Raw genomic sequence first — 253,377 nt, 5'->3', positions numbered from 1 at the left:
GTTTAAATCAAGCCCTTTACTTGAGTGACTATTAGCGTGCCTGCCAAAAATGCTTTTACGTCGAGAGGCCCGTTAAGTAAAAGAAGTGACATCCAAAAGAGGTGGTGTCATTTTAAGATTTTTAAATTCAGTTATGTAAATGGAATTGTCTCTTCATGGAGTCTCTCCAAAATTTTGAAAGGGTTTTGTGTGTGCCAGAAGCCATAAAGTAACTTCAAAGCAGTGTTAATCTTTTATCATCCGGATTAATTTTACATGCACTGGGTAGACATCTCTACAGGGTGAATGTAGCCTGGTCAGTCGCTGCATCTGCAGCAACAGCTATAGTAAGGGTCATTTCATGAGAACAAAATAAGGCTTTGAAACCACAATGACTTTTGTACTTGTTTAATTCTATGGAGCATGGGAACTGTAGATAAAACAGAGCTGGAAAGCACCTCAGGAAATAATCTAGTCCATCCACCTGCTTAAAATAAAACTAGTTACTCCTGTGACCCTCCAAACAGGGGTTTTCCCTTTATCCAATCTCTTCTTGAAAGTGTCCAATGAGGAAAGTTTCATTCCCTGCCAGCTTTATTCCACTGGCCATTTCCTAAGGCTATGTCCACAAGGGACACAGAGAAGAGACTATTTTATTTGGGCAATGGCTTGCCTTCTGAGAACTGCTCTTGGATACTGTCTTTGTCTTTTTCCAGTCTTCTGGTATCTTGTCAATCCCCTGAAAGCACTCAAGGAGGATTGCTAATGGTAACAAGATTGTTCAGTCAGGTTTCCAAGTACTTTACTGTGATGTTCAACAAGTTCAGCCAACTAATTGTCTCCAAGCAGTTCCTGTCTGACATCTTCTTTCTCACGGGTAATAATAATACTAGACACTTGCTCATAGCTGACCTTTTAGTGAGCGATGGCTTTCTTGGCATCAAATTTTATTAACTTTGCCTTTCCACTGAGAAATAGAGCAGCATTCTTATTGGTCTATTCATATAGTTCTGGAAAAAATTCTTTTTATCCTTGGTATCTCAGAAATTGATTTCCTCCTATTTGTCTCTTGTAGTTTCTCACTTCAAGAATACCCTACAATTTGGGGGGAAAAAATAAGTGTGAACTGCTCAGGTTTCAAATTCTTATTTCCCCACTGACTTCTGGAACAACTCTACCTGGCAGAGCTTTGTAACCTGCATCCTTACTTGAAGGAGTGTTAGGTTGATTGGAACGGCATCTCTATTTGCAAGAGACATCCAAACCATTACCAGATTTTGTTCTAGAAAGATCTTTTCAATCATCAAAATTATTAATCGCTGCAATGTGCTCAATCTCCATACTATTAATTTACCATTCATATGTCTTGAGCTTGACAAATGAAAAAAATCACTTCAGTTTTCATTTCTGCTCTCTATCTAGTTCACTGCCTTGTTTGTGGAACAGCGCAATTTTATGCTCTTTAAGATGCAAATAATTTATGAGGAAAACCAAATTATTTGTGTTTCAGGCTTTTATTACTACACTACAAAATACAAAGCTTTGCTTCTCCCTCTCCTCCCCAAAATACATTTTGGATTTAAATTGTTTTATAAGAGCTCTGTAAGTCCTTCCATAAAACAAGTATTTTAGACCTGCTTCTGTCTTCCAGTAATAATGATGCAAAGTTTGAATTGAGATCTACTAGTTGTCTTGCCAGCCTTACAGTATGGCTTTCTCATCAAAATATCTAGACCACGTTAAAAGATTATGTCATTATTTGCTATTGCTATGGAGAGACATTGTAGCACCCAGCTAAAAGTGCAAACATGGTTGTATAACGTTATTCTTAAAAACAAGCTATGATAGCCTAGGATGTTCTTTAATTAGCTCTAAAGCTGTTTGCTAAAAAGACCACATTTTTCAGTACAGTGGAACACAACTCAATTAGAGAATAGTTTGGTTTGTCAGTTTTCCTGGGGCATAGTAGGAAATCCTTTGTTGCACTTCATGTGTCCATAAGCTCTGCCTTTGCTTCACAAAACAGACCTAACAAAACATGACAATTGAGTCTTGCTACTGAAAAGGATTTTAAATGGGCTTGTATCTGTACAGCCCTGTTTACCATATGTTGTATTTAGATACCTTAGGCAATACAGTACCAATTTTTAGCTTTGCATCCCTGATACCACATTTACATCTTACATTTATGCAAGGGAGAACTAACCTCTCACTTTGGGGAGAGATGGAAATGTTGGCTTCTTAATGGCATTTTAATGTACTTAAATGCTATTCTCTTTGAGCCCAGTTTTAACCTACTGCTGCCTCATTGCAGCAGGTTGCAGTCACACAGGGCAATTAGTTCCCTTAATGAAGAATCAGCCACAGTGATATGTGGTGTCCTGTCTGGATACAGTGCATTATATCTGACAGACTCCTACTGTTAAATGTTATCATAAAGGAGGCTAAAGACGCTGAATTTTTCAGATGAAGTCTGGCTGGACTGGATTACCAAAGGGAAGTTCATTCAGAGGCATTTGTCTTCTTTCTTTCTGTTCATTTGTTCATCCAGAAACTGAATGTTGATTTTGTTTGTGCTTTGTCTTTCAACAAAAAATGTTGACAGCTGAAGCTTAACACAGTATAGTGCCTAAATTTCAAGCAGCCTATTTTCCTGAGTGGAATCCAAATACTTCAACCTGCTTTCCAGGTCTCCTGGGCAGTAATGGGACAGTTACTCAGGGAGTCAATGTCAAACTGGGAATTGAGATGATTTGAACTGGCCATTAATAAACAGTGGGCACAGATATGTGCTTAAACAAAGGCTCCTTTCCAAAGTACAAGTGCTTGAGTCCATGTTGCAGACTGATGCTTCCTCTGCCTTCAGATCCAGTACCCTCTCTTGTGAAGATAATGGGCAAGTACTGTTCCTCATTGTAATACACTGGAAGGGGCCCGCTGTTTACAATAATGGGATAAAGGATAAACCCAGAAGAGGGAAACTATGGTTCATTGACTTGCCAATCCTGAGATGGACCAAGCAGGGCCTGGTTCCCAGGTTCTCTTCTACAAAAGTCTGGGGGTGGGAAGAACACCTGCTCCTCAAACTGCATTGAAGGCAAATGTCTCTGCAAAAGGACATGTCTCTGCATAAGGAAGAAAGAACCTGGAGGAATCAGCCTGTACCCAGCGTTTCAGGCACTCCTGTGCAAGGAAAGCAGTCTGGAGCCCACACACCAAGGGCAGGAGAGTCTGCCTTTATGTTAAGTGGTCTTGGGATAAGAAGCACAGAAATGACTGCAGGACAAAGCTCAGGCATGGCAGTACTGGCTGTTCAGTCAGATATCCATACCTAATACACTATCAGTTCATTGGTTTTCTTCCTTTGCAATAGTAAATGAGATCACAATAACAAACTTTCAGTTTTACACTGTAATCTTTGTAAACTGTCATGTGAATGTATCTTCATCATTCAGAACTGGTCAGAATAAGGCTAATTTTTTTTTCTTGTTTTTTTCTCTCCGCAGTGGAATGTGTCTGGATGTACCAGAAATGGAATCATGGAGATCAGATCCACACCTACAACTCTCTATTGCTTGACAAACAAAAACATCCTTGTAAGTCAAGGCTGCAGCATCCCTGCTGACCTTTCAATGTATCCGACAAGAGGGAGAAACATTGCCCAACAAATTTGGTGTGGATTACATCCCTTTTTATCACTCTAAACTTCCAATATCAGCAGCTGTTACATACTGAAGGGCTCACTCATACGTAGCATGATAAAATGAGTTAGTGCCAAGTAATTTAAAGGAAAATTAAACTTGTAACTTTCTATGCGACTCCTGAATCCCCACAGTTGCTCACACAAGAATAATAATAGTCAGATGTTACCCTGAAATTACGTGTGGGCAAAATATTCCTCCCAAAAGAGTTTTAGATTTAAAACTCTCTTGAAAACAGTATCATTAGCACACAGATGAGCTGTCATAGAGCTCAAATTCTTAATGTTTCAGGCCTCTAGCTTAATGTAGAATTTAATTCTGATGGGCAAGAACCCTTCTGAAGTTCAAGAACCTTCTCCTTGTGCTTCTGGCACTGCAGCTTTACAAGCAAACAATCCAAATTGCTTTGACACAAGAGACAAATACAAAAGTACTTGGACATAGAAACAAGAGAAAACATTGCTTTCTACTTCACTCCTAGTCTCCACCAAGGGAAGGACGGGTGCTCAGCCCTGTAGGAGTCAGCACTCTCCAGGGAGCTCCCAGCCAGCTCCTTGGCTGCTTTAAGTCTTAAAGAAATTGACATTTTTTGTTCCACTTATGTGAGCTGCAAATGCAACTGAAGCAGCAACAAAGGTGGACTGAGAAATCTGACTCCTCAAACTAGCTGAATTTGCTCGGACTCACCCCCTGAGCCCACCAGTGACTCTTCCCATAGGGAGGATGAAGCTGCTGTCTGTGTTTGCAGCCTGGTCTGCACCTGGCACTCCAGTTTAGAAAGAAGCTGGAAAAGAAGAGCTGACAGCGAGGTGGAAGAAGTGGGGAAGTATTTGCTAGGAAGTTACCTACCCTCAGTAGATACACATATGTATCACAGGCATCAAAACATCTCTTGCAGCCCTGGTGCTGACTCCTTCTTGCTGTAATGGGTAAATTAGAATAAGGGATATATAATGTAGCCTCTCTTCCTAATTAAAGTCTTCTAAGTATTTTGCTATGGAACCATTTGTCTTAGAGATTGCCCGTTCAAGTAATGGCTCAAGATCAGTTTATCTCATGTTAGAGAACAGAGATATTCATGATGGATCTGGCACTAATTTAGGAGGCATTAATTTAAGAGGAAGGCAAAACCAGAAAATGCTGCATACTCGTACATTATTAAAAACTCAAGAGGAGAATTGTCTTGGTTTTCGGAAACATTTATTCCTTCCTCAAATTTACATCAGCTGATACAAAGAAATGAGTAAAAGATCACAGCCAGTAAGGCTAGAATTCCCAGTTCACAGGCGATTATGCTTGCAGTAGACTCTTCTAGTCCTAAAGGAGAAGCTGTTTCCACCAGTTCTATCTATCACCAAGAGTTAAATGTCTATGAAAAAGCTTCCAACAGTCTAAAATATTTCTAATGGAAATAACCCCTACTTTCTTACTCCATCAGACAGACTTTTCACCTGTCCTTAGATCAGCCAATCTGTTCAAGGTGAGCAATGAGCTCTGCAGTGTGTCTCTTGTCACAAGACATTTATTTCTTGACATTGACACCCTCTGTACACAATCTAAAACAATATACTCAACCATCACAATATAAATTCAGTTCTGAGTCTGAAATGTCATCATACATTTAAGAACCATAATGCATGACATAATTACCAAGGTACTAATTAAAAGTATTGGAAAGGGGACACATGGCCTTGAGAAGGAGAATGTTATTGTCCCAGCCAGGGTTCTCAAGGTAATTAGTTTGCAAAAGGGATGCCCCTGTGAAAATATTAACATGTGTAGACTCTCATTTTAGAAGATAATCAAACATCCAGAAGAAGACAGCATTGCACAGGACCTTGAGAAATTATCTACATCAGTCCTCTGCCTTGAATGAGAACCCACTGTTATTTACCAGCCCTGGTGAGCCAGTTCTTTCTCCTTACTAAAGAGGACTTCAGCTTCAAGCATACCTCCCTGAAAAGCTATGCTGCCATTCAGACCCCTTGTATGCCACCTTCGCCGGAAAATGGAAAAAACAACAGGTAATTTCAATGCAAATGCCACAGCTGCTGTTAATGCTACATTTTCTCCAAAATCTATGGGGGGTGTATATATATATATATATATATATATTGTCCTACTACATTTCCTCCAATACCTACAAGTCCTGCCTGTGAAGGGCTAGCTCTGCTGGAGCATACCACAGGCTCTCAAAGAGCATATTACATACTTATTTCCTGATACACACTTGAAAGAGCCAGGATTCCTTGATCCAGTTTCACTCTTCATACATTAGAGAAAAAGAGATTAAATATGTAGTCAGGTGGCCCAGTAACCCTCTAAATAGGGCAGAAAGGGCAGAGAAGAGAAGGTAGGGAAGTTATCTAAGTGAGGCAGAGGGTTCATAAAATAAGACTCATTTATAAAAGCACAGCACAAATGTTAACTGAGCATTTCTTCAACATGCTTTACAAATACTGCTAGGCTACAATGGAAAACCAAACTGAAACACAGAGGCGATGAGTGTATCTGCAACATAGGTGCTGATGCTCCCCACAAGCTCATTCAAAATGAGAAGTGTTGGTGAGCACTCAGTGGTCAAGGCTCACCAGCTCAAGAGTATCTCAAGAACAGTTCTGCAGAGGTTCCAGTGCAGAATGGCCATTCCAGCACAGTCCTTTGCTGTGTTGTGTGCTGTATCGTATGGTTGTATCAGGTTGGTTCTGGCTTGGAGATCTCCATACCACGGCATGATGTGAATACGTTCTGAAATACTGACTGAAAGCCAAGTTATAACCTCATAGCAGAACCCAGATCTCAGGAGTTCTCTGCTCTTAGTATTGAGTCCAAATTACTTTCTCACTGTGCAAAATACCAGGGAATGGGATTATTTAATTTTGTCTAGAATATTTTAGAGGCAAACAACAAATGGTAATATCCCATGGGCAGAAGCAGAAATTTGAGATAGCACTGGCTTGCACGATGAAGAAAAAGCAGGAGCTGTGCCATGGTAGGGTTCTGCCACAAATGGGCTACAGAAGGAGGTGGTAACTGAAGCACTTTTGAACAACTAGCAGAAGTAATTAATAGGAGAGTAAACAGTGGTAATGGGAGAAGGGAGTGGATTTTCACTGTTCAGATATAAACTGCAGAATGTTATGGACCATAATCTGACTTTCCATTTCAGAGGAAGCATTTGGTTTAGTTTTGGGTCTGGCTGGTGGGGAAGAACTGATAGTATTAAATGCAATTTGGGTGAAAGCTGTAGTTGACTGGAACTGCAGAGATTGTGACATAGTAACTGGCATGTCCTGATATGTAACCAAATCTTCTAAGGAGTGTAAGCTTTAAAGTGTTGAAGGCTTGAAGTGAACATTTGGAGTAGAGATAGGGTATACTGTCAGATACTGACCTGCCCTATCGCTGGGTTGAAGGGATAGTGTTCAGTCTTCTAAGGAACAAAAAAAAAAAAAAAAAAAAAAAATGCTGAATGAAGACCATAAACATCAGAAAAGCAGACTTCACCAAATTCAGGAGTCTGTAGGAGGGCTCTGCAGGGAAGGTAATCAGGAGGATAAGGGAGCGCAAGTTCACTATACTAATGTGTAATAAAAAGTTACCCTAACCAGGAAAAGAGATAGAGCAGTAGTAAAGAGTCATCATAATTACATCACAAACTGAAATGAAAAAAATTGTGAACACAAAAGTATAACAAAAATACAGAATGAACAAAATCAGAAAGGATAAATTACAAAATGCCATACATGGCAAAAGAAAGTACATAAAATGACAGGACAACACAAGTATAGCAGATGATTCAGGGTACTGTGGAAGCCACTGAGGAGCTGGGAGGGAATAAGGATGGTGGTAAGAAGGCTTAATTCAGAAGGGCTGTAGCAGTTCTGGAGGTCACAGGAGACCAATAACAATGAAACTTTGTGGAAAATTGAAGGGAATAGGTCTGTTTAGTCCAGAAAAGAGAATAACAAAATAAACCATGAAAACAATTAAAAAGTATATAAAAAAATTAAAGAAAGCAATCAATGTAATTTGGAACAATTAGGAACAACTTTCTAAATGCTGAGGAAAGGCAACACTGACAAGATGCCCAAAGAGGATGTAGGATTGTTTTCTTGGAAGCTTTTTGTCAGTGGGTTGCACAAGCATTTGTCAGGGTGGTCTATTTAAATTTGATCCTCATTCCAAAGGGTTAGGCTGTAAGTCCCCTTGCAGCCATGGTTATCCTGTTAGCTGAGACGTTAATCTCTCCTGTGATAGGGTGGAATTCAGCCTCTGGCCCTGAAGTAGGAAAAAAACTATTTTATGGGTTTGGGGTGGGAAATATTAGCTGGCAATGAGCCCTGTCTAATTTGATGATTTTTTCTACTGCTTCTACTGGAGGCATACTGTGTCCACCTCCCTTCCTTGGGGAAATCCTGGAGCCAGTGCCAAAGCAGACTCCTGACAGGAGTGCAAATGACTGTCATGGAGTCAGGACTCAAAAGTGAGCAGCACAGAGCTGCACACTTGCTGGTTGCCTTCTGACACGTTTGCTTTATTAAGGCTTGGGGCAGAGGAATAAGAAAAAGCTCCTTGTTCATTTTATACAGAGCAATCCTTTTTTCTCCCTTTCCCTGGAAGAGTGAGCTCATGAAATACATAAATTTCGGTGTTTCTGTCACCTGGCAGTTTTAATACAGTGTGAGCTAGTCCATAATACTCAGAACTGAAGGTGAATTTGGGTCATCATCAGCCATTTAATTTTGCTTACCAGTTAGGCAAAGCTAATGAAGACAGCTTTCTGAGGAATATACTGTATGTTTAATGTGCCAGCACTTGTGAAATTGAGTTTCCCTCTTTAAAAGATATCAGGAAGTTTTAAATGTTAGGGGGGTAACATAATTAATGAAATGCAGACATTACCATATTGCACTTTACTTTGTCCCACTGAAACATTCATATCGCATTCTGGGGTGATGCCTTACAGACAAAGAGTATCATGAGAAGATTCATCTTGCCTCTGATCTCCACTTGAATATTGCTGAAATGAAGCTCATAAAGAAACTTCAAAAGGAGTGTAAATTATTTACAGGTTCTGGGGCTTTCACATGAGAAAATACAACTGGGAAAAAATAATGAGATTGCACTTCTGCAAACACTGAAAGACAAAAGTGCTACATCAAAGAATCGGTTTCTTTTATCATTAGATGGTATAATACAAACATGAATTAAAAATATGGGGAAAAGAAGACACCTAGGTGGCCAAATTAATTCCTGGTATCTTCTATAAACTCTCAAAATCATTTTTCTTTTAAATATTGTGATATATTATTTGCATTTCTGCAGCATCTGCATAGTTATTTTCTTCAATATATCTTAGAATCATAGAATCATTTAGGTTGGAAAAGACCCTTAAGATCATCAAGTCCATCTCTAAACCTAACACTGCCAAGTCTACAACTAAACCATGTCCCTAAATGCTGTTGACACGTCTTTTAAATACCTCCAGGGATGGTGACTCAACCACTTCCCTGGCCAGTCTGTTCCAATGCTTGACAACCCTTTCAGTGAAGAAATTTTTCCTAATATCCTATCTAAACCTCCCCTGACACAACTTGAGGCTGTTTCCTCTCATCCTGTCACTTGTGATCTGGGAGAAGAGACCAACACCCACCTCACTACAATCTCTTTCAAGGTAGTTGTTAAAGAGTGATAAAGTCTCCTCTCAGCCCCCTTTTCTCCAGACTAAACAACACCAGTTCCTTCAGCTACTCTTCATAAGACTTGCTCTGTAGACCCTGAGATCATGGAAGGTGTATGAACCATTGGTTTGGAAAGATGGGCTAGAGAAGCAGCACCCAATGACCACCACACCCTGACTGTTTCCACCTTCCAGAGGGGAGCCATTTTAAAGTTCAATTATCTGCTCTCCAAAACCAAATGATCACTCTGAAGGATCAGGTGTCTCAGTTTTACTTGGAGAAAGCAAGAAATTTTTTAGACCATATCAGCTGGTTTGATTACGACAAGTTTTATCTTGAAACATTTCACAAAAGCAGTGATACCAGAAAGAGGTCTCGACTGCAACTGAGTCATCCTATGCAGTTGCTTTTGTGACCTTTAGACTAGAGAAGATGGGAACATTTCACTGACCACTCTATAGGTCAATGCCCGGCATCATATTATGTGTATCACTGTTACTCCTTTGAGAGATTATTCCACAAGCTAATAGTTTTCAAGAAGCCTTTTTTGACTTTGAACCTGTCAAAATACGTAAGAATTATTTTTTCTACACATCATCTGATCTATCTTTTTCACAACTTTTTGTTGTTTGGAAGGCTTGTACACTTCCAAAATGTAAGGCAGCTTCATATGCCTTTGATAAAACACAAAACTTTGGAGCTCTCTGAGACAATTTTAGGGGCCACAGTCCAGTCCTTGCCAGGGAGGTTCCCACATCACAGAGAACACCAGTACATGTGTCACTGAGTGACAAATGTAGTGGAAGGGTCAAACTCTAACTCACCCGAAAAATATCTGCAGTGCTGATGCAGAAATAGTCGGCTAGTGTGGTATGCTCTTCCCATCTGAAGGCAAAATCTGTCTGATTTAGGAGCAGTGATTGTTCTTGCATGGCAGCTCTTTTCAGATACTGTGTCCTTCCTGACTTGGCATGATTAAAGTGTCAATCAGACTCCCTACCTCAAACATAACTACATAAATGAAAATAAAGACCTGGCAACTCAGTGCAGAGGCTTCCATGGGCCAAAAAAGAATGAAAAGAAAGAAACTTTTGTGACTATCTTATGTGCAAACATAACTTTGAAAAAATTACTTGGTTTATGGGAGAATCAATTACTATTCTTGACACATCAATACCTCCCACTGAATTTTATGAGTGAGACACTTCAATGTTATTATGTATAAATAATAGAAAATAAACTGCTTACAAAAGCAGACATCCATTTTTTCCTCCCTCCCACCTGCCAATACTGATCATGCCCAGCTTCATTCATTTTAATTAAAAGACTATGAATGCATTAAAGGGAAATGATAGAGAAGTGCAGGATCCCCTGATGGAATCCACAATGGGTGTAAGCAAAGCAAATAGTCTCTTCCTTGTTGAAAAAGAAAAATATGATCAGCAATGATTACACTTTGTTTGCTGTCCCCAGTATTTTAGATCACAAAACATACTGCTCCCTGAATGGCAAAGCTGACATAAGGGTTAAAGACAGTGAAAAATGAATGGAAAAAATTCATTTGTTAGTGTTCCTTTTCCATCATTCACTTGTATGTGAAGTAATAAATGCTGAACAGCCAGCAAAACAAATAATACATTCCTAGAGTGGAGCAACAAGAATCCTTGAAACAGGACAGAATGGACAGGGGTGAATCTGGAAAAGCCAAATTTTTGTAAAGGCGCTAACCAAAGAGAGCTGACCAAAGTCGCACCTTTCTGGTTGCTGCCAGCTGCAGAATCCAAGTGAAGGTGATATCGGCTCCCATGTCAGTTCTCCCTCTGTCTCATCTGCACAAAAAGATACTACTGTTCACTCTTTCTGGTCTGTACCTTTCTCATAAGTTGACTTTTCAAGATTGGCAGAAAAGGGTCTATCTTATTTCAGATAACTTGTAAGGTAATGTTTTCATCTTCCCAAGAAACCATATTCATTGGTACTGTATTCATGCTAGTTGAAGAGAGGCTATATACTAATGTAATGTTTTGAGAACAGCAATGACAGCGAATATTCTGAAAGAGAAAAATTTTTCCCATTTCCTTCTCCCTCTTGCCAGAGCTATGCCACTCATGCACCTATAAAATCCCTGTGAGCTACAGCATCAGACATTATTAGATGGAGAGCAATGTTTTCAACAGATGCAAACCCCTTTCTGGTGTCAGAGCTTTCTGCTTTATAACAGATATTAATGTATCTTATTCTCTTTTTTGTTGTTTTCCTTTAATAATCACAGAATCATCTAGGTTGGAAAAGACCTTGAAGATCATCCAGTCCAACCATTAACCTAACACTGACAGTTCCCAGCCACACCATATCCCTAAGCACTATGTATAATATACTGAATTTGCCATGAGCACTTAGACTTTGACTGGTTTTGGCAGAAGTGTCCCAACTGACTCACTGCAAATATTTTGCACATCTCAAATATTACAGAAGGGAGTCACATCCTACAATCACCATTCAGAGACATAATTATGTTTTAGCCTATAATTTCTTGGTTTTGTAGTCTGTGCCTGTTTTAGTAGTTATAGCAACAATAGTACTTACTGTTTAATATCTTAAAATACACTTTGCTACTCCACCTGCACCACTATTAGTTTTTCACTTACAGACTAGAGTTCATGGGAGAAATTCTGTTTTCTCAAGGTCTCTTCATGGTAGACAGCTAGGGATGTCTGTCTCTCCCCAGAGCTCATTATGCTATTACCACTTACCATTTACATCATACAACACAGAAGCTGGGCTCTGGTGCTCTCTGTTCTTCTTAGCCTTGTGTGTTTTCAGTAAGGTGGTGTGGCCTTCTCCTCAGAAACCTTAAACACATATGATATTACAATTACATAACAACACACTAACAGGTTTTAAGTTGCATATGCATAGATATGACTATCTGGTCTGAGCCTCAGCTGGCTCCAAGCTACTTGCTAAGTATGCTCACATCATGCAGGAAACTAATCTGTCAAGGGCAAAAAATATTACAGCACTATGACTTCAAATATATTAAAAACATCTTGTATAGCTATAACCTGAAAGTGAAGAAATGTGTTTCTGAATTTTCTGTATCTCAGTAATTTCTATGTACAATTTTGCTGCTAGCAAACATGAGCCCTGTAGGCCAGAAATCGAGTCAAACTCTTTCTAGTTCATGTGCTGCCATCAAGAGTATGTATCCACCAACAGTCAGTCCTGTGATAGACCCACTCTAGATAAATATCCACAAATAAGGCTGGCTGTCCAGTTGCAACAGGAACAACACAGAACTGTCATCATCGTTAATGTTAGCCATTGTTGAATGCAGAAAGTGAGTTTAGTGAGCAAGGAGTCAACACCAGAGAATGTGATCCAATGCCATCTGATCATACTCACACACCAGAACTTCTGTATTCAAAAGGAAGCTGCTCTTCGATGATCCCAAGAGTGTCTGAGGTTCTTCTGTTTTCTAGGGGGAAGAGAGACTCTCTCTTAGAATTACACAGCTCAGACCCAAACTGAAGCTTATAGCAGAGAAAAGGAAAAGCAAAACCTAACAGATGTAGCAGATAGAGTGCTGGCCCACAGGATGTATTCCTCTCCCAAGCTTTTGTCTGATTTTTCATCATATTTTTGAGGATCTGTGGTCAGCTTAGTCTGCCTGTTAGTCTATTAGTTACATAATTTAAACAGGATACTTGAAAAGTGTCCTTAGAATTATTCCTTTGTTTGAGACACAGAATGTTCACAGATACCACTAATCAGGTTTTTACCCTTCACAAAGAAAGGAGCAGTAGTTTCTATCTAGCGTTTATGCCAACTCCTCCACTGTGGCAGCAAAAAGCTGTAATCCACTGAGAGTCCCAGAAACATATATTGTGGGGAACAAAGGTTCTACTTGTGGCTGTACATAGACAGAGATAATATAGAGACACAGAAAATAAGACTAAATAAGACCTGAAGAGACAATCCAGTCAATTTTGCCAAACTGTCGCAGAATCTAAGCTATTCCTGAGATGGGTCTTAAGAAGATCCAGTGATGAGGTTATGTGTGGAGATCTGCAAAGTCCCTAGACAACCTCTTTCAGTATTAACTACTTTAACTGTTAGAAAGCCTTTCCTAATATCTGACTGAATTTTCCTTTTTGCTATTTAAACCTATTTCCTCTCATCCTCAATTGATATGGAGCATTCTTTATTGCCTTCTTTTTCATAGCAAACTTTCAGAGATGTAAAGACTGCTAACATTTCTCCTTCATTTCTCCTCTTCCCATAGCGAAAGAACCCCAAGTGTTTCAGCCTTTCTAGGCAGCTCACACTCTCTAGACCTCATGAGCTTTTCTTAACCTCTTTTCATTCTCCTTTATACTTCCTCCAGTTTGTCTGCACCACTCTTGAAAGCGAGGCCTAGGACAGAATATTATATACTGAATACAGTCTTACAAGTACTAACCTGAAACTTTTTTGCTTTAGGTCTATAAATAATAAAAAAATTTGTATCAAAAAAAGAGAATAGGTCATCTGAGCCTACACAGCATAGAGTAAGCAAAAGTTTCTTCTAAAGACCTTACAAATAACAAACATGGCACAGTGGCATGGGCAAGAAACAGCATTAGGAAAATTTGTAATAACCAAAAATAGCAACACAGTGCATTCATTCTCAATAGATTCTACATACTCTACTCCTGACAATAAACCTAAACCAGACGTAATGAGGAAGATGATCTGAGGCTCCATAATCCAGTAGTTGAGAAAAAGTATGTTTGTTTACATACTGTAAATACACCCTATATTTATTAAAGCATGCAGCCCCTTGGTAAGCTGTACATTGCTATCCAAAGTGAACATCTCACAGATGTATCAATGTTTTTGACTAAGCTCCAAGCCGTGTCACCTGTCAAAACTGATTCATCGTTTATGGACAAATACATTCCACCTATCACGTCAAATAAACCATGATCTAATCAAACCAGATACATTGACGTTGTAATGAAAGAACTCACCTATCAGACCAGACACTGAATGAGGTTAAAGATACCTCCAAGAGGAACAGACCTTTTTTTTTTTTTTTTTTTTTTTTTTTTTTGCTATGGCAGGTGTCCTACTCCAAGCTTTAGTATTTTGTTCTAATCTTAAACAAAGCCTGATGTGCTTTGGTGAAAATTTCCCAAGGTTAGGCTTGAGTTGGTAAAAAAAATAACAACATTTCTGTCATCTCTTGCTTAGTGACAAATGCTTTTCATGCCATTTGAAAAAGTCTTCCTTAAAGCAAGATGGTGAAATTTATAATAGAAAGGCATTGTTTTTCCATGAGTAGTTATAGACAGCACTAAGATCTCTTCACCCTCTCTTCTCCAGGCTGAACAATCCCAGGTTTCTCAACCTATTTCCATATAGCCCATGCTCTAGCCCCTCAACCATCTTGCAAACCCTCTGCTAATCTGATTCTGCTTCAGTGTGACCACATCTCCCTTGTGCTGGCGATCCCCAGACTGGGTGCGGTACTCCAGAGATAGTCTCACAAGTGTAGAATAGAGAGGATGAACCATTTTCTCCAACCTATTGGTACACTCTTCAAATACAGCCCAAGATATGATTTGCCAGAGCCCTAGGCAAACACACACAAAGGACTCCTTTCAGCTTTGCCTTACAAAGAAGGTCCCAGTTTTATTTTCCACTCTTTACTTTCACACTGTTTCCCCTTGAAGATTCAAGGAAAAAGATCCCATCACTGGAAAGCCAATTAGATTAGCTTTTTGTTGAATTCAGTCTTGGGCATTTTCTCTTACTGAATTTAACAGAAATGTATAATAAACTCACAATTTCCATAAAGAGAACTATAGGCTACAAATCTTCCCTACAGGAAGAGCTGAGACAGAGGGGAACAGCAGTTGTAAAACTCTTCCCTCATAAACCACAGAAGCGCTACAGCAAATTTCTCCACGCTGAGTGCTTTTGTTGCTTTATGCTTGTTTGATGATACTAATTCCTGAACCACTAAAACTCTGTCTTGCTCTCCAGTAGATCAAGTCTAGTCCTGTTTCTCATCTCAGGAACAGCAGCAGAGAGGTTTTGTGTCGTTTCAAAATCCAGGCAGGATTTTAAGTGTCTAAATATTGGACACAGGATAATAGCAGACAGTTTTATATCCAAGCCTGTATCTCCCCATCTTTGTTAGAGTTTCCTAAATATTCAACTAGATTATTTTTGAGAGTTATTCACTATTCCTCCTGCAAATGATCTAAGAATTCAGTGCAGAGAGAAGAAGCGAGCACAAGAGGGAGCCTGACCACAGTCAGATGGTCGGATTGTGTCCTTGCAGGCCATGATTTCTGGCATCGTACTAAGGACTGCTGCTATATTTTATGGAGCAGCCACTCAGATCTGCTGAGCTGGTCACATCTGAATTCCTCAGAGCAAGACACGAGTGCCTCAGGGCAGTGCATCTCGCATTCCTTAGGCTGGACCAACTGTTACTACAAATAAACATAACACACCTATTTCAGGGGAAAACTGGAATATTATTGTTCTTACAGTGTTTTGAAGGAACAGATTGTCATAACTTTTTTTTTTTTTTTTTAAGAAAAAAAAAAAGCATTTTGGATATTGGAATTTGGAAAGGTAGGAAGGGGAGGTCATTCTTTCAATGGCTATTATATACACGTCATATTCTCACACACTTAACAATTTGAGCCTACTTAACAGTTTTGAAATGCATACCCAAATCAGCTACACTGGCAAATGCAAATTACAGTAAAATTCAGGGGTTTAAAAACGTAAGACCTGGTCACATTTTGGAGCAAAAGGCTAAGGCTAATAAGAAATTTTGCATTTTAGAGTAAATGTCAGTATATATTACTATAAAATATAATTACAGAATTACATTTTAGCATGTGGATTCATATAATTATTATAATTATGTATATAATGTACATTGTAAATTATATAAAATATAACATTACATGATATGCTACACATTTATATTTTATATTACTCACTTTATGTGCTTCTTGGGAAGGTAATAAATTATTTTATGCATCTACCTTCCAAGAATTCAGCTTCTCTTTTGGTTGCCTCAGACAGATGTCTTTAAAACCTTGATTCCTTCTAGAAAATGGGGCATGATAAACAAGTGGACATGTTTAATGTGCTTTTGCAGTTATTAAAGTAGGAGTTCTGTTCAGCAAGACCCAAAGATGCCAAAATGCTGAGAGCATTTTAGCAAAAAGTATCCTGGAGATACAGACTTAAGAGACTGTCAGATTTAACAACCCAGCTTTCATCACTTGTCAAATACTGTTGTAGGGAAGCCCATTTAGAAATGTTATGTGTTAGAGCAGCTATGTAGGTGTACACTGGATGTCAGAGCCTTTTTCATTTACTGTCTTTCCTCAAAGTGCTCATTAAGTGACATCAGTCACAATCTTCTAATATTGTAATTCTGGGTATTAAAAGGTATTTATACATCCAAATTAAAGATTTATATGCTGTGTCAGATGACACTATATCTTGTACCTTTTGCAAACTGCAATTTAAAATAGTGTTTACTGCAACTTCATTACTGAATCGTAAGTGGAATTACAACACCTTGAGCAAACAGTGGAAAAAGTAGTGTATATTTTTGTCAGACCTGGCATGTCTAAATAAGCAGTGTGTAGTCAATATGTGATTCAGATTACATTTCTTATTTTTCCATGAGACTTACAGAGAAAGGGCTGTTTTCTCCACTGCCAGAAGCTTAGTCTCACAACAGTGTGCACCATTCTTGCCCTCGTTATTGCTGGTGTTTGCTCTAGATGTTTCCAATGAAGGATTTGAATAACAGCCTGGCAACATGTAAACTGAATTGTTCTACCTCCTCCAGCAGTTTTAACTCAGTTGGAGAGGCTGCTCAGTATACTGTAGCAAGTTGTTAGTAACAGGATTTAAGGCAACTGTCTCCATCTCACTTTCTCAGATGGTTACAAATGCTCACACCTATCCTTGTCAGACAGCCCTATCAGTTACTGTTTCCAAAAAGTAATGCTGGATACTGCCAATGTGCTGAAGTTACTTCTGTGGGTTTTATGCTGATTTTCTTGTATTTCTGCATGCACTGAGTTTAGCAAACTGCATTTGGGATTGGGAATAGCAGGACTGCCTAATGAATAGGAGTACCTCATTCTTTAGTGACCAAATTCTGCTTCCTCTAAAAGAAAAAAAAACAAGTGACAGATGCCTTTAGCTTTTCAAACACTGTAAGTTTGCCAATCAGTTTTAAAATTGAGAAGTCAAAGATTTTTCTCAATCTACCTAAAACCAGAGATCCATGAGTTTTTGCAGAGTAATTCCTTCCTTCCTTCCTTCCTTCCTTCCTTCCTTCCTTCCTTCCTTCCTTCCTTCCTTCCTTCCTTCCTTCCCTCCTTCCTTCCTTCCTTCCTTCCTTCCTTCCTTCCTTCCTTCCTTCCTTCCTTCCTTCCTTCCTTCCTTCCTTCCTTCCTTCCTTCCTTCCTTCCTTCCTCCCTTCCTATCCCAGTAACGTGGTTTCATTCCCTAATATTAACACAAACACAATGCACTACCTTCTCTTCATGGCTTGAGGGGGGTCATTAGTTTATTACAGATGTTCCAAATTAATCTTCTACCCCTATAAGGCCAGCTATGGTTTCCACTGTGCAACTTCAGCATGGTAACATTTGCTTTCTAAACCCCAGGATGTTTTCTAAAGTAAATAATCTTGATTGCATGATAGAGTATTGGGAAACCTTTATGAGTGTTTATGAAAAGGGCAGGAAATGAGAGGTAAAACTGAATGTGTTTCAGAAAAGTTTATAGTTTATCTAAATTTCCTGGCCTTGAGGAGTTTAGTGTCTCTAATTCAGTACTGCAATAAAGTTAATTGCCTTGGATATTCTTTTTAATGTGAATGTAATGCTCAGACAAATATAGCTATTAAGGGACCTTGTATTACTGGGTTCATGTGTATAACCACAGTGCCTGTGAGTCCTAGGCATGGGCTAGGGCTCCACTGGACCAACCAATGTGCACACAGGCTGTGTGCAGGCTGCCAGGTTGGTGTTTCCCATATCAAATTCAGCACTCCTGGTTCTATGCTTGTGCAGACTGGGAACCCTCGCAATGCCTCTGCTCAGGAGACTTTTTTCCTGTGGACCCAGAGAGGAAAGGGCAGGGAAAGAGGTAATGGCTGGTGGTATCTGTTTTGTCTGATCTTGGAAGTGGGATTCCACAGAGGCACACCAGCACGTGGACAGCAGCAGCGTGCTCCCTACTCTACCATTACAACACAGCATGAAGAGCCAAACACCTTCCCCGCTTCACAGAGCTCACAGGCCGAGTATCTTGGGAACAGACTTTAATATTTGCTTGCTATTACTCCATCCACAGAAGATTACTCTCCTCTGGGGAGCCGTCAACAAGCCTTTAATGCAATATTCAAGCTCATTAACAGCCTGTTCAGACAGTTCAAAAGAAAGAGGTCAGCACTGAATATTTGAATATATGATGTCTGCACCTGAGGAAAAAATGCAATAACCAGAAAATATCCACTCTCAGAAACAGCCTATTTGTTAACAGAAGCCATGCTGATGGCACAAATAAAACATAAATGAATGTATTTTACATGCTAAAGGGCAAAACCCAAAGCATAAAGTTTTAGCCAGAAAGTAAAAGAAAACCAAACACTTTATGGGGTCTGCTAGAGACGACTACTGCTATCAATTACATGCAGTAAAAACTAAACTGGAGTGGTAATGAACATGGACAGTGTTATAAAACTTCCAGACAGACAAACAGATAATAGCTTACAGGTAAGAGACTATATAAGTGCAAAACCATAATTTAAGGTATGAAAGAAGAGGGGGAAAAAAAAAACAAAACAAAACAAAACAAAACAACAACAACAACAACAAACAAGTCTAAGAAATAATTACAAAATACTAAATAAGAAAATATAATAAATCAGTCAAAGTCCCAGATCGTGGCTTTGCTCCCAGAGCAAAGCGACATTATGTGACACCAATTAATGATTTCTTTCAACCTGACAAGATCACAGCACCGAAAGGGGTCTCGAGAGGCTCTCTCCTCTACCCCTACTCTACAATACAATCACTTTTGACAGAAGGATTTTCAGTCTGTTTTTTAACACATCTTGTAATCAAAATTTCATAGCCTTCCCATGAAATCCTCCTGCTCCACTAGCCTCACCACAAGAATGGCTAACACCTATCTCCCTTCCTGTGATTTAAGCACATATTCCTCATCCTGTCCAACACCATCATGGACAATAGACTATCCTCCTGTACTGGGTTTACATAGCAAGGTTTTGGCGACAAGAGGGTTGGCCTCTGTGATGAGACACCAGGAGCTGCCCCCACATCAGACACAGCCAGTTCCAGCCAGCTCCAGCAGACCCATCGCTGCCCAAAGCTGAGCCCATCAGTGATGCTGGTGGTGCCTCTGTGATAACATATTTAAGAAAAGGTAAAAAATGCTGCACAGCACCTGTGAGAAGGTGCAGTAAGAAAATATGAGAGGCAGCCTTGCAGACACACAGGTCAGTGAAGAAGGCAGGGAGGAGGTGCTCCAGGTGCCCAGGCACAGATCCCCCTGCGGCCTGTGGAAAAGACCATAGCGAAGCAGGCTGTCTCCCTGCAGCCCATGGAGGACCACGACGGTGCAGAAACCCACACTGTAGCCCATGGAGACCCCACATAGGAACAGGGTCCTGGCAGGAGCTGCAGCCCATGTAGAGGAGCCAATTCAGGAACAGGTTTTCTGGCAGGACCTGTGGCCCATGAGGGACCCACACTAGAGCAGTCTGTTCATGATGAACTGTACTCCGTGAGAAAGACTCACACTGGAGCAGACCTTGAAGGACTGCACTCCCGGGAGGGACCCCACACTGTAGCAGAGGAACAATGTGAGGAGAAAGGAGCAGCAGAGATGAAAGGTTATGAATGTCCAAAACTGCAATTCCCCATTCCCTTGCGCAGCACAGGGAGGAGATAGAAGAGGCAAAAATGAAGTTGAACCTGTGAAGAGCTAATGGGAAGAAGCAAAGGAAGGTGGTTTTAGTTTTGTGTTTCTCACTATCTTAATTTATTTTTAAATTGCAATAAATTAAATTAATCTTCCTCATGTCAAGGCTCTTTTGCCTATGACAGTAACTGCTAAGCAATCTCCCTGTCTTTATCTTAACTCACGAGCTTTTTCATCTTATTTTCTTGCCCATTCCATTGAGAAGGAAGAGTGAGAGATTGGCTTGGTGGGCATCTGGCAGACAGCTAAAGTCATCCCACCACACCTCATTACAGCTATATTTTAAGTATTTAAAGAACATTATTATGTGATTTTTGAATACCAGACTTAAAGTATTTATCCTCTTTGGTCTCAAATGAAGTGAATTTTAAATGAAAGTAACTTTAGAAAGATAGAAAGCCATAAGCAATAAGAGTTATAGATCACCTAAACCTTTCCTTAACATTATTTAGCATAAGTAAAGCTTATCAAAAAGAGAAGAGCAGGAAAAAAACCTATTCAGAAGCAAGAGATGACTGGACCTTTCCAGAATCACAGTTTGTAAAATAAGCTTAGTTGCCAATAACATTATTAAGCCCATATCACACTTTAAATTAAAAGAGTTTTATGTTAGTGGTATGGTAAGCAGGAAGCACTTCCCTCTGAAACAGCATTCCTTGAGTGCCGAGTTCATACTCATACACAGGGCAGCCACAGAAATTATTAGATCTTCTCAGAAGCTTTTGTTTTGAATAATAGGGAAGTTGGCAAAGTTTTCATCTCTATGTACTAGCTATCATTTAGCCATTTCTAAAACACAGTTTAAAACTTTCTAAATTCCTTGATTTTACTTCCTTTCTAACATCATAATTTGTACATGTTCATTTATTAATTTATTGTATCATATTATTCTTTCCTTTTCCCTATTGGAATTTCTGGTCATAATTTTAAGAGGTTTTTTTTTACTCTTCACAGTTGTAAAAGCCCAGTTTTGAGGGCTGAGTTCCTTGAATTCTCCTGCTTCCCATCTTATAGCAAGGAGTCAAAACTCTTCTTCATCCTAACTTATTTAAACTAAGCAAATCCCATAGGTCTATTCCTTGGGCTCAGATAGCACTCAAAAGTGAATAATGCATTTGAGCTGAATCTTTACCAGTGAAGGGTACATTATTTCACATATCTTGCAAGTTTTACTCTTGACTATACATCCTAGGATGACATTTCCCATTTTTGTAATGATATGACATGGCTGACCAGAGGCCAGTTTGTGACTATACTAAACCAAGTCTTTTTCTTTCAAACAGTTGAGGAAAGTTACTTCCCATCCTGTATCAATGGGGATGATCAATACCACTTATATATCATGTCTTTGGTTAATTTTCAGTTAATTCTGGCTTCTTTTTAATTTCATCCTAATTTTAAGTCAGTTTTTCAATTTGTCAGGTACAATTTGAACTTTGTTCTTGTCATCAAAGAATTTGCTGTCCTTTTTGGTTTAGTGATATCTGCAATTTTAATTTAGGAATTAATTAGTAGAAACTAGAAACCACCTAGTACATTGCAAGATGAGCCACGGTTCGAAATCTCTGAAAAGATTCAAGATTTCATTTCATGACACCTCTAAATTGTAGTGAAGGTCACACAGCAAGAATTTGGACTGATGTAATAGGAAGCTGTTTACTTATCTCCACATTCTTTGGTGTCTCAGGCTACCCAAGGGTCTAGCATGTGCGAATATCTCTCTTCACCCCAAGGTAATGTGCAAATGACACCAAACAAGAGGGTTTGATTCTCCAGTCTGTTCACCACTCATGCTATTGTCTGTTTCACTTCTTTTATATTAATGTATTATTATATATTTATTTATATTATTCCATTCCCCAGTAAATTAAGTTCCATATTAATAAGTTGATTTGATTCAGTTGCATGAATTACATTAAGTAGGGGATTAAGTTAAGTTCTCCAGGGGTTCTGTCTGTCCTTTTCATTAAATGATAAATGGAGCTGTTTCTAAAAATGGTCATTACAAGTTTGGTCCATAATGCGTATTTCAGTAGCTAAGTTATTAGCAATACGGAAAAAATGAGTTATTGCTCAGAGCTCTAAATTAAAGGGATATTGTCTAGTACAGAAGTTCTGGATCAGTTTGAAGTGGCTTAGATTCTGTACCCAGTCCAAGAGGGCTTGTGCTTGCCCATGGCGGGCTGCTCCATGCTGCTGGGAGCCATCAGCCAGCAGAGTGGGAGCTCAGGAGGCCATTTCTCCATGGCAGAGGGGGGATGCTGCATGTCCATCAGATCCAGAGATGTTGGCAGGAAGGAGCAGGCTCAGGTTTAGATTTAGGCTTTACAGAAATGTATATAATCTAAAGCAAAGAGCCCAATCATCTCATGATGCTTCTCTGAAGTAATTTTAAATAATTTTAGAGATAATTACTGTGCATAGAGATATTTCCAACCGTATATGGTCAGGTGTTATCTGGGCATTAAAAAGATTACACCATAGGGCCATGATCCCAAAAAGCCTTGAATCTTTGCTCTACTGTTCTAGCCTCAGTGGAATTAGCAAGGATACTTATATAATTAAAGATGAACGCATAAAAACAACCTCTTGGTATCAGAACCAGAAGTTGACCATACAAAAGAGGGGCAGGGGGAGATAATAATGATTTAAGTGTATTGCACCTGAAGGAATTAGTATATTTTCTGTATTTTCTCTTTTCCCCAATGACAGAACTTGTCTTGCAACTGGGTTTTAAGAGAACAGTACGAGAGTAGGTAAGGATGGTATTAAAACCTGGCTTCCTTAGAGCCCTTTGTTCCCAAGATTCAGCTCCCAAGAAAGCTGATCTCTTCTTCAGACTGCAAACAAAAATAGTTTCAGACATTTTACTTTTTTTCAGGACTGAGCTAAGAAGGGAATCAGGGTAGGGAAAGCCACCTTTGAGCACCAGACTTAATCTTGGGCTGCTTCTGCCCCCTTGCGACTACTATAACAAGCTTTACGCAGCTCTTTTCTGTGTAAATACATAAAATTCTTCTTCACATCACCAACCCTTCCCAAAACAGACTCCCCAGGTGCCAGGAAGTGTCTGGGCGGGGGGTCTCAACCCCCCATGCCTGGGCTCTCCGCCCAGAGAAGACAGAACACTGTGGCCCTTTTATTTATAAAGAGGGGGGGGGGGAACAAACAAACCACAAACCACACAAACCACCACACAAAACAGGTTTCTGATTTAACCTGAATATTTTTTTTCCTCCAGCTGCAAAACGGAGACTTTGTAGTATAATATAATCATTAAAATAATAATGGATAGCTTGTAATGTAATATAATACAATATAACGTCTCTCTCCACAGACACCCTGGGAACATGGTGTTGCACAGGGTCTCCTCGCTAATGTTGTTTATGTTATAGCAACTTTCAAAGACAGTGAGATTTAACAGGCATGCCTCGCATAAAAACGGAGCCCAGCGAACCCACTCTGTTGTGACTCATTCCAGTGAGCTTCCATTACCATTTCTGAATGTGTGTCCGGTCAAAAAACATCAGAGAGGTCCTGCTTATACCATCTTTCTCCCCAGGACTTGTAGGGAAAGGCTGTTTTACTCCTCGGACACATATATACACACTAAACACCCCCACACCCATTTTCCTCCCTTACACAGCTGCTTTCCCAAATATGAATGTAGATTCATCAAAACACAGACTATTTATAAAATACTGGTGATTCCCTCTACATAGAGAGTGGGAAAGTAAAAAATGGACATTTTTTCTCACGTAGAATTTCAATTTTTTTTCTTGATTATTGCTGGAGATGATCAATATTTCTCTTGGACTCATTTACAAAGGCATAGACTTCTGAAAGCAAGACACTATTTTTAAATTGAAAGTTAGTAGTCTCAGGATCCTTAGGTAAGCTCTTCCCTCCCTAGTCCCCCCTCCAAATTTTAAATACATGGTTCAGAAATCAATAATTATAATACTACACTGTAATTGTTTTATTATCATTTAAACTTCTCCAGAGCCACTGTAAACTAAAAACTACTTAGCAATCTGCAAGTCACATACCAAAATCCCTTGTGCATGATAAAACCATGGAGAATGATGCTGGAGATGGGGAAGGGGAAAGCTCAGCCATCCCAGCACCACAACCACTCACCTTCAGCAGCATGGAAATCATTCATGGGGCTCATTAAAGAAGCTGTGTTTGGCAGGAACAGATAGTGTGACGTGCATTAGATACGCTCATCAGATGTGGCAAACAGCCATCCTTTTGGGATTTCTGCAGGTACTTGAACACTAACCTTGTAACATTTTACCTCCTACTGTGATAAATTATTACAGATATTAATGCAAACGATTTTGCTTTGAGATTGAAATGCCAGCATTATTATCCTAGCTGTCCATACATGAATTTTGTACTAAACATTCATATAACATACTTCACTGCAGCTGAGTAAGTGTATGATTTATATTTTGTTGGTTCTTTAAAACAAGTACGATTATCAATTTATAGTGAGTTTTCTTAGTGATTAAAATTTTAAATTCATCTTCATAACAAATTGCACTCCAAAATACTATTATTATGCCTCTTTGCAAACAAAGAGAGTGCAGCTGAGAGGCTGGATGTCTACTCCCTGCCATTCAGGCCCCTTCTCTCCAGCACTGTTTCATGTGCTACCTCATCGCCCTCGACTACTCCCTGGGGTGACTCTGGGATAAACTGGATGCTCTGCAGGATTACGTTAACACCAGCAGATGTCTCTGCCATGTAAGAAATCATCATCCAGAATATCACTTCGGAGGAAAGTGGATCAGTTTGCACATCGCTTCCGGAACGGCCACAAATACCAAGAGCATCCTTCCTCCCCAAGCACAGCCTGTGACAGAATTGAGATGTTTTGTGTGCACAAGAGCATAGACTATATGCAGCATTCCAGAATTCAAGTGATACAGTTTACTACCACTGTTTTTGTCCTGTATTTGAAGAGAAATGCATATGGGAATATATCCTGATGAGACCTTAGAATACGACGGTGACTGTGAGATACTTCTCAAAGGGTAACCACCTGGCTCTCCTCTGCGCACCTTCAGAGGCAGCTCTGGGAGTGTGTGGTGGTGGTTCACTGGGAATTGCCATGGCAGCCTCCTACACAGCATCTTCCCTTGGTCCTTGTCCCTGGGAAAAAGGCTTCAAGTCCAGATGCAGTCCCTCCAGCCCTGTGGCCTGTCTCAGAGTGGCCAGTAGCAAATGTCTGAGGAAGGAATATAATAATAAAGACGTACAAAGTATTTTTTTTCTCCTTCCTATCTTCCCAGCTTCCAATTCTCAGGCAAATCTTTCCCTCACCTTCAGAGATGACCTTTCTGTGACCTTTTATGCTTTTCCATTACAAAAAAAAAAAAAAAAAAAAAAAAATTTGAAACTACTATCTTTAACTGACCTGTACAGTGCCACAGCATAGAAATCAATGAACTTTGTGAAACGACAAATATTCAGTACAGATTGGATTTAAGTTTCCTGTTCTCAGCTCTGCTTCTCTTTTCTGTTCCCTGTGAAAGCATGGTTGTACAGAGACGTACACCCAGCACAACACAGTTCAGCTGAAAGACTCCAGAAGAAGATGAAAAGAAAAGAGTGGGAAGAGCCAGGAGTTTCCTACCTTGATCAGCTGCTGCATCAAACAGTGTCTCTGGCAGAGGCGGATTTTGCCTCCCTCCCACCCATCTCCCTGCACCCTGCTCAGTCCCCACCTGCTCACCCCCCTCTCTCTGCTGGAGGTCTGTGGCTCTACTGTTAAAATGGCCACATTCTCAGTGATGCGGCAGAAATGTCAGCCTTTACTAGCATAAATAAAAGACTTTGACAGACTTTTGAAGCACTAAGATGTCTGTTAATCTTGTGCAGGTTCCTTCAACTGTTTATTTCTCTTTTTCTGATTTCCTTAATAATTTATTTCTAGCTGCCTATCTCAAACTCCTTCAAAATCATCAATAAAACTAATTGCTAACACATCATACAAATCTACTGAGATCCATTTTAAAATTTGGACATAATAAGAATATAAAGCTTACTAATATAAAATTATTGTTTTATTATAAGAGCTTTCTGCAGTGTATATACCAAAATATTTATAGTTAGAAAAACCCTGGTGCAGAGCTGCTATTAATAGATCCTCTTTCAGCATTTATAGATGTGAAAGATGCATTAGATCACTGAATCTAGCAGTAAAAAAAATAGCTTTACTCATGTGAGAGCTTAAAATGAAAGCCATTTTTTTAGTTTAACACTACACAAGTGAAGCAGAGACATTTAGAAATAAATCATAATAAAAAGTTATATTCTCTGAAATTATAATCTGCATTTCTTTATCATTTGCTGCCTGAGAATTTCATAGTGAAGGATAGCTGTAGTTCTGTGGAAACTCTGACCAATGCCTGCTGAAGGCATCACTTGGTGCTGCACACTGCTTCTTTCCTTTGACAAACAAGTTAATAGGCAACTAGATGTGCACAGCCTATGGATGCATTTACCATAATGTGCCCATCAGAATGTCACCCAGCTGCCTCCCCACCCCTGCTTAAGCAGGCAATAATTCCTTGAGCAACTTAGATGCCTCATGGTAACCACATCACTGCTTCCCTTGACCCAGAGTTACTCTGAGAGATGATACAGGGCCATGGACTCCACCATGGCACCTGATTGCTGCCTGCTGTTTGCAGCCCTTTGCTCAGCTCCAAGAGAAGAATGAGTCAAGCAGGTTTAAAATTCAGTTGGAACTCGTGTCCCAGTGGTAAAGGTTTCAAAAAAGAGATAGAAAAGAAGGAGAGAATGTGGGGTGCTTTCATTAACTCTTACTTCTTCAACAGCTAACATTTTTTTCTGTTGTTAGGCTTTTAGAAGTGCTTCCAGACCACAGTATTCCTTTGGGAGTTGTAATGGCATTTATGGAGGCCAGAAAGAAGCTCCAATGTATAAAACTTTCAGCAAGGGTGTTTTAAAACACAGAGAGATTTTGTGCCACTTGAAAAGAGTATCATAGACAGATCAAGACATTTTCCTAGAGAGGACTAAACTTGTAAATCAGAAAATATCATCTTTATTTCTTTACATCTATATATTGCACAAACATTGACAGAACCAAGTATCTGTAAAGTGACTTTTCCAGTAATTCCAAGACAGAGTTGCTGTTTAGTATTAATGGTGACATGTAGCAAATCCCCAGACAGAGAAAGGCTCAGCAATGAGACATTTTGAAAACTACATCCTTTAAATGTTTTAAGCGTGTCCTCAATACCTACTCTATAAAGGAATCAGACAGGCATGCTTGCACTCCAGTAATGCAGCTAAGCTGGTATCCAGATTATTTTTTTTTCTTTTTTGGTAGCCACTTAGGCAGCAAAGTTAAAAAAGCAGCACAAGGAGAAAATAGGAAAATAGTTTTTAGCTGAAATCATTCTAGAGAAAATTTTCACTGCAGAATTCCCCCAGTAAACACACAGATAGCAAAACACACCAGCATGTTAATCACAGCAGCACCATGAAGGCAAGTCATACAGAAGAAAAAGCCCTCCACTCATGTCAAAGGGAATGGAGATGCTGGGAAGTCCTGCTGAGCAAGTAACAGCCTGTCATGAAGTCTTTCAGTTTTAGTTAAATTTTGAGTCACAGTTATTTGGACATACAGGACCAAAACTTTCTCTTAATCACAGGCAGGCACCTCAGTGAAACACAAAAATATGTGAAACACAATTGAAAAAAAGAAAAAAAAAAAAAGGAACTGGGTTTGCAGTAGATATATATTATTACATCATAAATACAAATTTTTTGAGGGCAGCCTGCTAAATGAAGGTCCCCACTGTAGTAAGAACTCAGCCATAGCAGAATTCAAGAGAATCCATGGGAGAGAGAGGCATTATTAATGGCACAGATGCAGGAAACATTTCTGTCACATCTTACTAGGTAATCCCATCATGAAATAGGAAACTATAATATTCATGCAACTACCTGTTTTGTGTTGCTGTGGCTAAGGAAGAAGAGAAAGCATAGGTGGATTGTCTGGTGGATGCATAGTGCAAGTGAGATAAAAATTCTGATTAAATATTTAGACTTAAGGAAAAGACAGATGATCTGGGACCTAAACTGAGCTGTGCATGATTAACAAGAAAGCGTTGATGCTTCCTTCAACGAGTAGATGGCAGCAGTACCATTCTCTGCATAAATACTCTCCCGTAGACGGTGTTTTCATAATGGGTGGACAAAGAAGAATGGCAGTCCTGTTCTGGAACAGGCAGCTGGAGGCAAAGGAAAGAAGGAAAATAAGTGTAGTTCCTCTAGCAAATTCAGCTCAAGGAACTCAGAATATTGCTATATTCTGTATGTATGAGTCTGTATGTAATCGAACATCCATTAAAAGCCTATTTTTTAATTCCAGCTAGGACTTCATCATTTTCTGGGCATGAAAAGAATTAAATTTGCCACTATCAAAAATATTCTGACCATTAAGAATCTATATGGCGTCAAGAAGAACACATATAGCGTTTGCATATAATGGGGAGGCAATGATCAGGATGCATTGCACGTGCTCTTTCATTTCAATTACTATGCATAGCTCTGCCTAGACTAGGGGTAAGAGCATGGCTGGCATGGATGAGTCTGTGCGTAGTGTAGCAACATTTCTGCAGGTTCCTGTGGAAGAATGATATTTATTTGTTTGATATTCAAACAGATTTGATAATTTGTCCTGCCATTCTATTTCCAAAGGTTGGCCCTGCTATCTATATGTGAATGCTTTTTCTGCTTTGACAGTCAGAAAATCAGTAGCCTTCAGGGGTTGGAAGCCTTATTGCTGTCTCTCTCTGTGACTCCTGTCCCCAGCTGTTAGCCCTGCTACACACAGCAGAGAGGAACAGATGATGGCCAAGTACTCAGAACAGCCAAATAACAACTGGAAGGATATGCCTGTATTTATCTGGCACAAAGCAGCAAGGTTTTTGGTTGTTTAGCAAGTTTGGGTAGCATGGTTTATAACATGAGTGTGGATGTAATAACAGTGGCTCAGTATTGGAGCTAATTATCTTTACCTACCAAGTGGCAAAGGTTGGGAGTTGTATGCCAAAGAGGGGCTTTCTATTGAAAAACTACTTAGGTGAGTTGCCAGCACACAGCAGCTCAGTTTGCCTTCTCCTGCTGTGTGCAGTAGTGTTGGTGTGCAGACATATGGAGATGTGACACAACTTCCAAAGCTCACATGTGAGGTTCCAGATCATGGACTCCAAGGCTGTGGCTTAGATTTCTCTTGTATTGTATCTACAGGGCGAAATATAGGCAATCATGTGCTTTCTTCAATATATATTATGAGCAATTGCCTGGAATATAGACACAACAGCTTTTGGGAAAACTGTTTGAGAGAAAGACTTTTGGAAGAATAGGAGCCAAATATGCAAGAAGAGGAAGTCATACACTGGGAGCCTGAGGAACAAGCAGCTATTCAACAACCAGCTAACCCAGGACACACAACATACGTATGTCATGTGCGTGGCAATCCCACACACAAATACAGGCTGGGCGATAAGTGGATTGAGAGCAGCCCTGCGGAGAAGAACTTGCAGGTACCAGTGGATGGAAAACTGACTGAGCCACAGTAGTGTGTGCTCGCAGCCCAGAAAGCCAGCCGTGTCCTGGGCTGCATCAGAAGTGTGACCAGCAGGTCGAGAGAGGTGATTGTCCCCCTCTGCTCTTGTGAGACCCCACCTGCAGTGCTGTGTCCAGCTCTGGAGTCCCAAAAGCATGAAAGACATGGAACTGCTTGAGCAGATCCAGAGGAGGCCATGAGGATGATCAGGGGGCTGGAGCACTTCCCCTGTGAGGACAGGCTGAGAGTTGGAGTTGTTCATCCTGGAGAAGAGAAGGCTCCAGGCAGACCTTACAGCAGCCTTCCAGTACTTAAAGGGGGCTACAGGAAAGATGCGGAGGGACTCTTTATCAGGGAGTGTAGCGGTAGGACAAGGGCTAATGGTTTTAAACTGAAAGAGGGTACATTTAGACTAGATAGAAGGAGGAAGTTCTTTACTGTGAGGGTGGTGAAACAGGTTTCCCAGAGAAGCTGTGGCTGCCCCCTCCCTGGCAGTGTTCCAGGCCAGGCTGGATGGGGCTTTGGGCAACCTGGGCTAGTGGAAGGTGGCCCTCCCATAGCAGGGGTGTTGGAACTGGATGATCTTTAAAGTCCCTTCCAACCCAAACCTATATATGATTTTGTGGGCCTTTCACGAGGGGATGGGTATCAGCTACTAGTGAGGGATGGAGAAGGACAGGACTTTTTAGGAAATCTGCAAGATGTAACTGGAGGGAAGGCACTATTAAGAATTGCTACAAGAAGAGCACAATTGTGTACCAGTCTTAATGTGCTTAAAGGGTAAGAATTTTACTTGAGGGAGCATGCATTTCATTTTAAGATGAATCAGTGTCGTTTTAGGTGAGTCAGTTCTGCCTGTGCTGTTCTGGGTTTGACATGAGACATTTTCAGCAAGTTTTTCAATATGAAGTTTTGCTTTTCATTCTCCTACAGAAAAAGAAAACTGTAGCTGCAAAAAGTGACACTTACATATAAAACAATTTGGTGATTTGGCAAGTGTGAAAAAGTCCAGCCTAAAACTTTGAACTGTTTTCTTTACCTAGATCAACTGAAAGCAAACCAAGGACTCCACTGGAAAATGTAAGGCTTAGGAAAAGGCTTCTGTGGCTCTTTTACTTGAGGCTTTTACATCCGAGACCTCATTTTTCACTCCTAAATATGAAATCTGGCAACAGTTAAACTATATTATCTGGATGTAGACAAGGAAATTTCCATTATGCTAATGTTGCTGATATCTTGAATATTTATCTAAGGGAAGAACTGATCCAAGAAGTCTCTGAAAAATTAGAATTAATGGGAAGGCAGAAATTCAAGATAAAGCATAAAGACTGGAGAAAGAGGTCAACTTGAACAGACTAAGCTGGAATTGTGCATATGAGAGAAAAGCAGGTAGGAGAGATGCAGACTGCCTGGCTTCCTCTTCATTTTTAAAAAAATGTATTTATGGTTGTTTCTTTTGACTCAGCCACTCTCATTTATATGCACAACAAAGTCTTTATATAGGTTATTGCCAGAGGTTTGTAGGTCATCTGGAACTGGACAATATGAGTTTATGGATAGCCAGGGGGTTGGCTGGGTGAAAAACAATACCAGTGCAGAATGGGAAGAACTTGCTGCATGAGCAGAGGCATGAAGGAATTTGCGGCACAAGACACTCCACATTTATTTCCTTTTATTTTTTATCTAGCAAAGAAGAACTAAGTGCAGTTAATCAGGATTTTTCTGGGGTTTGCAGATGGCATTTTCCTAGATTAACAATATGTCATCCCCATGAAATTTTTCCTCACAGTGGTTTTTTTTGGAGAAATTTCTGCAGAGTGAAACTAAATTTAACAAAGATTTAGCACGTGGACAGCACAGACACACCAAAGGATAGAATTGGTTTGTTCATAAATTTGTAGGAGGATTCCTATCCTTTCTTTCTTCATATTTTGCCTATTTTCTTCTTCCAATGTTTGTAAAGGATATGGGGAAATACCTACCACTGTTTGGATTAAATCTAACAATAAAATGTCATCATCACCATTTAGCATCCATTGATGCTGGACTGTTGTGCAAGACTACATAGCCAGCCTTAGTAGTGGGACCACCTGAGGATTGATGAAGGGCTGCATTGTGACACAGGAGGAGTGGAAACTGGTCAGCATTTTGTGGAAATCAGTATTTTCAGCCATTGCCTTACAACACGTCAGTGTAATCAATTTTATCAGTCAAATATATACATAATTGAGTCACACACAAGGTAGGTAGCTGGCCCAGGACTAACACAGGATACCGTGTCTGAGCTGGCCGGAGTTCTTTCATAAGACTAGAAGTTTCTCTTGTAGATTTCTTGAGGCATAGCAGTGACAACTACAAGAACTGCAGCCATGTAAGGCTGACCAATGCCTTCTGGTAATTATTCGGTCATTGACTTCTGGACTGCATGGTGTTAGCTAAATCACGGAGGTTTTAGTGGATTAAGCAAGATAACGACAGTCAAAAGTGTACGACTCATAGCTTCCCTTTTATTCACAACTCTGGAATCAGATCAGAAATCACAAAGACAGAACTTTTCCATCATTACCTCTTTCCCAGAATTTCAATTTCTGTTTAAATAACCTCACTGCATCATTTGCTTGATTTCATCTCAACAGAAAAGGCAGCAGCAGTGCATGACATGTTTACAAACTGGAACCATGCATTTGGTAGGGCATCAAGAGGTGAAACATAAGTTCAGTTCATGCTGAAAGGATATCTACCATGTTTACCTAAAAGCATGAACACTGCAGGCATCACTTTGACCTTCAAGAATACAGCGAAATACATAGAAAGATGGGCATTGAGTTTCAGATGATGGTCACTGAAACAAATAGGTGCAGCAAAAGAGGTATCTGTTTGGGAGGGGCAGAGAGTTTGGTTTCTGGAGAGACCTAATTTGCTGTGTTACTTGATATTCAGAAATGCAAACTGCTGGTAAATTTGCTAGTCTTTAAGTTTGTAACAGTCCAGTTATAATCCACATAATAAAGATAGACCATGCGGGTCTGCCTGAAGCATTACAGTTCTTTAGTACCAGCCATCTGTAAATTATCACCTCCTATTTAGGTGAGGAAGATACTTATGTTCCTTTTAACCTCTGCCCCTGAAGTCCAGGTGCGTTCACTCCTTCCTCCCCTCTTCCACATACTCTTTACACATCTGTATTTACTCCCCTCTGCATCAACCCATATTATTTAAGTACTATTTGCAGTACTCGGAGATTTGAAACATGAAGATGGTAAATTATTTAGCAAACAATTAGAGGAAGGAGTGCAAACAAAACCACTAATTTCCAAAAGTATCTTTAATCACTTGGTGCAGGCTCAGAACCCCAAGCAAATATTAAGATAATTAATTTCTGTCAACATGTCAGTCACATGAAAAGCATCTTCAGTCAATTATGCAAACACGTCCTTTATACTTCAGAAGGTGCGAGCATAGCTACCTGCTGTTTCTGTCAAGGTCACACTTTAAATTCACAACGCTTTTCCCATAGTGTAAAAGTTCAAATCTATTCTGATGGTTCCTTTAGGATTTTCAAGCCTTTGTTCAGCAATCATTATCAATGAATGAAATGCTCGCTTTATATCTCAAATGAGTACTTCAAATATAACCTTTGAATAACCTCCAGTAATTGGTTGACAGATGACGTACATGTGAGTTTGGATGTAAAAATTGTTCTAACAAAATCCAGACAAGCACAGAGATGTGGAAATTCACGATCAAAAAGGCAAACCAAGGCACCGTTCCAGAAGCCAGCTGTTCACATGCTTTGTTTTGCAGAAAAGATTTTAGCTTATAGAATTTAAGACTACCTCATCACATACTCATGCCTTCAATAACTACTTAAAATATTAAATATAACTGCAAATTGCTGGTGTTAGGGGTCTTTGGGATTATATATATATATATATATATATTTATATATGAGACAACCATAAGGGATGTTGCTGTAGCTACACCAACACTCCCACCAAGAGAGCAATCCCTGGGAGGAATACAACTCCAAAGAGCCATCTTCATTTTGCTACATCCTCATAAACCTCCCAGGAGGCAACAAGTACATAAACTTTCTTGTCCCTTTGCTATCTGTCTTGCTAGCTTAAAGCTATAACCCCATTTTAGTTCTTTTGCTGTTGAGCGTTACATATTTGTAGTTGCCTGTTGTTTCTTTAAATACAATACAACTGTGTTTTAATGTATTTCTGTGAGATCTCGTTGCTCTGACTTCTTAGTGAAGGAAAGCATCATTATGAAGATAGTTTATCTTCTGGCACAGAACTCTACACAAATCCTGGCATAGTTATTTGCATGTGGAGCGCTGCACATATTAGTGTTACATAAAAAGACAGGCACAGAGCATCTCACTACCTTGTTCGAGGAGAGCGTGACTGTGTGACCCACAAAGGAAGAGTGCAAGGATTAGGTTTCCAAAGGGATTAGGCCCTAAATGCTATTTTAGTGTTAATTTGGCTGTATTTATCACAAGAAATTCTCAACCTCCACTGCTTAGGCACTGCCTAGCATCCCAATGGACAACTCTACATATTCAGACTTCTTTTCTGAGCAACTCATTTCTACCTGTGACAGAAGGAATTAAAGAAAAAGAAAAAAGAAAAAAGCTTAAAGCATGTAAGCTTAAGTAGCTCAGAGCTGCTTCACAGGGCTCTGAAATTATTCTATCTTTGCTAGCCCTGGAGGAAGAGGGACCAGGAAGCACAGCATGGCCTTCCCTCATCGCCTGCCCATCAGGCTGGGGGAGAGCCAGCAGCAGTCTGTGGGCTCCTGTGGCTCAGGCTCAGTTGCAAACTCCTCTGGCAATGCGTTGGCTTAAGTCTCTGTTTGCTCAGGGCTTCTGCACTGCACTGCATGGAAGCCCAGCCCTGAGAGTGCACTTTGGAGACTTGCTTGTGATGCATTTGCTTTTTTTTTGTGAGTCTTGCTAGAATGCTTTGCAGAGGCAACCGCATCCTCAGAGTGTGGAGGCCACCCAAAGGAAACCAGCATTTTACCTAAACACATTTTGGACTCTGGAGCTGAAGCTACATTTCGGGAGCTAGCTCATGCCATATGCAATGAATAGCAATTTTATGCCCCAGAGCAAATTTACTGCAGGATCCCTTTCTCAGAGTGAAAAACAGCCGTGGCTTTACACAAGGGAACACGGCTTTTCAGCATCTGTATGCCTGTAACATCAAGAATGGCAAGGGATCTCTAGAGACAGGTTTCACTGTACATTAACTTTTGCAGTGTGTCAGCTTTGCACATAGCTGGAGAAGTCCCTACTGGAGCTCAGGATATTAGGACAAAGCACGCCAATAAGATGATCAAATTCTCTGGACTAACTAATGTGAGCCAGAAATCTTTCTGGTTGACTCTTCTCTGCTAAAGTCATCCTGCTTCTTTACAAGTCACAACAACTTAAAAGGTGTTGGTGACCACTCACGCAGGCATAAAAAGGCACATTTGGCCCAGAGACAAGTCTAAGCTCCCTGTAGAAGTTCACTGTGGGGCAGCAGCAGAGGCAGCAGCTGGGACAGATGGGAAGTCATGCTATGAGGTTAGCAGTGATCCGTGAGAAACGTTTTTGTACATACCGTGGAATAATCAAGTAGTTTTGAAATTTTGTAAGAGCTCAGAGAAGAGAGCAAGACCAAAACTGAGTCTCCAACACAGGAGGGACAGATGGCTGGCTTAGAGTGCTCAGTAGAGAGGTCTGCTTCACAATCCTACATGACCATGGCATGCAGTTTCAGGAATAGTGATTTTCCACACTGAGACTGCAAATCTAGCCTACAAGCTATTCAAAGCCAAGGTAGCACTCTCATCACTGGCAGGGAAGGACTGACTAGGAGCCTAGAGAAAGACACTGAGCAAAGTCCTGCTACTCAGAGAACAGATACCATGGGAAAGGAGTTCAATTGCTTGAAAACCTGAACTAGAAGTTGCGTATCTCCAACATTCACAGAAAATATGGGCAAAAATGTGTTTGAGGCTCCCTGTGACTGGTACAGTGAGGAGGTCATCTTTTTCTTTTAGTTCCTTAGCCTTTGAAGAAGGCAGCTTTTACCACTGTAGGACCAGGCTACAGAGCTAGGGCCTCACCATAGCCCTCTAGCAGATAAAGTGAAGTATTATAGGCTAGAGATTGTATAATCTGGTCCTCTAGTAGAAAGATGACCCCTAGTGAAAATGAGTTACTGCCAGGTTACTGTTAAATAAGACCTCATTCTTTATGTCTTCTCTATTCACTAAGAAAATTGCTGCAGTAGGGTAAGCACTCAAAGAATGTGGTTGTCTTTGTGTCTTTCTTCAGTGTCCAGAGAGGTGGATATTCATAAAACAAATGGAAGTCAGAAGGTATTTAATATAGACACTCTCCAGTACTACACATGCATCATTATGCAGTATTGAAGTGACTACTTCTCACTCTTGTGCACAGACTTCAGTATCCATCTGTGCTTAGGTCTGCACTTAGATTACATTTATACCATCCTTCCGAAGAGAAGGGATTTTGTAGGGGAACTAGATTCTGCTTGTACTTGCTTTTACTTCCTTAATGCAGCCAGAATGGTACAAGGAACATGTACACTAAGTTTAATCTGTGTTAAGATGTCCATCTTTCTCAGAGGGAAAGCTAGATTACTCTAATATGCAAGGTTTTGTAATAACAAAATGTCTTACCAAAAATTGCAGTTTAGTTGGTAGATTGGTTAGAAAGAATTATTCCCATGTAGATTCTAAGATCGTATTTTAATAAATGTTTTAAATAAGGGGAAGGCTACTTCCCATGCAGTTTTGCTTTGTTCTAATGAAATATTTACCATGCTGTAATTGCAGTCCATCCCTCAGGCAGAATAATACTTCCAGACATGTAATAAATATTCTACTCTGCCTCATCTGGGCTTTTTGAAAAGGAAACTTCTCTTGATATTTTGATTGGCCTGTTCCGAGATGACCATTAGGGTTTTTGTTCTTTAAATGGAGTTTAGAAACAGCAGGGGTGTAAGATGCAGCCTATATCACATTTTGCTAATCATTTATACATTTGAAAAACTTTACTAACTATGCCTTACAGAGAAGAAACAATCCACATGAGTCAAATCACTGAGTTACTTCTCAAAAGCAAAAGCACTTCATAAAACCACTTTTAAAAAAATACAAGAAACTCTTTTGAAAAAAACAGGAAAGCTAGAGAGGGTAACATGCAGAACTAAATCCTCTCCCCAGTGCCATAGCTCTGCTACTTGACCTAAATCTACTGAGAGCCTAGGTCTTCCTTCAGTTAATGTCTGAGTACATTTTTTTTTCATTTCAAAGGTCTTTCAAAGGCACAAAATCTAATTTAATCATAACAAAGAACATCAAAACTGGATTTATTTCCACACTTGAAAGTCTGTAGTCAATGTCCAACAACACCTACAGTGCATTTATCTTTCAGTTACTTCCACAAGTCATTCTCCCTCTTCAGCTACTGCTGCCCTCTTCCTCTTCCATCCTCAAGAACATGTCAATTGTCAATCTCAGTTTACATAAACCAGCTGTAAGTATTCTTGCAAAATCAAACTACTTAGAATAGCAGAAGTTCATGTGATGCTGCAGAGAAGGCAGAAAACCTCACATCAGCTCACATACTGCTTCCAATCTCCATTGCTGTTCACAGCTTCTCTGATATGGGAAAGAGCATGGTGGGGACAGGCAGGGAGAGAACAAGCAGCAGCAGCAAAAGTGAAGCTATTCAGTTTTCTCCATTCCCTCTCTCAGTCCCTGCCTTTCCTTACTGGGCTTTGATCTAATACTTTGATCTGACAAGTGGAAAAGAACAGAGGATAGCCAGGAGGTAGCAATAAATATGCAGCAGTACTTTTCTGCCTTTAGTTTCCACCTTCATTCATAGCGTCAAAATTGCCTCAACATATTCCTCCTCACAGAATGGGGAGGAGGACACTTTATGCCAAACAGAGATGTATTTGTTTCCTCTTAAAAGAAAAGATCAGCCTCTCATTTCTGTATTCAGAACCACATATTTACAGAGTGTTACATTGCCTACAACCAGACTTTAAATATTTATTGCCTGCGTGGTTGAAAAATAATGCAATCAGATGACAGGAAATACTCCACAGATTCTCCCTCTGCCAATATTTCAAGCTGTGGGGGAAAGCACACTACATCTGGCTGGCACCTTACTCCACAAGCAGCTCTGCAGGGATGGATCCTGCTTGGATGCTGGGTTCCTCCACAGCTGGGAGGGAAACACAAGCCCAAGGAGCCCACTCTTTCACGTCACGCACACAAAAGTTCCACAGGCTCCCAAACCAAAGCAGAGAGAAAGGAGCAACACAACAGTAATTTCCAGCTTTAAATACTCTTGATGGGCCCCATGGAGGGTTATGTTGGCTGGGTCTGGTCCGACTTTTTGACTGCAGAGTCTGTACCTGCCAGCCAACAGCATCCATGTATCCCCATATCTCTATGAAGGAGATATCCTGACCAGCAAGGAAGACGAAAGTCACAAAGAATGGGAAATATTCAGCTGGCCCGGCTCATCCCACAACTTGACAAATATTTTTTTGTCCAGGAACAGTCACCAGTGTCACTGGAATAGGAAGCAACATCACGGGAAGCTGCAGCAGGTCTCAGAAGGGCCATACAGCATTTTCAAACATGTTGCATGTCACCAGTGCTCAACATACCACCTCTGGAAAACCACAGATGTATTCATCTAAATTATAAGAACCACTGCTAAGTCCTAAGGACCGAACAAACTCTTCATCAGATATACACTGGCTATACAGTGTGGGCTCCCTCCATGCTCAAGTACCTTCTGGGAACTGTGGAATACTTTCTGCCTATTTTGTTAACTATATGGAAGATGCAGTCAAATGCAAAATGCACTTCAAAGTTTAAATGAAAAACAGTAACCAGCTTTCAGATCAAGGCTTCTGGCTTTTAGTCATCTTTGTGGGAAATGGAAATGCCTTAACCTTACCCCACTTGTGGTGACTCAGATACTCATCAAGTTTAGCTCTGTAAGTCCAGTTTCTATTGAATTGTCTATATACAGTGCATGATGCATTGTACAAGCATCTTTCAGAAATGAAAACTTTGAAGAAAAGACTGTTAAACATGGGAAATTTATTTTTTTTCCAAGAAGATAAGACATACCTGTAGAAAAGTGCAGATGCATAAGTAACATCTTAATACATATGACAAGTCAGGAAGCTTTCTTGATACTAATTTGCTCATTTCTCTTGTGGCTATAGGCAAGAGATTCTTCTATTTTTTGTCTTCTATTTTGGCAAGTTCAACACTTTCCAATTTTTCTTGTCTGGGTCCAGCAGTTATGAAAGTCCTGAATTACTTTCATATAGAGTGAGAGTAAGGATCTTTTTGTGCAGAACATGGGTTGCCAGAGGCTTGCGGTTTCTTCCAGGAAAGATGAAGTAATTACCTGTGGTACTCTGTAAATACAGAGATGAGATCCAAGCACACCATTCATCTCACAAATGGGTGGAGATGGACCAGCTGAAGTCACTGTGAAAAGAGTATAAATAGCTCTGTTAGCAGCGATGCAGCGCCCAGAACTGAAATCCCTAGCTGTAAGTACAGGGATACTGAAATAAGTGACAGAATTGTTCCATGTTTCTCCTGCCCTGTCACAAATAGGAAATGAATTTTTCCAGTGCATTTTCACTCTTAGAAGGTATACAAGACTGTAGAAGTGTTATTTATGGCTTTTAAAAAGCTAGAACAAGCAAAATGTTAACAAGGACTTTACACATAAAGGATCAAACCCACGTTATGAGATAGCCATAGAGAATGAAGATGATATCATCGTGGGTAAAGAAAGGTATAATATCAAAATTTCTCAATTTCCCAAATATTTCAAAAGAATAAACTATACAAGAAAAAGTTATATCTCCCAAAGCACATAGGCTAAATACACACCAAAATCAAAACCACTTGATAAGGCAGCAAATTTTCACATCTCTTGTAAATTAAAGGTTATACCAGCCAGCAAACAAGGGTTGAAAACAGCAAAAGAAACCTTGAAACAATGCCAGTGAGATGGCAGCAATAGAGGACAGGGGAGGTGGCCAGCAGTGAGCATCCTGTGCTCAGAAAACAAGCTGGAGAAATGCCAGAAACAAGAGGCAGACAGTATTTTTCTTCTGCTTAAACTAGTTTAATTCCTTGAGACTCTACTGTGCTGAAATGGGTTGTTTTACTCCTGAGAGTAGAGGCATTCTCAGAAAGCTGATATTGCTTAATTAGCTTAATTTTGTCAGATTTTATACTGGTTTAATGCCACGGTATTGAACTATATTATCTAGGTGAGATAAGGTGTTTCACGGACTTGTCCAGAGGTGTCCTTATGCCCTTGGCTTTGGCAGTATCCCATCCTGGGCAGAGCAGACCTCCCCCTCCCATTTGCTACCCACCACATGCTCACATGGTAGCAGCCACAGAAGACTAATGACACATGCTCATTTAAATAAGGAAAAGCCACAGATTTTCATTACTTAAACTCATATGTAACAGTAATAAATATATTAATAGGTGAAAGTAATACTGTGATTTACTGCAGGAAGATTTCCTCTCTCCCTCATGTCCCAGCCTCTGCTGAATAGGAGAGCCATAGGCTGCTTTCACCTTGCATGAGCAAACCATATCTTCAGGGAACAGCTTTAACAACTTACCTTTCCAGAAGAGCCAGAGCCCTCTTCTCATGGGTAAAGGAGGGGAAAAAAAAAAAAAAAAGAAAAAGAAAAAAAAAATCCCAAATCTCAAAAAGAGATCACTTTTCTTCTGATGACAAAGGTAAATTTTGTTGTGGTTTTTTTCATCTTTGGACAAAATACTTTGCTTTCTTCCTAACCCAAACAACTCAATAGTTCTTTCTCTTAGGTTTATCCCTGTGGAGATGGAGGAAGAACAGGGAAATTGCCTTCGAGCTGCCTCCATAGACCTCCAGCTGCAAACCCCACATCACCCTCCCAACCCTCCTGCTCTGAGACCACTTCTCTGCATTTGTACTTCACAGAAGCTGGCTTTAGATGTTCTGTTTTCCCCAGCACTCCTTGCTTCAACAGCATCTCAGCTCTGCCCCAAATGTAACTGCCCTTTCCAGGCAGGGTGTTTATGGGGCAGGTTCCCATTTCAGTAGTTATCTCTCTGCAGCCATGAAGGGCCAGGGCCAGCACAGCAGGTCCCAAAGCTGAAATGTCTCTGGCTCTGCCCTGAGCAGGAGCTTTGGCCTTGGACACAGGTACAGGAGAGACTTGTGCTACAGAATGTATCATTTTCATCACAGAATACCTTCAGACCGTTGTTTCCAACTCAAACCACTTTTCAGGGCAGCCACATTTGCTGCAGTGTTCTTCAAAGGCTTCCCACAGCCAAAACAGTCATTGGCGCTATACCCAGCAATGAGAATGACAAACAAATGTAGTCCCAGATGAAATACAAAGAAAAATTAATTAAACATGTGTATAAAAATAATTACATGCTGCATAAAGACACATTCAAACTGACATTCTACAGATGACTCATACTTCCCTGCTTTTTTCCAGTGTTTCTTTGAAGCCTGTTCTTAGTCACGTTGAGGAGAGCATATTTGCTCCCAGAGCCACACTGCCTTCATTAAGAGCACTGTCTCTGATCCCAAATCCCCTTCATCACCAGCATGGCCACATCTGCTGTGACGAAGCATGTAAGATCTCAAGACCATGTCACTAGATCTGCCTATGTTTTCCAGTCCTCTGAAACTAAAAACAGCTCAAAAAGCATACTGAATCACAAATAGGCAGATTTATTGGACAGCAACTTCTTTACAGACTGCTGCAAATGTTCGATTAGATTAGCTGTGACCTTGTAAGCATGAAATCATCTTGATCACCATCACTAGTTCTGTAAGTAAAAACTAACATTGTGGGGAGAATGGGATTGTACCAGACAATAAACCAAAGTGATTTCTGTTTTCTAAGCAGCTTCAAAAAACCTCTGAGGCCTCATTATAAGATACTGACCTCCTACCCCCTCCCCCAGCTCTTTCTCTATTGACCAAAGCATATAAGGAAGGAATTTCAGACAGTCCTTGCAATGCAGCACTCATTTCAGTCACAGGCCCGTGAATGCTGCTCTTCCTTTGGGGTTCACAGCATTTCACCCAGGGGCTCTGATGGTTGCACTTCAGTCTAAGAAGTCTTGGTAGTTTATACCATGCTGCAAAAATCCCTTTCTGTAGCTGCCCTGGTGCTAGGTCTCCCTCAGTAGCTTCTTTTTTTTTTTTTTTTCTCTCCTCCTGTTGTTCCCAGCTAGAAAGGATCTGCTGAGAAGTAGCTGTATTATCACTACATGTTGTAGCTGCTTTTCTGGCAAGCTTTAAGTAAGGGAAGGAGTGGGGCTAGTAGAAAGGGCTAGGCATGCCAGGTATGCAACAGAAAACACCCCACAGCTGCTCTGGCTGTGGGAAATGATGATGTTCAACAGCTGGTGCCACTGGGGGTTGAAATGGGATCAGAAGAGAAAATAGGGCCCTGGGCAAGAAAGAGGTTTCCAATTTAAATCTGAGACACATAAAGCAGAGAGAACTAGTAATGTTAAGCAAGTGATGTTTTGTAAGGAATTGACAGGGCTGATGTTATGAGCCAGAAAACCAGGAAAAGGGAGTTGCAGAAAGGAGGAAAGGGACTGAGGGGAAAATGAATGAGTGCTCTGGGACATTTGTTCCCTTCTTCTATTTGAGAGAAATACTTCTTTCAAGAAGTAATAACCTCCCTGAAAAGCAAATTGGACTGAATGCTTTAGTGTGGCTGCAGGATGCTGCCCTGCTCCAGTGAAGCACTTAAACATATACTTACTTTCAAGCTTATGGGCAGCCCAGAAAGCTAACAGGACCACACACTTTCTTGAGGAGAAATACAAATATAAATTCTCTGCTGGATTAAGACCTGGGAGCTAGATTCTACCTTCAGCTCCAGTCATGCAACTTCAGTAGTGGCGGGACTGACAGCTGGGAACACCAACCTGCATATTTGTGAATGTAATGAAAAAAAAATCTTACCAAAGCAAAGCCAATTAACTGAACTAATATTTTTAACTTTTACATAATAAAGATATGTTTTCCAAGGTAGTTTGCAACTCCTTCTGCTACTCCTTAGGAAATCATGGTATCTAAAAAGTGCTTATTGCTTACAGGTATCTATACATTTTGCTCTGTGTAACTTGTATTGATTGGCACAAACTGACATATATTTTATTTTTACAACCAACTAATTTCTTTTTTTAAAACTATTTCTCAGCAATGACATACCAACAACAATATTATCACATAGGACTTGATGAATAAAAAGATGCACAGAAGGAAGAAACTATCTAGTTGAAAGGAAGAATATTCATCCTCTGTACAGGGGATAACGACTATAAATAAAAACTTACTGATCTGAAAGGATATTGGAAAGTACCAGTCAGACTCTCTTTTACTGTTAGCCACACCTCATTATATCCTCCTGCAAGCCCACCATGGGCTGATGGAGAAACACTCTGCATGCTTATTGATTTCTTTGTTTAGTTTCCAGGCAGTGGAATTACAGAACAAGGATCATTGGTTTTGGACCTTCTGCTATTTCCTGCAAAGCAACAAAAGGTATAAGAAATTTTTGAGCTTATTTGGTAATTGCAGAGATCTCTCAAAACTGAAATGATTAGCTGGAACCTCTCTTTTCAAAGTAAGAAATATTATGGTATTTTAATAACATGGGACTTCGATCCTCTTCAGGTTTTATGGCATCGAACCAACCCTTTCGCCATTGGTTTTGTTAGGACTTTTTGTTTTCAGTACAAGCAACAATGTTTGAATCAGTTTAAATTACTAACCTCTTCTATTCTGATTATTTTTCTTGTATTTCATTATGTGTGAGATGTTAGGATTATTCCAGCAATTATATGAAGAATTTGTGAGCACTCCAGACACTGTGGATGAAACATGCTACTATTGTAATTCTTACAATACCATGTCATGGAAATGCTCATAAATCAAGTAAGACTCATGGAAGTGACTCTTAAAAGCTGAGCTGGACTTACAATGAGAACTCAAAACCAAACAGAAACAAATTTTAGAGAAGGAAAGTCACAACTAGAGTCCCAGACCTTCATCTCATGGTCCTCCCACCCACACTGTCACATGGAGGTGGCAGGAGTGTGGGGAATACAAGATGCAGTAACCTGGCCCCTTTTTGAAACTCTACCAAGGAGTGAGACAGCTCCTGTGAGGAGCAGCTGAAGACTTTGGGCTTGCCTAGTTTGGAGACAAGGTGGCTGAGGGGTGAACTCATTGCTCTCTACAGCTTCCTGAGGGGAGGGAGGTGCTGAGCTCTTCTCCCTGGGATCCAGTGATAGGTTGCCTGGGAATGGTTCAAAGCTGCACCAGAGGACATTCACACTTGGTGTTAGGAAGCATTTCTTTACTGAGAGGGTGGTCACACACTGGAACAGACTTGCTAGAGAGGTGGTCAATGCCCCAGGCCTGTCTGTGTTTAAGAGGCGTTTGGACAATGCTCATAATAACATGCTCTAACTTTCAGACAGCCCCGAAGTGGTCAGGCAGTTGGACTAGATGATCATTCTAGGTCCCTTCCAGCTGAACTATTCTATTCTATTCTATTCTATTCTATTCTATTCTATTCTATTCTATTCTATTCTATTCCTATTCCTATTCCTATTCCTATTCCTACTCTATATAGGAAAATACACATACAAGAAAATATGGAGAATGGAGGACTGCAGCATCACACAACATCCTCAGAGGAGATGGCATGGTCCCTTTCAGGGAGACACCTTTTCAGTCCACTTGCATCAGACACTAATGACTGCTGGGAATGAGAATGACACCAGATACTGCCAAGGGCCCTTCAAAGCTCCTGAGAGCCACTTGTCTAAAAAGTTGTGTTTTGAGAAGAGATATTCAGGGGCACCTTAAGAAATCACTGTCTGCTTTTCTGTTTTATATAAGGCACTGCTTTATTTTTGCTTCTTCAGTACAGCATTTAGTAAAAAACAGTGACAAACAAAAATGTGACAAGTTTTCTCTCTGAAATCATACGAACACCATGAAATGGGGAGTTCTGGTACCAATGGGTAAAAGCATGAGGTGGCCACCAACTGCAGCAGGATGTTGATGCTGAAGAGAAGCCCTTCAAAGCCCAGAGACACCCCAGCCACGGTTCCCTGATGCCCTGGCCTTTGCCATAGTTGCTCTCACCACAGAAAAGCCAGCTGAGCATGTAACTCAATTAGGATGGGAAAAATGTGCATGGTCCCCTCACTGCTCTTAAGAGCACAGAGAACAGTGTGGCCAACAGTCAGGAGCACAGAATAGGCGGCTGTGTGCTCACAGGCTGAATTTTATACCTCTGAATATTTGCTATTGTGTTGTCAATGACAAGCAGACATCTCACAGCCTCTCACTTCAGTGCTCCCAAACTTGTGGGAGAAGCAGCATGATGAACAAGAGTTACGTGGTGATGGGTGGTCTCAGTTTATGAAAGATTTATGAGTGACCAGAAAAAACAAAAAAACAAAATGTAAAAAAAAATAAATAAAGCATTCATTGCTGAATACTCTTGAATACTCTAGTAACGCACATAGCAAGTTTTATATGCCAGGTCTTAGCCTCCTGCAGCCAGTGCTCCCTCTTGCTGAGCAGTTTTGCTTGTCCATGGTCCAGCATCTCCAGGGTGGATCTGCGCCGGATGGGAGGCAGGGTTGAGGGCTCCAGCTCCTTGGGCACAGGCTCTGATTTGGACTCCAGAGGTAGGTGGTGGCCACGTCAGGGAGGAAACCATTAAGCTAGGCTTGAAGCACAGGAGGTTTGGGGTTTGTTGCTGGCCCTGAAAGATATCATCTATCTTTGTGAAAGTAAGTGGAGAAATGGGAAAACATAACTGAAGAAATCCAAAAACATGAGGAATCTTTATTTGATTACTTCTACCACATACACAAGTACTACTGATGATTAAACGAGTTGGTCTGAACATTGTAATCCAGGTAGTTTTCAGTAAGAAGGTAACAATTCAACAAAAAGGTTGGGGTTTTTTATCTCCAGATAATTTCTTTGATGACAATGAAAATTCATTTGGGAAAAAGGTGGGCAAAATATTATAACTTTTTGGAACTGAGTTTTCATTTTAATCTGAAACAACTTTTCAGTCTGAAATTAATTTTCTATTAAGAAAAGGAAAACAGCCAAACCAAAAGAGGTTTAAAACATATAAAACCGAATTGCAGCAAACAGTTCTTTCTAAATGCTATTCTGTGACAACCTCTGACCTGCTTAGGTCAAAAACCATTTCAAAGAATAACAAATAGTGGGTAGAAAAAGCATTTTCTCAGCATCTCTGATGATAGGAAGTCACAGCAGTGAGAAGAAAGCCTCAGGTCTGGGTGTTCTAGCACCCAGGTTCTGTGTTGAGTCATGCTAGTGTTTGGCCACTGTCTTGCTAATAGCTCTGGTGTTACTTTATGTCTTTGCACCAACGGAATCAGGCACATTAGTAATGGTGATATTTCAAATTTTGCAAAGATACTGGCCTGACTATAATGGCCTTTCATTAATTACAAAGGACACTGGGAACTTGGTGTATCAGGGTGCACCAAGGGCTGCTGCCACAGGGGAAGGTCAGCCAGGATCTGAGCACCATCTGTGGTCATCAGAATTTTTTTTTGTCTTGCTCTGTAAACTGCAAAGATGGCACAATTCACTGCTTCAAGGGGTTTGACAGCTGAACTCTTTTTTTCTAAAACCAAAAGAACCTGATCTTGTAGGACTGTTGTACTCAGCACAGTATCGGGGTCACTTGGGACTGGCCATATGAACAGGGTCAAGAAATAAAACCCCCCGTTTTGAGTAAATGGCCATATACTTTCTACCTGAACTTGTAGTGAGGTTTCCATAATTGAATGTTGCTCTGAGGATGTGGTTGTATTTCCCTTCTTGATCTTTAAAACAAGAGATCAGTATGTACTAGAAAGCGGCTTATAAAACTTATAAAGCAACAAAATATGCAAAATCCATTTGCAAGTGTTTGCACAGCTCAGTGAAACTTTAAATAAATATTATTAGACAATCAAATAGAAATATGATAAAGCCACTAATGAGTTTGTGTGTTGACTGATGGTGAATCATAAAAGAAAAAAGTAAAATATTCAACACAGATTTTTTCCAAGCAGTTTAGGGAAATGCTTAGTTTCTGATGGAAGACTTAGATTGGATATTCGTCCAATGTCTTGATTCTTTCATTGGTTATATTAGGCAGGCTTTAACACCATTCTCATCAATCATACAAACAGATCAGCTGAAAATAAGGTCAATGAAGTAAAGAGAAATAGCTCATTGTACAGGAAATTTCATATTTTTCCCTGTCTGATTAGTTGCATTGTTGCTATAGCTGAATTGTCAGTTAACTGTCAGCTAGTGTCCCAAACCTGAAAATACATATTCATATGCATATTAACTGCAAAGGAACTCAGCCCTTTAGTCTGAGTTATGTACATGCGTAGTCTTAGCAGAGTGAGCATCTAAATTATGGCCTGGTGTGTATTATGCAATGTCAGCAAGGGTGTAAGAATGATAGTTGTATGGTCTTACTTTTGAGTTTGAATCTGATAAAAATGTATGTCTGACATTGTTTTCTTTTAGCTAATGCAAAGGTTTCATAAGCTTCTTTATTTGCTGACATTTGTTGGAAAATACACAGCTCTTAATAATGAATCTTTGTCCCACAGAATTCCTTTAGGCTCCAGAAATAATGGTATCAGATCACTGCTAATGATGTGCACTGGATGCAAAGAAAACTACTATCTTTTCCTGCCCGCAATAACAAATTAACAAAACATTGACAATGTCATCTGCGTTCTTTCCTTACGCATCCAATACCAACATTTTTGCATTAGCCACTGTTATTACAGAAATAATAATGGTATCTGCAAAACTAAGATTAAATTGATTGGTAAGGCAAAAAAAGCAGCACATTGAAATTTGAAAACATGTACAGTAAATTTTAATCCATATCTTCAATTGACAAAGCCAGAATTATTTATAAAGCATTTCCCATTAAGTTTGCAGGAACTAAAGGTAAGAATTCATGTCCCTGCTACACAAACATTTTATTACATTTACCCACCACCATTATCAACCCACCATAATACTGTTGCCCCTCAAGAAGGTAAGCAAGTACTGTGGAAAGCAGCCAGCCCTCTCCGCACCAGCTTTGGCTCACCGTGGCTCCCATCTCATGTCCCTTGCTAATGCTAGTCCACTAACACCTTGCTGCCAGAGATCAATGATGACTGAGACTTGTTATGGTGAGACCTTCATGATTTCAAGACCAGACCAAGATATCAGGGCCTTTAATCTATCCTGAAGACCTGCCTCCGGGAGACATTTGAGTGTTAACAAAGTCTCAGCATCATAAAACAAGTCTGCCTTAGTCTAACTGGTAACTGAGCATGTGGAGAACCCAGAGACCAGGTAATAAACTTGCATTTCCCAGGCTACATAGGATGATGGGAGGGAAAAGGGTCCCCATCAGCACTCCAGGTAAGTGACCTAGTTGTCAGCAAGAAATGGATGCTCCTGCTGCTATCTCTGCCTTGCAGAAGGGACTTTGCTCCCTGTTCTTGGAGATTAGGGAAGCCCAAAGCCATTTTCTTCACCCAGATGGCAGGGAGGGTCTGCAGCTGCCAAGAAGAGTGTCAGGAGTGGTGCGTGGATCATCTTAAATTGAATTTGTACTGGTTGCAGAAGAAGGGATCCTGGTGCTGAGAACATAGCTAAGTACCTTCTATGAACAAGACGGGATGTCCTTTCACTCCACAGAGCTTGACTTGGGGTCCAGGCTTTGGGACAAAACCCTGCTCAAGGGGCCTGTTACAGCCCAAACCCACACCCTTTGCAGTCACAGATACTGTCAGTGAGAGACTACACATGGAGGACTGTGTGCCACATGCATGGCACTGCACAGACATATTTCAGGATGAACAGGCACCTTTCTAGGTAACAGCTACATTATGAAGAGTTGTATCATTGGAAACAGTTGGGTGCTTTCAATCCTACAAATGGCCTTTCAACATCTGAGTCCCCAGGTGAAATGCAAATGAGAAAACCTAATACTTAAGACAAGGAGAGTCTTATTGGATACCAGATGGTTCATATGTAGATAACTGCATGTGGATGCATGTGGGATTTCAGACTGGTGTAGAGGTTTCCATGCTGAACAGGTTTTGTTTCTCTTGGATCAGTGGTGGGGAAGGAAAGCTACACTGTAAGACCCTTTGAGAAGAGGCTCCAAAATGCACAGCCAGGCATGGAAGCAGGGCAGTGTCTGCAGGGTGTCTGCTGGAAATAAAGGTGAACAGCATTTTTTTGTTGTTGTTGACTGCATAATGTACTATTCCTTGTAAATCTCTGTGAATATGTGCAATCTGCTCCAAAGAAGACAAAGCCTCTCAGTAAACAAGAGGTGTCTACATATATGTGCAATCTGTTCCTGGGCTGCCAACAAGTACTCTTGGGAAACAAGCCCGAGACACTCGGAGGTCTGGTCGGTGTTTTCTTTGGAAGATTGCTGCTGGAAATTGCTGCTGAAATGTTTTCAATAAGGTTCTTTCTTTTAACTGGATGTAGTTCTTCCAGAAACTTTCCAAGGAACAATAATAATTTTTCTCCAAAATACTGGCTAGCCAGAAACGAAGTACTCCAGCCAAACCTCAAACTATTTAATTAGTAAATTCTGCAGTGCTGCCTCCCTGGAGTTTTAATTCAGTTACTTTTTATCCCCGTTCCTCTCTCTGGGCCAAGTTCTCTGCTTATGCCACAATGCACTCTGAAACGTCAATTCTCACTCAGAAACAATGAGACCTCCTGACGCAGATGAGACTTTGGGGCATTTGGGATGAGCTGCAGGATATAGATTAAATGGAAATATAAGACTTCTGGACTTAGGCAATGCTTCTTCCTAAAGTTTTATCATGACATAACTGAAGCTTTTTCTGTATTTGGATGTCTATTGAATCAAAATTTTACCTGTGAGCCAGGGGAGGGATGGGTCTGGGAATTCAACCAGCAAAGTATCCCCTAGATTATGGGACAATAACGTGAAGATGATTACTGACTATCCTTAAAATAATAAAACTCTGCCCCATAGCAGACCTTTACACCACAATAAATCAAAACATCAGCTTCCAGAGGCTCCCAGGCTGGGTGCATGTAAAGACTGTCCTAAGGTGTGATGAGCCACACACTGCTGCAGAGGTGCAACCAGAAGGACCAAGAGGTACATAGTTGAAAAGACTGCCCTGTCAGCTGGCACGCAAGAAGATACATTCCTGTATGAATGGTTCTGAGATGATGAATTTTCAGTAGCAGTTATAGGAACCACAGATGGGAGCAGTACCCTGTCTTTCTACTTTCTGCTTACTTTGCCATGTGTATAATGTGATTCACATAGTTTTATCTTCTTTCTTGAAAGTGGTCTGTACCTACCAGACAACACACCAGCCACTAATGGGAAGAATGTCTCCTTTCTGTCACCTCAGGAAAATATTTTTCATTCCCATAACACAAACCTTCAAACTACATAGGATGATTTAAAAATACAATGGTATTCTTAATTGACAGAAGCAAAAGGTGATGTTTTCATATCTTATTAAGATATTGGATATTAATTTCCTTCAACTCAAATGCAAACATGAAAGTTCCTGTCACTAATGGAGTAATATTTTATTTTTAAGAATTTACTTTGGAAACTATTTGCATTACCTACAAGTCAAGCCAAAAATAAGACTATCGGCTTTTTCCTTGCCAAAGCAGATTTACCATTCAGCACCTGTAATGAGAAGTTTTATTCAACTATTTATACTGCAGTTACTGACTATAAGGTATCCATGATATATATGTTACCTAGTTGAATATATCTTATAGGTGCATACTGAAAACTGCTCACATAAAAAGCATGAGGGTAATTTGGCTGCAGCTGGCATTCAGCCGAAAGCAGGTCTGTGTGCAGCTGCCTGGGTAGGCATACTTTCAGATTTTCATATATAACATTTCCCCTTCCACAGTCATTCTTGAAAACATACTTTTTCCTTATCAGTGTTCATGAATACCAAATAAAAGGTAAAGAAATTGCCCTCAAAGGAAACTCTTCATTTTTATTTAAATGAATACTTAATGAATCTACTTAAGTAGTACTTGCCCCCGGATATTTCTAGAACTATCTGTGAACAGAAACCTGTAAAATTAAAATATTAAGTGTTAAACTTTTTATGGAATAGGATAAACCTTTCTTCCTATTTCAGGGTGCAATAAAAGTCCTGTGTCAAAGCACACGGCTGCCGATGGCGCAGGGCAGCGGGCACCTGGACACTGTCCACACTAAGAACAGGTAAAATACAGCACAACCACAGCTGGAAACTCTTCCCCTAATGGGTCTTCTGTCGAAAAGGGCAGAGCAAACCCAGAGTCCTTAGGCTTTTTGATCCACCAGTGAAGCTTAAGCACATTTGGGCTATTTGGAGTGACTGTCTCATGGAAGATGCTGGCCCATGCCTGAAGGAGGACAACTGTGATGAGCAGAAAGAGTTGCTGCTTTACATCAGGGAGGTGGAGGTTAACTGTTATTTTACAATGCAGGAATTTAATTTGTATATTAATAGAATCAGCTTGATGAAATTCATGCCCACAAGAAAATGACAGGTATTATTATCATTCGATGCAGAGAGAGGCAAAGAAATACCAGGCATCAGAGCTCATCTCTTGACTCAGACACTGTGTTTTCCCAGGCTTCCCCTCTAGAAGATGGGTATGAGCCTCAGGAAGATTGCTTTGGTGTTTGCTAGAGGAGGAGAGGTTCAAGAGAAACATCTGCAGAGAGGATCCTGCCAGCACGAGGGGCAGGCTGGAGTTAGCCAGGTGCCTGGAGTATGTGCAGGTGTGCTCTAGCACATGAGCACCGATGCCATTGCCACGTGCTGTGATCAGCAGTAATTTAACCAGAAGAAAAAATGAAGATTAGAGGCAAATATATTTTAGCCTTCTTTAGTTCAATTAGGAAGATCAAAAAGCAGAGCTTGCTAATTCCTTAGAACTATCAATAAATAACTGTAAATTCAAAAACAAGATCAGCCTCACTCGGCTCCACTGAACTGTGCCACTAATGTTTCTCACCCTCTCCGAGACCTGCAGCTCTACCAGCACCATCCAAACACAAATGTTTCCTCAACCATGCCGGTGTGCTTGGCACCCTCGTTCTGTGCCGTTCTCTGCTTGTCAAATCTCTGCTCATTTTCTCACCTCTCTCACCCTGTCATGTTTTCATTAACAAGAGAATATTTTTGCTCTTTTTTCCTTCAGTCTTCATATTGGATTTCATTTTAATTTATTTACTGACCTTTTCCCTTCTCCTAATGGTTTTGTTATTGAATGTGCAATACCACAAGAGACTAAAGACCTCTGTTTATGAGGCATCTCTCAGGGTTTTCCAGGCTTGCTTTTATATCCTGCAATGAAATTTTTTATTTTTGAGACCAGACCTAGCCCCTGCAAACTGGTGAAAAGCTCATTACTGCTTCCAGAGGGAAAGGACTGATCACTAAAATCAATGAGACTCTAGGATGAAAGTTTTTACACCTCCATCTGACTTCAATAGCAATCCCCCTTGTGCATCTCAGGACACAGTCCAAAGTACAAGTCAGTAAACAATTAACTGACCTATTTTTAAAGAGGATATGTCAGAGTTAATGGGCAATGTATTTAGGCAGCTTGAGGCAGAATCGAGGTCTCACATTTTTAATACTTCATATATTTATAGGTACTGAACTCAAGAGAAATGGTGATCATCATCACTGTACATTCCTGTCAAAAACACAAGTCAGAGAATTTCACTGCACCAACCTCAGTTAAAGCACATGTCAGAGAAGCAAAAGGGTTAATGATCCTTACATTTAAAATACACTCTGTATTTACTGTCTGGATTTTGCTTAAAACCCTCAGTACTGACTCTCTAGATTTCTCTTTCCAATTGCATAAACGTCTGCTCGCTTCTCTCAATGTAAGTACTTAGAGAGTGTGACCAGATTTTGAAACTCATCAATTATGTGAATTTTGTAATATTTTGTGAGATGCCTCACTATTCCTTTCATTTGCCTTTTTTAAAAAAACTATAAATAGAGCCTTCTTTCTGCAGCCAGTCTCCAAAGGTCACCTTACAATGTTTTGCTATTTCCCGTATTAAGCAGCAATGCTTTTCAGCTGACATTCCAACTTCAAGTCATGCATATGAGCATGATGTGAGCTTGCTCCAGACCACAGTGAGGGCTGCAAACAAGACTGCTGAGAAAAATAACATCCATTGTCAAAAAGGGCACTTCATCAAACAAAATTTAGCTGCATGAATACAAGTGTCTCCAAATATTTGGTTCATGCTAAAAATATAGCACATTTATTAAAAATATATATTTATAAACATTGGTATGAACAGACACAGATGTTAAGCAAATGAGAAAAGAAAAATAACCATGTAATGTATTTCTCCCAACATTTTATCAGGTTTAAGCAGACCTTGCTCAATGGAATTGTTTTTTCATGATTGTACCATATGTTCATTCTAAATAAAAAGCTTGTCAGATTCGATATAAGTAAAAGCAAAAGCCAAGAGGAAAAAAAATAAAAATTGACCTAACAGACATGTGATCTGTGCTATGAAGCTAACTTTGAGTTCAATCTTTGCGGGTATACAGTATACATTTTTAATTGTATATAGTGTACAGTTTCTTTTTTTAATTTTAATTGTGTTAAAACAGCATATCCCTGGTGGATTTCTTCAAAGCTACAACTTACATAATTGCAATCATTTTCCACCAAACAGAAAACCAAACTGAAAGGAAGAGGGCAGGACAGAAGAGTTAAGCTTGTTACTGGGTGAAAAAGTCTTGTTCAATTAATTGTGCTTCAGCCTTCGCTGCCTGAAGGCAGCACTTTTATGATGTGTTAATATAATACAGAGTCAGTTCTGATTAAACAACTTGCCAATAGCCAGCAATGTTTGTTGTCACTCTTAATGGCCGTTTTATCTGGTCTATTTGCATGCCTTCTAGTTTACAAAGTTGTGTAAATATACACAAAAATGATCACAATGAGGTTCAAAATTGTCCCAATAATTCCAAGCATTGCCAAGATGGTTTCTTCTTTGCTTTCCTTTTCTTGACTGCCTTTATCTTCTTCATTTCCACTAGTGATTACCATCTTGGTGGCCAGTTTCTTTATCCTCCCCTTCAGGATAACCTAGATTTAGGAAGAAAAACATCAAAATGGATTGTTAGTTAGAGTTTCCAAACTCATATTAATAGTGGAGCCAACTGCAGAATTTTTGCCCCATAACATGTTATATATTAAGAATTCACTTTAAAAAGGATTAACATTTTTACTAGCTATTTAGTAAATGCTTAATTAAAATGATAGTTCAGCTAGCCTGTAGATTACTTATAACCATCCATAACAACCCCTGATTATGTGCCAGCAATTGTTCATAACACATATAACTCATTTGCAATGTCATTATAAAACTGGTCAGAAATGTACCAAGGTGGTGTGACTCCACCAGCATCAGTGGGGACTATGCCTGCATTAGGACTGTGGGAGACCATCCTGTCAAATTGTGGAGACCCTGGATTTACACTTCAGTACAAAGCAGCAAGTGGATGAGGGAAATAAAACTGGGAAGACCTCCTTTCTTTTTAATATGAAAAATTATAAAAGACAAAGGCATTTTGTCTCCTGATTAAAAGAAAGACAGCAGTGACTTCCTAATAAATAATTCAAAATAAAAGCAAAACCAAAATAACATCCATCTTGACTTTTTTTTTTCCTTATTCCTAATATATGATGAAAAGTTACTCGCAGTGCAGTGAGCTGAAATGTATTGATCTGCCTGCAGGGAGAGTACAGCCATTTCCTAAGCAGCAGCCTCAGCCTCTGAACTACTCAAAACCAGAAGATTCTTCAAATGTGGGACCAGGCTGCCAAATGTGGCACTGTTGGAGCCACAAACAAAGAAGCTCCCTTGGTCTTCCAGCCAGGCACTGAGATTTGGGTAAACATCTGATTGTTCAAATTAGAAACCGATAAATTCTATTTATCTGTGCTTATCTAACTGCAAATTCTTATCTTACGGGTAAACCAGAGCGCTCCAGAAAACTGGAAAAGATTGACTGCTTCCCCAAATCCAACTGGTCTGCCAGCAGCTGGGTTCAGGCGATGCCCTGCTGCTGTCTCCCAAGCTGTAAACCATATCCCATGATGTTTTTGCTGCAGGAAGCAGCGGTAGGATGTGCTGCTCCCCACAGCTGCTGCCCATAGGAGGAGTTTGGCTGGAGGAGAAAGGGGGCACAGGCACTTCCTTCATTCCTCCCTCCGCTGACTTGCAGAGCAAACCCACTAGATCCCATGCAGCATGGATATTCAGGGTGGTGAAGGCTTCCTGAGAATAGGTCACCACTTCTGGGAGCACAAGTTCCCCCCAGCAGGTATCACCAGAGGGAAGCCCTGGCCTGTAGCTCTACCAAGCTCCTGGGCTGCACAGCTGCGGAGCAGCAGTCTACTGAACGGATGGAAAGGAGGGGGAGAGATGAAGAAATCCTGCAGTAAGAGAGACTGCGGGCAACTTCCTAGAACAGGCATCATGGTTGAATCCCAGCAGGTACCAGTGATTAGCAGTGAGTAAGGCAGCAGTAGGGGTCTGCAGGGATGCCACTGGCCTTTATACTTACACTTGTATTAGCATTTACGTGTTTTGCCTTCGTGTCACCAAGTGACACAGAGGAAAACAAGAGCAAAGGAGTCAGTAACCCCAGGGTATCCACAGCAGATAGATAGAAGTCAGCAGGAGCAGGGGGGCACTAGGCAGAAGGGTACTGCATTAGACATCAGAGCATGCTCATCCAGCAGGTCTTCAGGTGTCTTATGCCAGAAGAGCAAAGCTTCAGAGGCACCAGGTACCTCCCAGGGATGCTGGCTCCTGCTGACACCCTTCCAGCCCTCAGAAATTCCCTGGTCCTCACAGTTCCTCCAGCCATGACCACCTGCAACTCCTCCTGCAGGACCTACCTCTTACAGCAGCAGAGGAGCTTTGTCACATTTGCCCCCAGCTGGTGTCCAGAGGGTTTACTGGCATCAGGCAGGTGCCCTCCCTATCTTATTAATTGCCACCACACAGTCAGTGATATCTTAACAAGCAAATTGGCTCTGGGAAATCACAGTAGAATTCCTACTAAAGCCATTTAAATTAATCTCACAACCCAAGCACATGCACTCTCTGAGGCATCGGACCACAAACCCACATCCCAAGCTATGACATGCAGCCATTGCTTCACCCACAAAGCCATTTGGATATTGTGTTCTTTTCCCCTTCAGTAACTGGGAGATTTTCCCTCTGGCCAAATGTTTGCGTTTCACTGTTTATTTGAAAAATCAAGTGGGATCACAAATACAAACTGATAAAATCCCAGGCCTGGAACACAAGGATTTGAGAGGAGGGTGAAGTCCTTGCTGGCTAGTTTCCACAAGAGCTGAGCACTCTTGATTCAGCAATTGGATCCCACAGAAATATGGTCATACACAAGCATCTTGTGGGTCATGCCCTTCTGGCTCTGAAAAAAAGTCAGAGATGGGTCTCTTTGCATCCTATGGTTTGGACAGAACTTCCCATTCACATCAAGATAAACCCACACAGAGCAGTGCAGAGTCCCACCTGGGATGGATTGGCACATGCACAGCATTCACTGACACTGTAGCTTTGATATGGTGACTCTGCACCACATGTGCTAGACAATCCTCTTTCTAGGACTAATGTGGGCAGAGCAGCATGGGGGCATCTGAACCTCTCATTAACATCCCCAGCCTTTTCTTAATAAATCCAAGCTGTGCAGCATGAAATTAGTGTCAATTTTTTTCTGCAGGACGCTAAAGCCTAAAATTAACATAAAACCAAAAAGAAATATTTCACCAAAGAAAAAAATGTATCAAAGGTTATTAGATATAAAGACAAAGCCTCTGGTTTAGGAAATCCTTCAGTTGTGAATTTTTTGGAAACTAAGTATTCTGGAGCAGTACCCACATCCCTGCCTTGTTATTAAAGTCTTTTTCAGCCACCCATTACCGGTTACTGAGAGAGAGGGGGTCCCTGGGCTGCATGATCTCTGATCTGAGGTTGTACAATCTCTTTGCAAGTCCTAATTATTAGCAAGGAGATACTGAATGGTTTCAAACCCAAACACCGCCACTGTGACTCAGACTTCCAGATTATTTCTGTCCCACTAAGGGCTCTTAACTGAAGGAGAAGGTCCTCACAGCGTGATGCAGTGAAATATGCATGGAGAAGCTGGTGACTGGGTCATGATAAATATGAAAGAGGCAACAGCAGTTGAGAGTTTATACATCAGCTGATGCACTGTGTGATTTTCTGGTCATCTCTTTGCTCCAGTCATGCCTATGTGCTGTATTTGGCTCACCCTATGATGTAGCCTGGGACTGCATGAACTGCATCCTTTTTGGAAGAAACTATACCCAAATATTTGCTCCAGGAGCTCTTCATGTGCTGTAAAAACAATAAAATAAATTTCAGTCCATGGTACCAGGGGTCTAGACAAAAGCTGGTCTGAAGTAAAACCCCCAGAACACATGTAGTATGGACACTGACACCATTAGTTTCCCTGGAGGGACTGCACCACCTGGTCCACACCACTTGTTATTTTATACATCACCTAAAGTATGAGAGAGAGCACGAAGGGCTTGGTATCAAGAAGCTTTTAACATTCAAACAGAACAAGACTGGGACAAAATACAATTATATTAGTACTTTGTCAAATACAGTACTATGGAAATCAAGGTAAGCGTTGACTTTGAACTGGGAGGAGACCAGAATCAAAATTACTCCTCCACATTTAAAGGACTGACCTTGTGAGAAGAGAAGCAATCTCCTAATGGCAGACTCAAGCCTTTAACTTTCACAGATCTCATGCTCCGAGTGGTATTTTGGCTGGCTGGGGTCTGTGGGTGTTTTTTGCTTCTGGGAAAATATTTGCTGTCAGTTTTAGTATAATTACACCCAGTTAAGAAAACAGACAAGTCTTCTGGCTTTCTGGGTACCTTTTTTCAGCCTTTATTATTCTCTTCTGGAAACTGATTTAATTTATTTGACACTGTTTCATATTTTTAAGATTCTTATGACACATTGCTCCTTTTATATTTTTCTGGTGGGACTTCATGCTTGTCAGAAACACTCCTTATCTAGAACTGGGTAGTCCTAGAAGTGCTGAGATAAGAAGGATAAAGAACACTAGATTTACCAGTTCTTTAATAACGATCCTTCTTATTTAATTACTTCTTCATTAGGAAAGTGCTTTCCTGCTACATGAAAATTAATGTGTTTTCTACTTCATTTTCTAAGATTCATCATTAACCTAACATCAGCCTTTTGAAAAGATATGAATTCCAAAAAGCTATCAATGAAAAGATGCGTATTCCATGTATCCTGCATTGCACAGGGGAGAAAATTACATTCAGTGGTTAGAACACTCCTTGCACTGCTGCTGCCTTAGATATGTACAGGAAATCCACCTAGTTTCTCTCTGCCTCAGTTTCTCATCTGTGGGATTCTTTGAAGAACTGCCCAGCCTATGTCAGAAAATGATCCATAACAAAAATAAGGCCCCACAAATACTTCCAAAAGAGGGAGGTGCTAACATGAAAAATTCTAAATCCAACAGTGCTATAAAATACACCGACCACTGTCTCCCCAAATCTATGGGACCTGTTGCACATCACTGTCTGCAAACAGTCCAGTGAACTAGACAAAGCATTCCTAGCAAGAGGAGATAATCCTTACTTGTCTCTTCAATGTCGGTGTGAGCGGTGACTGAGCTAAAGGTGATGGCTTAGTGGCATGGCTTTGGAAAAGGCAGCAGCAAGTGCACATTTGTGAATTTACTGCAGTATGTTTGTCACATTGAAGATACAAAGCGCATCCCTCACGAAGTACCTGCCCCAACATATCTGTCAGCTTTTGAATATGCTGGAACCTTGACTTGCTCTTGAAAAAGTTTTGTAATCTTAAATCATTTCTCTTCTAACTCATTATTTATGAGCTCCCCAAAGAGTCTGCGAGTAGAGGGCGCAGCCAGCAGAAGCAGAGTAGCTCCTGGGAAGTCAGAGGACGGGAGGATGCTCCGGGCTCTGCCAGGGGCCCTCAGCGCTCCTCCTGATCAGCCTCGAGCTGTCATGTATTATACAGCACTTTGAAAAACAAGAATAAAAACTTCTGAAAGCTCCCCAAGTCTGATGCTCAGCTGGTACGATGTAACCTCCCTCCCCTGAATTCAGCTGATCCACGTCCGTTTACACCAGCTGAGGATCTGGCTCCCTGTATTCCATCTAGTTTGAATATCAGTGAGCACAAATTTTGTATTCTTAATCCATAATCACAGACAATCACCAGCCAAATGGTTTTGATATTTAAACTTGTTTACAGTCCCTAGGCTATTAGTTGTGATGACACATTAAGAGATAAGAGAGCTTTAATTTTCTGAGGATAGTTCCACCCTCTGGGGATAAGAAACACACAGTGGAAATTTGTTTTGATTAGCAAACTGAAGAGGGCACAGAAATCATACAAAGCAGAGTGTGAGTTCAGATGCTGCTGGAGCTGACACCTTCCCTTATCTCACAAATAAGTGCTCGAACTACCAAGCAGGGAGAAGAGGCTCCTCGAAGACTTAACCCCACTTGAACATCACAGCCAAGAGGAGTTTTGTTCCTTTCCTCCTAACAAGTTCTTTTAACCTCATTGTCCTCCAAGGGCAGATTTGAGAAAGTTGGGTGCTCAACTCAAATCCTGGACAGATCCCAGGCAAGATGCTGAGTCGGGCAGTTAAGTGGATACTGCACTGCTGCTAGTGATCTGTGGGAGGAAGGCAAACTTAGCACACACAGTTGAGTTTGTCAGCAATCATTTTTCTAAGGATTACATTAGCATATTCTCACTTCTGTGATGACTCTGTATCCACTCCCAATCCTCATGCTGTTTTGACTGGATAAATCCTCTCCTAAACTCCACTAACACAATATGCTCAGAGAAGCACTGGTGGGTGCAGGAATGCACATTTGCATTTATTTTTAGAGCTAGATTTCAGGGAACTGAAATGCAGTAAGGCCAAGGGAAGCTCTGGGGCCGTAAGAAGCTTCACTAAAAGCTCATTCAGACACAGCAGCTTGCACAGGCAGTGTGCAGTATGTATGAGTAGCAGATTAATTGAATCAGAATGAGCAGAAACTAATATGCAGTAGAAATCAGAATACCTGAGAAAAGTAAAGACCTGCCATAAGAGAAGGGAGAGGGGAGACAAGGAAAGGTGCTCAGGGAGAGGTGTTTCATTAGAAAAAAAATATCTGAAAGAGCAGGAATGTGATCCAGGTTCAATAGCACTCCCCAGCAGTGAGCAGAGACCAGCGCCTAAGGCAAAGAGATGTCTCAGTGGAGAGAGGACACAAGCACTTATGTAGTCCTCAAGCAGGAAAATAAAACGTCAGGCTGCTGCTATGCTGGCAGGTTTAGTCAGTGGGAAATACACGCTATTTATAGCACTACAGCCAGGATATTTCCAAAGGTCTCAGCAATGTGAGACCTCTAGAATAAATGGAAGCACTGAGAAGCAAAGAGGTTATTCTGAGAAGTCAGAATTCAAATGAGTAATGCATTATAGGGCTCATCCTGCTCCCCACCATGGGTCTGATCCAGTTTGTTCTGGCAGCTGTTTTTGTCCCCCAGGCAGCTCAGAACTCAGAGGAGGCAAAGGACTTGATGCCAGTTTTACAGTTTTACCTTCCTTCTCCTCATTTATGTCTCTGGGACCATGCACAACCCTGAAATGTTTCGGATACCTAAGCTCTATCATAAAGACACCAAATATTGTGAATACAAGTATCCTTATCTTCAAAACAAAGCTATGATCTGTAGCAGAATAATGATCCTTAAATACCAGGCTATTAGTAGACTCTGCCTGCCTCCACACTGCTAGTCACAGACTCGTTAACAGCCTTTGGCTCCTCCACCTACAGCAAGGTCTCCCATACCAAGATTCATAAGGCTTCATAAGTCCTAGTTTGTGAAAGAAACAAACCTGACTGAAATGAGACTAAGTCAACCTTTAACCCATAGCCATCTCCCCTTTGATATGAAATGCACTATGAAAAATGAATTGCTATTCATCAAAATAACAGTCTATTTAAAACACAGCTGGAAGCATTTATGATTAAAAATCCAAATTTCACAAATCCAGAAATGAATAATTTTCTGGCTGGGCCTAAACAGTGGTGAAATTTCAGTATAATTCTGGTTGGTTTAGACTGGCCTATTTTGTGTTCACAATCCATTTTCCTGATACACAGCACTGTACTTGGTTGCTTGGTGCTAATGCTCAGAAGCAGAAGCGCTTGACTCTCAGTACTGCAGCACACAGTTGTCATTTTCCTCCTCTTAAATACTCAATATTTCTTTTCAGACCTTTTGAGTCAAAAAAGTATTTCATTCCTCCCAATCTTCCTGAGGTTAATTCCTGATACTCTCTATCAGCAAGAGGAGAGGAAGAATGACAGGGTCTATGTTTATTTTGTTCACATGAATCCCTCTGCAATGTGTGCAAATGCACCGGTTCTAAAACAAATATTGACGTGTGTGTGCTCCATTTTCAGACAATTTACTGCTCTGCTGCAACAAATGGTTACTGCTGAAAGATGAAGTTGCATATTGTGGACACAATGATGGGAAACAGATCTCTTAGGCTCCCTCTTCATACAGAGTCCGCTGAGCCCCATCCTGCAGAGCCCAAGAGGCTCCTGCCTCAGAAGCAGCAGCTCAATGGAGAGGAAGAGAAACCAAACATCAGCCCCCAACAGGTCTTTTGTGTCTCATTGCTCCTCTCCCATCAGTGGGGAAGGGACTGAAAGACCTAGCCACAGTAGAGATTTCCCAGAACTGCTTTATAAGATGTCCAGTAAAGGCCAAACACGCTGTGGCATTAAGGGGCATGAAAGTAGCCAAATGGAGCCAGATTACAGTCCAGCTGACCAGGTATCCCCTTGCCTTCAGCAGATGCCAAAGGTGCACATCATGACTGTAGTAATGTTTACCCCGCTGTACCTAACTAGAGTCCAGAAATCTGCAACTCAAGGACTTCCTCTGCTAGGGGAAGCATTTTTTGCGTTTAATGGCCCTTCATAGATTGGTTTTCTCTAAATTTGTCTAACTGCTACTTGAACTCATGTTATTTTATTCTAGACAGTGTCCTCTAGCAATGAGCTCAAAAGATAAATAAGGGACATCTGAAAAAGTATCTTGTTATTTGAACCTGTTAATTCATTCCTCATTATGTAATTTGGGAAACAGTGAGTAATTGGCTTTTATTCTGCAGACCACCTAGAATGCTGTAAGTCTCTTACCATATCCCTGTAGTCATCCTTTTTCAGGACTGAAAAACCTCAGTCTATCTAGTTGTTTCCTCATACATAAGCCATTATATGCTTTTAGTTATTTTTGTTGGCTTACTCTCTGCCTTTTCTAGTTATATGAGGGGGTTTTGAAGCAACAAAGGACAAAACCCTTCTGAGCTTCTGGTATTAATGAGGAGCCTGTGTGCTGAAGATATATTGTCCTTACTCCCAAAGACTTTACAGGCTATACATACCAAGGGTGGTAGAAGGGACACTTTTCATTCACAGAAAAAAAAAAAAAAAGCAGCTAACATCTCTCCCTCCCACACACCAGAAATCATGATAGAATAAAGATTTGAAGTTGGATTTACTTCTCTTAGTCCTTTGCCCATCCTGATCTTAAAAAAGTAGAACAACAACAAAAAAAAAAACTCTACAGTGAGCATACCTGGATGCTGGCATATTCAGATTTTTAAAAAAATCACAACTGTTAAAATCCTTAAAATTTGCAGTTTTGTCCACATAAAAGTAGCTGAAATAGCTATGTGAAAGAATGAGATGTTAAAATTATCTCTTTCCATCATTTCAGATCTCAGCACCTCATTTTCTATTTCAAGGGCATCTCCAGGGTTCTCTTTTAGGAACAAAAATATGTCGAAGCCCTGTAAAAGGAAAAAATACAATACCCAAGTCTCTGAGAAAGACGGGTCTCCATTATCTGCCAGAAGGCACGTAACCTCTGTCACAAGCAATTTGAAGATCTGGCCTCACCACGCGTGTTGAAATTGAAACTGAGCTGCTTCAGAAGAAATTTGAGAAATAATAAGAGGTAGAGAAGTGACACAAATGTGTATTATTTTTCTGCTATATAATATCTCTAAATTCAGCCAAGGGCAGAAGATAATTTGGCCTGTAATGGATCAAAATACCTTTACCTCAGATGTGACCTCTCCTTACAAAACAAGCATGCACCAAAAGAGCATTCAGAAGCCTAAGGGATATAACACTAGAGCTGCTCTAGCAATATAGAAAGTCTAAAATCTCAGTTTTTACTTACAACTGTATCTTTATTCCAAAAATTATATACAGCTACATTAAGGGACACTGCAAATAATTTTAGCCAACTGACACTTTCTGATTTAGGAAAGGTGTGTTCAGGTTTTTTTATAACTTTTAAAATTATAACTATTTGGTCTGAAATTATACATGCCAGCCATTTGTCTCAGGGATAATGTTCTTCTGGGAAAAATATCACCCAGTTTTGCTGTTTATAGGAATGATGTTTGGAAACCAATTACTGTTTTATCCATATAAAAACCTGGCAACCTTTTCTGTGAAATATTCAAGTATCCTCGCTTTTGAAGCAAGGACTGCGTTCTCAATTTTATCATAGCTGAGATGGTTTGATAGAAGTGCTGAAGAAGTCTTGTGCCTCTGAAAATATGTTTAAGTGATCAGTTTTGTAAAAGAAATTACCTCTCTTGTAATTCTTCCTGTTTAATTACTCTCTTAGCTCAAAGCATTTTTGCAGCACTTCAGTAGGTTAAAATGACATTGATGGTTGTCAAGATGAAAATTTGAATAGCAAATGGTTTTCCATTTGCTTTTTAAAAAAAATATTTTTTTTGGTAATTAATTTGCAAAGACCAGCAAAAATGCCACAACTAAAGGTGATCCAGGATGAACTCAACCTCCTTCTGTTCATGTGTAATCAGGTAGGCTTTAGCTAAGCACTATTCTGTCCACCAAAGTCCAGCTTCAGTCAGAGCACAGTGCATTTGCCATAAAAGAGGAGAGAAAAAAGTTCTTTTTTGTAGCATGCTTTTTTTTTTTTTTTTTCCCCCAGAATTTAAAGGGTGGCAGGAAAGACTGAGAAGAGGAGCAGCAGTCTTTTGTCTGCAGGCATGAGATACTGCCCTGAGGAATGAGACAACTCATTCACACCACGATTTTCAAACCTGCTCCCCTCTTCGGTATTTCTGGGAGCCTTAGGCCTGGAGGCTTAAATTATCTGAAAGTACTGGCCACTGCAGTGGAAGTCAATGGCAGCTGCAATATGTGCTGCCAGATTCTCTAAAAAAATTATGTTGGGCACCCACAATTATGGATACTTCTAATCTTACTCTTTTTTCCCTTATGTTACCAGCAGTACTGGGGAGTAATAAATGATACCCAGAATTGTTATTAAGGTGCTGTAAATGGAAATAAGTCAGTGTTTGCATGTGGCAAGGACCTGCATGGTGGAACACCCTGGAATGCTCCAGTGGGAAATAATTTTGCCTTCACAGCAGAGTCTGAGCTATGCATTGAACAGTGAAAAATAAAATCAACTATTGAACTCACAAACTGTGTCATCTATTATGCACACCAAGCGAGACTCTGATCCTGGGCAAAAATACTCTGTGACTGATGCACCTGTGCAAGGTGGCAAATTAATGGAGTAGAGACAATTTTACCTGCAGCATTTCTTAGCTTCAAGTGCTGAGCTGTGCAACCTTGATAATGTTCTTTTCACATACTGTTTTGTGTGTAATTATTACCTGTATCAGCCCAAATTTAAAAATAGAGCACTTCTCTATTGAATGCCTTTTTTAGGACACAGTTGCAGCTGACTCTTAAAGGTGCCAATAACCTGCAACTCACACTGAAGGCTACTGGCACCATCACAGCAACATCATCCAAACTCTGAAAATTTCATATCCTCTTTCAGAGTCCTGGTATCAGCATTCCAAAACAGAGGCAGCCAAACATCCCTTACCACTTTTAAAATATTAGACCTAATAAGGTAAAATAACAGATAATTTGAGGAAAAATCTAGTTTCTAAAACAAAGTTATCAAAGTAGGATAACGCTCCAGGCAACCAACTCCCACACCTTTTATCATCATCATTAGTCATTTATATTGCAGCAGCATGTGGCAACCCCTGCTGGCGTCTGGGCTAGAAACCAGACACAGATAGGGAGAACGGTACCTAGCCCAAGCAGCTTACAAAATTACAACAGTACCAAGCATAGGAAGGGGAGGGGTGAAGAACAGAAGGTTGAAGCAGGTTGCTGAAGGTCGATTTGAACAAACCCAGCACAGCCAGGAGAGCCAGGCCCTTGATCCATGGGAGCAGCTGCCCCTCTGGCTTGTGCTCAGAGCAAGCATGGCATGGGGGAGAGGTGGCAGCTCGACCTGCACAGGTCCCACACTCCTGGGGAAACAAGCTGGTTGTGAGTGGAGTAGCACATTTGGGAAAACACGAGAGAAAGGTGACACATGTCCTCTTCAGGGCTTGGAGCATTGCTCTGTGGCACAGCAGAGAAGTGGGAGTCAAAAGGTCACAATTAACTCACCAGGTGCACTGGCAAGGCCATCAGGATGGTGTCACGTCCCGCTCAGACAAGGGAAACAGGTGACTCAGATTCCCAAATCCCCAATGGAGCGGACAACATATCTCCAATCCAAGCATTTATTAACTACCCACAATGTACTAATTGAACACACAATAATTGGCTAAGTATATAGTAAGTTGTGGCAAGCAATACAATATGCCTTGCATTTCTTAATAGAAAAAGGAAAAGAGGGAGATAGAGCTAATGGGGGAATACAGATCACTGGTCTGGGTTCCTGCGCTGATCCCGCCAGCGAAGGTTCCAGGAGGTGGACGTTCACTTGTATCCGTCTTCTTTGCTTCACTGCGCTCTCCAGCGCACCCCCCCCCCCCCTTTCTTCCTCCCCCATGATTTATGATTTATACCCACTTTCCCTGGGTCTGTACCCTAGGTCGACCCACATACCTATGTATCCCATGTACAGGGAGGGGTAAGGTGCTTCATGGGATGATGTAATTATCATGATCATGTTAGCCTTCATTAGCATATTGAGGGGTGTTAACTTTAATATGCATTTCGTGGATAATGAAGCAAAGGTCATTCACCAGACAGATGGCCCTTGAAAATTGACAGGTGCCCCAGAGCAAAGCCATCGTGTCTCCACAGGGCTCCCTCCTCTAGCTGCATCTTGTGTTATTTGGGCAGCCTTATCAGCTTCGGCCTCCACAGAATGCACCCTGTGACTCACAGTTTTGTCTTGCAAGCGTTTGAGGCATTTCTTCAATCAGCCTCAACTTTTGCTTTCTCAGGCTGTTTTTCTTAGTTTTTTGCAGGCCTGGTTTCTCGTCTCTCACAGATGGGCAGAGAAGAATGGAGTATGAGAAGAGCTGGATTTCCTAACCCCTGTGCACTACTGCAGTGCTATAACAAGTGCTCGCTGTTGGGATCTGTGGCTATCACAGAGTCAAAAAATGGTTGAGGTTGGAAGAGACCTCTGGAGATCACCTGGTCCAACCCCACAGCTCAAGAAGGGCCACCTACTCCAGTTGACTAGGACCATGTCCAGACAGCTTTTCAGTATCTCCAAGGATGAAGACTCCACAACCTCTCCATACAGCCTGTTCCAATGCTTGGTCACCCTCACAGTTACATGCTTCCTGACCAGAGGCTTCCATTGTTCAGCAAAGGATGTCACCCTGCATATGGAGCAAAGCCATTTGGATTCATTGTTTGCCCTACAGTTTATTCCTAGTCTCTTTAAAAAGATACACATTATGTGACTATAGATCTGGAGAGATTATCTGCATATGTCTTCCAGCTCCATACAGTATGTCTAACAACCCATATTCTTTCTCTATCTGCAGTGGGTACTGTACTATATAAGGAACATATTTTGATAGCTAATGTAATGCAACATACACATCATGTTGCCTCAAGGTCATGGTAAATTGTATCTGTTTATATGATGCATCTTGACATACTTTAATGTAGTGCCAGTAATTTAAAACAATGCCCATATAAAATGTGAATAAGACCAAGAACACAGCCACAAAACTGAAAATATTTCCCTGTTTTCTTGTATTAAGAGTATTCAGTAGCATATTGGTAATTCTTCTTAAGGATTTAGGGAGAGGAATGTATATTTTGCTACATTTCTCTTCAACGGACACCAAGACAAATTCCATTCACAAAACCTTGAGTAAAATTTCTATTAAAAGGAAAGCTAATCTGGATTTATGCCCGAGAACAGAGAGCCAAATTTAACCCTTTTTTTTTTTTAACATATAATGGATTCTTTAAAAATATTGCTTGCAACAATTAGGCTGATAATAATATATAAAATATTCATAGTATCTGAATTATGTAAAATTGGTGATTGGAAATGATTATGTGTAAATTCCAGAGTCCTTGTAACACACAGGGAGAGCACTGATTCATGCTGAACTGGTGTGATAAGTAAATGAATAGCAACATGCCTAGAAACAGTAGGTTAGCAATGTTTCTTTCAACTTAATTTTCAAACAAAGTGTTTATCTGTTATGAATAGTTGCCCAAGATATTTTACATGTTTACACAGACCTGTTTTCTATTTTAGCAGGTGTCATACCATCCCTATAGGACTGATGCTTTCTCCATTAAGACACTTTGCTCACATTTGTAAAGTATCTCTTTAGCTCTATTCATATTTTTAAAGCCAAATGGTCCTCTAGGAAGATGTTTATCCATTTCTTCCCCTTTCATGCTGCAAGGCAGCATCAGGAAGTGCTGGGGTGACGCAACTGGGAGGAATGAGCATACCAGTAGAAAAAAAAACTTGTGGTCATGGACCATCTAAAACCCACAGAAGATGGCAGCCCTGGAGTGGAACAATGTTCTTCAGGCTCTGGTGAGAGAAAGGACTTTCCTCACAAAGCAAAAGTGGGAAATGAGCACTAACCATAGAAGAGATATTCAGGTATTGCCAGTTCACAACATGTGAGGAAATTCTAATACAAAAAAGCCCCCGAAGCTCCTGCATAAGTCACATATCTAGAATTTTAAAGAACTTAAAAAGACACTCATGCCAAACTTCTCCAAAGGCCATTTGAAATTTAAAAGACCAAGTGGAATATTATTTCAGGTTAACCTGAAAATTCTGATTGGAATCATTCATACTGTAAGAAAACTTCTGGATTTTCTTTGCTATATAGGAAAGAAATGGAAGGTTGCTTGGTGGGCAAAATTTAGTGCTGGTTCAATTCTGGACTGCAAAATGATACCTAACTAGTGAATACTCACAGACACTAATAAACATAATTAACCCATTCAATGATACCATAACTTTGCTAGATATTATGATTTCAGAACCTATCTATAATGTAAATTAAACAGGCAGTTGTACTGATTAATGTTAGATGTGAAAGGAATAAGACTGTGTGATTGAAAAATGGAATGTACAAAGTCTTTTAAAATACAGTGTCACTCTACCACCCATCCAGGAAACCTGAGGCAGAACAGGATGAAAAACCTTACCTAAATTCATGAAGCTGCCCATTGAAGCTCCAGAGAACCAAACTCTTTTTCTCGGTTTTCAGATCAGTACCCTATTCTTCGGACTGCATTATCCCTCTGGACCACCCGTTTTAAACTGATATAGCTCAGCTTCAGTTTATACTGGTTGAAGTCTTGCAGCATAAGCTTTTTAACAAGTCACTCTGCAGTACCAACAACTTAATTCAGCTTAACAGAAACATAGAAGTAGAAACAGTAAAATGTCTTTTGACCTTTGCTGTTGGCTACAATAATCAAAACCATGCAACAAAGAGCAAAGAAGAAATGTAAGACATACGCTCAAAATGATGAAAAAAATTTTTGGGCATGTAATATTGGGAATGTAAGGAAACATTCAAAAACAATTCATCCTGCTGAAAATATTCCCATAAGGCTCCAAAGGGTCAGTGTCATTTTAGATTATGCACTGTACAAGTGCCAGCCATAGCAGACAACCCACCCACGGGCCCTACACTCTTGGGCAGGAGGTCACTAAACACTAGCAATTGATCTATGGCTCTAGAGACTCCAAGGAGGGGCACAAAAAACCCACATAAAATGTGCAGATTTCCTTTTTTTTTTTTTGGCTATTATACATATCATTTTTCTAAAGATGATGAACAAAACATTAATAATGACACTGTCTCATCAATTCAGAGTTCATCTATCTCAATAATGAATGAAAATAAATTAACCCAACTCAGAAAAACATCCTTGAACGAAATTCCTCTTCATTTCCTCCCGATACAGAAACAACCTTCCAAAGATTTCTCTTTGAAGTTTTTTTTCTCTGAAGACTTTGCAGCTGGTTAATTTAATACACAAAAACCTTACTTAATAACTCATGCTAAGTCCTGTTTTGCTTATCCTATCAGTCCTTAACTTTTCCTAAACATCACTGGCACAGGTAACATATCCAACCCTTGTTCTCCTCACAGGGTTGGGACTTTGAGTCACCCTCTAAACCACTCTTTTTACAGTGAAGCTGGAAGCCATGATGCACGTCACAGGTCTGATGTGGGATGTCCTTTTGTCACCCAGAGACTTTCTGTGTTGGGTTTGGCATAGGCATTGCTTCACTCAGACCACAGACCTGGCTCTGCATCTTTGGAAGCCTTTCAAGTTGCAGTCTGACATTTGAATCATACTTTTCAAATCCTTAGATCTCCAGATACCAAGCACACTCAAATAATTCACACAAAAAATCTGCACAGTGACTGGTGACAGAAACGCAACCAGCTCTCAAGTGAAGCATAGGCAGCTACAAACCAAAGGGCCATGCCAAATGGTCCAGAGGAAAGGAAGGGATGAAGATTTTTTGATGAAGTGTATGGCAAATACATACAGGGAAATGTCTTATTCCATGAATCAAAAGACCTATCCTTTCTTTGCCAAAAACTGAGGAGTCTAAAAGCTCATAACTCTACATTAGTACAGCAATTATATTAGCTTTCCTGTATTTTAAAAACCCAAGACAAAAGCTTAATGCTTCTGACTTTGCTTTTTAAATAGAAAGTGAGAGTTACACTAGACAAACTCCAATTTAAAATCTCAGCGGGACTGACAGCTGTGTTGAAGAAGAAAGCTTTTTCACGGTACAAGCTTGTGGGTTGATTTTTAATAATGGACATTTTCTTTCCATAGCTCCAATATTTATATTCTTTTTGTTATTTGAATACCTGTCTGGGGACACATAAATCTGCCTGCATCATCATTAAATTTGCTTACATTTCATTCCCATAATCAGACTAGGACCTATGGCAGTAGCCATAGGAAAACTGGACAATCTATTCTGCACGGATTAGTAAGAGAGCCTGAAGTTATTTTTCCAAAAGGATAATCTACTTTATGGAGAAGAAAGTAATTTTGTCAAATTTTCAGGAAGCTGAGTTTTGGCCAGGAGCATTTTTTGGCTTATTTCTGAAAGAAAACATTCAGAAGACTCCTGAGTCTGCCTTCCCAAGCTCATGACTCCCTTTATTCCAGTTGCTCCCAATTCCTTCTTCCTTTGTTCAGTCCTTTCTTCACTGGAGCTTGCTTGGAGGGTGCAAGCCAAAGCAGGAGCTGCTCACTGACAAGGAATGGTTACAGGTAGCTTGCAGAGCAAAGCAGCACTGCTACAGCTCACTGTGCTTTAGAGAGGAAAGGAAGATGGATGTAGGCTGGTGGAGTCCTTCCAAGAGAAAGCTTAGGGTTGTACAACTCATAGCTACATTCAAACCCCCACAAATAATCCAAGAATCAGACTTTTTATGGAAACCCACTGGCAGTGTTTTACTTGGAATACCACTGCTTCTTGGACTACAAATGTCAAAAGCAAATCTGTAGTGATGCGCTGCTGCAGGCTGGCCTTGGGAAACCCTTCATAAAAATCTGTCAGTGAGGCTGGCTAACTTCCCTCCTCTGACAAAGTCATCTGTTCTGGTCACAGTTACACTCTCTGCACTCTCCCTGGGGCTAAAGTAAACATTACTGAGGAAAAAACGTGCATGACTTACAAATGCACAGCATTTCACCACATGCAGGTATCTGCAAATTAAGGACAGAATAGCTTTCTCATAGATACCTGTCTGTACACCATGCTCTTACCACCCTCTGATGACCGTGCCACCCTCTCTGTACATTTCACAACCAGTTAAGAACAAACTTTTTTGCTGTACACTGCTGCCTGTCACTGGAAGGATGGCTGAGTGCCCAAAGCATCAGGTGGGGACTGGGGACTTAGGGCCTCTGGGGTCCCGGAGGGCACATCCATGAGCACGGGGACACCCTTTGCAGTTAGGAAGCTGGTCAGCATGAACAATCCTGTCTCTGAGAAACTGTCTCCGTCCTCCCCACTCATTAGCACTCTCTTCCCAGGTACGTGATGCCTGGAGGATGCTGTGCAGAGCTACCAAACATTTCACTAAAGCATATGATCTCCACATTATCAAAGCACTGTATGGGCTGCCTCTCCCTCACTGTTGCCAGGTGGTAATTGCTAACCAGGAAAACAGGAATTTGCAAAAATGACTGCTCTTCATAGATGGCACATTGCCCTCTCTCAAGAGCCATAATCCCTCTGTTAGCACAAGTCTCTGTTGCCTTCCTTCTGTTTTCCCATTCCTGACTTCTTGTAAATGCTAATTTGGTGTTTTTTTCTGTGCCATTTTGCTGTCAAAACTGTAAATACTAGAATATTACCAGGCATCTCATCAAAGGAAGATTTATAGGTATTTGGTCTTCATTATTTTGTTATAATTTTACACCTTTTTTTTTCTTTTTTTTTAAACAGCACAGTAAACAATGTATTTAAAACCTCCCAAACATGGCCTATAAATTCCTCCTGTTCCAACTTGCAGTCATTTATAACTGACATCAGCTATATCTCTGCTGCAGTTACAGGACTGCTGCACACATAACTGTACCCAAGGTAGCTCCAACACCACCAGGTGGCCTGGATCCACCCCGAGGAGCAACTATCTGAAACCACAGCCACAGTCCTGCTACATCCATTAGATGCACCCCAAAGCCCATGCCCTACTGTCTTTCCTCTGCCTATTACTTAATCCAACTAGATCAATGCCAGCTGAGTACATTTATAGAGGTTGTTCAGGGCAAGTGTAAATAAACACTCTAAATGGAGATATGCAGTCATTTTAAGATGAGAAAGAAGAAATCAGTTTCTTTCATAGTCAATCATTTTCATAGAGTTTTGTGTCTGACAAACAGGTTGTTTGTGTGAAACTAAACAAGACATGCTAAATCTTGGAGATACCCAGTTGCAGAGCAGCTCTGCGGATACCAGTGACCAGCATGCAAAGGCACTGTGCAGAGACACAGAACACTGTGCTGAACATTTGCTGAAGCCTTAAGTATGTGGCAGATAAATGTCTGAAGCAGGAAAATAATGGAAATAAAGCTTCAGGTAAAGAAACAAAGTGAAAAGCCCCAGACTGTTCCTATTTTCTACCACAGCAACTTGTGCCAGTGGTGACGACGAATCCAGCCAGCGGTGTGATGCAGCTGTGGAAGAAATCAGTGGCACAATTCTCCCTGACTCCACCAGGTACTGGATTAGGCTTTGAAAGCAAAAATTGCCCAGATAATCAATAGTGGCAAAACCAAAAAATACTTTTTCATAACTTACCCAAATTGCTAGCATATGTATTGACCCTGTATATATATACCTGTGTTAGTCCCTGAAAATGACCCACATAGTAAATTATCAGCTCCAGTAGCCTCAAAGAAGAGAGCCATGTGACAATGATGATTCACAGAAAGTCTCTTTCTTTTCGGTGCCCTATTCTCGTTTAGTAAAGCTTGTACTGAGAACAGCCCCTGCCTCATGCTGCAGCATTGCTTTCTAGCTTAGATATTTAAGGAAAAGTATAGATACACCCACAGAGACGTGAGTAAAGATCAGTGGCAAATGATCTTCGCTGCAAAAAGCATTAAAGATAATAGAAGTATTAATCATTCATACCAAAAATCAACATAAAAATCCACATGTAACGCTGATGACTGGGACTAGGTATGTGATAAAGCAGACAGCAAAACTAGTTATTCACCTTTTAGACACCTTTTGTTTTGTGTGCTTGCAGAGTTAGTTACAGAAGTTGCATTCACTTAGAACTTAATTCTCTAGAAGAGGCTGTTTCTCTTACTGTTTGTACAGTATCTACCACTGTCAGGCCCTGATCTCAACAATTGATAATAGCTGCAATCTTTGTGACAAGCACAGGAAAAAAAAGGCTTCCAAACTTCAAGCACACCTCTTCTCGGGTACTGTTCACTTTCTTGGAGGGGTTTGTGCTGAGCCTTGCAGCCTTGCTGAGCACCTGCAGCTCCTGCGGGTACAGCAGGGCCGAACCCTGCCAAAGGCTCAAAGAAGCAGCTTCTGCTGCTGCCTCTTGCCCACAGCCAAGCAGAGCACCCAGCTCTGCTCAGCCTCATTGCTTTCCACACGTCCTTCAAGATATAAATTGCTCTTGTGCTGTAATAGATCTAAGAGGTTTCCTTTGAGCTCATGGTCCTGCACAAGCATAAACTGATGTATTTGTTTTATTCTAAGTGATATTAAAAAGCATCACCCTTGTATATTTGTGCTGTATCACCCATCTAGTAAACTAGAAGAAGTAGGGCCAAATCCCGAGAGGGTTAAGCCAGTCAAGCTACATCAATGAACACGATCTGAAAGCATAGACATTGCTTGGCATATATCTTAAACTGTCAGGAGAAGCAGCAAGTGAGCAATGCAGCACTTGACCTGTCAGCATGATACAGACCATTTACATAGCTTTTTACAAACATTAACAGATTAATTCTCACCTTGGGACACACAAGCAAGGTTCAGTAGCCCTGATGAACAGATATGGAAGCTGACTCACACTGGTTGTAACCTGATTTCCAGAAGAACCAAGCATCTTTGCTGTCTTATAAAAGCAGAGAAGGGGTGTGGACTTCATACCTCCAGACCAGGAGAGAAAGAAGTGTGATGCAGGTAGCAGCTTTGGCCCAGCCACTTGGTCTCTGTGAGGAACTAGGGCTATGGGGACTTTCTCAAGTGCTGATTTCCTGGCTCCTCTTCAATTCACACCAGCTGTGAGATCCAGAGGATGGTAGCTCTCACCCTGGCACAGAGGACACGGGAGCATTCATCTGCGAAGCAGTGCATTTCACACCCAAAGGGTAAAGCCAGCCAAGCAGCTGAAGTGGAAAAGTCCTACCTGGTTACAATTTCCTTACCCAAACAGCGATCCAATGCATCTCAGTTAATTTCAGTGGGATCTGTTTCTAAAAGCAGTAGCAGTCATCAGATACAGTCATCATGAAAGTTGAGTCCTGTGCACAAGGTTTGGGCTTTGCCTTGAGGGGTGATGGATACAGCCCACAAGATCACACTGACAAAGCGCATAGACCAAGAGAGAAAGTGGGACACGGCTGTGGCCCATGAGGCCATGCTGGCTGTTTTGTTTAATTACCTGGGAGACATCATTTGTGCACACATTGTTTATGCAGCAGAGGGCTCTGTTCTTCGCAGTACCACCAAGGGCTGAGGCGTTATCCCCACAGGGGACTGGGAGGGAGATCAGGTCCCTGGAGAGGCAGGACAGGCAGTGAACCCACAGCTGTATCTCTGCAGGAGGGCATTCATGTATGTATGCACTGAAGGGGTGAGAGGCTCAGTTCATACACACGTGCAATGGATGGGTGTACCCAGATGCACTGTCATGGGGATTAGCGGTGTGTGTCCACACAGCTGAGATGGACACAAAAAGGGTCAAGGAAAGAGTGTCTGGACAAGCATCTGCTAGAGATGTGTGAGCAAGGAGGACATGCCACCAATCTATTGATTAGAATTACTAAGATATATAGTAATTCAAGTGTTGTAACTTGGTAAAAATGTTTGGGATTTATCCCTAAAGAACTGATGTCAGGAAGGTCTCCTCTGTTTTATGAAGGAAATTGCTTATTGATCCTGTCTGTTTGCATCATATTCACACCGTATTACTCCTGTGCTTAACCTGCAGGGATTCAGAAAGGTTGTTTCTCTCTTCATGCATGACTTGAGTTGTGCAGGGGGATGCTGCACCTCCATGTGAGGCTCCAGAGAAGGGCCATGGATAGGAACAGGTTGTGAGGTAGGGAGCACTAGTGTTTCTGATGTTAAAATCCTTGTGATGCCTATTTAGTGTGCCTTCTTCATGTACTCACAAATCTACTGAAAGACAGATGGGAGATCATAAATAAACTCAGAGACAGATTCAGCAAAACTTCTGTAGGGTTCTAACATTAGGCCTTAGAGGTCTACTTTTGTGGTTTTTTTTTTTCCAAAGGAATATAAGGCTTTAGTGATTCTTTTGATCAAGCTCCTCTTGTGAAACATTGCAGTTGTGACTTGTGGTCTTTTACTAGCTTACTAAAATTCAGTGAGGAGGACCGGAATTATTTTGTAGTGAGCATGAATGGATGGAGCAAATGCTTTGTGGGCCCTCTGCATTAAACATCCACTGCATGGTTTTCAGGGTGAGGACAATGAATAGACCTAAACATATCAGTGATCCCTTACAATTCCATTAGAAAGCACATGAACAGAGGCAGAATTTAAGGGATAACAGTTAGGAGCAGAAGTAACAGACCAACCCTTCCTCAATCAGCTCTGATGTGCTAGTGATATTGAACCCATATTACAAGGTATCTCACATCGCACACTCAGGATGTTCTCAGTGACGTGACGTGTTGAAACACTCTGAGCATTACACAAGTCATATCAGAGATGCTGTTCCCTTTATGCTGAGTTAACAACATCTCAGAATGGCTCCAAAGGAGCAGGTACAATGTAGATTGTCACACATTTCTATAGCAGTGTTTTGAGAATGTGTCCAGCTGTGCCAAACTGCAAAGCATTTTGATGCAATGTAAAGTATCTGCTATGGAATTAAAACACTGGAACCCAAATCAAATGGATATGACATCCGTGAAACAGATGACTCTTCCTAAGGAAAGCTGCCTTTTCTAGCTTTGATTAATACCGATAGAGAACAAGTACTATGTGCAGCAGCACAGAAACAGTACTATCCTAAGTGCCATTGTGGTCATTCATTAAGAGACACCTTCAAGAATGCTTTGAAAGCCCTTCCAAAGTCCTACCTTCTCCTGCTAATTATTTTGTACTGCTTCTATATTCAGTGAAAAGTTACATTTGCAATGAATACTTGAACAAAAAACCTTTCAACCAGTTTTTTTGGTTTAGGCACAAAGTAAAAATATAAATTAACACACAGGTCACAGGTCTTAACAAACAGTCTTGCCATGTACTTTCTCAACCAAAAGATTAAATGGTTTTGTTTTCAAGCATCAGACCTGCCTTCCTTAAAGGAAAGTTTCTGGTACTCTTAATATAGTTGAGTAACATCTTGCTTTACAGACAATATTGCTAGGTTTTGGGATGTGTTAAAGTCCTATTTTTTTCTCATCAAATATATCACAGTTTCACATTGAGGAGAAAGTGATGTTTTTCAATATCTAAGCATAAAATGCTAAGCCCCAAATTTTCAGATGTCAGAAGTTAAGAATAGGCACTGCATTAATATCCCCATTAAAGGGGAACAAACTATTAACGCATGATTTATATTCACAAACACCACATTGTTTTCTACTCACACCACTCTGTCTAGCTTGGTTGAAAACTGGGACAGGCATTCCTCCACTCTGTTTCCTCATAAAGAGATGTACCAGACATCCTTTACCCTTTTTGCAATCTCTTACTTTATCAAAGCTTACTGATCTCTTCGGTTCCTCAAGTTCTGTTTCTGAGGCTCTATCATGAATCAAATTCTTTGTTTATGTTCATGGACTTCAGTGCTTCTCCAATGTTTCTTAGCCAGCTAAAAATCACCTTACTTGTCAAAGTTCAATAATTATCCTACTATATTAGATTTATTCTCCTGATCTATTAATGTTGTATAAAATATACAAATATTATAAAGCCCACGCTCAAATCTTCAAAGGTATTTGGATCACTTAGCCTCCCTGATTTAAAAACGAACTAGGGGCCATATGATAAGTTCTTAAACACTAGCATGTGTTTGAACTTAAAACACTTTCACACATTCTAATATCCAAGGTTTCACAGAAAAATTGCCAGTTTAACTGGAAAAGACTTTCAGAAGCTCTTTTGTGATATTTACAGATAACATTAGGTTTAGTTTAGGACAGAGGGCTGTAGGCTGGGGACAAACCTGTGCACCATCACTGCTGATGAAATTAAAGTGCAGGTGATCCTGCTGGCTGCCCTGACTTCTGTGTACTGGAGTAACAGTATTTTGAAGCAAGTTATGTAACTGCTCACTACAATGAAGTATGTACTGGCTAACGCATTCCTTTCTAACCCTTTTCCACTGTAAGCCTGTAAAAAGTTAATGTCAGAAAAGATAAAAGAGTGTACTCAATGCAGCAGGGTGGATTTTAAGTTCTCAACATTTCTCAGGAATAAAACCAAGTGGACATTTCCAGTGGAAGTACTGCTTTTAATCAGACTTTCATACCCTTCTACATTAGTATGTCATTGGGTAAGTACAGTATGTGTTAGCATCCAGAAGTGTGTCACACTGGGAGCTGTACAAGTAGACCAGAGTGAGGCAGATACCCCTTAAGCTTCTGAGATATTCTACTGCAGAGTCATTCCAAAACTCTGGCACATTTGCAAAAAGCTTTTTTCCATCTCAATGTGTGCAAATTTTTCCTGGGTTTATATTAAGATACCAAGACAGGTTTTTTCCCCAATTTCCAATGTAAATTTAGCAGCTAAGTACTTTTGTACAAACTGTCTTTTTCTTTTTTTTATAGAGAGGATAAAAAGCTGAAAGATTACTTGGACAGAGGAGGGATGCCAGGGTCTGTAAGAATCACTGTTACATACCATATTCTCTGTGTCATCTTTTTGCTTACAAGTGCTGGATTCATAATGACCTGTGTGAATTCTAGATAGCAAGTCATCAGTTTTTTTATGTTTTAACTTGATTTTTTTCTGTGTTGAAATTTGATTAATTTACCAAGAGCCCTCAAAACCCTTACATACCCCCACAGCTATCCCTGAACTCTGACAGCATGAACAGATATACATGTACATCCCCCAGAACCTGTATGGCACGTTTAAGATATTTCTCTTCACGTTTAAGATATTTCTCTTCAGTAATTTTCTGTTTAATCTACGGTATACTTCCCCTGTGTAGTAAAGAAATTTTGTAATTAATGGTTACATTCAAACAGAATGGCTCAGGAGAGAAAAAAGAATTTTTAGGACAACTGTGTCAGACTGGAAAGGAAGTATGCATCAATAATTCCCTTTCACATTTGATACTTCAACTAGTATTAACTTAAAAGTCAAAATGCAAGTTATTAAGCAAAAAGAAAAGCACAAAATTAAGAGCAACCTTGAAGGGTTAGCGATGAACCGAGAATAAGGACATTTGGGTTCAATTTCGAACTCTTCCTTTGCCATGATAGCTTTGGGCAGTTTCTTTGTTCTTCAGTTCCTTATCTATTTAATAAGGATATTAATACTCGATTAATTCTACTCCTTGCCTGCATGCTTTTTGAAGGCCTCTTGAAGGTTTCTGTAGTAAAAATTACTTCTTCTGGTATCTGTAAAACTCTCAGCAAAATGGAGGTCTGCTTTTTGTTGAAGACACAAAAAGAACTAAAGGAGGGAATCACAGTCAGATCTTACATCTACCATAGACATGGCAAGAACTGCTGTTCAGTATCAGTAATATGGGCTATACAACATGTAGTGCTTTTAATTAAAGAACTGACCACTGAGAGCTGACAAACATTGGGACAGCTGTAACAGATCTAGTTAAAAGTCTACACAATAAAACATCTCCCTGCCAAAAAAAAAAAAAAAAAAAAATTAAGCATTGCAAATTTTCACTGAGAAAAAACATAAATAGATATCAGTACAATTTATTGTAACAAGTGAAAGTTTGACTAAAAATGTTAAAATGAAATGTTGTGTCATTTTGAAATCATAGATTTTTAGAGCTTTTCGTTTTTTAAAAATATTATACCTTTTCCATTTTTTATCCTGGTTTCTGAAAAAAAACAAATGTTGATCTACTGAAATTTCTTGTCAGATAAATATTCTTTCTGTGGTTATCTATGTTAAACAACAAAAGTTTAAGACTCATTTGGTTTTGGTTTGGGGTTTTTTGTGGGCCTTTCAAAAATCAGGTGTTTGCTCGATATTGAATCAAGACAGTTCAAGGCATTCCAAGTATAGAAACTGCTTATGTGTTGTATTATTAAAGTACATTTTTCTTGACTCGAAATAGTTGCTGCAAGTGTGGAAAATATTTCCACTATTCATTATAACTTCCCTGATAATGCAGATGGTTCGATCTCTAATTCATAGTTTATCTAAAGAAACAGTACAATAGACTGAATTGAAATACATGTGTTTTCAGCATCAGAACTTTACTGAATAGTATCTTGAAAGAAAAGGAAATTACTAGTTTTACTTGCTTTAGAATTGGCAGAGAAAGCCAAATACAGCTGCTGTGCAAATGTTTAAAGTAAATGATTAAAAATGTCACTAAAGAAAAAGTTCTAAGTCACAGTAAATCATTGACAGAAATGTCTGCTAAAGACAACGAACATCCTGTATTGTGCAATACCTTCTCTCTCAAAATCACACACTCCTTATAAAATAATCCACTATTCTTTCTATGTGTATGTTTCTATTATAGGGATAAAAGAAACAAATGAATCTATTGTTTCATTAGTGTACTGGATAAATTTAAAGGCTGCTATGCTTGCTTTTTCTAATATTTTTCTTTTTTTCCATAAAGCATAACCTAGCACAAAAAAAATGCACTCCATTCTGAAAAGGAACTGTTCTTTACAAATTACAATGAAGGAAATATTACTTGTCATGTAATATATATCCTAACAATATAGACATTTATAAGCATGAAATATCGCACAGGGAAAAAAAAATCCAGATGATCGTATGCTTCCTATTTCAATATATATCTACATTCTGTAAAGAGTTTACTGTAATCATTACTTCATATTCTGTTTCTGTACCCTAAAGATAAATATGTTCCTGGATCAAGTAAAGAGCAAGACATCATATATCAACTAAAAAATGAACATATTTAATGTAGTAGAAAGCTTGGTAAGTGTCGTGAACCTAGTAACAGTGAGGACTTTCATAAGATCAGTGATATTTTAAATGAATTGGTTTGGGATATTTTTTTATAAGTTGTTGGAAAAATTGACAATACCTAGTAGCAATGTTAATATTGTCACAAAAATAACTAAGGCAATGAATGATTTCAATAAGAATATACTTCTCTTGGATTTGGAGACCACTAATAAAAGTAAACTTTTGCATACTCTCATAATCCACTAACAATGTATCTGTACAGTTGCATGATCTTTAAGAATGTAATTAACCTATTTTGTTGTCCTAATTACAAGGAATAAGGATGCACATGGGTGAAAGAAAAAGTTATTTTGTTTAGAAGGGAAATACATATTATGCCTGAAACCTAATAAATCTGTTGCCGTGACAATTAAAGAGCCTGGTTTTATAAAATTTTCAAAATTTATTCACCTGAGTAGTTCTTACTCATACAAGTTGTCCCATTGATTGAAAATAGAACTACAGATATGAGGAGAGATTTGCAATGGGAAACGTGAATTTAGGATGCAGTCTTTGTTCACCTAAAGAGCTGAGGGAACTATTTCCACAAGTAAGAGCTTCTTTCTACAACGAAGATTGGAAGATATCATTTATGGGTTGTGTTGTCCTTCCTCAGTTCCCTTATTGGTTCTTATACTAGTCACACATTTTAGATGGTAAAATACACAAAAAATCTACATCAATGCACATATATGCATATTTTGAACCTTTACTTCTAAAATGAAGGCTGGTTCCTCTGAACCCTACTGAAAAACTGTCACACTACAAGATGTATTTGTATTGTCTCTCCTCCTACTGCAGGGCTTTGAAAAAGCTGCATAACCATTCCCTCTCTCCATAAGAGTTTGTCTTACGGAGTCCTTCATCATACAAGGAGTACATGTATTGGTAATTACCACAAAATTCCATCTTTTTAATAGGATTTAAGCTCTGATTCTTGTTCATGAGTCCTGGTGTGGTGTGGCCTGGCTTTTTTACTTTGGCTCTTTGCATCCCTCTCACCCTTAAAACCTGCTGCTGGGAACCTGTCACCTCCATACCGAGCTAGACAACCTGTGATAACTACCACACAAACCCACTCCTGGTCTATTTCTAACCCCATCAAAAGCAGTAGGATTTGACAGGGATTACCCTCAGAGCAGGGGCAGGCCCTTACCGCAGTTTACTCCTCAAGAGGCAAGCTCAGTGATCAACCAGAATGCATAAGAAAATACATATATTTCACATCACCATTCTTTCATCTTTTAGTTCTACCCTAATTTCTGAAACAGAGAACCAAGCAAACCAGGTTTTCTGGAAAACTAACCCGTTCTTCCATCTCAGTACACTCACTATATAATTCCTGATCTGCTTGGCAATTTCCTGATAATGACCCTAAATTTTGGTACCTCAGGTAGTTAGTTAATAATATCACTTTATACTCCTCTAGCACCTTTCATCCAGGAAGGTGAAAGCACATTACAGCTGTTAATGAAAAGTATCTCACAACATCCACTGAAGCCTTTTATAATAATTCTCAACACCCTGCATGACAAAAATTACTTGATATGAGAACATCTTGTACTGGGTTTGCTTATTTTACAACTTGGGTCATATCAAGAGTAACACTATCATAATTCACAGTGGTCACTTTTTGGCTTTCTAATGTGTGTAAAAGGATCCACCTTCTCCTGTATCTAAAACACAGCATCCTGGTCTGCATTTGATATTTGTTTCTTACAGGAAACAAAATAAAGTAAGTATTTTGTACCTGCAGATTTTGCAGACATTCAAAACCCTTTTATATCTTTTATTTACTCAGATAATACCCATTCAGGACTATTATTATGTTGATACAGGATTTCTTTTACCTTCTATTTTTGCCTTCTAGCGGTCAGTGCATGACTGAGGTGCAGGAAAGGTATAGCACCATGACCCCAGAGAGACAGACAGAGCGAGAGAAAGAGGAGGCAGGAGGAGGGGAACACAGGGAGGGGAAAAGAGAGAGACATGTCAAAGCAAATTCTTAAACATCCTCTTTAGCATGGAAATATGTACAATACAGCTACTGATGTCCCAGTCCAAGTGCAAATGACAGCACAGGTGTGCACAAACACACATACGCACATATACACTGTCACAAAGCAAGGGAGAAAGACAGAAATGATCTTACAAAGCTGCTGCAGTAATCAGGACACTTGCTCCTGGAAACAACCATACAAACAAACATTCTTTTGTTAGCTTTCTACATTTTTTCAATTTTCTTTTGCTAATTGCTATTGTTTTTACCTCTCACCATAACAGAAATATGGTTATTATTAAAAGGAAGGAAAAAGGCCTTACCATGCAGTGCATCAGGAAGAGATGAGAAGCACAGAGCATGCTGCAGAGATTAAGCTCAGCATGGCATTCAGATATCCTTTAGAATTGAAGAAAATTGTCCAACCCATTCTTCCTAACAAAGCGGACAAGTTTTCTCTAGGCTTGAATTTTTCACCAGAAATCAGATCCTTACAGTGCATTATATTTTCTTCTTCAGGAGATATATTTCCTCCAGTTAAGTTTCAGCTCCGCAATGCCATTTCCAATCAGCTCTAAGAAGTTCTTCATTCCCAGATCCGTGGTGTCATCAGAGGGACTCCAAAGAAAATCAAAGAAAGAAAGAAAAAAAGAAAATAATACCTTACCAAAGCCCTGAAATTATTATGCAGAAAAGGAGAAGAAAAAAGGAAAAAAAAAAAAAAAAACAAAACAAAACCAAACAAACAAGCCCTCATTTATTCTATTATCTACGTGTTTCACAACAATCAGTACTACCTCTTTGGTCTCATATATGCAGTGCTGATTACTTGTAATAAAGGAAGAGGCAAAAACTTTCCCAATTCACACATGATGCATTTTCATTACTGCTGCTCAACTGTGCACTACCAAACAACCCTTCTCATCCTGAGGAATCTTTAAAAACATCTGACAAAAACATCAGCTGTCCCTTTCCCTTCCCAAAGAACATGAATATTAGAATTTCTAGAAGGGTGTTGGAGAAAGCTTGGCAAATAACCCCAAACCACAAATTAGATCTAAAAGCAAAAACCTCAAAGCAGGAGAGTTCTTGAGCAAGGAGATACCTTGCCTGAAAAATTTGGGGACACGCACTAACTCATCGTAGGGATGGAGAAAGGGATAAAGAACAATGGGTAACAGAGGGTTTGGAGAGGATGAGGTGGGACCGAATGGGTCTCAGGCAGGAGTGGGATCCTGAGTCACCCTCAGCCTCCTGCCTCCTCGCTGACAGCAGCTCGGGTTTCCCCTGCACTTTCTGCAAAGCATATTAATTGATTCTGGTTGCTGAGCAACTAACTCTGGGGAGCCACATCGACGGCTCCGGCTTCGGCACAGCTTCAGCAACAGCAGCAGGGAGAGGGGACGGTCTCCCCTGCCTCACTCCTCCTCTTGGGGCTCACTCACCCTCCCCAGGTTGCCTTCAGCTGCCCTGCAGGAAAGCTTTGCAAGGAAAAGGAAAAAGCCCCCGTTAACGTATCAGTGAGAGGAGGTGGGGTTGTTCCCCCCACCCTGTGAAGCATTGGCAGGACTCAGGCGAGCAGCCCTACTTTGTGCTGACAGCACCGCTGCAGCCCCAGAGGGCATCCTCAGCCCTGCGGGGTGTTAGGGCTGGGGGGGTTGGCGCAGCCATGGGAAACCCACCCAGGCCTGGTAAGATAGGTGAACCGGTGTGGTGAAGCTGGGTTAACCCTCTAGTCCTCCAAGCACACTTCAAAGATGTTAAAATGACAAGTTATGCCAAATCATGGGTTCAAAAGTGAGTTTCCAGTTGAAGCTGTGGCCACTTAAGCTCTGTCCCTGTAATAATGGGGTAAATGTATTATTTATTTCTGACCTCTTTATCATGTTGCACTTCAGACAAAGCAGGCATTTCTCTGGCTGAAAGGGTACACAGTAAGCCAGAGCCACCATCCAGAGGAACTGCCTGGACATCTTTGTCAGAGACTGCAAAATGGAGCTCTCTGATATAACCTTGTTGTTGCTTTAACTGATGCTGTGTTTAAATTCCTCATAGGAGAGAAGCAGCAATGAGACCGTTTGGTTTTGGCCCATAAAAGATATGGGATAACTGGGTAACTGGAGCTGGCTCCAAGGGGCTCCCTCCTAGAGTGCCTTGACTGATGGTTCCATAAGACAGACACAAGATTTCTGAAAGGTTGATGCCAAGTGGATGGACCCCGAACAGGACCTGATCACTGCAATTTGTGGCAGGGCTTCCACTGACTTCTGCAGCTCTAGAGCCTGAAAAAAAACCCTCCAAAACACCCCAGTGTCTGAAACAAGACATTTCTCTTGTGCTCTCATTTTGGAGAAATCCTTAGATCATGGCATTTGTTCAGCACTAAGCTGTCTTTCCGTTGCACAGGTAAGATGTAAGAAATGAAAAGACATCAAGATTTCTCTCCCTGTGATCTGGCAGTAAGTGCAATATCAGATCTTGGCCAAACTGCTCACGCGTGGTTACTGTCAAAGACCTGAGCTAGATCAGCTCTTTATTCTGTTATAGTGATAGGACAAGTTAAAGGTCAAGGTTCTGAGAACTGCCTTAGCTTGCAGTCACTTAGACAGAATTATCTAATTCTCCCTTTAAAAAACTCCAACCTATACCTTGTGTGCACTATCTAAATGGCAAACACTGGGTCTTTGTGAAAAGGTGACAGGTTATCTTAAGCAAAGGAGTAACTTTTCTGACAGTAGTTTAGCTCCACCATACTCTGCTTTCATGTTTTATAAAGAAAAATCTACAGTTTAATCTCATTTTCTTGCAAAAGCCAGATGCTTCATGTATATTCAAAGCTCAGGAAAGACCATCAGATCAGGTTAGCAGAGCTGCTGTATGAAACAGATTGCAGAACATAGTCAGTTTATCCAATATGTCTACTGATATGAGCATATACTGGGGGTATTCCTAATCCCCCAAGTACAACATACAGAGAAATGTGGGAACTTCAGTTTTGATATAGTAAATGAAAGTCATTTAGCCTCCTACCAACAACAGACTACAGCAGGATAATTCTAAGGAAGAGATCCTGTAGTTCACCTACTCCATGAAAAGGTGTCTCCTGAAGTCTTCTAACATACTAAACATAGATTAAATACATTAAAACACACTAAACCTACACATAATAAACAGACTGTTCTTGACTTACATGATTTACGTAGTTAATTTGGTATCACTGATTCTCCCTTTATCTCTTCTTATGACTCTTTGGACATTTCTTTTGACTGTCTCTCATAGTACTTCATCTTTTTTCCTGGATAGGAATAAATCCAACAAGGTTTCCTCTAGCAGTGGTTGATGCAGAAAATGTATTTTGTTGTTTGTCACTGCTCATATATGACACTGCTTCCTTTAGCCCACAAGTTTACTTGCAACAAAGTGCTGAAGAATGACAAAAAGCAGGGTTTAAAGGGAGCTAACCCACCTCTGTTTTACAGCAGGATCAATCACACACATGATTCAAACCACAACACTAGCCCTGGGAAATGGCTTTCTAACCAATGCCTGACAAGTCTCCTTTCAGGAAACTTCATGCTTTTAAAAGGCAATTTATTCCAATGCCTCATTACTGTAACTAAAAAAAGGGTATTTCTAAGCTTCATTGCTGCAAAGTTAAATGCACTATTTCTTGTCCTATTCACAATGATCAAGGAAAAGAGCTCCTCCATTCCTTGTTGCAACTACCTTTTAGGTATATAAAATTCATTGTATCTTTTCTCAGTCTCTTCCCTTTCTAGATCAAAAACTTTTCTGAGACTTGACTCTTTTGTCACTTTTTAGGGAATGGTTCATCACACACTGACTTCTGGATCACAACAGTACAGGAAACTGAGTGTGAATTTACACGTGTATAGGGATGCACATTAATGCATGCAAAAGCAAAAAGTAACAGACAGTGTCTGACTTGGGAAGTGAGTCACATAACATAGGAACAGGGAAACAAGGGGAGGACTTCATCATCCTGCTGTGATAATAGGGTTAAAATAGTGTTTTAATATTCATTTTTCCTTTCTGAATGAAATGGGGTGACAGAAAGTAGAAAATTAAATATAGCTAGGTTGTGTGTGTCAGTCAATGAGTCCTTCCAACCTGTGGAAAAGATGGTTCAATTTAAGGGCATAAGGGAAAAAAGACTACTTTTTCCTTTGAATTTGTATCATGATTCATGAAATACTAAATAGAAGAGGGAAGCTAGCACAAGATCTCAAGTAGATAGTACATGAAAAATACAGTAATAGATAGAGAAAATATTAGGGGGAGTAAGTGCTTAGGAGTGATGAAAGCCTGGAAAATATATGAATGTTTAGACTAAAGGAACAAAGGGAGGTGGAGAGATTTCCCAGATACTTACAAAGACATTAAGTCTACATGAACACACTTCACCATACACATAGTAAAGAAAGATTTGTTTCAACATGATAAGCTGTAGTTGTTTTATCTTTTCCACTTTTACTCCTTTACATTCATACTGGTGCCTGTTTTTATCTGCAACAGTACAATCTTTAAAAAGTGTGACAACAGATTATTAATATTTTAATGTGCCTTGTTTTGTACTTTATTTTTACAAGGAGAAATACCAAACAGTTTTGAAGCTCTCCGTATTGGAGCACATATCATAAAAAGTGCTAAGGAAGGGCAGTTGAAGGGTAAAAGTGATAAAACAACCAACCACAGAAAGGAAGCAAGTCAACAACTGGTGATTTCAAAATGAAAGCAAAGTGACATGTAAGAAAGAGCCACCAGATTATGAAAAGAAATTGTAGGAGAGGTAGGTCTGGAGATGTCAACATTTGATCAATTTTTTTTTTTTTTTTTTTTTTTAGAAAATGCAAGGATACTTAGAAAAAATTCAGTCTCTTACAGAAAGCAAGTGCAGTATCACACAAGGCTTGAATTTAATCTCATATAAATGCTTTTCATTATGCATTGAAAAGGCTGACTAATGCACGTGTTCTGTTCCTATTCCATCTTTTATTTATCTTTTCTCTTCCCACTTTTCTATCCTTTCAATAGTAGCGTTATCCTTTTTGAGAAAATGAGTATCCTGCAAGCCTAAGAATCAGAGCAAGCTAGGACCCAGTCAGCCCTCCAATACACCTTGGTTACTGTTGCTGAATCAGACCGGCAGCGTCCCTCCATATTCAAGACCTGTAGCCACATAGGGCCCATACTACAAGACCGTGGGCATCAAAATCATGGGGAGGCGCAACAGGGCATGGAAAATGGTTGGGCAGAAGCCCATTTCGGATCTTAGACCAGCTCCTCTGTGTTTCTGAGACCTGATAATAAGAGAAAAGCCCCAGGGAGCCAAATGGGAAGAAAAAAGACCCTTCTGTCAGTATGTTCTAGTCCAGGGTGTAGGAAAGGACCAAATGGAAGGATGACATTTGAAGAAAGTGAGGGCTTTCAGGAAGAACAAAGTGGTGGCCCAAGGTAGGGAAACGGTGCCGCCTTCTAGCTGGGTGTGGATGCTGGTGCTGCAGGGAGGGCAGTGAGGGTGGATGGGCTCCTTACTGTGCTGGGCAAGTACTGTCCCCTAGCCTGAGGGAGAGCAGAGACCCCTGGGGACTTGGAAAATGTGGGCACAGGCTGTCAGGCTTTAAGAAGCTGAAGGTTAAAAATCTCCCAGGAATTTCCCTGAAAGTGTCAGGAGCAGGGAAGACAAGGGAGCTGGAAGCAGAGCTGTGCCAGCATTGCTCCTTGGGTGCTCAGACTGCTTCAGCAGCCACTGTCATCAGGAGACGCCTTCCCACAGGGCAGCACAGACTGCCACCCATGTGGGCTCTGAACTGAGTGACAGGGGAAACCTCCTCCAGTTCACCAACTGCCTGACACAGTATTGCCTGGCCACCAGAAGCAAATGAAATAGCTTGTTTACCAAAATATTGGCCTTCATTGCAATCATAGCTTAATAGTTAGTAGAGACCATCACTTTATTCCTTGCAAGCCAAACTTTTTCCGATAGCTGCCATTTGAGAACTGAACTAGATTTTTAAAAGCAGTACTGTATATAAAGGATACAGTAATTTTAACATAAGTGCAAAGATATGCACAGATCATGGAAATAATTTAAAGTATGAAATACAAGGTTTAATTCAATTATGAACCAAATTTTAATTAAAAACTTCTGAAAATAATTTGCAAAGATGTTTTCTGGATATGTTTCTCATTTTGACCTTTCAATATCCTGTGTCTCAACTACTATTCAGTCAATTGCAGCACAAACAACTGAATTGATTTCTTGCCTTTTTAGTTTAAATTCCATCATACATTCATGAGAGTCTGAGCTTCAGCGAGTGCATTTCCAGATCATCAGCAGCAATTAATTGGAAAATCTAACCATAAGAAATAGCCTTTCATTAAAAAAAAATACAAAAGCATGACAGAGGATGTACATATAGTTCCATCTACCTGCAGTATACTTAGTATCCCTAAAAATTATTTCTAACATACTTTAAATATAATATTAATGTAATTATTTTCAATATTTTATATGGGAACTGGTCTTGTTCTGGTTTAGTTTCCACCAGTGCAAATCAGACTAAGATATCATAGTTGTCAAAAACTTGCAACAGTAAGGAGATAGTACAACCAATGGCAATTAAAGACAGTAAAATGCAAAACATTTTGGATTTGTTGTTCTCTTTTTAAATAAATGCTACTTTACTACAACCTAACCAACTGACTAAGGAATGATAAAAGGTTACAGCGTGTGGTTACTAATTTTTGGGTTTGCTCGTACTTTCACAAGTTAGTCGGGAATTAATTTTAATGGATTTGATTCAAATTTCATTTATAGAGAAGTAAACCTCCTACATTCAATGATTACAATGAAATCGTCTTTAATTTACATCAGTGTAGTTAGTAACAACAGATACATATTAATAACTCTCCATTGCAGAGTTACCTTCAGTTTAAATTTGCTGTGTACTGGTAACATAGTACTGCTTCCCTTACATCACCCTAACACTAAAAATAGCATTTCAATATAGCTGTATCAAAAATGTATGCACAAAAATGTGACTACCTGGCTAGCAGCACAACCATATTCACTGCATACATACACCAAGTATCTTTTTTCTTTAGAAAAAGAAAACCTGGTTAAAATCAACTTCTTGGCACACAAATGGAACATAAGTGAATAATCTCAATTTATTTTTAAAAGGGATATCTTGACTTAAAATGCCATATTGCAAAAGCAAGATGCAATGGCAGTTGTAATTTTTGGGGGTTCATCAATACTGAAGTTACATGCCAAAATGAGTGCTCTGATCCTACTGCTCTGACCTAGGTAGCAAAACGCTCCCTGTTTTCTATGGGAAGAGGACTGGGCTCTGTTCTTAGGAGCCCAGTCTCAGACAAAAACTGCTTAGCCTACTACACCAAATAGAGACAGACTTGCACCTCTAATGCTGCTTAAATAGACTAGTTCCACGTGTACATTAAACCACTCTGGAAGACAGGTACTATTTTCGGAGAGGTGGTGATGTGTTTGCAGTGTCTGTGTTCGAACCAAAATCTCATTAGAAAAACAGTAATCTTGCTGTACAGCCATGTAGTAAGATAGGACACGCAACGCATGAATTCACTGAATCTCAAGGGTGATCATCTGCCTGAAATCCTTTTCTAGATAAGCATGTTCGCACATGGTAAAAAAAAAAAAAAGCTCTCAAGCAGCAACAGTTATTACTGCTGAATAAATATTCACATTATTTCTCAACAGGCAATATACCCACCGGGCAAAAAAAATAATAGTATGCTAATGAAGGATTAGACAGGCACTGGCTAAATTAGCCCTACTACAGTCTTGTTAAGCTCTTGGGTGTGTATTACATGACATTACTATTTAATACCATAGAACAAAAATTTATTTCTTTCTCCCCTCCTTTTGTTTTCCCTTTTTTTTTTTTTTTCTTTAATAGAAGAGGTGGAGATTTCTTTTTCTGGGTTAACTTCCAAGCATCAAGAAAAGCAACATAACCTGATTATTCATATGATTCACACCTAGAGCTCTTAATTACTACACTACATACAGGATACTGCTAGAACAAACACTGCACAGCAGCCAAAGTAGTCCTAAATATTATTAAATACTCTAAAATGCAGAGTATGAGTGTTGGCATGATACTGCACAGTACTTGAATAAATGCACTTTGAGGAATTTGACAGAAGCCAGATTTAAGTAACTGCTGGCACTTCTATTCTGAATACTGTTATTCTCCAAAATCCCTGTATGTTGACTGGTAAAGCCTTTCAAAACATGCCTGTTTATTCTTTGCTTCACAAAAGACTCATCAGTCAGTTTGGTTTGGTTTTCTGTTTGCCACTAGCAGGAGGTATCTTTGTAAGCAGCTTTCTGGTGAAAGTCACTGGGAACAGCTCAGCAAGTCCCTGAAGTTCAACAGAGAATGCCACTTAGCTGGGAGGAAAGCAGACTCTAACAGTCATCTTCAGCCAGGCTCTTTTAAATCATTCTTAAGTAATTACTCCATTGATTCATTTTTTGAAAATTTACAGATGAATAAAGCACAGGTACTCAGAAGGATTCCTCAGACCCAACAGTTAAAAGCAAAATATACAAATATAGAGCCACAAAGGGGGTACTCTGAAGTATCTCTTCTTAAAAAAAAAACAAAAACAAAAAAAACAAAAAACCAAAAAACCCAAATCCAAAAAAAAAAACCAAAACCAAAACTGGCCTAAACATGTTAACTTTTTATGATACATCTACTTCTTAAATATTCCATTTGACTTTAAGATTTTGTTTGGTGCTGGTCTCTTTAATTAATTAATCACAGTGTTTGCACATCTTGAATGCTTTATTTTAATGTCTCACTCCCTTCTGTGGATTGATCTGCTGCGAGATTTTAATGAGAGCCATTTCTCATGTTTTTATGCAGAATTATTATATGGAGGAGAAAGTGATAATAACTCAGTCTTCTGTTAATTACACATCTAATTATTCTTAGAAGTTTATTTATAATTGTGTCTGCCAGCAGGCTTTGTTTCAATTATCATAGCCAGATTGGAAATGGAGCTTAAATTAATTGCTTTCTGTAAACAACCATATTTTAAAACAAACAAAAAAAGTATTAATATTTTTTAGCTCAAAATAGTCTCTTCTTTGATAGTCACTCTTGTAAACAAATCTTAGAGAACCATGTAAAATCTCTGTATTTTAATAATAATAATATGTAAGCTAGCAAATGTTCTCAGAGGACAACAAAAAAAATTAAGATAAAAACTATTTATGGTCAAAAGCGCTTTTTTTTTTTGGTTTTCCAAATTGTAAGCAGGGCTTTTATGTTAAAAGTCTTCAAATAGGAAGCCTCACCTCTAGAGGCACAGCAGTGCCATTATTCAAAGAGAATAAGTGTTCTTTCAAGGGTGAAAGGGAAAGAAATATCTACTTTTGATGCTGTTAGATTCCCACTTGCAGGCTAGGAACCCCTTGTTTACCACAGTATCTCTACAATGACGCAGAACTCATCTGAAACGTAAGCTGCCCTAAGATATCAGTTCAGGAAATCGTGTTTTCAGGGAAAAACTTCAACAAAAGTCATCTTTAGGAAGTACAATCCTATAAATATTATTGCATTTATCATATGGAATAACATTGTTTTAATCAGAGTAATCAATCTAGAATTATAGGATGACAGAAAGAGATTTAGACTGAGATATTTCACTATACACAGGTGACTGATGTACATATGCATCCTCTTCCAATAGTATATAAGCGTATACAATAGTTGCATATGTTAGGGATTAATTTGGAGTGAGATCAGATCTTGGCTATAGAAAGCAATAATACTTCTTACAGGTAGTGGATTGACAACCTGACATTCAGAAAATGACAACATGCAACACTGCATATTTAAAATTTAAGAACTACAGTTTGCCTTCATATCAAACACATTTCCCTTCTAGACCAGACCCCTGCGAGCCCCTGCTCCCTTATCAAAATGAACACTGGAAGAGAAGCCCATGAGACTTACCTGTTTGCCTTACAGGAGACGAAGAAGTTTAAAGCATCAAAGTTCTCATGACAATCAGCCACTAGCATTTAGCTTATGTTGAAATAATTACACATTCTTCCATCTTTTAGCTTTCTCAGTAAGTGAAAGCTGCTGATGGATGCCAGCAGCCTTGTTAAAATATCACTGTAATCCGTGCAAGCTCTGGAGATTGCTTAGAAAACCAAGTCATAAACATGCAGTGTCTATACTTCACAAGCAGCTCAGCATTTTCCAAACGTGTACACGTCTTCCTTTTCCCATACTGTACTTTACAGAGCACTCTACCTATCTTAATTTGAGTAGAAATAAACACAGTTGTTGAAAGTAAAGTCTATGTGAACGAAAGTGTTTTACATGGTTAAGCTTTCTTACATCAAATAGTTATGATTTTAGGAAAGGAGACAGCCTTTAGGTTTTTTGGTTGTTGCTCTTTCCTCTTAAAAAATAAAACAAAGCTTCAAATAGAGAAGAAGCAAAGAAGAGGATATAGCAGTTCCAAAAACAGCAGGCAAGGATGGGTGTCTTGTGATTGCTTTGAGTTAATACTCCTCAGGGGGAGATGAAGAAAGCACAAATACAGCAAAATCTGTCTTACAGAGTAAAAATCTGTTGTATAAGCCAGTCTCTGGCAAAGTAAAACAGCATGTGCATTTATTCCATTAATTTCTAACATACCAGAGTGCAAAGGAAATTTGAAGCTTTCTGTTTATTAGAGCTAAACAGGTAGGAAGAGGGAAAGAAAATTCAGTATATGTAACTACCGTAATTGTTTCTGCTCCCCTGAGAAACGTATCAGATAGCTCAAAATCTGTCAGAGATGTGTATGTGAAAGCAGCATTTATCAGTACCACAGAACATTTTATCATTACCAGTACTGTCTGGAGTATATGTGGAGAATGAACATTTAATAATGCTGCATCCCCTAGATACAAATAAACACATCTGTGACTGCTCTTTCTACAGCCTTAACACACCAGGTCTTCTGACTCTCTGGAAAATACGACTATGAAGGCTGCTACAGGAATCATAAGTTCTGAACACTTTGGAATAACTTACCCAAATACTGGCACCAAGCAATGGGAACTTCAGCCTAAAAACCCTAACTCAAATCCCACTGAAGCCCACAAAAATAGATTTTGAGAGGCTGTGGTTGAGGACCTTTACTGGCTGGCTCCTGTGTCCCTGGACACCACTACATAGCTAGACCACAGAGTCATCAAAAACATCTTGGAATGAGCTGGTTGAAACCCTGCTCTGACCTGAAGCTCTCCTGGACGCAACAGTGAGATGCTGGGTATGAATTTGCTTTGATAATGTATGCAGCACAAACACATGCCTGTTCCTTTCAGGGTCAAAAAAGAAAACACTCCATTTGATGAGTCCAGTCACAGACCAAAATGCCACTGAGCCAAATGCTATTCAAGCATAAAACAAAGACACTCCCCAGTTGCATGACTTTACAGTCCAGCTGCACCTTTCATACTTTACACACACACACACTGCCCACTTGCCATGCTACTAAATCTTGCAGAACACAGGGTTCTTGAATTTAAAGCTTTCTAATTATTAACACTCCCATACTATGGGTTGTTTTTTTCCCTGTAGCAGGGCTTGATCTAGCCCTTTCCAATCAATGAAAACATAGGATTTTGAAAAAGTAAAATTACCCCAGTTGTTATAGAGGCTGGAGTCAATGTGCATTTGTGTGATACACTGAAAACATGAAAAATGAGGGGGAAAAAATGGCCATGTTTTTCATTTGAGCTCTGAGGAACTGCACATGCTAGACACAGCAAATCCTACATCCTTGGCACAGAAGAAATCATTAATAGCTCAGGATTTTTCTGAAAATGCTGTAGCACTAAGTTTAGTTTGCATATTCCTTTCTTTGCCATATACACAATTCTGTATTTTGCTGCAATACAAGTACCCTGTGCTTATATGCGTGTGGAAAACTGCCTGCCCTTTGATAATGCTTTGGCTGCTGATCTTCTTGCAGGGGAAGATGATCAGCATCATATGTCCCTAACCATTAAATATGCTGGCAACTTCCTCTATGTATAATGCCCAGGTGGAAGGCAAATACTCTTTCGGGATGCTCAGGAACCCCACTGCCTCTGAAAAAGCTGCAGATAGGAAGGCAGGAACAGAGGTTTTTTGAGCATTGCAGAGGAAATCCCAGCCTACCACTCAGTTCAGAAACTTTCAGTGACACCTTGAGTTGTATCAACTCCACTCAGACCCTTCTGTGTCCTTAACAAGATTTCCCTCTTCCTTGTCAACTTTGCAATTTGGCTGGGTGTTTGCTCCTTTCAGGAGCCTCCAGCCAAGCCTTTGACAGAGCATCACATGCAATACCCCTGCAATAAAAAAGCACTAAAGCAGCTGCATCATCTATCATGGCGTATGTAAGCAAACAGCAGCGCTTCCACCCAGAAAGAAGCTGCCACTTCCACTGATGCAGCATACAGTGCTTTCTGCATGCTAACATATATTTCCCACTAGATTGATACCACAGATGAAGGGTTATTCCCAGAACTGTCACTGCAACAAAGTCTCTGGCGTTATGTGGCAGAAATCTCAATGCCCATCCTGTTTTCAACCCACATTTGACCTCTAAATATGCTTATTGTGCATTCCATCTGTGTAGCATGCCCAGGGTTCCTACTTTGGGTTCCCAGCCTAAGAAATCTTTGAAGAGGTCTGATGCTGAATACACTTTTGAAAGGCTGGATCATTTTAACATTGGGCAGTAGGAGAAAAAAAATTAGAAAGACAGATACAAGATATCAATAGCTTCTTTCAGAAACAGGGGCCAGCAGCCCTGAAATTTGTCACTATCTTGTTAAGCATCAAGAACTTAATGTTTTGACACTACAAAGTGCACCTGCCTCTAGAAATTATTTTGAATGGCTGAAATACCCCTCTTCCATCAGGTCCAATAATCCTTGTGTAAAAATGCTTGCCTTATATTTTGTACAAAATACTTCCAGCACTCAAAGATACATTTTAGGAATAGAGGACAATGTGTGTATGTCCCAAAGCTAGGATATTAATAACACTAGAGGATATATAGTTTTCCATGAGACATGGCATTTCAGCTACTGACTGCAAAATACTGAATTTGTTCCAAGGGTTGTTTTTGCATAGGAAGGTGACAATACCCTTGCAGAGGGCTTATGGGTATCCCCCTCTCATCCTGGGAGAGTCTGAGTGTCCTAGGAAGGACTCTGAGCATCTTCAGCTCCTTTTGAAAGTCAGCAGGAACTGAGTGAGCATATACAGCCCCCCAAGGAGCCAGGATCCTAAGCAAGCATGATATAATGATGTATTGTGTCATTTGGATTTTCCTACATACTATTCTAGCATGAAAAAAGCCTTTGACAGATTGAGATCAATTAATTTCAGATAATACATGCAACTCCCTGAGCACCAAAGACCTCCAAATATACTTTTTCTTCATATCCTGCTCGGAGAATCCTCACCAAATCAATTCTTATCTATGCATCTTGACAAGTTATTTTCACTAAATAATAGATCCTGCACAATTTCCTTGGTGAAATGTAATCAAATGGCAAAATAATCCCAAGACCTAGAAGAAAATGCTAAAAAAACGTTATCAGCTACTAAAAGTTAGCACTGTCCAGGGTGCAGAGTTTTATAAGAACAAACAATAAACAAGGAACACATAGATAAACAGAGGTGGAAACTGGTGTCTTTAACGATTATGTTACTTTTATCTCTAACCAGAAACATAAATCCTGATGCACTCTGTGCATATCCATATTCATATCCAGAATAAATTTATTTGTGCTTAAAGAACAAGTCCCTGTACATAAGAATAAGGAAGTTGAGTCAGCACGCTTAAGATTCAGTTTTGGCTTAAGTTCAGACACATTTTAAAATAACAGTTCGTGATCACTTGTAGCAACCGCAGCAAGAAAATCAAGAACTGTGTTTAGTTTTGATTAAGCTCAAACATTCCTTTACATCAGATATAAAACTGGTTCTAACACTGCAGAGCTGGAGAGGCTGCCACTGGGCTATATCTTGAGATAGTCCCCTAGAAATCAAAGTATATTACGTTCCCTGCAAAAGAGTAGAGTATGTATGTAAACATATCTAGAGCATGCTAACACATGTGTCAACATGAATCTAAACTGACAAACCACTTCTTATTTATTGTTCTATGCTTAGTGTTCAGGTGCCCAAATATCTAAGCCAAACTTGAGAAAGCAGCAGCATTTTTCATGGTCCAGAAAGAGACAGAAACTCCTTCATCCAAGGAAAATTACTCTGATCTTTCAGCTGCTTTAAGAGAAGGTTACAATGCATTTGTTGCAGACATCATGCAAGTGATGAACAGGGGGATAGTGTAATAAGCTGTCAGGATACATGGATATAATGTCATTTTTTTTCCTCAGCCTTTATAAACTATATAGGGTTCAAGAGTGCATCACACTCTAAAGTGAGCTAGGTCCATCAGCTCTTGAAAAAAAACCTCTTAAGGGTTCTATCAGCCCTCAGCCCCCTAAAGATAAAAGATAAATTACAAAACGGAGGTGGAACAGAAAGAAGAAAGATGACTGAAGGCCAACTCAAGGATAAAAGAAGTTGTGGATAGGCTTAGGGCAAAGAAAAAATAGAAATGTCAGGGGGGAAAAAAGCTATAGAAAGGGTGTTAGAGAGAACAGAGGTATAGGCTGAGGAGGGCAATATGTGATAGCATCGAAACACTTGCAAAAGGACATAGGTGTGAAGCAAACCGCCTGGAATCCTGGCAGAAACCACCTGAAGTCAGGTAAGAAGGAAGAAGATTCCCCAAACTGCAATTTGATGATGTCATGGAATTAGCTACCTTGATCAAATTATCTTCTGATTTATTCTCCAAGAAGAAACCACTAGCAATATTTGAAAAAAAGAAAGTGAACATTATCCTAGTTTGGTTGTTCACCTTTTTAAACAGTTCTAGGCAACCTTTCAGAACTAAGATTTTACTAAATAGTTTACCTGAAAGCATTTCTTTCAGTTCTTTAGTGCTGGCTACATGACACATAGGTGCCTGGGATCTGGATACTTAGAAGTAAATTACTTTCTCACTGGGGACCCAGGTGTGTTCTTGCAAACTGAGCTGAAGCAATTTCAGAAAATACTGCCCCACCCTTTCAATACCATTTATAAATTAAAAGTCACCACCATCAAGCTGCCAAAGGAGCTGTTTAGGCTATGCAGTTTTGCATTGCATTGATATGGATTAGGTATGCCCTTACGGATGACTGCTGTGGCTTGGCTGACCAGAATGGAAATTTCCAACTCACGGCTGCTAAGCAAAATTTGAGAGTAGCAGGTTTTTAACTTCTTTTGGCCCACAAAGCCAGACCAATTTATATTCTTGCTTACGTTTTAATATCATACATTGTTTTCCACCAAATAATGCTCATTTGAGGCCTAGTGAGTGTCAGTGCTGCCCAACTAGAATCCCAAAGGGATCACAACCCTAGATATAATGGCAACAAATATGGGGTAAAAAAAGTGTTTGCAAAAAACATAGGCTTATACAATAAGTTCAGGTTGGAAGGGACCTCAGGGACCTCAGTCAACCTTTGACCCAGTTTTGCCTGCTTGCCAGAAGCACCCACCTTTCTCTCAAGCATAGCTGTAGGAACAGGTTTTTATTAGTGTACATGTCTTGAACAGATGTGACAGATTTTGCTGTTCTTTCTTTTCAATTTTTCTCTAATTTCATACCTTCAAGAAAAGACAGAGCTTAAATATTATGAATGTATTATAATCATTCTCACCGTATGCTAGTCTGTAAACTTGATAAACCACAGATAAATAAAGCACAGATATTTCATATCAGTTTCTGGTTTGATAGCTGCATTGTATGGGAAAGATTTTTGGGTTTGTAAAGAAAAGATCACATATGAAAGATTCAGCCCAGTCATCCATTCATGACAACATTTGCATTACAGAGACCCTGTGACCACAGTCCTTTCCCAAGCACTTTTAACAGTACATGGAACAACACTTTTCAAACTCCATTTGAACAAAAAAGAAAGTATGTTTGCATCTCATGTGACTCATTAACTCAACAGAACCATCATATATCAATCGAGCCACATATAAAGAAGAATATAATAACACAGTGAGTCTGTAGTCCTGTTTCGAATTAACATGGCTTAACCAAACACAATGAGCAGTCTCACTATGTAAGCACACTCCTGTGAGTGTCATATAAAAAATAATCTGGAAAGGTTAAAAGGATTTCAGCCCCAAAACCTTGTTACTTTTTTATTATCACAGCTCAATTACATTTCAACTTGCAGCTTTTAAAGGCAGCAGTTGAGAGCAGTATTTGAAGATGGAAAGCTTAGTATTATCACTACCCATATGCAAAATAGCTATAATATTTACTTCCCACAAAAAAGACATTGTGGTGTTTTCATTATAATTAGTAAAATGCTTTGCAATCCACAGATGGAAAACACTGCCTAAAGTCAAACAATTCTTATTCATAAGGAAGTTTTCACTTTTCAGTCCACTTCTAGACTGCCATTCACATGTTTTGCTCTTTCTTATTCCTACAAAGTCTTCTGTTGTTTGGTCTTTAGTTTGTACTTTGTCCTCATCCCTGGAAGCAGATTACACTGGCTTAATATCAAAGAGCCCCACCATTTTATGAAGTCATTAGGAAGCAAAACTTCAATTTTGTAAATGGTAGTATCGTTCATATTAAAAAAAAAAAAAAAAAAAAGCTTTTTACAATCTCTGCATTCCTTAACTAACAACTCCCACTGAAGAGTAACACTGCTTGACTTCAGTCTACCAGATTTCTTGTATAGTCATTCTATTTTTTTAAGAATATCTCTTTTGTTTACCCAAGAACAACAAAATACAGAATCTTAAGACAGGCAAGGAATAAATAAATGGTATTGTTACCCATAACTGTAATGTCCCAGCACCATCCTGAATCTTCGGTCCTAAGGCATTAAAGCAAAGGTCACAATAACTTGTGCTCATGAAAGATCCTGTGGCTTTTCCCATAAGCTTCAGGTGACAACTGCAGAACCTTGGACAAAATCCAACTCAGGAAATTGCCTTCTAACTACATCAAATGATTTCTACAGATTCAACTGAGTAATGTATTTTTCTCCACTCTCCATCAAGCTCCTGTTGCTGGGCAGCCTTCACTAACATGAACATTTTACCCAAGAGTTGTTTCAAATTCCAAACACTCCTAAACAGTTAAATTTCACATTTTAGCAACTGGGTTCAAAGGAGCCATAAAAGCTTAAACTTTTCTATTTGCCATCTTATGCTAAAGAAATAACTTACTGTGCTAACACAGTATTTTTCTAAACTCTCTAACTTCACAGCTGGTAATTTCTTATTCCTTTTTATTTTTCTCCTATAAATGATAAAAAAATAATTTATTCTTGAAGCTCTCTTATTAAGAGTCTGATCAAGAATTCTTAGCATAAGGAAAGAAAACACCTGTTTGTTTTTAACACAGCAGATCTAACAGACAGTATGTTTTTAGTGGATTACTGTAAACCTGAATTAATTAGAGAAGGACAATGGTCAAAGTCTAGATACTTTCAGCTACTTGAAAATGCAAGTAGAGCCCCTGAATTAGCTTGTAATGTCATTACAAGCCTGAAATTTATGGGGAATATTAGGACCAAGTTTCTGTGAACATTATGGCTGAAGGTTTTGGAAAAAACTTATCTCACAGAGTCATTCAGGTTGGAAAAGACCCTTGGGGTCATCGAGTCCAACTCTCAGCCCTACTCTACAAAGCTCTCCCTTACACCATATCCCCCAGCATCTCATCCAAACGACCCTAAACGACCCTGATCTCAAAGCCATCAGAGTGCACCACGCAGGTCTGCTGTCCCACAGCAATTTCACAGTTGAATGTTATCTGCCTCTCTTCATCAGCAGCCCCTAGGACTGCTTCTGAGGTGGCCCCTCATCTTGACCAGCTTCGTTTGAGTAGCTTGAACAAGGTGAGGCTTATTGTCAATCAAGTGGGGTTTGGCCATCATGGCGCACAAGGATTGTCACACTAAATCACTTTTAATAGATTTTGTTTTGCAGACACATGCCTAGACCTGTTGGAAATCTCAAACAGTTCCATAAGTGTTGAATGACTCTGTACTAGAAGATATATATGTAAAGGCTACATCGTTATAAAAAACATCATGCCCACACTTGTGAGTTTTCCTCTGTCTTATAATACCTAATACTAGATGAAAAAGATATTCACATTCTGTGAAGAAAATATAATCTCTTGTGAAGATACAGCCATTAAGGTTCTTTTGGTCTGCATAGGATTATTTCCTTCTAACTGCATACATTTTTGTCAGCAGATAGTTTTAGATAATAATATTATTCTCTGTTAAGTATTTCAAATTATATATTGAGTACTTATTCTATCAAACCACTGCCATAAAATAGCCTTAAAATGGAAGATTAAGATCCCAAAAGTCAGTCAGTGACATCATTATAATTGTATATACAATTTTAATACAGTCGTGGACATATGCAGTTTTGAATACCATTTTCATATACTATTTCCTCAATATAGATCTCCTTATGATCTTAAAAATACATGTGAAACTCAGCATGAAATAAAGACTAGGTAATATTTTCACAGATAAACTACAGGAAAGAAAACAAAGTTTGTCCGTGCATTTTGAAATTCCAGGTATTTGATCAAGCACACCTTCTAGTATGCGCAAGTGAGTTTTGAGTTTGGTGGGGAAGAGGAAAAACTAGAGGGGTACTTTTTTTCCTTAAATGGGATAATGATTATAGAGGAATGATAATCTACGAGGAAGGTCCCATTTGCTAGGAAGCATTAACCCCTAAATGCAATCCTAATATGATACACAAGAAGTTGCACTCTAAACAATCCTCTTTGAGATTATCAGGAACTGCAGTATACTGCATGATAATGAATGTTCTTTCATTAATCTTCAGTATTCAAGTTTGGGGTTTTCTTCTTTGCAACTTTAATGCTCTTCTAATACTTAGTTTTGGTTTTTTTAATGTCATATACTATACACATGCTCATGAAGACGAAGAGAACCAACTAGCAATATTTTCTCAGAAATATATTTTGGTTTATAGACTGTGAAATAATTTAACAAATACACATACATACCAGGAACAATTACCTAGTTCTGCAGTATATTTCATCTATTACATTGTATTTCTCTTTCTAAACACCTACTGTACAAAATTCTCCCAGCTGATTCTCATAAAATACAACAGCATTGCATGGATGATCATTATGAAAAGTAATATTTCTGATTTAACCTGTTACAAGCTGAATAAAATAAAGCAAATTCTGTTCTCATTTATACTTTAATGCAAAATTTCCTTAATAAATTATTTAGCAGAATTCCAAAAGCTTTTGTAATGAAATCCAGAACAAAAAGAGCCCTCAGTCATATCAAATTTACAGAAAGATTTTCTCTAATATACGTTCTTAGAATGCTGTTCATCTCAGTCTTTACACTTTCAAGTATGTATATATCATAAATGACAATGGTATTCATAACTCAACCCAAGAAAGTATTTTTTCCTCTTTTGTTATCAGGTTTTTCAGCTTTGTCCTTCAGCAAGTTATTTAAAACTTCAACTTTTTCCTGCTCTCAGAACTTATTTATTCTTGTCTCTCCTCAGTGAAGTTATAGGGCTAATTTATATGCATCAAACACATAAAATTTCCACAAGAATCTGTATAAATATTTATCTATACTTTTATACAATATCTCATTGTTACAGTACTTGATTTCTTTACAGTTTTAACAAAATACGTGTTCTATACCTCTTAATAAATCATGAGAGAATACCTATTAGACAAGAAGCAAGAAAGGGTGTGAAAAGTTTAAAATGCTGATATTGCCTTCCTAAGGTAAAAAAAACCAAAACAAAACAACCAACAAAAACTCTTTGGAAGAAGAATCCCTTCTATCAGTCTAACAATCTTAGAGCCCATATTATGCATAGCCCAGCTCAAGACAAACACAGATGTTGTGTCATCAAAACCTGAAAGCTGTATGGTTTTCCATCAAAAGGGGATGTTATAAAGGATAAGGCAAGAAGCAAATTTAATTTTAACAGTTTTGTTGGAGAAAGTTATAACCAATATATCACGTTTTCTCCTCAAGTCTGATAGTTCCCATGCCTTCAAAATCTATTATATCTGGGCTTTTGCATTCAAAAAAAAAGGAAAAAAAAATATTAATTGATAATTTAGGGAAATACAAAAACTTCTAAATTATTGTAAATTATTACAAGTATACTAAAAGCACTTTTGGGATACTGACTTCTAGTTTTCCAGTTTCAATGTTAAAATCTAGGGATTAAATTCTTTTCTATTTCCCTCTAGTGACCACTTTCACTGAAACAGGAACTCATTCAGATTTATTGTGAAGTAGCAGAACAGGAGACAACCCCTTAAGGCAGCCATTCATTCCTCTTGTAGCCAATTATGTAATTCTTGAATTTGATTTCCAGTGCACACAAGGCACAAGATGTGCTTTAGGTAAAAAGAACAAGGACAAAGATTAAACATAGAGGAGGGCTGTATTCAAGTGTTCTACAACAAAATTTCCAAAGATATTTTCAGGTTTTGGTATCTGCTGCTCTGTGAACATGCTTTTGGAGATCAACATCTGTGAATTCAAGCAAGACATATAATTTTCATCCTTTTAGGATGGGTTTTAAACAATGTGAACCAATTACTTCCGTAGAAAAAGGTGAAGGCCTATTTGAAAGGCACTTCTATCTGACTGAGCTGATGCTTTTGCAAGCACTGGAAATTTTGCTCCAGTTGTATGACCTTTGAGAATATTCCCCTATTTTTTAATTCTTTCACGTTGGGAATTTATATCTCAGAATAGAAGAATAAAAAACCAATTCCAAGCAAGCATTGCTAGACTTTTCTGCCTGTTCCTTTTCATTCCCATTATAGCCCCAAATGTTATTTAAAAAAAAAAAAAAAAGGTGGGGGGTGGGGAAGGTCTACTACAGGAAAGCAAAGGTGGTATTTGTCTCTTGACAGCAAGAAGACATATTTAGCAATTGCCATATGGAATAAGAGAATACAAGTGATTGTGTATTCAGGCCTACCATCATTATTAAACCTAATCTCTGGATTCAGTGAGAAATATCTTTGAGATATTTCATTGAATTTAAAGAAAGAATATTCCTCTAATTCTTTGAACAAACCCATGACGTGCTATGTGCAAACCCATAAGCCCAGACACCAGCACTGAGTGTGAATACCTTTTTCAAAGCTGTAGTAAGTACTAATTCCTAGGTCATTCTTACCATCTGGATAAAACCATGATTCCTGACTTCCAGTCAACAGGTCACTCTCAGCACTAAAAATCCTTAGGCACCAGGCTCTCTTTTCAAGAAAACTTATTTGAAACAGTACAAAGATAATACAAAACTAAACTCACCTTCGCACAACTTAGTAGACCTTTCCTGAAAACCTCTGAGATCCAGAAGACACGTTTGACTGATCTTTGTAGGTATAACGACTCTAATCGCTGTGGCTGGATAATCTTTCTCCTTAGCTAAACAAGTTAACACAGAACTAAAGTATCAGGTTTTTCTCGGTTTGCTTTGGTTTTATACTAACAGGAAACCAGGTTGGACACAGAATTTTCAGTCCTCCCTACCCTCGCTGCATTCAGTTTGTCTATAGCCAGAATATATCTTCAGCTATTAGTGAACAGAAAGTGATGTATCCAGGTGCATCTTTTCTTGTCTCTTCTCAGGTGCTCCAGTTAAAACAGAATTATAGGAAGCACTTAACAGAAGACCCTTTTGTAATCAACTCATTATCTTCTGAAATGTCTTTATTTTAGTGCAGCTTCCTTTCCATTCACATGATTTGTATTTCCTGTCACAGTCTGAGGAATTTCTATGTTATTTTCATTCCATAAATCCACCATATGAAATAGGTTTAAGAAAGTCAATAATAATTTTTATTTTCTTCATTCGTCTTTAGAAAGAACATTTTATTTGAACTTCTATATTAGTGATGAAAAAATTTACTGCAGTTGTGCAGAAGAACTTAGTTATTAAAATCTAAATTAATCATATAAAAGGGAAATTCTCATTGCCTTTCAATGTAGTATCCACAAGATCCAATAAGTGATTCTCTTTGTTCTGGGTTTTGTCTTTGCTCTCATAATTTATTTTTTTTTTCCCTCTTAAATACTACTAGTTATGGTCTATGGGTCAGAAAAGATGTCACAAATGTTTTGTGAGTTCTTAAATTCAAATCAAAACTTCAGATTTTAAGAAAAGACTTGCATTTTTCCTCCTTTTCAAGGGGAAAATATAGGTCATTCTCTGCTGGAGAAACTGAAGTTACTGGAGTTATACCAACAGATAATTTGACTCAGAAGGTATCAGTTTTTGAAGGCTGCAATACTGCCAAATTTAATTATTTAGCAGACATAAGTCTATATATCTTGTTCAGCTCTCACTGAAAAGTAAAACAAAAGACATGTTTCTGTGTGTATCAAGGTTATGCTGATATTCTGAATCTCAGGAGATGGAGGAATAGAAACCTACTAAAATGTTGACGGCAAAAGGATGCTGTCATTATTTTGAGTCTGGTCACGAAGATCAAGTATATATGAAGCATTTTCTGGGCAACCAGCAAAAAACATGAAGATCACAGGACAGGTTTGTGGTAGAACTCTTTCATCATCCAGACAAACACTAGGAAAGGAAGGTAGCAGGAACATATTGACAGAAAAGTCTTGAATGTCCTGGTGACATTTTTGTTTCTACAAAAGGTGAAGAGATCAAGTAAAGGAAAAGGTCTTCTGGTTGTCTTTCTGGTCAGCCTGGAAGAACTGGTTGAGAATGTGCAGATACAAGGTAACTTGTCTGAGAGTGACGATGGAATATATGATAAAACTAACCATCTTCAGACAGTTAGAAAAGAGAACACAAACATCATAAATCATGGAGCTTAGGGCAGCAGAGTGAAATAAACACTGGGAGGTGGAAGTGCTAGATTTTTACATAGTGTCAGTAAAAAGGGGAAAAGGAATTGAGGAGAGCTAGCAGTGCCGTTAAAACAAAAAAAAACCCAGATGAATTAAAAAAAAAAAAAAGGACAACTCCTAGGCACAAAGTATCCAAACTAGAGTATCAACAGTCTAGGGATAAAAATAAGAAAGGCAAAACATAACTTGTGAGAAAATACTCCATATTTACATTATTAGTAGTAGAAGATTAAGAAAAATGTTGGTCTATCCTCAACAGGAATCTTGAGAAGGTCACAGTGTTAACAACATCTCTGCTTCTGTCTTCACTAAAAATATCAACTGTGATCTTACAGCTAACAAAATTAGCAGCAGAGAGATGAGTAATGAAACCAGAGCAGTGACAAACAGATTGGAAAATAGGTAAATGAGAGATTTTATCTTAAAACAGGCTCACTGAAAATTCTCTGTAGGTTTCTCCTTCAGTCAGTTTTTTTACCCCAAGGATGATAAATTATTATCTTTTGAAAACTTGTCAAAAGCAAGTAAGTCTCCACAAAACTGGGAAAAGGCCACTCCTACATCTATTTTTTAAAAAAGGAAAAGAGAGAAGAGACAGGCAAGAGAAAACCACTCAGCTTAATTTCAGTTCCAGAAAAATCCTGGAGAAAATAATCAAACAAATCATTCACAAACACCTAAAAGACAGCAAAGACATAAGTGACTGTCAACACAGACCTTTCAATATCAAATCATATTAAATGAATCTAACTCTTTGTATGGGAAAATTATGAGAATTGTTAAGATGTAACAGTGGAAAATAAGTAGACAAAAAATAACCAGTCACAAGCGGTGCTCCCCAGGGCTCAGTATCAGGACCAGTTCTGTTTATTATCTTTATCAATGATCTGGATGGGAGGATTGAGTGCACCCTCAGTAAATCTGCAGATGACACCAAGATGGTTGGGAGTGTTGATCTGCTTGAGGGTAGGAAGGCTCTACAGAGAGATCGGGACAAGCTGAATAGGCCAAGGTCAATCGTATGAGGTTCAACAAGGCTGTCAGGTCCTGCACTTGGGTCACAACCCCATGCAACGCTACAGGCTTAGAGAAGGGTGGCTGGAAAGCTGCCAGGTGGAAAAGAACCTCCCAGTGTTGTTCAACAGCCAGCTGAATGAGCCATCAGTGTGCCCAAGCGGCCAAGAAGGCCAATAGCATCCTGGCTTGTGTCAGGAATGGTGTGGCCAGCAGGACTAGGGGAGTTACAGTCCCCCTGTACTTGGCACTCATGAGGCTGCACCTTAAAAACTGTTGACTTTTGGGCCCCTCACTACAAGACAGACATTAAGGTGCTGGAGCATGTCCAGAAGATAACGAAGCTGGTGAAGGGCCTAGAGCACAAGTCTTATGCAGAGTGGCTGAGGGAACTGGGGTTTAGCCTGGAAGTAAAGAAGGCTCAGGGGAGACCTTATCACTGTCTACAACTGCCTGAAAAGAGGTTGTAGCGAGGCAGGTGTTGGTCTCTTTTCCCAGATAACAAGTGATATGACAAGAGGAAATGGCTTCAAGTTGTATCAGAGAAGGTTTGGATTGGATATTAAGAAAAGTTTCTTCACTGAAAGAGTTTTCAAGCATTGGAACAGACTGGCCAGGGAAGTGGTTGAGTCACCATCCCTGGAGGTATTTAACAGACATGGAGATGTGGTGCTTAGGGACACAGTTTAGTTGTGGATTTGGTAGTGTTAGGTTAATGGTTGGACTTGATCTTAAAGGTCTTTCCCAACCTAAATAATGCTATGATTCTATAATAAGTCAAAATTAAATTTGACTGAGCTGAGTATCCTTTCTGTGACAGAAACAGGTGTCAGGAAAGAACATGAAAAAATATGGTAAGTATATACCTAACTTTCCCGAGTAGGCTGTCTTGGTTTCAATAAATACACAGTTTAATGATTTTCAGAGCTGGAAGTTGTATCAACAGCTATGTTGGGCTATTCTATTAAAAATGAAAGGATATCTTAAATAAAATTTTGCAAAACTTGCTATTATATTATATTTACATAAATATATTTAATTACATTATAGATGATATTAAATATGGAGATCATGCCAAAATAGGAGGAGTTTCAATCACTGAGTTTAGGACTAAAAGCCCAAATAATCTTAACAGGCTAAAATACTCTCTAGTAAAACCAGGATTTGTATTGGAAAAAAATGTGAAGTTATACGCTTAGATTACACTATATAAATAGAGGATGGGGAATGACATATCTGATCTGCTGTAAAAGGTCTGAGGATTAAAGTGGATCAGATATGAGTACATGCCAATAACATTGCCAATGGCAAACATACTGCCTAAATGAAAGGCTGTCTGCAAGAGTTGGTGCAGCATCCACTGGAGTATGTTTTGTTACAAGAACTGCTCCTCAAGAAGATTCTAAGCCATCTGGAAGAAGTTAAGAGCAGGAAGAATGATAGAATTCAAGAAAATATTGTTCAAGAAAAGTTGAAGAGGTCATTTAGTCTAAAGGATAGAAAACTGAAAGGAGATTTAACAGGTTTCAGATGTATAAAGGGTAGCTGTAAGGGAGAGACTAGGCAATTCTCCCTGACCACCAGGGACAAAGCAAGAGGTTTCACATTTAAATACCAATAAGGAAAATTCAAAGCCAGGCACTGGAAAAACTTTTGGGCAAGCAAAACTGTCCACAAAAGCAGCTCAGTCTCCATCACTGGGGTTTATCAAGGAAAACGTTAGGCAAGAACATATCAAGAAAAGCTTAAGCATAAATGGCAGCTTCAGGCAAGTGAGGTGGCATCCTGAGCCTCTTCCTGCTTTATTTTCTGTGAACTTATCAGTTGTTTTTCTCTATATTTTTGGATAAAGGCAAGTAACTGCTAGAACAAATTATCAATGGATGTAGTAGATTTGCAATTACTTCTAGTTAAATTTGAAGATATGAGTACATGAAATATGAAATATAATGTCTTGCAACAGATGATTATTTGCCCTTATGTAGAAGTTACTGACCACGACTTTATGTTTTTTCTTCTGAAGGAGATTAAACTACATGGCTCTAATGGTTTCTTCCGGCCTGAGCATTTGGGACACTATAAATAGATCAATTAAAAAATTAACTCAGTGTGCTATCAAAGATACTACATGAACTTTCCTTTCACAAATGTTGCATCACAATGCAGTACATGAGACACTGACAAGTAACAGTTGTCTCAAACTAAAATACAAGAAATTCCATTTAAACTTCAGAAAAAAAAATCTTCTATTCTGACAGTGGTACTGCAGCACACTGCCCAGCGATGTTATAGAGACTCCGTCCCTGGAGATGTTGCCCTTAGCAATCTGCTGTAGTTGACCTTGCTTTGAGCAGGGTTTGGACTGCACAATTTCCAGAGGACTCTTCTAACCTCAGCCTCCTGTGATTCTGTGAGATCCTGTGAATCCTAGATTGCAGTTACATTAAAGGCATCTATCACAGATCAATCAAGCAAAAGCTCTGAAGTATTCAAGAACAAAAGCAAAAATACCTCAGGTGAACAGCATCTCTTCTCCTGTTGCAGTCTGCATGGATTATTTTCTGCTACATCCTAATTATTTTCATTCAAACTGGATGGTTTTTCTAATGAAAATTAGGCTGCTTTCTGCTGTCGAGAATGTGGGAAATGGATCTGGGGAAAGTTAAGTTACAGGCTTTGTAAGATGCCACCCTATATGTATGCAATAAGCAGTGATGCAAAAAAGTATAAGAAGGCTTGGTAAAAACGGGAACATGCTGGGATGCTCTACATGAATTGGAAGTTATAAAGACCAGTTGAGCACAATAATTTTGAACAGACAATATGAAATTACTAATTGTTACAAGGGCATGTAGCAATAGCACAAGGGGTAATGTCTTTAAACTGAAAGAGAGTAGATTTAAATTAGATACAAGGAAGAAGTTCTTCACTGTGAAGTTGTGGATTCCCTATACCTGGAAGTGTTCCAGACCAGGTTGTATGACGCTTTGAGCACCCTGGTCTAGTGGAAGGTGTCTTTGCCCATGGCAGGGGGGTGAAATTAGGTGAACTTTAAAGTCCCTTCCAACCCAATGATTCTGTGAAATGAGAAAAACGGAAGTTTGAGATGGAATATGCTTAAAAGTAAAATGGACAAAATACTAGAAAATGTTTGACATGCATAAAAAAAAAAAAAAGAGAATGGAAATAAAACCAGAAGGAATCAGCTTCCACAGCCCAGTGAGGGTTGCTGTCAGATTTTAGACCCTCACCACTGAAATCTGGAGTTTTGCCATATGCAAGTCATTTTGTGACTTATAAAAAACAAATCATCCTGTGACTGAGGGTTCCTCAGTAATGGTTCTTTTTAAATGCTCTCAAAGAAGACTTTATCCCCAAGAGAGTGGAAACAGGTCAACTTAACTGACCCAATTCTCCATCAGGCCCATTTTTTAGAATAAGAATTCACCTCCTTTGATTTAACTGATCACTCAGAAGAAACCACAGACGTAGATAGCACAAACAAGCTCTTTCCGTGATGCAAGGAAGAGTTAGATCCTTCTGAACAGGAGAACCACCAGTAAATATAGCAAGCACTGTGCTAAATCACAAGTAATAGTCACAAGATGACATGCTGTCCCCTCACTGAAACTGTGCACTAAAACCTTGTGCAAGTCGGACACTTACAGGCTCAAAACTATTTCTTGGACATTTGTATCAACTATTTTGGAAAGAGAAGACTCCTTAATTCACTTAAATGGCTGAAAAATTGTAGTGATGATTGTAATTTGTGTTATATACTAGAAGTGCTGTCATGCAAGAAATAGAACCTGAATACAAGATCTTCTCCAGCCTGCTGGTTCAAACTCAAAAATTCCATCTTCCACCAGTATGGCTTAACATTATTGTCTAAAAGGAAATTTGGATAGGAATCACTTTCCTGCAGAAGCTCTGTCATCATGCAATAAAGAATTCACTGTTCAGATATACTAAAAAATTTACTACTTAAATTTACTAACAAATTGAGAATGCAATTTCATTTGAAAATGAAAAATAAAGGCAAAGTCACTGTTAAAGAGAATTCATCTGTGAAAGGCAAATTGCCTCCTGGAGCAAATGCACTCATTATGCTTAAAGAAAGGATGAGATCTCCCACAGTTAAATAAAACTAGTAGGAAAAATAATTGCTTGATAAATCAGAGTAATTAAATTTTGCACATGTGAATGCTACTGCACCTCTGTCCTCCGTGCAGCAAGGCCAGCCCTGTAACACATAAGCAGCATGTAAAGCACAGCCCTTTAATCCCTGAAAAATCTATTACTGAAAGAAACGTCGCACCTTTTCCGTGTTAGCGCTCATTAATGAGAAATGGGAAATCATGCCCCACAAAGCTACTGGGATCAGAGCAGTCAAAACCAGTGGTGATGCTATCTAGTTCCTGTTCAGCTTTTGCCAATATTTCACCGATCATTAATGTGTCTTCTAGCATTTTAAAACCATCTTATTTTAAAGCAATAGACTGTTTTCCTTTGGGAACCTGCGCAACAGGTCGTTTGTGGGTTGGTCTGCCTTATATGTTAATTTTTGTATACAAGGTAAATACCTCTGTTTCCCATTATAACCTCCCATAAACAGATACTTCACTATGAGATGTTTAAACTTTATTGGTACACCAATTGCTCTGTATTAGTTCTGAAAGAAAGCTACTGCAATTATTCTTTCAAATTCTAAAAACTAATTCTTAACCATTCAAAATATTCTGTGTTTAAGCTATCTAAACACAGTTATCTACATGTAGGCATGCACAATTGCATCAGTTGTTTATCCGCCTGCTGTACTCAGCAGAAATCTAGCCAATGCAATCGAGAGCACAATTCAGTTCACCCTAACCTAGGGACCAGCAGCTGCTGAGCTGAATCACTCAGCTCCAGTGACTCTGGGCTTGATCTTTATTGACTCTAATAAAGGCTTTGATACTGAGGGCTCAATCCATTGCCCACACAGAGGGAGGCGGTGCCATTTGAGATGAGACAGCATAACCCACCTGTCTTCCCACTGACAATAGGTCTCCCAGACCTGTCAGGGTGTCTTGCATACTCCAGGGCATCTGAAATGACAGCAGTTCCTCTCTGTGGGCAACTGAAGCAAACTTTTAGCCCACAGACTCTACAGGTAAACATGACAAGTTTAGGTATCACAGTTTCCAGCTGAATCTCTGGAATTTAGGAACTTGAACAGGAGCTATATCTGGAAAGGCCATGTTACTGCCACAGTGTATGCAGCACTCATAAGAAGTGGCTTATGATGTTTCCCGCCTATAATTCAAGAGGAGGTCAACAGGAGAAAAGCACAGCACAAGCGGATTCATATATATTCCTCAAGAGTACAAGGATGTGTTGCATGCTCTGTCTTTGGAACCAATCAAGCAGAAAGCACCAGTAATATTTTAAAAGGGCTACATAAGAGTGATCTCAGGGCTTAAGGGTAATTCTAAGTCATACATATATGGTCAGATTTAGGTGATCACAAGTTAACACACTCCAAGTTTCATATCACCTCAGGTTTGCAAGCCATCTAGATGCATTATCAGAGGATAGTATTTGAGCTAAAAATTCACATCTCTCAGCTTCTTCATCAGGCTCTGTAGATGGTAAACTTGGCTATACTCCAAGCTGGGTCCGGCCTTTGCAGCAGTGTCTCCGAGCATGGATGGCATCAGCTAGTAACCTTTGATCAATTAGATGTATTCAGAAGCTTTGCTGCTGGCCTCCTTACTGAAAAATCACCAGAATTTTGGTAAATTGAGACATCAGGCAACAAAAGACCCATGAAGCACTGAGGCAATGTATCTACAGAAACATAACTTCATCTTTTGATAGTTCATATCTGACCAAAAAAAAAAGAGAAGTTGCTTTTCATTAAAAGAATCTAAGCAAAAATTAGTATTTTTGTCAATAGCTTGATCTGTAAAAATCAGTTCCCTAAATCAATTTCCCTAAAAAAAAGTGCAGACAATATTATTACCCATGTGATCTCTGTGCATTTAGTCTCATCTTCTCCACTACAGCATTTTTGTAGGAATTGACCATAATAAATGTGATTATGGATGCAGGTTTACACAGGTATAGTTCCCAGTGTAACATATGCATTAGGTGTTTAGCTATTGTACTAGATTATATACTGATAGATGACTGAGTAAGGTCTTCAAGCTTTCTCCCAACATGTCTCTTGTGCATATGTGTCATGACTGGCAAAAACTGTAGTGTCCACTGAGAGAAATGACATGCAGCAGATGCTCAACTGCATTTCTTTTCCTGCTTAACTGCAGTGACTGCTCTGAGAAGTAAACAATCCAGTAAAATAAACTGCTGCAAATGCTCACTCTGGATTGTATCATTCAATTATTACCTTGCTTATTCTCTTTCCCTAAACAGCTTTGTTCAAATTCCCCTACCAATCTATATACTCCTGAATTTTTATCAGCTATATCTCTTCTCTCCAGGCAGAGCCCACCCTTCCTTTTTGATATGACTGTTTTCCCTCTTTTCCAAAGCACTTCTCAATGTCTATATGGAGGATTGTTTTATTGTTTTTGTAAGGCACTTAATCTTGGAATTAGTTCCTGCCTTTTGACTAAGGGATGACATGTTCTATAAAGTATTCAGAGTCTAAATCTGACATTGAGAGAAAAAACTATGATGTCTCCCATTTTCAGAATCAAAGGAGCAGCTAATGTCAGAAAGCAAAATAATAAAAGGCGACCTTAAAATAATATGGTTCACAGGGACACCGACTTTTAGTCTCAATGTTCAATTCATCTCAGTGCACATGCAGGGTGAGGACTGTAAAGACTAATGAGCATGGCAGAAACATACACAGTAATTCATCATCATAACAATGAGTAGCACAATTATCAGGAATTTCCTGTAGGCCTAACACAATTACATGGAAACAAATTGTTTGGTCTGCTCAGTTAGAAGTGCAAGAATGTGGGACTGAAAAATAGAAACGGATTGTTGCCACTTATATACAGAAATCACCTTTTTACGATATGACAAATGTATGATTTGGTTTTTTTGGTTTGTACACTGAAATAGTATTCAGTGCCTGCCCAAATAGGTCTCCATGTTCTGCAACAGGACATGTCACAGAAAACATAGGAGGAAGAGGCAGTTGACAGCAGAGGTAGAGGAGTTAATGACATCTTTCCCATGCTTGCCAAAGACTTTAATACAGCAATAGTTCTCAAGTAAGACTGGAAGGAAAACCTTTAATTAGTTGGGATTTACTTCAAAAAAAATCTCTGCTTGGTGTTTCTTCCTGAGAAAAGACTAACATCAGCATCATCCTGTGAATAATTGGGTTTGGTCCCACTCCTGGTTTTCAGCTATCTGGAGTACAGTTTAGGCTGCTGTTTATTTGACTTTCCTCCCAGAGGACCACTCTTCTGTAGAAAAATTAAAGCTATGCAATGCTTACACAGACATTTTTTGCACTTCTGATAGCAGAGAACAAGACTCATTCTGAGTAAGCACTAATAATAGACAACACTGCAAGTAGATGCTGGGGGCTCACATGGCTGAGAGACATAATACTAGAGGCAAAGTCACTGCTGAAAAAGTCAGATAGATTGCATTTGTTATCACAAATCTCTACTGTGTTTCAGTGATCATGACACTAAGGTAAAGTCGGACTTTGAGAGCAAAAGTCTAATTAAAATAAGTGGGCGTTATATAACGATGTTTGGAAGGCAAATTTTCTGCAGTATTCCTTAGTGACTAGGAGCTGCCTTTCTTTAAAGCATTTATACAGTTCAGCTCTAGCAATTTAATGGTTGGGAGATGATAAGAAAATAAATTAGATTTTGGTACACAGCGGTCAAATTAATTTCAGTGTTATATGGAACTCTTAGAACTTAGGATCTGTAACCATGTCATGACCCATATCAACATTAAGGTCCCAATTTTTCAGGGAAGGTTGGATAGCACACATCACACAATTGCTTTTTAGAACATATCATCATGCTGCAGAAACGTACTGTATGCAAATGTCATGTTTCAAAGAATGCTTTAGCTCTACCAGGTTATCCATTGTGCTTAGGACTGCACTGGTGAGGCTGGATACATCTGGACCCAAGGAGCAGATTTACCCCTCAGCCCATTTTTTTGTTTGTTTTTTTTTTTTTAATTGGCTTGTCTCTGTTGCTTTTGTGTTTTTCTTCCTCACCTCATTTACTATATTGATCTTGTCTTTCCTCCTGTTTCTTTCCTGGTTACTTCTAGATTAGCACCAAGATGGGAACTCCCATTCAGAGCCCCACTTCACCTCCTTCTGCTGAGTAAAACAGCCAAACTTGGCAAGGGGAAGATACTCATGAGAAGCAATAAGCAATGGGGGAAATTTCTGGGATAGTCCATCTTGGGTGTCACAGGTTTGGTGATAATCTGCCACACTGCTGCAGAGTCCAGGTAACAAGTGCAGCCACTGCCAGCACTTCTCTAAACTACACCCATGAAGGAACCATGTAAGGTGCAAAAATACTGATGTTTACTCATTACATCTGAGCGTGGTTTGCCAGCACTGCTTTCTCAAGGAGTGCTGCACAGAATTCAGGTAGTTTCCAGCAAGGAGGAGCCTACTACAATCAATAAACACTTTACAAGGGAAAAAATGTCAACCATTAAAAACAGCCTCAAATTAATTTCACTGGACTGGTGAATTCTGCCAAATTCTTTGAATTCTCACAAATCAGTGTCATCTACCCTTAAACTTACAGATGTACTTTTTCAAATGTAAACAACTTCCAAATAAGATTTTATTTATTTGAATATCATTCTTGTCAGGTGCTGTGCTTTCTTATTTATCTTTCAAATAATTTTGTAATAATTAACTTATGCATTATGTGGTGCCATGTGTAATGCTCTCTTGTGACAATAACTCAAATTGCTGTTTTCACACCATTTTCCTCTCTCTCTTGTTTTGTTTTTACTCCAGTGTAACTAGTAGATCTATATCCTTCCTCATATGAACAGAAATATTTCTGTCTCCTTTTGCCAACTGACTACCAGCTCACACATACTAGGGCAATGGCTAAGTGAAAGTATCAATCTACTACAGCTTTGCTTCCAGTTGTTACAGAGCTCACTTTCCCAGGAATTCTGCTGGACCTTCATTTGCAGAGCTTAGGCATTCATCAAAACACCAACTCATCAAAACCTGTTCATGGAAATAAAAAGATTTGTGGGGTATTTTTTTGTTCTTGTATTTGTGATAGGCATCAATGAGTTGTATATGAACTCTTCAAATGACTCGTTAGTCAATAAGGCACACAGCAAGCACTCAGTTCAAACAAGCAAGGAGCAAGCTCAAATCTTCATAGCTTTTTTTAAACAACAGCACATTCTCATAGGGTGACTAATTACTGAGTTTCACCAATACCACTCAAAGATGCAGCCCTATTAAACCTTCATTCTGGATATCAACAGAGAAAGCGAGATCCCGGAAGTAACTGAGCATGGATGGAAGGGAAATAATTTGTTAGAACATTAATTATTCTTAACCTGAGTAAAGATGCAGACAGATCCACCTCATTTTATCATTTGATTAGAAGAAATAGGGCTAAAGCCATAAAGACCTGTAATTCTGACAGTGATATAAGAACACGCATAACATGCATAGAAAACCTACAAGGGGAAATGCTGAAAAATCTAGGAGAGAAGAAAGTGACAGCAAAAGAAATGGAATCAACAGAGATTCGAGACTTGTCTTGCATTTAGGTGTCTTCAATCACATCAGTAGTAGCCTGTTACTGTTCACCAACTCCATATCCCAAACCTATCTAGATAATGGTAACAAAATTTGGGAGAGGAAAATTCAACTAGCAGGAGCAGGCACAGATTAAGCACTTATTTTCCACAAAGCATTCTATGCACATGTCCCTACAAACCAAAATCCAGAATGAAAACATTAAGGTCTATGCAAATGGGGATGTATGAGGTGAATAACTTTTCGGAACCTGTTCAGCCAGTGCTGGCACTAGAAAACTCTAACATCCTGTAATAAGAAATACAGTCTAAAAGGATTTATTAAGAGTATTAAGCCCACCTTGTTGTGAGAACAGGACTATTCTCAAAATGCTCTGAGCAGCAGTTTCTAGCTTAGCTTTAAATGCATGAAACAATGACTCTTCTAGTCCTTGAAACATATCCAAGCTTGGGATTCAGTAATCAGTGGCTTTTGCAGTTCTCATTTATATATACAATAGAAAAATCACAATTTACATTATCTGGGCAAATACCAGAGTGTGCTAAATCAGTGACAGTGTTTTCTTATCTGCATTTAGGGGCTATATGGATGCAGACTCAACAGCTGCTAGACACTAGCATGGAAAAGGCGTTCACTTTTTACATCACAACCTAATCACCTAATCCTATTGCTCCTACAGACACAGCACCTCAAGGAACATCTCCAGACAGTCTCTTCCTCCTTACTGTCAAGGTTGCTTATGGACATTTGTAGATATTCACATAACCTTAGTCAATGATCTAAAAGACTTTTCACTTTTTTTTTTTACATTGTAATCTAATAATATTTCCCTCTGAATTGCCTCCAGTTCACTGCACTGTTAATTAGCTTTTATGCATTACCAGAGACGGATGCATCTCAGCAGTGACTTAAGTGGTTTCTCTATAGCTTCTGTTTCAGTTTCCATTCATAAGACACTTCAATGTATATCAGTCCAATTGTTTTCCCCCTGTAATATTTCAGCATTTACATAATATCTCTTATTCTAAAGTTAAAAAGTGCACAGCCACTGAAGTACTAATGTTTGTCTTTGCCTGAAATACTCAAGTGGCAAGGGCAATATAATATTTCCTGACTGTCAGGGTAGTGTTTTCTACATGTTATTTGGATTATTAAACAAGAATAGCTGAGCCTTGTCTTAAATCCCAATATAATAGCACTTTAGTTGTTATTAGCAATATTGTTTTAAGCCCAAGTTTCATATAAAAAAAAATCCCCAACCCTGTAACCACTACAATACCTATGTAAGACAGTCATGCGTCACTGTGGCAAAGATTTCTTCAGACTAAACAGCACACAGCTTTTCATGCACATCTTAAGGACATATTTATAACTCACATACACTTTCAGTTTTTATTACCTACTTGTTAGAGAAAATTTGCATTAGTAAACAGTTCATGCAGTGTCTCAATCTCTTAGCATTACAATGAATATGGCTATAAAATTATTTAGCTACATAATACCAGAATGTATCTGACTTACACAAACGTTGAATAATTGAGAGGTGTAAAGCAGAGGTTTCCCAAACTGGTGGTCCATAGACTTGTCAGTGGTCTGCAGCTGAAGGTTTATAGCTGTCTGGTTACATGGTACTCATTCCCTACAGATAGTGGGGGGAGAAGGTATTAATGAACAACAAACAAGGAAAAATATTTCAGTTTATCGATAGCATTAAAACATTTTTTGCTAAAGACTGTAGCCCTACAGTTTCTCCTAATAACTTTTGCATTTGATTATGATTTTGTCAAATAGATTGCTTATACTGAAGTTTTTCAGACTGTTTTCTCTTTTCCAATCCACCCATTTCTGAGAAGACTAAATATATTATTTTAAATACATTTTTAACAGGCAAAACAGTTAACTATCTCAGAAACAGGTAAAAAGAGAAGCGTCACCTGGCTTAGGAAGAAGCTTGCTGATGACTCAAATGTGAGTGTACAAGGAATGGAAGCAAGGAGAAGCAATGAAACAGGAGTACAACTGCATGATATGGGACAACGTCAGGAAAGTCAAAGCCATCTGAAGCTCAAATTACAGAAGCTGACGAAGAAGGGATTCTACAGATCCCTGAGCCTGCAAAATGAAGCTCAGTGAAAACATGGGTGTGATGATGGGTGAAGAAGAACTAGTAGTGAACAACACTGGGAAGGCTAAATGCCTTTTTTTAACTGCCTTCACAGACAAAGCCTGTTCCGGGACCTCTGCATATAACATAGTCTGCAAAGGAGAGGGGCAACCAGAAGCAGGGGAGCAATAGGCCAGGAACTGCTTACAGTCTGGACATACTCAAATCTAAGGGGCTGGTTTGGATGCCCACAGAGATGGCCAGCATGACCACCTATCACCTGTGAAAAACTGCAGCAATCAGAGGTAGTCTCTGATGACTAGAAAAAAAAGCTAATATAATGTCCATTTTAGGGGAATCATGGCTACAATAGATACAAAGCCACAATTCAACACACAGGGACCTTAATAAACTCAAGGACTGGAACAGCAGAAACCTCATGAAGTTCATCAAGGAATGGTGCAAAGTTCTGCCCCTGGGGAGAAATGTCACAGTACAGCACAGGAACCTACTGGGCAAGTAGCAGCCCTGCAGAAAAGAACCCAGGAATGACTTATCACAGTGAGTTTTAAAGAAGAATTGTATTTGTACTTCCATTTCACATTTTATCCTCTCATCTCTGTCTCTAAATAATTCTGCTTCTTTCATTCTCCAATTGCACATGAATAACACCCACTAGGATCCAGCTCTCCATGCCCTCGTACTTCCCACCTCACGTGTTTCACCATCTCCAGCTCTTGTCTCCTGCATCCCAGGCCCATGTTACAAGCCTGAAAACACAAGTCTAAGTACAGTCCTGGGTGCTGTGCAAAGGTCCTGGGTGCAAGCTAAGGAGTCACACAGGAACAAGTTTCTGTTCCTCATCTAATGTACTTCCTATCCTGCTGTCTTCAGGCCACCTTTTAATTCCATGGCATGCTTGAGATAAAAAGCCAAGCTCTTAACTGGGGAGAGAAACACCTCACACTACCTCACTGTCCGCAAAGGTAAGAGCCTAAATACAAGCAGTGAGGCACAAAGTACTGTAGTGCAAATATTCTTTGGTTACTGCATATTTATGGACTATAATCCCCAATATCTTCAGAATAATACAAAATACTTTAAGGTGATTTAACTTATTCTTAAAGGTGGTCTACCTCATTGTGAAAGATGATTTACCTTGCTGAAGCTAGGTTACCTTGCTTGTGTGTTAGAGTATTAACACAGTTGCTATAGTACTGCTGGTACGTATATCTTAATAAACATGACAAAAATGAAAAGCATTTGGCAGGACAGGTTTGGACTGCAGGTGCCTGAGGCCCATCCTGCATAGTGGACAGCCACAGGGAGGTCTCCAGTGTCACCTGTTAGACAGACTGGAATCACATCAGCATGAGAAACTGGGTCCTCCAACACCCCCTGGCAGTGGGGCAGCACAGATAGTAGGGGCCTGAAGTTCATTTGGGCAGAGGAGACAATTTTGGCCCAAAGATATCTCAGAGGCCAACTCAATCACACAGGCATCAATCAGACAGGAGAGTGGTACCAACCTGGAGTTTCAAGAGAAATAAATGCATAATTATTCAGCCCATTTTGGCCTAAAAATGTGGTTAGTTTCAGAATAGCTCCAAGTATGTTTTTTAAATGAATAAAATGTTAAACAATTTTGGTTTGACCTACTCCAGTTAAACATGCCATCATTTCAGTGTACGTAATTTCCATAAAGAGTTGCTGAATTTGACACATGATTACGTATGTAGAAGAGTTTTGGCCTTGTGGTTTTTTTTTTTATAACTGCCTCTGTGACTTCTGCAATACCTCTTTATTTCTCCGGCATTGTCTCCTCATCTTATCTAATGTCATTAGTTCTAATTCCCATCCTAATAAACTCACATTAAGAGCCCCAGATAAAAAGGGTGCAGAAACAACATATACTACTAGACAGAAAATAGACTTGCAAATTGCTGGTCTCAAAAACACATTTCAAATTACTTTTTTTTTTTTAACTAGTCACGACTAAAATCAAGTTCAGGAACACATTCAAGAATACTTGTTTATTAAAACATAAAAACTTTTCAATACCACAAAATAGAGACTCAGTTACTCACAGATCATGAGCAATTCCAAACTTTCTCAGGTTTAATGAACAACTGCTCTAACTGTATTAGTTATCCAAGTATTACAACTTGTACTGCAGGATATAAAAGATTCATGCCAGTAGAGATTTAAGATCATGAAAGTAGAACGGTGCTTAATGGTTAGTGAACTGCACTAGAATATTCCTTAAAGCAATTTCTCTTCTATATCTACATTACAATGCATTTTATTCACCCAAACCATGTGAAAACCACAAATTGTTAAACAGGTTAGGAGCTTACTGCTACCCCAAAATTCAAGGAAAACTTGTGGGCGTCCACATCTAGGCCTGTGCTTCATAGAGCAAACTGGTTTCAGAAAAGCAAGAATTTTTTAGAAATACTGGTTAGTTGTAAGCTTACAAGAAATAATGAAAAATAATAACTCTAATGAAAACAGCAAAATAAGTAAAAAGAACCTTTCCAGAAATGCAATTTTGGATATTGAAATACACTGTAGTGAAAAGCAAACTTCCATGAAGGATACACTGCAGCTCTTTCTAATGCCTCTATTTTGGTTTTCACTTAGTGAGACACAAATGAACACAGGAACAATAATTATATTGGCTTGCTATATTTCTGGTCTCTCAACAGTTTCTCCTCTCAAACATGTAATGCCATATCTGCATTCTCTGAATATTTCAGCTTGATTATAGACCTCCTGCAACCTCTTTTATATTGTTTGTGCCAGGCAAAACCCCAAAAGAACAAAAACAGGCTAACACTTGAAGAGATGCTGTGAGCATAGCTTCCTAGCCACAGGTATGTAATCAGAATTTTCAGTGTTATTTATGAAATCTCCCACTAATCTAATGCTTGGGAAATTACAAAAACCTTGATTTAGCCATTATTCTTTTGTCTGAGTTTATACCAACTTTCTATTCTATTTTCTTCAGTTACCTTGATGTCCACAGGAAAAAAGCTTGTATTCAATTGTCCCCTACCCAATTTTTGGGCTGTTCAGACTGTGCTGCAGCTCCTACATAATATACAGTGGGGTCGTGTTAGGTCAAACCTTTCAAAACTGGGGTTTTCTCCCAGAATTGATGGACAACATCATTCCTTTCAAAGCAGACATTTCTGTTTTCCCTAGCCTATGGATTTCCTTTCTCCTGTCTATCACTATGCTTTTCACATACATCCCACACATGTACATTTTCACTTAAGCATACTTGCCTGGGTAATCAGTACATGTCCTGCTTCATCCTCACTCTATCCCTGTTGCATGCTGTCAGCACCTACCTGTTGGGATTACTGCTCTCACTGTAATTCCAAACTTGTTTTGCTACACACAGCTCCTGCCTTCTGCCACCTCCAAAAAACCAGCATGTTCCTATGTTACTTTATACTGCCACAAGAATTTGTGCAGCCCCACACCAAACCATGTCTGGGAAAGGGTGCAGGTTAAAGTTTAGCAAGCAAAAAAGTAGCATGCACCTTTCTTCAGCAGTGCTGCATTACACCATCTTCAAGTATTTGTATGGGATCAGTATTAAGAACTCTAGCTTCAGAAAGTCTGAGCAGCCCTGAAGTATGAACAATTAATATTATAATTGTCTCTTAACATACTGATCTTCTTAGAGATTGTAGTGTCTGAAGTAGGAAAGCTTAATCTTTTCCAGCTTCAGTTTACCTGCCTGCAGTCCAATGTTTGACTCCCAGGACATGTCTGGGAACAATCACAACTTGTTAGCACAGAGCTAGTGACCTCTTCTCTTGACAACTCCTTCTCCAAAGAGGAGAGTGGCATGTCCAAGACCTGGGAACCATGGTTAAGCTTAACTCGAAACACCTCAGGAACGTCTCCCACGGGTTCTCAAGCTGATCAACATGTTTTACTTTCCTGTGTATTGCTTATGTTATTCATTTACTGTGAACTGCAATTTTTACACATTGTCAAGACAAGCAGGCACCACAGGCCATTTTATTTTTGGGGACCAGTATGGATGGACAGAAGAGACACATATATTGTGAGCTTAGTATGGACTTAATTTCTTTTTCAACATTTCAATTGTTTCAAAAACATTTCAAATGTTTTTCAACATTTTACTATCCTAGTTTAAATAGAAAGCTAGGTAATTCAAACTTGGAGTGTCTGTTGTCTCACAGAAAAAACATGATCATCATCACTAAATATTCTGCTCAAGTGTAGTGATCCATACCAGGCCTTACACTTTGGAAAGTTTGCATATCAAAAAGTTAATTAACATATATAGTCCATTTCCGTATGTCTTCCTCTAAAGGTTACCGCAACAACATTTCCTGGATATCCTTTAAAAATTTAATGGCAGCTTGGCAGTGTATCGTGACAAATAAATTTAAGTGACATACAGGTTGCAGTGGCAGAATACAAAGTATAATGAAGCAGTGTTCTTCTTATGGAGATATGACATGAAAAACATTGACCTGTGGTCCTAAGTCATTTTCATAAGACAAAAGCTTTCTTGGTAATAAAAACAAATCAGTCAATGTTCTAAAAGACTAATATAATTAACCATCAGGGAAGCTATTCAGCTGTGTTAACTCTATTTAGTGAAACAGGAGTCATTATTATTCCACCTTTGTACTTAAAGTTTGGTGATAACATTAGCTGTACTATGACAAAGTTGCCTTCTTGATTAATGGGAGATATGTCCAGAAATGGCAGTGGGACTCAACTTAGAAACATATGCTACCTTGCTGGTCATATTAAACAAAGCCAGCCTGACATTAGGAACACAAGGCTGGACTTAAATGACAGGACATAATATTAATTGCAGTGAAGCTGAAGACAGTGCAATGTCCTGGCATGAAATATTGCCAACTCAGAGATTGTTTATATTGACAAATGACTAGAACATGAGGTAGATGAAAGAGGGGTCAGGAGTGCAAGTATTTAGCATGGGAAGGAAAAAAAAAAAAGGAAAATTTAAAAAAAGTACCTTAAAAAAGTACCTTCAGCCCATGAATCCCAAGATGATTCTCAACAAATGACTACTATACTGCCTTGCAAGAGAAACAAAGTTGTGCCTTATAATTTCCTTTGCAAGGTAAAAAAGTTATATTGCTATAGGCACTGAGACTAGGAGAAATTAAGTGATTTACAAGAAATTTGTGACACAGGTAGTAAAAGATAACACACTATGATTACAAACTGTGCTTTTTAACTGTAAACTCATCCTTCCATACACACTTGGCAGCCGTCACTTCCGAAGGAGCTGAAATGTCATAACAATTCCTTTCTTTATTGGCCCCGCTTCCATTTGCAAGTATCTTCATCACTCTGGTTTCTAAATGAGACAGTATTTGGAAACACCAGGGTATCAGAAGTCATGTCATCAAAGTATTTCTGATCTGAACTGGAAATAATCTGCTGGAAGTATTTCAAGAGCCAGGAGATCTCTTTTCTAACCATTCCTTTCTTTATCCTGCAGTAATTTCAGGGGACTTCACATGGCAAACCAGTTCTGTTCTAATCTATACCACAAGCAACTCCTCTAAACCCAGCCATGATTTTGTCTAGTTGCACAAGGTCCAGTCAAATAAGCCCAAAAGACAAACAAAGGCTGTCAGCTGGGACTTTGTGGAAATACACCACAAAAAGCTGTGAACCATTTGCTTGAGAAGGGGATAAATGGACATGCAGGGCAGAATAGAAGGGTAGAGTAAAGGAGCTAAACCAAAAGAGCAGATAATGCAGGTAGAGCTGAGAAAGGTATCACAGTTATGCAACATCTCTGCATGATTAGCAAAATATAAAGTAGCCAGTCTATGACTGAAAAGGCTGCATATAATGAGAATGTTTCAAGTTCTGCACAAATTCAGAAGAGTTGTTCCTGCTGATGCAACATAAACAGCTAATTATGATGGCATAATACTGAGAGATCCTACTTAAATTCAGGTCTACCAGGCACTGCACAAGCAAATTGGTAGACAATTTCATGCCCTATCAGCTTAAGATACGAAATGATAGGAGTAGACAACGAAACAGAACTGAGGAAAAAAAAAAGTCAATGCCCCTGTTACTAGACCTAAATGTAAAACTAGATATTAATAAGTCTACCAAGAACAGCAGCAGGGTACCACATCAAAATATGTCATGGTAAGAAAATCAAGGACTTCAGCCCCATAGAAGACAAAGCACTCAAGTATCCTGAAGGGTGGGAAAAAATCCTGTCTCAGCAAAGATGAAAAATTACTATCCATCTTTAACTGAGAGTAATTGTGACTCCTCTTTAAAATTGTGAATGGCTTTTCAAGGCGAAATTTTAAATACTCTAGTATTATTTTCATATCGCATGTTTAAAAAAAAACCACCCACATTTCCAGTGCAAAACTGAATTTACATAATCTAGATAACTGCAGTTTCAATTATCCAGCAAGAAAGACTATAAAAAACACTGTATGATTAAAAAAGGAGTTTACTTTAAGAATTTGTCACTCATGCTAGTTATTATAGTATTTTATGTACTTAGATCAGTTACTACCACTTGGATAGGTTTAAAATATCCTGTGCTTGTTTATATTCATTAATCAACTTTACATGAAACATGCATATTGTTCATGAGCTTATGATCAATTAACCTTCAAATGGACTTTCAAAGGGACTCTTAGGATTTACAAAAATAACCTATCAGTTTTAGTTTTTAAGCCTCATCTTGTGCAGCGGATATACAATTTAAAAAACAAAACATTTTGTCTAACCTTTGTAAGATCCTAGTTGAATGCTTTTGTCCCATACCATCATCCTTAGATCAGCTCCTTCTGTTAAAGACTTGAACATGAATCCACAGTGAGATGGTGGAGAACAGCACATGATTTGCTGTTCCTCGGTCTACACCCAGTACCGTGCCTTTCATGTAAGTTCAGCACAGAAGCTCTCATTAAGAAAGAGGGAATGCAATGATAGGCTTAGACTAGATATCAGGAAGCATTTCTTTACAGAAGGGGTTGTTGGGTGTTGGAATGGGCTGCCCAGGGAGGTGGTGGAGTCCCCGTCCCTGGAGGTGTTTAAGAGTCGGGTTGACATAGCACTGAGGGATATGGTGTAGTTGGGAACTGTCAGTGTTAGGTTAATGGTTGGACTGGATGATGTTCAAGGTCTTTTCCAACCTAGATGATTCAGTGATATTATTGTATTTCTTAGAGGTTGATTGGCTGGGTTGATCAAAATTACGGTAGCCTGCATAAACTCCCTGTGAGCTGGCTGTTGTGGCTTCTCTTCTAATGAAATAAAGTGGTGTGACTCCTTCCTAAAGGTCAGCCCTGCATCCTGTTCCTCCTGCAGAAGCAAAACCAGCAAATCCCGTTCCCCAGGGCTCATTCTCTCACTGTGCAACATCTCACATATCCTTTCTGCTTATCCCTTTCTTCCCCATGGCAGGAGCAGCCCCAAGCTCCATTTTTGGGGCAACAAAATTCAGTCTTGCTTACAGTGCTGAGAAACCTTGTGTCAGCTTAATTTAGAAAGATGACCCTGTATTTTTCTCCAAAGGGAGCAAAGATAGTGTGTGATCAGACACACTCTTTCTCTAGTCTTCAAAATGGAGGAAAAAAAAAAAAAAAACCAAACAAACAAAAACACACAAAAACCCAACCAAACATTAAGTAGATCTCCTATTTTGGCACTGTCATAACAACTTAGGGAAATTGTATAGGTAAACTGAATGGAGACTCACAGTGAATCACTTTGCTCTGGAAGGATTTATTCTCTCTTGATGCCAGCTGAATTTGTCTTGAATGGAAAGAAAGGCAAAAATATCTCATAAAGTCTGATAGTCAGAAATAAACTTAGCAAGATAAAGCAGATGAATGCCTGTCTTGCCCTTTTATTGATTTAGCTTTAACTTCTGCACAAAGACCTCTGCAAAACCTCAGAAAATTCAGCCAAGGGTGGTATAGCAGTTAACCCCATTAAGGGAGCACAAGGATTGTAATGTGTTCAAGTGTCTTAATTTCAGTCTCCTAGATCATTTGCAGATAGGGAGAGGAGCAGTGGAATGTCCTCTCTCCAGGCATTAGCTACTCATAGAAAGTGAATCACAGGACCAGGGCCCCAGTCACAGTCACTCTGCAGAGATGACTTCCACTGCTTCTCCCAAAAAACGTCTCCAAAAACATTCCTCTCTTTCATAACATGACCTTTTGTAAGAACACACAAGTGAGTTAGTCAAAACTACCCATAGGCTCTCTGGACCTTTGTGAAGTACAAGAGGAAAGAAGTGGCCACTATCATAATAAACAGATGTATCTAATGTATGCTCCCACGGCAGGAGAGCTCTGATCTCTGCACCACAACATTCTCCATTCCCAGGACAAAGCAACAGTCTCCTTGGGCCCTACATGGGAGCCATATGACTCCTTCAGCCCAGTCTACAACCAAAAGATACTATTTTACTTTGCACTGGTTCAAACACTACAAAAACTTTAATAAATATTTTAAAACCCATCTTAAGTATTCTACTGAATAATCTGACCCAATACCAGACTTATTGACTTCCCTTTCCAGAGGTGTCTATGACACTGAGATGTTTTGAATTGCCCATATTATAGAGGGGATAGCTATTTACAGGATATTACATATCTAAGCAGTTTTTCTCTTTTAGACTTAGCTCTAAACAGGCTAGCCCTAAGGCAAAGCCTAAGGCAGAAAGTGAAACATTTTTTAAAGGCTGTTTGTTAATTGAGCCCTAAACTGCTTTCCTGTTCCTTGCCGGTTTTATCCTAACATAAGAACAAATCAATGTTAAGGCACTCTGCCAGATGCTGGGCAACACAGACTACTCTGAGCCTCCTCTCACTTTCTTGGCAGCTGAGATCTCTCAGCATTATCCAAATTTTGCTCAGCATCTGACAGGATTCAACCCTGAATGGGCTGCAATCTGCATATGAATATTTCAATTACATGCTGCTATGCAGAACAAAACCAACCAGCAATACACAAACAGCTCAACTAAGAACTTGTAAACTGTGTGACAGCAATGGTTTTATAATTTCAGCCTGATCATTATGCTTTGGGCATCTCTCTCTGAAAGGCTGTGATTGAAGGCACTGCCAGCTAGTTGCCTTCTTTGCAAAAGAAATGTGGCAGGAGTTTTGCCAGAACTTTGCTGCCCTCAGTGCAGAAAATGATGAGAAAACAAAGAGTTTTCTCGAACCACAAGCCTGAAATTGACCCTTTTCCTGAAGGCCATTGGACTGAAGGAGGATGATCAGTAGCTTTTGTGAAAGAAAAAGGCTCCGTCTGGCATCAAGAGGAGGAGGAGGGCACAGAATTGGTTGAATGATAGCCAGGCTCTGCTCTCAGACTCACATTAAGTGTACTGGAGTGATAAGAGACACCCAACTTCTGCCTTCTTTCCGTGGTGGCACTGCACAGGGGAAAAAAACAGGCTCTGCTGAGGATAAGGCCAGCTCCTAAAAGCAAAAACTCTCCAGGCACCATCTTTTGGCATTTCACTTACCCTTTAGGAGACTGTGATTCACTATCTAGATCAACAGACAGCTTTCAGATATTCTTTTGACCAGTGAGGCAATGGCTTTTGGCAACTGGCACCTCCTTTGTCACCCCTATTGTCTCCTTGCCCATTGGTGTCCATGCTACTACAGTGCTCCACCAATTGACATCTAACATATTAAAAAAATAATTTCAATCTTCTCATTTTTTTACATGTGGACTTTTCAATATACTCCCAAGATTTCTGTGTGCCATTACAGCTTCTAATGCAGTTTGATGGCAGGTTTTTCCCAGGTGCATACTTAAGTCCCTGTAGCTCTTCAGCATCCTAGAGCTACTATTTCAGCAGCTTCATTTCAGCAGTGTCTGGCTGTCATCTGAGAACAGCTGTCTGCTGAGGACAGGAGCCCAGGATGATGTCTCCAACCAATGCCAACTAACACTTGTGCCTGTTATTTCAGTGCCAGTATTACCAAGGTTCCAGCATTTAGTAGCTATTCATTTATTGTAATGGGTAGAGTGTAAATATTTAATTGGTAGATTTGTTGCCAGCCTACCTTCTGCACTTGTCCATGACAGTAAAGGTGAATATATCATCCAGTAAGTATCCAACACATGTGAGGCCTTACTAACTTCTTCTGCACTGGTAGAATTTGGCCTCTGCCATAGAATTGGACTTAAACTTATTTTCACGGTCATGAAGATGAATTACATGTAAGCAGTTTTAACAGTGTCTTTCCAAATCAACAGGAGGCTGGAGTGTTTTCTTCAGAAACAGATCAAAGCTTACAAATGGGTGAAATCTAAAATCCAATGTCAGCATAGAAGGACGGTGTTGAGGGCCCAGTTGTTAACATCAGGATGTCAGACAGCCAAGCAACAGGGATGCAGACAGAGTCAGGGCAGCCCAGGAAGGAGCCAGTGGGAGGTAGATAATCAGAAGATAAAAGAGGAAGAACAGGAGTAAAACAGTATAGAGGGGCTTTACTGAACAGGCACAGCCTAAGGCATAACGGTGAGAGAGAGGTAGTTATGGGGAGTCTACACGGAGATTTGAGCCGCAGTAAGATACAAGGTGACATCAAGGCTGTTAAGATAAACATGAAAAAGAACAAGGTGACCCTGGCAGCAAGGTGCCTATACTGTGGGTAAATGGCCTCTAAGAAGGAGCTTGATTGAAGAGCTGTCCAAATACTTTGACTGAACAGTGAGAAGTTCAGTAATCCAAGACAAAACAGCCTAAAAGACATTTTCAGTAGTTTCTCCTTCAGTCTCTCTTTGCAGAAATAATTTTTTTAAGGATCCTTCATCTCTTTACTAGCCTACCAAACAGCCAGGCAAAGCTGGGAAAGAAGCCTGTTTGGAACAACAAACATCAAGGTGATTTAGGGGGAGAGAGAGAACTGCTTGGCTGGCTTTCCTTGTCTTCATTTTTAACTTAGAAATGAAAGGGAAGGAAAGTTTCTTGGTAACAAAAATAAAAACATTCATGCCTTTCAGAGCCATTATCACCCAAGAAAAGGGCTAAGCCAGAGTGTAGGTAAAAGATGTGAGATCCCTCAAAAGAGAAGGAATCTGACTGCCATGACATTTCCAGTTTAACATTGACCTCCTACTTCCCCACTACTGAAAGTTTCATCAGTTTCCAGAAGCTTTTAAGAGCCTGGAGGAATGAAATTAAATATTTTTTGTCTCTAGATGCTCTGCTTCACATCATCTACAATCACACTTTTTTCTCTTAAAAGCCACTGTACTTTGCTTTAAAAAAAGTTCTAAGCTGCAAAACAAAACAAGATCAAAATTCAGTATCATCCTGCTGACCTGGCTTGCTTTTCATCAACATGCTGCTCTATTTCCTAAAAGCTAATGAGAGGGCAAAGGTTGAAACAGAGACCAGGTGAATCTCATACACTTAAGTAAAGTTTTGTTCTCACACTGAACAAACTGTGAGGGACTTTGCTCTAAGTTTGATGCTCGTTCATGTCACTAATTCAAAGCTAATTTCAGAATTTGTGAAGTTACAGACTTCTATGGTCCATTAGTTTTACTACATTTTATTGCATACACATCATCTCTATACAGAGACATAAAAGACCTAAAGAGCTTCCAAATCTAACATAAATGTGATCATGTATAGTAAGGCAACAGAGACTTGAATACTAGGATGTCTAACCCAGTGGAGCATTTATAAGCCTGGACTGTGTCCCCACAGTCTTGGTAAATGTATGCCTGATAATCTTTACCATTATGAAGAATCATAGCATCATGAATTTGACTCTTCCCATCTTGGATAATACATTTTCCCTGGCAAGAGCTTGGATGTCATGACAATGTTTACAGAGGTCCTCTCTACTGTTCAAGACATAACCTATTAAAACATCTAAAGAAGTGTTTTTTTTAAATTATAATAAATATATGGCCCTGACATAAGTGCATGGCTGAACTGGCTAAGGATTCTCTCTTCAAGATGTCAGTATTAAGCCCCTTGAGCAAATCCCATTGAATCTGTCAACACCAGTTGGATCACCATCGCCTCTTACAAGTAGAGACCAGCCATTTGTCCTCACTCTAGAGCCATCAGTTAAGCCCTCACATTCATCAGCACTAGTAATCAAAAATCATCTAGTAGAGTCATAGACAAGCAGATTCCAACTCTGGATTCAGAGTGTTTGCAGTCCTCACGCAGACAGGCCTCTCCCTCTGATTTAGCATCAAGTTGCAAAAGAAACATTGCATTTCTCGGCTTGGGTAGTGCAAGCAAAACCCAAATGAATGAATGTTTATTGGAACAAGCTTGGCAAATAGTGACTTCTCACCAGTGGGCTACCCATGGGTTACTTATGGATCGTTATTTGTTAAGTCTCCTTAATAATGTACTACGTTACAGTGAGATTGTTGACAGGTTCCCTAATGGCAATAGGTGATGACATAAGCGTTCATTGGAAAGGACTTTAAAATGAAAATTGACATACACATTTCATCTTCCAAAAAGTCCAACTGATAACAGCACATGCTGGGTTTTTGTTCACAGTGTACTTATTAGAACTACATTATAAAGATTGGATTGAGGACATAAAGTTATTTTGGTTTTGTTTGATGTTTTTCTGACAGAATTACCTGAATACAGAACAACTTCAGTCTTTAAAAGTTGCCTAGACCTGAAGAAAGACAATCTAAAGGTATGTAGAGTTAATAGGCATTCAGGACTGTAACCTCTCAATCAGCACATATATTCATTACTTTTTGATACAGTCAGCATGTTCCAGTATTTGAAGTGAAACTTGATCAGATACCCTCTTTGCCACAATTTTTCAGCAACCAGTTTATTTCCTTCCATTTGAGGTTTATTTTGTAAATGTTATGGGTTTCCAAGAAATCCAGCATCTTGCAACATAGCATTGTATTTTGCCATTAAGAATGCTGCAAATTGCAACTGTCAGTTAAAGTATGTTTTAGAATCAATTTAACTGGAAATTACATTTGTAACAGGTCACATCTCACTGATCAATACCATGGTCAATGAACCACGAGTTCACTAGGTCCACAAGGAACAAGTCCGTAAATCCAGAACATTCTGACTGCAGATTGAAAGCAGACCAAAGAAGAAAGAACAGCACCATGTGAATACCAGTTTCTCCATGATTATAATATGCTCAGTGTTTTCAAGAAGGAAATAGTTCCAAACACAAACAACAATAAACTTCAGAAAAGGGAAAAAACTTCCCAGAAAAGCTGCTGTGACTCAGAGTTGCAATGAACCGTGATCTTCACTGAGGACTTTTCTAAAAGCAAAACAACAGAAGACATTCAAGCACCCAGGCTGATCTTTGCAAAAAGGTCAGTAACAAAACACTAATTTTCTGATTATAACAACAGGACAATTGATTACAACTATGTACAACTCCTATGAATTTGAAAGGAGAAGTCGGAGATGGAAAAGATGAAGGAGACACGGAGTAGTGTCTATTTCTCACCCTATATTAACTCCTCCACTGACTTTCAGTTGTGGGAGACCTTGAACACTAGAGAAGGATTTATCTTACAGGGACATCACTGATGTTACCTTTCTCTAGAAGTGTATCTTGAGCTAGTTGCCTTAAGCACCCCAGAGGAAAGAAATGAGTATTTTCAGGCAGGATTCACCCAACTCATTTTGCACATCTGCTTTAGAATACAATAAGCACTCAAGAGAGTCCTGTTCCTCTACATTGACTATAAAGGGAATCTCAATGATTCACTCAGAAGCTGAAATTTACACTACAGATCTCTAAGATTCAAAATGCAAAAGCTTATCCCTAGAGTCTATAGAAAAAGCATGTAAACTTTTCTGGCATGGAACAAAGAGAAAGCTTTGCCAGATGACACTGCAGGAGTGCATCAGAAAAAGAACTATATTGTTTTCTGTTTGATAGCTGCAATCAAAGTGATATCTGGCTCATACACTGCAATTTACCTGTTTGACCTGAAGAACTCAGATCCACTTCTTGCAAAGCCCAGGCATTTGGTCCCTAAGATGTAAGCTTGAAATAGAAGTTTTTGGAAGGCTGAGAAGGACAAATCTGTCTCCCACTTTCCAGGCAAATGCCATAACCTCTATGTAACCCTTTAATGTGGTGGTAACAGGGACACCACTGTAGGTCATGTAAATGGAAAGAGCCAATGCTAATCAGTTTTTTTGAAAGAACAAAAGGAAGGTCCTCGCCCATGAAATCTATGAGGAGAGAGCCATCAGTGCTAGAAATTAGGATGGATTTCAGAATGCCCCTGAACTTACTGTTACTACTGGGATCTCCCTTTTTTATATTTCAGTTTGGATTGCCATGTCTCCCTGGGAAAACCACTCTGCATGCCACTCTGCAAGCCGTTTACCTCACCAGGTATGTTCTCTGAGACAAGTCCTTTACTGGATGTAGCCCAAACTCCATCTGGGGCTTGGACTGTCCCTCACTGACTTCTTAGAAATAAAATACCTACAGACCTTTGAAAACTGTGTCTTTATACCACATTATGAAGTCAGAAACTTCTGTCAGTAGGTAAACAACATAATACAATCAAATTTTTATTCCCGTTCTCTTTACTTCGCCACAATATATTTAAGCATTCCCTTGAGTACATTATCAAATACACAATAAAACCATAACCGATAATGATGAGTGATGAGAGAAAAGTGTCCTGGCAGGTGTCTAACAGAACATAATCACTCAACAGGAAGCTTTTGGTACCATTTAGTAACAATATCTCTCAAGCTCAGTATTTTTTTTAGATTTCAACATGCAGAAGTCATCCATCTCATTTTTTTCCAGTTAATAAAATTTTTCTTCCTTTTGTCCACTATTATTGACAACACTATTATCTAAATGAGTATTAGCTCTTTCTTAATTAGCAGGCAATTCAGCTGTGAATTGCACACAAAACCTTGTCTATTTTAATAAATGGTTACATTGCTTTATCAGTGCTGAGCAATTAATTACTCAGAAACTGCATTCCATTTTTCATGTGGTATTTTCCTCACATTTGTATTGTGTACTAACACACGCCACCATCATATAGACCAGAATTTTTATTCCCAATCTAGGTTACTTATGAAGTATCAAAACATGAAGCCAATTAATGGATTGGAACAGGAATTCTTCTGTATCCCCAGTTTTCCATCCTCTACAAGAGCAGGCAGATGAGTCCTATATGCTTCAGTGGAGAACAGTTACCTGTATACATCTCTGGAAACCTGTTCATCTCAAAATAATATTTGAAGACCTTTACTTTCAGGTCATTCCCCCTGCTTTCCTATGGCTATTTAGTATGTGTAAACAAGGAATGGGACCCCATTGATTCTTCTTTACAGTCATTCACAGCAGAGAATATAATGCAGGTCTAACCCTTCAGAGAAGTTGCCTAGGACATTTGTCAACTTCAGCAAGGCTGTACTAATTTTTTTACCAGTTCCAAATTTGCTTATGGTATTTTACATTCACTTTGCCATGGCACGAATGATTACACAAGCTGCAGGGCAGAGAGGTGAATAATTCGGCCCCCTTCCCTCCTCCACCCACATCTATTATCTGTATGTAAAACACTCACTCCACTTCCAGAGATATATAGATATGCAACATAAGTAAACTAATAAGGTATAGCCTTGAGGCATGTCAACTCTGTGCCTCAAAAGCACCTACCTTTTGAAACATGGGATTGCTGTTCAAATGCTGTTCCTGGTTTTGTTAATTAGTAGTAAAACCACATGAAAATATAATACTCTGTCCCCCACTGTTTATAAGGTAAAACACTCTATAAAAGATGACAGTAGCTAGTCTGGGTGGACAGTCTGCACAGTCTATCCTGGGTACTAAAATTTTAGGAATGGCTTTTTATAATGTATCTCAGGAAATATTTGTCTGATCAATGAACACTGTACACAGGCTGTCAGAGCATATTGCAGTCCGCTTTCATGTAGGATAGTTTCGACTGGTTAATTCAAGTAGTAGAATGCAAGTAAATATGTAAGTATTTTGCATTTCAGTATTGAACATATTCAGGTTTTAATTAGAAGGAACAAGAATCGTTTTGCAACAAGATCTGATAAACCTCTTGCAGCACAAAGAATGTCAAGGGTTCTCATATTAGAAGTGAAACATTGCAACTGATTCATGGCTGTCCACTCTTCCCTGGACCCTTCAGATACCTCACCTGTGAGCTTCCCTTTTATTACCATGTCCCATCTTTCTCCTCTGTCCCTTTTCACATGTCTGCCCAAAACTGGTAGTTTTCTCTCTGCCTCCATTCTGTTGAGCTTGAAGCTTGTTCTGAACCCTTCTGCTTTCTCAGTCTAGGGAAACTCACACAAAGGCACTTCTTTAAAAGACTCACGTGTACTAAAGTGCTCTGCTCCATCCCTAACTCTGAGCATCAAAGATTTTTACTTAAGCTGAAAGATTTAACATGGGATGTACCCATGCAGATGTAAGCATCCTCCTACCAGTAAGGACTGTCTGTCTTGTAATGGCAACTGCTGTATCTTTATCAATGTCACACAGCAAGCCAGTAACAAACCATCAAACAGCGTCTTTCCACTAGGCATTTAAGGGTGCTTCACAAACCACTGCTTACATACAGATGCAAAAACATGCCAGTGAGAGTTTGTAATTTTCAGATAACAACTCTATTAGCTAATAAGATGTTTAGCAAGATCTTTAAAGTCACATAACAAGACTATAGCAGGGATGGAAATAGAGTGCATGCATTCAGCTCCTAATATTGTGTTTGCCACTTAACAGTCTTGTCTTCTTATCCCCAGAAGCTGCCCGAAACAGCAGCAGGATGCAACTTCAGTGCTCAGATCCAGTTTTGTTCTAATACGTGTGTCCCTGTACTCATCAGTAAATTGCTAAGAAATCTAGCTCAGAAATACATGAGGCTACATCCTCAGCATGTATAAACCACCTAAGCTCCATTACAGTCAATAGTTAGCTTGGTCTTCAGCATAAAGAAAAAGATTATTATTGCGTTTTTTGATCAGATACATAAATATAAATCTTTTGTAGAATGCCTTCTTTTATTAGGATGACAAGAACTTCATGTAGATGAAGTCTTCACTAAACTGTATTTGCTAGTTAACACAGACATTCTTATCTGACTGATAAAAAAATTATTTAATTTTTCTTTTTATTTAACCAGTCTATTTTTATTCATATGTTAAATACTGTCTCAATTATAATTTATCTTACACATAAAGAAACCACTATCTATGATCAGAACATGCTTTTCTAGTAGAAGACTGACATACTGTAGTTCCTGAACTGATAGGTTTGCTGATAAACTCAATAACCTTAGAATTTTTATGGAGGTCTCCGATAAGCCTTACTAAAGTGCCGGTATCAGCATGCAGGCACGGGTGTGCCTCAACCCCACAGCTGCCACTCAAGTGCAATCCTGTTGAAATACTGATAGCTTCAGTGTTTCATCAAAATGTAAATTACATGACAAAAGACTGCGGTGATAAATGACACGAGCCAAACAGGAAACTCCATAATAAGACCAGGTTAAGGAACTCTGACTCTTTCATTTGTACCTGTTATCAGTACCTAAGGAACAGTACAGAGGTTTGTTAGTCCTATTGTTGGGATGAACTAACAGAGATCAAGAACTTAGCTGTCTCACCCAAAGCTAGAGAGTCATTGTAGGTTTAGATCTGGATCTTCAGCTTCTGGTCCTGCATTTAAATAAACATTTCTCTTAATTTAGCACAAGTCTTGAGGCCGCTCTCCGTTACTGAAGCAGTTACATTGCTCCATTCCCAGATGCTACTTTAAATCCTGGCTTTGGCTGCTATTACGAAGACGGCCAAGAGAGGGCACCCGGCCCTTTTCTACATAGATTCCCCTGCGCGAGCTCCAACCAACTGTACGGGCCCAACCAGCTTGGCTTTTCGGCAAAGCTTTTCGCTTGCAGGAGAAACTCAGGTGTGCACTGATCCGCGGGAATCAACCAGCCACCATGCAGCGAACGCCGCAGATGCTCTAGAGAAGGGAATTTCTGGCCTGGTTGCACAGGTGTCCCTCACGAACTGGGTCCCATGCAGAATGCTTACGCACAGATGAATGGGGACCCAAATTGTTTTCTCCATAAATACCTGTTCTTATTTAAAAGTGAGATGAATCAGAAATAGCCCTGATGATTTTCATGCTTCATGTATTCCAAGAAGCAAGTATGTGTGCTGGTGCTGAGGCTGACAGGACAGGTGTATTTGCTTGCCCTTCTTGATATAGTATGTGATATTTGGTAAATTGTTGTCAGACCACTAAAATCTAATAACATAGACCACTACAAGATGATTACAGCCCCTGAACACTACTGACATTATATAAATGAATAATAACTGTGCCATCTTTGACAAGGGGATATGTAACACTCAGGGTATAGAGAGACAAGGTGTGATTTCCAAAACTTGGTCAGGAAAGGTGTTCAAAATTATGACACCGTTAGCCAAAAAGCCCCTTCTGTGGATTTTAAAGATTTGTGACAGTGATAAATAAAATCATTCTCTAAATCAAACCTTTTCAATATCATTATGATTGCTCTGTTAAGAACTGCATATTATGATAATATAGAAGAACACTGATGTAGAGACTGATGTAGAGACACATCTACTTTGATGCATACATACATATTAAAATACAGATATTGCCAGTCCAGGGATGAGATTAAAAAAAAAATCAACATTAATAACATCTGCTTAATGGCACTTTAAAAATACTCTTTCTTAACACAATGCATCTGCCAAAGTGTTCAACTGATTTTACATCATGTCAGGGAATAGCTGGCAATGCTTTCAGTCGCACAGGAAAGCTAGTAATCAATGAGAAAAAATGCAATTCACCATGCTTGATAGGTGAGCTAGTGAGGCAGCAATACTTCTGAGAAAATGTCAAGAGTGACATGTGGGCACCCTCTTTCTGTCTTGAGTGCTGAAGCCAGATCTGCTTTCACAGGCAAACTGGCACTGTAATTACAAGACTTTTCTATTAATATCAGGCAGAAATTATCAATCACAGTCCTGCATAAGGCAGTAACATCGCCCAATAAATATATATTTCTTCATATTTTGAGCTACAAAAAAGGATATTAAATTTAGACTTGTTTTCATGCCTCAAAAACCTTTTCACCATTTGCAAATAAAAGAAGATACGCACATATGAAGATAATGCCTTCAAAAGAAGCCTACTGAAAGTAGTGACTAGATGAAATTATAAATCCTGTTATTTTTTAAATACTGTTTATAGCAGAAGTAAAGTAACCACCATGCATTAAGGTGAGAACTGGAATAATCACTAATCTGTACAAGTTCAAGTGCAGAAATCATTGATATAAAACCTCAACTGTGAGGGTTAGATTTTGCCTGAAGCAATACCTGTCAGCGGTCCCAATGAAAATAAAGTGTGATCTCAGAGAAATGATATTAGGGGAACAACGGGGGGGGGAGCTTGAACTCAAAAGCATCGTTTAAAATACTCATCATAGCTTTCATAGATAGCTCCAACTGCTGCCACAAGCTCCCACCACATGTCTCAGCACCTCTTGCCCTTGTTAGCAATGCTGTTCCCTCATCTCAATCGCTACTTTTCCCTGAGATCCAAGACCTGCCCAAGTTACCACTCTCATTCAATCATCAGCATCCACCCCTATGCCTCACATTACGCCCCTGAAACCAGTCTCAGCAACAACTGCACAAACCGAGAACTGATTGTGCTCAGAGAACCAGCACAGGTACCATTAGTGCTCCATTTAGGACACTGCTTGGTTTCCCTATCGCGCCCACACAGGCTTTCCAGGTCAGGAGCTCTGCTTTTGTTCCATTCACACTGTTAACACTAAACAAAGAAATGATTGCAACAAAGGAAGTATAATTTTGACTAATTATTGTGTGTCTCAGTACCACCACAGAACAGCAAAATGTCTGATGACTAAATTGTGACTCAAGGGATAGGCCTGACCAAAATACAAAGCTCACAACATGCTGACACTGAGAAATCCCTCAAGACTTGAGGTCGTCCCTGACAGCTGAGAAATAGGAGACAAAAAGGCATTTGCCAGCAGCAGATTACGATGACACAACTGTACTCTTCTCCGATCCTTGTCTTTAACCGAGCCTTATCCCATCCCTATAGTGGCCTATCAAGCAAGATGTCCCCCTGGCAAAATTTGGCCACAGTAGGCATAGATATCGACACCCGAGCTTACTTCACATCCACCACTATAATTATTGCCATACCAACTGGCATTAAAGTGTTCAGCTGACTAGCCACCCTCCACGGAGGGACTATCAACTGAGACCCCCCTATGCTGTGGGCCATAGGATTTATCTTCCTGTTTGCTGTCAGAGCTTTAATGGGCATTATTCTAGCCAACTCATCATTAGACGTCGCCCTACATGACACAATACTACGTGGTCGCCCACTTCCACTACGTCTTCTCTATAGGGGCCGTATTTGCCACCTTAGCCAGGTTCACTCACTGATTTCCACTATTCACCAGGTACACACTCCACCCAACATGAGCCAAAGCCCGCTTTGGGGTTATATTCACAGGGGTAAATCTAATCTTCTTTCCTCAGCACTTCCTAGGCTTAGCTGGCATGCCTCGTCAATACCCAGACTACCCCAATGCCTACAAACATGAAACACCATATCCTCCGTCGGCTCCCTGACCTCACTGACAGCTGTAATCATGCTTAGATTTATTATATGAGAGGCCCTCGCATCAAAACGAAAGGCTCTACAATCAGGACTAACCTCCACCGATATCGAGTGAATCCATGGCTGCCCTCCACCATACCACACCTTCGAGGAGCCAGCCTGCAGAGCGCCAGTACATCCTGGAAGCCTTTCACACAAAGGGAAAGTGCATGGCAGAGATGAGGGAGGCAGGAGCAGATGAGGGCATGGCCTTGCTGAGGGAGGACCAAGTCAGAGGGAAGCCTGAAGGCCTAGCAGGCCCAGTGGAGCGAGGGGACAGGGATCGGGTGGTGGCCTCCCCACAGGTACGATCCTGGCCAGTGCTGGCACCTCCCCCGAGGAGAAAGAGCCAGGGTGAAGGCACTCACAAGGCTTCTGTCCAGATTTAAGCAGGACCTGAGGAAAAAGGCTCTGGGTCCTGGCAGAAAGACCTGCAGCAGGCGGAAGATCCTCCCTGGCAATGTTTTCAGACATTGGGAAGAGGCAAGCACAGCCCTGGGCATCCTCTGCCCCCTCCAAATGTGCTCCCTCTCAGGAAGGATGCCCTGACAGTTTGTTGGCAACCAACCCACTCACCGAGGTGAAGAAAAGGTCCTCAGCTGTTCAAATCAGGTGCCTCCATATTTCTGTGACTCTACTATAGCTGTATCTGAATCACTTTATTTAAAAATACCTTGGGTGTTGGAAAAAAAAAAAAACCACGCTCAGAACACCTCTATTTTCAGACAGAGGGACAGTCAGCTTCCCAGAGAACTCTGTGACAGGAGGGCAGAAAGAGACTGTTCTAGTAACCAAGTTGAAACTTGTTTAGTAAAAAAAACATCAGCCACATACTGAATTTCTGCAAAGCAATGTGTGAAACACACTCAACTCCTCTGTAAGTATCAATATTATCACTAAACAGTTTCTCCAGAGCTGCCAAGACCATGTTTAAGATCAGTTACAAAGACTATCCAAGTAAGGAAACAGTGACAGCCCCAAGGACAGGAGTATAGGTACTTCGGAATATCATGAAAAGAGGTCATAAGCTAGAGCTGGAAGAGCAGGATAAACACAACTATCTATAGTTTGCTTTTATGTTTTCCTAGATAAACACATCTGTAGGTACGTATCAAAAATTCTGTCTGCAAGCTCATAGAAGGTGTGTCCCCGTTGTGTTCACAAAACAAACAGGCTTCCTTTGTAGGGCTTGTCTTTCCTTTTATTGAAGTTGAGAGAAAAGTTGCAGCCTGCTTTATCATGGAGTTAATCACACTCAGGCCTAAAGACAAGCCTTCTGCATTGCCACTGACAGGTATCCAAGTACATCAGGAAGGAGAAGGAAAACCTTGTTATCTTTTATTCCTCACCAGAGTTCAGAAACAACCAAGCAGAGCAAGTTCCTTGTCAGAACCTCTCCCCGCCACATTTCCTGCCATTTTATACCACTCTAATACTGAATGCAATTTCTTTAGGAAAAAGATTAGCTTTGGTGTAGCTTAAGAGTTTTAGATTGCACAAGTGAAGGCTGCTGCTGTATTGGCTACATCCACGAAGTGATTTACAACAGTCTGATTCTGAACACTGAAAAAGAGAAAGAAAAATAACATTTAAAAAAAAAAAAAAAGGTAGTGCTTCAGAAATTCTGTTTACCTGCAGCAGCAGAACAGACCATCTGAGTGGAAGCAATAAAGGAGCAAAGTCACTAATGGGAGAAAAAGGAAATGTGCATGGCCATCTTATACCTCTCTCTGGCTTTTCAAACTGCTCCCCCACAAGCAGCTGCTTCCCTCCAGCACCTGTATGAGAAACGTGATGTGGCTAACTCCGCTCTTCAAAACTTCAGTGCAGCTGAATGCCTAAGGACAGCAGGGTAAAATTCCCATACAGCGCTGAACAGCTGCTTGCAGACCAGAGGAGGGTGGTCTATCCACTGAGGCCGTTCTAGCTGAGGGTTACTGAGGAACTTTTAGCTTTGTTTCAACTGTTACTGTTCTAGAGACAGTAGAATAGCATCTCACGATGTATCTATTCAGTTCTTCTTTCAGATTATTTTACTTTAAAGAGGTAATATTCTACAGGCTAGGTATGAAATGAGAGAACCCACCAATGTTCTGTGATATTTACCTTGAAGAGTGTGAGAGGAAAGGAGAACAGCTTCGCATCTGGCTTTAAAAACATTCCCCTGCAGTGTTAGTAGGCCGGCTCAGCACAGCACTGAACATTTTATTCAGGGACCAAACTGAAGAAGCTGATTTCTTGCTTAGGGAGAACAAAAACAGAATCCTTGGAGGTAAGCACCTAACAACAACAAAAAAGTAATTTTTAATGTACTTTTGGTTTGAGTCTAGATGAGGTACTTCTGATAACCAGGATAGCAGATGTGTGGTGTGGTGTGTTCTGATCCCTTATCACACCCAGTCTTGGCTGGTAGCTGATGGGAGCACCCCGCTCCTGGGGCTGGTTTGTGTCAGCCTGAGGAGTCAGCCCGTGTGCGAGGCTGTCCCAGGGTGGGATTGCCTACATACAGATAGTTGTGCTACAGCAAGCCAGAGGCTGCGCAGACTGAAGCAGGATAAAACCCTGCTACAGTACCTCTGAACCACCAAGAAAAATTGCTCTTCCGTTCAACAGACACTGGGAAATAGCAGGGGAAACATATGTCTCATGGTTTTAAACTGGCTGCATTCTCTTTGAAGACTCTGAAAAAGGCAAGGAGCTGATCTGTGAACAGACTACCTAATTTCCCTTATATAACAACTACTCCATTTTTGTTTGACCTGGACAGTTACCTCAACTTAAAGGAGAGACAGAGTTCTCATGGGTAGTAAATTTTATATCCATGACAAGCAAGCTGTAGTTTCTATTTTGCATGTTATCTTTTACTAGTTATTAGAAGCACTGCAAAGAAAAAAAAAAAAAAAAAGAGTCATAAGTGTGGAAGGAAGGAATTTGCCACGAACAGGACAGAGTAGCGATTATTCACAGTAGTGACGTTTACAATTTTTATTTTCATTAAACCATGCACAAGGACCTCTATATCTCAGTGAGTCAGAGCACATGAGTGTTGCCTGCCCATTCCATCATTTCACTTTTCCTTCATTTTTCTATAAGCCTCATGCTCTTGGAGGTGAAGCCAAGACATGGGAGACCAAACAGGATCCAGCCCAGCCCAGCAATGCAGCTGGGCTTGCAAATGTGCTCAGCTGCTGTCTCTGGGTCCATACTGGACCCACATTCTTCACATTTGCTCTGAAAAAAGTACATTTCCCTTAAAGTATATTAAGTATACTGGACCAATTATTATTTGTCTAAGTTTCCCTGTAGTTTAAGCATCAGTGTCCAGGCTGTGTAAAGTTGGTCTCCTCAGAGGTGGGGGTTCATACATTACGCCAATCTCAACTCCAGTTCTAATATCCCTTCAACCAGCTTTGTGTCCTTTTGCATAGTTACATATAAGCAGGCCTGAGACTTGCCATAATGCTAAATGAGGAGGTTTCCCTTTTTAATTAAGTGTAAGCTTCACAAATTTGACTTTGGCACAGAAATGCTGATGTGTTCAGGCAAGCTTTTCCCAAAGATGCAACCTTTCCAAATAGTCCAGCTGACCTGTAAGATTTTCAGGGTTATATTTTCCACAGCCTCTTTCAGATGCTTTTGCGTCTGAATTGCAGCATAATTCATTAAATGCAATACTAAGCAACAAACAAAAAAAACCCAAACTAATAAGTTTAAAACACGATGGACATAACAGTTCTCAGTGCAATGCTTTAGCTCCTGCTACAAAATCTAAATTCCACCATGGAGACATTGTTGTGGTATTAGCTACAGGCAATGGAAGCTTTATAGCCCTCTCAGTACATCAAAATATGATGAAAGCCAGCCATATTTAAAGAAACTTTTCACATACTGGCTGCTATACATTGATGGCAACACTTATAAAATACTAATTGCTTTATACTAATTTTGTTCTGATTCATATATTGCTTAATTAGGATTTTACTCAGGAGCAGATGGCTGTCTTCATTAAATCATGATATATTCTACCCAAATGGAAGCAGCTGGTTTTTTGAATACACTATAATTTATTTCCTACATGCCAGAAATCACTCTGAAGGGAATCCAGACTATAATCATTCAGTTTGTTTTCACTGGAGCTTATTTACAACAAACTTTGAAAGTTTTTAGCAAACAGAAGTCAAATATAGGTGATGTTTGTTAACAACAAGGGCAAATTTCCACTGTTTAATGTGGTACTAAATCTACAGTCATGGAAGTACTTCCAGATATATGTAGGTGATGGTCCTAGCATGCTACATGTTGTGTACAGGCATCAGTAAAAGAAGCCAACATGCAAAGAGTTTACAAAATACATAAAAAAACAGACAAAGAACAAGAAAAAAAGTTGGGCTTTTTTCTCCAATTTCATGATGGAAGAAATTTCTCCTGTTTCACTTTCTAAAGAGATGTGCTGCTTACCAGTGACTCATATCAGGGATGTCACTGAGAGACTACCGAGCTTCATACAGTCCACTGACTGTTGTTTACTGCTGCTGTTTCACATAAGCACCAGTGACACAGCCAGGAACAGTCTGAGGAGTATCAAGAAGGATTACAGAGCCCTGGAAGCAGCAGTAGGGACTCTGGAGAGCAGGTACTTTTTTCATCAATCCTCCCAAGTCAAAGGGAAGGGGTTTGAAAGGAACAGTTGAATCTGGCAAATCAACAATTGGTTACAGGACTGGTGCCACAGCCAGTGGTTTGGCTACTTAGACCATGGAACTCGCTTTGAGAAACCTGGTCTGCTGGGGGCTGATGGGTCCATCTGTCAGGGAAGGGGAAAAGCATCTTCAGTCACTGGCTTGCCAAGCTGGTGAAGAGGCCTGTGAACTAAAGTTGCCTGGGAAGGGGAATCTCAATTCATCCCACTCCTACCAGCTTGATGCCAGTGCCAGCAAGAGATGCCCCGATCCTGGAGAGGGATCACAGGTCCGCCTGAGAGCGCCTGAAGAGCAGCGCAAAGGAATTCCAGCCACTCCCAGACAGTAAGTCAGCTTCATCAGGGGCCTAACTTAAATGCCTCTATGCAAACGCACATAGCATGGAGAATGAACAAGAGGAGTTAGAGGTGTGCACACACCTGCAGGGCTACGAATTTACTGGCATCACAGAGACGTGGTGGGATGACTCCTATGACTGGAGTGTTGGAATGGAAGGATACAGGCTCTTTAGGAAGGAGAGGCAAGGAAGATGAGGGGGTATTGCCCTCTATGTCAGTGACCAGCTGGAGTGCACGGAGCTCTGCCTGGGGAGGGGTGAGGAGCCAACTGATAGTTTATGGATTAAGATTAAAGGGAGGACAGGGACAGGTGACATTATAGTAGGGGTCTGCTACAGGCCACCTGACCAGGACAACTGATCAGATGAAGCCCTCTATAGGCAGATAGGAGCAGCCTCACATCCAAAAGCCCTGGTCATCATGGGGGACTTCAACCACCCCAATATCTGTTGGAGGGAGACAACACCGCAGGGCTTAAGCAATTCAGGAGGTTCCTGGAATGAGCTGATGGTAACTTCCTTCTCCCAGTGATAGAGCAGACAAGGAGAGGTGCTGTGTTGGACCTTGTTCTCACCAACAAGTAGGAGCTGGTGGGGAGTGTGAAGCTTGAGGGCAGCCTTGGCTGCAGTGACCATGAAGTGGAGGAGTTCAAGACCCTTAGGGCAGGGAGGAGGGCGCGCAGCAAGCTCACTGCCCTGGACATCAGGAGAGCAGACTTTGGCCTCTTCATGAATCAGCTTGTCAGAGTAGCATGGGATAAAGCCCTGGAGGGAAGAGGGGCCCAAGAAAGCTGGTTGATGTTCAAGGATCACCTCCTCCCAGCTCAGGAGCCGTGCATCCTGACAAAGAGAAAGTCAGGTAAGAGCGTCAGCAGTTCTGCATGGATGAACAAGGAGCTCTTGGACAAACTCAAACACAAAAAGGAAACCTACAGAGAGGGTGGAAGCAAGGACAGGTAGCCTGGGAGTAATACAGAGAAGTTGTCTGTGCAGCCAGGGATCAGGTTAGGTAAGATAAAGTCCTGACAGAATTAAATCTGGCCAGGGATGTCAAAGGCAACAAGAAAGGCTTCTATAGGTATGTTGGTGTTAAAAGGCAGACTAGAGAAAGGAAGGAAGGAAGGAAGGAAACAGGAGACTTGCTTATACAGGACATGGAGAAGGCTGAGGTACTCGATGACTTTTTTTGCCTCAGTCTTCACCACCAAGGGCTCCAGCCACACTGCCAAAGATGGAGAAGACAAAGGCAGGGACTGGTAGAATGAAGAACCACCCACTGTAGGAGATGATCAGGTTCAAGACCATCTAAGAAACCTGAAGGTGCACAAATTCCCTGATGAGATGGACCCATAGGTCCCAAGGGAACTGGCAGATGAAGTGGCTAAGCCACTATCCATCATATTTGAGAAGTCATAGCAGTCCAGTGAAGTTCCCACTAGGCAGAGAAGGGGAAACATACTCCCCATTTTTAAAAAGGGAAACAATGACAGGCCAGTTTCACCTCTGTGCCTGGCCAGATCATAAAGCGGATCCTCCTGGAAACTGTTCTAAGGCACATGAAAAATAAGGAGGTGATTGGTGACAGCCAACATGGCTAAGGGTAAATCATGCCTGACAAATTTGGTGGCCTTTTACAACGGGGTTACAGCACTGGTGGATAAGGGAAGAGAAACTGATGTAATCTACCTGGACTTGTGCAAAGCTTTCGATACTGTCCCACATGACAACCTTGTCTCTAAACTGGAGAGACATGGATTTGATGGATGGACCACTCGGTGTATAAGGAATTGGCTGGATGGGACTTGGGAGTACTAGTGGATGGAAAACTGAATACAAGCCAGCATGTGCACTCACAGCCCAGAAAGCCAGCTGTATCCTGGGCTGCATCAGGAGAAGTGTGACCAGCAGGTCATGGGAAGTGATTGTCCCCCTCTGCTCTTGTGAGACCCCACCTGCAGTGCCGTGTCCAGCTGTGGGGCCCCAAGAGTAAGAAAGACATGGAACTGCTCAAGCAGGTCCAGAGGAGGTTATAAAGATTATCAGGGGACTGGAGCACTTTCCCTGTGAGGACAGGCTCAGTGAGTTGGGGTTGTTCAGCCCAGAGAAGAGAAGGCTCCAGGCAGACCTTACAGCAGCCTCCTGGTACTTAAAGGGAGCTACAGGAAAGATGGGGAGGGACTCTTTATCAGGGAGTGTAGTCATAGGATGAGGGGTAACAGTTTTAAACTGAAAGAGGGTAGATTTAGATTAGATAGAAGGGTGAAATTCCTTACTGTGAGGGTGGTGAGACAGTGGCACAGGTTGCCCAGAGAAGTTGTGGCTGCCCCCTCCTTGGAAGTGTTCCAGGCCAGGTTGGATGGGGCTTGAGCAACCTTGTCTAGTGAAGGTGTTGTGCCCATGGCAGGGAGGTGGATCTAGATGATCTTTAAGGTCCCTTCCAACTCAAAACAGTCTATGATTCTATGGTGAAAAATAGAAAAGTAACTTGGATGATAAAGAACATTGTCAGAGTCCCAAAGACTTTCTCTGGCAAACAGGAGAATCAACCTGCCTCTGAAATGAGCTCACTGAACTGAGCTGATAGTACAATTGGCAAATGCCACATACACTGATATATTTTGTAATTCTTTTCAGTGCATTCAGAAAAAAGTAAGCTTTTCTTAAGAAGGCTTTTCCTTCAATTACAGGGATCCAGTCTTCTTTCTACAAGAGAGCAGAGTTGAAGCTCCCAGATTATGTTTGTATTGCTTCATTTACCATGCACTGATATGTAAAAGTTAGAGAACCTGATTGTACAGTTGATTATGAGAAGACCCTGCTCTCCTACACAGACTTCTGCAGTAGAACCTAAGGTCTCTCTATGCATCTAAAATTTCACATGCTCCTCAAAGTCTCTGGAAGTACCAAGGGAGAGCAGGACTCATATGATGTCCCTAAAATACACTGTTTAAATGTGGTTTGGTAACCATGCACTGATCTTACATTCTCTGTAAAGCGTTACTCTTCATTCTGGATCATCATTCCACCGTCTTTGTTTCCCCTGCCTCCACAGCTCAGCTCTTCTGCATCCTGCTTCATGCCTCATGATTCCTCTTTGACTGTGTCCAAGTTCAAACAAATTCTCCTGCGTACTTTTTCATATTAAGTTACACATTATAAAGACAGTAGCTACTCTGTAAACATCTAAGCAGAAGTTGTGTATATAGGTATGTGTGAGCTAAATTTAAAAATTAGACAATCACAGCATTTGTGATTGCCCTTGTTAGGAGAGTGCTAGGTGGTCTGGTTTTGCCAAGGACAAAGTCCATTTAGATTCCAAGTTCCGTTTTTAGATTTGAAAAGGAAGTAATAGCAATTTACTTTATATGTCTTTGAGAAGCCAGATCATGATTTGTGTAATTTTCCAGAAATAAAACCACCTCATTATAAAAGCCCAATTTGATTTCAGTGAAGGCAGGGCATCTATACACAAGAGAATGTCAGAAAAGTACGTACTGTGATTCAATGCAAATAGAGACAAAAAGCCTCTGGAACTAGGAGAAACTTATCAAGGTATGTTTATCCATCAAAAGTTTTCCCCCAGAAAAACACTACTGAGCTGCCTTAGTGTGGTAGCATTTTCCATTTTCCACTCAAATTCAATTTAGAGAGAAAATGTTGTTTCAGCTCCTGTGCTTGTTGGCAAATTGCCTAACCCCAAAGCTAGAAATTCAGTGACTGACTTCTAGGTCAACATACAGAAAAGCTTTTTTGAAAAGGATTAGATTTCCTTTTGGAAGCCAATTAGATTTGGAAAAAGTTAAGGTGCTGGAGAGCCTATTAATCTAAAATATAGGACACTAATTATTTGGAGGAAAAAAGTATAGTTCTCAAAACACTGTACGACTATGCCAGCAGCTCACCGAGCCTTTCATCACTTTGTCACCAGTTCTATTAATGTGTTCATTTTATCTCAAAACCTGAGAACTAAATTATACAGACTTATCTACCTAGCATGTCACTATACCATCCCTTGGGTGGAAGGGAACAGTGCAGATAAACCATGACACCTTGTTTCCGTATGAATGGGAATGACAGTAAGCAAGAGTAAGGCCAGAGGATTTTGACTGAGAGATATTCCTGGGAAAAGGAGGTACCCTAAGTATTCAGCAAACAACCAAATATCCTATCACACCCTCCTGTTGTCTGCATTAGGTTTCATTTATGACACATGTGCCTTCTCAGCCGTTAGGAAAATCATACTTTCCTCCATCCCTGTCAAAACAGCAGAATTGTCTTTCTCAAGCTTGCTTTCAAAACAGTTCTTAAAGGAAAGGTATTACCTCAGGGAAGGTACCAAGCCCAGGAAATTTCTGTTCCCAAGATGACGGTTTCATATACTTACAAACAACTTAAAAGCAGAGGGCTGTGCTTTGCAACTGTAACCATAGAAACAGATACCAGCACCTGTATTAATAGAAACCTGGGATTCCACCCTGCATAAATTACCTCATGCAAAAAATGCTTACCTGCTGAGGCTGTGCAATTAAATAGACATTATTCCAGTGTCTCTTACATCAGTGATATAGAGCAGTCTCTTGCTGCCAGAGACAGAAATAGAGCCTCACAAACTTGTGGCTTTCAGAGCCCCCGGATCTGCCTAGCTCAACAGAGAAGCCACCTCCCAGCCACTCTTCCACCACTCTGTGCTTCTTTTACTCCTCTATTTCATTTTACTTTGTCTTTCTCTCCTTTTTTCTCTTTCCCTTAATCTTTTTCAGTTGTATTCTTCACACTCCTCCTTCCTGCACTTCTTATGTTTCTCTGCCAGTAATGCTAAGGAATAAGCAACCCTTAAGGCCAAAACTGGTTGTGGAAACAGGGCTTGTAAGGTGACTTCCCTACCCAGGACTGCCACTGACTTGATTCCATATCATCTGCACTACCCTCTGTCAGAAAGCAAAGACTGATACAGTGTGCCATGCCCTGGCATGTGTCTTCCCCCACTTTTAATTTTTCCCATCCCCGCTACTGGCTGAGACACCAGACTGTCAGTTTTCATATGTAGCAGTGGAACAGCACCACATGCCCTAAAGCTAAGGGCTTCATTAATGAACAATATGTATTATGTGGTACCTGTAGCACATAGAACATCATTTTGCTCAGTAGAAGAAGTGGTTATTTTGGATTACTCTTTTTAATAGAGGATGGATGTGAAAATAAATAAGCCTTACTAACTCCTTTCAGAGATAAGTTTTCTTACAGTAATAAAAATGTAACTGCATTTTTGAATACACCTAGCAAACATAGCTAGAGTGATAGTAAAACTGACATGAAGAAGTAGCAGTGATATGCTAAATTTGACATCTTACTCTCCCTAACACATCAGGACACCAGAACCCATCATTCATGAAGTCTCCTTTGAGATTTACGGAGATCAGGTAACAGTCCATGGTTGCTGTCTTGCATGTCTTGGAATGTAAAGTCAAAAAACATTAAGTGTTCAAATATAGGGAATCTACTAGGCAAATTGTGTTGCAGTGTTAGGTTAACAAAAGCTAAAAATAAATTTAAAATATCACTCATACAATCCTATTTCCAAGCAATCAGAACATTGACAAAACATTCATCTTTTGATTTGCTTTTTCATTTAGGCTAATATAATCCAGATATTTGTCAGGAAATAATTAGCTGATATAACTCCTTGTATTTTACATTTCATTTTAGTTCTTACTGCTGGAAGGAGACTCAGAGAGGGATGGAGAGAAAAGCTGATAAACAGCTCGACTCTCTCAAGTAAAATAGCTTCACTGTTCACTCCCAGATCTGTCTGATCATCTTGCTGCATTATATTAATTTATTCCAGGATTTTCTTTTGAAGTGAAACAACTACTTCCCTCCAAAACAAAATTGGAATGTAGTTCTGAGACTATTTCACTCCAGGGACTGATTGATTAGCAAGACTGTGCCCAGCTGTGATCTCTTCATCCTAAGGAGTCATTCAGACTTTTCCCACCAGGCTTTGAACATCCATTTACTTTAATGCCACCTCCAAGCGCAGGCAACATACCCTTTCCTTTGGGTGTCAAGACTGCGACACTCCTCAGAGTATTTCAGGAACTCCAGAAAAATTACCTCCATCTCTCTTCTTTCCATCTCTTCTCCAAAAGGACATTTTGGAACAGGAAGAGCATAAAGAAAACTGCTGTGGAAGGAACTGGCAGATATATATACAGAATCAGGTACGGTTCAACCCTAACACCTCCTCTTATGTTGTCAAATACACTACTATGCACATGAAAATATGTTTAAGTGTGTATGTATGTTATTACTGGCAATATCAAAGGGGTTACACACTGCGTTCATTATGTCTGTACAGCACCCAGCACAACAAAGGCCCACTTCTCCCATGGCTTCTGAAAGCTGTCTTGATGAACTCATTCTTTAAGTCTCGCAACACCAGCAACAGACCCACCGCACAGGAGATACCCATTTTTCTCTGTAACATGGGTAATTGGCACCTTCTCCTCTGTACTGCATCCTTACAGCACATTTATAAAAGATGTACTTCTGCAAATAATCTTGCCATTTTTCTTTCACGGTGATTGATAAGAGGTCTTTATAAGAAGATATTTTTAAGGACATTTTCTCTTTTCTGAGATAGTTATTTTCCAATTACCCTTAGTTATTTGATATTCTTGTGGAATTACAATTTTTGGAAAGGTATGGTCATGACTACCCCCTAGCATCTCCCACAAGCTCTTGGTACCGATTTAACAAGCATGCAAATGTGAAAGACCATATGCAGGGGCAAACAAAGGAAAAAAAAAAAGGGGGGGGGGAGGGGCAAAAAATTGTTGGAGCAAAATTATCCAGGAAAAAAGCATGCCAGAAAGATCACCAAAGCCCATCCAAAGCTGACACCATTCTGTTGTTTGGACATGCACTGATATAACTCGTGTTAAGCAAGCCATAGTAATAAGAAATGACCCTAGTAGGATAGTGGGATCAGATCAGCAGCAAGAATTGGGGATTATTTTTATTACTATATTTAAAGTTGGCTGGCTGAGCTCTCTCCAAGTTAATGATGCAAATGCAGTCAATCTTCTTGCAGTTCAGTGCAACACAGGGACTATCCCAATTGGAAAGGCCTCATTTAAAATACGCTAGCTAAGATCTTGTAGCCCTTGGTTGCACTGGGAATGCACAGCTTCAAATTAGCTCCAAAAATGTTGTACAAGAAAGCCAGAGTCATCATGTTTACTACTTCACTTTGCTGAGGCTACTCTGTACTTGCATTTACATTTCAAAGCATGCTTTGTGGGTTTAAATCCTTTTTCCTGAACAGATTCTCACACACTTTCTGCACTGCTGCTAAATTCAAGTATCTAAGAATTAAGGGATATTAATTACCTTGGGAAACAGTAAACTGTACTTCAGTCTTTTACAGAAAGAAGCTGCGACCTGAGTTCCTACTGAACATTTCCAAAGGCTGCTGACAATGTTTCACATGTCTGAAGTGACTTTTAAAAGGCAGCACTCGAAAGTAGTATTGTATTTTCATTGAGATCTCAGTAAAAATTCGTAACAGCAGCAATAACAAAAGAAATAAGGCATGACCACCAAGCACAGTACTGCTTGAGATGCCTTCGTTTCCTGCACCACAAACAAGTTTTTAATAAGTGCAAGTTTGGTTTGGTATAGAAAGAAGGTGATGCCCTTGCTGTTCAGGGTTGCAGACTGAGGGTCAATGGTGATATACTCTACAGTCTGAAGTTAAGGACAGTGATCACAAGTAACCATGATACCTCTTCCTACAAACACTTAATGTATCAGCTAAACCCTGGTAACTACCCCTCTGAGTGTCTCTCATTCACCCCAGCTGCAAATAAAGTGTATTGTGATGGCTTAATTGCTTACCACTTGAGCTGGTACCTGACTATGCATGTGATCTTAAGTGCAGACTAATTGTGAATCAAAGTGCCTCACCTTAACCCACCACATATCTTGTGACTGCATCAGGCCAGAATGAGGACCTTGGTAGGTTCTGTAGCTCAACTGATGTAGCGTAACTCATCAAGTCATAGTAACGCCAAGTAGTTTTAAGTTTTTGTCTATATTCTTAAAGTCTATGAAGGCCCCATGTCCTGGGTTGCAGTGTATTCTATCACCATCCTCATGAGCTGTCGAAATCAGGTGGAGCAGTGTTTCTTTGTTTCCCCCCCCCCCCCAACCTGCAGACTATCTTTCTGCTAATGGCCCATCAATGCCATGCAGCATGACTCATCATCCCATTGTGAGATGCTCCACCCAGAGGGAGAAAACCAGCATTCCATCCTGGATATAACCTGAGATTCTGAATACCAGAGAGTCTCTCTTTTCCACGGGATTTCCAGAGGACAGGAGCTACTTAGCCACCACTGGACTTTTCTGAGGAAAAGCAGATTTTTTTTTTTTTTCTCTCTCTACAGAATCACTGCTTCGGGGGGACTGCAGCCACCGTTCTACCAGACTGCTACCACCACCCTGATTAACAGGGTGTCAGGTTGTATCCTGACTCTGTTAGTTTAACTCAGTGTTATCTGCCTTTATAATTTTTTTTTCTCCTTATTAAATTGTTATTCTGACTTGGTGTCTCCCACTAGTTTGTTTTCAAACTAGCACATATTTTGGCACCCAACGTGGGGCCTGGCTGTTGAGAAAAGTCAGAATTACAATTTTGTATTGTAAAAGCCACCTACTTGCTATGATGTTCAACATGCTTACATGGGTCTTGTACCTAGCTCTCTATATTTTTCTGCACATGGGGAACTATCTGCCAATTTTAATGCTCCTGTGTAGACCAGGGTATGGTATAAAATTGGCTTTATTAGTTTACTATGCCTACTGCATGATAACCTCCAAGACAGTGAACATAATTCGGAATATATACTCAACTTTGTCTGCATGTCCTACTTTAGGCTGCTACATCTGGGGCCTCAATCATACCCATACCCTGGGGGGGGGATTAAAGAGTGTTCTTTTCCAGCTTTTCAGGCCGGACACAGCAGTTTTTGGAAATATTGAGTTCTCTGTGGATGTTAAGGATGGCATAATCTTCTTGTCAGTTCTTTTTTCTTTTTTCTCTGACCTGCACTGTGTACACCATGCTTAGGATCAGAGCTATGGCACAGCATCCTCAGGATGAGAGGGGAAAAAAAGAGCAGAGCAACAAGCACCATGTCTACACAGATCGTCACAGAGGAGAAAGAAACCAGATGCAAGACAACAGCATCCGTGTCTATGCAGACTGAAACAGAGGAGGAAAAAACCAAAGGCGCTGAAAGCATCTCCACACAAACCGTCACTGAACCAGAACAGCCTAAACCGATTGCAGTTGCCCCTGTGCAGAAGAAGAAATCAAAAAGCAAATCAGTCCGCATAGCGACTGATGAGGATGCAGCAGGACCTTTGCACGCAGCAGAAGAGGCAGAGCCAGAGATCATCACTCGGTCGCTATCCCTGGGTGAGCTGCGTGACCTGCGGAGGGAATTCACCCGCCAGACAAACGAGTCTATCCTGACCTGGCTGCTCCGCATCTGGGACGCTGCAGCCAATGACACCATTCTGGATGGAAGTGAGGCCGGGCAACTGGGATCTCTGTCCCGGGATGTGGTCATTGACCAGGGGATCGGGAGAACCCAAGAAACCCTCAGCCTCTGGCAGCGACTGCTGACAAGTGTAAGGGACAGGTACCTTTGTAAAGAAGACCTCCAGGTGCACCAAGGAAAATGGAGCACAATGGAACAAGGTATCCGGTGCCTGAGGGAATTGGCTGTGCTGGAAATAATTTTCTCAGAAGATGAGAGATTTCCTAAGAGCCCAGATGGTGTCCAGTGCACATCACAGATGTGGTTGAGGTTCGCAAGCCTTGGACCAGAGATGTACTCCCGTTACCTGGCAACGCTGCAATGGAGGGAAGGCGAGGACAGGATGGGCATCTTGGTCAACAAACTGAGAATTTACGAGGACACTGTCACCGCCCCGTTTCGCACCCATGTCTCCTCCATAGAAACAAGGCTGGCTGAGCAAGTCCGAAGCTTGATTGAAGAGGGCCATCAGAAACTGAAAAAGGAACTCAAGGAAGAGATTTACCACATCTCACCAGAACCAGCAAGAGTCTCTGCCATTAGGAGCAGGCGTCCCCCAATCAGGGAGAGAGGATACACCCCACGAGGTAATCTCTGGTTTTTCCTTCAGGAACATGGAGAAGACATGAGTAAGTGGGATGGAAAACCCACCTCCTTTTTAGCAGCCCGGGTATGTGAACTAAAAAGAGGGACAACTACCACAAGAAGCTCATCTAGAGTCAACACTGCTCCAGTCTCTCGCACACAGAATTCCAGATGGTATAGGGACATAATATGACTGATCCTCTTGAAGGGACCTCAGGAGCATATTCACCGGAGGGAAGCAACATGTACCGTGACCAGGAATAGAGGGGCCCTGCCTCTAGCCAGGTAGAGAAAAGGGATAATTGGATCTTTTGGACTGTATGGATTTGATGGCCTGGCACATCTGACCCACAAAAACACACAGCTTTGGTTGACACCGGTGCTCAATGTACTCTGATACCATCAAGGTATGTGGGATCAGAACCAGTTTCTATTTCTGGGGTAACAGGAGGATCCCAGCAGCTGACTGTACTGGAAGCTGAAGTGAGTTTAACTGGGAATGAGTGGCAGAAACACCCCATTGTGACTGGCCCAGAGGCCCCGTGCATTCTCGGCATGGACTATCTCAGAAATGGATATTTCAAAGACCCAAAAGGACATCTTGGGCTTTTGGGATAGCTGCTGTGGAGACAGAAGATATCAGACAACTGAATACATTGCCTGGCCTCTCAGATGACCCCTCTGCCGTGGGACTGCTAAGAGTTGAAGAACAGCAGGTGCCAATCACCACAGCAACTGTGCACCGTTGGCAATACCGTACCAACAGAGACTCTCTGGTTCCCGTCCATGAGATGATTCGTAAACTGGAGAGCCAAGGGGTGGTCAGCAAGGCCCATTCACCTTTCAACAGCCCTATAGGGCCTGTGCGTAAGTCCAGTGGAGAACGGGGACTGATGGTGGATTACCGTGGCCTGAATGAGGTCACGCTACCATTGAGCGCTGCCGTGCCAGACATGTTGGAACTTCAGTACGAGCTGGAGTCCAAAGCAGCAAAGTGGTACTCCACTATTGACATTGCCAATGCCTTCTTCTCCATTCCTTTGGCAGCAGAATGCAGGCCCCAGTTTGCTTTCACCTGGAGGGGTGTGCAATACACCTGGAACCGACTGCCCCAGGGGTGGAAGCACAGTCCCACCATTTGCCATGGACTGATCCAGACTGCACTGGAAAAGGGTGAGGCTCCAGAACATCTGCAATACATTGATGACATCATCATGTGGGGAAACACAGCAAAGGAAGTATTTGAGAAAGGACAGAGAATCATCCAGATTCTCCTGGAAGCCAGCTTTGCCATCAAAAGGAGCAAAGTCAAGGGACCTGCCCGAGAGATCCAGTTCCTGGGAGTGAAGTGGCAAGATGGACGACGTCAGATTCCCACTGAGGTCATCAATAAGATCACTGCAATGTCTCCACCGACCACCAAGAAGGAAACACAAGCTTTCCTAGGCGCCATAGGTTTTTGGAGAATGCACATTCCCAAGTACAGCCAGATCATGAGCCCTCTCTACCTGGTTACCCGCAAGAAGAACGATTTCCACTGGGGCCCTGAACAGCAGCAAGCCTTCGCTCAGATCAAGCAGGAAATTGCTCATGCAGTAGCCCTTGGCCCAGTCAGGACAGGACCAGAGGTGAAGAACGTGCTCTACTCTGCAGCTGGGAACAATGGTCCGTCCTGGAGCCTCTGGCAGAAGGTGCCTGGTGAGACCCAGGGTCGACCACTGAGATTCTGGAGCCGAAGCTACAGAGGGTCTGAAGCCAACTACACTCCCACAGAGAAGGAAATCTTGGCCGTCTATGAAGGAGTTCAAGCTGCCTCAGAGTTAATCGGCACAGAGGCACAACTCCTCCTGGCACCCCGACTACCGGTGCTGGGTTGGATGTTCAAGGGAAAGGTTCCTTCCATGCATCACGCCACTGACACCACCTGGAGCAAATGGATTGCTCTCATCACACAGCGTGCCCGTATTGGAAACCCGAATCGCCCTGGGATTCTGGAAATTATAACAAACTGGCCTGAAGGTGAGACTTTTGGATTATCTTCTGAAGAAGAGGAAGAGCAAGTGACTCGTACTGAAGAAGCCCCACCATATAATTAGCTACCAGAGACTGAAAGATATTACGCCCTCTTCACTGATGGTTCCTGCCAAATTGTAGGTGCTAACCAGAAGTGGAAAGCTGCAATATGGAGCCCCACATGACGAGTTGCACAAGCTACTGAGGGACAAGGTGGATCGAGTCAGGTTGCAGAGCTTAAAGCCGTCCAGCTGGCTTTGGATATTGCTGAACGAGAGAAGTGGCCAAGGCTCTATCTCTACACCGACTCATGGATGGTAGCTAATGCTCTGTGGGGATGGCTGGATCGCTGGAGAAAGGCTAACTGGCAATGCAGAGGGAAACCCATCTGGGCCGCTGAGATTTGGCAGGACATCGCCACCCAAGTAGAGAAGCTAACTGTGAAGGTTCGACACGTGGATGCGCATGTACCCAAGAGTCGGGCGAATGAAGAGCATCACAACAACGAGGAGATGGACCGAGCTGCCAAGGTGGAAGTGTCTCAAGTGGATCTGGACTGGCAGCACAAGGGAAAATTATTCCTAGCTCGTTGGGCCCATGATGCCTCTGGTCATCAGGGGAGAGATGCAACCTACCGATGGGCCCGTGACCGAGGGGTGGACCTTACCATGGACAGCATCTCACAGGTCATCCACAGTTGTGAGACCTGTGCTGTAATCAAACAGGCCAAGTGGGTGAAGCCTCTGTGGTACGGTGGACGATGGTCAAAGTACAAGTATGGGGAAGCCTGGCAAGTTGACTACATCACCCTTCCCCAAACCCACCAAGGCAAGCGCTACATGTTGACCATGGTGGAAGTAACCACTGGATGGCTGGAGACCTACTCTGTGCCTCATGCTACTGCCCAAAACACCATCCTGGGCCTGGAAAAGCAAGTCCTGTGGAGACATGGCACCCCTGAGAGGATTGAGTCAGACAACGGGACTCATTTTAAGAACAGCCTCATCAACACCTGGGCCAGAGAACACTGTATCGAATGGATATATCATATCCCTTATCATGCACCAGCTGCCGGGAAAGTTGAACGCTGCACTGGACTACTTAAAACCACCCTAAAGGCACTTGGTGGGGGGACCTTCAAAAATTGGGAAGTGAACTTAGCAAAGGCCACCTGGATGGTCAATACCCAAGGGTCCATCAATCGAGCTGGTCCCACTGAGTCTGAACACTTGCACACAGTGGATGGAGATAGAGTCCCTGTGGTACACCTGAGAGGTATTTTAGGAAAGACTGTTTGGATTAATCCCACCTCAGGTAAAGGCAAACCCATCCATGGGATTGTCTTTGCTCAAGGACCTGGTTACACTTGGTGGGTAATGCAGAAAGATGGGGAAACCCATTGTGTACCATAAAGAGACCTAATCTTAGGTGAGAACTGTGTGTAGGGTTTCATTGTATATATATATGTGGGGGGGCATGTGTAGAGTTTAAGGAAGGTATTGATTTGGGATGATGGAGATGATAATAGAATAAGGGGTGGATTATGTCCTGGGTTGCAGTGCATTCTATTAGCATCCTCATGAGCTGTCGAAATCAGGTGGGGCAGTGTTTCTTTGTTTCCTCCCCCCACACCTGCAGACTATCTTTCTGCTAATGGCCCATCAATGCCATGCAGCATGACTCATCATCCCATTGTGAGATGCTCCACCCAGAGGGAGAAAACCAGCATTCCATCCTGGATATAACCTGAGATTCTGAATACCAGAGAGTCTCTCTTTTCCACGGGATTTCCAGAGGACAGGAGCTACTTAGCCTCCACTGGACTTTTCTGAGGAGGAGCAGATCTCTTTTTTTCTACAGAATCACTGCTTTGGGGGGACTGCAGCCACCATTCTACCAGACTGCTACCACCACCCTGATTAACAGGGTGTCAGGTTGTATCCTGACTCTGTTAGTTTAACTCAGTGTTATCTGCCTTTATAATTTTTTTCTTTCTCCTTATTAAATTGTTATTCTGACTTGGTGTCTCCCACTAGTTTGTTTTCAAACTAGCACACCCCATGAGACTAACTCGTTTCACACGGGCTATTATATGTAATACCTGAGCTGTGTTTCAGGTCAGCTTCTGCAAATGAAAATAGTTCTGCAAGAGGCACTGCTAACCCACTCAAAATTCATGGACCAGACTTAAAATAAATCAAAAGACTGCTAAAAAGTTCTGAGACTTCTTACTTGCCTTCTGGATTTGTTTGGGTTTTTTTTCTGTTGTGTTTTTTTCCCCAAATCCCTCCTAGAATTTTTTCACTTTTCTATCCAAACCCTATGTACTACAGTCCTGCTTTTTAATGGATGCACACTGAGATGCTTGAATTTTCATACAAGAACAGGGATTTGCAAAAAGCCGCTCATTATCATGAGGCTTTAGGTAAAAATATAGAAGCTATAAACCCAACAAACAAAGCAGCTTTGTAGTAGCACATATTTCACTGAAGTTGTAAGTGAATGAGAAAGAATAGCACTTTAGTACAACAGAAGAGGACCAAAATCAAAAACTAAGCATGAGATTTTCTTGCCTGATTTAAGGGACTGAAAAAATAAAAACAGGGCTGATTTTAAGAGGTTAGGGTTCTAGTTCACAGAAAACTTTTGAAAACATCTTGGGTGAACATTGTCAAGAAATAGATAGAAAATCAGTGATAAAAGACAACGTATGGTTAGGCAAAGGGAAGAAGCCAGTCTCCAGCTCTGAGCCATGGTCTAAATTTACATCCATAGACATTCACAAAGGCCAGGTATAGCCTGATGAATTTAACTTTCCCAGAAAAGACACAGGCTCCTTCAGCAGAATCTAACTTAGCAACTCTTTTCAGGCCCTTGGAAATCCTCTTCTGTCAGGAAAGAAGTCTTAGATTGTACTTACAAGACAATTGATGATCATCAACTTCTGACTGCATGATGAGATAACCCTGTTAAAAAAGGCCACCTATTTAACCTTGTTACTTTAATGGTGTGACTGGTTATACATCAGCATAATTGATGCTCTGCCACTTTAACAGTTGCTGTTATTGGAATAAGCAGTGTAATTGATGTATTATTACTTTAATTCTTCTTCATTATGAAGGTTAAGGTGCACTGTAAATTAGAGTAATTGTACATTTCAGTTAAATGGTTAAGGAGCTTAGAAATAAATAACGCTAGGATCTAGCACTGATGCTTGCCTCTGAAATTACATCAGATTTCTATACATAAAAATGGGTTGTTTTGGCAGAGGTAGAGAGGTAGAAAGATATGAAAACGAGTGGGTGTTTAGCTTTTTTGATTTTATTTCATGTAAGTTCACAACCCATCTCATTTGTTCTTTTATACACCTCCACAAGTTTCTAAGCACTTCAGAGTTGCATCTCTGAAGTGTGAAATGGAGATGTACTTTTCCATTTTTCAGAGGAGCTCAGCACTCAGAACTAAGTGTTGCAGTGATTAAGGATCTGCCTCACTTTGCATTGTGAGTAAAGTGACCTTGATCTGTCCACACTCAGACTCACCAAAAGCAGCATGACCATGTATGCCTTACCCAAGACACCTCACTAATGCAGTCAAAGCTAGTTGTCTTCAGACTTGATCACTGTAGCTTCGCAACTACCTATGCTGCACTATGGTCTCAAGTATTTACAATCCTATGTCCCAGAATGGAGTCACCAGACCTTAATCAGCTATGGAGGTTCCCCCTGCAACATGTGAGAGACCAGGTCAGCCATGCATTTTAAATTATTTCCTCAACAAAGTAGCCAGCTGAGGTGGGAGCAGATCAAGTGGGTGCTGCACAAACCTGAGCACCACAGATCACTCATAAGGACACCAACGGTGTACTGAAGCCACCAAGTTTCCAAGATTAGTATGAAGGACTGTCAGTAAGGGCATCCTTACTGAAAAGTCTAGGTTTTAATCCCATTTCATTTGGAAAAGGAGACTTTACAGGATTATTCTTTTCTGAAGAGACAACCTTGTCATGGGGCATTTCAGTGGCAGCACTGAAGAAGTAAAAGACAAGAAACAATGAGAGAAGCTTCTTGATTGAAAGATGAAAGACTTTCAAAGTAATCATCTTCCGTTGGTGACATTGAACTGGCCAGACTTTCCTGGCTTCTATGTGGTAGAAAAGCAGGGAGAGGGTGGTGTCTTTTTACTGCCCCCTGATTTTTCTGTACACCGCTAGTCTTCCTAGACTGTAGGAAAGAACACAGAAGACAGCTTATTTAGCTAAAGGACACTGGTCATTGTACTGAGAGAAGGTTGTCTCTTAAGAAAAGATGATCACACCTTCACACAAAATGGCTTGTAACAAATACATAATGGGGTTTGATTCCACAAGTAAGACTTTATGTGAGTTACTTGACAATACAAATGATACATCTCCATCTGCTGCTCTTGGGCATACTGTAGCATCTGAGGATGCATTGAGACTGGGTGGGATAAATTAGTTATCATTTGGGGTGGGGTAAATTAGTTATTCATAATGCTACTGAAGTCCATCATGAGTCAGGGATTAAGCAGAACAAATGACTCTTTTGTTCTTCATTCTAAAATAATTGACATGTGAAATCACATATGCAGAGAAAACATTTTCTGCAATGTTCACAGTCATAGATGAGAATCTTGGTAACTAAACCATAAGAAATGTTGCTTTTGTACTCAAAGACTAGACTCACACCCTTGCAAAATAGCCTGGCCATCCAACAATCTTAGAATCATCATATAATAAGAACAGTATCTGTTGTACAGTATTTCTGTATACTGCACAAACAGATCAATAAGACCACCAGTCTACTGGTGGCACAATAAGGTACAACGTGATGGGCACAGCAGGCCACACAAGTGCAAAAGACAGTATACAGATAGTTAATGGGCTACATTTAGTATAACCAAGTCTTTCTCTTTGAGCTTGCACATCATTGTTACAAAAGGTTCTGTTATTCCCTTATGTGTTTTTAAACATCAGATCATTAATATTTATCAGACCCTAAATGTAACCTTTAATCCGCATAGTTTAAAGGAACACACACCTACCTCTTTAAAATAAATTCTTTGCAAGATCTTTCATCAACACATACTTCATCTTTTGCAACTGTGAATTTGCATTAACAAATATATTTTAGCACTGATTAATAACGGTTCTTTAGTCATTTTTGAGGTATTACCCTTCATACCCATTTTTCTGACAGCTCACATAGATGGGAGAGCAGGGACAGGGAAAGCTTTCTCAGAAGCTAATTCCCAAATATCCCTCTGTGCAAGTGGTGAGGTGCATTCCAGTACAGTTGCAACCTGAATCATGTCCTTGTCTCACAGGTTTCTGAGCTTGCCAGGATAACATTTACACTAAGTGATAAATTGCAGAGACAACTAGTTCTCTATGGCAATGGCTTAGTTGCATAGACAAATTTATTTGAACTGCTTGAAACAGTCTTAACTTAATGTGTGTTAGATGGCCAAGCAGATTGCAACAGCTTTCAATTACTTCCTAATCATTCATGGCTGAATCAGAAACCTGCTGCAGAAGATGCTTTTTCAAATTTCTTGGTTTAATATTCAGCTCACATGGTTGGAGTATTTGCAGTCACCGTATCTGGGGCTACAAAGAAACATTCCTCTTGCCAAGGTGAGCAGACTCCCTTTCCCACCTTGGTGGTCTTGCCAAGATTATCTCAGCACATCTTATTTTGTGACATTATCTGGGCAGTGGACATTGGTGACAGATTGGTTTTGCCAGTGATTACTCTGCATGAGACTGAAATAGTTCAGGCCAACTGTGATGTTTTTGGCTTAACAGGGACATCTGTACTACTATCTTCAGATGACCTTTTAGATAATCCATCAGTCCTGAAAGTATTTGTGATTTTCTGAAAATTTCGGTGCTTAATTTCTGCAAAAATAGAAAGTAAATATTGGCCACTTCCTGTCAGTCTTCTAAGGAATTCACACAGGATGCAATACATCTTCCAGCAATGCACTGAGCAATCACAACTTATAATCATACTAGTGGCAGACTACATGAAAACATAAATGTTAACACTGTGAGAGTCTAAGTCAGCTCAAAAACATACTTGTTCTATTATAGTCAGACTTGATCCAAGGGCTTTTGAAAACAAGGAGATGGCTCTACTTTTTCTTCACCCCAAGCCAAAGCACACTAAGTGGCTATGTAAATATTTTATTTCATTCTAGAATTAACATCTCCCGCTAAGGATTTCTCTACCTTAAAAAGGCAAATGTGACGAGTCATGAGGATATATTTCTGTCCCATCCTTCATATACAGGCATGCAGACAGAAAATACAGGAAAAAAGAAAATTACTGAAAGCATTCAACACATAGCTGGGTTCTCCAATTGTTTGTTATGCACATGGTAGATTTCTGTGGGTAAATGAGCACATGAAGTCATATCAAGCGCCCCTTTGCCATGACTAGGCACACATTCTCTCTCCCTAAGGACTGCAGATATTTACATGATGGATTTTCAAAAGAATAACCAGACAATAGATCCATTTAGCCTTAGCCTGGTTGTCTTTCTTCTTTGTACAGTAAGTAACAGTGGATGTTTAGTGAAAGAGTCTAAGAATTATAGCAGCCATAGACCAAATCATCCCACAATGCATCTTAGCTATTTAACTAACTTAGTATTTAAGTGCTAGGGATGGGATTCAGGTAACCTAACATCAGTCTCAGAAGATCTAGATATCTACTCTAAGCTGGCCATTCAACCGTACTCTCTCTGATGGTGACCTGCAGATAGCAATTCATATCCTCCAAAAGAACTATTGAAGAATGGGTTTAATAGCCCTCTGGAGGTGCTGATGTCTCCACACTGCCTGCAGAAAAAAACCTAGATGCCACATCAGACTAAACCACTGATTTGAATAGCTAGGAGTTAGGCAAGAAAAATCCTACCCCAAAACTAGCACAACAGTAATAAGACCTGGTAGTTGACTTCAGCTTTTGTAGTCCCATCGCTCTACTTACTGGGTAAGCTTACAGCTTCTGCATACCACAGGAATACTCAGCAAGCAAAAATTCAACTCTCCAGGAAGTGTGATTTACACCACAGGAAAATATTAACCCTAGCCTCCCAATAAAGGCCTTTCAATTTGTTTGGATCATCCAAGAATGAGTCTTTAAAATACTGTTTCTAAAGTTACTATGCAGGCAGCTTTACTCGAGATATAGATAGTTATACAAAGGAAAAAAAGATGCATAAAAGCTATATTAACTGCTTAAGTCTAATACAGACTAATATAACTATCAGAGGAAAACAAAATCAGATGGTGACCAATAGAATATATAACAAGACAGAAAAAAGAAATATTTTCATCTGTGAAATTATAGGGGGTTTTTTAGTTTGCTTGCATTTTTCCCTAACATTTCTCTAGCAAATTTCAGATTTTTCTTGAAAATTACATTTGTAAGTCAAACATAGTTTTGGTCTACAGTTAATTTGTCCTCAATTTGCCTCACTTTATGCCTCAGAGAGCCAAGCCCTCTACCAGGACTGGGCCACTGTATGAGAGAGGGGGGGAGCACTGGGAGAAGCAACCTCAGAAACCCATTCTGCCTTACTTCTATGGATTTTTCATATTCTATGGGTAAGGATTTGAAACCACTCTGTCTTCCCAGCATGTAAGTAGAACTGTGTGGTTCAAGATAAAATGCTTAAAACAGGACTTCGTAACATTTCCTGCTGAAGGGTAAAGGTCCAGCAAAGCCTTCCAGCATGAGTCAAGACTGGTTTTATAAATGCAGCTAACAAAAGAGTGAATCCCCTCTGACAAGTGAGTCAGGTGTTTGTACTAGACAAATTAGAGGTACAAAGCTGTGTGTTTAATTCTGACAAAGCAATTGAGAGGTACAAATTGTACCAGAGAAACTTCCTAAATTGAAGGGAACAGAGGAAAGAGGGAAAAAAACAATGCTAAAATGACATCCACACAATGACAGTTGAAAAATGATAAAAACTTAGCAATTTGGAAGTGGGGAATGGAACAAAGCAAGTGGAGGGACAGACAGAGAAGTAGTCTGGAAGTTTTTTATGGTTAATTTGTTTCTGAGAACAGAAAAGCCCTGCTGCCATGCCTCCTTAGATTACTTTCAGCATTACAGATGAAGCCAGAGTTCAGTGAATACAAAAGCCAGGGTGTTTTGCTTTGTTTGGGGTTTTTTTCCCTCTCCTCTCTTTTTTTTTTTATATTAGCACAAAAGAAGACACCAACTATGCCAGGAAAGATTTGGTGTATTTAATTGAGCTGTGGTTGTATCCTTTCCTGTGTTTTCTATCATGTCAATTTTCCAAGTGGCCATCAAGTTTTTGTCAGCTGAAGCAACCCAAGTATACAAGGCTGACATTTCAAATAGCTCCAGGATTTGCCTTCCTCCTGGCAGCACTATCAAGAGGGGCTTTAAGCATAGTTAAGTTGACTTTAAATCAAGATGTCAGCTTTGAAATCAGGCTGTCTTTGGTGCTCTTGTCAATAATGCTGAATTTGGCTTAAAACCTATACACCTTCATCCATTAACCAGCCAGTATTTGAAGCTATGTCCCTCTAATACATATCACAATCTTTTCTCCTTTACTCAGGATTTGGGACCTTTACAGCTTTGATTGGGTGATTTTCTTTTTTTCCCCTCCTTTAATAGGAAAGCACAAAATGTTTTCAGCCTGAGGTTTGGAGAGGGGAGGGAAGAAGGTGTCACAGTGGAGCAAGGGCATAACAAAAAAAAGTGAAGACATGGTGATATATGAAATGTTAAGAAATTTGGCACATAACTAGTAATATGGCTAGTAGTAGTAGGCCTAAGAGTTGTCTGTTGAAGCTAAGGAGTTTCTGAGCTGTAGGAACAAAGAAAGAAACTCACATAAGCATAGATAAAGGCCCCAAGGACGGAATATGTGGAACAATGGCAACAGAAGATAATGGACATCACACTTCAGATAAGGTGGGCTACGAAGGATTTAGTCAGAGGGGTCTGGCTTTTAGGGGCTGGTGATGTTGAAACTGGGGAAAAGGTGACAAGGAAGACTACCGGCCTTCCTCCTGAAGACCCCTGAAGACCACCACCTGGAGGCAATGCGCAGGCACAAGAGTGACAGGATTGTTTTAAAACTGCTGATAAAGTTTTTTGACTAACCACACCTTAATAGTAAATATGTATGTTTGTGTTGTGCAATCCTATGAATATGTATAAGGTACCTACATTTAAGTGGTAAATCTAAGGGGCTTGGTGTGCATGCTTGTGGAGGAGTGATCCCCCATGCACCCAGTTCTGCAAGAAAGTATGCCTGCTTTCTAAAGCTCCGATTCTGAGTCTTAGAGAGTTTTTCTTCAACCGGCTTCTTGGTATCAATGGAAGTCTTTACATATGTATGTTTATGTTTCTTTGTGTCTATTCTGTAGCAGAGCTGAATGCAAAATGGTTTTCTGTCACCAAACACCCTTGAAGACTGAGGTGCTCTTAACACAGAGGCAAAACTTGCAAATGTACACCACAGAGGCCAAGATGAAAAAGTCTAGATAGCCAAACAAGATAAAGGAACAGAATTATGTCCAAATTTTCCTCTTTTGCCAGTTCAGGGCTACTGTGTTATAGAACTCCCATAGTGTTTTGTCACCACAGGAATTTTGGGAGGAGCTGTCTAGGTCATAGTTCATTCAAAGAGCCAAAGCCCTGACTTTGGGGAATTCTAAGCCAAAGCTTTGGGGGGTTCTGCTATAGAAGTGCTTTTGGTTGCTTACTACATTTGCCATTCACAAGTCAGACATTTGAAGACCTCAACTATTCAAACTGAGCATTTTGGCTTGTTTCTGTACCTTTTGCATTTAACGCTATGAAGAAATATTTCAGTTTCTCAGATGGCATAAACTGATACTGAAGTCAATGAAACCAAGACAATTCAGCCTGAATACACAAACTGCACTTTTGACTCACATATGAGACAATTAATCCAGATTAAAGGAGAATAAGGGGGCACAGCACAGTAACTATTGCAGAATGTCTCCCACATGGATACAGTAAGAGCATTTACAGAGGAGCTATTCTAGAACAGTTGTCCCTGAATACATTTATACTATAATAACTTTTCCAGTTAATTGCATGGTACAGACAAGTTCCTAAAGCAAGAAATTAGTAGACATTGTGAACAGAACTAGAATATTATTCCTGTCCTGTACTGAAAATGGTGAACTAAGAATACTTGCTTTTCTATACAGTAGTCTCATTCCAGAATACCCAAGAGTATTTCAGAATATATAGAACCTTAGATATAGACATGCACATTGACAAAACCATTTTAGAAGGCAAAGAACATCCTAAGAAGTGGCAAAAGGTGAATTTCATAGAATTAAAATCTGACTATGGACAAGATCTAGTCAAAACCATAAAAACCCATTTTACCCAGTCTTGTAAGGAAGACAAACACTAACTTTTCACTAGCATAAAGCAGGATATGAAGAAGAATCTGTAGCCAAACACAAGTGACTGAGTTATAATATACAGGGTAAAACTTTTAAACAGTGAAGTCAGCATAGCTCTGACATAAAAAGTTCATCACAGTTTCATGGAAATATGGGATGACTACTCCAGTCACTTCATTTAGTGAATTCCCATTAATATAGGTTTTTTCATCACAACTATTTATGGCAGTTTCTTCCCAAACGACCTCTTGGTATTCTACAGGAGCTATTATTTAACTATTAGCCCAAATCAGCCCTGAAAAAAAGTCATAAGACCCAAAATGCCATTATTATTGGAAAAATAACTTTTCTTCCAAATGCATTTTCCTAACATCCTAACAGGACAAAAACCCATCAAAGCAAAGGAATGAAAGATTAAACCATCTACTATTATCATGCAGCACAAGTCAGCACATCAATCTGAACTGAGCCCTCCCATATACTCATGTGTATCATAAGCAGAGAGTTAAAATAACCCCGTTTTACTGGTTGCTGCAGTGTGAAGTATCCAAAGACAGTAGTACCACAAAAAAAGGGTTTATCAAGCAACTGTCAAAACTGGCATTGGGAGATCAGCACGTTCAGAGTAATGAATGTAATGTGGCGCTCTATGTACACAAGTAGTCTTAGGATGGAAATTTGTACCCAAGGTGGAGTCAAATGGGACTTATTTTCTTGTTGCCTTGCCTACTTCTCTATCATGAAGTTCATTGGGGATTGGAACTATGGTGAAGGGGTGAACAGTTGAATCTCCAGGGAGGCATGAGAGCAGCTTTACAAGCAAAGTTTTTGCTTGCCAACAGATCCAAAAGAAAGTCTTATGCACCAGCTGCTGCACAGAAAACTCTCCTTTGTAATACAGTAAAATCTGACACTAAAGAGTAGCTTGTTCCAGGGAAGACTTTGTGTTCTCCTTGCATCTATCACTCATATGGCATACAGCGTCACCCACAAGGATTTTTTTGTGTGTGTGCTATAAAAACCATGAAACTTCACCAAAACAGCCCTACATTCTACATTCAAAGCCAAATATCCCTCATTTTACTGAAGTGAGTTTTTTTGGTGGCCAGAGTGTTTAACACTTCACTGAGCAATGAAAATACCAAACTGAAATTTTAGCAAGTACACAAATCTGAAAGCTGTCTCTAGCAGTACAAGGAGAACAGTACAAAATCTTCAGAGAATCAGAAACAATTAAAGCCAGAATAATCATGCATGAAGCAAGCACTTACATTTCATAAGATTATTAAAAATGTTGGCAGGCAAAGACCTCAAGAGGTTGCCAAGCACACACAAGGACAAGATATAAACCTCATATTATATTAAAACAAACAAAAGTTTGTCTACCTTGTACCTAGAGATCTCCAGAGATGGAGAATCTGCTGTACTCAGCCATCTACTTCACTACCCTTACATTAGAAGGGGGTAAAAGTTAGAACAAACTTAAATCTTCCTTTGCACAATCAAAACCCATTCCATCTTTTGTCATACATAATCCCTTTTCCTGAAATCTTTAAGCTTGTTTCTGTTGAGAGGCAGCCCTCTGCCCACCTTCCCAACAGAAGTCATCTCTCCTCAGTATGAGCTGATGTCCCAACTTAAATACTCTCAAGGGCATGAGTTTGGCTTTTTTTGCTAATTGCAAGGCATCGTGCGAGCTGACAGCTCTTTCCCAAGTAATAATAATGCATTCTCTCACCATTCCCTTTAGCCGTTTAACTTTTAACAGACTTTCAAAGTGTCCGGTGTTCTTCTGAGACATATCATGTACAGCAGAGTGAAAACTTTACTGCCATAAGAATATAAAGCTGTGTACTTTTCCATTATGAAGTACTGATCCTGCAAACGCCTCCATGTTCTACCACACTACTGGGAAAAGTAGGTATATTGTTAATGTGTTTCATTTGGACCATGTGAGCAGTCCTTTTGTAATCTCCTGTATGCATATGAGTCCTTTTAAGTGCATTAACTTGATTTACAATAAGCAATAACATAACAGGGATCTGAGATTCTGAAGTTAACATTTCTTAATATAGTAAAAATTAATTCTGATCATAGATGGGGGAAACTTAAGCACAAGATACCCCATCCAAATGACATAACCAATGCAAGCACTAGAGAAATGTGTAATTCTCCAGATTCCTGTTTGCACACCTCCCCTGTGTGACATCTCCCCTTTTAAATTAAGAAAACAGGTCTTTCTAAAATGTCAAAGATTCCAAGCAGCACACTTTCATGAGATAAGAGGAAAAGGTTGGACTTTAAATTTCAAATGCACTTAAAAAAATAGCTGAAGCATTCTCAGTTTTGCCAAAAAAAAAATATTTAAGAGCATCCATTTTCATTAGTTGAGATCTATTTTGACTGGTAATCAAATATAACACCACTACTGGTTTCTTAAGGATGTTTCTATGACCCTTCAAAATGCAGAAAGCTCCAAGATCAAGCTGTCATTTAATCTCATAATTATATAGAGGGGACAAAAATATCAGTGTTGTCCCATGTAATGATACCATAAGGAAGAGACATGGCACAGAAGATAACTGTACAGCTGGGTAAATATAGATTATATTAGTTCTCAAAAGCAGTCAAAAAATCCTAGGAAAAACACAAAAGCAAAGCATTGCAGTCCTATCAGCCCCAGCTATTCACTAGGGCATAATTTTATTTGCTGGTTCCCACTAGAAGGTGTTGTGTCCTCTCTGTGAGCCCTCCCTGCTGGTTTTCTAAAGCTGACCCATGCAAAAGGATGCAGTGCATGGCTCTCCACACCTCGAGGTGGATGATCTCCCTGGCACACCAGGCAGAAAACAATCAGCAGTCCTGCTGAATTAGTCCCGGACAGGGCCAACCACACATCATACAGCATGAATCAACCACATCTTACTCCTCCCCCACTCCCTGTTTATCATAGGCCAGAAGTATCTGAATGGAAATCTTGGCTGGTATGAGATGAAGCGACCAATGCAGAACTAGATTGTTAGGAAAGAAACATGCTGATGTTTTGGAGGAGAAACGCTCAAATAAGTCAAACCAGTGTGGTAAACATTTGCCCAGATCTAGAACAGAGAGCAACAACCATTGCTGAAGGAGGGAGGAATAGTTAAAGGATGCTTACAAAAAAAAAGCCTGGCTATACCACCATGTTTTGTAAGCCATCTCTGCACGTGGTTGGAAGCTGGACTGTGGCAGGACCTGTTGGTGCTCAAGTCAGAGAAAGCTAGAAAGAAATTAAGGGAAGCCTTGGTCTCAAGCGGTGGCAAAGGACAGTCTGATAGAGGGGCACTCAGCTTAAAGTATGAGGTATTAGGACTGATCATTTATCTCGATTTAAAACCAAAACCAAATCCAAATATGTTCTCCATGCAAAAAAATAAAATTCATTTGAACTGACATCTAGAAGACCAGGCTGCTTCTAACCTGTATCCATTCTGCAAACGACCAAACAGCAAAACAACTTTGTGACCTTTTCCAAGAAGCAGACAGAAGTTCTTGTCCAGGAACAGCTCAACTGGCAATGCCAAAAGGCATGCAACTGATAGTTGCTACAAGAAAGAGAAAATCTGACAAATGCCACATGCCTATAAGAAGTGCCAGGACTGGGGCAGAAGCATGCAGTTCAGTGCAACTACAATGATGTAGAGCAACACAGGCTCAAGGAGTTGGGGGAAGGAGATGATCAACGTTGTCCACCCCTACAGCATGTGCTGTGGTCTAAAATGGTGGACTGGGAATAAAATAAAAGCTGCTCTTGCTTTCTACAAGATCAGATTCTATAAGTCTCAAAGTAATGCTAATGAGGATCTAGTTTATACAAGTAATAAAACCAAATTCCTTGCTCAAATCCCAACCCAGAATCCTTGTTGAAGGCAGAACTGCCACAGAGTCTTTGAACTGTTTTCCATCTACAAACAATTACGTGAAAGGTGGTTTAAGCAAGCACCTGGGCTGAATCCAGAGCTGCTGCCATCATGAATGCAAAGGCTAGAAAAACTTTGCACCTCACACAGCCTGGTCTGGGAAGGAACTTTCTAAATTCTCTGTGCTAATAAACATTAAAGGCAGTAAACAGTTATCTGTATTTGCAGATTCACAGCAGCAAGTTTCTACCGATGTATGAAATGAGAAATCCCCGCCTCACGCACAAGGAGAATTATACAGACACTGCTATTCGTTCAGTGGTGTGCCATACTCAGGCTTGCTTCACACATACTGTTCAGCTCATAGAAATGTAGACACACACAAATACATTGTGCCCAGAAGTTTCTGAACATAGAAAAAGTACCTTTGGAAGACTTTAAAAATAAATACAAATTTTAAAGAAAGTCTTACATTCCTTCCCATCCAAAGTGACCCTGCCAAACCATTTCCTTTCTGCTCCTTTAGGATACCCATACTGCCTTTAAAAGCTCTAAAAAGATGCTGGGTCAGGGTATCTTTGGCAAAAAAAAAAAAAAAAAAAAAAAAGAAAACCAGTAACTTACTTAAAAGACACTCATTTTTAGAATAATGCAGCTTCCTGTTGGAAAGAAATTATTATCACTTGATGCTATCATGTTCTCCCCAGACACATACGTTCTTTATTAGTGAGAAAACAATGTCAGAGACTGAATTCTCATGCTAGCCATCAGTGCCTGCTGTTGCACTGGAGCCCAAAAGCCACATGTTGTGAGGGCACAGCAAATGTTCCTCCAAAGGCTGACTCCAAGCAGACAGGAATTACTTTGTCAAGGTTGCTGTTTACCAGTGATGACAGTTTAACAGCACTTAGGTATAGTAGCACATGGGTACAGAGTACTGGACTACTCAACCAGCTTTCCTTGGGAACTACTGGCTAATTCTCAGCCCAGGTTTTCACTCAGTTTTAATTATTTTTGATGAAACCCTGAAACACAGAAGCCTGCCTGTTCTGTGTGGGCATTAGAAGACCTTTTCTAGGACCAGGAGTTTAACCCCCCCAATTCCTTGTACCTTACACATGGGCCCTGCAAACAGATATAGGTGCATGTGGCTATACCACCCTTGAAGAATCTGATTCTCAATTTTCTGTTAATCATAGTCCTTTACATCAGTACAAGATGAGCAAAAAGAAGGATTAGACTGTTTACTTTGGTTTGCATTTATTACTATTAACTGTTAGCCCACACCTGATACTGCCATCTTTACTCAGGCCTTAATTTTTCTTCTTCCTATGTCTTTATCATGTACCAGAAAAAACATTTATTGTTCCAGTTTCCCCTCTAATGCCTATGTTTTCCTTTCTTATAACTCCACATCAGAGCCAGGTGATATTTTTCTCCCCCATGTTTTCCCCACCAAAAGCATACATTTAGTAACATCCCCAGAACCTTTAAATTCAGCTTGTCTCTTTAAATTCCTTAAAGACAAATGACAGCCATTTTAAAAGTCAACATGTTTCATTCTGACATTTTCAAACTTCTGTGCTACAGCTACTGCTTATTTCAGGCTGACCTTCCATTTTGAACACAATAAAACACCTTTTTCAAAGTTCCTATCCAAATTCAAATGTTCCATCCCCCCTCACACATACACACTTTTTCACAACTCCAAGTGAACTGACAAGTTAATTACTCACTCTATCCCCTAGCCCCACGCAGGACTTGGCACCATCTCACTAACACAAGAAAGGACTAAGGGCACATCTGCTCTGGCAAGAGCAAGCAGGGCGACTGCAGGGAACCTGGAACAGAGGTGCCCGAGGCCAGTGGAGATCTGGATCACTAAAGCCACAGCCCCACGGTGCTCTGCTGAGCTACCAAGCCCTGATTTTGAGCAAGGCTTATCAGGGCAGGCAGACCATTACACAGATGCAGCTATGCCATTTTCCATCCCCAGATGGCAAGCGTTCTGTACTGACTTTTAAACGATTAGGAAGTCCTTACTGAAAAGCACAGATTATCAGGGTAAAACTTCCAAGCATGATGCAGAGGTCTGGTCGCTCTGATGAAGTGAGTGTTTACTGAGTGTTGCTTGCCAGGCAGGGCTTTCCATTCTGCATGTACCACTGTTATCTGCTTCAAGTCCTTTTCAGAGAGTCTTTTTCGAGGTGGAAATCCCAAAAGGCCAGACTTTGATGTTTTGAATTATACAACTAGTTTCTGCTTTCCACAGTGAGGGGTCAGCTCCCTGCCAGCAAACTCATTTGTAACGCTGCACTTGTAAACTCCCGATAAAAGGCTCTGATGGAACCACGCTGCGCTGGGTAGTGGCAATAAAACTGCATGGACTCCTTTTCATATAACAAGCTTCCAAAAACCTACCATTTCAGACTGAAGCTCAGTGTGTGGATGGATATAAACCCATACAGGCGAGATTTTATAGTAAATCTTAGCTATTTTTAGGTGTTATCAGCCTAAAGGAAAACAAAAGTCAATCTACAGAAGAATCTCAGTGACAGCATGAAATGTTAAGTAGATGTTTCTTTCTATGGTTTTTTATGGGATTTCAGTGCATTGATTCTGACCACAGGGGTCAAGAATATCAAAAGAACAGTATGAGGGGAAAGAAAAAAAAATTATCTTATTCCAGGGGCTTGCCTTAAATACATGACAGAAGTCATCACAAATAATTAGGCTGATACTTGCTTCAAGTTACAATTGCCTTTCTAAAATTTCTAGTCTTGTTGTAGATTGTTTAATGGGGTGACATATACCACAAAACTGCCTCCAGGACATGTGAGATTGTTTACATTCAGGTGCCAATGCCACTCTGGAATCAATAAAATAATAAAGACTGATGTGGTTTTCGGTTAGAAAAGATACAAGAAAAGAAAACAAGTAAAATAGTTCTGGCAAAATTTAAAATTAATCAGTGAGAGGGTAAAGAATCAATGGGTAAGTGATTTTGGAGCACTTCTCTTTAAGTTAGCAGACACTCATCATGTTGAGACTCTGTGCTGAATGCAAGGGAAGCCCTTGAGACATCCTTTGAGACTGGACACCACAGATCTGGCCTTAGGTACTACAGGACCAAGTCTCCCGGTCATGCAGCATCACCAGAAATGCCTGGAGTTTCTATGCCAGCGCACAGCAGGTGGCTGCCAGCAGGACCAGCCCATGCCCCAGAGTGTGCACAGTGCTTCAACTTGCACTGACCGATTGTGAAAGCAGATCTTGGTTTAAACTGTTGCTTGCTATTTCTGCTAAAAGCTAGATTTGGTAATTATATAGATAGAAAAACACACCCCTTCTTTCTAGACATCATTGTCGTTTCCCCACTAGACAAGTCTGACTCTCCTGAGCAGCCAAGTAGTTTTGGGGCAGATCATTGTCCCTTGAGTGCAGGAGACTGGCACAACTGTACACAAAAAAGGGGGGGAGCTAAGCAATACAGCCAGAAGACATTTATAATATAGATATTTTGCTTCAAGAAATGTGATTTATGGCAGAGAAGGGATAATACAGGCCCTAGAGACAAGATTTACCTATTCCTTATTTGTAAGTACATTCCCTTAAAGAGACACTGAGAAATCTCAGGTTTTGACTACATTGAATCCTGCACTGCATGTTCAGGTCAAGTGTTTATCTTGTCCTCAGAGCAATGGGAAGACTCCCATTCCAAATTAACAGAAGAGCTTCATCATGTCTCCAAAACTTCATTAGCATCACTGACACTCACAAATCCTATTATACTGGGCTAATTGTCAGCAGGGTCTCTGTAATCACAGATCCACTAGCCACATTCTCACACACGCACATCAAACATTGTCACAGCAAAGAGAAAGCAGCTCAGCAGACACACAGGCAAGCTTCTCCTTTGGCTGTCCCGATCCCATTACAAGCCCAGGGAAGCTCATCTGTGTTAGGCCCTGCACACCCCTGGGTGCAATCCACACTATCATCACAACATGGGGATACCCATCTGTCTAACCCAGGATGGCAATGCAACTGCATTACACAACTAGCTTTAACATCCAGCTCCATGTGGCACATGAAGGTCTAGTCAGTGTCAGTGCACTGAGATACAGAAGACATTTATAAACACCAGCTGCCTCAAGATCTGCTAAATATGATTCTTTTAGGGCAATTCCTCTGTGTCTGCATTTATACACTGTATATTTTTAAAGATGAGGATTGATTTGGAAGATCCCAGTAGGAGAGCCTAGCATTTACACAGGACACACAGGTACCAAGGGGTGACTATGTATATAGGAACAAGTCCTAAAAGCCCTATTTCTTGGGTGTGAACCTGCATCTTGCAGAATGAGACTCAAGCATAGCTCTCATTTAATCTACGAAACTGCGTAATAGGTGATCCACACACCTCCAGAGGCAGTATTGCCATAACATAAGCAGTGCTTGCGTGCTGCCTATCTCTCAGGTGTCCCTTTGTAGAACCTGCTTTATGAGTCTGTCTGGACCATGGAAATTTCCTGATGGATGGCTGCCTCAGGTTGAATTTTTGAGAATTCCCAGCAAAATCATGCAACTGTTTTGTTGTCATCCATGTTAAAATAATAATAATTAAAAAAAAATCATCTCCTTCAAGGTGACACATTCAGAAGTTCTGGTTTCTCAAAAAAAAAGTCTGCTCAGTTTTAAAAAGGAACTTGGTTTTGGAAGGGTACTGAGTTTTCCTGTCTGCAGGAGAAACTGCCAAAGTTTTCTCTATTTGGAAATTGTGAAAAGTCCCATTTTACACATGACCACTAAAGGCTTAGAGTTTGGCAGCTGAATGGTTTGCAGATTCCATCTGGACTGAGCATCCCCAGCCCAGAGCTACAAAGGTTGAGCTAAGCTTCTGCTGAAATCTCTCCCACCAGCTGCTCCAGGTCACTTGCAACACTGGCAGAGTTCCTGTAGGCATTCAATATGCAGCCTTTCACCTAAAAATGGAAGGTATTTGATCTAAAAAAGTGGCAATATGACACACCACCACATATTGCCATGCCTCCAACAGTGACTTTAAAGCTGCATCAAAAAAGCAAGTTTGTGCCTAGCAGGAATTAGAGCTATTTATTAACATACTACAAGGCCTTCATGATACTCAGACAGTGGAAATAGTAATCTACAGCCTAGAGAAGTGAAGAGAATGTAAGAGAAGTTAAAGGAAAGGTTGCAAAATATTAGCCTATGACATTGTTTTAATATAGATATACACCTGCTTAAAAGGACTACCTTAACTGGGGCATATAACTAATGTAACTAAGTAAAGGCTGAAAGCCTTTCAAGTGGGAGATGGATGATGGGCATCTGGGTGCCTGTTTCCACAGACTCTGCAGAAAGCTCTGGGTGATTGGCTAAAATGGGGCTTGTAATTCACACATCTGAAATTAGGGAGAAGAATTGCACTAAAGCAGCTGTCCTGGTAATTTCAGTAGATTTTGGTAGCAGGGGAGGGGGTTACAGGAGTGGCCCTGTGAGAAGCTTCTCGAAGCTCCCCCGGTTCCAAGTCAGACCTGCCTTTGCACCAAGGCTGAACCAATTAGCTGCACCCCTCCCACCGAAACCTGGGAGGAGTTGGGAGAGTTGTGTAGAGAACATCTGTTCAAACACCAAGATGAGTGGAAGAAAGAAGAAGGTGGTGTGGGGAGGGGTGCCAGAGCAGAGACCCCCCTGCAGCCTGTGGTGAGATCCCCTGTCCCACCCACACCCATGAGGGTCACTGGTGGAGCAGATGCCAACCTGCAGCTGCGGAGGACCCCACTCTGAACCAGGTGACTGCACCTGAAGAAGACCGGGACCCTGTGGGAAGAAGCTGCCGCTGTTGTAGTTCAGTGCTGGGAGAATTGCAACATGCAGGGTGACCCACGCCAGAGCAGCTAGGGAAACACTACGGCCTGTGGAGCGACTCACGTTGGAATGCGTTGGTGGAGGCCTGTCTCCTGTGAGAGGGGAGCCATGTGGAGCAGGGAAGGAATGCTACAAGTTCCTCCCACCCCTGAGGTGGAAGAAGCAGCAGGACTAACCACACCCCCAGTTCTCTGCCCTTTGCACCTCTGGGGGAAAGGAGGTAGAAATATCAGGAGCAAAGCTGAGGAAGAAGGAAGGGATGGGAGAAGGTGTTTTCAAGATGTGGTAATATTTCTCATGGTCTTACTCTGTCTGTTACATGTTGTTGTTGTGTCTGTATTAAATTTATGGGTTTTTTTCTTCCTTTTGCCCCTGACTGTAATGGGCGAGTCATCGCTCCCTGTCCTTATCTAGATTTCCTGGACCCTTTGCTTTACTGTCTCCTTCCCAGCGCTGTGGGGGAGAGGGGGGGATGAGTGGCTGTGTGGTGATAAGTTGCCCTCTGAGCTCAAACCACCAAGTTTTTGCTTTTTCTCTTTCTCAGCACTGGGGGGGGGAAAAGGGGGGAGTAAACAGCTGCATGGTGCTTGGTTGCCCTGAGCTCACACCATGATAGCAACCAAAAGAAATGGGGAAAATTAGCAGAAATTTTAAAGATAACTGAAGTAGGAACATTCATTCACCTTCAATCAAAAGAACAAGTATTGGGGCAAAACTCTCCAGCGATCAAGACTTTCTCCACTCCTGCCCTCCATCCGTTTGGCCTCTGCAATTCAAGTCCCCATGGAAACTTCTAACTTCTCCATCTGTGCTATTTAGGCAAGAACTGAGAAGCTTTGGCTCAGGGAAGAGAGTAGTTTTGATTTTTTTTTTATTTTTATTTTGAGTGCATAAGCACCTAGCTGAGAAAGAGCTTGCTCATGGCTCTGTAAACATCTAGTTCCCACAGGATATGCTTGGAAGCTCAGCAAGGTATTAACATAATCATTCCTTGTACTGGTAATTTGATATTTTTCTCCTTCCCATCTTCTTTAATTCCCTCCAAAAGCATCTGCAGCTTTACAACTTAAGCTGCGATCAGTCAGATTATTATTTTAAAACTTTTCAATTACTTATTTTCACCTTTGTGTACATGTCTGACTTTGACCATGATTCACTCCACTGTGCCTGACCATCACCAGGTTTCAGCCAGGTGATTAACAGATGTATCATTGTGCTCCCTGGCAGGGAACACTCTGGCTATCAGGTTTGACAGATGGTCATGATGGAACAGCAGAGCTACACAAAGCACCACTACTTCCCACCATCCACTCTAAGCATGCCCTCCAGCCTGCAGTGCTAGGCGTAATGGAAGTCTTTAGAGTAAATCCCCCCTTCATCCTCCAGTATAAGGGTACCTTCTATAGAAGGCCAGGCTTGAGTTTGACTAACAACTGAAATTTGCAGCAGGAGGCATTCCATGTAGTTTAGAGGCTAATCACATAGGCTTCTCCAAAACCAAAGTCTGAATGATATGCTCCTCTGGGAGCATTTCACAGCCTTTATCAGGATCAGTCAAATCACACATATTTTCAAGATATTTTTAAGAGCTTGCAATAGGACATATTAAAAGAACAATAGCTATGTAAGATTTCTTACTGAAGCCAGATAAATATTTCAGAGATGTTCTAGATTCATAGGTCAAGAAGAGTACAGATACATCTACAGACTGTGAACCCAATTGCTAATAGCCTCTCCGTCAAAATTTAATCAGAGTGATAACCAGACAAGAGCTGGAAGTCTTATTTAACTGACATGTGTTCTGGGTTGCCACTGTGGAAGAAACTGTCAAACATAAAAGCAGGGCAATATCAGAGACAGTATCTTACCAATATCTGATTAGCAGAAAAGAAAGATACACTGAGAACAGATCCCCTTAGCTAAAAAAAAAAAAACAAACAAACAAATTAATAGGAGATAGAGGGAAGTGGATATGGTTCTGAAAGAAAAACTGAATGCAAAGCTTATTTGATGTCAATACCTTCATATCTGTCCTGGTTTCAGCTGGAATAGAACTAATTATTTTTCCTCATTCTTAGCATCTAGAATAGTGCTGTGTTTTGGATTCAATATGGCTTTTGATATGAAAACAATGTTGATAACATAGTGACTTTTTTATCTGTTGCTAAGAAATCAAGGATTTTTCAGTTTCCCATGTCCTGCTAATGCATATGTACACAAGAAGCTAGGAGGGAGCATAGCCAGAGCAAGGGACACAGATTGGCCAACGAAATATTCCATATCATGTAACATCATGCTCAGTATACAGATGAGGGTTGGCTGGGAAGTTCTCTTGCTTCCATGACTGTGGTTTCAGGACCTTCTCTGGGATCACTAGCCAAGAACAAGCTGAGCATCAGTCAGCAGAGGGTGAGCAATCACATTGTGCACTATTAATTTGTATTTTCTATTGTTATTATAATTTTAATTATTTCAATTATTAAATTCTTTTAATCTTAACTTATGAGTCTCCTTACCCTTATCCTTCCAATTCTCTTTCTCGTTCCCTGGGACAGGGGAAGGTGAGTGAGCGGCTGCGTGGTGTTTGACCACTGGCTGGGTTTAAACCACAACAATACTGTAAACACAGAAGTGAGAAATAGGAAATTCCAAGTTCTAATGTTTGGTCCATCTACAACCTCGAGCAAGATTTACAATCTCTGTGCCTTCTTTTCACAATCTATAAGATTTAATAGTAATAAAAAAGCTCCTTTCTGGACAGAGATAGCATGAAAATTTTACATTTTCAAGAAAGGATTTTAGAACCATGGATTGGTCTGTACTATTATTTCCATTTTTACCTGAATCACTTGATTGTATGTCTGTTTTTCAAATCATATGCATTACACAATAGGACTAAATATGAATAACTATCTGATCCCTAAACCCTTCATGATTCATGCATTGTTATTTATCAAAACACTTGAAAACAAACTATTAGTCTACAAAATTTCTGTGTTAGTGAAAGTTTATAGCATTTATTTTTTTTCCTAACAATTTCTTTGTTGTAATGGCACTGAAATACAGATTTATAGTTAGAATCCTCCCTCACTGTGAACATATATTTAAACTTGATACTCTGCTTACTTCTAGAAATCAACAAATAGTGTCATAAGTGGCATAACAGCGAAGATACTTACATATCCCCTGGACCTGATAAGATCAGACATGCATAAAAGCCCCAGAGCAATATTCTTTAGAAGAAAAACAAATTTCAGACATACCATATTAATTCACCCAGTTATATTTGTACTATGACAAGTCTATCACCAGCAAAATAGTCATATCAAGAGCTGGGTGTATTCAACAGGTGACTCAATTTACTTGACTCACTGGATCTCTTCATGCCTTACAGCAAGGCTTTGAATTTTAACTTTGCACTTCATGAGAAATTCAGGAGTGTAAGACTAGTACACATTCTGTCTTAGCTAACAACAGACCTCTGTATAACAATAGACCTTTACATAAGTGGAGTTCGAGGCAGTATACAGCAAATATGGTTGATCCAGAACACTTCCACATTTCGTCTACAAATGCCCTCAGAGAGCATCAACAAATAAGAATTGTGAATTTGGAATAGATGAGACTTGATTGCTCAGCAAGTCTCAGAGGGATATGAAGACAGAAGTTAGAAGCAGAGATCTGCTGGAAATGAGAGCAGATCTCTCTATGCAAGAGCTAGCATAAAGGGCCACCTTGTTCTTGTCAAAGATCAGGTATTGGGTCACAGACCAAGTTCAGTGCACTGAATATCACCCATGTAGCTATCATAACAAAACAAATCGACAAGGATTTAGTAGTCATCAGGATTTTGATTATTCACCATAGATATGAATAGTTTATGCAATAGGGAAGGAGCTGGTAAGCATATATAACGTGTGGGTAGACCATCACGGGCAATCTACATCCACTGATAAATCATGAACCAGTGAGTATGGCCCTCTATTAATCTGACAGAAAAAAAAGTTATCTTTGCAATTCATGGTTAAGTCACTAATTAATTTCTACATAAAAATGAAAGATTTTGCTATGAATTTGCCTACCTGCTTAGTTGTTATATCAAAAAGAATGAGTAGATGGTACTTACTGCAGAAGATAACAGCTGAGGAAGAACAGGGCCAACACATACCTTAGAACTTAGTAGTTCAGTAAGAACAGGGAGAAGATAAAAATGCTCTCAAGCCCATATTTTCAAGTCCGTGTTACCACTTTGCAGGTGAAAGTTTCACAGATAGTAACAGGCAGCTTCTGTCCTTCCTTACTTGTCCAGGCAAGTTTATTGTGTTGGATAATGGCCGTTTGGTTTTACATAGAAAGCTTCTACAAGAATGTATGATGGATCAGATAAAGTATATTGCAGTCAGGGAAGTGCAAGCATAGGATTCGAGGGTTTTGGTAGAGGATGATCTGTGGACATATGAGACATTCTTTTTGCTCAAGTATATTCCACCATACCTCAGAATCTGGCCAGAATACCATTTAATAATTCCACTTTATCCTAGAAGACCTTTTCTTAGGTTAAATTTTCCCTGAATTCCCTAGACTTTAAATGCCACATAGTTCACTGGACTCCACCTCACAAGTCAACTCAGTAGGGTCTAATGAGCACTAAAAGGATTCTGCCCACACCTGAGCAAGCAACATACAACTTACCAGCATAGCTCAATTATAAACACATCCTTTCAGAACAGATCCATCAAACTCTCTTCTATATTGACTGTATTTGCACTTATTTAAGAGTAAGCCCAACTTCCACCCACCCCATACAACATATTATCAGATTGTAATCTATTTACTTTGTACAGCTGAAACTGGAAGCCTTCCCCAGCTGTATTCCTAACAAGACACACCAGTGTTAATATATACCTTTCCTACTACATGGTGCTTCAGCAGGTTCTTTTGTAGATCTATAAACTTCATCTTTACACTGAGATCATAAATATATGTATCTCTTCAGCCACTGAAATTCAGACTCACTATTTTCTTTGCAGATGTAGCATCTATATTAAAGTAGAAAAAAATTAAGAGCAACTGGATTCTGCCTCACCAGATAAATTCCTCTAGTGTCCATGTATGCTGCAGGCATACTGTGGCAAATTAAATCAATAACTGGTTTTATAATCCACTTGTCCCAATTTACTAGTCCATTTCGGCCTTTCCCCTTTCTATTGAAGTCAGGGCTATATCCTTCCTTAAAGAGCAGAGCAAATTCACTGGATCTCAGGACCTCTGAACAACACTTGCTGAGCACAGATATTCTAGGATATTATGTTTAAAACAAGTCCAAACAGTCTCTCATTAATATTTCTAGATGGGAATGCAAGACAGCATTTGACTACATTTAGCATACATTTAAACAATGTGTTTTAGGCATGGAGAAGACTCCTACAATTTTTACTTGAGTTGTATCTAGAAGAAAATACTTGGATGTTGCACATATGAAGGCTATTCCTCTAGCAGTTACTGAAGAAGGAGATAAAACACTTTAGAAGAACATTTTATTCTTTTCCTGGCACAGGCTGTGCTTCAAATAAATTCATTTGTACCATCTTTATATTTGTTGCCTGTTTTTATTAGTCTGCCTTGGCTTTTCAGAGAGTAAACTCAGTAGAGATCATTGTCTATTCCATATTGCTGCATTGCCTAATGTAATGTCAGCTTTGAGTGAAGTCCTTAGCTATATAATAACTTTAAATTATTAACTGCCATGGCAAACATTTCAGGAGAAAAATATTTGCTGAGAACAGAAATGGTGACAGAAAATACAAGTGCAAATCATTATCTGGCACTTATATTTATGGGCATTTGTATCTTTTTTTTTAATGATTGCATCTGTCAACAGCATAGTTACAAGTACAGGAGCAGGAGGCTGTTAACAGCATACCTCATCCTTATTAAAGTTTTAAACAGCTTTATCTGTAGCTTCACCCACATTCCCCCATCCTTGAAGTTAACGCTTGATTTTTCCCTCTGCTGGGGTTGTCAAGATTGGTTTGTCTAGAGTTTAAGAATCTAAATTAATTGTGTTCTCCTTCTCTACTGTTTTTAATCCTTGGTCTCTTTTGAACAAAGCCTGGAAACCTGTTTGTGTTTTGCGTTGTACCTGTACATAATAGGTGAAGCCACTGAATTGCTGTCGTATTTGGGTCTGTAATTCCAAGCAGTAATAAGGCATTAACCATTCTAGTCAAAGTTGCCATATGTACAGATCAAAACAAAGGCCCTACATACCTTACAGGTTCAGTGACACAAAAGAAAATTTGCATTTAGCCCAATGTTAGTGTGATCTCCCTCTGAACAAGACATTTATGATATTGACACAGCAGCCCAGATCAGCGTTCATTCTGTCATACTTAAAAACAGCAAATGAGTCGAGGAGCCTGCAAGCAGCAGTCCCAACATTACTGATTGTGAGCACAAAAACTGGCCCATTTTATAAACTAGGAGCAGGCATTATTATCCAGAGGATCAGCCACCATCCTCTAGCAGGCTGGCCTTCTGTTCAGATGTAAACCACAATGCCCAGATTACTATCCAAACCCCAAACCCCTTGAGCAGAAGGACCAACCCCAAGAAGTTCCAGACACAGTAGAAACCTACTCAGAGGTGAAAAGCAGGAAAGATTAAAGATCTTTCATCCAAATTTGGTGAGAGAACTATATAAAAAAAAAAAAACCAACAAAAACAAAACAAAAAACCCCAAAGCAGCCAAAAAGAAAAAAACAAAACAAAGTGTAAGAAAATAAGTAGGCAGGACATGTTTTGACTGAGAGGGGGGCAGTGGAGACTGAAGTCAAGGCCCACACAGCACAGTGATGAATGACTAGAAAATATATTCTAAGTTTGACCCCATATCACTGTAACTCAAGATAATTTCCATATCAAAACTGAACTCTTAGATAGAACACAGGGGAAAAAAATTAATGGGCTTTTGTGAAAGTGGCCAGTTTTAGCAGACTGCAGTTGTTTCTGGGATATAAATCTATTTCCCTCTCCAGATAACAGAGAAAACAATTAGTCACAGAGAGAACACTTTTAAACACCTATCTTTGGCAGGATAGGTCTCAAGAATGGCTTATTGTATTAAGTCTCAGTGGTGAAAGAAGCTAATTATTTCCATCAGGAATCTATAGGATAATAAACCAACTCCTCACTTAGTAATAAGCTTTAGAAATTCAAGTGAGCATTAAAAAAAACAAACTAGTTTGTTACATTCAGTTGTACATAATAATCTTGATAGAAAGATTATTCTGACTTCAGAGTTATTTTGAACATAGCTTGTCTGGTTACAACTGTTATGCAAAGATACATGGAGACTGACTTCCACTATGGACAAGCTTGGCACATACAGAACAGATTGGAACAGAGGCAGACTCTTCTTCAGTTCATCTTGTTGCTTACAGACAGAATCATACATAAATTCATATATCAGCTGTTCTAATATTCATGATATACACAGGCAATGGAAAGTCTATTGGGCACTTAGTTCAACTGCTCTGGGAAACCATTAAGCTCAAAAGACAACTGTGGAAGAATTACACACAAATTCTAGAGTGCAGATTTCAAACAAGCTTCGTGAGGAATGAACTTCATTGCACAGCTGCAGTGTGCACTGTGGTTTAACAAACCAAAAACCTTTTGCTTCACCACTTCATATATGCTGACCACATTTGCTAAAGTGAGGATGGTATGCGTCCTCCTTAACATTCACTGCATGATCACGTAAGGAAGCTTTTTCTCCCTCCTGATTTCTTTTTTAAGACTTATTAATAGAAGAAAAAAACCAAACACAACCAAAGACTCCTTAGGAAAAAACACCATGAAGACACAGGCAGGCAGGATTGACATCTCAAAGAGCATCACCAAAACACAGGTATACCAAGTCCCTGCAGCAGTTGCTTCTTTTGTTGTGACCAAAGCACACTATATTTCTCATCTTGTGGTCTTCTACCCCACTTTCCACAACACATTTCTTTGAGGATCAGAACTTTTGACTATTTCAGCAGCTCAGAGGCAAAACTGTAAAATAGCTGCTCTATACCAATATCCTTAAATTCCTTTGTTTACTTTTCCTGACTATGTAGTTGTTTTTCTTGTAGGAAACTCTCTATGCATTGAAAAGTGTCTGACAAAAGTAGACACACTATTTGGCTTTAAGTTAGTCCCTTCCCTGTATTCTTCCACAGCTCTTCAGCAATCACAAAGGGGTTACTGAGTCACTTCACTGAAAGAAAGGATGGTTAATGCTGCAGCCAATGTTAGATGTGGGCAAATGTAGCAAAAGGAACAGCCTGCTCTTCACCAGAAAAAACCACCAACTGTGAAGCTCCTAATCTTGGATTTTCAGTAAAAGGGAAACCCTTATGAGTATCATTGAAGAACAAATCTATGAATGCACCAGAAAAAGGTGGGGGGTGGGGGGTGTTGGATTTTGTTTGTTTTGTTTAAAAGGATGCAAAAATTATTTCATTAGGATTTGTTTTAGATTATATTTTACTATGTGCAAAAACCATTGACCAGCTGCAGATGCATCTTCTTTTCTTTCAAATACCAAACTTCTTGTGATATTAGGGGAAAGTGGTGGTGGAGTTAAGAACATACAAGAACTTGGAGACACCTTAAGACACTTCAGACACTTCCTGCCAGTGGATTCAAAGGTGAGGAGTTCAGGAGGAAGTAGTTTCTCCTCACCTTTCTATTGTGTCTCTGCTCCTCTGTCTGTACCATTACAAGGCAATTAACAACAATAAGCCTTGGCTAATTTTACAAAATTTGTTCAAATTACTCTAGGAAGTATTCTTTACCACCAGTAGGCTATCAAAGCCATGCTTAATTTCAGATTCTGCTGCACTGCTGAATCCAGGCTTCAATGTGGTTACAGATTTAAAATATAATTTAATAAACATTAAGGGTTCCAAAATCCCACAGCATCCACTTGCCTCTCATGGCTGGTGGGTAAGCATGAAGGGCATCTAAATGAGCTAAGATACCACGGTGACTAAAAGAAATTTTGAAGGTTTTATAAGCAGCTGCAGTTTCTTCCAGTACTTCTATGGTTTATCATGTAGTTTTGTTTCAAAGAGGGAAATTTGAGACCAAAAATGTTTTAAGTCTGTTGTCCTGTATTATAACATTTTGTTCTGCTCCTCAAGCAGAATCAGAGGGTCGTATAGTTATCTTAATTCCTGGCTATCAACTGAATTGTTGCAGAAGTCCAAAATCCAGTGCTTTGGATTGCAGCCCATACTAGAAACATTTGTTTCTGATGAGGAGCACACACCTAGCTCAAGAAGAAAAACGTTCTGTGATGGAAAGAACAGCAACATTTCCTGTCACTACTTTGACTGCTTTTCTATACTGCAGATAGAAATAAATCCTTGCAGCTGGAGGAGAATAAATTGTGGGGAAGAAAAAAAATTTGGATGCTAAGAACAGCCCTTAAAGTAACCAGAAAGAAAATAACACTCTGTGCAGCAGAACCAAATGGAGATATGCAAAACTAGAGGCAGGGTGACACAACGCAAGATAGTTTAATAAAGGATGTTTCAACATAGCTGCAAAGATTAAGTAAAAAGAAACTCTTCACTGCAAACTATCCTCTGATACACATCCAATCACGCATATAAATGTGCTTTTAATTTGTAACACTATAGCATTTCAAATGTTTCATGAGTTGTGAAATTTAACAAGAGCTATATTGCTTTAGGCTGAATGTTTCGGTTTCGCCTAAGTTACTGAGCCAAACACAACGTGTGCAGTTTCAACTCAATGCAGTGTTCGTGTGCTAACATTTTCCCTGGGGAGTGTCTTCTTACGTATGGACACCCTATCAGTGGGAAGTGATTAAACAAGACAATTATTTGTCTGCTACATTTGACTGTTCCTCCTCACCCTTCAGGAACTACCTGAAGTCTGATGCAAGCTCTCCCCTGTAAAACATCTATCACTTCTGTATGCACACTTCTGTGTGACTCAACCAAAGGAGAGCAAATGCCACCAAACTGCTGTTGTCTTGCATGGAATTACCAGTTGGTGACTCAAAACTATTTAAGTCGTTGGGAAGAAGTACTACATACATTTGAGTTTTTATTCAACAGAAATAACAATCTTTGTAAAAGGAAACCATACCATGTCAAAATTTCAGGCATATATGGTACAGTATCCTCACAGATAAATCACACTGATGTTCATTAACGCTTCTTTCAGCAGTTTCAGAAATGTATCATTTTAGTCTGTAAGAAAAGTGATGATACCAGAACAAAAATTGCTAGTGGAAAATAAGTTTAAGTCCCTTTCTGTATATTTTGTCACACAGGGAACATGAGGGAGTCCTGGTAAGTCTTTAGACTAATGACTATTAGGAGGTAATTGATATGAACTTTAACTCTTATACAAGATGCAGCTAAAAGGAACTAAACTTGGTTAGGCACTCAGAGGAGAAGCCTGCCTGGAAACCCAAACAGTTATAGACAAATGCTGGTAAAGCAGTATTCTTAACTGATAGGTATAAATATAGTAACCCAGCACTCTTCCAGAAAGCACAGAGCAAGCTGGAGACCATAAAACTGCAGTTCAGCCTCACTGCCAGAAAGCCCAGGGAATTGCCCCCATATTATCACGTTGATAACTCCAACTCCCTAGCCCATGTTGAAGCATTGTCTGAATATTATTCTAACAGTAGTGTTGTTGTTAAGGCCACGGAGATTGAATATGCTGGCAGGGAAAAAAAAAAAAGATAAAAGCCAAAAATACTAAGACAACATAAGGCCAGGTTCTGACTGGAGCTGTACTGTACACATGCATTAACCCCAGTGACTTCAGAGTAATTACACAAGGTTGCTAAAATTAGCATCTTGCCCATAGCACCAAGCAAATTAGAAATGCATAGACACAGATGAAAGAAGAGACAGGAACTGAGAGCAGCAAGACACTGCCTCCATGAATTCTTTGCTGTGCTGCTGACAAGCAAAAGGAATTTGGGAGAAAAAGCCATTCTATTCCAACAGCTCCCCGGAAACATGAACAAGGGAGTGCCAAGGTGGAAGGTACCTTTTAATAAAATAAGGGAGCATAGTGGAGAGATCAGGAAGCCTTTCAAAAGCAAAAGACAGTGAGTTTGCCTGCCAGGCAGGTTTTTGCAAGATTTCATCATTCTATTTATAACACCACATGCCATGTTACATTACATCACACCACGGGAGATGCACACCACATGCAACAAAACGCATTAGAAACACTGTGGGTTCTCTCCAGAATAAGTGCCCACAGCTCGCAGTAACAGCCTAGAGGTAAATCTTCCAGGAAGAATATGCAATTCCTTGGCAAAGATTTGTACCTATGGCATTCATTTTCACATTCTGCCAGCTCAGCACTTGAAAACTCAGCATCTATCACACCTCCCTGTTTCCCATCCCCACTTTTTTCATTTGTTCAGGGTTTATTCTTGTCTTTTCCTCTGAGAACAAACTGCAGTGAAGACTTTCTTATATTTAACTGTGTTTTATCTTTCTGTCCACTCTGGAGGTCATTCAGGCATCCTGTTTCATGCCATTAAAGGAAGCAGTCACAGGTAACTCTCCTGCAGGCCTGGGGTGTTCCAGATGTTCTATGCAATCCGTAGGCTTCACTGCACTCAGAATGGTGACCAGACATAGCTTTGGATGGCCTGATGTAGTTAGACCTGTTTTGTGGAGAGGGTTGGCATGGATAACCTCTGGAGGTCCCTTCCATCCTGAATTATGATTCTATGATTCTCAATATATTCCCTAATTATGTTGGTACTATTTGCCTACTAAACCTATTAATATAACAATTAATTGTATCACCCAAATTACTTATAGTATGTGCTTTAATTTATTAGGGTTGGAGTTCTCTGAAAGTAGAATAGCCAACACCAGGTAGGATTGACTCCTACAAGTGTTTGCTCTTGACAGGAGGACAACATTGCTAAAGATAAAAATTAGTCCAAAACCTGCAAATATCAATTGTAAAACAACAAGACCAGGAATTGTATAGAAGCAGGGTAACAGTTGCATAAAATGCACCCCAAAAGAAGATTTAGGAGCTGTGGATTGGTATAGAAGTGAGATAAGGTTGCAATCAACAACTGAAGGAGAAATCTGCCTTCTCTTTTTAGGGCTTGTCCCTGTGCAGACAATGTTCCATTGTTATCAGTTATGTCCTTAGCCAAAACTGATAATAATCATATAGTTTAAAAAAAGAAATAATTGTGAAATCCTTGGGAGATTATGCATGAAAATCCTTATTAAATGTATATCACCAAGTTTTGAAAAAAAAAGTACTACATGAGCACACTATTAATTGAAGACTGCATCATAGCAAATGCACGCAGTGGCACTAAAGAAAGATTGCATGGGACTCTCTCGGCTGTTATTCCCTAAATTCTGTATGCTTGACATTGTAAATTTGGTATTTGTTTACTACAGTATTTTTGAAAGGAATATTATTATATGTAGCATGTCAGAACTTGTCCTGGAGCAGGGTCTCCACTTCACTTAAGAGGCAGAAAGCACGAAAGAAGAAGTTTTTGCATTAATTTAGCAAGTGGAATAAGGTTGTTAATACTGCAATATGAAGAAAATTTTAATGAGAGAAAAATCAAGCCCAGTGTTGTGCAAGGAAAAACAAACAGATTTTTAGAGATAATCTGGAAAAAAGCAGCAACAGGATTTCACTCTGGTGTTTTCAGAACATGTGGTATTATCTGTATTTACTTTGGTGAGTCAAGTAGCCAACCGGACCCGATGCCTATTTAGTTAGCTGTCTGAGAAGCAGGCTTTAGTGTGCAGTATTTGTTGATTCTAAGCATAAAAGGATCTCATCTCTCCACTTTAGTTAATAGGATTATATACACTGGGCAATTTGCAGTGTGTCAAATCCCACATTGAAACCTTTACTGAAGTAATTGTTTCATCTCCAGATTTTGAGTCACAATCATAGGTAGTTTTTGCCCAGAGCTTGTATTATAGAAAAATAAATAATGCCTTAGGCTGCCAAGCAGAGCAAGTGAAAGTAACTTTGTAATCAGTTTGTTTTAAATTTAAACCATCTAAACCTGTATCTGCTTACGTTGGATATATTTTTGAGCAACATGCAAAGAAAATAAGTGGTGTCCCCATGACAACAGACAGGATCACGACAGCTTTTGTGAGGAAATGCCCTGCCTCAGTGCCAATTGCCTGGACCTTTCCATGACATCAGGCCTCATTCTACAAGTTCTCTGGAGTGGAAGAGCCCCAAGGAAGTGATGATCCAATGCTGGGTAAAGCATTAGACATCAGTGAAAATTCAGAAAAGTGTATCGAGTCAAGACTGATGCTTTCTCTTCTCCTGTTCTCTATACCTTATGAGTATTTTGGAAGAAGACAAGAGAGATTCAGAGGTGCTCTGAACTAAAGGCTGATATTTGAACCTAAGGTTATATGTCACCTATTTTTGTGCAGCAAATGTTGCAGCAAGTCAGTGCCATTTAAAGACAATATTCGGGACTCCAAACTACTGCCTGTGTTTGCATTTACATCAGTACCTAACCTGACAAAGACCCTTTCAGAAAAATAAAGCTATGATCTCCAGACAGACATGAAGACAGCAAAAGGTGCCTGCTGCATTTTCAGATCTGCACTCTATTATTTCACTATCAGGTGGATGAACACAGATGGGTAGAACACCACACTACCTCCTCCTGCCTCTCCCAATACCAATTTCACCCCAAGAACACACTTCACATGACCAGACAGAGAGCACATAACAGTAAGAGGCAGACTTCTCATCCCTCTAGCTCTCCACATACCTCTCTGAAACAGGGTCCTGCAGACAGAATGCTGAGCATCCTGACCTGCTTCCTACAGGCTGACCCACCGTCACACTAACTGCTGAAATTTGTAACCAGCTAATAAGACTGCTAGCAACAGGAGAGAGCGAGTTCTCAGCCCACAAAGCTAGGTTTCCTAGAGAACAGTGAAATGCACAGTACACCTGTAAATGGTTGGGGGTCTTATGGTTTCAACATTCAAGGAAAAGGGAAGTCTCCAACAAAACATACCACAGTTCTCTACCAGCTACACTTTTTATTTACAAAAAAAAGTTAATTTGGAATGTTTCTCTTTAATCTCGTCATCATCAACAAAAAATTACTTGCAGCAGGATGCCCTACAAATTCACATGTGTTTACATCCCTCTTGTTCAGCCACATCTAATCCTTCAACTGGGATTTGTCTGGGGGTGAATCAGAAGCTGGGTTTCTTCTGAAGCACTGGCTGAAGCCCCTGTTTACTTGTGTTTTGAAAGTGGGGTTTCTAATTTAGCTTGCCAACCATTACTTAAAAAGAATAATAAGGGGGGGGGGGGAGAAAAGTATCACTAACATTGTAGATAAACACAGTAATATAAAATACTTGCTCCCCAAACTATAGTATTAATTTCACAGCCCTTTCATCTAGATAGTTAATTTTACTAGGTCCACCAGCTTCATTTTACCCCTCTTATAGTAACACTGAGCTCAGAGGTTTAGGTTGCCGAGTTCTGCAGGGTGGCAATGCCCAGTGCAAATTGCCACCAGCTGGGTGACAGGAGCCTCTCCAGCCCCTTGGGCCCTCTTCCTACACAGGCTCCCTTGCCCCGGGGGGGGGAACCTGGCAATGGAAATTTTGCATTTACTTTGAGCCTGCATCATCAGGTTTGAACACAGCTCTAAGACCTTGTGCCGGTTGCTTTCACACCCTTCCTCCACATACACAGACTACAAAGTAAGAGAGCGTACAGCATGTCTTTCCAAATGGAGGAAAGCAGAACAAACCCAGCCTTTGCAGTGAAGCTCACTGGCACAATTCACACATCAGAGCAAGAAGCTGGAAGGTGTCTCGCATAAACTCTTGAAAAGCGTCCTCCTACTTCACTCTTGCATCCAGATGTGACAAGAGATAAAACTGTTGTTGAAGTCAGCAGTTTTGCCAGAGCTCTGTCCTCAAAGACAAGGGACAATATTAAAGTCTGCCAACCTGAGTGGGTATAAAAGTTCACTGGATGTTTGAAAACTGGTGAAGGCCTTCTCACCATTGCAATACCTGTCTTGGCAGAACTTACCCAGAGCAATCATTTAATTATTACCTATTTTGATGGAAGTCTGGTTTACTACTGCTTATGTTTAACAGGGGCCAAGATTTACATTTCTATCAGACAGCTTTAAGTGAGAATGAGTCAGGAATACACAAAAAAAGTGAAGGGATCAATCCAGCCTTAATTCACATCCACAGGGTCCTAAAATAGAGAATAAAAACTTGCTTTTCTCCACATTGTTCTTCTGGAACAGGATCTGCTTAGCTGCTTGCCATTGGCCACAAATTAAATTATAAAATATAAAGTGAGCTCCTATGGTATTTTTAGTTATTGCAATTGCCATGGAAATTGTAATGGCAATAACTGTTTGGGGAAAGTGTTGAGGCAAGTAGGATTTTAAATTTTTCTAGCGATCAACCATGGCTGGAGAAGAATACACTAAATGGTTTAATACATCTTTGCCAGTCAGTGAATAAGCCATGACAAGGTAAGAGAACAGGTTATTTGAATTGTTGGAAGGTCTTTCCTCTGATCAAACCCAGCTACATCTCTGTCAGAGGCAATATTTTTCCCCAGCAGCTCCTGCACCTATGCACATAATTTAATCCCAAATCTCCCTTTCAAGGCAGTTGTTCCCCTTCAATAACTTCCTAACAACTGTGACTTCATCTTCTGTGTAGTACAATCAGCAAAAAGCAAGCACTGAATGTTCAGTGGGATCATCATTCCTGCAAAGACATGAGTTGATGGAGAGCTTTCCCAGACGCCGCAGCGGTGCGTTTTGCCTCTGGTCAGGGAGATGTGGCCACAGGCATAAAGCCAGTGAACTGCATGGAGAGGTGACTAAAAACAAGCTGAACTCAAGCTAGAAAATATTTCGCATGACTAAGTACTACTTCAATAGGAAAATAAACCTTTATCCATAACCACCCAAAACCACTTGTCTCTGGTGTAATATGGCTCCCATCACAGAACACGAGTGCTCTGCATTACCAAGTGGGAAAGGAATGTTGTCCCCATTTTCCAGTGAAGCTGTATGTACTGTCATAACCCTGCCACACATGCAAAATAAACGATACAAAGCCTGATCTTTTTAATTGAAGCTGATACATTTAACCTCTTGCAAGTGTGAAGTAAAAAGCATGCACACACTTGGTTGGCTGATGGTAACCTCAGGAAGCAGCAGTTCAGCCGGACATCTGAGCCAGCATTCAGGGAGCCAAGCTATGCAGAGACAGATCACAGGTCACAGAAAATCCACAGGCAAGGAGATAATCCAACATAAATTTCTTACATTGTCAGTCATTTTTTCTAACTATATGGTCTCAGCTTCAGGTTTGCAGACACCTTTTAAACAATTACGACACTGACAGTTTTTATTATGTTGTTTATTACTCTGAGGGGTTTATGTTGCACATTTTACTGAATCAGTGTCTCCAATATTGTTCTTCTGGACAGCAACTGATGTTTTCATAGCCAACAATAATTCTCAAGGTCTCTTAAAAGCCCAAGTGTTTATTGATACATAAAGTTATAGTTGCCTAGTACTTTTTAAGTATTCTTTCATGATCCAAATATTAATAAGTTTATTCTTATTTGTCAAAAAAACAGCATCACAATATAAACATCAAATATATTTGGAGAATTTTGGGAATGAAGACCTTTTCATTACTTTTATGTTCTTTCATTTCAGTGAATTTGTTTTAGATTTAATCCTACTATAAGCATAAATGGTATGTGTTTGTTCCCTGCTATAGATTATCTTCAGGACTTGGAACAGTTTAGCCCTGCAACCTCTGACAAAACATTTGCCGCTTTATCACAAGTTCCACTCAAACCTCCTTTTTTAAATTATCAATACTGTGTGGCAAAGAAGTTAGTAGACAAGGGAAAAAAATATCCTGGATGATTTCCTGCCCTGAAATATTGATGTGAATGTAGATAGTGCACAAGGTACTCAGTGTTGCACAATAAACCACACAGAGTAGGGTTCAGGAATCAGAGCATCCCACACACTAAAACCATGGGCACTTGTGTACACAGACAGAAAGGACGTTGATAAGCAATTTGAGATGGACCATCTATTACTAGCTATGTAAAACCTTACAACCCATATGTGTATAAGCCACAACTTTCCACCCAGCAAACCTATCTGAGCATTTTCACTGTTCCACTTCTTTCCCCTTTAAGCTTTAACCCAGGCCCCTGGATATTCAGCCCAATGATCTACCATAGTAGAAATCCCAACTTGCCCAAGGGGTAAACAGGTATTTAAGACAGTACTTGTCAAGCATTTTCAGAAATATTCACAACCACTCTGGGTATATTTTTATTATTAAAGTCATGATGTAACCCCAACACTGACAGTCCCCTCCCCGCTATTTTTAGGCCTGGATCTCTTCAGGTGGGAATAGAGGTTGCATAAGGACCAGCAAAGGGGGATTCCTGGCTCAATTTAAATTGCAGTGTAGATTTCTTTGGAAATGCCAAGATTTCACATGACCTATGACACTCCACAGTTTCCCTGCTGTCATAATCCAGGTTGCAAAGCCACATGCTGCTCTGTTCCAGATATACACATTGTCCTAAATCTTTGGATCATTGCACCAAAGAGCACAAGTTAGTAAAAAAATGGCTGAAGTCAAGAAAATGAGATTTATGAATATTGCAGCCATCTTAAATACCTCTGAAGTATGCAACTTCCAGTATTAGTACTGGTGTAATCTAAGTACTAATGCATTTTGATGCTCTATTCTAACAAGAGACATTAAACATACAGAGAAAATAGATGATTGACCTTAACCCATAGCTTCAGCATGAGATGGGTTTATCCTACCAGCCTGGTCTCCAGATGCATGCCTTTGCCATGTCCTACCCATGTCAGGAGGAGAGATGGTATGATCACCTCTTCTTGTGATCACTGCAGTTCCTCTTGAGAGGGCACTCAGGTATGTGGGGGGGAAAGGAGCTCCCTCATGGTCCAGCCTGACCCTGAGGTTCAGGGAGGAGAGCAGTCCCATTCACATACCAACCCATCAGGATTATAATACAAACCCCATGTTGGTTTTATGTGGATGGATCAAACACAGGACAACCTGATCCACTGTGGCACTGAAACAAGTCCTGTTTAGAGTGACATGCTGGTCATTCATGAACAAAGCAGTTTTGCTATGAGATTATACAGGGTGTTCATCCCAACCAAAACAGACTCCAGTTTGAGCTTGTTTTTAATTAAGCTAGAGAGACTTCAGTAGCACAGTTGTTATGACTGCTAATGTTTGGTTCTGCAACCAGTTCTTTACAAATTTGGGAAACAAAGTTTCCCAATGAAGAAAAAAAAAAAAACATTAAAAATTACAAAAAAACCCCAAACCCAAACTAGAAGAGCTTTGAAGATACTCAAAAATTATTCACACCTTGAAAAAATCCTGTGTCAGAGAATTAACTGCAAGGTGAAGAGTAACTATACTGTGTTCAGAAATTAAAGGCAAGATATGACTCTAGGGCTATATTTAAGAAATTCAGACAGAAAGCAAATGCTGACAGTAAGGAGGTATAACTCGGATGAGACGGTTTCAAATGGGCCATCTGGCCAGCAGAGACACAGACACAGCAATTGGAAGACCTGAAGACACTTCATTATAGCACATCACAACTGAGACTACAACTTTCCCACTCTCCTTAAGAGAGCTTGCCCATACACATAGAGCCCAGGCAACAGCGACTCCAACCCAGGGCTAACCCGGGAAGGCTCAGGTTTTGGCTGCCTGCACCACCTCTCAGCAGTATGGGAACTTGCAAAGTAAAGGCAGCAGCTGTCTTTGTGAGGGAGATCTATCAGGAGCCCTGCATGCTGTCACTACAGTGCTCCCATGCAGGCTGGGGCTGAGGCAGGGCCCCAGGCACCAGCACTGAACTTCTGGAAAAAACATCTGCCACAGGTGCTAGGAGGACAATAGGCACTTCTATAGGCAGAGGCTGGTTAATCCTTCCTGGCTGAACTTGGTGCTTACAGATAGCCACTAATGCTTTGGGTCATAGCTAACAACTTCATTCTCTTGCTTCTTCCCCCTCCACATACTCTTTCATGATACAGAGGCCAACAAGGGGGTTGGAAGGAAAACATTCTGTGACCTCAAGGCCATGACTCATACAAAATTCATTCTATTAATTATTTACACTGTGAAGGCATTAAAATATAGTTACCTAAAGTCTTACAGCACACATGCTCTGCTACACTGAAAGATTACTTAACAGACACATTCATGGTCTTCAATAATATAATATGGATTTCTTTTTTCACCACTTATTTCCAGCTGTGATGACTGGCATTCAAACTTAAATCTCTATTGTAAACATTGAAATAAGTTAAACTCTTACAAGGCAAAAGTTTCTTCTAAATCCTATGAAACACTACATATAGCACTTAGGTTTTATCTGTTGGTTTGCTTTTTATCTGTGCCTTTGGGGATGCTTTTTTGTTTAATTGGAAGAGAAAAGGTTGTTTTGTTCCTTATCTTGGCAGGGTAGGGAACGAGGAGGGAGAGAAAAGGGAAGGAATGAAGATATTAGAGCCCAAAGTTTTCTGTTGTGGAGTCACACGATAAACCACAAAGCGCTACACACACTCAGACAACTTTTAAAGGAGCCTACAAACATGAAATCATACTGTTCCCCGATACCAAATCTTAAAGATGGAGACAAACTCCTTTTTGTTCAGCACTAAGAACCGGTTTGTACCAACAAAAGGCTGTTTCTAACACTATTTGTTTCCCACGTTTAATGAATACATTAGATCTCTGCTCCAGACCTCATTGTAGCATAAATATGCTTTTTAAGGTAGCAGGTCAGCATTCATTTTAATAACTGCCATTCCTATGTTCTTTCACACGAGGAACAGGGAAGATGGTAAAGCTGTATCTGCTGGGATGTAGGGCAGGCTGTAGCTCATATCTCCTGAATCCTATTTTCTTCCTCAGAAGGCAATCCTGTGCAGAGGCTATTAGCATTCACACTCCAATATATACACACCTTGCTGTTCATTGATAATATCATGGACTAGAATTACCAAACCACTGACTCTGTTTCTGGCTGCCTGCAGGTTGATGATTTAGCTTTTACCTTGTGGATTAATTTTAACCAGTGGGAAAAGTGCATCCTAAATATCCTTGAGTAATCTTGTGATGAAATCCACAGTTGGTTTTATTTGTGATGCTTCCTTTGTCTTTACTGTTCTTTCTTTTCATGATTTAATCTCCTTGGATGCTCTTCATATTTTATTTTTAAACTCCAAGCATTTCTACTCCTTCATCAATTTGTATTATATGTAGGATTTACACTTTTTTCTGTCCAATTCAGATGTATAATGCATTAGCTTAGTTGAAAACTTCTGCATGTTCTCCAAGACTGCACAATGTTTAAAATAAACTGATTTCCCACACTAGTCAGCCCAGAAAATTTAATGCCTCAAGCACTGTAATAACATGGTTTTAAATAGACTGCTGAAATATTAATCTTACCGTTCATTACTCTTTCAGTCTGCCTCTGATATTTTTTCTCATCCATCCAATGTCTTCTCTGTCTATGTTTCAGTATCCTCTGGACATCATTGCATCTATAGAATAACTCGCATGTTGGGAGAGCTATGTGTTTTAAGCCTTGCTCTGTTCCAGAGGAACACATTTCTTATTCTTCATATGGAACCAATTTTCTTTGAAATATGTGACTTGTCTTTAAAAAAAATGTCTTGAGTTTAAAGATCTATTATATTAAAATTTGTAATATTGTAGGTATCTTTGGTGACCAAACTGTAGCATTATCTTTTCTCCTTGGGCTTGGCATTCCTCTAGTTCTTCTGCCAAGTCACAAAAAGGCAAGTGAGCCCCTCAGCAGTTCTCTTGCTGCAGGCTCACAAGTTGAGCCTCCCACAATTCATCCAGCACAAGTCCTATGCCCTGCTGCAGTAATCTTCTCCTGGGTGTAAGCACACAGTGGTCATCCTAGTCTTCTACAAAAGACTGAATTTCATTCAAGTTTAGTGTGCAAGACCTGACCTGTCCTGTGAATTTGATCCCCGGGACAAATAAGAGATTCAGTGCTTACTACTTGGCTGTCACCAATGTTTCTCGCCTCTAAGGACAGGCTGTTTGATGACCGCCAGTTGAAAAAACACTATTTTTAGCTACTAAAAAAGTGATCCTTAAGATTCCACCATGCCTTGGTGAGATGTATGAAAGTATTTCCTCCTTTCCTTGGGGCTTTATGCCCTACAGAGGTGGGAAAAGATGAACACAGATTTTAATGAAGAATATCACTTTTCCCTCAATTACTTAGACTCTACACTGCAGTCAGATGCCTGGAAACAGACAATAAAGATACCAACATAGAGGAAAAGTGCAGCCTTCTAAACTCAGCCACCCACCTTCTGGCATGGCCAGACCGTGCAGGGACAATGAAGGAGTCAGCCAAAAGATATTTTCTTTGACTTTTTCTAAAGAAAATGGAATAAAGTGACTGCACTGGATTATTTTGGTTGAAGTGACTGACATTCATGTTTTTTCTCAAAGCAATTTTATCAACTCTGCATACAGGTTTCATAACCAGCAGAGAAGACATGAAAGGCACCGGGAAAGTTCCACGTCTAAAAAATTCAATTCACAACTGGTAGCCTGATAGAAAACATCGGGGCTCTTGATATCATTTACAGAGTAAGCTAATTGGTGGAAGGAAAAAAGTATACAGACTTGAAAAAAATTAAGATAGAAAGGTACACTTAAAATTTCCAGCCACAAGCAGACCAGTTCAGTTTTACTTTCAGGCTGCAATTATCTAAGGCCTTATCTCATTTATATGGTAATAACTTGTCTCATGTCAACTCAACAAACAGAAATAGCTTCTATGCAGCCCTGGCTCCCTGAATGCTCTGGCTGGCTAAAGCCTCCCACCGTGGGTGGATGGACCTCCCTGGGCTCAGAGCACCAATTAGACTTGCCAATGAGCCAAGCCTAGCAGTGCTCTGAAGAGCATAACAAAGGCAGGGAATTTCTTCACGATATGAATTTAACTTAACTCTTTGTAGTTTTGCACATATTCAGCATGAAAACATTTTTAGAGATTTTTATTTACCCAGGGGAGACTTACTGCAGCAGTTTGGAAAGAGCTGTTCCTCAGTAGGGAGCAGCAAAATTTCATAGCAAGGTTCTGAAGTTACTCAAGGATGATTACCATACCTGTAAGGCTGTATTTTCTCTAAAATGCTAACTAATATAAAGTGAGAAAAGAGGCCAGAACAGATCTAGACATTCATGAGAAAAAAGCTTTGATCTTCTCCAATTTCAGTGGTAATTACTAAGGGGTGCCTTATCCCTGCACCAAAGCAGAAGAGGTGCATGAAGACCTCTTGGTTCCAACTAACCCTATGGATCTCAGATATATTTAAAGTTAGGTAATTTAGGAACAACAAGACAACTGATGTTATTGGTGGGGAAAAAAAAAAAAAGGCAGAAGGGAAGACCAGGGTTTGATTTATACCCCTGCTGTAGTATTATTATATGTTGTGCTGCTTTTTTCCTCTTCCAGAAAAGATACACAGATTTCAGGAGGATTGGGTCTGTGCTCACTCCCTTGTCGCTTTGCAGAGTGTAAGAACAGGCTGCCTGCTCAGATCATGCTGCTGATTAAACACTGGGAGTCAGTTATTTTAGCAACACTGATTTAAAATGCTTTGAATTCAGAACATTAAATATTATATTGTATTTAAACACAACTCAGTATTTCAATATGAATTGCTATCATATACATAAGGTAATTGATGGTAAAATAACAGGATTTAACATCAATACATTTGAGGACTGCATTATTCTTTTATACATAGAATGTTACACATGGAAGTCTTAATCCCTACCATATCACAGTAAACCCTGAGCCCCACCGTCCAGAGAAAGTCACTTTAAGATGTCACTTAGAGTTTCTGACCATCAGGAAGGGTTAGATTTGCATCACTTCATCTCTAAAACCATCCCTTTAGCCACAGTGCTTCAGGTGCACATTAAGAATGTGAAATTAAGGTTAGCAGTTCAGAAAAACTCTGAAAGGGATCCTAGAAGTTTTATTGTAAGTACAGCTCTGCTCACCATCCCAGCAATAGCAAACCTCATCTATTTCCACCCCAGCATAATTATAATACTCCCAATCTCAGTCCTATCACGGACTCATGGAAGAGTGATCATGGACTGCTGTACCAGGACAGAGGGAAGTTGATGGTGGGACAGAGGGAATGGAAATACTTTTGTGAAGCACCGGTACAAAGTCACTAGCCATCGACAGATCAGTCAGTTTTGGACAATCAGTAGACTTGGGAGATACATGTGAAGATCAGACAACACAAGAAATTGTTTTTCCTTAGTTGATACAAGCAAAGCTGGGTTTATAGGCTCAGGTCAGGAGGATCAGTTCAGCTTTTAAGCCTGAACACAGAGGATTCAGTCTCCTGCCAGCTCAGGAGCCAGGGAGAGTTTTGATAGCGAGCAGCTGCAATCTTTTTAAAAAAGTAAAAATAAAACAAAGTAGGAATAAAACTGCTTCTCAGTTGAGAACAATAGTATCAATAATGAATTTTCACTATTAATAAATCCTGTCTCCAGAGTTTTCCCCAGAAAGTTTATGAAATATTTCATTGTGCTTTATTCTGAGAAGTAATACAAAAGAAGACTGAAAATCTTAAGGAGAGGTGAAGGAACTCGTTAAAGATTAAGTTTTTGAAATGCTAATAGCTATGAGGAAGCATTAGTGCAGTTTAGTTCTGATTTCATCAGGAGTGGAATAGTTATGAGAGATTTAATGAGCAAGACATCCAGCATAGCGCTATTAAATGCTTCTCAAGCATAATAGGGTAATATTCCAAAAACGCAACAACTACCACATGATAGTCTTCAGCAGAGAGAGCACTGCCTCAGTAGAATTCTGGAATTTACACACAGAGGGGCCCCCCCCCTGTATGTTAGAACCCAAATATCACACACACCATGTCCACATAAGGGAATCTTGTGCCATGAAGAAAGGTCTCGCTTCTGATTCCCATAGCACAAAACAGAAGGCCAAGCACTCAGGGCAGAACAAAAAGCCAAGACAAGGATCATACATTCTGGAAAGTTAAAAAATAGCAAGGGTAAACCTTATTTGAAGTTGCAATGAAAAGATCAGTCTCTAACGGCTTGAAATGGACACGATCATACACACTCAAACATTTTAAATCTGTATTCAAAGTCCTGTTAGATTCTAATGCTACTCTGATGATTAAAGCTGATTCTCTTCTTCAGTAAATAACTCAACAGCAAAGAAGTGCTTGGCCTAGAAAAGAGATGAACAATGGGCCAAGACTAGATAGCTGCTCTTTTCTGAGAGATTTTGGCCTCAATTTTGACTTTGTGAGGAGAGGTTTCTGCCAAAGAGGAAGTCACACAAATAAAGTTGAAATGTTTGTATTCACAACAGCAACTTAGAATCAGTGTTTTCTGACCTTTATTCTGTTAGTAGAAGAAGAAACAGCTGATGGCATAAGAAGAGAACCCAGCAACATAATTTATATAAGCTACTGCCACAGGAGAGTAATTTTCTTATTCAAGGACAAAGTACTGGTTTGTTCTAGCTGTGGTCAGAGGGGTTCATGCTGTGATACAATATGCTAGTAACAGATACTTGGGAGTAAAGATGCCCAAGAATGTTGTCTAGCCTATGGTCCAGAAAGCAAAATACTATTCTGTGTTTCCAGGTGTTTTTAGTTTATTTAATGTTAGCACCAAAATACATCTAAGTACTGAAGAGTGATCTGATTAGGAGCAAGACTTCCAGTACCAAAACACTCCTAAAAAAACAGGCAACTCAAGTTTCCTCCCCCTTAGAAGGAAACATTTTTAAACTTGAGATTTTAAAGCTGGGTAAAACGCTTCCCAGGTTAATTCTATTAACTCTGATGGGTCAGAACATGGTTTGTCCTAACACACCACTAGGCCTGATCCTAACCCCACGGGAACCTTTTGGATCAGACCCTAATAAGGGACATACTGGACAAACACACATAACAAAAGATACTTTCTTTATATAAAAAATGCATGAACTTGAACCACACAAGTTCTCGATATTGATTTTATCAGATGATTATAAAGATCAAGGAAAGATATCGCTGAGTCTGAACCAACAGTCAGAGAGCAAAAGCCTCTTAGAATGCACCTCAGCCTTCCTTTCCACACAGCCAAATGCCAACCCAACAAGCTTCTCTGAAAAATTGAGCTATTCACAGGCATTTGTAAACTGTTAGCACATGATACTGCAAAGTACTAAAGCCACCTTGAGAGACCACTACTTAGATATATACACACAGATCAAAAGAGAACTGCTCTAGCAAAGATGAGATACACAGAGGCATGTTAAAAGACAAACATTTAGCAGCCAGTTTGGAACTACACTTTTAAATCTTCCAAAGAAAAAATAAGCTTTGGGTATCTCTAAAGTTAGGAAACCAAAGACAAGAGCCTCACCTCATTCATGTTATATTCTTTTCAACTTTAAGAGTGTTTACATCCAGCTTGTTTCTAGACAACTTTAAGAAAAACCTTATTTCTAGACAGCATTTTCCACAAATAGCTCTTAAAGGCAAACAAAAAAATTAACCTTATATTATTTCACAAAGAATTTACTTCCCAAGTCAAGAGAACAAAACTACATATAACTGACCTGTTTTGTTTAGAGCTTTTTCCACAAGCAGTTTGCTTAGCTGCACAGACAAATCTTCACTGGTGACTCCCTTTTGACTGGGATCTCAGCACTAGAAACAAGGAGTGACACAACAAAAGGCTTCAATTTGGACACATAATACTTGAGATTTAAAGTCTAAAACAGATCAATTCAAGAACTGTAAGTGTAAAAAAAGACTTTAGAAAAAAGCTGATAAAAAGCAGTAGTCACTACAGAGTACCTTCTAATGAAAGAATTTTGCATGAGGGAAGACCACACACAATTACCCACAGCTGGTACATTTTGTAAATAGAGGCCATCATCAGTTAAATCCTAGAAGTATCAGTCATATCTAAACCCCTTACTTGACAACTTCTGTCTCTAACATTTCCCCTTTATCTCAGCTCCACATCCCATTAAGAGTAAGGTAGGCCATACCTGTCTCTCAGGGACTAGAGAAAGCCTTGCTTGTTTCAGGCCATCACTACTATATGCTGCTCCATTAGCTGCATTTAAATGCACCACCTGTGGTTTCTCCTGACGCCACTGCAGGGTCACACAGCTGAGGTAACTCGGTACAGCTGCCCGAGCCCTGCAGAAGGGCAGCACTTTACACCACCTGAACCTCCATCTTGGCTCCTCTTTAGCAGCAGCAGCCTCCCTTCCTGTGCTTACCCTGTGGCTGCCAGGGTGCCATGAAGGGGTGCTCCTGCCAGCTGCGGGACGCCAGGCTGGGCTGGTTTTGCCTCTGCTGGGTGCTCTTCTTGCAGCCAGCAGCTGCAGGAGGGCACAACACGGCAGGTGGGCAGGGGCAGAGGGGCCGGGGATCCAGGGAGAGGCACACAGTCAGGGTGCCTCATGTCCGACCGACAAACTGCTCTCAAGCGTTTTCCTGCTTAACATTCTCATTAAAACATAGATATACAGTAACTCCCCCACGCCTTTGTGGGGTTTTTTTATTGCCATATTGTCTGATTTTTTTATTTTACTCAGACAGGCTTTCCCCCAGAAAATACCAACTTTTTCGTTGGACTTTCCTTGTGCACTGTGGAGTGAACAGAGTGGCAGACGTGGTCTTAGGATACCACAAGTATATGTCTCTGTCCAATTTATTTTTATGAATGAGCAGGTTTAAAGATTCCTTTATTTTTGAGGGGACAAGCATTTCTGCACAATTTCTTGCTGGAACTTCATATACAAAACATCAGAGAAATCCCATCTGGATACTGCATGCAAGACCTCACATCAAAACAGAGGCATGGAGAGGCTTATGGAAGTGATGAGAGAAGTATTTTTTCATGACAGATGACTAGAAAACTTTTCTTGCACAGTAAAACATAGACTGAAAGAGGAGAGAATTGCAGTCTATAAGGTATCCAAGAACTAAATACAAGGAGAGGAAAAGAACTATTTAATAGAGATACGGACGTAAAGATTTTGGATGCAAACTTACCACAACCACATCCATCCTGGAAACTAGAAGGAGGATTCCAGTTATTAGAAGGATGAAGTTCAGGAACTTTCTTTCCAAAAGTCATTTTTTACAAAGAAACAAAAAATTAAGCCCTCTATTCAAGATCATATATAAAGTTTGTGTCAGAGATGGGAGTCACGTACCAGAGACTTAAATGCCAGGCTGGGTCCTTTAAAACAGAATCAATATTCTTATGAGTGAGGTCAAATGTGTTGAAAAGATGGCTTACTGAGCCAAACTTTGCAGTCCAATATAGGTGAAGTGAGAAAAGGAAACTAATATGAGAAAACAGGTTTTATTTTTAAACTATTAAGAAACAATAAATAAATAGGTAGTGGTAAATAAGTACTGGCAATCTTTGGAGTGATTAAAAAAAGATTTTCATCTAAACAAAAGTTTTGCATTTCTGACACAACATTACCTCAGGATGCTGAAGAATTAATCAAGATGCTTATGGGCAGTCTTCTTCTTCTTTTGCATGGCAGAGCAAATAATTTATTGATACTTTAGTGTAATCTTCTGGGTTATGTTTTTATTTTCCTTTTAAATTTTATTTTTGGAATTATCAATACAGTTGCGTCCTCAGGGAATAACATCCTTGCTTGTAGAGTTCAGTTATAAACAACCAAGCTTAGACAGTTCTCTTTCTTCTGAACTCCTTTTGCGTTGGGATTATTGCCTGACTGTAATTTACTTTTTTCCCCTCACACAGTTCTTGTCAATCTGTTGACCTGGCTTTTTCTTTCTCAGTGTCAGAAGAAATCAATAATGGTTTCCATTTGGGGATTCCCAAGGGTACTTGCCTTATTATCAATTTCATTGCCATGCCTATTTTATCTCAAGCCCTATACATTACTTGCTTCATCAGATTTCTCTAAATCTTAATTCCAGTACCAAAATCCCGTATTTGTTATTTCTTAGTTAATCCTCAGATACTCACTTTATGCAAAGAGAGAGATGTATTTGGTATTCAGGAACAAAGATTTTTAAAAGTGGTTGTTTGATTTCTCAGGTCCCAGTTGCCTCTCTCCATGCCAGGAACAGGGACCATGTTCCTGCTATAAACATGTTGTCACAATCTCCAGGAGGGAGACAGTAACACAGGGTCACACACTCTCTCCAGTGTTCCCTTGCGCTCACATCACCTGTCTTGGGGACCTGGATTCCCAAACAATACTAAAAATGGAGTCCCAACCTTCTTTTACCCTCGGCCTTACAGAAGACAGGATCTCGCACATTTTCAGGTATCCCTAACTTTGTCAAATGTCACCATTATTCTCAGCTTCTCTGCAGCCATTTCTGTCCTCCAGCAGCTCCTACCAGCGACATTTGCAGTTTCCCACAGGAGTTTGGTCTGAATGATGCCATCTTACTGCTTTTTCTGTTTTTTTCACCCAACACCAAGACCCTTCATTCTCCCCTTTTCCAGCAAAATTGAAAGACCAGCTTCTCACATTCAGTCAGTGGGATTGGAATGGCAATTCCTCAAAATAATGCAGTCTTAAGGCAAGCTGTGCAAGGATGCAGAGGTGAGGGCTTTTCCGTTCTTCAGACAGTTGAAGAATTAGTGTGTTCCCCTATCGCCCTGGAAACATGTTTACAATTTCTCTTTCTGTCTGCTTGTCTATCAAAGCGCTGCTGTTGACACCCAAACGACCTGCCTCAGCAACTCGTGAACTCCAATGAATTAATAACCATGGCGGCTTTGTAGAGAAAAACACTTGAGAAGAAATACATCTGTAAAACTTAAAAGCTCAGACTTTCAAGAGGTGTTTAAGTGGCGTGAGCCATGGAAAGATTCCAGAGTGACTTTCACAATACTCACCTGCATTGCTGTAAACCTACATAGTTTGTATACGTTTCTGCCCAAGTATCTTTAGAAAACTGCAACAGAAACTATTTAAATACGTCTTGCAATAAGTTCTTAGCTGATTTGGGGCATTTATCTGATACAGTGATGATGAAGTTAGATGTTCCAAGTCAACACATGGAACTGTCAGAGCATCCTTGCATGCTGCACAGCTCTGACCCAGCACAGAGCAGAAGCTACTGAGAACTGCTTAGGGACTCCTGTGCAGGAGCTGGAGCATCTTCCAGAGAGGCAGACTGCACTGGGAGGTACAGGAGCCATGTGTGTACATGATGACAGGAGGGACAACAGGAGCAGCTTGCCCTAGGCACTGAGGTGAGGAAGAGCCCCGCATCCTCTGCTGGTCCTTGGATCCTGAAAGCTGTGAAGGCACAAGACTGTTGTTCTCTTGCGTTGTGCAAGCAGGCAAATTTCACACTGCTGCCTGCAAAACCTGGTGTGATGCTCGTGCAGTACCACAGACATGAGCTCCACTGCTCATCTTGAACTGAGAATTAAACACTGTGCTGGGAGCTGCCACTGGGTATGCTGAGCTGTCTCTTTTCAAAGGGCTTGGGTTGTGTAAGCAGACCAAGGGAACGACTAAACCATACACAATGAAAACAACTTTAAATGAGAGATTAAATGAAAGGAAAAAAAGTTGTCAAAATGTCAAGGTTAATGTTTTCATAAAACTAACCAGGGAATGGCTAGGCCTTACGAGTGTAAACTTCAAACATAATTAAAAGTTTGAAAGTGTGAATACAAAACTAACTTCAGTCTAGACAGTCAATAAATCTATCCTCCTTAATGAAATACTGGTCCTTTTGGTAGTTCTGGTCAATTTTCTTCCTCATCCTTGCAACTGTGCATAATCTTGAAACCTGCACTGCTGTCTGTCAAAACCATGGGAGTTGTGTGGAGCAGCACCGCAGCCTCCCATGGCTCCTGCTCCCTGCCCTCCTGTGCCCCTGGCTGGGCCGGCCGCTCTGCCCCCAGCTCAGCTTCAGCCCTGGGCTGGGCAGCAGCCTCCAAACATGCACGCAAGGCCAGGGAGTGACAAATCTCTACCCCCACCCCTTAGCTGGACCATGATGGTTTCTGCAGAAATTCGCAGAGGCAGTTTGCTCTGTCTGCAAAGCACCTCAGCTGTGCCCGGGCTCTAGAGGCAGGCCGGAGGAAAGGCACCTCCTTGCCTTACAGCCTCCAGTGGCTCAGCTATTTGGACAGCCAAAGACAGCAGAAAGGAAGCCTGCAGTGCCTCTGAGAAAGCCTGGCCCCAGCAGGTCTCTGACAGATTTTGAGATCAGTTTAAAGATCTCTGAGATCTTGTTTTCTTGCATTTTGTTGTTAGTGGGCATCATCACCCAGAGGTAGAATTATCTGTAAATTGTCTACTTAGCCATTTTCCTGATCTTTCAGGCAGTTTTGTTCTTGAAATAAAATTGCTTTTGAATTGATTTTAAGAAAAGAAGGGACAATGGTAAGAACTGTCCATGATCTCAAGTTGTTTGGTTATTACTGGCTCAGTACATGCTTTTACATATTATTCATCTTGGTGAATGCTAGAAGGAATGTATGTCTGCTCCAAAAACAGGGCAGTTGTTCTTCCTTCCTTCTTTCCTTCCAAATGTTGCTCATACTTCTTGTGTGCACAAGCAGAGTCTGGTTAAATTGTCAAGACTTTAGTGGAGTCACCACACTTTTTGCTTAGACATTCAAATCTCGCTAGACAACCCCTTTTTCTTCACCTTTCTAACCTTTGCCAAGCCTATCATTGTTTTCCTTAAACAAAAATTCCAATTTTGTGACCAACAGGTACCTTTTTCTCCTCTCTTTTTAAAAGTATGCCTTGTTCAGACACACAGTTTGCAGCCTGTGCTGCCAGAGGCTTTCCCTGGGGCAGGATCTGGCCTTGCATTGTGCTAAAAAAACCGGTGGAGTTGGGAAAAAGATGCAGGGACAATCAGCATGTTGAAAACCAAGATTGAAATCACTGGGTCTGCCATCTGCTCCACCTTATAGCCTTAAACTTGGAATGAAATTTGCCTTCATCTGTCTGACTCTACCTCCACATGAACTCCAGTGCTGTACTCCAACTAAGTCCATCAATATCACCTCAGCAATGTGAATAACAGAACACTAAACTAGTATTATGGCTCTGTAACAAAATAAGGATATTGCAGTCTTACATCAAAGCCATTTTGTTAGAGAGCCATAATATTAATTTAGTGTTGTTATTCATGGTGCTGAAACAATGCTATTTCACATGGTTGGAACCACAGAGAGCAAACAGACACGACCAGTAAGTACTTCAGCTGCACATGAGCAAATATGATTCTAGATATTCAGTGAAAATAACTATAACCAGGAAGACTACAGCACTGGCAGTTTTATTCAGGAAGGTCACTAACCAAACATTAGATTGCAGGCTCATGTTTTTTCTGTACAGAAGAGACAACAATCTGAAGTTAAATTTCATTTTCATAATAAAAACCAAAAAGATTAACACAGCATATAAAGCCCAGAGCATATTGCAAATATTGCAACTGAAGAAAATCATAAGCTAAGAGCCAGGATACTTCAGATGAAGTCAAGATATTTCAATTTATGTATAGATTTTAAGTTACCAAAGCTACCCCCATGAGAACAATGCAAAGATCTTACTTTCTTCCCAAAAGAGGCTTCAGCACAAGCCTTTTTTTTTTTTTTTTTTCCCTTCCAGTACATAATATAATGGACTTAATGTGAGTAAATTCTCTCCACTTTTTCTCAGTTACTGGTGAGGAATCTCAGACATGCAACAATGTGTGACAGAGCAGTAAAGAAAAATAATAATCTAACTCTACAGGAGATATGTCCTGGCATAGTAAATCAGCACTGGATATTCCCAGGGCTACTGCTTGCATTCATGGCTTTCTTTCATTTTACAGTGTTTTGTTAAATTGAAACCTGATGATGATTTTTAATTAAGACTTTTGCTCAAAAAGATTTTTTTCCTCTCCATTTTTTTAAAGATAAAGGTATGCTCTAGATCTGATGACAATTCTATATCACATAATCTGCCTGGATCTGTAGAGCTGAAAATTTTACCCTGCCACTGAGAGATATTGCTGAAGAAAGGGGTGCAGAGAATCAGAGGTATCTGTGAAGGTGACCTACTCCGGCTCAAGCACATTGATTAAAAGGAGAGAGCAATCTCAGAAATACGGAAATAACAATAACTCCTAAAAATTTTGGCCAGAAGGGAACCTGTACTCCAGTGAGGGACACCCAGCAAAACTCCTATGCATATGCATGGTTTTGGGCAGGAGACACCCTGAAAGGACAAGGTTGCTGTGGTGCTGGTTTTGGCATGGGGTCAGAGCTCATTCTAGAGAGGAGATAGAGCACTGGCGTGGATGTTCACCACCCCAAGCCACCACACCGCAGGAGATCCCCAGTGCCTGACAGTGCTATTGCAGTGGATGGATGCTGTCACCATGTGCAGCAGGACAGGTTTCAGAGCCTTGCCCTCCAACCCCAGCATCCCCATCCCCAATGATGACGGTCAGTTTAACAAATGGGGTTGAACCATTAAAAGCAGATGCAGCTTCCTCAGGAATTGCTGTTGCAGTAAGAAAATATCAGAAAGCAGCAATTTGGAGCCAACTTAGTGTTTGCTCAGCTTCTTTACCAGAAGAGCGAGCAGCAGAGCAGTAAAAGCCCATGCACATCTGAGAGACTGGAAGCTCTTGACTCACTGTTGTTGACCCCCAGCAGGACCTGGCTGCAGAGGTGGCTATCAGCTCTGCTTCTGCGACTCACACATACACAAAGCCCTCTCCAGACCAGCCTGGGTTGTGGGCGACTCAGTATTACACTCCTGATGGAGAAGGACCAGGTAGGGAAAGAGAGGTGGTAGGAGCCAGTAAGCAAGGGAGAGCTCTGGAGAGCTACCCCAGCGCAGCCCGAGGCAGGGGGGGAAACACCTGCAAGAGATGCCTCAACCCCTCTTTGCCTTCTGGCAGAGGTGATGCCATCAGGGATGTTTCACCACCTTCAGCATCCTGCCATCCAAAAATTGCCTGTGATGAGAGCTGGCCTGGGATACATGATCACTTGTTGGACTGAGTTTCGCATTTTGTTTTACTAAGAATTGCTCAGCTTGGGAGAATTTATACTTGGATATTAGAGAGACATAAACAGCCATAAAAAATCCAGCTCTGCTTGTACGAATGATCCACTGATGTGTGTTAAATGCACTCCATTGCTGCACTGAAGTCAATTTGCAATTGATCATATTGCATTTCTAGTGTCAGCAGATATGAAAACATGTCATTTACCAATGTTTAATGAACCTCTATGCTGACAAGACATAAATATCAATAAGCAGCTCTCCAGTTAAGGAGGTTAACCAGCAAAGTACTCAGTGAAAACATTAAAGAGGTAATCATCTGGCAATTGCTGTATAGATGGAGCAGCTGCCCTCAAGGATGACTAAACCTATGCAAAGGACCATTACAAGAAAAAGGAGGGGAAGAAAAAAAAAAAAAAAAAAGTAAGAGGCAATTAACTCCATGTTATAAACTGAAAAATTCTATCTGATTGAAAAAAGTAATTGCCTCTCTGGATTGCATTTGTACTCTTTTCCACAAGTACTTGAAGCAAGCTATTTAGTAGCGTTCTTTGACCATGCTGGATATTTGGAAAGGAAAAGACAAAGCAGCAAGTTGGTCCAGTCTTGCTCATCTTAATTCTTCCTGCTTATGCTGATCCTTCCTTCTCTCTTTTCTGAATCTTTGCATTTTTTATTATTTTTTTTTAGGACAAAGCTTTCAGTTTCCTGTAAAGTTAAAGGAATGCAATAAAGGGAACATTACCAGTGCTTAGGAGCACTTCGTGAAAGTAAAACACAGGAGATTAAACTTTGCTTTATAGTTAACGGAGCAGTTCAACAGCAGCTACATTCACCACTGGACTGAACATAAAGTTCAAGTTCAGTTCCAATTTTAAGTAGATGTAAATGGTGTTTATGTTTGTTCTAGGAAGCCCAAGGCAGTGAGAGTTTTCTGAGCAATCATGGGAGTCCAGAAGAGTTCAACCTCTCATGGTTCAGATATACCCACTACTCAGAGGACAGGGTATGCACGATGCCCCTTTTGCAGTCAGCTCTGCCCATGAAATGGGCCCATTCTGCACGATCAAGGAAGAGGACAGTACAATTGAGGGTGATGCTACAGAGTGCTGTTGGCAGAAATCACATCTCCTCTGTGAGATCCCCTGACCTGGGCATCCTTTCCCCATTTTACAACCATTTCCCACCCCAGGCAGATACCAACTATCCTCTGTCTGCAGCAACCACTGACCTGTACCCCAGCCACTCTGGGGGCAGGGGTTCCCCTCCTTGCAAGCCCAGACAACCTGAGCAGCTGCCTTGCCACAACCCTGTGTGCTCTGCCCAAGTAGCATGTCGCTTCCTGGATGAGGCTCTGAGCTGATATCCCAGCCATGAAGCCTCTTTCTGTAAAAGTCAGAGGGCCACATCCAGCTCACAGATGGCCAGACTGATGCTGCTTACGTAGGGAAGAAAGGCTGATGCCTCTCAGAAGTCAAAAGCTTCTGGCTTTGCCAGTGCCCAGTGCCTGAAGTATGTGAATTAAGCATCTTAAAAAAGAAAAAAGAAGAGGAAAACCAACCAACCAACCGAACAGAAGAGTTACATATTTCCATGAAATAGTAGCAGGCCAGCATGTTTCAACAGTGCATCATTCTGAACCATCACCTCACATCTTGCAGCTGCTTTGGAAAACCACTGAGTTGGTCATAGTATAAACAATTACCCAAGGCAAAAGGAAAACTGTAGTAAAGCTGGAAGAAGAAAGGGAAACTTCCCTTTCTGCAGAAGAAACATAGGAATGTTCTGAGATAGCAGACATTGCAAGAAGTTGCTGTCTTTTGTATATTCAGTAAAAACTAACTATTCTAGTGACAGAAACTCCCTGATATTTTAATGTATTGTAAATGTTAGCTGTGCAAAATCACCACACGCATGAGACAGGAAAAGGGGTCTGTACATCACAAGAAATGCAATTAGCAGGAAATTGTCTGTACTCTGGTACAACCTTTGCCATACATGCTGACAGGGTACTACATAAATCCTTCTCATTTCAGGCATGCTGTCCAGCAAAAAACTCATCATGCAGACACAATCCTCCTCTCTCCTGTATAGTTCTATCCTATTTCAATGCAAATGTGTTGCCCCTTGATAATAACAATTGCCCACAGCTCTCATATCCCATTTTTTATCAGAAAATGTAAAAGCAAACATGAGACCAGTTGAGGTCAGTTCATTAACCCAATTTTGCACCATCAGAAAGTGAAGAATGGGAGACTTCCCTCCCAGCAGGTTGAAACAGAAGCAGGGCTTTGGTGCCCAGAGATGCTCCCCTGGGATCCCTAACCTCTGTGCTTGCAGCCTGGGCTGGACACGAGGTCAAATTCAAATGGCACAGCTGTATTGTGTGTGTGTGTTCGGGGGAACACCTCTCAAGGCAGTCCGCACAGCTTCCCCTTTTAGGCACTAGTATTCCCAAATATGCTCAGAGGAGCCTGTCTGCTTTTCCCTGTAGTTACTGCCAGCATCCACACAAAGTTGCACTGATTTCCCTCTACTCGCACCTCTCAACATGCAAATGCCAGTTTTCCATACACAATTAAGGTTAAAATCTTCAAGAATTGAGTTAAAACTCAAATCATTTGCATGGATGCTTTTAAACTACATTTTATATTTTTAAGCATTCTGATAACTTCTTGATGGTCAAGCTCCAAACCTCAAGTACCAAACACAAGATGTAAAGGAGATGAGACAGAGGTTTCCAGCATCCCTATTGCTGCACACATTAACAGTTGGTGATGAAATTAAGTAGGTATAATTGTAGAAACACTTCTCAAAGGCTTTCAAAATGTGCTGAAGAGTGCAGTATACAATAAAATAACATGTCACAGAAGCCTTGATTTCCATTGTTAACAGTTAATTGCGTCCCAGCTACTGTTTGGCCAACTGCAATTTGAACCAAACATGAAAAATAACAGAATTAAAATGAGTAGTACAATACTGAATTAAATATATCCTCCACATCAACTGCAGTTATGCACAAATACCTCAGGAGTATTCCATGTCACACAGCAGTACTCTAAAAATACATTTGCTTTCAGATAGGATTATGGATGGCCAAGCAGTTTCTTCATAACTCACACCTGAACTTCAGAGTCTTTGCCCACTATGGTAAGCTTTAATCAAATTAAAAAATTGCTCCCAGGTATGATTATATCTCAGCCTTATAGAGATATCTTATTATTATTGCTGCTTTGGGTAGAGGAGAGAGAGAAAAAAAAACGGTTTTATATAACTCTGTGCTTGATTTTTCAGAAATGAAATAAAAGAAGAGGCTTCATTTGCACTGAAGGATGAGATTTCCCTCTGGATTTGCTGCCCTCTAGATATCTTTCAGTATAAAACTGCTGTGCTTTTTAAATAGATTTTGCAATAATCTGCTTTAGCTGAGGATGCAATGGGGAGGGTATAAAAGAGTACAAAGGCAGGGAAGAGGTAGTGTTTGAATACTTTGTCAAGATGTTTTTTACTAAGGTAAGTTGTCTTCAGGTGATGCCAGTTGTCCAAAGGAAGGGGGGAAGTTATATGTGTCTATGGGGGAGACAAATCAGTGCTAAAGAAGTGCTGGGTGATTGCTGTTATAGGACAACATGCTCCATTTGCTCTACAGAAGGAGCAGTGAGATTATCAGAACATCATTCCCACATACTGGTCCACCAATGGACGTTAGTGCTGATGTGAGAAAACTGAGGTGAAGAGGCATATTTATTCCCCAGAACTCCCTTGCTATGTGTCTCTTGGATAATACAGCTCGGTAAAGCTTTTCTCAAAGATGCCAAGCTCCCGGTTGGTAGAGCCACTTCAGACATTTCAGATTTGTTTGGTTTTCTCTGCAGCAGAGAATAAAAATGTTTCAGAGACTTTGACAGAACCCCGTTTGCCAGATTCTCAGTTTCCAGCCCTGCAGTAGTTCTGATCCTTTTGGTAGGGATCTCAACAACATTTTTTTTAGTAGAGGCATGTGCATGAGTATACAGGCATGTAGTGCAACAGAAGTTTAAGAGAAAAATGTCATACAAAACAAAGGCAGTACTGGTGATTCATTATAAGATAATACTAATAAGATACAGATTAGGTAAGCAGGGCAGCATATAAATAAAAGGTAAGCATAACTGAATTCTTCAGTTTGTTCAAGGCCAATTGGAAAAAACATGTTGTTCAGACTACCTAGAGCAAAAAGACCTCCAAAGGTCCCTCCAAATGAGATGAGACAAATAAATTGTTTCAATTATCTCTCCATTTTGTGTCTTAACCAGGGTTTTTACTTCAGGAAAGACTTTGGAGAAAAAAAAAGAAAAACACTTCATTATTAGGTGGACAAAAGAACCACTGTTATTTGATGGAGAAAATAAAGCCTGGCTTTTGGAGCCCCAAATCTTTACGTATGTATTCTACACACCTTTCAAGTAATTTGACTCATACACAAACATTTGTGTAGACTCCCACCCCGGCCAAATCCTTGTAAAAAAAAGTACTTTTCTCAGTCTAGATGTAAATAGTCCTATTGATCCCAAAGAAACAGCCATTGCAGCAAGTGCTGCTTGCACTTCAGTGTCTCCGGATTCAGACCCCGTGATCTGACAGTTTGACAAAATTGTAAGTTGGCATGTAGAAAGCACCATTCATCAAGGAAAACTAAGGGAAAAACCAGTTAATAACTCTCAAGGTCAGTGCAGAGTGATCAATATTATTAATTGCATGTGGATAAATTGAGACAAGCAGTTCAACACTTCAGCAATTATCTGAGATTCAATCAAGTATTAAATACTAACAGTATTCAGTCATGGGTGGTTAGGAAAAGAAGCTCCTAATTTGTTCACCTTTTGCAGGTGAAAGAAAAGTTCCTTCAGACTGAAGTATTGCTGGACACCCTCACCCCTGTGCTCAGAACAACTGCATATGGGAGTCTGTAAGGTAACATTTTGTCTGTTTTGTCTTTCTTGACACTGGAAACAGAATTCTACAACTAGCACAAAATGCCCTGCCATGGTGACATTTCCACCCTTACCATAAACTGAAAGTTCCAAATCAGCCTGTTGCCAAGAGATTACAGCAAGACTTTGTGTTGAAACAAGAATCAGCAAATACATAAGAAAACATGCATGTGGGGAAGAGCAGACTGAAAAGACGTACTTTCTTTCACAGCACATGGTACCACAGACACTTCTCCTTAGGGTACTGCCAATTAGAAAAAATCCCTGATAAGTTTCCTAACTTTATCACATACCCAATCCCAAATCCAGGTTTCACTTATCTGTTTAATGTCAGTTCTAAATCCTATAATGCTTTTCTACTCATATAGCAAGCAAACAAAAATTTCTAATTTTTTAATTCATGGACATTTAAAATCCTACAATTTTATCACATTTAAAGTGTTATTACTGTCTATCATCATGCATTCAGTTGTTTTCAAACTCCAATTTATCTGATTTGATCACTCTATTCCTGGGCACCAGCTTCTGTGGCTAAACGCTTTCTTATGGACACTTGCTCACTCCACATCTTTGGGGAACGGAAAGGATGCTGAACCCATGCTCTGTATTTGATCAACCTGGGTCAGCCAAGAGCAGAAAAATTCCCAAAGATAATTTGTATTAAATTTTGTAATATCCTCAAAAATACCAAACACTTTTTTAAGTCCTTGGCTCAAATGACCAGACCTTGGTCATTCACACCAAAACTGCTGGGAAGGGGTAAGTTCTACATGGTTGTTAATCATGACACTTGTTGCTTGCCTGAAAAGTGCTAATTTGCTATGGTGATAAGCAGAGATGAGGAACCTGAACAGAATAAAAGTCTTGCTCTTGCTTTGGGCCAGAATCTCAGGTGGATATTAGTATTTATAAATTCAAAGACTGCCACTGGTTCAGAGCTAAATTTCAGGCATTCATCCAAATTGAACCCAAAGCTCAAACCTTTTGACATGAGCTTTCCTCTCCACCAAGCATTTGTGTAATTAATACATCTTTTTCTCCAAAACCCTTTAAAAGAAAAGCCACCAAAAAAACCTCCACAAAACTGTATTAAATGAGCTGGAAAAGTACAGAAAAAAGGAGGCATTCAGTGAGAGCCCAGAAGCCATAGCTCTGACTTACGTAAGCAGTGTCTTCTATATAGGAGAGATTATTTTCCTGTTTGTCATGATCCAAACTAATAGTGAAGGTGGGTTCACTTGTCAGATGTATTATTCCAAAGAGGGATGATGTTTTCTAGTGACAGAGTTAGCCACCCCCAATGTGCACAGGACCATGATTTTGCTGCAGTTCCACTGCCAACATCAACTGTTCTTTCCACCAGCCTAACCTGAGTGAAATCGTTCCTTCCAGAAAATAATGCCTGCTACGGCACCTGCTGCCCTGAGGGAGGATAACTGATTGTTGAGGTTGCCTAAGCTTTGTGCTGACGTATGAAAACTGTAACAGCACCTGGAGGAGTGAAGGGATGGTAAAAATCAACTCAAAGAATTACAAAAAACAGTAAAAGTGGATGTGAAGGCAAAGATGCTTTATTTCTGGTCTACTTTAATCCAATTCTGCCTGTGGAAATTTGCAAGTAAGAGATTTTGGTGCTGGTTCGAAGAAAGAAAGATGTACAGAGAGCTGAGCTGAGGGAGGCACAGACATGGGGGGGGGGGGGGGGGAAGGGGAACGTTTGCTATGGATTTATTAGAAGTATCACATTTTCAGCTATGCTGCACGACCTGGTTATGTTATCTCCCACTTCAGGATGCCAAAAGTATCCTTGTCGCCTTCTCTCTGTGCATTTACCTTCAACAGCTTCTTTAGGACCGGACAACCTCCTAGGTGTTCCCCCGGGGAACACTGATAGCTGTTATTCATCCAGCACAACATTCTCATGCTCTATTCCAAGCCCCAGGTCATGAAAATAAGTTAGAGCCAGGGAACAGAGCTGGGCCCATCACCACATGTGGCTGACTGCTGGATGCCAGGGTACCTCCCAACAGCACATGGCATCTGTCAGGAGAGTATTCCTCGACTGGACATGAGCTCAGTATCTTGGTGACCCCAGATGACAGGATTTCACTTATGGGCTCATGCTGCAATCATACTCTATCAACCTAGCAGATCTCCAGATCATCAAGTAGTGGGATCATCACAGTTTATTTGCACAGAGCAAACCTTGCTAATAGCTTCAGACAGCACTCTTGACTGAAACATCCAGCATGTGTAGAGGGAGACCTGGACTGCCTTAGGTGACTGCTACAGAGAGCTTTAACTTTGTGGTATAGAGCTGACACCCAGGAATCTCAACCCTGTTCTTGCTTTTGCCAGACCACTTGTGCAAATCCCCTGACAATGACGGATTTCAGCAGCCTGGCACTGTTCCTGGCATCATATTTGTTGTGACCGTCTTTTCACTGTGTTCACCTTGTAAGATCATTCAGTATCTTTATAAACCAGGCACCACAGGGATACAAGACAGCAAATTGTCAGTGACATGTTGTTGCTTGGTCTTCTTAGAAGTCCATGCAAATACATATGTTCTTCTGCATGGATTTAAGTGCAGAATAGTGACCACGAGGAAACTATATCTCAATAGCTCTATGCACTCTACTTGATAAATAAATGTCTATATATGTAAATCAAGAATAAATAAGTAGATAAGTGGACACCATTTGAAGTTCCGGTTATTCTCACTTATACAGATAAAAAGCTAAACTAATTAAAGCAACTGCAGAATGTTACATTCTGGACAATTATGGAGGCAAAATAATCTTGTTTAATGATATATCTAGTTGACACTATCACCTTCTCACCAGAGCTATCAGCCCACACTGGTGAGAACTGGGTTCTCGTTGGTGTAAGCAAAATTAATCCCACCGGAGTTAACTCCGTCTATACCCATTGGAGATTTACCTTTTACTTTTCTACAATGACTTCCACTTCCCGATGTCCCCAGGGTGATCAGTGAATTGTGGATTTATACAGTCTCTATGGCACTTTTCAGACATTCATTGCTACTGCATTTTTTCAGTTGTCCCAGTTTTTCCCTTCCCACCTCCTTTTAAAACTTTGACCATATAATTCACTTAAGCTTCTAAATGAGATATGTCTATAAAGAGCATCTGGGTCAGCCAGCCTTAATTTGAAAACGTCATTACTCCCACACTAAACCTCCCCCATCAATCCCACAGCAGCCATCACAGCTTGTATGTCTCCCAGATCAATCTTTTAATCTTTTAAAAAGGAGAAAAATAGGGGGAGGAGGTAAGAAACCACCACCCAGGTGGTGAAGACTGAAATTGTCCAGGGAAACAAAATGAGAAAGTATTCTCATTTCCACAGATTTTTTGGACTTCAAAGGTGTCAATTTTTATCTGGAGAAGGGAAAACAGTAAGCTTTTAGCTTACGCTTAGCTCAATTCCAACTATCTTTAAGTCAGTTTCATTTTGCAAAGTTCAGAAATATTCAAGATGCTCCTGAAGTTCAAAATATGATTACCGGATCTCTCATACAGCCTTTCTTGCAGGTAACTGAAGAAAGCTGTTTCTGGGTCTGTGGAGTTAAAAGGATTACATCCGAAGTAAAGGTGGGATGCTTTTCACTTTCTTAACATGAAAGTTAAACAGCTAATACGCCTAGTGTCTCTCTATAGTCAGTTCGACGAAAGGCACTTTCAGGGGGCAATTAATTTAATCCTATAGTAGGTATTAAAAACACGCTGAATATATTGCCTTCTGGAGTTGCTTACCTAGATATTTAACTCTAAATGTCTCCAGGAGTCATTTTAGCCATAAGAGACTGGATTCACTTGGAGGTGAAGATGCCTCCATCCAGATGCCTCCATGCAAGTGATGTGTCCAGGTTGTAACTGTGGGTAGATTTTGCCAATACAGTCAGCAGATTTTGCCAATACAGTCTGGTGTCTGGTGTGGCCTGCAGCTGCCACTCCATAGCAGCAGAAGTCCTGTGCCAAATCTTCGACTTTCTATGAATGTCCCACTTACTCCAGGTCATCTCAAATGGCATCAGACGCTAAAGTTTAAGCAATTGAACTGAGCCCCTCCCTGGCCTTGCACACCTCTCTGGACCCCTCTGTCAGTACTGACTGACCATCATCAACTATGATTGGAGCACAGCCAGCCATTTCATATGTAGACACCTTCATGCAGATGCCAATGTTTGCCTAACTCTCATGTTAAAACCTACCCAGGTTTTATACACCAGTTGTGACACAGCAGCTCCAAAGAAAAGTGCTTTTTAGCCTGTGTATCCCACCACATACAGCCCATTTTCCCAAGGAGGACACAGACACAGCACAAACAAACTTAGCATCACTGGTCACTTGTTACTGGTGCTGCAGATACAGGCTCAAGGGCAAACCCTACTCGGTGGGTTAATCAGTTAGTTCATTGATTAAAAAAAAAAAAAAAGGTTAAGTCATTGATGTATTATAACAGGAGACAGAACCTGAGCCCTGGAGAAAGCATCTTCAGCAGAGTCAGTAACAAAACCTAGTCTCCCGATTTCTGCTCTGGCATCGTGATCACAGCCCCCGTACAAATTGCTGTAAGAGGTCAGGGTCTCCTCCCGAACTGTTTTCTCTGCCTAATTACAAGCAGAAGTGAATGCAAGTGCCTCTTTGAATTTCATCCGAAAGTGTACAGGCTTGTATTATCATGGAAAAAAAAGTAATGCACATTTGTTGAGCTCCAGTAGGGCACATCAACAAAAGCAGCAGCATGTTTTGAAAAACAATAAATCACTTTCTTAACAGCTACACCAAACTTTGGATGCTTTCAGCTACACTTCAGTGTGGTAAAGAAAATAGGTACTTTGGGTTCAAACTTATTATCATTCAACTGCCTGTTTTTATAAAGGAATGGTAGGAGATGTTTAAAATATGAGTGCAAGCAAGGGCTCTTCAATCTCATGAACCAATCTAAAGTTAAGTGAGTGAATCGCTCATATGTGGTCAACTAATAGGAGGAGAAAATGAACTCTGAGAAACCAATTATAGTTCTATACCTCCATCCTCCAGGATGTGATCTCAAAGTCAAGTAAGTCCCCAAAAGCCAGTCTGCAGAACTCACTGGGAATGTTCTGCATGCCTGAATAGGATGAACTTGTTTTCAGTAGGTCTAAATGGAGACATCCAGACTGAAAAAGCAAGATGGAAACATATCATGGTCAACTGGAAGAAGAATTATAAAAACCAGAAGGTAAAATTACAGCAATCAGATTGGCTTCAGCATTTGAATTTCCAATCAAAGCAGGACAGTGAAGAGAATAAAGGATTAATGCAACTACTGATACAGTGAAACAAGGATTTGCCTACCTAATAAAATTCAAACTGATAGGTTCCTGTTGTCCTCTCAGGATACCAGCTCCCAGTGCTCTTTAGAGAAGATGTTGTAGACCTCCATCCTGCACTCTTTATTATCTTCACAAGAAAAATGAAGTGTCAGAGGGGCCTCAGACGCAGTGTTCTATTTGGGGCTGCATCATTTTGTGCTGAACTTAGGGAGTGCACTTCCTACGGGAATTCAGTTTACCTCAAAGTGGAAAAGACTTTAAAAAGCAAGGTTTCGGTACTTATAACCCCTGAAGTCCTTGAAATAAAGGGTCCCTCTGAAAGGGGGAGACTCTATTTCATCTTCAGTGCCAGAATTACTACATAAACCATCATGGCCCTTTGCCTGATTTTAGAAACTCTGGGAATGATCTGCAAAGCGACCAAGCACTGAGTTCCAGCTGAACTCAGCAATTCTGGAAAACAAACTCACAGTAACTACCAAACAAAACAATATGCCTCTTCTGAGAAAAATTTGCTTTAATTTTCTTTTAATTTTGTCCTCTCCAAGTAGAAAACTAAATAGCAATTTCTTCTAAACACAAGGTCTGAATTTTCACTCTCCCAGTCTATTTTTCTTGGAGGTAAGAAAAGAAAAACAACTTCTCCGCCAACTCAAAGACCATACCTTAAGCCATGAAGGGGTGGCAGAAAAAAAAATTAAAAATTACAAACTCCATAGTTACAATTTGTTTTATTCTGGCAGGATGATCAGAAAACATTTCTATATTTTTCTGCTAGCTGGAGCCCAGCTGAACAGTCACAACTTAGGCATCTCAGAAGAATTCACAAGATGTTATTGATAATTAACATGAAACTTTTTCCCCAACAGTGTGTCTATAATATCTATTTTCCCACTGCACACTGAGGTAGAAAATGTTCTTTGTCTTAATGATGAATAAAGTGATTTTGAGAATTGCTCTAGGCAACCATCACCAATATCTTACTGAGTTATCTAGCCCAAAGTAGTTTGGTTATGAGAAGAGATGTCAGAGCTGTCTACTCTTCTGCTGGTGTAGAAGTAACAAGATCATTGCATGTTGGTCTGAGACTCAGACATAGAAACCAGTTCTAAAGAAACATTTGATGATGGCACTGATGTACAGGGGTTCAAGTTTTTTGTAGGGTCTTATTTCTCTTGAGCTTTAACAGTTATGGGTGTTTTCCTAAATGGAAAAGAAGGACCCAAACCTAGTGACCTTGAAATGTGAGTGATTCAACTCGCTTGTGGATCTTGCATCTGAAAAAGCCCACAAGCCTGCATATCATCAAACTGTCACATCAAGCAGCTGAATTCCTGTGTGATGACATCAGCAACAGCGTCCCATGGCATTAGAGAGGGAGGACTTTTCTCATAGAAAAGAGCACTGAAAAAGCTGAGCAGTGGGATGCCCAGGACTGTTGGGAAGCTGAGTGAATCAGCTGTGCTGCTCTGGTCCATGGTGCCATGGCTAAACTGGTTGCATCTAAACTAGCTAATTTAAAAGTGTCCAGGGCACCTCTGCACCATCCTTTCCTCCCTTCCATGACTGCATAGAAAATTTAAAGGAAAAGGTGAAACAGAGTCTTTCTTTAATTTGTATCACTTAATGTTACTGTAAATCAGTATTTCATAATCAGCAGAGCACACTGCAATGTTAAGATGTACAGATCTCAAGAGTGAGGCATAGCATCCTATCCCTTCTAACTAGCTTTGCTGGGATAATTGACTCTGGCTGGGCACCAGAGTCGGTATAGCTGTGAACTGACAATGCTATGACAAGGCAGGAGCAGGTATAGAGGAAAATGGGCAACAGCAGCATCACACACCTGGGAGAGGGAGGCAAGGAAGGGGAGATCCTAGGAATGAGGGAAGAATACATGGAAGCAGCGATCAAAAGAAATGGAGGAGGAGGTCTGACAGGCAAAAACAAAGCATAAAGTGGAAACGAGGAGGTAGTCGTTCTGTTTCTGTCTAAAAGAACAAAGAACCACTGGTTGAAGTTGATGAAAACTGCTAATTTCTACTAACAAAGGGTCTGGACATGAAATATTTGTTTAAGTTTTTTGTTTTGTTTTGTTTTGTTTTTAAACTGTTCCATAGAATCTTACTGAGATTTTTTTTTCCAGGTAACATGAGCAATTTGTCAGCCTTCTCTGGCAACATGGAAGCAGGTAGGTACCTCTGAAGCAGCATGTGGGAACAAAGAACACAGTGAAGAGGCCACAAATGATCCTAATTTGCATAAAATTAAGATTAAAAAAAACCCCAAAACATTGTTAAGGGTAAATGTATGGATTCTGATGAGATTTTCCTCTCAGGTCATCCAGAGTATTCACTACAAACATACAGGGATGTTGTTAAATGATGTTGACATTGAAACTATATCTAATTCATGCATGGCATTGAGAGGGAATTAATACACTCCGTCTTCTTTCTTCTTCTAAAGTTGCCGTGTTCATTTTCTATTTCCCTAGTATCAAATTCCTCCAGTTACATACCTAATTCAAGATAACCTTAAAAATAAAATAGTACTATTCATACCTCTAGTGAGTGGCCCTGATAGTGTTAAAGAGGATTCAGCCAGACAGCCCCTGGCTTTACCTAACAAGTTGTAGGGTCTTAAATTTTTTGTTAGTATTTTCTTTCCCCACACATGATCTACCACAAAGCTGCTATCTTGGTGCTGCCTGCAGGAAGAGCTCCCCACCACAGCTGCCACTGATGCTCCTCAGCCCCTAGTTTCTACCCCCTTACAGTTCCCCAGAATGGCTTTTACATCCTCTGTAGGACTTAATATTTAAAACCAGTGTGTCAGATTTCTCAATAATATTCACCTTTTCAGACTCATAAACCCAACAGACACACAGAAACAACCTTTGGCAAAGAGGCTGGAAACAATCACTTGTCCCCATTATTGGTTTCTCACCTCTCAGGGCAGCTAAAAGCAAAGCTTGGTGTCACGTAGGTAGAATAACACTGTCACAGAGCAGGAACAAGTCATGGGACTGATGCAGCATGGTGACGCCAAGGATGGTGAGGGCTTTTTGGACACGCAGCCTGGCATGATCATGTCAGCCAAGAGATATGCAGCAAGCTCCCCTCTCTTTGATTCACAGACCTCCATAGGCCAAAGCTCCTTTGGGGTTTATCTAAATTACAATGCAATGGTTGCTTCTTTGTCCGTAACAAGACTGGTGCCATTGGAGTTACAACAATCAGATCCTATCATGAGACCATCTTCCCATTTTTTGTTGGTTTTGTTGTTTGGGTTTTTTTTTTTCCTACTTTACATTCTGTTTTCAACCAGTTTATAAAACAGAAATGTATGCCTGGGTAAAGAGAGTATGTGCTTCCTCAAATTATCTCAACCCCATTTTAAACTTTGGGTATTATTGTTACCCCCACTTCTCCAATGAAATAGCTGTTTCTAATTAGGAGAGGCATATTTTTGCTGCAGATCAGCTATTTCATACTAAGCTCCTTCAGAAATTTTCAATGTACCATCTGGAGCTGATGATTTGCTGCTTTTTAAATTATCGATTTGTTCCAGCTCTTCTTCTGACACATCTTGATTACCAGAAAAGAGCAAGTCCCAGTAGGTATTTCTCTGGTATTCTCTGTGCTGAAGAGTGATGCAAAGAAATAATTTAGATTCTCAGCAATGTCTTTATCTTCTTTAATTTCTGTCTTTAATCTTCAGTGATCCAGTTTCTGAACTACATTAATTATTCCTACTCCTCTGACTGACAAACCTGAAACATTCTTATTTTATACCTTTAGCTGTTTGCAGTCCACCGTATTTCCTTTTAATTTCCCTTTCATCTAGTCTTTACACTAATTAATAAACCAATGTATTGAAAAGCTAAGGTTAAATTTTCAAATTTGGAAGGATTCCCATTTGACTCAAGGTCTCCAGCCCTGCCATTCAGTTGTACTGGTTTCCTCTTTACTTGCCTAATATTATTTTTGTTAGCAATATACACAGTCTCCAGACTTTATTATTGTTCTTAAGTGGAATTCATGGCATCTTTAAGGGTTTTTCTTCCCATACACTTCCCTCGGAAACCTCCTTGACTAACCTTCTAGATATGAACAAAACCCAGATGTTCTGAAGTTCAAATTTCAGTCACTGTTCTGTACTTTATTTCCCACTAAGCTACAGGACCATATTACGTTAATATGTCTGTTAGCAGCTTCAGATGTAACCTTGTCTGGAATTCCTGCCTGCGTTTTGCTTTAGATTAAGAACCAAAAGTCAGGATATCAGGATTTAAGCACCTAAAAAGGGGGCATTTTGATCTGAAATTCCACACCTACTAATGGCTCTGGCACAGGCTGAAAAAAAGGGCACCTACCTCCTGTTTTAGACCTGCCAAAGACAGAAACCAGGCAGTAACTGTCAAAGCCGGCATGTGTAATCCATACCAGTAACTACCTGGTGATGGAAACCGCTTTTCTGCAACAGCGTAGTGATTATAGCACTTGCTTCTGGACATGGAAAGGCTGCACACAAGGGAGGTCAAGCCAGCATTGCCCATCTCAAATGAAGCACACAGCGACCAGGAAGGGCACCAGGTGTCTGGAGAGAAGAGAGAACACAACTCTCCTGCTTGTGGGGTAGGGCTCCTGGCTCAGAAAAAAACGCAAGGCTTCTGGAGTGAAAGGAAGACTGATGCTATAGCTTAGTGGTTTGGGGTCTCAGAAGAGAGAGGTCTCCTAGGTTTGTGTCATTGTGCACTTTATTTTATCCAAGAGTTCAGTGCAAAATGGTCCCTAAAACAAAGTATGTAACTTACTCTCTGGTAGCTGATGAGACTCCCCTTTAATACATAGGAAGAACTTATCTTTCTGAGACAGAGATTGTGCAGGACCACGTTGATCAAGTTAAAGTCATGGCCAGAACCATCTCCTGCTCACAGCACACACTCCTGAGGCCTGAGCTGGAGTAACAGCCAACCCCAGCCCTGAAACTTGAGAATTCTTCAGCAGAGCAAGCTGAACCGTACCTCAAGTTCACATGAAAAGTGAAGGTATTTGAACAAGCTTGCTTCAGGCTACTTTATTTCTGTTATGCTCCTTCCTAAATTATTAGAATCATCTCCAGTATTTTCTTCTGGTTTCCTGCTGCTGACATACATAATTACTGCTGGACAACAGAGTTCCTCAACCTCTTCCCTACCCAGCTCCCTCCTCATGCTCTGCCAAACCATGCAGTAAACACACCCACAAACACCCCCCCCAAAGTGTCAGCTGAGCTTTAAATCATTTATTGTTTGCAAGTAGTGGAAAAAAAGCCATCAACCTCTGGCCGTTGAATTGCTGTTAATGATTTAGGAAGAGAGGAGATGAAATGCAGGACAACAGACATAATCCTCAAATCCTGATACCACTGGCCTTCTGCTGGGTCCACACCATGTGTGGTTTGGCCATCCTCCCCATGGATGACCCTCTCCTCACCAACCACTTTGCTGCTGCCAGCCATGCTCACTTCAGCCATGGAGAGCTGGGTGCAACAAACTCCAAACGACTTTGTAGCAGAATGGCAGCTTCACTTAACAAGGCCTTGTAAACCATTCAAATACCTGCAGGAAGCTTGCTCTCTGCCTCTGTGCCTGAATGTAGAAAGACCCAATTTTGGTAATACCCATTCAGATAGAAAACAACCTAGGTAGAAGACTTGGGGAATTGGAGCTGCTGATTTATATCACATATAAAACCCTGGTCACTGTCTGGTTACGCATGCAGAAACATTCAGAGACATAAGCCCTCCTGCAACTCTGGAAAAGACCTTTACAGAACTCTTCCATTAAATAAATATTCTGCAAATGCCCAGTCTGGTGACTTCGTGCTGTTACAGCCACCGCCAGGGCATCTGCTGACCCACTGCAGCTCCTGTTGTTCTTTTCTGGCCAGATCTGAAGCCTATGAACCCAGCCAGAGGATGCTTATAACACAGCAAATCAACAGAAAACAGCACCACGACTGTGGACCTCTTGCTCTGCTGAGACACCCCAGACTGCAGGAAACCCTGATTCCGCTTTGCTGCCTCAAATTTTCCCATCCTGAACCAGCTGCAGACCCGCGTGCTCACTGTGGCCCACCAGCACAGGAGGGAGGTGGGTGCCTCGTGCCCCGAGACACGGGGCGAGGGTGCCCCGGTGCTGTGCACCCCATTGGGTGCTTGTGGCACCTCTGCCCGGAACATCCCACACTTGCTCTACACCGGAGGCGAAATGGCATCGCACCCCACGCTTGGCCCTGCTCAAGTCCTCGCCATGGAGCAACAGAGCCGCCCTTGCGCTTACCTTTCCCAGACACGTGTGTCTTGGGGACAGGCCGCATCGGAGGATGGCAGAGGGAAGTTGGCAGGCAATAGGTCCCCGAGGAGACCCTGCGAGCGGGTGCGCTGCTCCCCACCCCTCGCAGCAGCACAGCGGGCACCCGGCAAACGCTTGGTTTTGGCACGGCGCTTCTCAGGCAGTTGCTCCGATGAGGGCAATGAGCTGTGAAGCTGCTCCCCGACTCGGCGTTACCATCTCGCCAGCCACGCAGTCCAAGGAAAAAACATCGCCTTCAAGCACTAACGTCATCTCCATCGAGTGCGTAGGGTTGTCTGTCTGGGAATGGCACTACATACCAGACCGGGGTACGCTCCGGGTTCGACACTGACACCTTCTTCTCCCAAAAGAAAACGAGGACCCCAAAGAATAATATGCAACACAGCTGGAAAACAGGGAGGACCGCATTGAAAGATGCTTCTGGGTCAGGGCTGTGCCGCTTCCCCGGTTCAACAGCACCATCTCCTGGGTGGCCTCGGCCACTCCGCCTGGCTGCCGGCACCTCACCCCCCCTTGAGCTCCCTCCCCAAGGAGACCCTCCGCAATCCTCCTCTGGAACCCCCGAAAATTTTTAGTTTATTTTCTTTCCTTTCAGACAGTACCAATCTTCTTGCGTCTGTTTCCTTTCACATATTTTTGCTTGTCTCTCATGGAGCATCACAGACAGATGAGTAAATACATGAAATACTGAAGAGTCCTAGATTCTGTATATTTTTAAAATCAGCAGTACAAGACATTCTTGAATACCAGCCCTAAAACTGATCTATTCCAAGCTGTGAAGGTTTGAATATGTACTCAGTCTCCATGGATCACATCCTTTTTGAAGTAATCACTGCTTCTCAGAGAATACCTAATTTTTCTTTAAGCAAAGAAAAACCCCAAAGAAAACATAACCTCAAACCAAAACTAAAAACCCCCCACCTAAATCTACCTGAGGAGCTGTTTAGATTTTAGACAAGCAAAATGGTGGATAAACCCAGGAACATTAGGTTTCATAGTATAACCATTCAGCGGGGAAATCTTGTCCGACAAGTAGTATTTCAAAGATAACTCATTGTAGTGTGTGTTCGAAAGCTCTAAAATGCTTGTTGAGATACCCCTGTAAAAGCATGTGTTTTTCACTCACTAGATCACAGGTTTAAGGCTAAAGGCTCTAAAACTTTATTCTTTCTATAGCTGCTATAGTAAAGCAACAAATCACATCCCTGTATTTCAGATTATATTAGTCTGCAGAATGAAGATTTGAGTGCCCTGCTTCACTGTTTTGAGACTAAATCATACACAAAATCCTTCAGGCTTTGAAGAATGTGCTTATATAACAATCAAAAATAAGTGTCATTCAATGATTTTTTTTTTTAATTCAACACCCCTCCAAAGCCCCTTTTAACTCAATTCAGTGTTAAATGCCAAGAAAATTCTACAGAAGCTCATCTTTAAAGATTCTAAGTAAGCTCCCTGTCTCCCTGTGCAAAGTTTACGTTAGAATGGACCACATATAACTACAAAACCACAGAAAAACATGCCATCATCTCAGTGTATGTGTAGGAGCAGTATCATTGCTTTTTATGTGTAACAGCTGCAACAACTGAAAAAAGAAAAAAAAAAAAAAAAAAAAAAAAGCGCAGCATTGTTCCTCTGTTGTTTGCCAGAATTAACCACTTTAATTGGTAAAGCTGTTTGAAAATTAACATTGCATTTGGACCTTGGATTCTTTTGGATTCTTGTAGAGTTCAAGACCCTTAGGGCAGGGAGGAGGGCGCGCAGCAAGCTCACTGCCCTGGACATCAGGAGAGCAGACTTTGGCCTCTTCATGAATCAGCTTGTCAGAGTAGCATGGGATAAAGCCCTGGAGGGAAGAGGGGCCCAAGACAGCTGGTTGATGTTCAGGGATCACCTCCTCCCAGCTCAGGAGCCGTGCATCCTGACAAAGAGAAAGTCAGGTAAGAGCGTCAGCAGTTCTGCATGGATGAACAAGGACCTCCTGGACAAACTCAAACACAAAAAGGAAACCTACAGAGAGGGTGGAAGCAAGGACAGGTAGTCTGGGAGGAATACAGAGAAACTGTCTGTGCAGCCAGGGATCAGGTTAGGTAAGATGAAGTCCTGACAGAATTAAATCTGGCCAGGGACATAAAAGACAACAAGAAAGGCTTCTGTAGGTATGTTGGTGTTAAAAGGCAGACTAGAGAAAGGAAGGAAGGAAACCAGAGACTTTGTTACCCAGGATATGGAGAAGGCTGAGGTACTTAACAAAATAGTGTAATTTCCTCCTGGAAATTACACTAGGGCACGTGGAAAATAAGGAGGTGATTGGTGACAGCCAACATGGCTTCACTAAGGGCAAGTCATGCCTGACAAACCTGGTGGCCTTCTACAATGCAGTGACAGCACTGGTGGATAAGGGAAGAGCAACTTATGTCATCTACGTGGATTTGTGCAAAGCTTCTGACACTGTCCCACATGACATCCTTGTCTCTAAACTGGAGAGACATGGATTTGATGGATGGACCACTTGGTGGATAAGGAATTGGCTTAGATGGACACATTCAAAGATTTGCTGTCGACAACTTGATGTCCAAGTGGAGAATCATGATAAGTGGCATTCCTCGGGGTTTGGTATTGTGAACAGCATTGTTTAACATCTTTGTGGGTGACATGGACAGTAGGATTGAGTGCACCCTCAGCAAATTTGCTTACGACACCACAGTGTGCAGTATGGTTGACACGCTGGAGGGAAGGGATGGCATCCAGAGCGACCTGGACAGGCTGGAGAGGTGGGCCTGCGCGAACCTCATGAAGTTCAACAAGGCCAAGTGCGAGGTCCTGCACATGGGTTGGGGCAATCCCAAGCACAAATACAGGCTGGGCGATGAGTGGATTGAGAGCAGCCCCGTGGAGAAGGACTTGCAAGTACTAGTGGATCAAAAACTGACTCTGAGCCAGCAATGTGTGCTCTCAGCCCAGAAAGCCAACCGTGTCCTGGCTGCATCAGGAGAAGTGTGACCAGCAGGTCAAGGGAGGGGATTGTCTCCCTCTGTTCCGCTCTTGTGAGACCCCACCTGCAGTGCTGTGTCCAGCTCTGGGGTCCCAAGAGCAAGAAAGACATGGAACTGCTTGAGCAGGTCCAGAGGCCACGAAATGATCTGGGGCTGAAGTACCTCCCTTATGAGGACACGCTGAGAGAGTTGGGGTTGTTCAGCCCAGAGAAGAGAAGGCTTCAGACAGACATTCTAGCAGCCTCCCAGTACTTAAAGGGGGCTACAGGAAAGATGGGGAGGGACTCTTTGTTGGGGAGTGTAGGGGAGAGTAGGATGAGGGGTAATGGTTTTAAACTGGAAGAGGGTAGATTCAGGGTAGATAGAAGGAAGAAATTCTTTACTCTGAGGGTAGTGAGACACTGGAATAGGTTGCCCAGAGAAGTTGTAGCTGTCCTCTCCCTGGCAGTGTTCCAGGCCAGTTTGGACGGGGCTTTGAGCAACCTGGGCTAGTGGAAGGTGTCCCTGCCCATGGCAGGGGGGTTGGAACTAGATGATCCCTTCCAACCCAAACCATTCTATGATTATGTCCTTACAAACCATCACCACCTGCATATACTTAAGGTAAACAAGTACTTTGGAATTTACAGCATGTATTTCAACAGCTAGAGAAAAGTTTCTAGTGACTCCCTTCATCTTCAAGGAAGTCTAGTTTGTTTATTTTCTCTGATTCCAAAGGTCTTAAAATATTAAAATCATCTGAGAGCGAAAGTCACCCTTAAAAGTTTTTCTTCTTGAGAAGGAAGCACAAGCCAGAAGCCAGCTGTCCTGCAAGCATTTTTGCTGTCTGATTAAGAAGTGATCTTCAAATCTTAACTCATGAATGCTTGTTGATTATATACAACACCATATGTTCCTCTCAACCACAACCTACAACTACCACGAATTTTATACAGTATGATGGTCTTTCTAACTAAAATCTCCTTTGCTCCTGGCCTACTGCCTTACTTCCAGGGAAAGAAGGCATGTGCAAGAAGCTGGATGATAAATTTACAAATCAGAATCTCTTCTCTCATTCCTAAATCAGTCAGGACATAGAAGATTATAATTCTGCTTTTGACACTTTTAGTACATCTTAAATCAGTTAAAGTCTGAACATAAAATGTGAGTTTGGCATATACCTTTCAAAAATAAAATTTAGAAATGTTGAAAATAAAACTTGAGTCCACTTAGTTACTTCAGTCCTATTCTTGTGTGTAACTAAAACCTGTTTTCCCTAAGAGATTATGTCAGGATAGGCGTCAAGTAGTTAAATCAGTCAGGAGTTTCTATAGCCATGATCAGCAGTGCTTTAAGACAGAACTACTCAATGAAACAAGCAGCTTCTCAACAGAAAAGTCAAAACCAAATAATGAACAACAGCCTCTCCCAGAGCAGTGTTTTAATCTGAACCCTTTGGGCCAAAAAGCAAACTCAACCCACCACCCAGTACTACTAACAATCTAAAACCTTCCAACTCTCTTTACCTTTCTTTCTTGTCTTTCCATCTTTGCTCACAGACCCTTTAACAGGTAATGCATATCTTGTAACTAATGAGTTCTTCCTTCTTACACAATCCTATAATATGGATATTGAAAAACCCTGTGTAAGAAGATCTAGTTTCTGCAGAAGGCACATGCAAATCAGATTAGACAGGGATTTATTGCTCACACTGCCAGCTCTGCTTTTTAATATTGGCCTTCTTAGATGCAGGCACCGACAGGGCCTTGATGGGATTGTTGGTGCTAGCTCAGGAGAGATTTTCCTTGCTACGATTCTTCAATTTCGTGTTCCCACACCTGACTCTTTTCCATGTGCTTTGTTAGCATTAGCATCCTGGAAAAATCCTGCCAAAGATTTCTAGCCCACTTTTTAAAGATAATCACAGAACTCGGTCAGAACATGAAAATAAGCCTCCATGTCAGACTCAAATAAAGGCACTTGAAACATTTCAGGGCATTTAATCTGTATAAACGTGGTTTTTTTTTTCAGAGTAGACAAGCAATTAAGAATATTGATCACATTCAAACATTTGCTAGCAAAATTAAGGCAAGGAAAGGGTCATTAAGGCTGAGAAACACACTTACCATGTAACCCATTAAGATGTCATTAGTATTCTGGAGCTGGCAGCACTGTACAACAAACCTTGATCTGTAGAAGCCCTGCAGGTGACAATGCTCATGCATAGCTCTGATGCCTGCCTTATTCTTAGCCGTGCCCAAACCCAAGACCAGGCAGTTTTGCTTCTTTCTTCACCGAAGATGGCAAGGGCAGCTCCCCATCTTTGCTTTTGGCTATCCTCAGCAACTCCAGCCAGCCTTCCCAAGCCATGTTCCTGAGCACAATTATAGTGCAGTAATTACAAGCAGCAGTGCCAGTGTTTTTTCCTCATCATTCCCCTCTCCTCCTGTGACAAGCTGCTCCTCCTGGGGGAAAAAAAAGTAACCCCTTCCCCCTGAGAACCCTTGGCATCCTCCCAGCCAGGGTCTCCTCATAGATCTTTCCAGTGAGCACCAGCTCCCCACTACTAGCTCAGCACGTCCACCAATTATCACTCCAGACTCCAATATTATCAGTTGCCTTCCCTCATTGCGAAAGGCCTCGAGTAGAGCAGATGTATATCTCTCATCAATGATAGGCATGATTTTTTCTCAATAAAATCAGCTCATTTGCAGGAGCATCCTTCTTGAACTTGGAAGCACATGCTGCCTTTTGCCTCTAGTTTAAGGGACAGCAAAAGCTGACAAGAAGAGTGCAGAATACTGCCCATCTTCTAAAACAATCAACCCAAGAACTAGTTTCTCAGGGAAAACACTCTTAGTCAGCTCACAAAATAAGCCTCTTTGTGAGCATCTTTTTCAATTTAAGTATCTAGATGGTGATTTTTCTGTTGTAGTTGGATTAACATGAATATTTATATAGATGTAATATGCAAAACAACTGCTCACACACACAAAGCCTGGAAAGATGTGACTGGTATGGGACTGCAAACAGAAGTCACACTTTATATTCCCACTCTTGTGGCTCTGTGAACCACACTTCATGGTACCACTGCTGCTTTTACTTGCTCAATCACAACGTACATTTCAATCAGGCAAAGGACTGCTATAAAAACTACAATCTATGTTATGCAAAATTTTAACCAAATAATTAAAAACTAATAAGTCTAAGGAGAATGAAGTTGAGAACACAGAAAAACTTTCAGAATTTTAGTAAATGTAGGAACTCATGCTGGGAGAAAAATTTTGCTTAGAGGAGAAAGATGACTTCACATACTGAAGTTACCTTTATGTTAAACTACAAGCAGATGGTACTGAAAAATATTCAGCTATCATAGAATAGTATAGAACTCAATGAAACAGCAGATTTGGGCTTTTATTTTTTAATAGATTTATTTAGTAGTCAGACTAAGAGTTAACCACCGAAGCAGAAAATAATTTAATCTTGTTACCTTAGTCTTTGTTTACTGTGTACATCCCTTTTAGTAGGTCTTCTGACACAAAAACCCAAAGACTTCTGAATTCCATTTTTCTAAAAATCATTTTACATTCAGAATAGCAAAAACTACTTGTGAAAGATTAGCCATAAGAAAGCTTATTTAATTTGAATTCAAAGAGAGGTAACACTGAAATACTTGTAACTAACCTTCATCTATACCTAAAGTGCTGCATTTCATGAATGGGATATGGTAAATGACCAAAGAAGTCTTGCACTTGTATCTCTGTGCCTAACAGCCACAAGTGACTGCCTCAGAGCAAAACTTACTCATACTCAGTGGTCATTCAGTCACCTCTGCTGGTGCTGGGCAACTGTCATGAACACGTGAACACACAGAGAACCTACACACTGTAATTAATCTTGGTGATGCTGACTGCATTAAAACCATACAGTAACCAGTTTGGCAAATTCTGTGAAGAACGTACCATTATAGTTTCTCCACTGGACAGCTTGCTCAAGTGGCCAGGAGAGCTTTAGAACTGGAACTTGCATCAAATCTCTCATCTACAAGTTCCAGTCCTGATTTCCTCTTCACTGACCAGTCATAATGTATCCTTTCTCTAGAACACATTTTCTATCCTATGCAGTGGAAAACATTTTAGGTTTCAAATCAAAAGTAGTATCAGTTTCATTAGTGATTTAAAATTAAAAGGAACTACCGCAGACAATCAACATAAAATATAGTTTATTTCCAATCATTTGCCTAAATCACATGCAAACTGATTTATATTAATAAAAGTAAACTACAGTTAGAAACAGCTTGGTTAGTTTTTAACCTTAGCAGTACTACTGTACAGCTGAAGCTACACTAGTTAACATAATTTGTTTTCACTTAGGGAACATGCTTAAATAGCTACTGAAGCCTTCAGAGACTTTCCACAAAGAAGCATTTATCTATTCAGTAGCCTTGCTGCTGCACTCATCTTATCTACATGAAACATGTCATCTGTTAATTCCATGTTTGAAGACCATATTCTTCAGAGCACAGCAGTCAGGAGAAAATAATTGGAAATACAACAAATATAAAAAGATAACTTGGTAACTAAAGATTAATACAAGATTACAGTAGTAACTGAAGTATTCTCCCGTACTATTTCAAGCTAGAATACTGAAGCCTTAAACAATTCCCACATTTTAGCACTGACACAGAACTGCAATACACAAAGTATATAAGCAGGGGAAAAACTGCTTTGCGAGAGGTAGAAAAGGTTTTATAAAATCTTTAGGCACAATTCTTAGCAATCTTTTAAAAGCCATCAGAAAGTTACAAAGTAATGATGACCATTATACATGTATTTGTACAAGTTTGTTTATTTTACCCTTTGGAATAAAAGTATATTTCATGCACTCTCATATAATCTTTTTTCTCCCCTATTGTTTGAAGACTATTTTTCTCCTATATCATATGTGATTACAGAAGTTTTACAGGGTCTCAGGAAGTCTTATCACAAGGAGTTATACAGAAAAACTGATACACTACTACTAAACACTTTTTCAAGAAGAGCAAGGGAATGCAAACACTGTCTGTGTAGGTTTGTGTATCAAAGAACAGAGAAACACACACACAAAATCCATAAAAATATTATTAGTTCTTTTGGTTTACTCCTACCTCAATTCAGAATAGACTGCTTTTAGAAGTGAACTTTTTCTTTTTTTAAACACAAATTTCCACAAATGTATGCTTTACAGTGCAGTGGTTATACTCAAATTTTCACAATATCCTTAAGTCAAAATACCAATATCACTACATTTACCATGAGCTAACAGATATTCACAGATAAATCTTAGTGTCAGTTCAAAAAGATGCCTTCTTTGAGCTAAAGTATGTAAGGCTTTACTGGTAATAAGTTCTTATCGAAGATCTGCTTTATTCCCATGACAACAATTTTTTTTTTTTTCTCATTTTACTTTTTGTCTTGGTCTTTTTCTGCATCCAGAAGTGCTGAACGGATTCCTAGCTTCTTCAGCTCTTCTACAAGATCTCCATTCTGATGCATCTGGAGGAGTATATCACAGCCACCAACAAATTCACCATTGAGGTATACTTGTGGGATGGTAGGCCAGTTAGAATAGTTTTTTATTCCTGCATAAGAAAAAAAAATAGTATTAAAAAAAGTATTAAAGGTTTCCCCCTCTACAAATAGTATGGTATTTTAAACAGAATACATTGTTGCCACCTGACAGCACTACTGACATTTTCCTTTCCTTCCCACTGAGGCAAAAATTTATATAGATAACAGGAACACTATCAGAAAAACTAGGTTAAAGTTAGGTTTGGTTCTCACTCCAACTCAAAGATATGGGTTGAAAGATACAGAGTCAGCTCCTATACAGACTTCAAACAGAAGCTGGGAAAATGTAGCGTCTCTTTTCCCTCCAAGGAAACAAACAAATTTGATTTTTCAATCAATTAAAGAAATGAGAAATATTGAAAAATATTAAGAACTGTTTACATTGTTATCCTTTATATTTCCCAAAGGGACTTTCAAGTGTTTTATGTTCTTACTGAATTCATATGGTTATACTTACTACTGTAATTTCAATTGCAAGATACATTCACCCCTCTAGAAGCCTTACGAATTTCAAATTGCTTTATCTTTCATTGCCAGACCTTACAGCCCATGGGAGGGGCACAAAGGCTGAACTCTCTTTAAAAGTACTCATTAAATGGAACAGAGCTCGAGACACAATTATGAAGTATAGAATTAAAGTTTAAAACTATACTTCGCAGAAGACAAATGTAAGACCATCCAAAAATATTAACTCATCAGCTGATACTGAATGCCAACTTGCACTTTAAGACATCACACAAGTTTATACAGAAGAATGATTATATCTGTTTTGCCATTTTTTAAATGACCCTTCACACAAAGCCATTATTTCTGTAGCAGAGGAAATAATTAAATTCTACACTGGCGTGGCTCTTATACCAAGTCCACCAGGACTTGCTTAGATACCAAGTTTTGAATTCAACATTTTTTATACATCTTCAATATGCAATGCCTGGAATTTTTCTACCAAAGGCATGAAAGCCCATATAGCAAATTTAAGACTACAGACAAGAGAGGTGTCTTTTCAGATCATTAGAGCCCATTCACCCTGGAAGTCAACCCTCTAAACAAGCACCTGCAAGCTTTAGTATAGACTGTCAAAGTACTAACAGTAAATATTAGCCCTGTATAGCAGAAAACACGAGGGAATTTGCTTTCCCTTTAGAAAACATTTTAACCTCTAAAGACTGTAAAGGTAAAACCCAAAATATCTGAGGTAAAAAAATAACCATATAAGCAAACTATGCTTGCTTTATTAGAACTTAAACTATTTTAAAATAAATATGTATAAGTGCATAAATACACAATGGGATTATGATTTTAATGCACAAAAGATGAAATAGAGCTTATAATTCCCCTTAGTCAAATAAGTGTGTTTTAAAAATCCATTAAAATAATAGGAATTAGAAAAAAATTTTGTTGTTAAAAAAAAAAAGTGTTGCTAACTATGAAGTACAACATCAGCTAGGAGATTTTATTTTTACTTCAGATTTTATACATGGACAACCAATGCTTCAGAAGTCTAAACCAGCAAGTTTAGCATATAAACCAAGGCCAAAGGGAACCCATAACCATTTAACCTAATCTCTAGCACGTGTAACTTCTTCCTTAGTATTTAATTAAAACCTTGATACAGTTTGCAGAAGTTATAAGCTTTGATGTCAATTTATGTTCAGCAGCACTTTTCTTAAACACTCCTTGGCCTTTGAGCACTCGGACACTCGGAAGTGCTCAAACTGTCCTAAAAATCTTTCAGTTGCAATGAAAAATTCAAGTGCTAATATTAAGACATGTTTAAGGATAGCCCTACTTGAAGAAGCCACTACAGATACAAACCGGTTTGGTTTTGTTAAGATATTGTAATGCTAAACATGAATTGAGAACCAAGGGCTCTGCATAAACCTACTCTAATAAGCATTCCAGGGTAATATTTACACCAATTATTCTTTCACTGAAATATTTTCTTCAAGGACCCAACTGCAATTACATACAAGCACTTAGAGTAGTTGTGACTCAAGCACCTCTACAACTTCAAATAAAAATATAAATACAGTCAAGCTGAGTTGCTCTGTGTGCTGCATTTCACATACTGGACAAGATGCTTTAAACGCCTTTGTGCCAGGGCTCAAACAGATTACAAACTGAACACCTCCTGAACTGGCTAACCAACTTTTAACTTAGTAGAGCAGTTATGATACTATTTCAGTAGTGTTAAAGCAAATTAGCCCGGTCTATGCTTGCTGCACTTGGGATGCACTTCTGTGATCGGCAGCACAGACACCCCAAAGGATCTCCTTCCTGCTCCCCGCACATCAACACTTCCCACTGCACGGCAGAAGCTGCAGACTCTGCTTTGAAGCACTGTTTGCTTTGTAAAACCACACTCCGCAGATCAGGTTTACAGTTTGACAGCTGAGCTAGCACGTTTTAAGGTGCCTGTAACACCAAAATCGGTGCAAACTGCTACTGAAAGGGGTACCTAGCGCACTCCCACCCCATTTCCCGAAGTCTAGTTACCAATTCTCAGCCTCTCTCTTGCCAGGATTAGCAAATTAGCATTTGATGGGCCACATCAAAGAACTGACTCAAGCAACCACTCTCACTCCTACCACACTTTCTCCAGGAAAAGCAACATATTTTCATAGAGATCGTTAGTCCTGGTGCAAGCACGATTGAGGGAAAGCTAGCCCAAGTGGAGGAGGAACGATCAAGACTACCCTCTCGACAGCATCCCATATATAAGTAATGTAAAGCAGCAGTGAAAATACTCTGAGTGTTAACTACCACAACAGTTTAAACCATCACTTTTCCGGTATGCAGTCCCAAGCTTCTCTGCCACATTACTGGCCTGGACCAGCCTAATGCTGGGCATCAGCTGAGAGCAGGACCACTTGTGGTACAGCCAACTTAGAGAAACTTGAATAGCCGTGGAACCAGTCCAAGAGAGAGTGCTGAGGTCTCTTAAGCAAGCTTTAATAACAAAGGATCTGGGTCAGGGAAGCATATCTTCAAGCTCAAGTTCGGATAAATCACACAAAGTACCAATAACTATTTATTTTCACAGATCTGAACATGCTTTTAGGTGAAGAAGCAAGCAGGAGAGTTGTTCTGGTTTTACAGCTTGCCATATTTCAGTGCAGGGCAAGTTTCAACAGTTGAACAACCTGAAAATAAGGTGTTTCAGTAGATACAGGAAAGCAACCATCACTTCAAACATGCCTGAACCACCATCTCTGCAAACAGCCATCTCTTACTACAGATGGTGTAAGCGCACATATATACAAACATTTATGTTCAGCTGAATACAAAACTGGTGACCAGCTCACATACAGTAATATCCTTGCAGATCAATCTTCAGTTGAGCAGATGTATTAGATATTTTCACAGCTAAAGGCTCAGCATACCCTCAACTAACCCCACATGCATGCAGTGCAGATTATGTTCACATAGAGAGCTTAGGAAAGCATCACACACTGCATATCTAACTTTTCAGCACCTGAGAGCAGCTCCCAGGAGACTAAGAGGCAGCCACTGCTGAATCACGCTTGGCAACTTGCAGAGCTACAGCTTCCAGCAACCCTGCCCTCTCTGTCAGACTGCTACCCACAGAAGCAGGCACATACTGGCTTTTTAGGATGCAGTAGGTAATACAGTTGAAGCAACTGACAGCCTGCTGGCCTTGAAAGCAGCCATGTCATTCCCCAACTCTTCACTTCAAGACTGGCTTTGGCACTCACCTCACAGTACAACAAGCTAGTTTAACTTGCACATCCAGTGATCAAGTAAAAAAAAAAAAAAAAAAAAAAAATCGAGCTAGCTCTCCATGCCGTCAGACAAGTGCCAAAGCTGGTGCATGGAAGGGAACAGAACAACTTCTTTAAGCACCTGAGAACCAGCTGAATATTGTGCAAGTGTAAACTCTGTTACTGCATTCAGCTCAGCTTAGCCAAACAGAACTATTAACTTCAATTTAAAGCTCAGGTAGCCAGGAAAGAAATAACCTCTCGGATCACCAAGCACAAGCCAGAGTTCACATGGAGGAAACAGTTGTGCTCAGAAGGAAGATGTTACACAAGAATAAAATATTATATATTCACATATTCATATATTCAGAGATTGTAAGTGACAAACGCGTTGCCTGTTGAAGGGCTCACAAAAGCCCTCTCAACCAAAAGTGAAACACTGACGGTTTGGTTTCGAGGTTTTTGTTTCTTCTTTTTTAAAAGTTTGCTCTAGTAAATGGTAAGATTATTCAAAATAGGTATGTAAATTAAGTTTAGAAAACTACCATGATTTGCTCACCTGCCAAAGGTAGTATTTACTTGAACAAAACCCAACATTCATTAACAAAGAATGTCATCACAACCAAATTCCATATTTAAGTTTTTACACCGTACCTACTGCTACACCTGTGAACTGAAAAGCAAGCAAGAATCGGAAAAATCTGCCTTTTGGCTAAAAGCTAATGAAAAACTGAATTAGTCAGATGACATTGAAAACACAGAAGAAAGTCACTTGGTATGTGCCAGCATGTGGCTTTAAAGCACATTTTAGTGTATTCCAGACAAGAACTGTTAATGCCATGCACCTTCACAACGAATTAATATGTACTTTTGTCTTTTTGTTTTAAAACTTTCTCAAATAACCACGTAACACCTTAACAGTCAGCGACATGCATCAAAGAGGGGAAAAAAGAAAAGCATTATGAGAACAGAGTACTAGCTTTCTACAATTGGTAAAAAACCTTATACAGAGTAGTTCCTACCACTTGAGCAGTAACGGTGAAACTATTACAAAATATTTATTGTGCAAGTGATTAGCATAGTTTTGTACTTTATCAAGAGAGCGCCAGCAGACAGTGCCAGCAGGGAATGCAGTGGTACAAGTCCAAGCCATTAAGTTTCACCATACTGTTCACAGAGAACAAAAATATCTGACTAGATAGTGAAGTATCTTAGGGGTCTTTTAATGCAGCTTTGCATCAATTAATTAGGTAAGGCAGCATGGCATAAAAAGCCCGATCTCCAGGAATTACCCCGTAAGCACGACTGTCTTCTGCAGATAACTAAAACACTCTCAGACACTGTCAGGGTTGGACACAGTACGGGCTTACAGAAACCAAACGGGGACGTCCAGGCAAAGTAACCTCAATAGCTCATCTCTGTGATACACTTCAAATCCCCCAAACTCCGGGCTGTAGGCCTGCTTATAAACCAAACCAAACACCCGAGAGAGCGAGCAAAGGCGAGTTACACCTGTGAGAAGCGGGCAGGGCAACCCCGACCTTCCAGCAGGGTCACGCACGCCGGAGCCTCCCGAGGGTCTTCCCTACCGGGAAACCGGTACCTCGGGGCTCTGGCTCTGCGCCGGAACAGCGGCGTTTCACAAGGGGAAGCCCTGGACCGGCTCGGGCTCTGTGCAAGCCCCAGCCGCGGGCGAGGCGGCGCCCAAAGGTGAACCCCGGCAACAGCCGCGCCCGGCCCCGGCCCGCCGCTGACCTTGGCGGAGGTCGGGGTCCTGCAGGACGTCGTGGGCGCGGTAGTCCTCCACGCCGTGCAGGCGCAGGATCTGCACGACGGCGTTGCTGAAGCCGCAGAGCGGCTGCGCTGGGCTGCCCTTCATGAACACCACCACCGGGTGCTCCCGCACCAGCCGCTCCACAGCCTCCCGCGACCCCGAACCGCTGCCGCCGCCGCCCTGGGCCCCGCCGCCCTCGGCGTCCCCGGTGGTCGCCTGGCTCAGCGGCCGCACGGCCCGGCCCCGCACGGCGGCGGCACCCAACCGCCAGGCCGCGCACACCACCCGGCTCATGCTGCCCCGGCCGCCCACCCCCGATCACTGCCGGGCCCCCCCGCACTCCGCCGGCCCCGAGGCAGCGCCGGCCGCCTATTGGTGGAGAGCAGGAAAGGTCGCAGGGGAGCGTCTCCTCCACATAGGCGTAGTCATCTGCCAATCATCATCAACAGCCAGTAATGTGAAGATACAACAAGCCTTGTCCCACCCAGCAACCCTGAGGCTTTCCTATTTGCGGAGGGAACGGGGCCGCTGCAGTTGCATTGGGAAGGGCACCTGTCAATCTACTACGATTTGGTTAATCCCCGCCCACTCCGCGGAAGCGATTGGTCAGGCTTCCCCGGGGCAGCTCGTTCCTCGGAAGCCCCGGGGGCGCGTGATTAGCGTGTAGCTTCTTCCGCTTCCGGGTGGCGTGGGGCGCTGGCGAGGGCTGGGTGTGCTGCTCTTCCTCGCCCTGCCGCGGGGCGCGGAGCCGCCCGCCTCCCCCATGTTTCCACCGTCGGTTCCGTGGGGTGGCCGGGGCGCAGGCCTAGCGGCGCGGCGACGAAGGGAGGGCAGCACGGCAGGGAGACCGGCTGGGCGGCCGCCTCCGTGCTCAGCCGCTCCCTTCGGACCGGGCGTGCGGGCAGGGGCCGTTCGCGGCGCCGTGAGGGTGGCGCGGGGCGGGGGGAGCTGGGGTGGAGCCGGAGGATGTGCCGACGGGCAGCTGCCCCCGGCGTGGGGTTCGGGTTCAATCCCGACGGCCCTTTGGTGGTGCAGGTTGGGGTAGGGCGCCCTGGGGCTGGGGGGCGAGCTGGGAGTCACAGCCCTATTAACGGCTAAATGAAATCCGGGAGAACGGGGCTACGGAGGGGCAGGCCGCCTCGGTGGATCGGCTGCCTGTGCTGAGTGAAGCCCTGCGGTGGTGAAGCGTGTTCAGGTGCGCGAGTTGCAGCGGTGGACAGTGGAAGTGTGTTCTCAAAAGAGCAGCGCTGTTGAGTCGGCGCCTTTTGTCACCGGAGGCAGCGGAGGCGTTGTGTGGGCAGCCGACAAAGCGCCGGATAGGCCTGTCTCCGTGGTAGCTTTGGCGGTAGCTATTTGACTGTATTCACTTGCTGGGTTTTGTTTGAGTTTTAATGGAATGAAGCAGGCGGTTTATATCACGGAGAAACTGGCAGTTCTTCTGCATGCTTTTGCTGGGAGAGGAGACCCGAGTCACCGGTAGCTTTGCACAGCTTAGTCTGTCACTGGAAGAGCTGCCGGGGGTGGCAGCAAGATGAAGAGGTGGGAGCGAGATGGGGCTGGCTGCCGGCCTGTGCGGGGGGCTGGGTCAGCTGGTGCTGGAAGACGCGCGGAGCTGCCCGGTATCAGCCAGGGAAGCGCGGAATTTGGAACGTGTTCTGCAAGCGGCCGTGTGCCCAGCCAGCTTTGAGCTCCTGGGCAGACGCCGGTTTCTTTCCAAGAACTTGGAGCAGAGCATGGAGGTCTACAGCGGCCGGGTCCATCCTGTAAGTAGAAGAAAATGTTGAAAAGTTTTCCTCTGTACTAAACCAGTCTCTCACAAATAACAAATCAAAGTGAAAATCTGAGTATTATTGCAGCTCTAGCATCTGGACTTTTGGTATATTAAAGGCCATTTGTATTAGTTGCATCTTTAGGGAAAAGTATTTTTTTCCACCGAGTTCCATTCACGTGAGAGCTTTACAAACACCACCAGCTCATCTTCAGCATTCAGAAGACTATTCGCTACTTCCTTATTTTTGTGGAATGCAGCTGATGCTTGAGTGACAGCTTGGTTTTCATTTTCTGTGAAACAACCTTCAGGCGTCACTTCTGTTGCTTTTTACTTAAATTAGAACACGTTCCAAAGCCAATTGTGGTAAACTTACCGTTTGTCATCCTATGTGAATAGCTTATGAATAAAAAAGTGTTGCTGCAGTGTTTGAAAGTATGTATATTTATGAAGAAATACTTTTTATTATGAATCTTAAGGCAAAGTTTGCATACTGTATTGTTGATGAACATTGTGCATTTTGTGTGTCAGTATGTTTTGTTTCAACAGAACACGAAGCCAAGCATAGTCATGCTGATCAAGACACATAAAAGTTACTGCTTTCTGTGTTTTCTGTGTCGTGATTAACATGGTGGAAAAAAAAAATAGTATCCAGTTCATGATAGATAAAACCAGTAAATTCTGCAAAGCAAAAATACGTGTTTCTATTTGTTGAACTGGTACAAGCTTAACAAGTGTTAAGTGTAATAGCCCAAGTGGTGTATGTAGTTTGTCATTTTAATCTATCAGAAAGACTCCTGCCAGTTTAAGATCCTGGGGAGTCAGAGGAGAATTAAATGAACATTGAATAAAAAGAAAGATCTTTCTGAAAGGCAACTAAATGATGTCTTTCAAAAAATTGTTGGGCTATGAATGGAACTCTGTATTTGCCTTCCTAAATTCCATTCTAGTTGTTTCTACTACAAGGGGATTAGAAATTGTAAGTGAAATAAGAGCATCAACCTGAAGTGTAATAAACCCTTGTGAGGATATGCTCTTTCCAGAATAACATAACCACAGTTGTAGTTTAATCCTCTGTAGTCCAAGAGATGCCCTTGGTTGGTAGTACTCTGGGCATACCAGGCTTGCAGAGAGAGCAGCTGTGTGAGGAAGCCGAGGCATGCCTGTAAGAGTTGCAGCAGCAACATGCGCAATATTCCTCTAACAGTTACAATTCTGTTGTCACGGAGATAATGACTTATCCCATGTCATTATTGATCTATCAACAGTAAGAGCAATTTTGCAGTCTGATATTGTTTAGCAAATAGAGTAACATCTGCTGAACACTGTAAAACTGCTATACATGTTAGCTTCTCTGAAGTCTATGTATTGGGTTAAATGAAAGTACCTGAATTTGTAGTTATTCACTGTAGTTTTCTGAGATAATGATATTATCTCTTAATTAGGCTTAACAGAATGCTTTTTAATAAAATCATTAGTATGGCCAGTTGCTGTTGGATTATGCAATACGCAGCGCGGTGAATAAACACTTTTCCCTACTGGTAAGACTTAGAAAAATCAGTCCATATACACTCTAGAAACAGACTTGTTATGTGGTCTAGTCTTCTATCAGTCTAAGTGAAACTTCTTGTATTTTCCAGATAATGATTTAAATCATCTGTTCAGAAGAAATATTAATGGGACTCCCATAAGACTCCTGACATTTTGCTGATGTTCCTGATAGAAGACCTATCACCTCATTTTGAAATCAGTAATAAAAGCGCCACTATTCAAACTGCAGGGCTTAAGTGTGAACAGTCACAAATGAGGTTACTTTCAGGCATTCTGCTGCTGCACAGAATTACTAGTTATGAATCCGTGGTTTGAGGTCCTTATACAGTGCACAAGAAGGTAGATACCTAAGAACAATACTGTCAACAGAAAGTTTTTTATTTGTTTGGCTTTTAAAAAGGGGAGGGCTAAATTAGCTAGTGAGAAAGATGAGAAGAAAAAGTCTCATTCCACTTTATCGTAACAGGACACCTCTTCGTGTCCAAGTCAGATATCTGTCTGTCTTTCTGACTTGCAATAGTGCCTGGAAATGAAGTCCCTTGTTGTGCCTTAACAATTGAGCTCTGCTTAGGTGGTTTTATTGTTATCTTGAAGCTTTTTAGTAGGATGACTTGAGCTCCAGCCGTTCTGCATGCTAGGTAAATAATTTTAGCATACCATCAAAGCAACATCTGGCAGTGCCAGCATATCCTCAGTTTTGAGAGTATTAAGACTGCTTAAAATATACCTACAGTTCTGGATTGCACAGTTGAAGTTTGTGTGGGATGCCTAAATTGTAAACACTGAAGAAATGTTTGTGAAAAGTTTCTGGTTGTTTTGACAATGTGCTAGTTTGAAAAAGTTGCGCAACAAGCAGCAGAAATGTGGAAGTGCTATGGGAGTTTTACTGGTATAGAAACTCAGGCCCCATGGAAAATTGACATTTTGCAATCTGAACTGTATCTAACTTCCTGTTTTGGATCTAATCTGGAGACCTGTAAGCAAGCTTGTTTCTGATTAAATAATATTTATGGATTTATAGCACATTTCCAGGAGGGTGCTTGTGCTAGCTTTAAAATTCAACTGTCCATTTCATTTAATGACCGAGGCAGAGAATACGTACAAAATTACCTAAGTCAGTTTAACTGATGGGTGATCTCCATGATCTAAGGCAGGGTTTTGACTTAGGTTGTGTAAGGATGCCTTTGGCAGATAGAGGTCCTGCTAATAATCAAAGGAGAAACGTCTGAGCCCCACATGTAACAAATAGAATGGAAGATCATGTTCAGGCTTCAATGCTGACCTTTAAACAAGACACTTCTAGACTTCAAGCTTGTTTCTTAATGCCACTGATCTCAATATATGTCTCTTTGTAGTAACACGCTGTGGATTGTGAAGCTGCCCTGGAGCAAGGCTCTGTAGTATGACCTTTGTAATAGAGGAGTAGAATTATTCTTTGGGATAAGCAAGCTTATTGCAGCCATTCTGCCTGCTCAGAGTCTGTTAGGCCCTTGTTCCTTACTTGCAGATGGTAGTGGTGCTTGAGTCTTTCAGTGCTGCAGAGGAAGTCTAATTGTATATACACCTAATTTATATGCAGAGCTGAGAAATGTTACCTCCCATGAGAACGCCTCTTTCCTCTTTTCACCCATGAGATATGAACGCCATGATCCTTCATGGGCCTGAAGAAAGACTGGGCAAACTCAAGAAAGTAAAATTGATCTGCTGGATACAAAGATACTGTTACTGGATCAAGTGTTGAGGAGTAGGAAGCTCGGGAGTGGGATTATAGCTATATGCATGTCCTGCTCTTTGCTTCCTCTGTTTTCTGACCAGTGTTGCAGAAACAGGGTCCTGGGCTCTGAGTTTCTGATTTAACTTGGTGTGGTAATTCGTACAAATTGTAATTTACTTAAAATGCTGGAACTGTCGTGCCCGTGGGAGGCCCCCGGTGCCCGTACGGAGGACTCCTGTGCCGCCGGTGAGTTCCCCCGCCGTGCTGCGGGTGCAGCGGGGGTGACCGGCCGCTCCCGGGCCTTCGGGAGGGGCCCGGTGCCGCCGGGCCGCCAAAGCGCCCGCGGGCGGGTACTTCGTGTCCGCCAGGGGCCGCTGCCCGCCCCGCCTTGGGCGCCTGGCTGAGATGGCGGGCTCGGGGCACGGGCAGCTCCCGGCCGCCGGGAGCGGCCACCTCTGCTCTTGTTCAGCGCTCTTGAATTCCCTTACCCCTTCTGTAGAAGCTTAAAAAAAAAATGAAGGTAATTTTCTGTGTAGTTTTGAGAAGTGCAGTTCGTGTGACAAAAGCTTTTCTCAGCACTGGCCATTTGATCTCTGTGGCAGAAGATGGACAGTACCAACTGTGAGTTTCTAATGTATGAGATATTCAAGTAAAAATTCAAGAGTTTTGCACGCATCACTGTATTTGTAAAGTAGATGGAATTTTTATGGGTAATCTTAATTAAAATTTTTATTAAATCCTAGTATCTTTAAACTTGGTACTGCAGTATTTCAATAAAGATTATCTTTTTTCATCATGCACCCTTTACTGTTTCAGGTTTTTTTTCTAGGAATGTGTGTACACATTTTAACACATTTTTAAGTTTTCATAATATTCCTTTGAAAAGGAGCTATAGTCTAGCCAGTGCTACAACCCTAAATCACATGAATTATTGTTGCTTAATCTTTAATTGACAAATCTGTATTAAAGTAATTCTGGGCAGCCTGGAAGCTTTTTGTTAAAACATTAGTCTTCAGCTGCTAGTGTTATCAGTGTAATTTTATATTACTTGTAATATAAATAAGCTGTCATTACTGTAAAAATGTTGAGGATAATTCTCAGTTATGTACTGCGTGGTTGTTGAAGTGTAGAAGCGATACTTTAAAGCAGGGATGAAGAAAAGCTTAAGCGAGTACCTAAACTAAAATTAATCATCGCAATCAGTAATATTTGCTATAAAAAGATGTTCTTAGTCCCATTGTTATATAAAAGTGTTGTGCAGAATAATATGACCCTCATCTTACTTGTTTACATCTTTTCACATGGATTGAAGACTTCAAGGTTTTTATGACAGTTGGAGTAATTTTGACTAAAATTTCCCACAGGAATGCTCTGCTAAAGAGACCTTGAATTTGGATGAGGCAGATGTAAAGTGTGATGCTTTTCATAAGACCTATGACAGGAATGTGCATGGAAATCTGCCCCTGTTTGGCTGTGGTATGAGGTTCTGCAAACTCTTAACTTGTATACATACAAGCTAAACTGACCTAAAAATCTGTTGTTTTTTTTCCCCACTGTATGTGACACTGCCCCTGTATTTCTGAATTTTTGTGGGCTAGGCTAGAGTCTGTTTACAGTAATTAAAGTAAGGAGACAGTGTACAAAGTTGTGGAAAGCTGGGATTCAAACAGGCAGAGGGGAACTGTACTTCTCATCTGATGCAGATATCCCAGAGATGGAGAGGACAGTGTCTTCTTTCCAAGCCGATTCCATTCATTGTCTTTCTCCCTTCAGAGTGGGGAGATTGTCAAACCAGATGTTTAATTTGACAAGGGACACTGGGAGTGTGGAGGTGAGAGGGAATTGGACTGACTAGGAATCTGGGTAAGGCTGTAGCGACTAGGTCTGATGGCAGAGGCAGCAGAAACTGCTGGGGCAGTGCTCAATAAAATTAGGAATGGGTGTTCTAGGTAAAAAAATAATAAATTGGGCTCTGCCATGAACAAGATGGAGGGGGATAGGACTGAAAGGGCCAAAGTTGAGTGGCACATGCAAAACAGGTTTTCGCAAGGGCACAGAAATGAAACCTCAGAGCTTTTAGGTGAGAATCTAGTGGTAGCATGTCTCAGCCTTCTGTGCTACTGGTCACCTTCGTGACCACCTTATGGTGCCGAGTAACCAGCTTGTCATCTTTCAGTCACTCCCTGCATAAGTTACCAGAGCCACATTCTGGCCCAAGATGCTTTGTGCAGGGATCAATGTGAATTTGTGTTGTGAAGATGCTTGCTGATTGACTTCTAAGGAAATAATCGTGGATGCAGGCTGTTAAAGGAATATTCTTAAAGTTGCAAGGTCAGATACTTAAGAAATGTTAAATTTAGTGAGCAACTTTCAAAAGCATATGCTTGGGAGGTCAAGCCAAGGTTTTCATTATGACATGACATCTTTTTTCCACAGAAACCCTACATATCCAATGCATAGGCATTGGTTTTCTTGGTGTACCCTGAGGTTCAAACAAAGGAAGGCTGCTTGCAGAAGGACAGTATAGAAGTCTTTAATATGCCCTCCATAGCTGGACATTATTTCAATCTCTACTATGGAGGGAAACCTGGAAAATTGTTTAAAGCAGTCTTTTCTGGCATGGCTACGTTGGTGCTGCACCAGAACATCTAGTCTTTTTTTCCCTAAGCACATTTGGACTCCCTAGCAAACTGCCTGCAGTTGGAGGTCTCTGGATGCTAGGGTAATGTAGTTAGTAAAACTTTTTTGGTCCACAGAGTGCACAGCATAAATCAGTAATTGCATACAATCTGAGTCTTCCTCAGCTGCCATATTAAAAAAGATTAAAAATGATGCTTGTATGTAGGATTATTCATAAACCTAATTAATTTTAATACATTTATTTTAAGAAAAGTAGATATTTTTTTTTCCTGTTAAATATAGATCATGCAAAACAGATATCTTTCATTTCAAATTGTGGGGACAAACACGTTTGGACTTGTCTTTATTCCTACACCATGGATGTCAAGTCTGTGTTCTTTAGTTCCCTTTAAATAATCAAATTCTCATAGATGAATAACATGAAGATTTACAGGTAAGTAATAACATAGGGTTCAGACTGTCTTTTTCATCATTTGTAGGCTCGCATGAGATTAGCAAGTGGTATGTGCTCCGTAAGTGCCATGCTCCAAACCACACAAGCCTCAACAATCCCACTGCCTTATCTGGAGGGAGACGTCGTATGTACAAGCTTCTCCATTTCTATTTACAAGTGGAGAAACAATTCTCTTCTTTTCCCTTTCCCCTCCCCCCCCTTTTATCAAAGACACTTCTATACTCTTTGCCAGTTTGCAACCGCCTCCTATTTCCATGTTAACTTATCTTCCTAACTTAAATAGGCCACTGACGGCTGTAAAGACACTTGGGAGAAGAGAACTATGCAGAACAGTGCACTTCAAAATATATTGTGAATAAGGTAACTGAAAGCAGGGGAGATTTCTCAAAGAAACAAAGTAAATTCAGTGTTTTGTTCTAGTTGCAAAATGTAGACAAGTTAGAAATTTTATTTCCTGCATAGCTGCTAACCTTGTTGATGCCTAAATGTTACAGACAACTTGCAGAAAAAAAACACCTCAAGTCACCCCAGGGGATGGGGGGCACAGAGATCAAACAGTGTGGGACTTCATAGCCTGCTAGTAAAGATGCTCCCTGGGGAAAGGAGAGTTGTGTCTTGGGATTCTGCTCCTACCCCATCTGTGCCTCTGACTTGGTCTGTGTTCAGTTGTTCTCAGCTTGCCACTTTTGCTTGAAGAATATTTTTAAAACCAAAATAATTATATTGGTACTCAGATACATAGTCCATTTTTTTCCCCATTTAGAAGCAGTATAAAAAAAGCTTCTTTTTAATAAAGGTAACATAAGGACTTTCAGTAATATAGATGCATCAGGAAAACTGGACCAGTTTGTTTAAGTGTACAACAAACTTTTTCTATTGCTTTTCTGTTCAGTGGCTATGAAGTGATACTGCCTTCAAAGTTCCAGTCTGATCCCTTTATCAGCTTTTAACACCCTTAGTGTACTCTTTTGGACATTGAGTGTTTCTTATATTTAGGGAGAAAATGCCTGAGTGCTTTCAGGCTGTTAAAGATGTGTAGGCATCAGACTGAAAACAAGAGCAGAGCCTCTGAGAACCTGCAAAGAAAACAGGTAGAAGTCGTAATGATGCTCAGGAAAGGAGGTTGCTGCTTTGCTCTTGAGACAAGAAGTGTTTGATATCAACATGGAAAGTGAATTCTATTTATGAATGTTTTGATAGTGCTGGGAGGACTCCAGTATCATCAGTGACAACTGTTCCTTTAGAGCGTATGTTCCGAAGAATATGGTGTGAGTGAAGCAAGTGGTGTTTGCATGAAGAATCCTGATATGTCTAGTGTGTGTGATGCAGACAGTCTGGTTTGCTCACAAATAAATAGAGCAGTCCCTCAGCTGGTTTATACTGGCTTAACTCTCTTTGAATTCACTGGACTTATGTCGGATTTTGCCTGCTAAACTTGCTCCCATGTGCTTTTCAGTTAGGCTTGCTTCTATCAATTGCAGAAGCTGCAGAGATCTGAGGCTTCTTCAGCAGTATCTTGCACCTAACAGAAAACTGGAAACAAATTTCCTCAGTTCCTAACTGCATAAGCTTACAGCAGATCTGGGAGTGATATTGGGAGTAGTAAATCCGGATTTAAATATCCTATGTGCTGAAGGCTCCTGTTCTTAGAAGAGCATATGGGTATAAAGGGCTTGATTTACAACAGTTGATTTCATGGATGTTGTTAACACTTTGTGTATTTAACATGTGCAAACTCCATGTGACTGCAGCCTTCTGTGGTATTTGCTAACTTCCAGTTTGAAATAAAATTCTGAATTTAAAAGCTAATGAATAAGGGGCACCAACTATTCCTTTTTTTCTGTTCATATGGAAGCATACTGGCACAAAAAAAATCAAAAAATCAGTTAATTCAGAACTCTTCCTGTAGAATCTATGCTTAAATTTCAGGTGTCCTTGGAATGTTAAAATATCCAAGTCTGCCCAGGAGTTGGAACTCAGGTGAATAGAAAATGCTTAACGATGGGAGAGTATTTGTACTACACTATCAGTTCTGACACCCCTGGCCCAGAGTCCCACTTCTCAGTGGAGGCAGTCGGTCTGTGCCCAGGATGTGGAGCTGAATTAGACAAAGGTAAATTTTAAAACAAGAAGCAGGGAGAATCTGAAATGCCAGGTTAAGAACAGATCATCTCTGCAAGAACAGGAAGTTAGTCTGGTTTACTGGTGTGATCCTTGCCCTAGTGCTCCTGAAGATACACCCATTTGGACATTAACATTTATAGTTTATGGCTCTTCATTCCCCACTGAATGAGGAGAGAGTTCCGTAGCAACTCCTACCACCACCTACTGAAGCTTTCTGTTAAGCAATGTGCAACTTCTAGTAGCTATAAAACAACACACAAAAAAAAAAAATCCCTGAGAAGCTCCAATGTTGAAACCTGTCATGCCAAAGACATATGTCACTGGTATGCTGCACAAAATGTTACTCTGCCAACAAATGCTGTTCCTCCCACCCCAAGACTGCCATGTGACTCATTATTTGAATAACAATTTTACATTGCTGTACCCAAGCAAACATAAAGAAAAACATCTTAATATCTTGTAATACTTGTTTGTCATTGGTTATGAGCATGAATAAATGGGTGTGTTACACTAATAAGAGAGAGCAGCTACCCTGCGGCATTGTAAGTGCTGCTCTGCTGCCCTAAAGATGTCATGCAGATCCTCCTGTGGAGTAAACTGTGCCAACACCATTGTTACTTTTGCAGTATTTGGTGCTTCCCGCCCAGTCTCTTGGGTATTCTGTTCATCACAGGAAGTGTCTGAAAATTCTGTATATGCACTGGCAAATACTCGTGGTTTGGTTTAGAGGCTGAGCCAACTGCTTCTAAAAATATATTCCTTTCTTCTAAGGAAAGAGAGCTAGAGCTGCTGCTCTTTCCTTTTCAGAAGCTCCTCCACCCTTCCATACTGCTTGCAGTCATTCTAACCTCTCCTTTGTTGTTTAGGTGTGGTGTGTGGGTTTTATATTGTTTGGGTAATGCACTAAATGCTCATTTACTTAATGCCTGCTGTTTGCCTGTGTATAGTGGATTTCCTAACTCAGCATGTACGAAGCTGTTTGAGGTAGTAAAATCGGAGCTATGAAAGCCTCCACATAGGGAAGGGCAGAAGAACTGAATGCAAGCAAATTTTAGACACAGTGATGCATTGTCCAACACCAGCAAGCTTTCTGAATACAGAGGACTGTTTTTATTTTGGACTTAAAAGGTCTAGGTATACAAAATAATTTCCTAGGGGGTGGTTTCATAAGGAATTAATTGCTGCCAGTGAGGGTTGCTGATATACTCGCTGTGATGACTGAGCCAGTTTTCCCAATTCAAATTCATAGATAAGATTTTTCAGTTCTTTATCATCTACTTATTCTAGACACATTCCTTTGGAGTCTAACCCTTTTGGGTTGCCTCCAATTCCTCACACTGTTCCAAAGGTCATTAAGAGATAATCAGTTTGGAATTACTATGGGGCAAGAGCAGCTGTATAGACATAGATTCAATTTTACACACTGGTGATATAAACTTTACTCCAAGTAAATAGTCTGTCAAAATCATGCTAGTGAATAAATCACATTTCCCAATTTAGATGATAGGCTTGTCCACAAACAGAAGAATACAACATTCACTTTCCCTCTCAGTGACAACTTCAAAGGTCATAGTCACCACAAACTGTGCCAGTAACAGGACCCACCACGGGCATTCTGAGCTTCGAGGTCAGAACCAGCTATAAAAGTACCTTGCCATCGAGTTCTGACAAAAACTCCACTTTTCTGCTGCTGGTGTGGGATGGTGATACCTGATGATTTGGGAGTAATTTAAATAGAGAGCTATCCCAGTTAAGGCTGTGTTGGCACATGGATGGCAGGCCACCCTGAATACCTGGCTGCGGGCAGATGAGGGCTCCCCTGGCTGATGCTGCCAGCTAACGCTGTTGATGTGATCTGGCATTAGAGGGTAGAGAGCTGTTATCCCCTGCCTCTCGCAGACTCTGGGAGCTCACCCTCTCGTCACTTCTGAACTACGTATCTCGAGGCTCTTGGCCGCAGTACTGTTAACGTGTGGTCAAAGACTTTTATCGCAAATATTTGCCTGTTTTTCTGCTCATTAGGCAGATGAACCGCACAAGTTCCCAGCAGCAGAGGGCAGCAATATAACCTCTGCCAAAGTACATTTTTGTGCCTCGTGAAATACAAACCTCTTTACGTGCTCATTCAGTTTGTTTACATTAAATTATTGTTCAAATATGAAGAAGCCGTTCATTCTTTCCTCCTTCCCTCCTTGTGGCTCAATGTACTGGCCTTCACGTG

The 253,377-nt window shown here is 40.5% G+C and overlaps 2 protein-coding genes, 1 long non-coding RNA gene and 1 other non-coding gene across 14 annotated transcripts; 2 read left to right on the top strand and 2 right to left on the bottom strand.

Moving 5' to 3' along the window:
- Window positions 1-51,409: 51,409 nt before the first annotated feature.
- On the bottom strand, window positions 51,410-227,223 carry TUNAR (transmembrane neural differentiation associated intracellular calcium regulator). 11 transcript variants are annotated; one of them, XM_074909261.1, is made up of 5 exons: window positions 226,793-227,223; window positions 202,711-202,801; window positions 118,016-118,133; window positions 82,949-83,243; window positions 51,410-54,387 (listed from the first exon to the last, which is right to left on the bottom strand). In XM_074909261.1, exons 4-5 carry the CDS (start codon window positions 82,985-82,987, stop codon window positions 54,202-54,204), a joined length of 225 nt encoding a protein of 74 aa, XP_074765362.1. In that variant the 5' UTR covers window positions 82,988-83,243; window positions 118,016-118,133; window positions 202,711-202,801; window positions 226,793-227,223; the 3' UTR covers window positions 51,410-54,201. The 11 variants fall into 11 exon arrangements, with proteins under 11 accessions (XP_074765362.1, XP_074765359.1, XP_074765365.1 ...); XM_074909258.1 differs by lacking the exon at window positions 82,949-83,243; XM_074909264.1 differs by lacking the exons at window positions 118,016-118,133; window positions 202,711-202,801; window positions 226,793-227,223 and adding exons at window positions 85,816-85,920; window positions 92,663-93,136.
- A 6,777-nt stretch (window positions 227,224-234,000) lies between these two features.
- Window positions 234,001-241,256, bottom strand: GLRX5 (glutaredoxin 5). The gene is made up of 2 exons (XM_074908608.1): window positions 240,887-241,256; window positions 234,001-235,420 (listed from the first exon to the last, which is right to left on the bottom strand). The coding sequence occupies exons 1-2, from the start codon at window positions 241,197-241,199 to the stop codon at window positions 235,242-235,244; spliced, it is 492 nt and encodes a 163-aa protein (XP_074764709.1). The 5' UTR covers window positions 241,200-241,256; the 3' UTR covers window positions 234,001-235,241.
- Window positions 241,257-241,577: 321 nt separating this feature from the next.
- Window positions 241,578-246,731, top strand: LOC141961609 (uncharacterized). The gene is made up of 2 exons (XR_012633803.1): window positions 241,578-242,668; window positions 244,314-246,731. It is a non-coding gene; the product is annotated as an uncharacterized LOC141961609 (long non-coding RNA).
- On the top strand, window positions 243,745-244,017 carry LOC141962239 (small Cajal body-specific RNA 13). The gene has a single exon (XR_012633898.1).
- Window positions 246,732-253,377: the final 6,646 nt, after the last annotated feature.

The sequence above is a fragment of the Athene noctua genome, chromosome 6 (genome assembly GCF_965140245.1).
Source record: "Athene noctua chromosome 6, bAthNoc1.hap1.1, whole genome shotgun sequence".
Classification (NCBI taxonomy): domain Eukaryota; kingdom Metazoa; phylum Chordata; class Aves; order Strigiformes; family Strigidae; genus Athene; species Athene noctua.
Note: the sequence above shows the minus strand (reverse complement) of the source record. Positions and strands in the feature narration are given on the sequence as shown.

Bases quoted from the DNA above. Each gene is read 5' to 3' on its own strand.
- TUNAR (XM_074909258.1), bottom strand. From the start codon at position 118,072: ATGGACCACCAGTTTGGGAAACCTCTGCTTTACACCTCTCAATTATTC. The intron at 54,388-118,015 runs GTAAGTCAGATA...TCCTAAATCTAG, and splicing joins CTCAATTATTCAACGTTTGT to GTTATCCTGAAGGGGAGGAT.
- GLRX5 (XM_074908608.1), bottom strand. From the start codon at position 241,199: ATGAGCCGGGTGGTGTGCGCGGCCTGGCGGTTGGGTGCCGCCGCCGTG. The intron at 235,421-240,886 runs GTCAGCGGCGGG...TTTCTTATGCAG, and splicing joins GGACCCCGACCTCCGCCAAG to GAATAAAAAACTATTCTAAC.